The sequence below is a fragment of the Lacerta agilis genome, chromosome 10, assembly GCF_009819535.1.
Source record: "Lacerta agilis isolate rLacAgi1 chromosome 10, rLacAgi1.pri, whole genome shotgun sequence".
Lineage (NCBI taxonomy): Eukaryota > Metazoa > Chordata > Lepidosauria > Squamata > Lacertidae > Lacerta > Lacerta agilis.
Window position 1 is genome coordinate 69,783,755 of NC_046321.1, and position 270,128 is coordinate 70,053,882.

Genomic DNA, 270,128 nt, shown 5'->3' on the forward strand with positions numbered 1-270,128 from the left:
GGCTTCCATGTGTCATTATTTCGTTGCTGCAAGGAGAACCCCACCACTGGACTTGATAAATGCTTTGCAAAGAGAACTGTTGCTGGCAGGGGCGTCGCAAGGGGGGCAGGGGCGGGTCGCCCCTATTTCCAGGGGAGGGGCATGTCGCCTTTCCCCCCTTCCAGCGGCTATTTTTCGGCGGGGGGTGGGCCAGCGAGGAGGGGATGTCACGCTGGCATGACACCCCCTCCTCGCTGGCCGACCCCCGCCAAAAAAAAACCACTGGGAGGGGGGAAAGGAAGCAGAGCAGGCCCGTTCAAGCGCCTGCTCTGCTTCTCTTTTTCCCCTTTCCGCTGCTTTTTTTCGGCAGGGGGGCGGGCCACCGAGGGGGGTGTCACGCTTGTCACCCCCTCCTCACTGGCCCACCCCGCCGAAAAAAAGCCGCGGAAAGGGGCAAATTCCCCCTTTCTGCATCCACGTGCGTCGTGACGTCACAATGACGTCACGGTGCACGCGTCGTGCCCCTCCCCCAGGTGGGTGCCTCTGCGTTGCTGCTGCCCCCAGCAGCGCAGAGGCTTGTTACGCCACTGGTTGCTGGTCTGCGCAGCGGATGCGTTTACTGGACCAGTACACTAAAAAACTCTTATTAAACCCATTTAATTTCAAAGGTTCTATTCTGAGTGTGACTTCATTGGCTTTCACCATATATCCATTTCCATCAAGGGTACTTCCTGGCTAACCCACTACAATGGTAAATCCGGATTAAAAGGTTGTTGGATGTTTCTCGGTCTGTAACTGGGTTGTTTTCCTTAGTGGTTGGGGCAGGGCAATTCACATTCCCTGAAGACTTACCCGGTACATGGAGGTTGCCCACTTGTGGGAATCAGCAGATAATGAGCCTAATAATGCAGCTTTAATTTGAGCAATTATTGCTGGTGTTAACTGGAAGCCTGTAGCAGAGAAGGAAGGGGGTTCTGATGAGATCATACCCAACCAGTGAATGGATTTCAACTGATGCAATTTGATCCTCTCAGGTGATCCATTTTATACTATTGCCAATCTGTTCCAAACCTACACCTTGCTCAGTAGCCAGCGTAATTAAATTTGAATGGTTCACTAAAAGCTGCTTACCGTGTAATGTTCAATATCCACATTAAAAAGAAATCTATCACATGACTATTTCCACTTGGAACCAAGATAGGGCACCATGTTGTTCCCAAGGTATGCCCCTGAATAGAATCCTAGATTTCTGCTGCAGCTTGTTTGCCATGTATACTATGTAGGGAGGGCAGTTACACACTCAGGTTTGCAACCAAAGGTTACCTCAGTGGCAAGATGGGGCGAGGCACCTGTGGGGCAGGGCAGGGCATGCCAGAATCCCGGTGCCCAAGCCACGTTCCGCTCCGGCACCCTGCAGCCCTGCGTTGTTTTTTCAAGCAGCGTGGCGCCTACAGGGAGTCCGCCCGCTGCCTCCCGCTCAGCTGTAGGGCGGCAGCCTGAGGGGGAGGTGGCGGGCAGATGTCAGCCCCGTGGTGCCATTTCGGCCAGCGCGGAGCCTGCAGGCGCCTGAGCCACCGTGTCACACCCGGGAGAGACGTGTGGATTGAGCGCGGTGTGGCACCCAGTGGCCCCCACCCCCCCTAGCTACGCCTCTGGGTTACCTTCCTCCTGCTCCAAAGAAAGCCTTTGTGAGTGCCACCACGGCACTGGGATTATTCTTCCTCTAATTGGGTTCCTTCTGCTAGCATCTTCTCTGCTGCCTCTTAGTAGAAATTGGGGGGGGGGGAGCAACTGGTATGCATGTTGAAATGCTGAGTTAATTTGTTTGTGAGAAGGGGATCTGTGCCTCCTTCCCACAATGACTGGCTTTGTCCCTGGTCTGTCCTCATGATAAGACAAATTTTGTGTGTGTGTGAGAGAGGGAGGCTTATTTCTGTATTTTGCAAAGTTGTATTCTATGATTTCTTTTTTCCTACTTTTTTCTTGCTAGTGCACTGGTCCATGCGCTAATATTGCATCTGCACAAGAACTCTGAATTCCTAACTAGCATACCAGCTGTAGTTTAGTTTAGTTTATTTTTGATTGCCTCCAATATTATTTGTGTGAGGTGTTTTCCCCTGTTGGCCTTGCTAATGGTGGGTTTTCTCTCAGTGAGGGACACTATGATGCAAGCTGGCCATAGTCCCACCCAGAGGTGAACACACTTAACCCCATGTGTTTCATGGGTCCTAACCAGTTCCTGTATTTGGTTTACTGAAAGTAATTGGTAGGCATTAAAAAAGGCAAAATTGTTGGGAGACAAAAATTGTATGAGATGAGTGCTGATTAAAAACAGACTTTTAATTATGATACCTTTTATACTGTATGTATAACATGAAATTATCAAATGACAAAGACTTTAAAATAATTTTAATTGATTTTTATGAAACAGCATCAAGTCAACAACGTGAAGGATGGGAGGACATGGAAGAAGTTGATAGCAGTATAAGCAAATATACTTTCTAGGGCTGAGACACACTTGTTCTTTATGTTAACAGAGATCAAGAATGCATCTAGTATCTCAGAAGCCACGTACTCTTCCAAACAACTGGATAATATTTGTTTTGAAAATACACTGTACCTTCCAGGGGTTTTGGACTACAACTCCCATCATCCCCCACTATCGGCCATGCTGGTTGGGCCAAATGGGAGCTGGAGTCCCCCAAAACAACTGGAGGGCACTGGATTGGGAAAAGGTTAGCTAAACTACCTTGATTTAATTTTGACTTTTATTAGAGACAAGATTCTATCTTCAAATTAGTGCTGAAGGAATTTGAGCTGTTTTCCTTATCATGGTGGATAATTTTTATGAGATCTGAAGTACATATAATATAGCTGTCTTTTATTGTGATGCAATATTGTTTTGTTCTACTGGTACTGCAAGTTCTGCAGTCCCGTCCCCCCCAATGATCTATTAAGAGGGAGGGAAGGTGAGAGAGACCGCCTGCAGCACATGATAGGGATTACAAACAGGCCCAGGCAAATTGTGAGCCATCAGTTCAAAAACAGCCCACCAGCTATGTGTGATGCCTGCAAGAAGCTCAGTAAACCACCTGTTTTTTTTTGGTGGGGGTCTCAGAACCTGGCAAACCACACCATACATACCTGATGGGAGTTGGAGCATCAGGCAACATTTCCCATTTGGTGCCTGTACATCTACCATTGCTGTCATACAGAATTTATGTGTGCTTTTCTGATTTAAATTGTGAGGGATTGGCTTTGAAATTCAAAATTTTCACAAAGATGGATTGGCATCCCTGTCACTGCAATAGAGCTTGCGCTATTTTGACTCTCAAAGATCAGGGCTGCAAACATTCACGCTGCAAAGCTGTTTGATACTATTAACTTCAGTGGAGTTTAAACAGCAAAGCTGTGTACAGAATTGCAAGTCAGGTTACCCATGCAGTTTTCTTCAGTTGAAAATGAATTGTAATTTATGGCTGTAACCTTAAACCAAAAGTATTGGTAGGGCCCCACAGTGGTCAATGGGATGCCAACTTCTAGGTTTATACATTGTCTTACATGTGACTGAAACATCTACAATTATGACGACCAACAAAGCTAACTTTCAGATACATAGAGGCCTACAGAGAAATCAAGCATATAGTCTAGAGTGGTCCTGAATATCCAAGCTGCCTTATTCCCAGAGCAATGAATCACAAAACCATTTTTGCTGCACTGTATTTTGAAAATAACCCAGTTCTATTCATTGATCCTTTGTGAGATGCTAGAGGAAGTTAATGGGAGTAAGAGGCGTCTGGGCCAGGAGCCTGAAGTTGCAAGATGAATGAGCAAAATACTTCTGTAAAGCAGAGCCGATGGGTGCAGCTGAACCTATATAAATCACTCCACCTAAATTAGGCTGTGAAGAAAAAAGAAGAAGAAAAAAACCCCACAAGATAGTAAGCATTACAGACAGAATAAGCAAAAAGGACTGTAATTCAGCTGCTAAAATTCAACAGTTAGCTTAATTGAACTTAATTCTTCCTTAGTAAAGTTTTGGGGTAGGCGAGAGATTCTCTTGTTTCCTGTGGTATACAATATGTTCTCTCTTCCTGTGCCCCTTAGATAAGTGACTTGTAACATGCAATGATCTTAACTCAGTCATTGTTACAAACACCACTCCTCCTGAAGAGGTAGTGATGGGCTTGTGGAAGTCAAATGCTTTGTAAGATTCAAAACCGCACCTCAAACAACTGCTTCAACTTTGTGTTCTTGGAGCTAGTAAAATATCACTTGCCACCTGCTTGTTAGGAAAAGGCTTTGCAGCCATCAATTCATATGTAAGGAAGTGAAAGGGTGCACTCAAAGAACACTGAGTAGAGTTCCAAACTGTGTGTTGTGACACATAAGTGTGTCAGCTGCAGTGTGTAGATGTCACACTTCTCCTGGGGTTCAAAAGGGTTTAGTTGAACCTCCGGTTTGCTAGTAAAACTGAATTACTGTGTTGCGAAATGATGCATGTCTAAAAAGTGTGTCACCAACATGTAAAGTTTGGAAAGCTCTGGGTTAAGTCTTAACTATGGTGACCTCAGGTCTTTTTTTGGGAAAGAGGTTTATCTCTGTGCCAACACAAATGTCTCTTACTGCAGATGTTGTATGTTGTCCCATAGAGCCAAAGAAAAGTCTACTCTTATGTGTTTTGTGTTGTGTTGTGTTGTGTTATAGAAGTATATGAGATAGCATTGTTAAAGAGTCCCAGGCAACAGAATCAGCACTTACTGAAAATCCAGCCATAACTAATAGTAAGTGAAATCATTTTTCTTTCCAAGTGGCCTTGCCATGACTTTTACTAGCTATCCATTCATTTTTACCATCTCACCTTCATGTTCTGTTCAAGGCAGTACACAAATTGGGAACCTGTGGCCCTCCATGCATTTGCTGGACTACAGTATGCATCATCCCTGACTGGAGGCCATGCTGGCTGGGGCTGATGGGAAATGGAGTTCAACACCATCTGGAGGGTCACATGTTCCCCATCACTGAGACGGAACATGATGCTAGGGAATGAGAGCACGCAGGAACTGTCTTTCTAGTTGAAACAGACAAACATTAGTATTATTCACTCTTCTGAATTCTTGAAAATGTTTCCAAGGGTATATGTTATGTACTGAGTTGAATAGGATCCAAAATGCAGCAGTCTGATTGGTCCTAGAACAATAGGATTCAGAATGCAGCAGTCTGATTGGTCCTAGAACAATAGGATCCAGAATGCAGCAGTCCGATTGGTCCGCAGGAGCCACCCAATCCAGCTCCAGGTGGAAGTGAATCCGCAACCCGATTGGCATACAGGAGTATCCCGGAATTAGCCAATCACGTGGGGCCCATTGTGTAAATAGTGTATATAAAGCAGACGTTTTGGGGGAACTGCATTCCTCACTACTATGAGCGGAATAAAGAGCATGAAATTCACACTTGACTCCCAGTATATTTCAGTATATTTGAAAATTTGTCCTGTCTATCACAAAAACTATACCAGAATGCACGGGTAATTTGGGCACCCTGATCCTCTGCATGTTTACTCAGTCCTAGGGAATTAATGGAGCTTTACTCCCACCTTAAGGATGCATACAACTGTAGTGTAGTGCTGAAGATGTCTCTGTGATATGGTCTTTCTGAGAATGGAACTAAAGCTATTTTTATCTAAGACTTTCACATAAAGAGTGGCTGGCCTCTTTAGAGTGCTCTAAATTTCCACAGCTACGTCTATTGTTCTTTGTTTAAAAGTGGGTGAAGATCTAAGTAACAACAAGAAACTCAAAGTTTTAATAAAGAGAAGGCGTGCTCTGGTCCATGGGGTCACGAAGAGTCGGACACGACTGAACGACTGAACAACAACAACAACAATACTTGATGTAAAATATCTCTGCTAATACAGTGGTACCTCTAGATGTGAACAGGATCCGAGCCCCATTTGCATCCTGAGCAGTCCGCAACCCGCAGTGCCGCTTCTGCGCATGCGCGGGTCGCGATTCAGTGCGCATGCGCATGATGTCATTTGACGTGTCTGCGCATGCACGACTGCCAAACCCGGAAGTAACCCATTCCAGTACTTCTGGGTTTGGCGCTCTCGTAACCCGCATCAAACGCAACACGAGGTATGACTGTATGGGAGATGGATTCCAGGTTATGCCTCAGAAGTGCAGGCCATCAGAAGAGAATTAGAAGAAAAAGATTTCCCTATATTTGGAATGAGTTTAAACTAAATCCGAGCAGGAAGGCCTGGCATTAACTAGCACTGACTTTATTTTACTATGACCTTTGCCAAGCAATTTTCTCTGCCCTAATTTTAAAATAACCAACTCAGATGTGTTTCTAGATCTTAATTAAGTATTGCAATCATTTGAGATGCTCTGATGAAGGGTGGAAATTATTATTAAGCTTTTTCTCAACCCCTTCCTAAATGCATTGTTAGCAATAGGGATATTTCTTGTTTTAAAGCACGCTCTGTCAGATGTTTTTACTACTTGGCGTCCAACCAGGCCATTACGACCGTCTATTGATCTGGACACACTTTTACAAAGAGAGAGAGAGAGAGAGAGAGAGAGAGAGAGAGAGAGAGAGAGAGAGAGAGAAACAAAATGGGGAACAAGCCAATGTTTACAAAGGTCCATGGGATTCTTTCAATGGGGTTTTGGATGCCATTCATATTGCACTCTGCCATTTCCCAATTATAATAGTAGTGCTGCTGCTATTACAGTATGATGGGTGCAATGTGTGTGGAGGGAGGGTCTCGGTCCATTTTATGGAGGATGGAGGAGTTTATTCCTGGCAACACAGTATGTGTGCAGGTGCATACTTGAGTCCTTGCAATGCATCTCAAGTTTGCTCTGCTTAGCCGTACAAGGGTAATAAGAACAATATTGAAAGCCTGTTTTTCTAATACAGCTTTTGCCAGATTTGTGTCCTCTAGATGCTTTGAACTACAACTCCCACCAGCCAACATCTGGAAGGTGCCAAGTTGGCAAGGGCTGCTCTAAGAGTCTTTTTCCTCCCCTTTTAAAAAAGTTTTTTTTAATGTTACAGACAACAACAAAACAACACACATACTAACAACTGGTGATAGAGCAGGGGTCCCCAAACTAAGGCCCGGGGGCCGGATGTGGCCCAGTCGCCTTCTAAATGTGGCCTGTGGACAGTCTGGGAATCAGCGTGTTTTTACATGAGTAGAATGTGTCCTTTTATTTAAAATGCATCTCTGGGTTATTTGTGGGGCCTGCCTGGTGTTTTTCATGTGGAAAGGCTTCCCCCAGGCCCCATCTGCTCTATACGTTTAGAGCAGTATTATACTACTTTATATCATCAAGTTTTCTCCCAAGGAATCCTGGGGACTGTGGTTTGTTCAGGGAGCTGAGAACTGCAAGGAGACACCCCTTCCCCACATTGAGCTTCAATCTTCAGAGTTCCCTGGGAAGAGGGATTGACTGTTAAGCCACTTTGCTAATTGTAGCTCTGTGAGGGGAATAAGGGTCTCCTAACAATATCAGGGCCCTTAACAAATGATTCCTTGGGAGAAGCCATGACTGTTTAAAGTAGTGTGATGCCGCTTTAAATGTAGAGCACAGATGGGGCCTGAATGCAGAAAGTGTTCAAAGCACTGACCTAAGATACACAAACGTCCTAAAAAGTGTATCTTCTAGTTCTGCATTCATCTGTATTTTCAGACCAGGATCATCTCCTTACTTCCAATTTGCAAGACTGGGCCACATTTACTTTTTATAGTTGATAGCAGTCTCTCTCTCTCTCTCTCTCTCTCTCTCTCTCTCTCTCTCTCTCTCTCTCTCTCTCTCCACCCACACACTCCTTGTTCTCTTAAAGAGAACCTTAAATAAGAAATTGTGTTGATGATTTTGATGTGACCTACACTGGGACAACATGACCCACCAGATAAAACCTAATCTAGGTAGCTGAGACTCTGTGCAATTTGATTTAACGATTACTATTCAAATGTGACCTATCCACTAATTAATCAGTGATTAGGCTTATCATAGCTGAGCTTTTTTCTCAACATCAGTGATTACTATATACTGAACAGGCTATCTGGGGAATTGCTGACACATGATTGTACTTTACAGATGGCAGGATGTGACATGGTAATTAAAGCCATCATGTGCAAAACATGTGCATGCATGTTTTTCTGCCAAAGTTCTTCCGCACGTGCCTTCATTAACCCAAGTGTGCTGTGCAATAACAAAGAAGAGGCTGTTTTCAGTGGTAGCACCCTAGTTAATCAATGGTGTCTGGTGCCTTCATTACAATTTTTAGGTGCCAGAATATGTTATTTATATTTTCTTGGGCCTTTTAATTTGTGTAAAACTGTATCCTGCTGTATGTTTTTAACTGGCTCTTTAAATTATTGTGAATGCTATGGTTTTATTTAAATCTATTGGGCAAAGAGTGGTTTACAATATTTTTAATAAATAAACACATTGTGAGGATCCTGAAAGAGCACCCCATGCCCACATTGTCACAGTTGTGCAACACACCTGTTAACCTGAATATATAACTAACTGGATGCTTTGGGTGTTCCTTACATCCCTGTGTTGTGTTGTGTTGTGTTGTGTTGTGTTGTGTTGTGTTGTGTTATAGAAGTATATGAGATAGCATTGTTAAAGTGTTCTGGGCATCCCACTTACTGAAAATCCAGCTGTAACTAATAGTAAGTGAAACCATTTTTCTTTCCAAGTGGCCTTGTCATGACTTTTGCTATCTAACCACAATGGATTTCACCTGATTGCTGTGATATTTAAATTTATTGGAGTCTGGTTTCTTCACACCACTTGTGGGTTTTTTTTCTCATTCTGACAAGCTAAGCCAAAACCCTCTTCTGCAAGGTTGTATCACCTCATTGCCTTTTCCACTTTACAGATGATTAAGTCCTTGCAGCAAAAAAAATCTGTCATATAGATCCCAGTGGTCTCCTAGTTGTTCTAAACACACTAGGTCACATGGCTATCAAGATGATGGAGAAAAGAAAAACTTCACTGGAACTGGAAATCCAAATACAGCTTGGTAATAAAATTAAAAAATAAAACAAAATTGTGCAGTAGCACCATATAGACCAACTAAGTTTGTTCTGGTATAAGCTTTCCTGTGCATACCTGAAGAAGTGTGCATTTTTTTTATTTTTTACTGTGTCAGACCAACACGGCTACCTACCTGAATCTAGAAGCTTGGTAGTAAGTTTCCTTTGTGAGTCATTATGACTGTATTGTGTGATGAGGTCAAGATGCTAGAAGATGTGATAATGCCCAGGCACACCTGCAAATGAAGCCAGCTGTGGGCCTTTCTGGCTTTTTGGCAAAGTAGGGAAAACCATGTGCATTCATCATTTGTTGACATCAACAACCTGGATGTGTGAATGAATCACATGTCTAACACCTTCCACAATCATTTCTTGTTATCTGATGCTGCTTTGAAGGCAATGCTTTTCAATCAATTCAGTTGTCAGTCATATACGGAACAACCAAGGAAAGTGAAGTCAAGTGATGTACATGTAGGAGCCCCCGGGAGAAACCTCACCCAATGTACAGCTGAGGACCTTTCTGGATTTCTTTATTTAATATATGTGTAGTGATGCTACGATTCAGTGTTAGAATTGGCTGCTGTAATTGTGACATTAACAGCAACTCGGTATGAAGATCCTAGCAAGTAAGTTTTTATTTCCAAATTCTGAAAAACTTCACTGGCTGATTTCTGCAGATCAAGCCATTGTTATAACAGAGGTGAAGCTCAGCACCAGGCCAAGCAAGTGTTTATGAGCCATAGGATTTCTAGCACCATCCAACCTGAATTTTTCATCTTGTGGACAGTTTCTGAATCTAGCACATTAATTTCTAATATACATTCCACAGCTTATGTTCTTCCAATGTGTTGTGACTTTGATCTCTTATATTTAAAACACAATTTGATTATATGTCTTTATAATCTGGTGTTCTGGTAGGCTTCCTTTTTAACACTTTTGTACTTTTGAATTTCTACCCTTAAAAGTCAGTGTTACACATAGTTCAAACCCATTTTGATACTATGCAACAGGCTCATTAAAAGATAACAATGCAGAAAAATTTACACTGCAAAGCCTGACATAGATACCAAGAGGAATATTTTTATACAGGGACTGAAATTTATTAAAGGGAAAGCTGTTACTATCATTCCCTGTTTGATCAATAGAGCAATTATAGGAATAAATCTGTAGTTACTGATATTTAGAATATGTCATTTTATATGCTGATTTGAAACTATTCTTAAATATTGTCCACTATAGAAATAAAACTGTTACAGGCAAAGATTTAGTAAGGTTATTCCTTTTATAGGCCTTGGCTGCACTGACTTCTTTAAATAATCTGATTTTAGGAAAGTGCCTCAAATCAAGCAAGAAGGAATGGTGAATCATCAATATAAGTTGAGAAGGCTTCAATTACAGTCAGTCATTTATCCTGCTCAGCTACACAGCCAGGTTCTAAAGATTCACAACTGTTGAAGCTTGATCTAGGCCTGTAACAACCGCAGGAGGCAGGAATGAGGTGGTAGAGTCCGAGGTGGTAAAATGGAGTGTGCCATCAAACTGTAGGTGTGGTATACCAATTTTGAATGCTTCCCTATCTGAAAAGATCTGAAAAGAAAAATAGAACTAAGCTAAGCTGGAACAAAAAGCAGGGTGACAACATGAGAACAGCCCTTTTCTGCAGAGGCTCCGTGTTTGTGCAATGCTCTCCCCAGGGAGCTCTGGCTTGGTGCCAGGCAAAAACATTCCTTTTCAAATAGGCCTTTGGCAGATTGACATCTAAGGACTCAGCTACACTGGTAAAGAGAATGCGATTTATATGCATTGTAGGTGTGATATACATTGTGCCACCAGATGGCGATGGGAATCCTGTTTTTCTCTACCTATTTTCCCTGTTGTAAATTTAAACAGGGAAAATAGGTAGAGAAAAACAGGATTCGCCATCGCCATCTTTAACACTTTAAACTGAAACGCTTCTTTGATGTGTCTAGATCCAGCCTAAATGTGTTGTAGGAGGGGTAGGAGGGGTTATTGGTTTGTTTGTCTTATTGCTTTTATTATGTATTATTATCTTGTGAGATCTACAGATGAAGGGTGGTATACAAATTTAGATAGATAGATGGATAGATAGATAGATAAGCAGTGACCCACAGTCAAAACACAGATGAAAAGCCCTATTTAGGTGTTATTCACTCACTCCCATCTACATCAGCACAGAAATAAGGGTCACTAAGTGGCTCTGCTGCCAACATTGTGTACTCCTTCTTGGACATCCACCTCTACAGCATGAACATCTGTACGGATTGGAGGGGGGCCTTTGTACATATGGTTGTATGTGCAAAGACTTCCTAGGATCTGAAACGTAAACAATCAGGGTTTCAGATCCTGGGGAAGTCTTTGCACGTACGACCATATGTACAAAGGCCCCCCTCCAATCCAAGGGCACCACCAGATATTTCTAACGGTGATTGGCTTGGGTGTAGAGACCCTTCACCGGTAGCCCTTTGGGGGGTGGGAGAATAAGTGCGACAGCTGCAACCCTGTGCTTTAGGAGACCCCGTGCTGATAACAGCCATAGTGGGCTTGGTGTGAATGCTGCTACCTAGGAGCAGTCAATCTCTGAGAACTGGCTGCAAGGCACACACTGACAAGAATTTAAATCTCAGTACCTTTATCCTGGGATATAACTTTGCTGCAGCCCAACATTCATTCATATTATGACCCATTTCTTGTTTCAAAATATTGGGAAGTGGGAACAGATCAGCAGCAACTTTACAAGTTCAATGCACCCTATATGTTGCTTTATGTAGAATGTTCACAGTGGCAATCAGGCAGGTATACAGCAATGCTCAACATTTTGTCCTGTTTTTCTTTGACAATGGGGGGGTTGCCATAGTGCTCAAGATTTGTTTTACTTTGAAAGAGTGACCAAAGAGGTAGGAGAGGAAGAGGCTTGAGGAAAACAAGGGGCCCAGGGGCCCAATGATATCATGTGCCCAAGGGTCTCCAGAAACCTGGAGCCAGCCCTGTTTACCATTAAGTGGTATATAAATATAGGAAGTAAAGATTTAAAAATTAATTCATGTGATGAACCCCTCTAGGTGCCACATTTGGTGGGCTGTTTCAAGTTTCTTCTCTGTATCTACTGGACCTTATAAAACAGTCTGAAGATGGAATGAAGTGTCACTACTGCAATCAAATATTGCTGTTAATCTTATCCCTGAAGTAGCATACCAAGAAACAACCATAGTAGTCTGACCTTACTGTTAATATCACCACGCTGCAAATGGCGGAGGCCGTGGTGTTGGGGGGTAGAAAGACAGATTCTGAACTGATTGTAAGATCTGTAAGCCGAGTCTGTGCTGATCACGCAGTGGGAGGAAGGACCCTGGTACAAGGATTCGTAAGACTCCTGGCCTTGCCTGTGATATAAATATATATAACACCATTAGCAGGAAGGAGGCACTGAGCTGCTGGAACCAGGAATTCCAAGTGTCCCATATCTGGATGAGAGCACAGCACCACACTTTAGCAAAACAAGAGTGGTTCTGGAAGCAGGGGTGAAGGAAGGGGGTGCGGTGGGTGCGGGCTGCCCCCCATGTCACCACTGAAGGGGGTGAGAAAATGCCGGGCGGCACTCACCTCGGGGCCTGGGAGAGACACGGTGGCTTAGGTGCCGCAGGCTCTGCGCTGCCCAAATGGTCCGCCTTTTGCCTCCCCTCCCCCCGCTGTAGGGCAGCTGAGTGGGAGGAGGCAGGCAGACCCTGTAGGCCCTGCGGTGTGCCCTGCCCCTATAGGTGGCTCGCCCCACCCCTGGGTGCACCATCCCAGGCACCCGAACGGCGTCCTCTGCCGCTGTCTGGAAGTTACTCTACTGCCTCAAATAGCCGGTCACTTAATTTGACTCTGCAGCCCACACAATCAAGACCTGTCTGAATCAATTCTTAATACTGACAGCATTCTTTCCTGAACACTCAAAGCACTTCACACACTCAGAGCATGCAACACTCTTGCAAAATGGGGTAGTTCTTAACCAGTCTTCTGCACCAGCTCCTTTCTGTCTTCCCTCTAGTTTAATCCTAGACGGACAGGTCTCAGTTCTCTCCAGTTTTGTTCCCATAGACACATCTAGTAGACCAAAAGTGATAGATGTTCATGCAAATTTGTAACTGCTCATTTACTACCGGTATCAGCTCCATTATAAAGGGCAACTATAACAGAAGAAAATTCTTGAGGCAGTGGGTAACTTACATACTGATTTCATCATTTGTGATGCACAGATAGTGCTCTCTGTCTCTCAGGATGTTTACTAAGCCCATAGATGGGATTTGAGGCCTATACAGTGGTACCTCTAGTTATGAACTTAATTCGTTCTGGAGGTCCATTCTTAACCTGAAACTGTTCTTAACTAGAGGCCTGCTTTCGCTAATGGGGCCTCTTGCTGCTGCTGCGCCGCCGGCACACGACTTCCCTTCTCACCCTGGGGCAAAGTTCTCAAGTCGAGGAAACTCTTCCAGGTTAGTGGAGTTTGTAACCTGAGGCGTTTGTAACTCGAGGTACCACTGTATGCCAGATCAAGGCTTGTTTTGCATTGTTTTGCATTGGCGTTTGGTGACCTCTGACACTGGTGATAATTATTTCTCTTCTTTTCAACATATTGAGTTTCAAGGCTTTATGCCTCGCAAGGGACTCTTCACCATACAGATTGTAAAATGCTGATAGGCCCAAATGAAGGCATGGATATTGAGGCAAAGAGGGAGAAGCATGTTAGTGTACCTGCAGGGCCAGCCCACCCTTGAGGCAAGGTGAGGTGACTGTCTTAGGCAGCAGGATCCACAGGGGCAGCAGATCCCAATGTAGATCTTTACCCACCCCCACCCCCCATTCACTCACCCCTCCTTTCCTGGTAGGGAGGGGGACACCATTTTGTGGTTTGCCTCAGACACCAAAATCTAAGCAATGTTCTGCGCCAGGAACCCTGCTCTTAGATTTGATCTCTGCAAATTCTGGTATGAAGTGCCCCAAATCACACTTCCCAGACTAGTGTGTGGATTAGGATTTACTTAGCATTTCTGTATATTCCAATGCAGTTCTCAACTCAAAAAACTAGTAAAACTCATCAAAAAAAATTTAACAATCCATTTTTAAACAATGTATATTTTGAAATAAAATATTTTGAACTAAAATATGCATAGAAATGTTTATTTCAAGAGGAAATGTGTTTACAGTGGTACCTCTGGATACAAACGCTTCTGGTTCCGCATGCATCGGGTTACGAGCTGCGCTAGCCCAGAAGCAGTTGCTTCCAGATGTGAACTTTGCCCTGGGATGTGAGCGGAAATAGCGCACTAGAGGGGCAGGCGCAGCGGGAAGCACGCTTTCACTAATGGTGCCTCATGTTAAGAACAGTTTCAGGATAAGAACGGACCTCTGGAACGAATTAAGTTCATATCCAGAGGTACCACTGTATTTAATATACAAATTCTGCTATTCTTAGTGGAGGGATAATATGTTTTAACATTGAATGTGTAAGTGTATATCTAAATATAATGGATAAAACAAACACCATTACCTGTACTGCTGGATGTTTAATGGTTATTGTATTTGTATTTGCTTAAAAACTAATAAAATTTTGTTACACACACAAATTCTGCAGTGGATATTTACTAAATTATAATGAGGCATATCCTTAACAGTTGGGCAAGTGACCTAACTATGAAAGTGGTGTCCTATAGATTCTCCATTTCTGAGAAGGTTCCTATACAGAGTTGCACAATTTTCTTTATAAGTATTTACAGTGGTACCTTGGTTCTGGAACTCAATCCATTCTGGAAGTTTGACTCCAGAAACCATTCGAAAATCAAGATGCAGCTTCCGATTGGCTGTAGGAGCTCTCTGCACTCAAGTGGAAGCCATGTTGGAAGTTCAGCTTCCGAAAAACATTTGCAAACTGGAACACTTACTTCCAAGGTTTGCGGCGTTCGGGAGCCGATTTGTTTGACAACTAAGCTGTTCGTGAACCAAGGTATTTGCATTTCCAATAGAAATTGCCTAAGGTGTGCAAATTCAGCAGAAATACCGGGTACAAATTTATAAGAACAGCAGCAAACAAAATAAGCTAAATGTAAAAATAACTCTGAAAGTGGGGAGTCTCCTCTGTGTTTCTCTCTCCTGTCAATCAGTTTATTTCAGCTTTAAGCTCATAGCAAGACAAGACAAAAAACGCAGGAACAGCAATTACACTCACACAATTAAATTTAAAAGGAAATTGGCGACGATAAAATTAGTGGCAGTAAAAGACTTAATAAATATACAAAATAATGTGCATGTTACTTCCAAGCAATGTTTCTCACTCCTAATTTTGGGAAAGGCAGGCTGGGGCTGCCATGTGGAGTGTGTCAGCTCGGCCCTGCAAAGTGGTGGCATTGCTTGGGTTCCCATTGACATGTGGGTGCCTGTTATGTATTGAAGTTCTCACCCTAGGCCACTAGGGGTGTGTGTATATAGTTCATTCTGCTGCAGTTTTCACTCAGGTCAGCATATGCAAAAGAGGGATTGTAAAGTGATGTTCAGGGATTGGTTAGCTACAGAAAGTTGTTACTGTTGCTTTGTAGCTGAGTTCTATATAAGCAGGCTGCTGAGGCCTTCAGCTCACTTCTGTTCCAGCCTGAGAATAAACAAGAGCTGCTTGGAAATCACTGTGTCGTCTGCTGTGTCCACCCACAACTTAACACTGGCGACGAAGGTAGGATCATGGACATCAGTACACAGACAGACACCGCCATTCTTGGAGCAAGAGCAAATCACTGAGCTGAATCACTGAGCTGAAACGCTGAGTGAAATCACTGAACAGAACCAATTCAGAGCTGCCTGTTCTGGCTAGAGCACTGTGTTCCATCCGTCGCCCACCATGTCAGCATCGGAATCATGGCTACACTAGTGCCTCTACCGCCATTTGCCCCAGCCTCTGAATCATGGGACTCGTACCTCGCTCGGTTCGAATGCTACCTTCAAGCAAACGAGCTAACAGAAGTATCAGAGGAACGGAAGCGAGGCCTCTTCCTCAGCCTCTGTGGGCCCGAAGTGTTTGAGACGGCCAGAGTTTTAGTCGCACCACTTGAAGTTCACAGAGCACCGTGGGACGTGCTACGGGAGAAGCTACGCAGCCACTACGCGCCCAAGCCATCCAAAATTGCTGCCCGTCATGCTTTTTATCATCGGAACCAGGCAGAGGGGGAGTCGATAAACAACTATGTTGCCGCCCTTCGAAAGGCCGCATTGACCTGCGAGTTCCGAGACTTAGACGATGCTCTGATGGATCGGATCGTCTGCGGGGTCTGGGACAACCGTCTGCAACGGTGTCTCCTCGCCAAGCCAGACCTCACGCTGCAGAAGGCCATTGAGGAGGCTGCGGCCTCAGAAGCTGCTGAACTCTCCGCCCAAGAGATCCGCAAGGCCAGCAGCCCACATCCTACTAAGAAGCCGATTGCTGTACACCACGAAGAGGCTAGCAGTGACGAGGCGTCAACCAGCGAAGACGACGTGCACCAGATGAAGCGGGAACGCAGGAAGTTCAAACAGAAGTCCAAGGACCAATCAGAATGTGCTGGTTGTGGAGGCAACCCCCCCCCCCGCGCCAAGTGTCGATTCAGAGACGCCACCTGCCGGCAGTGCTCCAGAAAAGGCCACATCGCTAAGGTCTGCCGATCAACTCCATCAAACACAGCCTCTTCACCATCTCGTAAGTCCAAGTCTTCACCCTGGTCCACAAACAATAACTGTTTCGCTCTCACCAACTGTTGCTGCTCATCCGGAACCACGATTGGACAAACCGACTCGCCTACACGACGAAAACTACACATCACGGTGCTCATCGAAGGAGCTCCGTGTGACATGGAGATCGACACCGGGTCTGCCCTGTCTGTTGTGTCCTGGAGCATTATCAAAAGACTTGTGCCCAAGCTTTCTAAGAGGCAGCTTGACCTACATCGCGTACACCTGAGAGACTACCAGGGGAACGACATTCCCGTGACAGGCGTCGGCCAGTTCCAGGTCAAGTTCAAAAATTTCTCGGGCCCACTCCGACTTGTGGTAGTTGAAGATCCGCGTCCCAGCCTCCTAGGGCTAGAATGGTTTGGCGCCCTTGGCCTGGAAGTCACCGGCATCAACTGCATCTCCAACGCGGAAGTTGAAACCTTAACCAAAGAATTTGCCGAGGTTTTTGATGGCACATTGGGCCGCTATACAGGCACACCCATCTCCTTTAGCCTTGATCCACAAGTCGCTCCAATCAAGCTAAAGCCATGGCGGGTTCCGTTCGCCCTCAAGGCTAAGGTGGACGAACAGCTAGACAAATTAATCGCGCAAGGTGTTTTGGAGCCGGTCGACCACGCCAAGTGGGAAACGCCTATCGTCACACCTGTCAAGCCGGATGGGTCGGTGAGAATATGCGCAGACTACAAGTGCACGATCAATAAGGCACTTCAACAGCACGCTTATCCAGTTCCCGTCGTCCAACACCTGCTGCATTCCCTGGGCGAAGGCAAGGTCTTTGCTAAGCTGGACCTTGCCCAAGCCTATCAACAACTGCCTGTCGACGACGCCACTGCTGAAGCTCAGACGATTGTCACCCACCGAGGAGCGTTCCGATGCCGCCGGCTACAGTTCGGAGTGAGCGTGGCTCCTGGCATCTTTCAAAGCCTCATGGAGCGCCTCCTGCAGGGGCTTCCAGGCGTGGTACCATATTTCGATGATGTACTGGTATCCGCAGACTCAAATCAGCAGCTGTTCGAGCGCCTCCGCGCCGTGCTGACCAGGTTCCAGGAGGCCGGACTCAAGGTGAGGAAAGAAAAGTGCCAGATTGCCGTTCCGCAGGTGGAGTTCCTGGGCTACCTTATCAATGCCTCTGGTCTTCACCCAACGGCATCCAAAATCCGGGCCATCCAGGAGGCCCCGATCCCAAAGAACAAGACCGAGTTGCAGGCGTTCCTGGGGCTGCTGAACTTCTATAATATGTTCCTGCCCCACAAAGCAACGCTAGCTGAGCCTCTCCACCGCCTCCTCAGCACGAAGGCACCGTGGTCCTGGGGTCATTGGGAAACGGCGGCCTTCAACGCAGTCAAGGCCCTCCTCTCATCGGACAGTGTGCTGGTACAGTACAGTGAAGCCAGGCCGCTGGTCCTCGCCTACGACGCCTCGCCCTTTGGCATCGGCGCCGTCCTTAGTCACCGGTTTCCAGATGGAAGGGAAGCACCGCTTGCTTACTTCTCTCGGACGCTGTCTCTGGCTGAACGGAATTACAGCCAGCTCGACAAGGAGGCACTGGCGCTTGTGGCTGGAGTGAAGAGGTTCCACGAATATCTCTACGGGAGAACCTTTGACCTCATCACTGACCATAAGCCGCTCCTGGGCCTCCTTGCGGGTGACAGACCAACTCCACTGATCCTCTCGCCACGCATGCTGCGATGGACTGTTTTTCTGGCAGCCTACAGCTACCAGCTCATCCATCGCCCTGGAAAATCGCTGGGCCATGCTGACGCCCTCAGTTGTTGCCCTCTTCCAGCGTTTGTGGAAGATCCAGCTCCTGCTTCATCGCTACTCCTGATTGAGGACCTCCCAGCAGCACCAGTGTCAGCTGCCAATGTGGCCTCCGCATCTTCCCAGGACCGCACCATCAGACGTGTGCTCAACTGGGTGTGGAGGGGGTGGCCAGAAGGGCCATTCACACCAGAGTTCCAGCCATTTGCAACCAGACAGCATGAACTCTCGGCTCATTGTGGCTGCCTACTGTGGGGAGACCGTGTCGTGCTTCCCCAAAGACTCCGCCAACGCGTCCTTGAGGCTCTGCACATCGGCCACCCAGGGATTGTCAAAATGAAGGCGTTGGCTCGGTGTTACGTCTGGTGGCCTAACATGGACGATGCCATCACCTCCTGGGTTGCCTCCTGTCAAGCGTGTCAAGAATCAAGACCTGCACCACCGGCAGCTAAGGGCAACACCTGGGAGACGCCAAAGGCACCCTGGTCGAGAGTGCACATCGATCTTGCTGGCCCTTTTCTTTCTTTTTTTTTTTATAAGATTTTTATTATTTTCCAGTAAAACAAGAGAAAAACATAACATAACATAAACACCAACATTAACACAATAAAAACACATTACATAAACACAATCGACAAAGAAAACAATTAAAACAAAACCAAAACCAATACATACCTAAACTGGAACACCAATCTATCTCTTACTACTTAACAAAATCTAGTTTCTGATCTTCTAAAGGGACCTCCCCCGCTTTCCCTCCTCTGCCTTCAATACTAATATATTTTGGTAACATCCATTTTTAACATTGCAATTCATTATCCAACCTTTTATACTATCATAAAAAAAACTTAACATCTTATAGTATCATGAAATAATTCTTAAATCAATCTTATACTTCTTTTCACTTAAGCTGCTGCTATTAGTCAGTTACATATCTCTTCACTAATTCAAAATTCCCAAAATCGTCACATCAAAATCTTAAAACTTAACATCAAAATCCTAAAGTCTTAACACACTATCTTCAGGGTACCATAAATCCATCCTTATTCAATTTTTATCATTTTCACCCTATTCCCCTTCTTACCATTTTTCTGCTCTCTCCCATGCCCCCCCACCATTCATCTTTACATTTCCCTCTGTTGTCCTTGTTCAGTGTCATCTTATAGTTTATAAATCTCCTCCTTGGGCGCCTCAAGAGGCACCAACTCTCCTCTCCCAGCAACTCCATTTCGCAATTTTGGTTTTCTTCCACTTGTGTCTTCAAAAATCTTCTCACCTTCATCTCTGGACTCCCACTCCAGAGACTGGATCTTGTAGCTCCAGTCAAAACATCAGCCCTGTGTCTCTCACTGCACCAGGGCCGTCCATTTACCTGGGGTTGCTGAATCAATTCGTCCCATTTCTCCAGCACCTCCCCCAGTTCCCTGGAGAAGTCTGCTTCCAAGTTATCAAAATTCTCCCAAGTCTGGCTGGTCTCTCCTGCTCCACAACAAATTTTGAAATTACGCCCTAACCAGTCCATTTTCCGCTTCACAAACTCCAATTGCAGAAGGATTTTTCTTTGTTCCTGGGTGATACCCGGATCTAGAATCAGTTTAAAAGCGAAAGCAAGCATGGTTGGAGAAGACAAAGGGTGTCAAATATCAGTAATTTTCCATCTTGCGTACTAGTTTTCCAGCGCCATTTTCCCTGAGACAGGGTGCCAAAAACAATTCCAAAAGCCACAGAAGAGATATTTCCAAAGTCTTCAATCCCCACACAGGGATTTAATCCATCTTCTCTGTCAAAGTGCTTCGTAGCAACATTGTATCTAGTGATGCAGCTGCAGCCACTTGAAACTTAATTACCTCCTCTGCACAACAAAGGAGAGGGACGGGCTTCCTTTTATCATCCCTCCCGGTTGCCAATTATTCAAATGTAAATCCAATTAGTCCCGTACTTACAGCAGCCGGGGTTCTTCTTTTTTCTTTGAAGTTAGCAGGAAAAGCTTGGTGCTCAGGTCTGGCAGAATCGCTGCTTTGATCTCCTGGGGGGGTGCATCCGCCTCTCCAGTCCCGTGTCGGAGCTCCGCTCGCTTGATTTCCCCCCCTTACGAGGGTCAATCAAGAGCAGAGACGGCACGTCTGGGACCCACGAGGCCGCGGTCCACGGGACGCTCTTCCCGTGGCTTTAAGGGGCCCTTGGCGCAGACAAGGAGACCCCTAAAACCCCCCGGGAGCGGGAGCTCTTTAGCTCCGCTCCGCCATTATCCGGCACCAAACCGGAAGCCCCCCTTGCTGGCCCTTTTCATGGCCGGACCTTTATGGTAGTGGTGGACGCTTATTCCAAATGGCTGGAGGTGGCCCTGACGCCCTCCACCACTACCGAAGCCATAATCTGGGTGCTGCGGGGCCTATTTGCAATGCATGGATGTCCTGATGTCCTCGTCTCCAACAACGGGCCACAGTTCACATCAGGCACTTTCGAAAGGTACCTCTTGGGGCTGGGCATCCGCCATGCCCTAACAGCACCATTTCACCCGGCCAGCAATGGACAGGCAGAAAGAATGGTGCGCTCAGCAAAAGAGGCACTGGCGCGCCTGGACCAGAAGGACTGGGTCACGGAATACTTGCTCGTGCAGCACATCACCCCGCATGCAGCCACAGGGCGGAGTCCAGCTGAACTGCTTATGGGCCGTCGCCTCAGATCTCCGCTCGACCGGTTGCATCCAGACTTTGGGGTAGCTGAGCCCCTGGGCTGTGCTAACGTGCCAAGGTCTTTTATCCCCGGAGATAAGGTTTTTGCCAGGAATTATGTGGGGGACATTCCTTGGGTGCCGGCCACGATAGTGGGAGTCACTGGGCCCCGCTCATATCAGGTGGCACTTGAGGCCGGGCGTTTGTGGCGCCGACACATAGACCAACTAAGGCGCCGGGTTGGGAATTTGGACGATACCGTAGTGCCCTCAACTGCGGCCTCAGCTCCAGAACCGACACCAACGGAAGGCGAGGCTCCACCTACACCCCCTTCACAAACTGCGGACATGGAGCCAAGCCGAGCCGAGCCACTGCAGTGGTTTTGCCTGACTCCCTTGATACTCGGACCACTGCCTTGCCTGAGTTTCCACCGAGTCCGCTCGCGGCAGTCCCTTCAACAGTAGCGGAGCCAGGGAACTCAGGCGCAACGCCACCATTGGTAGCACTGCGGTCGCAACAGGACTCAAGCAGCCAACCAGACTCTGATACTGGCCCACGGCGGTCAGGTAGGGTTTCCAAACGCCCGACTTATTTAAAAGACTATGTTACCAACAATTTGCACACGTAATGCTGCATTGTAAATAGAAGTTGTTATGCTTGCAAAATGGGAAAATTGAAACTGATATGCTATGTGCCTTAATGAACCAACAAGAGTATTGCTGTATATAATGGAACCACTATGATTGTAACCTAATGCCTTATCTCAGTGGGGAGGGGTGTTATGTATTGAAGTTCTCACCCTAGGCCACTAGGGGTGTGTGTATATAGTTCATTCTGCTGCAGTTTTCACTCAGGTCAGCATATGCAAAAGAGGGATTGTAAAGTGACATTCAGGGATTGGTTAACTACAGAAAGTTGTTACTGTTGCTTTGTAGCTGAGTTCTATATAAGCAGGCTGCTGAGGCCTTCAGCTCACTTCTGTTCCAGCCTGAGAATAAACAAGAGCTGCTTGGAAATCACTGTGTCGTCTGCTGTGTCCACCCACAACTTAACAGTGCCCACTTACACGCAAATAAAAAATGGCTCCCAAAAGGGGCAGAGCAGAATGAGGTAGGGGCAGAACTTGGGAACCCACTTACATGTGTCCTGTAACAAAACCCCAGTGCAAATGGGTAGCTCTTTAAGGGAGCTGTGGACTCAAAAAGCTTGAAAACCACACTGGTCTAAATAGAGAAGAACATGGCAACCATGCTTGTTCCTTTGTTCTCTCAGAGGATAGTTAAAGATGTCCTTTCATCTTGAAGCCTGAGAGAAAAGTGTAAGAAGGAAAAAATAGTCGTAAAACAGGGTGCAGCCTGGGAGTATCAGTCTAAACAAAGAGGAGATTTAAAAGCAATAGACTATACATGTTCACAAGGAACAGACCAAAGAGGAAGGGAGGAGGAGTAGCATTATATATAAAGGAAATGTACACTTGTGAAGAACCCATGACCTGGAGCATGGAAAGCAGATTGAGAGTATATGGGTAAATACTGTAGAAGAGAGAAACAACCGTGACCTTACTGTGGGTGTCTGCTATAGACTGCCAAGTCAGACTGAAGACTTGGATGATGCCTTACTACAGCAGATTACCAAACATTCAAAAAGGAGAGATAATCATGGGAGACTTCAACTTTCCCAATATCTGTTGGAACTCAAACTCTGCCAATAATGTAAGGTCCAACAAATTTCTCCATTTCCTTGCTGACTTTCCTAGAAGGTGGAAGAAGTAACAAGGGGACCATCTATCTTGGACCTAGTTGTCACCAACAGGGAGGAACTGACCAACAAAGTGGAAGTACTCGGAAACTTGGGAGGAAGTGATCATGTCCTCCTGGGTTTCATGATACAGAGGCAAGTGAAAGCTGAGTGTAGTTGGACATGCACTCTGGACTTTAAGAATGTTAAGTTCAACAAGCTTAAGGAGCTACTGGGTGAGATCCCATGGTCAGAAATACTCAAAAGGAAGGGAGTCAAAGATGGATGGGAATTGCTAAAAGGAAATATATTGAAGACCCAAATGCAGACAATTCCAACAAGAAATAAAAGTGGGAGGCATCTAAGGAAATCAGTGTGGCTGCATAAGGAGCTTAAGAAATGGGAGAAAGGGGAAATCACAAAGGAAGAGTATACATGAGTTGCCAACAGTTGCAGGGGAAGGGCAGGCTGGCTAAAGCTCACAATAAACTCAGGCTTGCAATAGGGGTTAATAATAATAATAATAATAATTAATAATAATAATAATGGTTTATTTGGCTATGTCCAAAGTAAGAGGAAGAACAAGCAAGTGATAGGCCTTCTGCAGAGACAAGACACAGAAATGTTATTGGGTGACAGAGAGGTGGAACTATTCAATACCTACTTTGCCTCTGTCTTCACCCAAAAGGAAAGCAATGCCCAACCTGGTGATAAGAAAATAAATGATGTAAGGAGGGAGCTGCTGCCCGAAATAGGAAAAAAGGTAGTAAAGAAACACCTAGCTACTTTAAATGAATTCCAATCTCAAGAGCCTGATGAACTGCATCCAAGGGTACTAAAGGAGCTTGCGGGTGTAGTAGTAGTAGTAGTAGTAGTAGTAGTAGTAGTAATAATAATTTATTATTTATACCCTGCCCATCTGGCATTAAATATTAAAAACATCCCTAAACAGGGCTGCCTTCAGGTGTCTTTTAAAAATAGGATAACTGCTTATTTCCTTGACATCTGATGGGAGGGCATTCCACAGGGGAGGTGCCACTACAGAGAAGGCCCTCTGTCTAGTTCCCTGTAACCTCACTTCGCAGTGAGGGAACTGCCAGAAGGCCCTCAGCGCTGGATCTCAGGGTCCAGGCTGAATGATGGGGGTGGAGATGCTCCTTCAGGTATACAGGACCGAGGCAGTTTAGGACTTTAAAGGTCAGCACCAACACTTTGAATTGTGCTTGGAAACGTACTGGGAGCCAATGCAGATCTATCAGGAACGGTGTTATATGGTCCCGGCGGCCACTCCCTGTCACCCGTCCAGCTGCCGCATTCTGGATTAATTGCAGTTTCCGGGTCACCTTCAACGGTAGCCCTGTGGGAAGGTTTAGTTTAGCAGAGTTAAACAATCCCCTTTATAAGTTTATGCAGCAATCAGCTTGTTGCTGACTCATCTGAGTTCTACTAACAAAGATGCCTTCCTGGTTAAAAATCCCTTTGAATCCCTCTTAAAGAATACTTGACTGCACCTTTACATCCCACATACCTCTTCTCAGGCAGTACAACATTAACAAAAATAAACAACTTTAATCAACCACCCAGAGTTGCGTATTATTATTATTTACTTCCTGGTTATCCAGTGGGCATTAAGCAACCCCTCGTCTTCTCCCCCTTGAGCCAGTGTGGTGTAGTGGTTAAGAGTGGTAGACTCGTAATCTGGGGAACCGGGTTCGTGTCTACGCTCCTCCTCATGCAGCTGCTGGGTGACCTTGGGCTAGTCACACTTCTCTGAAGTCTCTCAGCCCCACTCACCTCACAGAGTGTTTGTTGTGGGGGAGGAAGGGAAAGGAGAATGTTAGCCGCTTTGAGACTCCTTCGGGTAGTGAAAAGCGGGATATCAAATCCAAACTCTTCTTCTTCTTCTTCTTCTTGACGTACCAACACGGAGGGAGCAAGCAAGCTTGTTTTCTCCTGTTCTTGAGGGTGGGACCTGGACCCATGGCTTCAAGTTACAAGAAAGGAGATTCTGACTAAAGATCAGGAAAAGCTTTGACAGCAATAGCTGTTCAACAGTGGAACAGACTCCCACAAGTGGTGGTTGACTCTTCTTCCTTGGAGATTTCTAAGCAGAGGCTAGAAGGCCACCTGTCTAATATGATCTAGTTGAGATTCCTGCAGTGCAGGGGGTTGGACTAGATAACCCTCAGGATTCCAGCTCTATGATTCTATGATTTGCTACTGTTCAAAAGCAGCACCCACTGATAAAATGGTTGTGCAATGCGGAGGACACTAACTGGCAGCACAGCCAGGTCAGACTACTGAAGGACCCTTCTGAGTCTTTGGGGCCCTCAGCCAGTATCCAACTTGGTCGATAGCTGGTGCCATCCCTGGGAGAATACTGAGCTAGACCAGCCAAACATCTGAGCTGGTGTAATGCAGCTTCCTATTCCTGCTACACTACACTACTGGTAGTAGAATTTAACATTTGCCTTCCCACGTGTTCCTCAGAACCAGATCTTGTCCTTTCACTACACATTAACCACTTTACCACCTGATTAAAATGAATAAAAAGTATTTGGCCTTTAGTATTTAGTCTTCAGTTTGATCCAGTCTATTTTCCCTTTATCCTGCCAAGAATATATACCCTCAACACATAATTAACTTTTCCTCAAAGGTGCTTCCAGCCAACTTTTCTGACTTTGCCTGCTCCTTCAGATAATTAATCTATTGCATTTGCAAATGCTTTTCAAAGGATCACAGAACTTGGAGCAAGTCCTTGAGGAATCCAATACAGTCAAACAACTGTAACAGCCCTCAAAAAATTGGTTCAGAAACCCTAGCTAATGAAAATCAGTGGAGCTACACGATTATTCAACAATTGTTGGTAGATCTGTCCTCTGTTGGTGTGGAGATCTGGTTTTGATCTGCTATAGAAAAATAACATCTCCACCTTTTTAGAAAGCATTCTGAAGAACAGATGTGAGGCTCAAGCTGGTCCTGATTTAGACATAAGAAAGAAGGAAGAAATGCCAAATGGAGAACAGTTTCCACTAGAGGCCCTTTCCCCTCCACGATTTAATCTGCTGTGTATCCTCCATGCTCTGTTGGATGATAAGTCTGTCTTTCGTTTAAGGTGGCACTTCAAGGAGCAGCAGACACCCTGGGCCTTTATTAAGCATTTAATCCAGAACTTTCCAAACTGTGTATTGTGACACATTAATGTGTCGGCTGCAGTGTGTAGGTGTCACACTTCTCCTGGGGCTCAAAAGGGGTTAGTTGAACCCAGGACCGGTGCTAGGGCTTCTTGCGCCCTAGGCGAACCACCTTCTGGTGCCCCCTGCACCCCCGCCAAAGCCTCCTTTAGCTGGAGGTGGGGGTTGGTGGAGAGGCAAGCAGCAGTTTCTCCGCTGTAGTGGAGAATCTGCTGCTCGCCCGCCCCGCCGCCCCCCCCACCAAAGCCTGCTTTAGCGGGAGCTGGGGGGGTGGAGAGGCAAGCAGCAGGTTCTCCGCTGTAGCAGAGAGCTGCTGCTCGCCCGTCCGCCCCCCGCCAAAGCCTGCTTTAGCGGGAGGTGGGGGTGGTGGAGAGGCAAGCAGCACCTCTCCACTACAGCGGAGAAGCTGCTGCTAGCCCGTCCCGCCCAAGCCTGGCCAGCGCCCCCTCCATTTTGGCGCCCTAGGCAATTCGCCTAAATGGACGCGCCGGCCCTGGTTGAACCTCTGGTTTGCTAAAATAAAATAAAAAATTCCTTCCAGTAGCACCTTAGAGACCAACTAAGTTTGTTCTTGGTCTCTAAGGTGCTACTGGAAGGAATTTTTAATTTTTAATTTTATTTTAACTATGGCAGACCAACACGGCTACCTACCTGTAACTGGAACTGCGGTTTGCTAGTAAAACTGAATTACTGTGTCATGAAATAATGCATGTCTAAAAAGTGTGTCACCAACATTAAACATTTGGAAAGCTCTGGGTTAATCCAACATGCTAAACAGTTCGATAGTTAAACTATGGAACTCACTCCCACAGGAGGTAGTGATGGCCATCAACTTGGAGAGCTTTAAAACAGAATTAGACAAATCCATTGAGGATAAGGCTGCTAGACATGATGGAGGTTAGGCTCTGCCTCCACCAATTGGAGGAAGCTTCCTCCATCCAACTCTAGAATGGTCTTTTTGTTGTTGACCCAGTCCTAGGGCAGGGTAAAAGTTGGGAAAGGAGTATGACAAGGCTGTATATTGTCCCCTGCTCATTTAACTTATATGCAGAATTCATCATGCGAAAGGCTGGACTGGATGAATCCCAAGCCGGAATTAAGATTGCCGGAAGAAATATCAACAACCTCAGATATGCTGATGACACAACCTTGATGGCAGAAAGTGAGGAGGGATCAAAGAATCAAAGAACCTCTTAATGAGAGTCAAAGAGGAGAGCGCAAAATATGGTCTGAAGCTCAACATCAAAAAAACTAAGATCATGGCCACTGGTCCCATCACCTCCTGGCAAATAGAAGGGGAAGAAATGGAGGCAGTGAGAGATTTCACTTTCTTGGGTTCCATGATCACTGCAGATGATGACAGCAGTCACAAAATTAGAAGACGCCTGCTTCTTGAGAGAAAAGCAATGACAAACCTAGACAGAATTTTTAAAAGCAGAGACATCACCTTGTTGACAAAGGTCCGTATAGTTAAAGCTATGGTTTTCCCAGTAGTAATGTATGGAAGTGAGAGCTGAACCATAAAGAAGGCTGTCGCCGAAGAATTGCTGCTTTTGAATTATGGTGCTGGAGGAGACTCTTGAGAGTGCCATGGACTGCAAGAAGATCAAACCTATCCATTCTCAAGGAAATCAGGCCTGAGTGCTCACTGGAAGGATAGATCCTGAAGTTGAGGCTCCAGTACTTTGGCCACCTCATGAGAAGAGAAGACTCCCTGGAAAAGACCCTGATGTTGGGAAATATTGAGGGCACAAGGAGAAGGGGACGACAGAGGACAAGATGGTTAGACAGTGTTCTCGAAGCTACCAACATGAATCTGACCAAACTGCGGAGGCAGTGGAAGACAGGAGTGCCTGGCGTGCTCTGGTCCATGGGGTCACAAAGAGTCGGACACGACTAAACGACTAGACAACAACAACAAAAGGGCAGGGTCTCCCCCCTCTTTGTCCAGCAGAGAGTCTTCCTTGTTGATGGCTTTCCTGATGGGTTACTGCCTGCATTTGTTTCATAATGGCCCATCCCCAGGCAATTCCCTGGTCAGGAAAACAAGCCTAGCCTATTTTTTTACATTGCTAAATCCATTGATTAAACACCAACATTTACTAAAGCCAGGAATTATGAGGTTTGCTTAACTTCTACTAACCTCTTTACTGAATCCAGAGATTTTACGGGAGCCTTGCCCACAACTTATAGCAATATGTTTTCTTTGTATTCATGGTTGTTCCATGTTTTGCTCCTCCATTATAACTGATAGCTTAAGTGGCTATTTTAAACAGCAGGTTTGCATGAGGGAGGGACACAGCTATTCATATATTGCTAGGAATGTTTTGAGAGAAGCTGAGTCACTAACTTCCCAGCATTTACCCTTTACGTGCAAATTCCAGTAAGTTAATAACAACAAACTGTTGCCAACAACTTGTTTGTGATAGCTGAGTAATTCATTTGCAAATTAAGCCCCAATCTGGAGGCACCCCAACTTTGAGAACTGTAGTCCTACTTCTTTCACTTGTAAACAAGGACAGATCATGGATTGCATCCAAATGTAGTCATATTTTTGTACACCTTTTATCCTAACACATGCACTTTTGTGCACATTTTAATTAAAATATGTATTTACATGTATTTCAGTGCATTTCTGAGCAGAGAACTGTACTTCAAAATTTAGGGAAGGGTAACTGTTCTGAACTGGGTTTTAGTTTTGGAAGTGCAAATTAGCTCAATTCACATAAAAATGTGAGCTGTACAAAATTCCTGGGCACCCCTAAGTCCTACTGGTTTCTATGAGTCTTCAGTTACTCTCACTTGATCTGGTTTGAACCCTATGAGCTCAAGAAGAAAAGTAGCAACTGAAGCTGTTTTGCTTTGCTCTGATTTTGGTCCCTCTGCCACATTTTAGGAAAGCTATGCACCATTCAAGCTTTTGATTATGCCTGCACTTAATGGCCTAACCACTAGTTCAGAAAATTACCATTACCCTCCTGCTGCCTTCTCCCTCACCTGTTTTATGCATGCTTCCTGCAGTTGTGCTTTGAAATACCATACTGTAGCAACAGAAACTTCCTCAGGCACAAATAATTCCTAGCAGAGCCTGACTGCTTTCCCTTTGTGTTTCTGGGACTTGATCACAGTGAAAAACATACCCTGGTTATTGCTGCATCAAATCAACTACTCAGACCACTGTTAGTGTTTTAGGCCAATTCCACTTTATGTTATTATTCTGGCCTCAAGTTCCTTTTTTTAAATTTTGCTTTATTGTCATTATAGATATTCATCTTTTTACAATCATTTACATAACTTAACATGTTTTACATATTTTAACTTTCTCCCATTTCATACAAATAAATTATTCAGTTACATAATTGTGTGTCTCTTTGTACAAAACTATTTGGTGCCATATTTCTCCATCAACAGTATCATACTAGTATTGTAGCCAGTATATAATCCATATATATAGGGAGTAGTAATAACTAAACAAAAGATAAATAAATTTATAAACCTCAATTATTTACATAAATCTACGCATAACCCAAATCCAAATTAATACTTACATCACTAACAAATACAAATACATAAATAGATACATAAATAGACTTCCTATCTTTCCTGTTGTGTACTCCTTTTCTGCTTGTGAAAGTACTTAACATTTTTTTTCTTTATTTATATCCAAAACCTTCTACATTACCGAATACAGCTTCTTTTTCTCACACTCATTTTCATATTTTTTTTCCTCCAGGGTTATTCAAAGGCCGCCACAGACTTTATACCATTTTCAATTCCTTGCAGGTATTTTTTTATATCTCTCCCATTTTTTAACAAACTCCTGTCTATTGTTTCCTCTCAGACTGCTGGTTAACTGGGCCATCTCTACATACTCTTGAAATTTATTTTGCCAATCTTTAAGTTTTGGGGCGTTTTCCCCTTTCCAATTCGCTGCAATCAGCATCCGCGCAGCAGCTGTTCCATATAAAAAGATATCTTTTAACCTCTCTGGTATATCATTCCCGCTAATGCTTAGGAGAAATGCCTCTGGTTTTTTAAGAAAAGATATTCCTAATAGTTTCTTAAGTTCTTCATATATTGTATTCCAGAATTCTTTAATCTTTTTACAAGTCCACCACATGTGGTACATATTTCCATTGGCTTCCCCACATCGCCAGCAGTTATTAGCGAGGTTCTTGTACATCTTTGAGAGCCGTGAAGGGGTCATGTACCATCTATACTGCATTTTGAGTATATTTTCTTTAATGCTATAACATGCCGTGAACTTCATTGTTGTTTTCCAGAGTTTCTCCCACTGTTCTAACATTATAGGGTGGCCAATGTCTTGGGCCCATCTCACCATAACCTCTTTAACTTCCTCCTCTTTAACCTTCCATTCCAGAAGGATTTGGTATATTTTGGATAATGTTTTTAAATTATTATTTATTATTTCTGTCTCAAATTTAGATGGCTTTTCGGCAAAACCGACTTTTCTGTCCTCTCTGAATGTTCCGTATATTTGATGATAGTCAAGCCAACTTGTAAGATGTTCTTTTACCTCATATTCTCTTAGTTTTATTTGGCCATTTTCTTCCTTTAGTAGATCGTTATACTTTAACCAGTTGCCTTTCATATTTTTCTTCTTTAAGGCTTTAGCCTCTTCTGGGGAAATCCATTTGGGCGTTTTAGCTTCTAAAAGGCCTTTATATCTTTCCCAAACTTTGAACAACGCGCCTCTTATAATGTGTCCCGTAAAGCCTTTATGAATTCTTGCTTTATCGTACTGAAGATACGCGTGCCAACCGAAACGGTTGTCGTGGCCTTCCAGATCTAAAAGTTCAGTATTTTTAAGTTGGCACCATTCTTTAATCCAAGCGAGGCATGCTGCCTCATAATATAATTTAAAGTCGGGGAGCCCGAACCCCCCTCTATTTTTATGGTCTATTAACAGAGTATGTTTAATCCTTGGTCTATTTCCGGACCATATAAATTTGGATACCTCTTTCTGCCAGGCCTCAATGTAACTCATTTCCCCTATGATAGGGATAGATTGGAATAGGAACAATAGCTTAGGCAAGATGTTCATCTTTACCACGGAAATACGTCCCCAGAATGATAATTTCAACTTACTCCACCTCTCCAAATCCTTTTTAATATCTGTGCAGGTTTTTACATAATTGTCCTCATATAAATTTATATTTCTTGTAGATATCCAGATTCCCAAATATTTTATCTTTTGACATACCTTGAGTTTTGTCAATTTTTCTAATTCTTCTTTTTCTCCTAATGGCAATTTTTTTGCCATCAGCTTGGTCTTACTAATATTTAATTTAAATCCCGCAACCTTTCCAAATGCTGTTATTAATTCCAATATTTTTATTAAACTTTCTCTGGGATTCTCAGACGTTATAATTAAATCATCAGCAAATGCCCTTAATTTGTTAGTATTTTTCCCTAATGTTATTCCCTTGATGGTCTTTTCATCTCTTATCTTCCTATTTAATATTTCCAGAACTAAAATAAAAATAAGCGGCGACAGGGGGCAGCCCTGTCTAGTTCCTTTACAAATTTCGCATTCCTCCGAGATGTTTCCGTTGACTATGATTTTTGCCATCTGTTTGGTATAGATAGCTTTAATTCCATTGCTAATTACTTCCCCAAACTTCATTCTTCTTAATAAGGCTGTCATAAATTTCCATTGTCAAACGCTTTCTCCGCATCGACCGCCATTATTACTGATGGTTTATCGATTTGCAAATCCAGATATTCCAATATATTAATTATACTCCTAATATTATTTTGCATAAGGCGGCCGGGGAGAAAGCCTGTTTGGTCTTTATGTATTATTGTTTGAAGTATTTTTTCCATTCTTTTAGCCAAGATATAAGCGTAAAGCTTGTAATCATTATTAAGCAACAAGATGGGTCTGTAATTAGCAATTGCCAACTGATCTGTTCCTTGTTTTGGAATCAGTGTTATAAAACTTTCTATCCAAGATTCTGGCAGAATGCCTGTTTCCAAAATATTATTCATTACTTTTTTCAAAGGATCCGACAGGATGTCCTCCATTTTTTTATAATAAATTGCCGGAAGACCATCAGGTCCCGACGATTTTCCTACCTTGGCATTCTTAATAGCATGTTGTATCTCAAATGCTGTGATTGGTTCGTTTAACATTTTATTTTGTTCTGCCGTAATTTCTGGGAGGTTGCCTTGTTCCAGATATTCCTGTACTTCATTTAGTGTTTCATCTCCCTCTCTATAAAGATTTCTATAAAAATTGACAAAATTCTTCCCAATTTCTTTCGGATCAGTTACTATCTTGTCCTCTATTTTAATTCTATTAATTACTCTGTCACTTTGTTGTTTTTTTAAATTTCCATGCCAGTAGTCTTCCTGGTTTATTTGCAAATTCGAAATTCTTCTGTTTTGTCAGTTTTATTTTCCATTCAATTTCTTCATTTATAATCATAGCAAACTGGGATTGCAGCAGTTTTATATTTCTCTTAATATCCCCGCTTTCTGGTTTTTTTTTTTATAAAGTTCCTTTTCATTTTTAAGAATCTCATTTAAGATTTCTTGTTTTCTTTTTTCCTTTTGTTTCTTTCGTATTGCATTCTCCTTTATAAAAAAAACCTCTAAGGACTGCCTTACCTGCATCCCACACCACTTTTATATCTGTTCCTTTGTCTAAATTAAATTTCCAAAATTCCTCCAATGCTTTTTTAGCTTTGTCTAATATATTTCCGTCATTCAACAGAGTCTCGTTTAATTTCCACCTCCTCAGTCCGTTTTCCTTTCCTTGTAACCATAGGTAAACTGGGTTATGATCCGATATTGTTTTTGCCTGTATTTCAACCTTATTTATTTTTAATGTAAGATCTTTAGGTATCCAGATCGCATCTATCCTTCCTGCAGAATTATTAGGATTGGAGAAGTGAGTGTACTCTCTTTCCAGAGGGTGGCACGCTCTCCAAGCATCGTTTAAGCTAAGAATATCAACCATTCTAAAAAAGGGGGATGGTAACTTAGGTTGTTTGTTTCCAATATTCTTCTTTGTTCTATCTAGCTCCGGAGTGGTCACCCCATTAAAATCTCCCAGAAGAATGATCTTTTCTCCTACGTAATCAATTAGTTTCTTTTCTAAGGATTCGTAAAATTTCTTCCTATTCGCATTTGGTGCATAAATTCCCACCACCTTCAGTTTTCCCCCCTTCACACATATCTCTATTATCACTATTCTTCCTTCAGAATCTTTATCTATCAATTTTGGCTCCAAATACGGTCTGGCATATATTACAACACCTCTTTTTTAAACTTTATCTGAAGAGATGAATTCTTCCCCCAGTTTTCTATTTGTCAGGATCCTTATATGATTTTGCGTGACATGCATTTCCTGCAAGCATATTAGATCTAATTTTTGTTTTGTTAATATATGTTCCACTCTATTTCTTTTGCCCTTGTCGTTTAGCCCGTTCACATTCCATGTTAAGATCTTTAGATTCATCACAATTTTTATTAATTATTCACTCACTGTATTTGTTTGGGTAAGTTCACAAAAGATTAATTCAAGGATGATTTAAGTACACAATTAAAAATAACACCTTATTACAGACATTTATTTCACAAAAAGATTATTTACTTAAAATATCTCAACTTAACTATTACACCTCTTCAGTTTCCTTTGGCATTTCCATCTCCTCCACTCCTTCGCCCATATATTTTGAGCCTCCTAGTTCTTTCCTATAAGTCCTCCAAAACCTATCCGCGTCTGGCCATGTTATAAACTTCCTTCTCTTTCCTTTGAAGAAGAATGAGATGCCTTCTGGGAATTCCCAGCGATGTGAGATTGATTTTTCCTTTAGTACCTCCACTAATGGTTTGTAACTGTCCCTTTTTCTGAGCAGTCTAGTCGGGATTATTTTATGTATGATGATTTCACTATCATCTATCTTGAGCTTACTTTTACTACTAGTCTGCAATATTCTGTCTCTCATGTCCATTGTTGCAAAGGTTACCAAGCAGTCCCCCGGCCATTTGTTTTGTCTAGCAACTCTTGGTCTTACTCTAAAGATTCCCTCTATACTTTGTGCCATTTCTTTTTTTCAATTTGCAACCAGTTTGCCAAAGCCGAGTTTATTTTCTCCTCCAGTTTTTCCCCTGGCTCTTCGGGGATAGCTCTGAACCTCAAAGTTTTTTCTCTCCTATGCATTTCTATCATGGCTACTGCATCGAGGACCACCTCGTGCGTAGCCTTCATGTCTATAAGCTCTTTTTTTGTCTTTTCTATTTCTCTTTTTTGTTCTTTATTATGTATTTGAGATTTCCTCAATGCTTCCTCTAAGTTTATCGATTTACCCTTTAACTCTTGCACAGTCTTTGTCAGTTCCATATTTTTAACCATTAGTTCGTTCATCTTTCCTGTCAGTTCCATCACTCTCTTTACATTGTCGTCTAATTTGGTTCCCATCTTATCCAACTTTTGATCATTTGCTTTCGCAATGTCATTCATTTCTTTTTTCATTTCTGATATATCCTTTTTTAGACCCAAGAGTAACTCTTTCATTTCCATATTTACTTCACTCTCCAGTACTGAGTTTCTTCTATTTTGAGTTGGATTTGCCGATCCAGCTGTGTTAACAGATTTTTTGTTTACATTTGACATTCTATTACCCCCTTTAAATCCACTCGTCGCTTATTTTCGTATTAACCCAACTCAAATCAATTTCAATAGATCACAAGTAATAATAATACCTTAAAAAAAGGAAAAAAAGGAAAAAAAGTAGGAGAAGAAGAAGAAAAAGAAAAGAAAAAAAGGAGGGGGGAAGAAGTGGGGAAGTGGGGACACTAAAGATAAAGAGAGGAGAATTTAACTAAATAAGAAAAGATTAAAATAACATAGAATGAGAATAAGAATAAGATAAAAAAGAAGAAGAGAAGGGGGAAGGAAAAAGAAAGAAAGAGAGAGAGCGAAAAAGAAGAAAAAAGAATGGAGAAAAGAAATAAAAAAGAAAGGAATAACAATATAATATAATATTATTCACTACAGAATAACCAGGTTTTATAACATCAAATCATCTTCCCGCTATTTTCAGCAACTGTTCCTGAAGAGGAAACTCAAAAGTCAAATTCTCTATCAAGAGTCTGAGGTCACGTTATCTACAACTTATCTACAACTTATAAATTTTCCATAAACCTTGAGTAGCTATCCATCACTATAGGTGATAGGTAGATGAAAGGACAAAGAAAAAAAAATAGATTCCCAATTAATTACAGTTAGTTACAGTTACAGTTCTAGGGAAGTCCACTGGGTGCCCCTATTACGTTGCTATATTCTTTCCACCTCTTCTTAATAGCAATATAACTTCCCAATTAGTTACAGTTCCAAGGAGGTCCACTGGGTGTCTCTGTAGCGTTGCTGTGATCTTCCCATCTCTTCTTTGCAGAAATACTTCACTTCCTTTGCCCCCTACGTTTAAATTGGATGATTCAGCAGCTTTTCTTAAAGTGTTCACAGGTTAGATGTTCTGCTGTCTTGAATATCCTTTACTGTTTTTTAATCAACTTGTCACGAATGGTATAAATATTGGTGACCCAATGTATCTTCCCTTTAGTTCCAAACGTTTCTCGTAACATAAAGGGGGCTCAAGGTCCGTAACTAAATCAAACTATTTTCATGGCTTAGGAGTGGTGAGACGGAGTATTGCTCTTACCCTCTTACCATCACTCCTCCAGCTCTTTTCCTTTTTAAAATACCGTCAGTAAGAGTCCACCACAATTTGGAATTTAAAGTTTCATATCTCTGAAAAGCAGACTCTTCTCTCCCAGAGTGCTCAAAACTGGATAATAGGTCCACAGAAATAACAAAGGCTGTCCTTTTCCGATTTAAATCCTCCCTTCTCTGCAGGCGTGAGAGGCAATGGGAGAGCTTGATAGATAGTATCTCAGCTTCCTCCTAGCAAGGCAGTAAAGGTTACAGTCTTTTTTGATACTTTGTATGTGCTCAGCCAGTTCCAGAGATTATTTATGCCTTCTTCCAGACCCCGTTTCTACCAGGCTGTTAGATTTCTAAGCACAACAGGAAAGACCCCCTCTCTGGCTTGTCTTCACACCAGTCTGTGATCAAGACCTTAGTACACTTAATTTCAGAGTTATTATTAATAGCCTTCCAGATTCTTTCGTTCTTTCGTTCTGGGCTTTAATCTAGGCTAATAGTCTTGCCACATCCCATCCAAACAGTGGAAATTCAGCCGCTTAGGCGCCTCAGATTCGGGCTTTCTCACCTGGGGGAGGGATCGCCGTTTAATGGCGCCCAGGAGCTCCTCTTTCCCAGTCCTCGACTCGGCTTCAGATGCTCCTTTTTCGCGCCACGACAACTCCTTGTGGGTCCAGAACACCCTCCTGAACCTTCTTGGGGGTCGTGAAGCCCTACAGCCCCCGTTTCACCCCATTGGTGAGTGCGCGTTTGCAGAGCAGGCAAAACGCGCGTCTGAGATCAGCCTCGCGGTAAACCGGAGTTCCAATGCAGCCGTACTCCATATGATTGTGAATATTCTTAGGCTTTGTTTACTGCCGGTTTGGCAGATGATATATGTAGAACTATCTATGTTATGCCAATGGACTTAGTGGTATATTGATTTATGCATGGGAGATAGATGTCTGACCCAAATGCTAATCACAGATATTAATGTGGCCTAGCAGACAGCACAGTTTTATTTCCCCTATTTGGTCCAACTTTTTGCCCTTTGGAAATTATTACGGTATACAATACAGTAGATGAACAAACAGCACAGGACAAATCTAGTTTTCTACTTCATGGCTCTACAAGAAGGCAATAGGCAATGTAAGTTACAAACCACAGAAAACCCAAACTATGATATTATCTTATTAGCAGAGGCTCCTGGCCCCCAGTGCAGCCCTGTCCGGTGCTTGTCTCTGCAAGTGTTGGTTCCTCAGATGCTGGGAGAGGAGTGCCAGGCCTGCCAGGGGCACCTGCTTTGTGCCCCCTCAAAAATCCATGCCCAGGGCCACGGCCCCACATTATGCCTCTGGTCACGTGGCCTGCCCTGTGCCACCTAAGCTAGTGGGCTGCGTTCAGGAGGATATTGTAATGTTGCAGCACTGAAATAAAATTCAGCTATCAGTCTGATTGGCTTCTGTATGTGAAACAGGGAGAGGGCTCCATCTTGTCCTTTACCTCAAAAGCAGAATGTCTTGGGCAGGCCCTGCTAAAACCATATTGTTATGTATTCAGTGGTCTCTGTGTTTGCCTTAGTCTGGACCAGGCACCCCCAAACTCAGCCCTCTAGGTGTTTTGGGACTACAGTTCCCATCATCTCTGACCACTGGTCCTGTTAGCTAGGGATGATGGCAGTTGTAGTCCCAAAACATCTGGAGGGCCGAGTTTGGGGATGTCTGGTCTGCACTAAGGATTCTGAGCTCCTATGTTCTGATTTGATACATGATATCCAATCACAGAACATTTCAGGATTTGGGCCTCTGCCATTGGCCCTCATGGTTCACAGCTTGGAAGTTTAGACAGCCAATCACGTTGGGAGTGGGAGTGGCCCCGGCCTTCAGAAATGTATATAAGCAGTTGCTTTGCCCCTGTTGTCCAGTTCTGTTAGTTCAATCAAGGTTCTTGCTGTTGTCACTGTGTCTTGCCTTGTGGTAACCCACCTACACTTCACATATAATAACTGAGGCAGAACTGTGGGGCAAGGTAGATGCCTGTTGCTACAGAAAATAAACAACCCAACAGAAAAAAGCTTTAAGCGTTTAGAGAAACTAGATTGTTTCTATACTTACAGGTTTTCCTGATAGCCGAATCCACAACAGGTGTACCTAAAAGGGTTGCCTAATGAACCTTTATTACATGAAACAAATATTCACCCTAAAGGTTTGATTCTAAGGATCTGGATTTTAAACTGCAATTTCAATTCTCTTGTTTACCCTTGTGAAATGAATTAAAAGAGTTGTAATGTCACCTTATTTTGAGTACTCTGCTATAGGGCAGCAAAGCACACAGCACTTGAAGTTTCCAAGGGAAGCAATTCACAGCTTTCACTTCTGCTGTTTACCCTTTGCATGTTCCCTGGCAATGCAAGATCACCCAGCAAGTAGATCAAGCTAACCTAACTAACATCTGGGTAGTCTCAGAGAAGCCTTTGCTGATATATATTTGCATAGGATCCAAGACTGTTGCACACCAAAATACATAGTCTATTGTGAGATATTCAGCACTTGAAAACAAAATTCACACAAGCTCCCATGTAGAAGTAGGATGTTTGTAAATGATACTTTGATTTAAATGAGGGCGGGGGATTAAATGAGTGAAAGAAAAATCTTCTGAATTGCCAGATGATATTAGAACTGACCAAAAATAGGAAGCCCATTTTCACCTGCTATTTTGGTAATCCCTAAAATAAAATGAACTTGAAGGGGCTTGAAAGTGTAAACAGGGGAGCGGTATTAACCCTCATGATGTTCCTTTTTGAAAAGTTCAATTCACTAGAAGTGATCTTGTGATACTAGTATTTATTATTCACCCATAAACTCACAAGGTGATGTGAGCTTCTGTGGATGAATTCCATTTATTTTGAAGCAATTCTTTTGTTGTAATTTTTGTGGTATAATTTGTCAGTCGGTTGCGTGTGGTTGTACTGAGAAAATTATATTGATGAGGTCTTTTCAGAGCATTCTCAGGGTCTTTACTCAAGGTCCTACCAAGCCAAAATGGCCAGGCCTGCTGCAGGTTAGCCAAAAGCAATCCTTGCAACAGTTTTGCTGCAATGAAATTTTCCGTACTGCATGCACAATGTTAACCATGCCAAAAATAAATCCCCAAATTGAAGGCAAGTAGCGGCACAAGTTAAAGAACACAAATATCAAGCGGCCTCAGAAGAAATGCCTATTATCTACAAACAGCTGTGCTCATACTCACTTTAATAAATATGCACCTGAGCTCAGAGACATTTATGTATAGAAGGTTTCTTTTTAAAGAGATCAAATAAATAAATTTATAATTATTTGGAGAACCTACAAAGTGGCTTTCCACCTTCTATCTAATGATGTGAGCATTTTATTTTACAATTGGCTATGTTTGCTGCAAACTCCTGCTTTTGTGATTCCACAGGCCAAAGAAACAGCTGCTTGCAATTTATTTAATCAGCATTAGTACACATAATCATTTCTATTTGGTCACTGTGACAGCCAAGCTGTTTTTCATATATAAAAATATCTCACTAGCCTGGTTATGTGCAAATCTGGGGAAGTAGGTAGCAAACTGAGATTCGTGCAGAGTCTTAGTCCTGTTTTATCACATTCCAAATAAATAAATAAATGTGATGTGAATGTTCCCTGTGGATATTTTTTCTTGTAAATGAGCCTACTGGTTTTGTTACATTATATACATTAATATATTAATATGAAAACATGGGCATACAAGGCCAGATCCGAAAGTATGACAATGTTGTCATGGAGTGAAGTTTTGTGTATGTGCAGAAGCTGACAGTAAACAGCTAGAACATGCTAGAGCATTCTAGTGAGTCTGTAACTTTCCATTGTGTTGTTTTCTACTGTGTGCCTTATCTAAGTGCCAAGGTCACTGGGAAGTGTATATCTGCTGCCCAGTGAACAGTTTCTCATTCTCATTCTTTCACTGACTATCTCTTGTTTTCATTTTAGAAACGTGTGGTGTAATTTTTATGCTGAAACTGGATTTTTGCTCTAAAAGGAGCCAAGTTGTGTCTTGCTGGGAGTTTGGCAACAAACTGTAAGATTTATGCCTTAGTAAACTTCTGTTAATGATTTTTCTGCGTCCGGTTTCTTTTTGGAATGCATGCAACTGCCAAAGTCCACTTCTCTGCTGTTCAAGAACTAAAGAAGTAGACAACTTTTAGAAGACACCTGAAGGCCGCTCGGGATGTTTTTAATGTTTGATGCGTTATTATGTTTTATATATTCTGTAAACTGTCCAGAGCAGCTGGGGAAACTCAGCCAGATGGGCGGGGTATAAATAAAATAATAATACTAATTATTATTATTATTATTCAATCAACGGTTGGAGGTGTCCCGGAGCTTGGGGGCATGGATCTTGACAAATGTTGCCTTTGAATATGCTGGTTAAATTCCGATGTTCTTAGAAGCTTTGTGTCCTGTTGACACTATTTTTTTTTGGCAAAACGTAATGGCCAGTAAAGAGAACAATAAATATCATTTGTCTTACACTTGGAAAGCATGTGCATGATTCGGCCAAAAATTTAAACACTTTTAAATCCCATTGATTTCAGTGAGAAAGCTGAATAAATAGTCTTGGCTGGATCATAGGCCACGTAATTTCCAACATATTCACATAGTCCGAATACACAGATCCAAGTAGAATGTACCCTATTGGTATTTTGTAAAGCATGGAGAAGCATCTAGACAATATTGGGCTAGATGGACAAAAGTCTGACCTTGTATATGGTAGCTTCCTATGTTTCAATGAATGTACTTTCTATAAGTGAGTGGTTTTCCATAATTCTGATGGGGAAACGGAAGTGCTATAGTTGAAGACAACATTCCAACGAGAGCAAAGACAACCCTGCAATATGCACAGAGCACTCAAAACCACACTGCAACCACAACCATCTCATGCAGTTGTTAATAATATTATTTAATACTACTGCCTTCAGCCTGGATAGCTCATTTCGTTAGAGCATGGTGCTGATAATGCCAAGGTTGCAGGTTTGATCGCCGTATGGCACAGCTGCAGATTCCTGCATTGCAGGGGGTTGGACTAGATGATCACCAGGGTACCTTCTATGATCCTATGAGGAAGTTATATGATGAAGCAATAATAATAATAATAATATAGAAGAAAGCAATTGTTAACACTTTGTCTAAATATCTCTAGCCATTCAACTTCTACTAACAACAACTGGTATATCAAAATTCTGACATACATTGTGATAGCCGTATTGGGAGCAAATGACAACAGGACAAGTGAATTTCATCAAAGGACATTTATCTCTTATTAGAATAAAGAGTGGGCAGCACAGCTGCTTTGTGGGTTGATGTGTGATGAGAAGTTGCCATGAGATGAAAGTAAAGCTATTTGAGTCGCAGCACCATAGAGTTCAAGTCCAATCCTCAGCCCCACAGTTCAGAGATGGCTGGATGGCATGACCCAGTCAAAGTATCACCACAAACTGCAGATTATATCTACTCTGGCAAAGAAATAAAAACTACGAAAGGCCCTAAGTACAACTTTCACTTGTGAATCCTAATACGAAAAAGAGAAGTCTAGTTTTATTTGAATCTTTCCCTCAAATTTCTAGATAATTTTTTCTATACATGAATGAGGCTTGAAAATTATATTAGATTTGTTTAGCAGGATTTGCACTTACTGTACTTACATAAGGTGGCCAAAGGATATGGACAAATGAGGGCTCTTCCACACTTACACTTTCCCTTTGTTTTTCCACATGAAAACCCGCTCCTTACTGCTGAATTGGAGCAAATGTCAATCAGGTTTTCCACATATTGACATTTGCTTTGATTCAGCAGTAAAGAGTGTTTTTGTTTTTCTGGGGAAAGAGGCAAGGCAAACAAAACCTTTCAGCCCATGCCTTCTCGGCATTGGACAAGCGAATTGTGGATGAGCCTGAAATGTCTGCTCCCATCATCTCTTTTGAAGGCACCCAGGAAGGCTGCAGGATTGGAAGAGAGATGCTTGGTAGAATGAAATAAAGGACACTCACACATGCCTCTTGTCCTTTTCAAAAGTAAGTGCAGCAAAAACCACACATCCTTTCCATGAGAATTTCATACAATTCCCCCTCTCCTGCTTTGATCATTTTTGGAGGCAATCTCTTTTCTCATCAGTTGATGAAGAATAGGGCTGGATCAAAGAAGTGATTCAGTTAAATGCATTGTAAACTCATAGAAGGAAACCTGGTAGAGAAAGATGGGACTCCACAGCGCCATCCGGTTTCACAGTGCTGTATCGCATATATAACACATACCAATCTAGCTGAGTCCTAGATTTAAAACATTGAAATGTTTGGCACAGCCCTAGGGAAAAAATATTAAACCCTGTCAAAATATCCCATAATGGTGTCAATGGCAAAAAGCCAGTATTCACTCCACTCTAATATTATAGCTCAGCCTTTGCCAACCATGTAAGCCCCGGATGTTGGACTACAGCCCCAATCGTCCCTCACCGTTGACTGTGATGGCTGGTGGTGCTAGAGCTGTAGTCTAAAATATTCGGGGGGCACCAGTTCGGGGAAGTTTGTCATAGCTGTTACCCATTTATTATCTTTTGATCAGCTGAATAAGTGCTGCTGGTTAATCAGTGTTAGTGTTTTTGTTTTAAATGCAAGTTCTTACAAAAACTAGAGGTGGCAAGTGAGAGAGAGAGGCATGCCTCCTCCTCTCTTCCCTCTTCTGATAGGGAACCTGCTGCGACATCTGCATCAGCTAGAGAAAAAGAGCACATCTCTTTTCCAAGCTATTGTCTTATTCATATGCAAATTTGTGCATATGTTATCAAAGAAACCTCTTGTGGATTTTGTTTTTGGGCTTGTCATGGGCATCTGGGTGGTTGGGAACCAAGGGAACAGAATGCTGGACTAAATGAGCCTTTGTCGTGATCCAACAGGGGTCTTCCTATTTTTTTAAATGGTGAGATAAGACCCCCCCCCCAAAATGTCAAGGCCAAAATGGATCAGCCTGTTCAACTATCACATTCAGGATCTACCGGTAAGAAGACATGTTTGCGACTATGTGACCTGCCTTATTCCTGCGTCATTCCAGGCAGCCTTGCATCTCAAGAGCAAGGCATATGATGCCTCTTCCACAGTGTCTAAAATCCCAAAGAAAGTTAGCAAATGTATAAAAATTCAGATATGCAACAGCAAAGGATGAGATTTTGTTATTTTAAACATGCACAAGTCAGTGCAGACAAAAGTGACAAGTTCTATTGGGAAATTTTCATAATTCAACTAGCATTGCAAGCATTCAACATGAATGGCAATTAGCAGCCTCATTGGTTTAGAACAGGCCCGTCCAACTCCCAAGAGTGACCTATCCATTGTCATTGAGGATTTACCAGAGTTGTTGACCTTTTTTACGGGGGAATTACATAAATCGCTCACCTTCAACTCCGCCAATAACAAACGCACGCGGTGCTAGAGCCAAGCAGCATATTCCACATTGAAAGAAGAATATGCCCAACTCTGCTGCCCACTTGATGCGACAGAGGGACAGAGCAAGCGGGCGGAGACATTCATTCCGTATTTAATTTAATCCCGCGATCGACCAGGATCACCAGGGGATCTACCTGTTGATTGCGGTTGACCGGTTGAACATGTCTGGTTTAGAACAACTGGGTATGAAATATTGGCTGGAAATTGAGCTCATAGTATAATCTGCTCCTCACACCCCACAGTGTGGCCTGTGTTTTAGTCTTTTAACAAAGTTAAAAAATACAGGACAAAATTTCGGCCACCTCCTTTTTTGTGCATGCAAAACGTACCTTCTGCGCTACTTAGGAAGATTTAGCAAAATGATGGCCTGTTGTATTATTAAGAATCTGGAAACAAAATGCTAATTTCCCCGCCAAGATAATGCATTTTCTTAAATAAGTAAATGTGGCAGACAAGATGAATTTTCATTGAATCTGGAGGAAGCAATATTGTCTTAAGACATGTTTACTACTTCCCTAATGGCTGTCACACAAATGACATTTCATTTTGATTTGCTTTCAAATTAGAGCCTAAAGAAAATGTGCAGTGACACAAAAATCTGCACCGTGCCTGTGTGATTATGCACAGTAATTTGTGACCTAAGGCCTATTTTGAAAATCATATTCTGAATTTAGGACATTCTATTATTTGTGTGTATTTTCCAACTTCCCATCTTTTTGTAGCTGCAGTCTTGAGCAGGCTTCCTCAACCTTGGCTCTCCAGATGTTTTGAGACTACAATTCCCATAATCCCTGACCACTGGTCCTGCTAGCTAGGGATCATGGGAGTTGTAGGCCAAAAACATCTGGAGGGCTGAAGTTGAGGAAGCCTGGTCTTGAGAATAAGCTCCTCTGAAAATAATGGAATTTATTTCTGAGTATAGGATTGAAATGTATTTCCACCCATGGTATTATACAACCTTAGACATATTTACATAAAGAAAAGTCCTTTCTCTCTTTTGGGTTTGTCAATAAGTTGCATAAAGTACATCAATCAAAATGACAGATGGCATATTGGCTAACATAGATCCCAATCCATTCTTTGTAATGAAGGCAACAGGATTTTTTGCATGATGAAAATGTAGCACTTCCCCATATTTTAGTTGGCATTGTTTGTAGGTAACTGAACAAAACAGGAGTCACGAACTAGGCAGAGGTCACGAACACAGGAACTAGGCAGGAGTCACCGGAAAAAAGGCAGGACAAGCAACACAACCACGTGCTTCTGCAGAGCAGTTGCAGACGCTGCAGAATGGGCCAGCTGGCCTTCCTTAAGTAGCCGGCTCACTCCCACGCCTCTTGTGGGCTGCAGCTGTCTCCAATTGCCGCCTACGCTTCTCAGCTCGGCGTTCTACAGCTGAGAAGGGAGGAGGAGAGGGAATCAGCCGGTTCCCCTCCTGACTGGGGCCTGCTTCTGGCTTGACTTCTCTCTCCTGTCCTGGTCTTTCCCCCTCCCTATCAGATTCTTCCTCTTCCGAGGAGTGCTGCCACCAGTCTTCCCCAAGTATGAATTCCTCAGATTCTTCTGTGGGTTCCGCCTCATCGGGGGGGGGGGGGCTTGCCACCACTCCTCTTCATCCGGCTCAACCCTGACAGGTAACCTAGTCAGATGGGTGGCATATAAATTCATTCATTCATTCATTCATTCATTCTTCTTCTTCTTCTTCTTCTTCATCATCATCATCTTGTGCAGCTTGAGTGTTATGAATCTGTTGCAGCATGTTAGGCTGAGTGGACTTTTCTTTGGTCTATAGGGCCAGCCTTACTAGGCCATAGTTGGCCTGCTAGTTGCTGAGGGCCATACCTCAAACACATTAAATACCTCACACATTAAAACTCTGAAGCACACACACACACGTACACTATGGCCCAGTTCAGACAATCATGTTGGCTTAATAGGCTGATATCATTCATCCTGCATCACCCCAGACTATAGTAAGACAGGAAGTCCCCAAACGGCCATAGTTTTCCATTTGGTTTGAACTGGGAAACTATTGTTACCAGGTTCAGAACAAGGCAGGATCTTCAACCATATTTTAAAACTGATTTAAGTTACCAGCCTGTTTGGAACCTGGCATCTATAGTTTCCCAGTTCATGTAAAACAGGAAACAATGGCTAATTGGAGACTTTCTGGCTTATTGTGGTGTGTCAAGAAAGAAGGCAGAAAGGACATCTTCCAAAAATGTTTTATGTAATATACATACATATAGATCAGTTATACAAGATATTTCATGCATCTAAGCTAATATTTCTTAAGATTTAATGCTTACTTTAAACACTAAGAATAACTGCACTAAAAATGAGGACTGTACTATGAAAAGCCAGTGTGAAGTAGTGTGTTTTCTGGACATAGCATCCTTGGACCAGCCATGCTCTCTCAGGTAAGGCTGCTGTGAAGATTAGATAACCCCCAACCTTACTGCTCTAAGCACCATGTCCCCAACCAAATACCCACAGGAAGCCAGAGATGTAGACTGCACAGCTGCAGCCAGCCACTCACTACCAGGCATGGAAAGCAGAGGGTACCAGCACAGGAACACGTCTGGACTATGGGGTCCATAGTGCTGAAGCAGGGCAACTGAACCCTGAAATGCTAGATGTGTGAATGTGCCCATTGCCAGCTACATCAAATATTTCTAAGGAATCCCATTGGTTTATAATCCATTATTATTATGTTAGCTCCTTAAAGGCTAACACAGCTTTTGTGGGATAAGATTTTGTAGGAATAGGCTCACTTTGCTAGATGCATCTGATGGTCTGGTACACAGGCATGCCTTTCCACTTTGTGGAACTGCATAGAGACTACGCAACTGGGGCTGGCTATAAATTCAGAATTTGTTTAGAGCAGTGTTTCTCAACCTATTTCTGACTTTCCCCTTCCAAACATGTTTTCTTCCTGTGACCCCCTGTCCTAACGGTAGAAGGGTAGCTATTTAAATGTGTGCTTTGTTGAATAGTTCATTATTGTTACACAAGATGTATACCTCTTTAAAAGTCAGAAGGAAATCTCGCGACCTACTTTTGCAGCTGTGAGGAAGTACAGCAGGTGTGGTTAAGTTTATGTTACTTGAGTTGTGTCAGCAAGCAGGTGTAGTATATAAGGAGCGCTGTGTGCTTCTCTCTGCACCCCCTGGTGGGTGGGTCACTGGTTGGGTCATCTTTTGTAAACTTAGTATAACTTCTGTTATTATTTCTATAATTAAAATAATTCCCTTAATTATTTTCAGTACGTGTAGTTTCCTCAGCATGTCTTCTGCAGAGCCATTACTCTGCTCAATTTCATAACATGCTTTTTTGTAAATATTTAATTTATACCAGTAATTTTTATAATTTATACAAAAGACAATTACATAAAAAGTTATGCCTTAAGTATTTCTCGATCAATGTGACCCTTGTGCTTGAAGACCAGAAACAAGCTTCTTTATATCCAGTTCTATTGCTGTGAGAGATAACCACACCATGCCCCTTGCTCTGAGGGATAACTGCACCCACGCACTTGCCCGTGACAAACGAGATGCAGACAGCTTGGTGCACGCAGTGGAGGAGTGTGGGAGAGAGAAGGAAGCAGAAGCGACGCTGACAGAGTGTGCATGATGCTCCATCCACTGGGAAGCACAGCCACTTCTCTGTCCACTCTACTTCTCTGTTTTCTATTTTCTTCATTTCTTTTGTGTTTTATTTTCTCAGTCTCTTCTGTTTCCTGCACTTCTCACTTCCCTTTGTGGCCCCATGTCTCATGCTGTGCCCCCCCTACACGATTTTCACCTGCAACCCCCTTGGAATATCCTGGGGGGCCCCAGGGGGTCATTTGGCCCCCGGTTGAGAGATGCTGTGTTTGAGTTTATGTTGCAGGAAAACATCTGCTTGATGATTAAAAAGTGAGATTGTGTTTCTCCACACACAGTTATATTGAATCAGAGACTTGCTGCACCATTTTGCCTTCACTCAAAACTTGCTCACTCCTCTTCTCATTCGGACCCTGCGATGTCCTTTCTGGGCGTGCATCCCTTCACTGGCTTCCCAGCTCCCTCTGCATCAAACACATACTTTTCCTTAGCTTTAAAGCTTTCCGTGGCAGATGCCTTTTTTCTCTGTCTCCATAACCTTACAGGTATACGTCTCAAATCTTCTCCTTTAGCTCCGCAGCCCTCCCCTCCCCAAAGATGTCTTGCTCCCTTGAACAGCGCCATCCATTCATTCTCTGAAGCTCAGAACTCACTCCTAAAGCACCTGCGCTGCTGTCACATTTCTCTTCCTTCAAACTCAAATCAAAACTCATTTTTATCAATAAAAAGCCTTAGGCTCATGACTTTTAGTCTTCCTCATGACAAATGAAATCAATCCAAAGTATGTAAGTGAAACAGCATTTGTTCACCGCTTGTTACCTTTGTCTTTCCCATTCCTCCTCACTGCTGGTCTGTTACTTGTTTCCCACTTCCCTCCCTCATCTACAGGTGGACACCCTCTTTTTATACTATTGTGTAAGCTCCTTGAGGCAGTGAACTGATTTTGTCTTTTTTTGTTGCCATCATGCCCTCTAAATCTGTAATAACAATCCAATGCCTCACGGTTACTTACTCCTGCTGAACGAGTTGGTCTGATTCTGTTTTTCCTGTTCCCATCTCCTGCTGGCTTTATGCTGTAACTGCTTCCTGGGCAGAGAAGGCCTGTGGAGAGAGAAGAAAAGAAAAAGAAATGGAGTGGGGGGGGGGGGAAGAGATACTGCCTTTTGACTAACATTATAGCAGTTCTTTAAATATATATATCTTAAATAAAATTCCAACTCCTTAGGATTTAAAACTTGTTACTAATGTGTACATCTATTCAAAGGTCCTAATGCCTCAAAAGTAGATTTCTGATCTTTAAAACAGAATAAAATTATATTCTGGTTCCTTCAAAGACTGTTATAAATCTTTTAACGTTTAGCAAACAATTCTGGAACAGAAACTATATTTACCGGTAAGCACATTTATTTCCCAATACACTGAAGATAACCATTTTCATTTCCACCTGCCTCTCACTGTTGTGACAGTTGGGTCTATGGATGTGTCCAGAGGACCTTCTAACCCTGCTTTGTCGGATGAATGAATTTTGAGTAATGTAGACAGGTCTGTAAGCAATTTATCCTGATATAATGCATTTCTGTACATTATTTTCACAAATATATTCATTTGATGCACATTTTCCCCAATATATGTATTTTTGTAAACACTGGTTGGCTGGAGAACTGCATCACGAAAGATGGCTGTGTTTCAGTTCTTATTTTGATTTGGAAACTGCAAATTTGATAAATTTGATAAATCTGGTTTTAAATGAGAACAGAATCAAATTTCTCCCTCATCCCTATTTCTGAAACAGAGGGCTTGAGCAAGTGATTGCCATTCAGTTCCTGGTACTCTTGGAAGAGACGGCTTATCTCAGTTCAGGTCTGGGTTTAAACTTTTTGGTGTAGAAACTGCCTTTGTAGATAACCTATGCTGGGAGAAGAACTGGGGGAGTTGAATAGCAATGAGATACAAAAATTAGCGCTTAAAAGTGAATGTGTGTGCACCATGGATTGCCGTCTCCGTAGTTCTGAATAGCTGATCTGCACATACAGCCTTAGCACCTGCCTTGTGGTGTCCATAGGCTTCAGTATAAACTAAACGGACAAATTCTCTTAAATAAAGTCATTAATCATTGTTTTCTTGGACTCCAAGTTACACAATGTGGCTATAAAACTGCTGGTAAATATATTAGATATGCAAAGAAAATGCAGTATCTTAATAGCCACATATTTCAAAATCACCAGTCTGCCAAATGATCACTAATAGCTATAATGCATTTGAAACAATAGTGAATTATTTGCACTGAAATAAAAGGAGAATAATGATTGTACAGTATTTGTCTATTTGTTCTGCACAGAAGGAAAAATACATTTTGATATGGGTTTCTATGAAGACTTGCCAGAAAAAGTATCACTACAGCTTCCAATACACAGTGAAACAAATTTGTAACATCCTAGTTATTAGCTAATAATGTGGATTAAAAACAAAACTAAATTAACCACTTTTAGGCAACACTAGCTCTTGGTAGGAAAGAATGGGGTGCCCTGTTAAATACAAAATAGCAGATTCAAGTACTCAAAGTATTTTACAGCACCTTCATTATCACAGTAAACATTACAATAAATTTGTACAGTGGGTCCAGGGGCGATCTACTCTGAGATGAATCAAGCTTAAGCATCAGGGTCCCTAATCCCAGAGGGGGCCTGATGTGACTTTAGTCCAAATTGCTTAAAGGTTCTAGGTCTAGTAGACCCAATTATGGGTTCTCTATACCAAATGTGTTTAATTCTCCCATTGAAATCAGTGAAACTTAAGTGAAAAGTACCTAATTTTGGCAATAAGAGCTCTGCAGTTGAATGGCTATAGGGGTGGAGTGGAATGGCTGGTGACTGAGGCTGGATGAATGATTGCATGGGTGTCATGTTGTTTGAATTTTATACTATATTCCATTGTAATTTTCTCTATCTTATATTATGTATATGTATATAGATTATAGATTGAATTATGGTGCTGGAGGAGACTCTTGAGAGTCCCATGGACTGCAAAAAGATCAAACTTAGCCATCCTTAAAGAAATCAGCCCTGAGTGCTCACTGGAAGGACAGATCCTGAAGTTGAAGCTCCAGTACTTTGGCCACCTCATGAGAAGAGCAGACTCCCTGGAAAAGACCCTGATGTTGGGAAAGATTGAGGGCACAAGGAGAAGGGGACGGCAGAGGATGAAATGGTTGGACAGTGTTCTCGAAGCTACCAACATGAGTCTGACCAAACTGCAGGAGGCAGTGAAAGATAGGTGTGCCTGGCGTGCTCTGGTTCATGGGGTCACAAAGAGTCGGACACGACTGAACGACTCAACAACAACAACAACAACATATAGATTAAGTTACAGGTAGGTAGCCGTGTTGGTCCGCCATAGTCAAAACAAAATAAAATAAAAAAATCCTTCCAGTAGCACCTTAGAGACCAACTAAGTTTGTTGTTGGTATGAGCTTTCGTGTGCATGCACACTTCTTCAGATACCTGAAGATACCTGAAGAAATGTGCATGCACACGGAAGCTCATACCAACAACAAACTTAGTTGGTCTCTAAGGTGCTACTGGAGGGAATTTTTATTTTACCTTGTTTTAACATATAGATTATGTATTTTTTACCTGATGCTATTGTACTTATTTGTACCCAAACCAACATGCTATGCAACAAGCTTTTTCTTAATTTTAACCGCTCCTTCTGACATGTGTCCCTGGAGACATTGAAACCTTTTCCTTCAGTGTGTATGTGTCGTCGTCCCCCGTCCCCCCCGCTTTGTCTGGTGTTAACAGCATTTGAGCAGTTTCTTCACGCTTGCTTCATTAACAAGGCACAGTCAATATAGGTCTCTCCCAATGGTGGCTCAATGTGTCATTTCAGCTTTCCAAAAAGAGACACCCCTGCCAACGAACATCTTGTACCAACACAACAGATGTGTTAGCAATAAGTGTCAGCAAGGCTGATGCAAAAGAAAATCCTCCTAGAAATCTTTTGCTCTTGTCACTTTCTCTAAATTCCTTCTAACTGCCAGTATTTTAAAACAAACAAACACCACTCTTCATTCTCTAAATGTCCTTTAACTCACCGGTATCTGGATCATGCTTTACCAGCTGAGTTCTCATTTGGCGGGACAAGTGGCTCCCATCACTGCTCGCCAGTATGTATCTTCCCACAGTGTAATGGGGATGTGTGGGAGAACTTGGGTTTTGGCACCAGGAACTTTGAACAGGGTACAGGATGGGTGGCTTCTTTTCTTCCCTGTAGAAATAGAAGCAAGAGGTTTCATACCGAGTCTTTTATATGTACTGCTGCATGGGGGTTTTTGTACACTGCAGTGCCCACTACAAATGACAGGGTTCTCTCTGTACATTCCCATGATCATTTATTTGGTTTAATATCTCCCCCTGAATTCCCGTTTAACCAAGAGAATTTCTAAAATAAATTTTGGAGGTGGAGAATGTGCAGTTCATCATAGCTTGACTTTCCCTTGCAGCTTTTCCCTCTTCTATTTTTTCAGTGCACATGGGTGCATTTACAAAACACTGCTGGAAAAAAATATTGATGTGATCCTATGTGAGCCCCACCCCCAATGCTATTTACCTAATTAAAATTTCTCCCCCTTTAACTATTTTGCCATAGAGGAAAACTCACAGGTAACCATACGATAGCTTGCATGTTTTCTCCTGCAGGTCACAGAGCAGCTTCACAGGAGCAGTTTTAACTTGGAAAACATTAAAGTTTTCACTCCTCCCCCACTGATGTGATCCAGATCCAATCTGGATTCCTCACATGTGGTATTACTTCCCTGCCCCTTAAAATAAGATCCTAAATATAAATAGTCTGATCTATTTAAATATTTTAAATAATACCTGTTATTAACATAATAAATGTTGGCATTGGCTCTTCTTCTGGACCTCATGTTCTTTGCTATGTTTGCTTCTTTCGTTGTCAGCTGGTATTTATTTCACCAGAGTCTGACCCTTCTAGAGCTTCTCTGGCTCACCTCAGGGAGATCTGGGCCATAGCATACAACCTTTCAAGGCTTCTACAATTTCATGTGTTGAGGAATCAGCGTCCTCCAAAATACAGCTTTGGAAGATGATGTTTTAGCAAACGGACAGCTAAGAATTTACATGCAGAAAGCTTTATCCAACTAAACTGCTTTAAATTAAAAGACTATCATTCTACCCTGCCAGCAGAATTCCAAAGACTTTGCTCATTAGACTTGTATTGAAATTGCAGGCTTTTGCATTCCAGTCTACTACAATGCAAAACCAAAAAGATGTGTTAGCTGGTAGGCTTTCCACCCCCTCCCCAATCTCCATGGACTCCTTCCATATTGATTTGTCTGTGCTGAGTAACCTCTACACACTTTCAATGAAAAACTTGCAAAAGTTTATGTGAGGCATTTTAAAATCTGAAGCTCAAGAGATCTCCAGAAAGGAAAAAGGAAAGTACTTGGAATTTCTGTTGTTGTGCTAATGCTGCCCTGGGCTTGTAAAGGAGGAAGGGTGTGATATAACCTGCTACAGTGAGAAGTCCACAAGCACCTTCTGTTGGAACCTAGTCTATGCATGAGGGACAGCCGCTGAAAGCCTCACAGAAGCCACTCTGAGCTTCCCAAAGAATAGTGAGGAATCCTTATGCCCTAATAAACAAGCCATTTTAATTACCGTATTTTTCACTCCACAAGACACACTTTTTTCCTCCTAAAAAGTAAGGGGAAATATCTGTGCGTCTTATGGAGCGAATGGTGGTCCCTGGAGCTGAATTGCCCAGGGGCCAAAAGAGGATCATGCTTTTTATTTTACAAAGAGAAAAGGGGGTGTTGAAAGGACCCCGCTCAGCAGCTGATCAGCAAGAGATCGGGAGAGAGATAAGAGTCCCTGGCTCCCCATCGCGGGCGGTCGTGGGTCGCTTCGGCAGCGAAGCGACTCAGGCCGGCCCGGGGGTAGGAGCCCCGCTACCGCAAAGCGGGGCTCCGCTAAACCGCGGGTCGAGCGTCCCGCGGCATGGGCTCTCCAGCGAGCCCGCTATGGCACCGAACCCTTCCCCCGTTCCCCCTGTAAAGGGGGAGTGGGGGTGAAGGGACCACGGCGCCGGGCTGTGGAGGCGTGCCCCAACCGGACCGGCGAAGCGGCGGCCGCCGCTCGCGATGAGCGAGATCGTTCTACCTGTCAGAAGGAAAACAGAAGAAGCCCGTTGGCCGTGAGTACGCTAACAATTGGACTTATTTTTGACATTTGGCGCTCCGGGAGCTACAATGGAAAGGAAGCCCGTTTTTTTCCCTTTGTGTGGAGAGAAAGTAACTGCTTTTGATGGTGACTGCTGTTGCAGTGGTGGATACAATGTGCTGAATTTGACAAGTGAGATTGGTTACAACCCTTTCGGGGGATCTAAGTTGGTGGAAATATTTCTTCTTGAAGTGGATAGAATGTAATCTTTTCACCCTGACTCCAGGGAAAATGGCTGCGGAGACTTGTGACTGAGATGGAAAAGTACTGTGACTAAGATGGAAAAATACTGAAATCTGATACCCTATGCCCACTTCTACCATGTTGGGTTTCGCTTTCAAGCTGGTTTTAGACTCTGGACTGACTCACGAACAAAGGATTATTTTTTTGAACTTAGAATTGCTGAACCAGAAATTAATTTTGTTGAATCAGGATGCCAAGTTATATCCCACAGGAAAGACTCTTCAGAACATTGTTAAAATGGAAGAAAACCTTGGCAGGGAACTTAAGGGAATTATTGAAGTACAAAGTACAATGCTTTTGCAACTCCGAGAAGATGAAAAATCCTGTTGGGGTGAGAGACCCAGGATTAGAAGACAATTTATATCCAATTTCTGGGGTGAGAGCCCAGGAATGATGGGGAAAAGATTTATATATCTACGATTAGAAGATGAACGGAATTTTGAAGCGGAGATGCTGGAAGGTGATGATCTGTGTACCCTGATGCTCCCTGTAAGGACTGTTATAGACTGCGTCTGGAACTGTGGACTTATAAAAAAAGAGGACATTCTGAAAAATGGTTTTGGTGTAAGATGGAGAAATGTCTGGGGGGAGACCCCGAGATGGCGAAAGAAAATGGTTAGAAAAGGGATAGGGTGAAATACATTAAATAAAATTAGGATGGTTTATTATGGTACCCTGAAGCCGGTGTGTTAAGATTTTAAGTTTTTGAACTAGAGAAGAGATATCTGAATTTCTTTATTAGCAGCAGTCTAAGTGAAAGAAGATGTATGATTTGATACAAGAAGTAATATGTTGTGTTATGTAGTTATATTATTAATTATTATGAAGCTATATTTGGAACAGATTTGATTCAAGTTAAGAAGTGATAGATTATTTTGAAGTAAAAACTAGATTTTAAGAAGTATGTTCTTAAAATTGATTTTTGAATGATTTAATTTTAGAGATGAGAAGTTATTAAAGTAAAATTAGAATTGGAACCAAAGGAGAGAAAACGGGGAAAGTCACCTAGTATAGATTCGAACAAGAAAAGTTTTTTTTGTGTGTGTGTAAACAAGAAAAATAATTATTGGTGTGATGTGTATTTGTTTTTATTATGGTTTGATTGTTGTGTTTGGGTTTGGGTTAGTGTTGGTGTATGTGCTTTGTTGTTCTTTGTTTTGCAAAAACCAATAAATTCTTTATAAAAAAAGAGTCCCTGGCTCCCTTTCAGCCCCGCCCTCTTGCTCCGCCCTCCTTTGTTGAATGTGCTGCAGAGGGAGGTTGTTTGTTTCCCCAGTGACATGTGACTGGCTGATTAGATTATCTGTCTGGAAACTGTAGAAAAGGCTCCCTTTCCTTTAGAAGCTGCAGAAATGTGAGTTGAACCCCATAAAAATGGGGCTTTTCCTCTTTGCTTTTCCCCCTTTGCAAAAGGAGCTTTGCTTTTCCTCCTTTGCAAAAAAAAGCAGCAAAACTTTTAGCTGATCCTCAAAAACAGGGCTGTTCCCTTTACAAAAAAGCTGCAAAACTTTTAGCTGATCCTCAAAAAAACCAGGGCTTTTCCCTTTGCAAAACAAGCTGCAAAACTTTTAGCTGATCCTAAAAAAAAGGGCTTTTAGAGGAGGAAAACCAGAAAAATGTTTTTTTCTTGTTTCCTCCTCTAAAAACGAGGTGCGCCCTATGGAGTGAAAAATACAGTATTAGCATAGGTGCCAACTCTATGGGACTGAGGACACCCAAGCCCCTCCCCCATATATTGGGATGGGGCTGAGGCCCCCCCAATCTTGAGGGGCTGGCTGTGGCAGGCCCTGCTGGACCTGACCGTGGCTGCGGCAGGTCATGTTTTGTGAGCAGGGTTGTGCCAGAGTGCCGAAGGTCCAGCACTCTGGCGTGAGCCTCTGACAAACCCAGAGGGCTAGTGTCACACTCTTGCACAGAGCCGTAGCTGGGTGATCTTGTGCCCCTGGCAGAACTGTCCAGATTGCGCCACCAGCCACGGACAAATTAGCTCTTCTTTCTGCCTCTCCCCCACCCATTCAATTCACCCTCTATTAAAAACCATTTCTTATGAGGCAATAATTGATATTTATATTTATGGACATATTTTAAAGCCGGTTTTGTGCCCCCCAATTGCCTGCGCCCCTGGCGGGGGCCCACCTCACCACCCTCTAGCTATGGTCCTGCTCTTGCACCACTTCTTTGAGGCTGTGATCTTTGTGGCACCCAAAACCTAACAGGTAAGAAAAAGTTGGATGGTATGATCTAATATGAACCGTTACATAAATAATGAAAATTGATTCAGGTGCAATACCGTAGAATAAATTCTGGTTCATTTGTCCCTGTAAGATTTTGACCAACATTTCCCTGCCACTTGTCAAACGTCCTGGGTTGCCACCGGTCTTTTTGCTGGCGCATGCCAATAATAGGCTGTATTAAATTTCTACAGATTCTGCCACCCTCTTCTCCTTCCTTTGTTTGCTTTTGGTTCCAATTGATGGGGGTAAACCAAGCGACAGCCTAGAAGGAGAAGAGTAAAAGCTTAAATTACAGCACTGCATGTTCAGGCAAACTGTTTCTAGGACCATCAGGCTGCCCAATGTCACATACCTTGAAATCCCCCAAAGGCATCAAGAAACAAGGCAGTCCTGCCCATTCCTATCCAAGGCTGGTCTTGTTATCGGTGGCAAGCAGGGATCAGTGCTGCCCAGCAATCACTGACGATGGGATGGGCAACCTCAGAGGAGTTAAAGGAGTTAAAGGTGTATGGTTGTTGTTTTGTTCCAATCTGTAAGCTGTTAATCCTAATTATTTATTTTATGTGCTTAGTAAAAGGATTGGAACAATGTTTAATTCTTAAGGGTTTCTATGCAAATTGGAGTGTCAGAGGTGGAGGAAGCATACTATAGAAACATATTAGACACCAGATGAAACGTTCCTTTGGCTGATTAATATTCTATCCCCTTTTAAATGTGTTTGTGGTTATTGGTTTGTTCTTGTTCTTGTTTTTATTGTGTATTTTGTGTTCTCGTTTTGCATTTTTAGGTTGCATACTGCCCTGTGATCTTCAGATGAATACAAATTTAATAAGTAATAATAATTACTATTCTAGGTCAAACTATTTGTCCTTAGTGCCCAGCAGCTCTCCAGAATCTCCAGCAGAGTTCCTCCTCAACATGTTACCTGATCCTTTAAAATGGAGATGCCAGAGAATGACCCTGGCACCATCTAAGTGCAAAACACATATTCTGCCCCTGAGCCAGGCTTCTGACCAGCTTGTACCTGCACATCAGCTGATCAGTAACTCCTGAATCTAGGGAGGAATGAAACTGTCAACTTTGGTTTCTCATTTTTCCAGCCTTAAATTCAGTTCTCTACATTCCTTCATTGTTTTTGCAATTAAAATTCATTAGTATTTTAGCACATGGTTCTCCCAATACACACATTTCTATATGCCATTATGCCTAATATACACATTTGGGCAAGTGGTTTCTCTAAAATAATGTATTTTTGTATGTTACTTCCATGAATAAATGCATTTTTTACATTTTTTTAAATAAAAAAAACCTACATTGCAAAATTTGAAGAAGTGCACATTTTGAAGGATAGCTCCATTTCAATGAATGTATAGTTTTTTTGGGGGAAACAAACCAAATTTCTCTCTTCTCTCACCCGGCATTCTTTCCTTCTTTACCAGCTATTTGATCTGGTACTCATTCTTCCAGGTGAGATGAGAAATGCCCCCATATGAGATGTATCCTTGGGACAGAGGTGGATTGAGGGCAGCGTGGTTCAGCTGCAGTGGTACGGAGCTCAGAGGGTGTCGCAAGGGGCATCACAACAATGACTTTGAACGAAACGCTAGAGGAGGGAGGTGCAAAATTTTGGCACCGCCACTGCTTGGGAGCAGTAGCTGTGTGTGAAGATCTGTCTAGAATATAATAATAGGAGTAAGTATAGTGGCACTGGTTTTTTTTTAAACAAACAAACAAACAAACAAACAAACAAACAAAAACTGGAACTCACTGGGGTTCAGTTCCAGCACCTTAGAATGGGGCCATTGCCATTCTAAGAAAACATGGTGAGTTCTGGCACCTCTATTTTCTAGGAAAATAGCTCTGATGTGGCATAATCATGAATGTTTGACATTCTCCACTTGACTGACCTAATGCTTGTTGTTCAGGGATAGGAAACGTGATACCTGCTGAAATTTCCTCTTCAACATAGCTGTTAAGGTCCCTTCAAAAGCCCTGCCCTGCTTTCCTTCTTATCACCTTTTTCTCAGAAGTGCCACATAGCCACTTTCTCTGTTCCTCCCCTTTCTTCTAATGTACTAATCGGAATTAAAAAGTGACAGCTAGGTTATTCTATCTGGGGGCTACGGTGTGCTTAAGGGTACAGTGCAAAATTAATTATTAGCTTTTGTCAAGGCCTTTGATCAATAAGCCTTATCTCTAATTAAGATCTGGAACAATATGGTGGTCAAGTTTTAAGAAAGCCAAACCCAAGGAAATCCCAGTTTACTATGTAAGAATCAGAAGGTAGCTATCAGAAGCAGGGGTGCCAACTTGAATAAAATATTTTGGGGCTTAGGTAAGCCATGCCCCATATAACTGATCACAAGACAACTTTTTTTGGGGGGGGGGATGATCTCCTCAAATATAGGATCCTATGATCAGAAGTACCTGCCCAGAAGGATTGCAAAGGATAGTGGTGCATTCTGGGCCTGCTTTAAACTTGTCCAGGTCCTTCCAGAGATAATCTGTTGGAGGTTTTGAAGGCCTTTTAGAATCCGCAGCCCAGACCTGCAACAACGAAACAGTAAGCATAACATAACAGCAAATGCAGTCTTCTCATTACTAAACCTCTCCTGCAATGCACCTTGTTATTTTGCTCACCGTTACTGAAGAATTAGCCTTCATTCTGATCTTTGGGGGGAATTTGAAGATCGCTATTGGATGGCCGCCAAAGTTCTGCTGGAGTGTATAATCTCCAATGCCCTCTTCTTTATTAGGAGAACTGTTCAGTATCTTCACATAATAGCCATGCGAATGAACTTCAACAATTTTAAGGTTCCCAACCGCACTAAAAATAAGAAGATAACTGAGTTCAGTGTTTCTCAGGCTCCTGGGAACAACTGTCTCTATACTTATACTGGGGTTACTAGTATAAGTATAAGCCTGATTGTTCCCTCAAGCCCGCCCCAGACAGCCCTCCCTCCACGCCACCTTGCCATTGGCCAATTCGCAGAGCAGGATTTCAAGCTAGGAGCGTGAGGTGAAGCTTGCGTTCTGGCAGGGATCAGACGCCAACACCCAGCCCTGCATCGTTGGCAGGAGGCAAGGCGCTGGCCATCCTGCAAAGCCACTGCAAACCCACCGCAGTAATTTTTGCATTTACTCATTGAATTGATTTGCTTTGGCTGTAGTGGTTGCCGTATTTGTGGGGCCGGTTGGAATTTGCCTACCAGGCGAATTGGCTATGACCTGGACATTTTGCCTACCCGTAGCAATCATCACAACTTTGGCGGTTTCGGCATTGGGTAACCCCATCCCTGCCTGCCGCAGGATCTCACACATTAAGGTTTCACACATTGCTTAGAAATGCTAACAATGAGAGGCCTGTTTATTCAACAAAATTCAATAAAAAAGAAAACAAATGAGAAAAAGAAAAAGGAATTTTTGGACAAAAAAATTAATAAAAGCACCAAATAAAAAATAAATAAATAATAAAACATGAGATAAATTTTTTACAATCACAATATTCTATGTTAATTAATGATGAAACAGCATGGAAAATTAAAAAGACAAAACAGTTTTTTTTAAAAAAACGCCAATAAGCCAGGGAAACTCCTGGCATGGCAATTGAGAAAAAGTGAACAAAATAATTATGTAAACAGGATAAAACTCAATGGTAGAACAACAGAGAAAACAAAATAAATAAGGGAAGCATTTGTAAAATATTTTTCTGATCTTTATAAAAAGGGAATAGAGAAGAAAATATCAACTGAAAACTATGTAAAAAGCAGTAATCTCCCAAAATTAACAGAAGAACAAATGAAGATTTTAAATGCAGAAATTTCATCGCAAGAAATTATAGAAGCAATAAAACAAGCAAAGACAAGAAAATCTCCGGGGCCAGATGGAATAACAGCCAAATATTATAAAAAATTGAGTGACTAGCTTGTGAACCCACTGTGAACCCACTGAAGGATACTTTGAATGAAGTATTAAAAACAGGTGTAGTCCCTGTTTTGTAGATTACAAATTATTTGCATTTGTCGAAACAAAATAAATTTTTTTCCTTCCAGTAGCACCTTAGAGACCAACTACGGTAAGTTTGTTATTGGTATGAGCTTTCGTGTGCATGAACAGTTCTTCAGATACCAATGCACAGGAAAGCTCATACCAATAACAAACTTAGTTGGTCTCTAAGGTGCTACTGGAAGGAAATTGATGGACAGATTATGAGAAAAGGACAACAGAGATTTTGAAAAAGAGTGGAAACCTTTTATAATATATTTGCAGGAACAAAATAAGAACATGGACTTGATGGCAGGACTTAAATAAACAGGCACACTGTTTTGATATATAACATTTAAAACAAAGAAGAAATGATATGGTAGATTGGCTGAAACAGCAGTTTGTTGATAAAAGGGAAACAACCCAGAAATGGAAGTTGCGGGGAGCCCAGGAAGGAAGGGGTAAAGATGTGTTATATGTATGTTATTGATATGAGATGTTTGTCTAAAGAGAAAAGAAAGTCTATAAAAAAAGTAAATTTTTTTTTAAAAAAAGAAATGCTAACAATTCAGCGGTATATAAATGCCTTCAAACAAGCAAGCAAGCAAGCAAGCAAACAAACATCCACTTTCACAGAAGTGGGGCTGTCAACAAGAGTTGGAACTCCAGTTCACAACTTGGGTGCTGTAAGCGTAACAGCAAGTCAGACACTGTCCTCCAACAGGCATGGGCAAAAACAGTTATCTCCACACATGCCTGCTTGTACCCTGAGATAATCCCCTTCTCTGGCTGCCCATGATCTGAGCTGTGGCAGAAAATGGGGAAAGGCATGGGCTTTCCCACGGGGGGCAGCTGCCCCCCCCTAGAAGCAGAGTCCGGGGAGAGTCCGGGGAGGGGAGAGGCCCTGACTTGGAAAAACGTGGGACCTCTCTTCGTATCGCAAGCTTCTGGTGATATCAGTCTGTATCTGCCAGGCTTTACCCATCAACAATGCATTGCAAATCATTGCATTGCGTTTTCCCCCTGGGCTTCCTTTAGAAAATAGGTAAATAAGTCGACCGGTGGAAATCAAGCGATTGTGCGCTGCATTTTAATTATGCCCCCCCCCTAGAAACTCCTCCGAAACTTGCGCTGCTTGGTGCACACTTTCCTCACTGCGGTCTCATTGGTGCGGAACGCGCTCCGTCCCTGTCCAAAGAAACAGCGCCTCCCTTTCCAATTGCAGGCTCACTCGAGGGGCAGGGGGGGGGAAGCTCCCCCCCAGAAGCAAAAAATAAATAAATGCCCATGCCTCTGCGCCTTTCCTAACCCGAGCCCCGGCGCCTTCGTCGTGAGAAAACCCTCCTTCCCCCCCCCCCCTCGTCTGCTGCTCCTCGGCTTGATCCAAAAGCTAAACTTAGTTGGAAAAAGTTAGCAGCGAAAAGGCCAGAAGGAAAGCGCGGGGCGGATTCCGCCGGGATCTGGTGCTGCTGCGTAAAGCCAGCAGCCAGACACACACGCACATCCAGAAGGGGTGGACTGTTCTCTCTTTTAAAAATAAAAATAAATGAGGTGTCCAATGTTTATTTAGGAGGTTGCATTGGGCAAAAGGCCCTTCTTCTGAGCTACGCCAATAAAACTCAGAGACTAGAGGAGCTAGGAGTCCATTTTGTTTTCTTCTCCGCTGCAACCCGGACCCAACACACACAGACCACACAAATCGGGCTGCAGGGTTGGCAGAGAACCAGTCCCCTGGAAACCCACACAGGCCCACACAAAAAAATAAAAATTCATAAGGCTTATTTGGTTTGCAACCCATAAAGTTACAGACTCACCCAGACGCACACGGAGCCCTTGCAGGCTCACCCAAAATCACACGGAGCCTATCTTGGCTCACCCAAAAATCACACGGAGCCCGTGTTGGCTCACCCAAAAATCACACTGAGCCCATGTTGGCTCACCCAAAATTACACAAACACACAGAGAGGTCGGTTGCGTCCACACAGTGAATCTGTTCTATTTTGACCGAGACCTGGGGACCCTCTCAGAATCACACAAACACACACAAAGAGGCTGGTAGGTCCACACAGTGAATCCGTCCTTCTGACCGAGACCTGGAGACCCTCTCAGAATCACACTGAGCCTATGCAGACTCACCCAGAATCACACGGAGCCGATCTTGGCTCACCCCAAAATCACACTGAGCCCATGTTGGCTCACCCAAAAATCACACTGAGTCCATATTGGCTCACCCAAAATTACACAAACACACAGAGAGGCCGGTTGCGTCCGCACAGCGAATCTGTTCTATTTTGACCGAGGTTTTTTTAGCTGAGGTTCAGTGCCAAGTCTTGCAGCAAATTAAACAAAACTAAAGCCTTAATATGCAAGGATTTATTTGTTTAGAATCCTGTCCTCTATACAGCAAACCTCACTTTGCTTGGAAAACCCTCTCAAAATGTGGCAAATCTTACGGGTATTTGGCTTTATCTTTATATGCATATATTAGTAGAAGACATGTAACTAGAATAAAAATAAAAATTCAAGCAAATAATTGTAAAAACTACCGTAATAAAGCACTGCTATAATTATATATAATTTTCTTAAAATTTTGGTTTCATTCGCCTTTTCCGTGCTGAAATGTCACAACCTGAAGGACCATGGCTTGCCCCCCCTAGTTTTGATTCTGGGTACGCCCCTGGGGAAAGCCCGGGCTTTTCTGTGGTGGTGCCCCACTCACAGAATCCTCTCTTCCCCCCATGGAGGCTCATCTGGGGCCTACTTTGTTGTCATTTTGGCATTTTAATTTCACCAAGCCTTTAAATCTCAGCATTTTTAATAACATGTTTACATTCTACTGCTGCCATTTTTGTATGATTGTTTTTAATTGTTTTGTTGTATTTTTGGACTTTATAAGCTGCCCTGAAAACTTATTTGGTGAGGTAAAAATTACTAGCTAAATATCTGAGGAAAGTGAGAGAGCATTTCATGTTCAGGAGGACAGAGAAAGCTTTAGATGTGTGTACAGCTCTCAGTGTGGGACTGGACAGAGACCACAAATATGAACTTTAAATTTTACTAAATATGAAATATGAAGCACCTCTAGCTTTTGCAGCCTACTTTCCCTGCTCACTTTCCCCGCCATCTCTGACTGATCTATGGCAGATTTGGAGTCTTTGCTCAAGCAAGTAAGAACATGAAGAGGACAAAATGATTAATGGTGCGGCACGGTTGCCACATCTTTTTATTCAGTGGAAAAATTTAAGTGGCAATGCAGTTCTCTGGGTTGCAAACGCACAACCCTATTTCCTGAAAATATTTTTCCTAATGTTTGAACAGGTATGTATTCGTTGCACTTGTGTCCCCTCCTTCTTCCAAAATATGCTGAGAACACCAGCTGCAACTTATTACAGTCCTGAGAGGTAAGCAAGGCTCCCTGGATTTACAGAAGCCATCCCAGTTTCTGATTTATCCTGGAATGCCCTGCTTTTCCTTAGGAAGTTCCTATTTTCATCGAAGGAATGTAGGAGGGTATGGAGTTATCTAACCCCCAAGCCATTAATGTATAATGTTTTATTATGTGTGTGTGTGTGTGTGTGTGTGTGTGTGTGTATCTCCATCCACCCAGAGTAGCTGGGGCAACCCAGTCAGATGGATGGTGTATAAATAGTAAAATGATGATGATTATGATAAAATAGGATGTCCCTATTTCCAGCAGAGAAATGTTGGAGGGTATGCATGTGGTGGGATTCCAACTCCCACCCGCCCATCACTGTTCACCATGCAGGCGAGGACCAATAGGAGTTGAATTCCAGCAGCACCTGGAAGCCATGGGTTTGTTTCTCCATTCCTGCCAGGGCTGTAGGCGCAGGGCAGAAGTGCTTTTGCACATTACAGAAATGGGGTTAGGCAGAGACTTGCTCCAGGTCCCAAGAGATGGCTGAGTGGGGATTTGAACCTAATAATGTAAAGCCAACATTCTAGTCATAGCTCTTTATATCAGCACAGCCTGCAACAATGAGCAAGAATAAAACTGCCATGTAAAGGAAACCAACAGCTGCGTTACAATCTTGCCTTTTATGGTTGACAGAACTAAGGATGGTTCATGTCCCTTTGAGACAAGACACAAGTAAATTCTACCACGTAAAACAGAAATGAAATCTACAAAATAAACAGCAGTGCTCGAAGTAGGTAGCAACTTCTTCTGTCCTGCAGATAAGCAGCCAGGAGGTTCACTTTTCAGAAATACTGTAGATAGATAACTATATTTTTTTAGTAAAAATTTGCTGTGCTGGTCCTGCTATCAGAGAAAGCTACAATATGGTCAGAGGACTGGCAGTGATTACCCCCCCCATCTTTTCTTTTTTTACTAGAAAAGTAATGCATGCCTTTTATTTGAAGTATGATCAATTGAAAATGAGAAGGGCAAAGATGTTCTACTCCACGAGGCATTATTAGCACAGGAAATAGGCCAAGACATCTCAACCACAGGCATTGCAAAGAGCCGATTCAATGAATTTGCTTCATTTAACTGACTGGTCAGAGGTCTGTAAGGGAATCAGCCCTCTGGGACAGTGCATTTTGATTTCTTTTCCTGCATGCAACTGACAACTGTGACCAACAAACATTATTTCCAGTTGCTGATTGAAGAGTGGGACCGTAATTCAAAAGCCTTCAGTTCTCCCATAAAATGAGAGTCAGGGGGTGTCCACCTGGGGGTGGGGATATTAGTGGCTCTTCAGATGTGCCTATTCAGCAGATCCCACACACATACTGACTCTGGAAGGTGCACATCAGTCTTACCAAGCAGAAGGGGTGTGTGTGTGTGTGTGTGTGTGTGTGAGAGAGAGAGAGAGAGAGAGAGAGAGACTCAGCCCTGAGAATGAGATGGCAGGTTGGGGGAATAGCCCCTGCAAATCTTCTGTTAAATCTGCTTTATACCTGCCAAAGACTAGGATGAAAGCAATAACCCAAAAGAATATTCTGTGCAAAAGAAGACAGAGAAGACAGAGCAGAGATGTGGTATTCTGACAGGGCAGAGGCGCTGGCTTGCCCCCACTATTGAGGGGGCTGGCGTCACGTGACATGCTGACGCAGCGCATGTGACATTACTGCTCAATACTGAGGGGGCCCAGCCAACTCCTTAAGACATTTGATGGGGCCAAAAGTGCCTCGGCCCCTGCAACTGGTGCACCTGTGACATGATGCTACTCCTGTCAGCAATCATGCTGCAGCATTCTGTACTAGCTGCAGTTTTGGACCAGTGCAAAGGAAGCCCCACATAGAGTGCATTGTGGTTATTCAGTCTTGAAGTCCTCAGTGCCTGGACTACTATGGTATAGTGGAAACTCGCGGAAGATCTTTGTAATCACGAGGAGTCAGGTTGCATGTCCTCCTCCCTTTTCCATCCTGAGTCTTGAAACTAGCAAAGTAAAGTTGCTGGTGAGGAAGATACAATTAGTTGAGAACCCCTTCAGCTGCCAATGACCTTAGCCAAGCCACACCCAGGTGCCTGACCAGTCAGGAATGGTACCTGATAGCCAGGTGGAAACAATCAAACCTATTAAGTTAACTATATAAACGAAGGAATGGAGGGGACTGATTGGGCTTCGCCACAGACCAGGTACCGGGTGCTGTGGGTTTCCTGGCGTGAGGGGTCTCTCTCGCCGCTCCTTTGGGGCCCCGGGTGGCAGAAGGGGAGATTGTGCTTGGGCTTTTATCAGGTATGCTACATTTGTCTGCTGCTGATTGTATCTAGGAATAAAAGCCTATTTGTTCTTCTTCCATTGGTGTGTTCATTGGATCCAGATCCCAAAAGAACCCTGCCCCTTGGCAGAACAGATGGTCAAGCTATCCCAGTCCAGAAAAAGTCACAGCTGTCATACCACCCAAAGATGACAAAGGCACCCTTAGCCTTCCAGGCTATGTGTGGCTCTGGTGACAAAGCTGGATGCAGAAGCACTCCTAGACTGCATGCCTGTTCCTTCAGGGGGAGTGCAGCCCCATCAGGGACAGGCAGTTGGCCCATTTCTCAGACACACTAACCACTCACCCACAGCACCAGCAGTCCAAACTTTACCAGATCATAGTCTGACCTGGAGATGGGAAGGCCTGGGGAAAAACCAGAAAAATTGGGGGGAAACCCAGGTTTCCCCCCGGTTTTTCCCAAAGCCATTTTTTCCCTGGAAAAATTGAAAAAATAGTTTGATATAGTTTGAGTATTTCACACACTACCCCCCCCCCCATTTTTTCCTGGGGGGAAAAAGGCTTTGGAAAAAACCTGAAAAAAACCTGTTCCCTTCCCCCAATTTCCCCATTTTTCCCCAGGCCCTCCAGCACCCACACTTTGGAGCTCCCTGCCAACTGACACCAGGCAGGTGCTCTCACTGTACTCTTTCCGGCAACTGCTCAAAACATTTTCGTTAGGGCAGCCCATCTGAACACGTAGAAGCTACATGCGCAGGGCCGTCTTGTAATAGGGGCTGGGTGGCGCGGTGCACCAGGGCGCCAGGCCCCCCAGGGGCGCCCCCACGAGCCCGCCGGCATACCAGGCGCCCCCTCCCCAACCCGCGCCCGCCCTCTTGGGCGGGTGGGTGGGCGGGCGCTCACGCGCCAGCGAGCTAACTGCAAGCTTAGCCGGCTGCCCTCCGGAGCCCCAGCTGGAGCACTGGGAAGGGCGCGAAAAGCCCCGCGCCGCTCCAGCGCCATGCCCCTCATCCCCCGCTCGCCCACCTCCCTCCCGCTGGCCACCCCTCGGGGATGAGGGGCGTGGCGCTGGAGTGGTGCGAGGCTTTGCGCGCCCTTCCCAGCGCTCCAGCTGGGGCTCCAGAGGGCGGCCGGCTTGCAGCGCCACGCCCCTCATCTCCCGCTCGCCCACCCCCCTCCCGAGGGGCGGCCAGCGCGGGAGGGAGGTGGGCGGAGAGGCGGCCCACCGGGGGCGCCGAGGGATCGTCGCACCAGGGCGGCCGATCCCCTTAAGACGGCCCTGTACATGCGATTTACTTCCTTTTAACCACTGCTGACTTTAATCATCTATTCAATACTCTTAAATACCTGCTTTTAACTGTGTTTTATCAATCATTTTAGTATTCTGTTGTATATTTTTCTAAACTCTTTAGAAAGCTCTGTTACCATCATGCGGTTTATAATATATACAGTGGTACCTCTGGTTATGAACTCAATTCATTCTGGAGGTCCATTCTTAACCTGAAACTGTTCTTAACCTGAGGCACCACTTTAGCTAATGGGGCCTCCTGCTGCTGCCGTGCTGCCACCATGCGATTTCTGTTCTCATCCCGGGGCAAAGTTCTTAACCCGAGGTACTACTTCTGGGTTAGCGGAGTCTGTAACCCGAAGTGTTTGTAACCCAAGGTACCACTGTAATAACAAGTTCAATTAAAAACACACTCACTCCTTTTCCTTTCAAACAGTTTGATACAGATACAGTGTATCTGAAGAAGTGTGAACAGATACAGTGTATCTGAAGAAGTGTGCATGCACACGAAAGCTCATACCAAGAACAAACTTAGTTGGTCTCTAAGGTGCTACTGGAAGGATTTTTTTATTTTTTATTTTGTTTTGACTATGGCAGACCAACACGGCTACCTACCTGTAGTTTGAGCCTTAGTGCAACATACTATTCAGTAAACTGGATGTTGGTTACTTCTGGGCCTAGCATGCAATTTTTTTTGCCTTATGCTTTGCCCTGGCTGTCCTCAAGTAGATATGGAAAGACCGGGGGGGGGGGAGGGTGGAAAAATGGGGGGGGGGGAACAGGTTTCCTCCGTTTTCCCCAAAGCCATTTTTTGGAAGTCCATGAGAAAAATGACAGAGGATGAACAAGAAGAAATAGAAAATGCCAGCAGTAGTTCAGAAAATGAGATAGAATAAACTGCACATATATGTTGTGTCTTCTGGTTGTTGTTTTTTAAAGCACTACTCAAAGGGTAGACCTTTTATGGAGCTTAAATATTCAGGTGGACCTTAACTTTATTTGCTGTTGGTGCTAAGGGGCAAATCTGATTATTTTTTATGTTGATGGTTTCCGGAAATTTTACATCTCTAGTCTGACCATGACAAGAAAGTGCTTGGCACAACCTCCACCACCTTTTGTTCATCCCAGGTAAAAAACTACATTTGGGTGTGCAGTCCATGGTGTATTGGAGCAATGCCCACTTCTGACAGCCATGTCATGGAGGACATGAAGTCCTGAGTCAGCCCAAGAGCAGTCTCTGCATGGCCCTCAACCACCACTTTAGAGACCACCTTGGCCTGATTGGTCTGGGAGACTACTGAATAACAGGGGGACTGAAAACCAGCAGCATCCCCAATCTGTCTCTCTGACCCAACATCAGAAACAAGCCTTTTTAGTCCATCCCAAGATCAAGAGGTTTTCCAGCAAAGGAGATGGACAATGACAACCCTGCCAACCTTCTAGTCTGGCCTGTGCTAAATTGAGTACCTGGATGGGGACAACCAAGTTTGGCTGTTGCTTCTCAGGATGGGGAGGTGGTCAATGTTGCCCAAATGCACTGACAGGTTGGCTCTGCCAGTGTGTTTCCACCACACTTACTTCCTGCCACCTCACCCAGCCCTCTTGGTAAACAACAGCAACCTACAAGCTGGGAAGCTAGCATAGTGACTCTGCCTCACCCAGCAAGCTGTTTCTAGCACTTGAGCCTGTTGTTTGAGAATCAGAAGTCCAAAGCGCTATGAGCTAGTTGTGTTGTTCTTTGGATCCCAGCCATTGTCAAAGAGATGCAATATCTCGAGAAGAGAAAGACTTGCTTGCTAGATCAGATCAAGGATCCATCTACTTCAACACTCCATTTTGAACATGGCCCCCAGCCCCTGCAGTTTGTTCCTACCATCAAGTATCCACAGTTTCTCCCTTTGACTTGTGCCCAGAGTTGTAGCTGAAGGAAATGGAATAATTTCAGCCTCCAATGAGGCAATTCCACCACCACCTTGTAAGACTACCTGGATGCTGAAGAGTTGTAGTATTCTGGTGGAACGTGCATCTTCCCTGCTTTGTCCCCTGGTTCCAGGGTAGTCTTTTTGGTATCAGCAAATAAAGATTTGATGTAGTCCTGACCTTGTCCAAGTGCATCGTTCCCAAAGCTGGAAATGCTGGAGCAAGGAGGGAATTGTTTTTGAAGCAAAAAGCTGCTGCTGCTGGGAGCTGGTAAGCAAAAGAGTAACAGAGTGAGAAATATAAAATGTAATTTTTAAAAAGGGGGAGAGGAAGAGACTAACATTCGGAAACATTTATGGAAATGAATTTGCATAATCTAATTTACTTTCTGTTGGTTCCACCGTTAATGTGAAACGGTGCTCCCTGAGCCTCTCACAAACCTATGGCTATAAAATGAGACACAGCTGGTAAAGTGAATTTTTGCTAGTGACATGCAGATTTATTACCTTGCTGGAATTACCTTCAGTAGCTAAAACATAATAAATGGGGCCATCAGTGGAATAGCTGTTACCATAAAATTACAGGGTGGGTAGAAGGTATAGCATAAGCCGGAACCCAATAATGAATCTATTGAACCTTCTTCCACCTACGTAATGATGGTGCTAATATCTCCTAATGGGACTATTATTGTTTTTATTATTATTACTATTCATATTATATTTATGATTTACATCCTTATATATTCCTGAAATTGTTACTGTAATTATTATACACATCATTTAAACATACTCATACATTTCATTTGAACATACATATTGTGCTTATAATATTTATACAGTATCATATTCACATTTCCTTATGTTGTTGGCATTCCCCATATCTTCTTTCCCCCTGTGTCTTCCCTTCACCCGTGTGTGACTTCCTTGGTCATTTTGTTTGTTATTCTTATTGAGATTGTATTTCTGTACCTTAATATTATTTAATCCTTTTTGTTTGATTACGTGACTTAACTTGATCTATCTTGTCTTTATGAATTCAGTCTAACCATACCAATAAATTCTTATTGACACCTCTTTTGTTCATGTATTCTTCTACATATCTCCATTCTTGTTTAAGATTTTGGTTAGATTGCAGTCTAATTGCTGCCGTCATTTTTGCTAATTCAATCATTTCAAAAAATTTATTTTGCCACTCTTCTAATGTTGGTACAGACAGCAGAAGTTGTACCAACATTAGGATTACTATTGTTGTGTTTTTGTCCTATTCCTTTTACAGTTCTCTGTAGGACAGTTGGGAAACTTCCCCTTGGCACCAGACAAAAGGTTATCTTCGCAGGAGGCAACATCCTGGAGCACCTCAAGGATATCCCCATGGCAGCCGACTTGGAGGCAGCTCAAGCCAGGACTGACCAAGGTTGTGGGTTTTTTGCGGGGGTGGGGTGGGGTGAGAATAATCTGAAGATGTTTAGGGAGGATGCTGTAGGGAAGCAGTCAGAAAGTTTAAGAGCAGTAGAGTGAGGGAGGTGCTTATGGATTATATTGACACTGTCAGATATTGTGTGTTGGTAGTTGGAATCTTGGAAGTGTGGATCATGGGGATTATTTTCTAAGAAGCTGTGCTATCCTAGGAAAAGGCTTCAAAAATCCCAAACCAACCATCGTGCAGTTGAATGTCTGAAGGAAGGAATATTTTGCTTTTAATTTCTGTAGCCTCAAAACTTAATCTAGTTACAGTCCTCAGACAGAACTTTTCCAACAGCTTTTTATTGCATATGCAAGGATCTTTGCTTCCATATTTCCATAATAGAAAGTGTTATGCAGGGAAAGGCAATATTTATTTGGCAGTGTTCAGATACAGCAGAAGCTTCAAATTTTATGTAATGTACAAGTCTTCTTAGTGGCAAATGAAAAGTCGGTATAATCCAAAAGTTATTGTGTGTGTGTGTGTGTGTGTGTGTGTGAGTGAGAGAGAGAGAGAGAGAGAGAGAGAGGACTGAGGCACACAGTGTGTGTGCAAAACAGATGTGTGCATTAGCAGGGTGTTGATTTTGTACATGATGAGCATTACCCAAAAGGGGATATGGTGGCCAAAATGCAGCTTAATGACCACTAATCTCCATATTGAGGAAGCTAAGCAAGCTGGGCTCTGTGTTACTGCTGTTTTTCCCGTGCAGAGATGGGACTGGCAGTAGAATGAGCAGCTTGAACCAAAACTCCTAGGCTAATGCTGTCTTGTCAGTCTGGAAATGCACCCAATGGGAGCAATCTTTCATTAGGTTTCTGAATTGAGAATGTTCAAAGAAGAGGAAATTGTGGCATTCAGCATCATTTGGGTGGGCAGGGATGAGTCTGTAATTAATCATGGTGAGTTGGGTTAGATACCTGGTAGACATTTAAGTAATTAATTCAAATAAATTATCTGCAGTCTATTAGTGAAAATTAATTATAGATCAGCCTTGAAGAGTATGTCATCATAGGGATGAGCAAATCTGCAATTTCGGTTTCTTTCAGTTTCTCATTTTTCTAATCCTAATTTCAGTTAGCCACATTCTGGTCCCTCTGGTTTGCTGCATCTTTGTGTGTGTGGCTTAATGCTGAAACAAACAGCTGCCTAGTGACAGAACACAAGCATTACACAATGCCGACAAAATAAAGGGTCATGAACCTGATTCAAGAAAAGCAGCGCATTTAAAAACAGGACACACAAATGTCTATAACCCAGACTTTGCCAACCTGGTGCCCTCTAGATGTTTTGGACTGTAATCTCATGAGCCTCAGCCAAACCATCCAGAGGGCACCAGGCTGGCAAAGGTGGATGCAACCAAATTCAGGTAACAGGCATACACATACACCAGAAATATCTATCTATCTATCTATCTATCTATCTATCTATCTATCTATCTATCTATCTCTGTTTGTGTAAACTTTGTACTTGTGCTGACATGTAGAGCAAACATTCATAGGGTGCTATTCAGCTAAGCATTATTCAGAGTAGACACATTGAAATTACTGACTGTGCCTAAGTTAGGTCTATTAATTTCAATGGCTCTACTCTGAGTAAAACTTAGGTTGAATGCTGCCCATGGCACCCTTCGTCTGCTATGTTCTTTCCCATGCATGTTGGTAGCACAGCATAGCTTTTCATGTATACCACGGGGGGGGGGGGCTTTTGGCCCTCCAGATGTTGCTGAGCTACAACTCCCACCTTTCCTGGCCATTAGCTGTGCTTCCTGGGGCTGATGGGTGTTGTAATTCAGCAACATTGGGAAGGCCAAAGGTTCCCCACCCTGATGTATCATAGAACTCAGAACTCCATTTTGTGCTGCCTCAATTCTGTGGGGCCTTTTTTTTTTTAAAAAAGGTTTTGTTCCTCATGATTTAGTGAAGACTCTTCCATTAGGGGCAGTCTTGCCCACGGGCTTCCACTAGGCTGGCGGAGGAGTGTGTGGTCATTTTTCAAAGTCCTCTGGTGCAATCTGTGAGCTTACCAATTTTTTTATCTAGTGTCAGAAGTGAGGAGCATACAGGGAACCGGACCATTCTTGACGATGATTTCCCCGGTAACAGGCTAACTGTTGAGGTTGATGGCATAAAGCGTGAATACAGGACTTTCTCTGAAGGCTTGGCTGAGATGTTGGCTTTGTTCTCTGAGGTATGCTGGAACTGGGGTGGAGCAGAGGGCAGTTGACACTGTGCAGCCTCAATTCTGTATGGACATTAAAAACCAACCTGGTGAAATTGCATTTATTTGCAGTTAGTCAAGCCCTTTCCTGCTAAGGGACAGCAATGCATATGCTATGCTTTTCCATTCATTTCTACAGTCAGATAACACCATTTAGCCAACAGACTACTATGATGGGTTCTAGGACTTATAGCATGGTACATTACAATAGTATGGAAAGGAAGTGAGCAAATGTGAAAAAGATTGAGCTGTAAATATATGCTGCATGGCTGGAGGCAGATTACCGGTATATTTTTTCAGAAGGTTGTGTACAAAATGATACAGCTACCATCATTTATGGCAAATATATGGGATGCAGTGCATGTCCAAATTTGGTAATTGCTAGCATTCAGCACTAGCCCAATCCAAGGTGGGGAAGCTTATCCTCTTACAGCATAGGTCCTAAGCCTCCACACCTTAACTGTGTGCTGAGATAATCACTGGGTGTCCACCTGCCATCAGAGGTGAAGTGGGTGGCAGAGGCACTCGAACTGAATCTTCTGATAAATTGAATTTCAGCAGTTTCATGCTTGTTTCCTCTTGAAATTCTTTGTTTGAACATGACTACTTTAAGGATGCAGGTGGCATTGTGGTCTAAACCACAGAGCCTAGGGCTTCCCGTTGTTCAGTCCCAGCTCCTGCCCACCTAGCAGTTCAAAAGCACGTCAAGTGCAAGTAGATCAATAGGTACCGCTCTGGCGGGAAGGTAAACGGCATTTCCATGCGCTGCTGTGGTTCACCAGAAGTGGCTTAGTCATACTGGCCACATGACCCAGAAGCTGTCTGCAGACAAACGCCAGCTGTCTCGGCCTATAGAGTGAGATGAGCACTGCAACCCCAGAGTCGTCTGCGACTGGACCTAACGGTCAGAAGTACCTTTACCTTTACTTTAAGGTCAGCAGCAAAGTGTCCTGTCAGTGTTAAACGTTATCCCACTGGTTTCTGAATGTTGCCCTTTTTGATGTCTGATAGGTGTCCATTTATTTATTTATTTATTTATTTATTTATTTATTTATTTATTTATGAATGAGACTGGCCTGCTTGTTCTATGTAGAATGCAGAAGGGCATTGCTGGCAGATGATGTCACGTTGGAAGAAGATGATGAAGAGGAGAAGGAGGAGGAGGAGGAGGAGGAGTTTGGATATGATATCCTGCTTTATCACTACCCGAAGGAGTCTCAAAGTGCCTAACATTCTCCTTTCACTTCCTCCCCCACAACAAACACTCTGTGAGGTGAGTGGGGCTGAGAGACTTCAGAGAAGTGTGACTAGCCCAAGGTCACCCAGCAGCTGCATGTGGAGGAGCGGGGAAGCGAACCCGGTTCCCCAGATTACGAGTCTACCGCTCTTAACCACTACACCACACTGGCTCTCACTGGAAGATGGAAGCAGTGAATGACCCGCTGATATTCATGATGATATTATTAGGTCTTGTCATAGCACTGTCCGGGTAGGTATGGAGACAGAATTGGCAGGTGGACATTGTTACAGGGTCTGATCCCAGGGGATCATTCACCTACTCATATCCTTTCACCTGTGGCTTGAATAGAAATTACGTACTTTTACCCCACTACTGACCAATGTTAGGATGTTTGTGTCATCACCAAAACTTCATGCATCTGAGGAGGTGGATGTTATATTGTGAAATGGAATATTCCACAATATGTAGAGTTTACCAGTGGTACTATAAGTTCCCTTGATCTGGACACTATACTTTTGTCGATGCAGCCTAGAATAGCATTGGCTTTTTTTGCTGCTGCATCACACTGTTGACTCATGTTAAGCTTGTGCCCTAGATCCTTTCCACACGTACTACTGGCAAGCCAGGTGTCCCCCATACATTTGTGCAGCTGGTCTATCCTGCCTCATTGCCATTATCAGCAATTATACACGCCCAACCACTGCCATGTACAATCCTGTATATATAACTACACACACAAACATACATATTGGTGGCTGTGTGTGCTCCCTTCAGCTCCCTCACTGCTGGAGTGCTTGTTCCATGCTAGCTGAACAACAAAAGACTGAAAGAGCAGGAAGGATATCCACTTTCCTATACTGCTCTGTCATTTTGAGAGTCATAATTCATGAAACTTAAAAACAGGTGTTTTGTGTCTGCTGAAAATACAGACACAGCAGAAGTTGGTAAGGTGTGTGATGTACAGTATTTCTTGTTGTTGGAGATTCACAGGGGTGACTCCAGAATAATCTGGGGTGGTGGTGGTGGTGGTGGTGGGGGAGAAATGGCAAAGAGCATTATTTTTTGGTATTGTCCTAGCCTAAGCAGCTATTTGAAGGGTGGGTGCAAGTTGGCTGGAAAGCTGTAATCCCCCCACTGCCCCCAATAGTTTCACTGTCTCCTGATCACTGGACTTGAAATTAAGCAGGGAGAGGAATGGAGACATGCCCTTAGAATGAAGAGAGAATTGAAGGAAGACTGGTATCTGAAACAACTTCAGTCTTTGATATGTTAAAATTCAAACTTGGCTATGATTACATTATTATTGACAATTAATTTGCTGTGATTTGTGAAGTGAGGCTATTTTTCAGGACAGAAATAAGGAGCAGCAAAAGGGAGCGTGGGAGACATTTTTGGAGGGGTGGCTGCTACCACTTGCTCCTGCCGGGGTCATTCCAGATGGTGCCGCATTAGTGCTTAGAGATTTTCTCCCTGCCCTCCCTAACCTTACTTGTACTATCCATAAAATTTTGATTCTCCTTCCTCTACTTCCCATCTATCTTGCAAAAAAGATAAAACCCAGGTATTTGAAAATGTAATGCTCTAGAACAAAGTGAGTTGAGACAATTAAACAAATAAATAAATATACAAAATGTGTGCAAACGTCATTAATTTGCATAGTTCAAAATCTGAGTGTGTGTAAAATTTGGGATTATATCATGGCCTGCTTAGGGCTACAAATCCTATATATACTTACTTGAGAGTAAGTCCGACTGAGCTCAGTGACCCACACAGCTGATAAAGTGGGCTATTCTGTTGTCTTCCACTAACCAGGAAAAACATAGCTAAAATAGTGTATGATTTGCACCATATGTAACATTATTGCACTATGTAAAATTGTTTAATATTGAAAGAGATGCTGAAAATTAGGCAGGTCAGTGGTGGCAGCTCTGTTTGCATACTGTATGTGTTCATGCATGACCTGTTTTTACTTGTAAAAATACAGCCAAGACTTGTAACAACACAGCCAAGACATAGGTGCCAACTCCCTGGGGCCCACAAAATTCCCCATGAAGGGGCCGGGCACCCACAAATTTCATGGCCAGGGCCATGCATGCTGCATGGCACCCACAGCCCCGGGCACCCACGGTTGCGGGGCCAAGCTAGCACTCCTGCATGGTATTAACACTCATTTCAGGCCAGCTTTTGAAGGTTTTTTTTTTTTTATTCCCCCCCCCCCCAAAAGCATCTGGATTTTGTTTTAGTGAAAGTGAACCCTACCTACAAAGGCCAGTTTTCTTTAAAAAACAGAACAGAACAGAACAAGTAAGGTGTCTAGAAAAAGAGTTTGCAAAGTTAAACTATGTACCAGAACCGTCAGATGACTAAATTTTATTATCCAAGCCTGGACTCTTTTGAGCTGCCTTGGCATGTGATCATGTGGAATTTGGACAAATCTGTCCTTCAGAGACAAGGCCATATTGGCAGATGCAGCCACTCCCACCCCACATTTCTGGGCTGTTGAAGGGCCACCCAGAGCACAGCCAAACCTTCTCAACATTTCTGTTTGCTGCCAACACTATTGGGGTAGACCATAGTCAGATTCAGTACCTCTCTGTCCCGTCATTTACAAATGGATGCATTTGGCACAGAATACAGAGTTGTAGAGTTGGAAGGGACCATGTGGGTCATCTAGTCCAACCCCCTACAATGCAGGAATCTTTTGCCCAATGTGGGGCTCGAACCCAGACCCTGAGACTGAATCCCATGCTCTACTGTCTGAGCTGAGTGTACAGACACGTGTCTGAAGCTATTTATGACAGGGAAACTGAACAGCTCAAAAGAGAAGACAAATTCAGTGGTGCAAGCTGCCAGTTGCAAAGGAACAAGCTAAGAACACAGAAATTGCCTGAAGGTCAGAAAGCTGGACTAGAGGTGCCTGGTACTTTGGGCCTTTTAAACAAAGAATATGGTCATTCTGAATAGAGCTTTGATTTTGTGAATAATTGTGGAAGGTTGCTTTATTATTATTATTATTATTATTATTATTATTATTATTATTATTATTATTTATTGAAGTTGTTAGTTGTTTTAACTTGCCCAGAGCAACCCAAAGCATCTTACAAACAAATAAACAGGCAGACAAAAAGCCCTACACAGAAACATTAAAACCAAGAGGAAAAAGAAATACATTGAAAACATCCAGCCCACTTCTAAAAGGCCAAAGGCCTGGTTATAGTGGAATGTTTTTGCCTGGTGCCTAAAGATAGATAATGATGGAACCAGGGAAGCCTCTTTGGGGAGAATATTCCACAGATGGGGAGCCACCACACAAAAGGTCTGTTCTCATGCTGCCATCCTCCGGACCTCTCTTGGAGGAGGCACATGAAGAAAGCTCTCTGATGACCATTGCAGGGTTCAGGTCCATTCATATGGGAGAGGCGGTCTTTGAGGTATTGCAGTGGGGAGCCATTTAAGGCTCCTGAGGTCAAAACCAGCACTTGTGCTAAGGATATGGATGTCAGATTTTCTATATTCTATAGGACAACGGTTTTCAAGCTCCCTAGTCTCAAGGATTCATTTCATTGATTCTGGGGGAGCATTCTAGGGTATACTCTCTTGGCAAAATGACACTCAGTGCCATACCCAAATGTAGTGGCTTTAACTGAGGTCAGGGTTAAAATGAAGCCCAAGAACCATGTAAGGGAAGCACATTTGGATTCAGATAAACGTTCTGCTTTTATTGTCTGCTTAGAACCAAACCAACTGAAGCCTCTGGGTTACAAGTTGCACAGGCCTAATAATTTGTGACAACTAAAGCTTTCTCTGTTTTGTTTTTAAAAAGGAACTAGAACCAGGCATTTCAGCCTTGTTTATGCTTGTTGTTTCAAGCACTAACGACACTGGCAGAACAATATCAGAGAAGGGACAGAAATATGGCATGAAAAGTAGCATATACAAACACAGCCTATAGATGGTGCACTCCCTGGTGCCATTAGGGCCAGGTTAGTGGGTGCAGGTGCGTGGCCCTGTGCAACCCAGGGGGACCTGCTTGACCCCGAGTGCTCCGTAAGTGGACAGAAGGGATTGGCTGTTCAGGGAAGAGGGGCAGGGGCTGCCAGTTAGCTTAGATGTTCAAGGTGGCTGAGGATTCTTTCTCTTTTTCCAACTTGTAAAAAAAGTAGATTGATCTACTCTAGAGAGAACAATATTGCATTGTTGTATTTTGTACTGTCATTTAATGCTGTGATAAAAAACTAAAACAAAGACATTTATTTAAAGAAAGGAGGATGTTGTGCTGTTTACAGCGCCTCTGAATGCACTTACCCATTAAAACATCCAAAGCTGTTTCTCAGTGTAGAGATTTCTTCTAGCAGAGAAGCATTTTTGTCCTGAATTGCATCTAGAGCTTTTAACTTGGTTTGAAGTTGACCTTGTATTTGCTTTAAAAAGAAGGGGGGGGGGCAAAAAAGGAGGAAATGGTGGAGTTAAGTATCTGTGGCAAGTTAAGTTTCATACCCGAGAGGTTAATGCAATTGTTTTGGACTGATGGAGACAGATCCTGCCCTTTCTAAAGGCACCTTATTTTCTTACTATCTTGCTGTAATAACAAATGGTAATCAGGGCAAGCAGCAACAGTAAAACAAATGAAACATATTAAAATACAGTTAAAATAGCAATAAAATCTAAAGGGAGAAAAATAAGGTTGCTGGCTTGTTGTTTTTAATAGAACATATTTCCAAATCGCCAACTGCCTGTCTGCATTTGCCTGCTGGTGGAAGGCTATCAGAGATGGCTTTAGTTGGGCTTCTCTTGGCAAGATGTTCCAAAGCCTTGGAGAAGCTACCAGTAAAGCCCTCTCTTAAGTTTCTGCCAAATTGCTTTAGATGTTGGCAGGACAAAGAAAAGAGGCTCTCCTGAGAATCTTAAAATACAGGCAGGGCCATATGAGAGATTGGGCCTTTTAGATTGTACAGTTCCAAGTAGCATATGACTTTGTGGGTCATAACCAGCAGTACGGACTGTGCCTGAAAATGAACTGGTAAGCAGGTCAATCTGTTGGAACATGTGGGTCACAAACTTCCTACAACTGACCTTGTCAATACTCTGGCTGCACCATTCAAACCAGCAGAAGTTTCTGACACTCTTCAAAGACAGCCCCACATAGGGCACTTTATGAGATGTAACAGTGTCACTGTGGCCAGATCCAAAATTTCAAGAAACGGGTGCTATTAAGAAACGTGCAACTTGTTCCACTGGGACATTTCACTAGACTTACTGAAAATGTCTGCCTTTATTATTTTTGCTACCCTTAAAATTCTCTGGAGTTTTCATCCAAGAAGAAATCTCAACATCGACCTTGGAATTTCATAGGCAGTTAGGAATGCAAGGACACTCCCCTCCCCCACTGAAAAATACTGATACCCAGCATTCTGCTTTCATTTATCTGTAATAATTATTTGGGGAAACACGATAAAATCTTGTTTAAAAACTCAGCAGTCTCCCCCCCCCCCAACCCCATGTCGTTCAGGCTGTGCGTGTTACTGTTTACTCCGCTCCAGTGTTCTCCCATTGCTGATGTTTGAAGACATGGCGTCAGCCACAATCCACCTGAATCCTGTAGCTTGAGAAATAGGCCTGTTTGATGTACTTTCCCTCAAACCAGCCTCCACTAGACACCACAGGTTCAGGCAGCCATTGTGCATGCACAGTGACAGCTTCAGTGAATTGAAGTTCAGTGACAGGTAACAAATAGGATGATTGGCACCAGCTGAAGACACCCCCACAGCCATTCTGGCCTGCAACTTAAGAATGTGACTTGAAGTGGGGCAGGGGAGCAACCTCACTGCATTTCAAGACACCCATTTCTACATAGTCCTAGTAAAACAAACCATGTGACATGGTATCACTGCCTTTCCCGTTCCCTGCTCCTCTTCACTGGCTGCCATTTGCAGGGTTAGGAAAACTCTCAGTGAGTTAACATCCTATCACATGCTTTGTTTCATTAAACATTTCCAGCAGGGGAGAGATATGGCGCAGCTGCTATTGGTGGTGGCAGCCCCACGTTCTACGCATCACCAAGTTCCAGGTGGAAGAATACTTGGAAAGTGTCAAGTGTAAAACAAAGGGGCAGTAAGGAAAAAAGATTAAAGATGGCAGCAACTAGATTTTCATTTATTGCCCTGTTCAAATCCTTTTGCATTGGAGGTTGGACTTCTTTAGTCATGGGACATGGGAAGGAGACATTTGCAATTTCACTATAAATGTTTTTTGGAGTGTACATCTCTGAGTCATTTAGATAAACAAAAGAAAGCCAACTTGGAGAGCTTCAGGAAGAGCCCAAGCTGGGAAGTCTTCCTTTTTACCGGTACCTTTCCCTAAAGGTTTTGTCTGCCAGTTCCCCTTCAACGGGATGACCGAATGTTGACAAAACGTCCAGCTGTGTCTGCTTTTTCCAGGGCAACCCTTTCCCCCTTAGCAGACATTCACTTGAGACACAGTTTGGCTCAGGTTACAGGCAGAGTGAGGTGACATTGAGGGAGGTTTCCCACATCCATATTAACTGTTTTCCCATTTAAATACCCAGTTGTTATCTACCAGGAAAAAGGCCGTCAAGGTAACTTCATTTCAGATAAGATAAAAAATAATAATGGCTCATTGTAGCAATTTTCTTCTCCACATTTGTCATTAAATTGCAGGGTCTTCAAAATACTTTCAACAGAATTTGATAATGGAGACAATCCTACGCTATGATAACCCGTATTAATGGGTGTGTGTGTATGAAGGGGAGATTCAGGAGACCACAGTTTCCACCCAACAATCACTGTGTATTAATTAAAATATGCAGTAAGACTTTGATAGAAAAATAAGAAAGCACAGAAGAGGAGGGAGGGAAGTCGCAGAAAACCCCACTGGATTTGTGTGCAATTTATAATTATTAGTGAATATTGTCAAATTGAAAAATAGAAAAGAAAACATTTTTTTAAAGCACTATGTTTACTGTAAGTGTGCTTCCATAGCAACATCCTACAGAGAGAAGGTGGATGGGTTGGGAAACATAAGCCCACAGGTAGAAGTGCAGCTGAAGGCAGGGTAGCCCAAGGTGTGGCCCAAGGACTGCATGTGGCCCTCAAGGCCTTTTATGGAGGCATTGGGCAACATTTGGGCTGGTGCTGCCCAGGGGAACTCCCCTGCCATGAGTCCCTACAGGTCCTGTCCCTGCCTCTCGCCATCTGGCCCAGGGCAGGACCTGATGGCCCTCATAAGGGCTGCTGCCACTGCTGCTATTGGTGTCCAGGAGAACTTAGAACAGCGCAGAGTTCTTTTTAAAATGTTTTTTTTTAATTTCTTTTCCCCCTTTTAAATTCTTTTTGGAGTGGTGGGTAGGATGGATTTTTAGTTGGGTTTGGGAATTGGTTTAATTTTGGTATATTTGTAATTTTTACTGTTTTTGGTTTGTATTGTTTTATTGTGTTTTTTGTTTTTTGCTGTTGTTTTTTATATAGGTTTTATTTTGTTCTTAAGGGGAGGGGTTAGGGCTGCCTGGGAGTGGGCCCCAGCCAACAAAATGGCTGGGGAGGGGTCCACGGGGGTGATGCACTGGGACAACCGATCTCAGTGATCACGGGTAGGAGGAGGAGTTATGCTAAGACCAGACCATGTCATTGCCGAGGAAGCGGGTTTAGTCGTTGTTTGAGGACTATCCCTGCCTCCGGGTCTGGTCCTGACCAGACGGATACTGGAATCAGCAAGGGATACTGAAAGATACTCGGAGTCCAGTGTGATTTTCATGCTCTTTATTCAGCTCATAGTAGTGAGGAATGTAGTTTCCCCAAAACGTTTGCTTTATATACACTATTTACACAATGGGCCCCACGTGATTGGCTAATTCCGGGATACTCCTGTATGCCAATCAGAGTGCGGATTCACTTCCACCTGGAGCTGGATTGGGTGGCTCCTGCAGACCAATCAGACTGCTGCAATCTCCATCCTATTGTTCTGGGACCAGTCAGACTGCTGCAATCTCAATCCTATTGTTCTGAGACCAGTCAGACTGCTGCAATCTCAATCCTATTGTTCTAGGACCAATCAGACTGCTGCAGTTTGGATCCTATTCAACTCAGTACATAACACCCCTCCCCTCTAAGTTCCAGTCCTGCCTGGGAGGTTGCATCCATAGTCCTCAAGGTACGCTGGCCGCCTACATGTGCGTTGCGGCCTGGGCTGTTCCCTGGTCAGGGGTTCTGGTTCAGGCTCGTGTTCCAAGGCTGCTGGTTGTGATGGGGCTGTTTGGTCTGGCGCAACCAGCTCGCTCTGTCGTGCCTCTGGTTCCGGTGCCCTTTTGGCCTCACGGGTCCTCTCAGTATTTACTGATTCTGCCTCCCCTGCCGGCCCCTCCTGCTCTACGGGTCTCAATGCCCCACTGTTCCCTTGGGACTCCTCTGACCTGTCCTCCTCCTGGTTTTCTCCTGGGAATCGTCGCCGTAGCTGGTCGCAGTGGCGGCGCCAGCATTGCCCCCCCTCTGTTAGCACCTCGTATGACACGGGGCCCGTCACCCTGGTGACTGTGGCGGGTACCCATGCTGGGCTTGCCCCAAAATTCTTTGCGTACACTGGATCCTGGGCCACAAAGGTCCGGGGGTTCCTGCCTTCCCCCACCACTACCTCATCCTGAGCTCTGTCAGGGTGGAGGCGGTCCAGTCTGGTTGCGAGGCGCCGGCCCATTAGTAGTTCAGCGGGGCTCCGGCCAGTCGTTGAGCTGGGGGTGCTGTGCTGTGCTAGAAGGAATGTGGCAAGGCGGTACTCCCAGTCCCCTTGCGTCATGCGGCGTAGGGTGTCCTTGGTGGTCCGCACCATGCGCTCTGCTTGGCCATTGGTGGCAGGGTGGAATGGTGCTGAGCGGATGTGGCAGATGGCATTCTGCGCTGTGAAGGTCTGGAATTCTTCTGACGTAAATGCGGTTCCGTTGTCTGAGACGAGAGTGTCAGGGAGTCCATGGGTTGCAAACAGCCTGCGTAGTACCCGGATGGCTGCGGACGTAGAAGTGGATGGTACCAGTGCGACTTCCAGCCATTTGGTGTAGGAGTCCACCACTATGAAGAATGTTTTCCCCTGGAAGGGGCCCGCAAAGTCCATGTGCAGGCGTGACCATGGTGCTCGGGCGGACTCCCAGGACTGCACTGGAGACCTTGGGGGATCTGGGAGGGATTCTTGGCAGGCCTGGCAGTGTTTGACCCAGGTCTCTATCTCTCCATCAATCCCTGGCCACCATACATAACTCCTGGCGAGGGCCTTCATTCTCACTACCCCTGGGTGTGTCTCGTGTAGGGCTGCAAGGACCCTTTTGCGAAGGGGCTCAGGAACGACAACCCTGCTTCCCCATAACAGGCACCCCTTGTGGGCCGACAGTTCATGTTTACGGGTTGTGTAGCCAGCGAATTCTGGCCCGGGGCTGCTGCTGGGCCATCCCCTCCACACCCAGTCCAGGACCCGGGAGATGACCCTATCTTTCTTGGAATGGTGTGCAACTTCTTGTGCCTGAATAGGGCGGTCGGGAAGCAGCTCCAGGCTCATAACCTCTTGTGCGGGTGCTGGGTCGGGGCCTGTTTCTGGTAGTGGTAGCCTGCTGAGGGCGTCTGCGTGGCCCATCGCTTTCCCAGGGCGGTGAATCAGTGCATACTGGTAGCCGGCAAGGAAAATTGACCACCTGAGGACGCGAGGAGACAGCACTTGGGGGGTCTGCTTTTCGGGGGCAAACAAACCAAGCAACGGCTTGTGATCAGTCACCACGGTAAAGGGCCGCCCGTACAAGAAATCGTGGAATTTTTTTACTCCCTTCACGATTGCCAGACCTTCCTTGTCGATTTGCGAGTAGTTTCCGCTCAGCTGTGGTGAGTGTCTGGGAAAAGTATGCCACTGGCACCTCTCTTCCATCTGGGAGTTGGTGTCCAAGGACAGCACCGATGCCGTAGGGTGAGGCGTCACATGCTAACACCACCGGCAGCCTCTCGTCGAAGTGTGCCAAGACCGAGTTTGAGACGAGCAAGTCCTTGACTGCCTGGAATGCGGCCTCCTGGCGCTGGCCCCACACCCAAGGGGCCCGCTTGTCCAGGAGTCTGTGTAGGGGCTCTGCTACTGCTGCCTTATGGGGAAGGAAGGCATGGTAAAAGTTCAATAGCCCCAAGAAGGCCTGAAGTTCAGTCTTGCCCTTGGGCGCTGGGGCATCACAAATGGCCCGTACCTTGCCCCCAGTCGGGTGGACCCCTTCTGCATCCACCATAAATCCCAGAAAGTCCACCTGAGGCACTCCCAGTAGACACTTTTCCCGCTTCACCTTGAGACCCGCTGTCTGGAAACGGTGCAGAACGGTGCGAAGGCGATCCTCAAACTCCTCTGCCGTGGGCCCGGCAATCAACACATCATCGAAGAAGGGGGTGACGCCAGGAATCCCTTTAAGGAGAGAGTCCATTAGATTCTGGAATATGCCTGGTGCCACGCTGACACCGAATTGCAGCCGCTTTACCTTGAACGCTCCCCTGTGTGTCACAATCGTCTGTGCCTCTGTTGTGGCTTCATCTACTGGCAGCTGTTGATAGGCTTGGGCCAAGTCCAGCTTGCCAAAAAATTTTGACCCAGCCAGGGTGGCGAGGACATGGCTGACCACTGGCACTGGGTATGCGTGGGCCGTGAGGGCCTTGTTTATGGTACATTTGTAGTCTGCGCAGATGCGGACCCGAACCATTAGGCTTGACGGGTTGTGACGATCGGGGTTTCCCAGGTGGCATTAGGCACAGGCTCCAGCACTCCTTGCTCCACGAGCCGGTCCAATACCTCATCTATACGGGGTTTCAGGGCGAACGGGACCCGGCGGGCCTTGAGCCGGACAGGTCGTACTGAGGGGTCCAGCTGTAGGGCAATGGGGGGGCCCGTATACTGTCCCAATTTCCCATCGAAAACTGCCGGAAACTCCTTGCATATGGCGTCCACATCGACTTGTAAGCTAGTGCGGTTCACCCCGGTGATGGCTAGCCCCAGTGGTCCAAACCATGCCAATCCCAGTAAGCTAACGTAGGAGCCCTTGACCACGAGCAAGTCCAGTTGCCGTGTCCGCCCTCGATATTGCACCCTGAAGGTCCCCACCCCCATTGTGGGGACCTTACGTTTCTGGAAGTCCCGGAGGGTGAATGGGGCTGGCCTGAGTTTGGGACCCCCACTAGGGCACAGTTTCCTTAAAGTCCGTGCCGAGATTATGGATAGGGTTGAACCTGTGTCCAGCTCCATGCGGCACGGGGCCCCCTCTATCTGTACCTCTACATAAATTTTCTCTATGTTGGGGTGGGGCAACTGGTATACCTGGTAGTCCGTGGTCTCCGTCGAGTTGCCTTGGTGCGTTGGGCCCCGGGACCTGGGGCTCTTGGGGTGGTCATCTGATGCCTGGCGTCGGATGGGCCGAGCCCGACACACCCGGGCGATGTGGCCTGATTTTCTGCACTGCCTGCACTCGACATTGCGGAAACGGCAGGTCCTCCTCTCGTGATTCTCCCCGCAGCTTGCGCAGTTCCCTCCTTCTGGTCGAGGCAGCTGTGGTGTGTGCACGGCTTGAGTGCACCGCTGTACTCTGTGCACCTCCTCCCTGTCTGATCCTGAATCGTCGATGAGGTCCTCGTGGTGGACCCTTGGTTGGGACGGCACGCTCGGCCGTGCCTCTTGCATCGACCTCTCGGCGGCTTCTGTTGCCAGGGCCTCCTCCAGAGCGACCTGGAATGTTAGGTCCTTCTTGGCATAGAGGCGTCGTTGCAGCTTCTCATCCCTCAGGCCACCGACGAGGCGGTCACGCAGCATGTTCTCCAACTCTGAGAAGTTGCAGAACCGAGCGGCTTGGCGGAGGGAGGTCACAAACCCCGTTATGGTTTCCCCAGGGGCTTGCCGCTTTGCATAGAAGGCATTTCGACGAGCCACCACCGAGGGCTGTGGCGAGAAGTGCCCCTTCAGCCGTTCCACTATTGTTTTGTAAGGAACGGTAGCGACATCATCAGGCACAAGGAGAGCCCGGGCGATTTCAAATGTCTCCTCTCCGCAGACGCTGAAGAATATCGCCCTCTTCTTGGCATCGTTGGTGACCCCTTTAGCTTCTAGAAGAAAGGTGAAACGGGTGGCGTATCCTTCCCAGTCTCCTGATGCTGGGTTGAATGGCGAGAAGCTGCTGTCCGTTGCCATCTTGAGTTCCTTGGGACCCGGAGCTGAAGCCTGGATACACGGTGCGAGGCAGCTGTGCGGCAGGTGGCGGTGCTGTGTGTGGCAGTCAGCTCAGCGGGATCCCATCCTCGTCGCCAGTGAAAGATACTCGGAGTCCAGTGTGATTTTCATGCTCTTTATTCAGCTCATAGTAGTGAGGAATGTAGTTTCCCCAAAACGTTTGCTTATATACACTATTACACAATGGGCCCCACGTGATTGGCTAATTCCGGGATACTCCTGTATGCCAATCAGAGTGCGGATTCACTTCCACCTGGAGCTGGATTGGGTGGCTCCTGCAGACCAATCAGACTGCTGCAATCTCCATCCTATTGTTCTGGGACCAGTCAGACTGCTGCAATCTCAATCCTATTGTTCTGAGACCAGTCAGACTGCTGCAATCTCAATCCTATTGTTCTAGGACCAATCAGACTGCTGCAGTTTGGATCCTATTCAACTCAGTACATAACAGATACCCACATGACCTGAAGGTGCTGCTGTGCAATGCCAGGTCAATGATGAATAAGACCCATAGCTGTCAAGTTTCGGATTTGAAAATAAGGGATCAGCGCACCCTCACCTGTCCCAGGGACAGCCTAGGTTCTCAGGGACAGTCCACACCGCGGTAATCCCCCCAGGCTAAAAATTAATTTACACCATTCTCCTCCTCTACAAAGATACAGGGGATGATTAAGCAATTGTCAGATGCAAGCATCAGATATTTAAGATCCAAACACCAAGCAGAACAGCCAGACACCAATGAATTTTACAGTTCTACAAAGTCGGCCTCAAATGCCTTCATGTACCTATGGTTATTCAGTTCAGCTGATCCCAGGCTTCTGAAACTAGATGTATTACCATATCTCCTGGGATCCTTCTTTGTTGCTGAGCTGTTCTTAGATGGCTGCTTCTTGCTAATATTTAACCTACTTCTTCCTTCCTCAGAGGCAATTGGGAGCAACTAACTTCCCTCTCCAGGGTAAATGTTAGTTACACTAAGCCATTACCTGATTCCATCGCAGCCTGATTTGCTCAAAAACTCCTTAGCCAAAAGAGTTTCCCTGGTCTGAGATATTTGCTCCCTCCCACCCACCCACCCACCCCGCCGTCCCCAGGAGCAGCCAGGCCCGCCTGGGAAGGAACAAGACCTCCTCCCCCTCCCTCGACTGTTTTCACCCAGTCTCCGAACTGTTTCCATGTGCAAAAACTGCAACTCTCAAGGAATGCTCATTATCACTAAGCCACCCCCCCCATCTTGTTGATATCTTCCTTTATTGAGTGAAAAATGGGGGCAAGCTTTTAACCGTGCCTCCATTCCACTGCACCCCGGTGCCCTCTGCTACACGAAGTCAGAGAGAAAGTTTACCCTGCAAATTGGTCAAAGCATTAACGAAAAACAGCTCTCCTCCTCTCTCAGCTATCTGCTTTCACTGTAAACAGCAGGTAATGTTTCAAGTGCAGCACATGGGCAACGGGGAAGAAGGCTGGCTTGGAGGAGAAGCGATTGCGTTTCCATCGCCTCTCAAATCCACATGCAGAGAGCCTTCCTCGCGAGTGGCAGCCGAGGCGGCCAATGAAGGCTCAGCTAGGTGGTGTTTTTTGTTTTTTGTTTGTTCTTGTTCTGCTCCTCTGGCTTGCAGCATCCAATCCTTAAAGGCAGGAGGCGGGATTTCTTCACTGCAGCCTTTAACCCTTCATTGCCCGTGACTTGTGAGCCGGGCAGAAAAAAGCAGGTCCTTTGAAATTTAATAATCCCGGTATTAAATGGGATTTTTAATCATCCGGGATAGCAGCAAGAAATGCATTTAAAAACGGGAGAATCCTGCCAAAACGTGATACTTGACACCACTGATAAGACCACTGCCATCCACAACCTGATTGTGGATGGAGGACTTGACCTGGCACGTGTAACACAGACTTGGTTGGATGAAGCAGATGGGCCTGTGCTTGCCGGCTGCTTGTCCACCAGGTTTCTCTTACACATAGCAACCCAGGCCTTCTGGGTGGGGAGGGGGCGTTGCAGTGATCTTTAGGAAGTCAGTAGTTTGCACAGGCGTCCTATTGGGAAGACCCAGTTCTCTGAGTGCATGTTCTGGAAGTTGGGCAATAGGGGCAGTACAGGATCCTCTTGGTGTACCGACGTCCTCACTGCACCAAGGATTCCCTGCCTGAGCTGCTTCAGGTCGTGGCGGATGTTCTCCTGGAGATACCTAGTTTGGTTGTCCTAGGGGATTTTAACATTTAACACTCACAAACCTTCCGCAGGACAGGCGCCACCACTGAGAAGGCCCACCAAGAAGGCCCTCTGCCTGGTTCCCTGTAGCTCCACTTCTCGCAGTGAGGGAACTGCCAGAAGGCCCTTGGAGCTGGACCTCAGTAATCCAGGCCTGAATGATGGGGGTGGAGACACTCTTTCAGGTATACTGGGCCAAGGCCATTTAGAGCTTTAAAGGTCAGCACCAACACTTTGAATTGTACTCGGAAACATACTGGGAGCCAATGTAGGTCTTTCAAGACTGGTGTTATGTGGAATTGATCCCATGCAACTTGACTAGACAGGACTCTGGTGGACAAGCACTCTCCCGCCCTGGCCCTACTCCCATGGTGGAGTCTACCTCTTTCCAAATCTGAGCGACTTTATCTGCAGAAAACTTTGCAAAATCATTGCAGGAGATCTTGGGGGCCTTATGAGGCCCTGATGGAGCAGGTGGTTCCATTAAAGTATGAACCACCTAAAAGAGTCTCCTGCTGCTGATTTCTGCATATGCAATAGAGGCGGTGAAGAAGGTCATCTTCGCCGTTGCTATCGCCACTTGGTAGACTTTTCATTGAGCTCTAAGTCATGTCCTGTGAGATTTACACCGCCGCCACTCTAGCCGTCTCAGTGATTGTTTCATCACTCTCAGCTCTGGGGAAAACCCATGAGGCCCCTTGTAAGGTTGTGTCGCATGGATGTTAAAAATCCCCTAGGACAACCAAACTAGGTGTCTCCAGGAGATCATCTGCCATGACCTGAAGCAGCTCGGGCAGGGAATCCTTGGTGCAGCGGGGAGGTTGATAAACCAAGAGGAATCCTGTACTGCTCCTATTGCCCAACTTCCAGAACATGCACTCAGAAAACTGGGTCTTCCCAATAGGATGCCTGGTGCAAGCTATTGACTTCCTAAAAAGTACTTCAATACACACACACACCCCGCCCCATGACCCGGGTTGCTGTGCATAAGAGAAACCTGGTGGACAAGCAGTGGCAAGCACAGGCCTCTGCTTCATCTAACCAAGTCTCTGTCATAGATACCAGGTCAAGTCCCCCATCCATGATCAAGTCGTGGGTGGCAATGGGCTTGTGAATCAGTGACTTGGCAGCCCCGACCCTCTCCTCTTCAGAACAATACAAACTATACAATAAACCAATAAGCTAGTAGAAACTAATTGAAATAAAAAAATACATTTATACTAAAATTCCATGTATAAGATGATATTTTTTCCTTAGAAAAAATAGGCAAAAAATGTGGGTCGTCTTATACACAGATAGCAGAGGGGGTGGGTGGGAGATAGGTGGCAGCAGTCAGCAGGAGATTGGCAGCAGCAATTGGGCATGTGATTGGTTGCAGGAATGTCTGTTGACGATTGGCTGCAGCCAATCATGGTTGCGTCGAGTGGGCAGGTGGGCTTTTCATTGGCGGGCAGGTCGTAGAGCGATTGGCAGTGGTGAACGCCCCTAAAAGCTCAATAACTCTGGGAAATCCCCCCATTTTTTGGTTGCGCCCCCCCCCAAAGGGGTCATCTTATACATGGGAGCATGTTATACACGAAAAAATATGGTAATCACCAGCCCCAACTAAAAGTTTAGCCCACCGCTAACAGAGCAAAAACAAAACAGAAAAACCAACATTTAAAACACCACAGATTAAGTTACAGGTAGGTAGGCGTGTTGGTCTGCCATAGTCAAAACAAAATAAAATGAAAAATTCCTTCCAGTAGCACCTTAGAGACCAACTAAGTTTGTTCTTGGTATGAGCTTTCGTGTGCATGCACACGTCTTCAGATAACCACAGATTAAGAACTACTTTAAAACATTTAAAAACATTTAAAAGCATTTTTGACATTTGCCCCAACCGGAGAGTTTGTTCCACTGAGTCTGGGCTTCTCAGGACTCAGAGCAGGGCAATCTGACGGGGTCCTAGAGTCCTCCCACCTCCTTCCCAAAGCCTAGTTAGCACTTGCCAAGCTTTGGGATGGTGTGGGAGGGATCTAGGACCCTACCAGAGCCTTGCATCTCCTTCCCAAAGCCCAGTGCCTTGTTTATCTTACTTTAGGAAGGCAGTGTGAGGGCTGGGCTGGGGGGGGGCACATATCAGTTTTGGGGCTTGCTTTTCACCCTTCTCCGCCCCATGCAGAACAACACAGTGTGCAGCCCACGGATCCCGTGTCAAAGTTCTCTTGGTATCAAAAGTTGTGCTGCCCTGATCTAAGGGACTGACACAGAAGGAAGTGAAGAGGGAGAAAGGTGGAGGGACAACTATTTAAGAATTCACTAAAAGCACTTGTCCAGGAAGGAGAATCTGTGGCTTTCTAGATGTTGTTGAAGTACCACTCCCATCATTCCTGGCTTGAACTGGCAGAGATTGAAATCCCACAACATTGGAAGATCTGCCAGTTGCTGTCTCTAAATTAGGTGAAGGCATTTGGAAGGGTTCAAGTTGCAGGAAGCCATAAGGGAGGAAGGCATCACTGGGGAATGAGAGGTTATAATATGGGAGTTGGGTTTTTCAGAGAAGAAGAAGACTAGAAAAACAAAGAGAGCAAGAAGAGGCATGGGGAGAGAGGGAGTGTGCATATAAATAAGTACGGGTAAACAAGTAGGAGCAAGATCATCACTGGCGGAGGAAGAGGAGTGTGGGGGGAGCGTGCAGCATGATACTGGTGGGGTGCCATTGCAGCTCCCCCCCCCCCGCTGGGCACCATGCCCCCGCAGGCACCGCACCATGCCCCCAGGACATGCATCAGCCCCACTCCCGCCTGCTCTCAACCACCAACCCCCCCCGTGCCTGAGCATGAAGCTCCGCCACTGAAGATAATGAAGATGTCTGACAGTCAAAAAAATGAACAAGAGAACCATTGTAAAGAAGAGCAAAGAGGAGTAATGTTACCTCCTTCAGAGAAGTAGTGAATGCTGCTTTCCTTCCCCATTGTGAAAAAGGGAGTGCCAGCATTTAGCCTGGTGTTAAACACATAGACCTTACTTTGCACAAAAAACTTTCCAATCTACTGGTTTGTGTTCCCAGTAGAAACAACATTTAACAGTACATTATCTGAAACGGGCATCAGACTAGTGATAGCTTTGTTGCTGGGCATTCCCAACATGCAATACCTCTGATTAAGGGGGCAAGTACCGGTATTCCATTTGCCTGTTCCTCTTGCCATCCCTTGAAAATCAAAGCTCGTTGCAGATGTTCACACTTGGTATAATTAGGGGGGGGCAGAGGAGCATCTGCAGCAGTAGGATCCATCACCAGCCCTTATTATAATATCACAAGCAGCTGATGAATCAAAGGATTTAACTGTGAGATCAGCAACCCAGAAAAGTAGGCTTCCTGATCACATGGAGGAAGACCTTTGCATGTACATATAATCTAAAGGTTCAACTATGAAGAGAGGACATTACAAATCAATGCATTTTCAACAAAAGTGTCTAGCTATGCTTCTTTCTTTGGCTGTGATGTGTTATCTTGGTTAGATGCTTACAAAATTGGCACAGTAGGAGGTTTCCAGTAGTTATTTTAGCTGATATCAACCAATAACATATTGTCTTGAAATCATATTATAAAATGGATTCTTTTAAATGTCCTGGGTGTGTTGCTTTTGGATGGTAGGTGGTTTCATAACTTGTTAAAAAGTTATTTCAGAAATCTGTTCCCCAAAATTCCTTATAAGTGTGCAAATCTAGAATATATGAAGAGTCAGAGCCATGTTCAATATTATCTTGAGGTATGCTCTAAATCGGGTGAAAAACTAGTGGCCCTCCAGATGTTGTCATATTCCACCTTTCGTCAATCTCTCTCCAATCTTTCCAAAGGCCAGGGATGGTATGTGTTGTAGTCCATTAACATCAAGGGGACCAATTTCCCACTCCTGCTTAGTTTATTCTTAGCATCTGACTCTGGCAATATCTTTACTTTTATATATAGCAATATTGTTTGATAGGCATGCATAAAATAATGTTTTTTTTAAATAAAAGAGAACTAATATTACTTGGATATAGCTTTTGTAAAAAGAAGAAGCGGGGTGGTCAAAATAATTTTTGGGAAAAATACATGGTGATAAACATTTTGGTTTCATTTTGCATTGTGATAGCAGATTAAATTCCACATCGACTTTTAACAGCATTTTAAAGGTTAATTGCCTTTGGGAGACGAGTTAGCCTCTTAGGAATGCCTGCTTTCAGACAACCATATTCAGCCTACACAGAATACACAGAAATGGTTCACATTTTGCTTTTGCATGAAAATGAGACTGCAATCACATAAAGATGGAACCTTGAGGACCGCTGCAACAACTAAAAGTCAATTCAGGTGATAATTATGTTTTGGAAGCAATAAGAATAGTGCTTGAAAGTAATGCACATGGTGCTCCTTCCCCCAACATGGAAGATGGGTTGTGCTATGCACCTGCTGCCATGGATAAGATTCAGCTTTCAGCATGGCGTGGGCCACCATAAGCAAGAATGTGGCTAGAGAATGCCAAACTGCAAATTGCAACCCACATTCTTACAATGGGCACAATCCAGGTAATGTAAGTTGTTAGCAATCAAGAGGACTTCTACATTTAATTATGCATTTTTCTTTCAGTGTAAATGCCAGTCGTCAACAATAATCCACACGTGCTCTGTGTACACCCAATAATTCTTCCTTTTGTTGTTCTTCTATTCTCAGCTGCAGAAAGAAGAGTTGATGCTGCATATGGAACATAGGAATGCCAATCACCATGACAGAATGATTCTTTAGACTGCTGGAAATACTGCTATGTTTCAGAACAGCTCTAACTCCTGAGTGGTTTCAGACATGACAATGAGGAGTGTATTGCACTTATCTGTCCCAAAACAGAATTTCCATCTTTCTCCATCTCTAAAAGATGTGGTTGCTCCTCAGTGAGGACACCTTGAGCATCTTCTGTAAGTGTATTGTGCTGGTGATGTGAAAACTGCATCTTGGATGAGAGAGAAAACCAGTGGAACAGCAAGCACAAGGCGCTGAGGCCTCTTCAAGTGTAGCATTTTCCAAACTCTTTCCAATGTGTTTTTTCACTTTTCTCTTTTTATTGTGTCTCACTGAACCAACTGTTTGAAATGAGACCACTGTTATTGGAACGTATCATCATCTGCCTTTGCTCAGCTCAGCTAAACGGTGCCTGACGCAATTATGTATGCGGATGCTTTCCAGACATGCTAGCTGCACTATTCCACATCCACCTCTTACAGAACCCTTGGCTGCCATCGACCCTGTATTTTAACACACAGAATCAGGATAAGATTCTTACTATACTGCTAAGAATATAAGTAGCACCACTTCTTCAAGGACAGTTATTTCACTTTACACTAAGGATGCTACAAAGATCCATTATTGTTCCCCAAGATGAAAACTGCACTGTGTTCCAAATAACCAGTTTCTCTGAACCATCATTACAGATCAGAGGGAGGGGGGGGGGAGAGATAAAGCGAAGAAGAAAGCAAAAACTTTAAAGGTGTCATAATTAAGCTAGTTACAGGTAGGTAGCTGTGTTGGTCTGCCATAGTCAAAACAAAACAAAACAAAAAATTCCTTTCAGTGGTCTCTAAGGTGCTACTGGAAGGAATTTTTTTATTTTTTATTTTGTTATAATTAAGCTAGTTCTCTTCCCATCCACTCTTCCTATCCACTCTTCCCATCCACTAAACAGTCTTTGTTTGTTTTTAATTACAACAGGAAAGATGTGTACATATACACCTTTGCTGACAGAAAATAGGCTGTACAAGGCTATGGCCAAAGTGGGAAAGTGAACAATTAAATGAGGTCTCTATGGCTTTAAATAAGAATACTGTACAATGATGGAAGGATCTGAAATAACACAAGAAACAACAATTCAATGAAAAACAAACATGTAAATAATAGAGAAGGTTTCATACATCTTTAACTGGTATAGAGGAAACATGAAAGCAGAGATTTTTATTACTGACATTTGTTTTTATTTAACAAAATTTCTATACCAGTTTATTGTAATAAAATAATAAAATGATCATAAAAACAGTTGAAAACAAGTACTTTAAAACATTTTAAACATAATTAAAATTAACGGTATGCTTCAAGGGGTACATATGTGCACACATGCAGTGAACAATAAGTAGCTTGCATTGTGTATGCAATCAAATGCCAACAGTGCCCTTCAGCTCTCTATATTGGACAAACAGGCCAAACCCTATGCCAAAGGATAAATCGACATAAATCTGATATCAGGAATCACAAGACAGAGAAACCAGTAGGAGAACACTTCAGTTTCCCAGGACATTCTATAAAAGATCTCAAAGTAGCTGTCTTAATACAAAGAAATTTCAGAAATAGACTGGAAAGAGAAGTGACTGAATTGCAACTAATCACCAAACTTAAATCCATGGAGAAACCTGGTCTGAAAAAAGACATTGGATTCTTATCTCATTATACATGACAAAGCTATCTTTAGCCATCTCACCCCTTGCCTTTCCCAGCAAGACTAATTGCAGCCGTTAAGAGTCGTCAACAGGTTTTCCACACCTATCAGCTGATCACCCATTCCCACCACCCTTCTGAGTAATACCCCTCCCCACTCCCTCACTATATTTAAGGATCTGGTAACTTCTGTTTCAGTGTATCTGAAGAAGTGTGCATGCACACGAAAGCTCATACCAAGAACAAACTCAGTTGGTCTCTAAGGTGCTACTGGAAATAATTTTCTATTTTGTTTAGCTTGCTTGAGGTCACCTAATTTGTGTGTGGTTGAGGAGAGGCTTAAATTGAGGACTTTTCAGCTAAAATGCTTATTGCTCTATTGTACTACAACAGCTCTTGATGCTTGATATGTATGAGAGGAGGAAGAAATGATATGCATAACACTAGTGTAAAATTCCCACCAAATCCTAACAAAATCTATTTGTCAGGTAATGTCCCCCACACCAGTTAAGAAGCCAACCCAATTAAGATAGTTCTGTTGTGCTACTAGATCAGGGAGGGTGAAGCTGTGACCCTCCAGAAGGTGTTCCTTGATGGAAATCAGAGTCCAGCAACATCTGAAAGTCCACAGGTTCCCCACCCCTGTCCTAGACAATGCTAAAAATCTTCAAGAGATATAAATTCTCGCAACACATTGTGTGCATATATGCCCAGGGCAGATATCCTGGAGACTCCTTGTATTAGTCACAACAAATGTGAGCCCCATTCATTTCTTTGTGACTTAGCACTAGAAGTCATTCATTTTTAGCTGGATGGTGGCCACTGGCTATTACAGGATATAATAAGCCCTATTTTACTTTTGTTTTTTTGTAAGGCAGCTAAAGCAACTCTAACCAATGTTTTCTATCCTGATGTTTTTCATCTGGCCTTTCTGGAAGCATTGACAATTACAAAACATTTGGAAAGCCTTGGTAACTGGAACATTTTCAAATTACTTCTTAAAACCACTTTTATTTTGATAGTGTACATTCTTTCCAACCATGCTCCCCCATCTATCTATATCTACTTTAATCTCATTTAGCAACATTAATGAGACACATGGGGATGGTGGAAGTCTGAGAACTGGCTTATATTGAGTGGTTTTTAAATAGTTTTTTTCATGCTTCACTTTCTATATGACTGTTATAGCCCATAATGATAAGCCTTAGACATGGGATAGACATTCACATAAATTAATGTTGTTGTTGTTCAGTCGTGTCCAACTCTTCGTGACCCCATGGACCAGAGCACGCCAGGCATGCCTATCCTTCACTGCCTCTCGCAGTTTGGCCAAATTCATGCTAGTTGCTTCAAGAACACTGTCCAACCATCTCATCCTCTGTCGTCCCCTTCTCCTTGTGCCCTCCATCTTTCCCAACATCAGGGTCTTTTCTAGGGAGTCTTCTCTTCTCACGAGGTGGGCAAAGTACTGGAGCCTCAACTTCAGGATCTGTAAATCATGCCAATTTGCAACCAATGCTAGGGCCAGCTGTGTCTTATTTTTTCGAAGAACTGCATTTTAGCAAAGGAACTCAGAAGTGTAAAAAGAGGAGTTCTGGATATGAGATTCATCTCAGTTCCATTTTATATGTAAATACTAAACCTACACCTGAATTAAGGTATTTTTTTAGTCCTGATCGAGAGGAAAGTTCACTATAGAAGTGGGAATAAGTGCCACACAGATGATCCATAAAAGTACACAGCCAATAATTTAAGGCAGACACAGCTCTTTATAACACACAGATGTTTTTATTCTGCCTCATCATTCATTTCATGAGCTGAGTATATAAATATGCCTCAAGGCTTCTCTTTCTGTTTCACAATCTCCAAAAGGATGGAGCCCTTTTTAGGGAAGTTTTTAATGTTTGATATTGTTGTATTTGGTTTCTGTTGGAAGCCGCCCAGAGTGGCTGGGGAAATCCAGCCAGATGGGCGGGGTACAAATAATAAATATTATTATTATTATTATTATTATTATTATTATTATTATTATTATTTCCCAGTAAGATGAGCTTGTGTATTTAGAGGTGTCTTATTGGGAGCAGACATAAATTATCTTGTTCCCCTCTTCTCTTCCACTCCAAAGCATTACAATCATTTCTAGATTTGTGTGGGTTCATAACAACAGACCAAATAGCCCTTGTCAAATATCTGCATACATAGCAGGGGGTATTTACAATTTGTGGATGAAAGAAAAAGATTCATCCTACAATATTCCTGAGACCTAGAAGTTATCTGGAAAACTGGGACACTTTAAAGGCCATTTCTTTAATTATATAAGAAGTAAGAGTGTCTGCATGTTACATGTTTGTATGGAAGGGGGTTAATGGAACCAGCAAGTCTCCTTAAAGTTGGCAAAGTCAGCTGCCAAGGTCTGTTGATAGCTTATTTTTGTTACAGAACTGCTGGCTTAATCAACAGTGGGATGCTTTAGGAATGGCTGGGTCCTGAATGAGATGTTTACTGAATGGAAGGTCCCTGACTAGGGCAATATCTTTCTTACCCCATGCCAGCTAAGGGTGATCTAAAGCAGGGTGGCCCAACGTGCATCCCGAGGGCCGCATGTGGCCCTTGAGGTCTTTTTGTTGGCCCTTGGCAACATCTGACACTCCACCACAACCCTCACGCTGCCTTCCCAAAACCAGATAAATGAAGCACTGGGCTTTGGAGAGGAGATGTTAGGGCTCTGGTAGGTTCCTAGAGTCCTCCCGCCTCCCAGGGGCCTAGGAAGGGGTGTGTGAGATGCGGCCCACCCCAGGTGTCATCCCTGAGGGGTGACACAATGGCACCATGAGGGGCGGCACTTACCACGGGGCCTGGCCTGCAGTGCGGCCAAGCCACACATCTCTCCTGGGAGTGACGCAGTGGCTCGGGGGCCCACACTACCTGAAATGGCAGCGTAGGGCTTGCGTCCACCAGACGGACTCCGTGGGCAGCTCTCTGCGGCGCCCCCACCACCCTGCTGCCTCCTTCCCAAAGCCTAGTTAGTTAGCACTTTCCCAGCTTTGGGAAGAAGGCAGAAGGGCTCAAGGACCCTGCCAGAGCCCCTTCTCAAAGCCTAGCACCTCACTTAGCTTAGGACCCAGGAAATATAGGGTGGACGCAGGAATATAGGGTGTCTCGCACCTCACAAACTCATAACAATATAGAAATGAGAATTCCTGGATGCCATGGTCCATGTTTGGGACTGGGCAATAATTGGCCATAAAGCCAGGTCCAAAGATGTTTTGTAAATCAGTAACATGTTTTTGGAAAACACCAACAGTTCTACTGGAATTCTCATTTTTCTTCTCTAAAAGAGGAAAATATCCAGTCACATTACTTCAATGGAAAAGAAGTGACAGATGAAGAAAATGAATGTAAACTTAATCAACTGTAGCATTCAGTTAGCAGTTTAAAGTTTTCATTCATAAATGATTAAAGCAGCAGCTGAAAATAAATTAGTTCACTTCCCAAATGAAAGTAATTACAATTCTCCTTCTCTTCTGCTCTTTCAGCCCCTGTAAGCCACACACATACTAAGCATCAGGGTAAGTTGGTCATTGAACTATGGCAAATGTGCTTGCCCCTCACCAAAAATTTTAGTTAGCTCAGCATTTTAGCAACGCCCTGCTAATAAGGCCACAAAACTTTCTGGATCCTCTGAAAGATTTACTAGATCCACACAGTTTCCATCCACACACATAAACATGCCAGATAAGCCTCCCTGGTGAGAGTGTTGCACAAATGGGGAGCCACCGCAGAAAAGGCCCTGTTCTCGTCTTGCCACCCTCTGGACCTCTCATTGTGGAGGAACATGAAGAAGGGACTCAGAGGATGATTGCAGAGTCGGCAGGTTCACATGAGAAAAGGCAGTCCTTGAGGTAGCACAGTCCTGAGCCATTTAAGGCTTTAATGGTCAAAACCAACACTTTAAATTGGCCCTGGAAATAATTTGGCAGCCAGTGCAGTCGGACCAGGATTGGTGTAATATGCTCAAGCGATCTTGTCCCAGTGAGCTACCTGGCTGCGAGATTCTGCAGCAGCTGGAGTTTTCGAACCATCTTTGGAGGGCAGCCCTATGAACAAACAGCAGAAATCAATCAGAAGATAGATCCCGAGCATAGACAAACAGTCCAGCCAAAGATATAGAAAATATGTGTGAATATATATTGAAAATGGCGCCAAATATGATCTACAATTTGGTCTTTTACTCCAAACAATCTGATTTTAGCAGCATGCAATGTGTAAATACATTGAGCTCTGCAGAACCACACAGGAGGTTTACCATAGGAACCAACTCCTAGGGGTCGTGGGGACTTCGCTCCCCCATAAAATATTTGAGGGGGCTGCCCCCTAAGTTGATTAACCAAAAAAACACACACACCAAGAACTCTGGCCAGAAGTTTCAATACTAGGAATAAATCCTACTCATGAGTTGCAGTCAAATAAAGATATATATATTCTGGTAAGAGTAACAGATTTGTAAATTCTAACAGAAAAACAGCTTTTTAAAGTCACATACGTATAATTAGTTACAAATGTAGAACATAAGAGGTTTAACTCAACAACAAATGATGTATAAGTCTGTAACCAAAAGTATTCAAAAGGTCGTTTTGTATGTAGAGCCAGAGTTGAGAGTTGATTCAAAGAAAGAACCCAGGACAGAGCCCTGTTTCGGTATGAACGCTTTCGTCAGTTGGGAATATCAATAATACATACAAATATATCAACATTCTATAGTAATGCATCAAAATTCTCAATTATCATAAATTATAAATTTACAGAATTATGTGGCATTTGGTTCCTTACCTAATGTGTGAATTCGTGTTAGTTAGTAAAGTACCAAGTGGTTCTATGTTTTTCAAATGTAACGTCTGGAAATAATAAGTGCCAACAATGATTATATGTTTTAAGTCGAAGTAAACATTATTAATTATGAATTGTAAAACATAATATAATTGTGTGTTTCCTCACCTACGTATGAAGCGATCAACGTGTCTCTATGCATTTTCAGTTTGGAAGTAGGCTTATTGTCTTATATATGTTCTTCAATTTTTATTCAAGTTGGCATCCCTGAGTTGCTTTATTATTATGATTATGATTATTGAAAAATTCAACAAAAATTCAGCAATTTCATAAACACTCATTCAAGCACACTTTCATGATAAAAACATTCATACATACAACAAACCTTATACATATATACTTATCTCCCCCCCCTCACCTCACCCTGTGCTAGGCTTCCAATCACATCAGCTGTAATGTCTTTTAATTTTCATTACCTCTTCTTGCATACTGCTAATAGTATGCATTTCTTATCTTTCTATATCTCATTACTATAAATACTGATATTTCAATATTTATTTCTAATATTTAAAATTCTTCTTTTTCTCCCTATGTTAATCACAGGACTTGTCTTATTGTGATAGAAGTTCTGGCTTTTCAATAAATTTTGTATATATTCTTTAAACATCTTCCATTCCTTCTCCATTTTATCTTTTGAGACCCTTCCAATATTTCCCATTAATTTAGTCAGATTATAATTTTCCATGATTTGGAAAGCCACTCTGTTTTTGTTGGTATCAGGACACTTTCCCAATTTTTCGCCACTGGAAGCCTTGCAGCCACTGTAGCATACAAATATAACACCTTGTCTGCTTCCTGTAGATTTTCTGGCACTATTCCCAACAAGAAACCTTCTGGTGTTTTCTTAAATGAGTATCTAAACATTTTTTTCATTTCATTGTAGATAAATTCCCAAAACTGTTTGATATTTGTACAGTTCCACCAGAATCATAGTGCCTGTTGCAGAGTTGCATTGCCAGCAGATGTTACTGTGACTTTTATTCATTTTGGCAATTCTTTCAGGTGTTAGATACCATCTGTGTTTTACCTTGAGGAAGTTTTCTTTTAGTGTACAACACATGGTAAATTTAATATCTTTTTGCCACAACTCCTCCCATTGTTCAAACATAATATTTTTACCAATATCCTGTGCCCATTTGATCATTGATGCCTTAACTAATTTATCTTTTGTTTCCCATTCTAAGATCAAATTATATATTTGGCTATATTTTTGGATTTATATTGAATTAAATATTTATCAAATTTGGAAATTTGTTTTTGAATCCTATCTGTTTATCTTTAACTAATCTATACTTAATTTGAATAAATTGAAACCAATCATTAACATGAATTTTAATTTCTGAATAATCCTTTAATTTTAATAACCCATTTACTTCTTGCAATAAAATTTTATAGGTAGCCCAATTTTCTCTCATTTTTTAACAGCTACCATTTTTTAACTGCTACCATTTCTAATGGCAAAGCCCACCATGGAATTATTGGTTCTAAAATTTTCCTATATTTTATCCAAATTTTATATATTGATTTTCTAATTATATGTTCTAAAAATCCTTTATGAACTCTGACTTTTTCATCGATCAAATAAGCATGCCACTCAAACCTTGTCTGCACTCCCTCAAGGTCCAATACATCCGTATCTTCCAATTTTATCCATTCTTTCAGCCAGGTCAGACCTACTGCATCATGGTATAGCTCCAAATCTGGAAGGTCAAATCCTCCTCTTTCTCTTATCAATCATAATTTTATGCTTTATCCTCGGTTTATTCCCTCACCATAAAATTTAGCCAAATATTTTCTCCAATTATTAAAACATTTTTCTCCACCTCATATTGGGATACTCTGAAACAAAAACATCATTCTTGGGAGTACGTTCATCTTTATCACTGATATTTTCCCCAATAAAGATAAATTTAATTTCTCTCATATTTCTAAATCTTTCTTAACTTCTTTCCATATTTTCCCATAATTATCACTAATTAAATCTATAGCATTTGGGGTCAAATTAATTCCAAGATATTTTCTTTTCTTTTTGATTTCCAATCCGGTAAGCTGTTGTAACTCTACTCTATCTTTTTCATCCATATTTTTAACTAATATTTTTGTTTTTCCATAGTTTAATTTAAACCCTGCTGATTTGTCATATTCATTAATGCATTCCAGTGCTCTGTGTATACTTTCTAGGGGGTTTTCTGTTGTAATCATAACATCGTCAGCAAAAGCTCTGATTTCATACTTTTTCTTTCTGACTACAATTCCTCTTATGAGACTATCTTGCCTAATTTTCTTTAATAGAACTTCTAGGATTATTATAAATAACATGGAGATAGGGGGCAGCCTTGTACCTTTGGATATACTAATTTCTTCACCGAACTCTCCACTGATAATTAATTTTGCTTTCTGTTTAGAAAAAGGTTGTTTTCTGCTGCTTCAGAGAAGTGGACACAGAGCAATGGATTCAAACTACAAGAAAGAAGATTTCACCTAAACATTAGGAAGAACTTCCTGACAGTAAGAACTGTTCGACAGTGGAATTTGCTGTTAAGGAGTGTGGTGGAGTCTCCTTCTTTGGAGGTCTTTAAGCGGAGGCTTGACAGCCATCTGTCAAAAATGCTTTGATGGGCTTTCCTGCGTGGCAGGGGGTTGGACTGGATGGCCCTTGTGATCTCTTCCAACTCTATGATTCTATGATTATAAATCGCATTATTCTCTGCCGCTTCCTTCTATCATTTAATCCATTTACATTCCAAGATATTAATTTTAATTTCATTCTTTATTAATTAAAAGACTGATAATAAAAATTTGAATCACCTGTGGTGGAGAGAAAAAAGAAAAGAATAGCTGAATAGTAGTTAATCGTCTGATATCTTTCAGTGATGCAGTTCTTTATCCTTCCGCCCCCTGTTGGACTCTGTCTCCCTCTTCATCCGGCTCTGACAACTCTTCTTCTGTTCCTCCTCAATTCTCGCTTCGCTCTTCCCTCCTCCCAATTCTCCTTTATACTTCTTCCAAAACATACCTGCTTCCTCGAATGTCTCAATCTTCTCCTCTTCCCTTTGAAGTTGAAGGAACTCCCGACTGGATACTCCCATCTGAAGATTACGGATCTGGCCTTTAATGCTTTTGTTAGAAAATGAAATTGTTGTCTCTTTTTTATCAATCTTGGCGGAATTTCTCTCAAAATTTCTTTCCCTTCTATGATCAATTTATTCTTACTTTTTGTCTGGAGTATCTTATCTTTCATCCAATTCAATGTAAATGTAATAATACAGTCTGCTGGCCATTTGTTTATTTTGCCTTTCTTGAATTTACTCTAAATATTTTTTTCGTATGTTCTATTATAATAGATGTATTATATATCTTGTAGATGTAGCCATTTTGCCAAGATTTCCTGTTCCAGACCCAAATTTCTTCTTAACTGTTGTTGACATCTTGTTCCTGTTCCTTGTTTTTTAATTCCATGAGACATTCTTGCCTTTTCTCTCTTGACCACTAGATGTCCTTCTTATTTTCTGCTGTTGTCTTTCCAGCTTTGCCCAGTGGGTGTCGCTGTTCTCCTGTTAATTCCAATAAAAGCGGCTGTCCTCCTTAAAATATTCCTTCTGTTTGTAGCCTTCCGTTGCTATCCCTTTCTTGATTACTCAGCGATTTCAAACCTTCATCACCATCTTTGCTGTGTTCCTCCTCTCCCTCTACCCCCACGGCATTTTATATTCCCCTTTTTTGTCTTCCTGATAAGAATTCCATTTTGCAGAACAGCTTCTTGTGCTTCCCCCTCTGAAATTGTAAGATTTGTACACCGTTCTTTCCTTTTGTTTCCTTCTTATAACAAGTCAGTCTTAGATAGTACTTATCAAACCTTTATTAGGCATTTACATGTAAAATCACGAGAGAAAGAATCACATACAGGAACTTATATATACACAAAGAAACAACAATTAAACTCATAGGCTGATCGTATGTGTGTATTAGTAAAATCTAGAATTTCGTCCTGCTAAAGTACTCCTTGAAGCACTGCTGCCAAAAACTCAGCTACCCCCGCAGTCACCCCTTGGTCAATGTCAGAGAGACAGAATCCAACACTTCCACCCTGCTGCGGTTCCAAACCGTCCAAAAGGGGGGACAACACGCGTTCACGCAGCGTACTGTGTAGTGGACAATAAAAGAGAATATGCTCCACAGTGTCCGGGACATTCAGGGAACATCTGCAGTATCTCTTGTTTCTGGGAATATTCTGATATCTACCCCTGACAAATGCCGAGGGAAAGATATTCAGTCGGGCCATCATAAATGCCCTACGTTGGGCTGGTATTATTAGTTTAGTGACATAGTTGACCCTGCTATCTAGGATATTTAAATCATAGAATATGGGAGAGCAAATTTTATTTACTGCCACAATATTTTGTCTCTCAACATCCTTTCGTCTAATTTGGACATTGTGAAAGATATGTTGCTCACTTGAATTGTACAAGGGCTCCAGCTCGATGCCTATCGATCTGATTTTATTTTCTAGGAGTTGGTACCATCTAGATTTATAGGAGTCCTTAAGGAGGTCAGAGAGCAAGCTTGATGGTGGACAGCGGAAATGGCAGCGCAGCCAGTATTTTATAGCGGTGGTCCAGGCCCAGTATTCCATTGTGTGTATGCCTAATTCTGCACAGTTTGTTTCATATTTAATAACATTTGGGAGTCTAAGGATACATCTCAAGAAACTAGAGTGAATCTTTTCTAAGTCACTGTTAAATGCTTGTACCCATAGTGGGATCCCATAAAATATCTGGGATAGCACGAAACTACAGTCCAAGCTGACCAAAATACATCAACATGGTCAACAAAATGCAGGAGAAACAACATACAATCAAACCCTGCACCTACCAGCTCTCTCCCCAAAATGCATAGTTAAAAAGAGTACTACCAGTGGAAATTTCAAATGCATAGATGCAGAGCTACAAACTCAGCCCCCTATGGAATATGTCATGGAGAGGAAGAATCCAAATAACGTGACCACAAATTCCTGGCTGAGCTATCAAGTACTAGCTCCAAATGTTTGAAAATGAAATAACCAATTGTAACATTACAGGACCTTGCCAACATAAACAAATGACCCAACTAAAATGGTCCCAAGAAATGAGTGTGGTAGTGGGGAAAAACTTACAACCAATCTGAGAAAACAAGTGTTACTAAATTTAGATAGTATGCTTCTAAGTACTCCAATTGCAAGCTAATTGATTTCGTTACGCTTTCTATACAATTCTGTTGTTCTTTCTTTGTTTTTTTTTGTGGCAGCGCTATTTCTCCCCACTATTATTTACTATTTGACTTTTGATATTGTTTACTTTCGCCCCCCCTCTTTTTCATAATTTCTCACTGCTTCTCTGTCTGTTTTATCAGTAAATTTTAACTTGTATTGCTGTCACTTTACGTTTATTTTGATATATTAATAGAAATTTTACCGTCACCACGTTGCTCTGGAGGTCTGAGGCTTCTCACCGGGCTGTACTATGGTTTCTTTGTGCCTAGGGTCCCCCCCCCAACTCTGCCGTGTTTTCTTCAGGCGAGGGGTGCTGGACCCTCCAAGAGGCACTGCTGAAGTTCTTTTGGCTTGGGATTCCTTCCAAGCCTTTTCCGGGGGTCACTTAGCTTAGCATTTTGCCCACAATACCCGATGTACACCCCGACCCAGAAACTGCATTTGGAGCTCACTCGTTGCAGCCGCGGTAAAACCCAGAAGCAGCACCCCTGAGTTTTACCATTGCCTTCCTGGAAAATTATAACTGCATATTGATTTGAACATATTCACTTGAACAATTGCTAAGATCCATTCTAGGTGCCAAAATGCCTGAAGTCTGTCTGATGTGTGCTGTTCCCTGAGGCTAAAAGGATTCACATACCCATTCATTACTCTGTATAATTAGTTTATTCCCTTGCTGCTAGCATTGAAGAGCAAAAGCAGGAGGCAGGCAATAAAAGGCAGGGGCTCCAAGATCAGAAATGGGAGATGGCTGTTGAACTGGAGAGAAAATTGGTTGCAATGAAGTGGCTAATTACTGCTAGCTGAGCCAAGAACCTAGACTTAGGGAGTGCCTGGCAGTTGGCCAGCAAAGGCTAAAAACTCAACCAGCTCAAAGGCTGGGAGCCAAATGGGGTTTTCTGTACTTGAGACAGGGATTAAGTTTGCTAGGTTCAAATGAACCTGCAGGAGAAACAAAATAGCTCCAGACACTTCTGTTTTGCAAACACATAACTCTAGTCTTGAAATGGACGTGAGATGTGCATAAATGCACATGTACACAACAAGAAATGTCATCGAAACCTGAGGAAAAACAGTTTTTTTTAAGGAAAAAATTTGGTCTATGTATACAATATGGGTTGTATTCTCCCAGTAAATAATTTGCTGCTATAAACTGTCATGAGCTTATGCTGATGATTCCATAGCAAAATGCAAGCTGCAAACCTGATTTACATAGAGCCTTGCAGCCAATCGCTACATTAACTGCAACTACATTGACAATAATTAACTTACATAAATTACACACACACTATACTCACTATAGTTACAAGCCCCAGTATGTGTCTGCAGGTAGGTACACAAGATTGGAAAGCTTTTGGTAACTTCAGGTGCAATTAAAGTGCAATTATATATAAAACATGTATACATAAACCAAAAGAAGTGTTATCGCTCACAGCTAAGTCTAGAATTCTTTTAAAAGAGAATTACAAAACCAATCCTATGCATCAATGGCATGATGCAAGGCAGGAATTCCCACTCAAGCAGCCCTGCCAAATGCCCAAGAACCTTCAATGAAGGAGAGGCCACAGCCTCCCAAGGAAGTCCATTCCCCAGCCAGCCAATTTGCCAGTTCCTTGCAGCTTGCAAAAAAAGAAAGAAAAAAATTGCTTTGTTTTGCTTTTTGAAAAAGACAACCCCAGGTGGAAGGATGGATTCCCCACCCCCCAATTAAAAAAATATTTTTAACACACACCCCTTTTCTTCATCATTACTTGAATAATGTAATTTCACCACAGTGGACAGCAAGACAAATACCGTAGTTTTTGTGTGGAAGATGAACAGTGCTCCAGGATGGAGGATGGAACAGAAACAATGTCCCCTTGAATCTCTAATACTGCCCAATGCTTTTGCAGTCCAGAAGGCAAATGACAAGATAAGACACCTGAGGACTTTCAAGAAGATGCCAAGAGATGCTTGATAAAACTACTGGATGGACAGAATTCCTTCATGTTGATTTGGAACAGTTCCAGTTTTTCAAAGCTTCCACAGAGATGGAGGAAGCACAAGCTCTCTCCCAAACTCAGAAGGGGTTTGGCCCTGAGGCAGGCCTCAATTCAGGAGACCCAAACACACAGCTGATGTGGCTGCAGATGCACATCTGGATGCACACAGGGTGAGGGTGGGAAGAGCAGTGGCGGAGGAAGCCGCCTGGCCACCCAGGGTGCCAAACCCAAAGGCACCCCCGGGGCGGGGTGTTGCTCTGTAGCGCGCATGCATCATGCGTCATGACACATGATGCACAGCTGGTGGCTGCTTTCCTCCCCCCCTTTTTTTAAAGGGCTTTTTTCAGCGCTAGACCAAGCAGAGGCGAGGGGTGTGCCAGCGAGGAGGGGCACACACCAGCCACAAGCGTGACGCCTTGCTGGGCTGCCCCTCAACTCCATGGCGGCTCTGCAGCCCAGTGCCGAAAAAAAGCCCTTAAAAAGGGGGGGGGAAGGAAAGCAGGCGCCGGCCAGCCGAGCAAGCAAGCAAGCAAGTAAGCCAGCCAGCCGCTGCCACGCAAACTTTTGGGCTCGGCTTTGGAGTCGCCAATTGTGGGGGTGGGGCCCTGAGTGTCACCCCCCAGGGCGGTACCCGGGTGGACCGCCCCCAACACTCCGCCCTTGCGCCGCCTCTTGGGAAGAGGAAACAAGGAAACAGCAGGCAGCAGAAGCCATGGCTGCAGCCTCTTTTGCAGCAAGAAGTCAACCGATGCAGGAAGGTCCTCTTTGTTGCCACCTGAGTTCAATAAGGCTTACACTGGAGTAAGAGTGTGGGGTGGCTCTGGCTCTGCCACTGCTGGCATCATTTTCTGAAATCAGATCACCCCTGACAGAATGTAGCCCTTGGGGCGGGGCGGTTCTAGCCCTGGTGCATAGGACTACAGCTTCTGTTACTTATACTCATGGTAGCAAAGGAGATGCCACTGGTCTTGAAGAGACAACCATTTGTATTGCAGCCTGTATCCTCATCAATCAATCACAAGCTACAAAAAATATTTCAGGGTTTACTGTGGGCGAGAGGCTATTATATATAATATCACAGATGAGTTTTGAAATCTTGTGTGGCGCTGGTGGTGGTGAAAGTTGGTAATCTACTGTGAAAATAGTATAGGAAAGCATGAATAACAACAGAATTAAACCACCAAGGTTATTTCATTGTCACTGGTTATTTTCTATGTCATTTCTCATTTGTGCATACAGAAACAACCCAGATCATAAATCATCCACATTATGCCTTGTGCATCTATTCCAGTCTCCATGCTGCCTAACACTCATATATGCACATACATTGCTGGAATTAACTTACTTAGAAGAAAATTGAATATCTTCTTAGCAGATCTTTTAAAAAATACATATATGCAGGCTTTTATTAAATATGACACCTAATAAAACAATGGAGATTTGGGATTGTTTTCTAGCTCTTTAGACACCAGGGCTGTGACTTTTTATGTTCATTTACTGCAGTTTTTCTGAAATACTTTGCAGCCTGTAATAGAGGACTCTTTTATTTTATAAAAGCAACTTTTTTTATTGGACACTCTGGAGCGATTATCATCTTTTTTGATGCAAAAATCCATAAAGCTTTTTTCATGTAAGAGTATAGATAACCACAGGCAGTTCAACTTTTCATACAAGGTAACTAGATGCCACAAAGGGCGACTTCCTGTGTTGAGCTTTTATTGCAAAATCGCAAAGAAATTGGACATTTTTAACTATTTCGGAGGGAAATTGGCAAAAAGGACACTGCCTGCATGGGCTGCCATATGTCTGGATTTTCCTAGACATTTCCCAGGAAATTCTGGATCTTTGGCAACCTAAGCTACACCTGCCAAAGCCTGCTCCTGTGTGCGGCTGTTCTCTTTGCTTTGGACCTAGGAAGTGGTGCCTCGTGTCAGGTCAGGCTGCTCGTCCACCTGGGCCAGAACTGTCTACTGTGCAGCCTGCATTGACTGCTGCTCCCTGCCGCTCTTTCACAGAGGAGAACCCAGAAGTTGAACCGGGGGCTTTCTGCATGCCAAAGATGCACTCTGTGCTTTATACAGATTCAGGGATGCAAGGATGGTGAATGAGGCAGCAATAACTATGGATAAAAGCTCCACAAGAAAAATCATTTGATTTTGGAGAATTTTTAGGGGTGGAGGTGGGGCAACTGCTTGCAAAATCTCTACAAAAGTTTTTCCTGAATGGATCTTCCAAATTCTGCTTAAGACTTTTCTGCCATAAACTGTCTAATCCGATGCTCTCTCTCTATGTTCCTCATCTATAAATGAGACCAGAGTCCTCTAATGACATAAATACAATATGGTACCTGCATGTGCCCATTACGTCCTTGACTTGTGTGGAGTGTGTGTGTGTGTGTTTGCCAGCAGAGAGCCATCTGCTTGCTCTGCGAGTTTAGTCCCCTCTTCTGCCTGAAGCAAGTAGGGGTGTGTTGGACTCAACGCTGAGCAGCTAAAACACTGGGCTGCTGGGCTGTGCTTGTAGCTCTGCCTGTTCATGCACAAGCCATGTCCTAATTTCACATGTAAATGTTGGGAGGGTAGGGGAATCCATGGGAGGAATTAAAACAGCCACATCATGATCATGTTAATTGGATAAAAGAACAGAAGAAACTGTCCTGCTGGAGATCACACCCAGGTTTCCAACAGCAGCCAACCAGGTACCTCTGGGCATGGAGATGATGGCCTTTTCTCTTGATGGAATTCAGATATTGCCTGCCACTCTGGAGGTTTCATTTAACAATCATGGCTAATAACTAGTGACAGATATCCTTCATAAATCTGACCATTCACAACTTTGATTACCTCTTTGGAGAGACAATAAATATAGAGAGGCAGGATATGGTTCAGACCATGCACAAGTTATAACCCACCAGCAGCTAAGGCCTGGCCCAATACATTTTGCTGCCTGGGGCAAAGGGTAAGACCCCCAGCCAGCCACCCCCACATTCCATTACAGAAGCCAAGCAGATGTCCACTTGGATCTTACTTTAACCCTGATGATGGGAAACCACTGAGAGTAGAAGGCTAGCTTAGGAAGTGTAGAGGCAGATTGTGTGGCACACCTAGCTCTGTTCCATGCCCTTCAGCCACCTGAAGCAGCTGGCTCAGTCTGCCTAATGGTAGAGCTGGCTCTTCCAGCTATGTATAGAACCAGTGACAAGGGCCTGGTGACAAACTTCCTGTTCTTGCTGCTTGACTGACGGCACACACACAGAGGACTGCCAGCAACTGGGTGGCAGACCAGAAAATATGGTTCGTGACTTGTGCTTGGCTAGGTGGTCAGAAACACCAACCGAGTGAACGCCTGGGATGTAGATCATATTGGAAAGTGCAGAGAAGACAGCAACATCAGACCAAGCATGCCTTTCCTAAGCATTTCAGTACATCCACACAGGGCACAGGGCCCTATCCAGATTCAGTTGTAAACTGTCCAGAATGTTCCAGTAAGCCTTGGAAATCTCCCCCTAATCTCCTTATCAACTACTGGATAAAGCCCTAGATTTCTGGCAGTTAAAACATTTCCAGATCACTTTTGGAAACGTCCAGCTTGCAAAGCAAAGTTAGGCGCTCATGCTATGTGAGAAATGCATCACTCTGCTGGCTGGTGCCAAGTATCACTTGCCTGTTGTCCCCCTCTGTTTTGGAGTGGAAATTGCTTTTAGTCCTGAGGCTAATTTCAAAGCCTGGGTCTGTTTCATTTCAGTGCCAAATGCTGCCAATGAGCCAGGGTCCCAACTTGAGGAGACTTTTGAACTCTCATTGATAAATGCTGAGGAATGCCAAATGGGGGTGAAGAACAGATTAGCGGTGGGTGGATCAGCTGCAGGTCAATAGCAAAGCACCATAATTACTATACATGAGGCTTAACTTTTAGGTTTGGGACTTAACCACACTCGACATGGAAGATCTGTGATCAGATGTCTTGACTCTTCCCCTGTGAAATATACTCGGAGTCAAGTGTGATTTCATGCTCTTTATTCAGCCTCATAGTAGTGAGGAATGCAGTTCCCCCAAAACGTTGCTTTATATACACTATTACACAATGGGCCCCACGTTATTGGCTAATTCCGGATACTCCTGTATGCCAATCGCAGTGGGATTCACTTCCACCTGGAGCTGGATGGGTGGCTCCTGTGCGACCAATCAGACTGCCCCATCTCAATCCTATTGTTTGGACCGGACCAAGACTGCTGCAATCTCAATCCTATTGTTCTGGGGACCAGTCAGACTGCTGCATTTGGATCATATTCACTCGTACATAACACCTGTTAAGTAGGTGAGGGATTCTAAAACTGATCGAGCAAAAGTGCTATAGGAGAGGGGCCAGCCCTTCTACTGTAGCCAAAGGGGTCGGCCCAAACTAAGGCACCCCCCCCCCCCCCCCCCCCACCCCCACCCCAGGCGGGACGGATTAGGCCCAATTGCCTTCAGGATCTAGCCCGCGGGCTGTCCGTGATCGGCATGGGGATTCTGTTCGTTTGGGCTGCACCATTTCCCTCCCTGCGCCATTCCACCCCCCCCACGCACCGCGGCAGTGCCTCCTCCCTCCCTCTTCCTGGCTTCTCCCTGCCCTGCCAGAGAGGAAGGGGGCTGGGCTGAGCTGGCTGAGCGCCATTTTAAGCAGCCCCTCTCCGGAGCCAGCCCTTTTGCACTGCTCATCTTCCCTCTGCCGCTGCCCTGGTGCTCCTGTGGGCCAGAGTGCTGAGAGGACGAGCTCCCTCTGCCTACCCACGAGAAGAAGAAGCAGTGGTGGGCGGTGGTGGTGGCAGCTCTAGGGAAGGTACGCACAGTGGCTGGGGGGGGGTGGGGGTGGGGAGGAGGACTATTTGCACCCCTCGGCTCTTCTTCCAGCCCCCCCCCCCCGTGCTGCTTCTCTGGCCCGCCACAAGGTCTGAGGGACAGTGGACCGGCCCGTGGCTAAAAAATTTATGCCGCCCCTGTACTATAGCATTTCCTCGATCTGGAATCAGGCCTTTAGTGAAGGTGGCACCTACCCTTTGGAACTCCTTCTACTGCATATCAGACAGATGCCTTCCCTATCTGCCCCACCCCAGTGCCACCCTGGTGTTCTCCTCAGCATCCCTGACTGCTGAGTGAGGGAGGGGACAGATGGGGACCTGCAGTGGTGAGCAGCACCAAGGACTAGTATTGGAACAACACTGAGGAGAGAAGTGCCAGGGGAAACAGCTGCAGACACAACCACCATATTCATTTCCCCCCAAATGCCTCCTGGCTCCTACGCAGCAGACATTGGGCCCAGAAGCATTGGGGCAGCTGCACTTGTAGCCGTATTGCATCCTTCAGAGTGCTGGGCCATAAAAATGGCTTTTTAAAAGGGGAAGCTGGTGTTGGCTGCAGCAGGCTCCTCTGGGCATTAACCCCATCGTGAAAAGCTCTGGCGCTGGGCCTGCTAAAGCATTTTCAAATCATTGTGCCACTTTCAGAAGAAACAGAGTTCTACAACTCTGTATTTGGCCAAGGAAGGTTGGAAGGGTAGCACTGTTTGGTCATCAAGAGAAACTGCCATTTGCCAGTCTGTTCCAACCCAAGCACTCTTTGGCTTTGATACTCACACCATTACTCACAGTGGAATTAGCCTGGCAAATCTGAAAAGAAACATTGGATTAGAGTATCAAAGAGAGGAGTGCTGTGTGCGACATTCTAGTCACAGTGGGTCCAGCTGCGCTTTGATACTGAAGTAGGAGAGAAGAATGCTCTTGGCTGTCCAACTTTCTAATATACATAATTTTGTGGAGGGAGAACTGAACAGTAAAAAAAAAGGTTGTTTCATGGAGGCAGAAGCACTGTGGGACACACTGCTGGCAACAATTGTAAGTGATGAGTCACACAGTTCGAGGACTGTGTGTGTACTTTCTGGCAATATATTTGGTTTTTACATTCCTGCTGCAACAGTTATAGCAACAAAGCTATAAGACAGAAAATAAACAGACCCTCCATTTTACCATATGTGCACCTCCCAAACTCCACAGGTCTGTTAATGATTTTGTGTGTCTCTCTCTGGCTTGATGTCATGCACATCAGGGAGTACAAGCGAGGACTGCATGTTCTTTTTCAGGAGGGACATTAGTATTAAAACAAAAGCAATGAGATGTTTTATAGGGGAAAGACATAGAAAAGGATACCGTAATTCTTTTAGGGTTGAATGTACTACTAAAGCAGTGCCTTTTACAGAGCTCTCTGTCAAGCACTGGGTGATGATGGTATACTGTTAATTAAATACAGTGAGAAGGAAAAAAATGTAAAACTTATGGGGAAACCTGTGCTGCTCTCTTCCCCATGAAGAAAGATATCCTTCCTTAAACACATTCTAGGAAATATCAGCTGTGTTTCTGCATTGCTGTTGTGATCTCCAAAATACATCTTTCTCTAAATGCACTATGGTAAATATCATTTGTGTTTCTGTATTGCTATGATGTCCCACTCAGGACTCCACAGTTTGATCCACAAAGAAACAACTTTGTCAGAACAGAAAGGCATAGGATTATGAAGTAGCCTCATCTCTCTCTCTCTCTCTCTCTCTCTCTCTCACACACACACAGTTAGTATTCCACACTTTTTCAGACCAAAATGGGGATTTTCTTTATCTCGCCTCTCATTTCTCCCTGTCCTTTGTGCTTCCCAACACAATACTCACACAATTAACTAGTCATTATCTTTTCCCCAAAGGGCCCAAGAAATTGTAGTTCCCTGAGAGCTGCAGATGTGATACAGAGTACAGTGGTACCTCGGGTTAAGAACTTAATTCGTTCTGGAAGTCCGTTCTTAACCTGAAACTGTTCTTAACCTGAGGTACCACTTTAGCTAATGGGGCCTCCCGCTGCCGCCATGCCACCACCATGCAATTTCTGTTCTCATCCTGAAGCAAAGTTCTTAACCGAAGGTACTATTTCTGGTTTAGCAGAATCTGTAACCTGAAGTGTCTGTAACCCGAGGTACCACTGTATTCTCAGCACCTCATTTAAGTACAATTCCCAAGATTCTTTGAGAAAAGTCACAAAAGTGTAGTGAGCACTTCCATTTTAAGTATCACTAAATCACTTTTCTGCTGAATTTATCATGCGAAAGCTGGAGTGGATGAATCCCAAGCCAGAATTAAGATTGCCGGAAGAAATATCAACAACCTCAGATATGCTGATGACACAACCTTGATGGCAGAAAGTGAGGAGGAATTAAAGAACCTGGTCCCATCACCTCCTGGCAAATAGAAGGGGAAGAAATGGAGGCAGTGAGAGATTTCACTTTCTTGGGTTCCATGATCACTGCAGATGGCGACAGCAGTCACGAAATTAGAAGACGCCTGCTTCTTGGGAGGAAAGCAATGACAAACCTAGACAGCATCTTCAAAAGCAGAGACATCACCTTGCTGCCAAAGTCCGTATAGTTAAAGCTATGGTTTTTCCAGTAGTAATGTATGGAAGTGAGAGCTGGACCATAAAGAAGACTGATTGCCGAAGAATTGATGCTTTTGAATTATGGTGCTGGAGGAGACTCTTGAGAGTCCCATGGACTGCAAAAAGATCAAACTTATCCATCCTTAAAGAAATCAGCCCTGAGTGCTCACTGGAAGGGCAGATCCTGAAGTTGAGGCTCCAGTACTTTGGCCACCTCATGAGAAGAGAAGACTCCCTAGAAAGGCTGCCTTAATCACAGGTAGTGTTTCCAACATGGGAACAGGAAGTCTAATCAATCGGGGTTTCTATTCACATGCTAGAAACCCTAACTGTGAGTAAGGCAATCCCCTTCAGGCTAACCCAAATCCTTCATTATATGGGGAGCGTGCCTTGCACGTACATCTTTGAGGACATGGAGTTTGACATGTGCATTTCCACTTGCCCCTTTGTGCAACTGAATGCCTGAAGAATAGAAAAGGGGTGGGGTGGGGCTGGTGTAACTTTAATAGCATGTGCTCTCCCCCCCCCCCCAACCTCTGCATGATAAACTGCAACTGCTGAAATCCCATCTGCTACAGTTCTGTTAGTGGCTCAAGAGCTTTCTCCTCCATTCACCTGATAACCTTACCAATGTGGTACCATAGGTAAGCTGCTGCGGTGTGTGCTTTTTATATGGGTAACATTATATGTACCAGTGGAACCTGCAGTAAAATGTTGCAGCATATTGTCCTTTTCTAAGAGAGTTGTGGGCCTTCAGCCTTTTCCACCCTCCATTTTATGTTTCTTTTTCCACGTGACATTCAAGATTGTGCAGCTGCTGAGCATGCTCAGTCCTCGGTACACTGTTTCCTTTTTGAGTGGTTACTGTTCTTCTTCTTCTTCTTCAAGCCATGGGATTTCCCCCTGAGCATGAGGATACCTCTGTCTTGTTTTAGACCTGTTTTGTTTCCATTCCTGTCAGTCGGCCCACACCATTTGAGTTTGCTATTACAGTCATACCTCCGGTTATGTACGCTTCGGGTTGCGTAATTTTCGGGTTATGAACTCTGCTAACCCGGAAGCGCAACCCGATGTGTGCGTGATTTGTGCACACGCATAGCGTTTTTTGCAGTTTTTTCCGTTTTTTCAGGTTTGTTCAGGTTACGTCCTTTTCGGGTTATGTACTGTAACCCAGAAAGGATTAAGTACGTAACCCGGGGTACCACTGTAAAGGGAATGAAGAACACGAGGATTCCAACGGATGCCTCTTACTGTTCTCTTGTAAGAATTGTGTTTAAATGCAACATTAAAAACTTCCTCCCCAGGGTTTGGGAAGTAACATTAATCTCCAGGAGTCTATGCAGCAAGCTGGATGAGTTGGTCTTTCTATCTAATTATATAAAATGTCTCTCTTTATTGCAAAGGCTGTAATAGAAAATAGAAACCTGGAGCTCCAGAGCTTCTTCTGACCTGTGAAGCAGAACTGGTGGGGAAATGGATGTTAGCTGGGGGGGGGGGAATCATCTAAACCACTCAATATATAAAGGCGGTTTCATTTCAGAGCATACATAGTTTGTAACCTCCTGACGGTCATTTTATTTCTGAATGGAGACTCTTTGCAGATTCAACAATCCTAACACTACCATAAATACGGTCTTTGCTTGATATTTAGAAATGTTAAGATGGATCACACAAAGCAGCAGAAGGGGAGCTGGAACACTGGGTGTATCCAGCACTAGTTGTACTCAGTCATAACCTAATCCCATTGAGTTCAATGGCTCTACTCTGAGTATGTTAGTTGAATATCATCCTCTCTGATTTGGTTCTGACCATGAACCAAAGTAGCTGATGGGGTGGGCAGAAACACACACCACCTCCTGGATTTCAGTGTTTGAGATGGTTCACTCCATAATACAATGTTGTATTGATTTATATCAACACGAACAGCCATGGCCTTCCCATTAAAATAAGGACCAAAGCTCCAAACTTGGGAGCTAAAGTGAGACTAGTTACATGATTGTCCCAGCAATGGAAGGCATGGTGGTTGAAGCAAAGGAAAAAGGTTACTTTTTAAAATATGCTTTATTTCCTTCCCTTTTAAAATTACATCACAGGAATGGTATACTAACCAGCTAGTCCCTGACACATGACAAAGAGAGGCTGCCTAGGAATGGAGGAAGTATGTAGTGTTACAGCTTCCTGCCAAGCCAGACAAAGGAAGTGATCTCACAGAGTTCTCTCTAGCAAATTTCAGCCCCTTCATGTGCCCATATGGCAAAGCAAGAATTGTTGGTTTGGCTGAAATAATGACCCACACTAGGGGGGTGCATTCTCTACCGCTGTCCTGTAACACTGTAGCCATTCACAACTCACAGTTCCTACATGGAAGTCACCAAAGAACTCCACAAGTGGACCACAGTGTTTGCAAGCCTCTTGGCAGATAAGCCAACCAGAATGCATGAGGAATCTCCACTTAAGGCCAGCAGCCAGCAAGACGCATGAGGTGCTGGCATGGAGGTCCTTCATACAATTGGACCTGTACAGACTGTAAGAAACTGATGACTGTTACATAGCCCCATAGGGAGAACTGCCACTCACAAACATTTTTTACATTTCAGTTTTTCCCTGTGCAAGACCTTTAACATTATGGTCACCCTTTTAATCATAGACAGTATTACTTCTTCTCCAGTTTTAATCTCGTCTTACTAATTAGACAAGTCCTGTCATGTTATATCATAGGTGCTTTCAGCCAAAGCACCTTAAAAAAACTGGCATCCTATAAGGATAAGTGTTCATTGTAGGAAATGGTGCAGAAAGTACAAGATCCATATCATTCAAAACTCTCTGTCCTAATGTGACAGGTGCTTCTTCAAGGCTGCTGCTACAGGAAAGGGGCCCAGTAAGGATGGGTTCTCCTGGGTGCTTGAGTCACAAACTAACAGTTTGGAAGGCAGCTCTTCCCAGAAGTCAAGGACATTCTTCAGGCACCAAGTCTGATCCTTTGGGTAAGTTGAATGAATGGCCTAAATGGGAATGGCAATAAACTTTCATCTTTCATTACTTCCCACATCTTTTATGAGGCAATTTCTCATATCTGCATGGCACCCTTATTGCTATGTCCTCTTAATGTTCCATGGACAAAGGAGCTTGGAGAGAATGCAGAAGTCTGGGTCAAGGGTTTAAAGCACTCCATAGAAGGCTCAGTCTGTACTGTAACCAGCAGTTCTTACTGAGGTCTTTGCAATGTGTCTTTATACTCTTATTTGTATCTGAGAATATATAATGTTAAGCCTGGTCTACACATACAGGGAAATGGAGTAATGGAGTCCAGGGCTATCTCCAGCTTTGAGGGGCCCCTGGACAAAGTGCCCTCTTGTGGACTCTTTCTCTATTGTTGGTCTTTTGTGGGCTCACCTGGCAGTTGGTGATGGGCAAACACAGGAAGATAGGAACTGCCTGAGTCAGACCACCGTTCCATTTCACTCAGTAGTGTCTACACCAGTGTTTCTCAAACTTGGTACCAGCTGTTGTTGGACTACAACTCCCATCATCCCCTGACCACTTGTCCTGCTAGCTAGGAATGATACAAGTTGTAGTCCAACAACAGCTGGGGACCCAAGTTTGAGAAACACTGGTCTGCCCGGACAGGCACTGACTCTCCAGGATTCTAGATAGGAGTCTCTCCCAGCCCTACCTGGAGATGCTGGGGATGGAACCTGGGTCCAGATTGAAATTGCAAAGTAGATGGTTTACCACTTAACTATGGCCTTTTCCATACCAGTGTTAGGTAGCTGAAGGCTGCCATTTTGGCTGAATCGAACGCCTGCAAAGAGTCTGACTCTGGAGATGAAGGAATGCCAGTACAGAGGGAGCCATGCTCTTACTCTGGAGACAAGGGAATGCAGTCACAGACAGAGCAGGAGTGGGTTAGTTTGGCCCCCCTTCATCCATGAAGATAGACCCTGTATTCCATAGAGTGCTGTTATCCCCAGAAGTCCCTGCATATCCCTAACAGACCCTCTTCCTGTAGTGGTGGAGGGATAAGAGGAATTCGAAGTGGAGCAGATTTTGGACTCACGCTGGAGGTGTGGAAGTATCTGATAGTATGGAAGGGATATGGTCCAGAAGACAGGTCATGCGAATACACAGAGCACATTCATGCCTCAGAATTACAGAAGGAGTTTCACCATAGCCACCCCAACAGACCTAGACCCAGAGTGTGGAGGGAGGATGGAGAAGAGGAGGAGGGGGGAGTTATGGAGGGTGTGTGTGTCAGGATGTAGCTGAATGCTGGGAAGAGTCTGACTCTGGAGATGAGGGAATGCAGTCACAGACAGAGCAGGAGTGGGTTAGTTTGGCCCCCCTTCATCAACAGTTCCTAGACTCAGATAGAGCAGCAGACTTGGGAAGCTCGCAGGCAGAGGGAGGGAAGGAGATAGACGGCATTGAGGGGATTGCTATGTAACCAGAAGGGAGGCAGCATTTAGAGAGCTCTTTGTTTGAGAGTGGGGGGGGGAGTTCACCCACCTCCCTGAACCAAAGAGCTGAAAGGGTTAAAATGCAACAGAAGTACAAGAGAGGAAAGACTGGACTTCGGTACTCTTCATCCTGAAAAAGGGGTGGAGACTCAGAGTGACCAACTCGTACTTAAGAGTGGCAGACTCAGAGCTGCTCTCTGGATGTTAATTGCAAATAAACATACTATAAAACTGCCAGAGACTCATTAATTCTTATTGGGGCTTGCTTGTCTGCCTGGGATAATTAAACATTTTTATTTCCTACAAGAATCCAGAGTGACACTATAACACAAGCATTATGGGAGCTATATTCAGTCATCCAGTGCTGCTCAAACACTGAGCTGGAGGTGAGGAATAGGAAGTCCAAAATGTCTGTGGAGGTCTCTACAAGAGCCCAGGGATGCTAGGTAGAGATACTAACTCTGCTCTAGACTGCAGATGAGCATTAATTTGGAGAGGGTTTCTTTTTTACTTATATTCAAAAGTTATCCAACCATAGAAGATGGGCATTCAGTTTTTAATTCTACGCTATGCCAAAAACAAAACAAACAAACCTGCAAGTAAAAATCTAGCACATCACTTGCCCAGCCCAGCATATTCTCTGTGTGCTGGTTTTCTACTTGTAGGAAAGGGTTGTTTAAAAAAAAAAAAAGAATGCAGAGGAGGACTGGAAAATGGGGATCTGCTACCTGAAGTGTGATGCATTACCTTCTACAACTAAGACTTCATGACTTTCCCACCTAATTTATATCCATACTGCTGCAAGTGTAGACTGGGTCTCAGAAGCAGGCCTTCATATGAGACAAGTTCCTACATCCTTGTCTGTGCTGTGTGTGGATGTTTCTTATGGTTTGCCAGGAACATGATCCACAGCATAAGTTTATATACTGCTGACCAACAGTTAACCTCATTTGTGTTGCTGCCCCTTGGAAACCATTGGAAGCTGAAACAAGAAGTTATTGGCAATGTAATTCCAGTGCCACTAAGGGCTACTTTGCTCAATGCATATTTTATTTGCTGTGCTCAGTAGTTGGACAGTTTATTCTAAGTATCCCTAACTCCTTTGCTGAAAGACTCACACCTACAAAGACAAGAAGTAATGAATCTGGTGGAAACTCAAGCTTAATCTAAATATTTGCAACACAGGCTATTGCAGTTCCAGACAGAGGAATGTTGAATCAGATGTCTATTTTCTCCCTTTTAGATTCAAGTCATGTGACTCTATTGACAAGGTGAGAATGCTGGATATGTGGATACCTGTAGCACTTGGCAAGGGAAGCCAAAGTGAAAGAGGGGGAATTGGGAAGGAAAAATATATGAAACCTCACTGTGGCTAAATCAGATAACAGGAAACTCTGGTTTCCCATTACATTTAGAATGGGCTACTCTTAAAGCTAAGGGGACCTCAACTTGGTAAATATCAGGATGAGAGACTTCTAGGGAGCCAAATGTACACTGCTCTTACCATACTGACAAAAAAATTGTGTAAAGTATAATGAAAAGAGGATATATACATTTGTTTTTAAGAAATGTGAACGTGGTAGAACCACTGTTACCTAAGTGTACACATTATTGTTTCTTTTCTGCTAGTGTCTCTGGCCAAACTGGTTCTGCGGAACCCAGTTTAACCATAGAGAAAACCAGAGAGAGAAAGTGGGACCAAAATAAAAGTGAAAGAGAAGCAAGCAACTGCCTGGTTCCAGTCAACAACTAATTTGTAAAATAAATCACAGTTCTACTTCAAAATTGGTTAATACACCCATATGAAGTCTGAATCAAGAAAAGTACCAAGGGCAGTGATGCCAATGTGAGCATGGCAAAGCCTAAAGGCCTCTGAGCATTCACAGCTGCTTGGCAATGGCATCATGGGAAATGTATTTCCACGTGCCAAGAAACACAGTTCTAGCCTAACATGAGGTGGGGAGGTTGGAGCTGCCATGGTGCCCCCCTACATACAAGAGGAATTGTAGTAAACCTGGACTGAGGTGCCAGCTCTAAAAAAGTGTGTACACAATAGTTTGCTTGTACTACTTTTTTAATAGGAGAGTGGGTGGTGCTGTGAGCCTCTTGGGCTTGCCAATGGGCAGACTGGCAGTTCGAATCTGCTTGACAAAGTGAGCTCCCATTGTTTTGTCCCAGCTCCTGCCAGCCTAGCAGTTCAAAAGCACACCAGTGTGAGTAGATAAATAGGTACCGTTGTGGTGGGAAGGTAAACAGTGTTTCCATGTGCTCTGGCACTTGTCACGGTGTCCCGTTGCGGCATAGTCATGCTGGCCACATGACCCAGAAAGCCGTCTGTGGAGAAACACTGGCTCCCTCAGCCTGAAAAGCAAGATAAGCACTGCATCCCAGTTTTACTAGACTTAACAGTTCAGGGGTCCTTTACCTTCACCTATCTACCTTTTCAACACTCTCTCTTTCTAATTGTGAGGTCTATCAATATGCAAAACGGAAGCACTTAGAAAAAGGCAGTTTAAAAGACTGTCAGGTTTCAGCTAGGCTCTGTAATGTTCCCTTGCATTACACCCTCTCTGAATTAGTTCCATTATATTTATGCATGTAACTCACAACCCCTGGCCTGCAAAATAGGTTTTGTTTCTGTTTTGCCACTTTAGATGCTGACTTTAATTGTTATAAACACACGTTCTCTCTCATGTACCGTACCTTTCCGTGTATAAGGATAGGGTTTTTTATTTAAAAATTATGTTCAAAATTGTGGGTCATCTTATACATACATGGGAGGGGCATGTTATACCGTGTTTCTCATAAAATAAGACACCGTCTTATATTTATTTTACTTAAGAAAATAAGCTTATGGCTTATTTTCGGGGGTGTCTTATTTTTTTTTAATTAAGTACTGTATAGTTCTGGGCACCTGCCTCCTCTTGCCGCGGCCGGTGTTGCTGCTGCTTGGTCCAGCTGTCTTGGGGCGGGCACACGGCCCTGCTTGGCGCCGACCCGGCAGGCCACCTCCTCCTCCTGCTGACTCCCGGAGGCTCGGGGCGGTGGGCGCCGACCTGGCAAGCCTCCTCCTCTTCCTGCTGCGGCTTGGCGCCCAGAACTGGCTGTTGGTGCTGCTGCTGAAGTACTGGCAAAGTGCCCAGCAGCGCCATGCGGAGCACCCTGAGCCGCGACAGGAGGAGGAGGAAGCGGCTTGCCGGGTCGGCGCCCAGCAGCGCCGCACGGAGCGCCCCGAGACGCGGCGGCAGGAGGGCGAGGAGGCGGCTTGCCGGGTTGGCGCCCAGCAGCGCCGCACGGAGCGCCCCGAGACGCGCCAGCAGGAGGAGGAGGAAGCGGCTTGCCGGGTCGGCGCCCAGCAGCGCCGCACGGAGCGCCCCGAGACGCGGCGGCAGGAGGGCGAGGAGGCGGCTTGCCGGGTCGGCGCCCAGCAGCGCCGCACGGAGCGCCCCAAGACGCGGCGGCAGGAGGGCGAGGAGGCGGCTTGCCGGGTCGGCGCCCAGCAGCGCCGCACGGAGCGCCCCGAGACGCGGCGGCAGGAGGGCGAGGAGGCGGCTTGCCGGGTCGGCGCCCAGCAGCGCCGCACGGAGCGCCCCGAGACGCGGCGGCAGGAGGGCGAGGAGGCGGCTTGCCGGGTCGGCGCCCAGCAGCGCCGTACGGAGCGCCCCGAGACGCGGCGGCACGAGGGGAGGAGGCGGCTTGCCGGGTCGGCGCCCAGCAGCGCTGCACGGAGCGCCCCGAGACGCGGCGGCAGGAGGGGGAGGAGGCGGCTTGCCGGGTCGGCGCCCAGCAGCGCCGCACGGAGCGCCCCGAGACGCGGCGGCACGAGGGGGAGGAGGCGGCTTGCCGGGTCGGCGCCCAGCAGCGCCGCACGGAGCGCCCCGAGACGCGGCGGCACGAGGGCGAGGAGGCGGCTTGCCGGGTCGGCGCCCAGCAGCGCCGCACGGAGCGCCCCGAGCCGCGGCGGCAGGAGGGGGAGGAGGCGGCTTGCCGGGTCGGCGCCCAGCAGCGCCGCACGGAGCGCCCCGAGACGCGGCGGCAGGAGGGGGAGGAGGCGGCTTGCCGGGTCGGCGCCCAGCAGCGCCGCACGGAGCGCCCCGAGACGCGGCGGCAGGAGGGGGAGGAGGCGGCTTGCCGGGTCGGCGCCCAGCAGCGCCGCACGGAGCGCCCCGAGACGCGCCGGCAGGAGGGGGAGGAGGCGGCTTGCCGGGTCGGCGCCCAGCAGCGCCGCACGGAGCGCCCCGAGCCGCGGCGGCAGGAGGGGGAGGAGGCGGCTTGCCGGGTCGGCGCCCAGCAGCGCTGCACTGAGCGCCCCGAGCCTCCGGAAGCCAGCAGGAGGAGGAGGCGGCTCGTGCTGCGTCCCGCTGGCACGTGGCTCCAGGCGGCTTATTTTCGGGGTATGTCTTATATTTTTGGATTGCTTCAAAATCCTGCCATGGCTTATATTATAGGCACGTCTTATATTATGAGAAACACGGTACATGGAAAAATACGGTACTGTAACTGTTTTTCAGGCAGTAAATGACAGTGTAGGAATAAGCAGGATAACACCCCTCTTTCCCCTTGCCTTGTGCTCCCTCCTCAGCTGCTGCCCTCCAGGCACTGACTAGCTCCGCCCACAGCTAGTCACCTGACTCCACAGAAGCCCTGCCCCTTCAGGGAGTGCACACAGCCAGAAACAAACACACACACAAGCCTGGATAGTCCCACAATTCCAAGAGGCAGAAGCCCTAGAAAACAAGCAGAAGCCCTTGTGCTCCCTCCTTTATTATTACTGTATTAAATAGGGCATCCCTACAGTATTTTCATTGGAGAAATGTTGGAGGGTATGACTTTTGAGTTCCTGGTATGCACGTGTACAGGAAATAGCACTTTCTGAACACTTGACCCAACGCAGAAGAGTTATTAATGGATAAGCAAAAAGAGGGGGGGATTAGGCATGTGGTCTTTGTTTAGTGATCACAGCAATAAGCACAGTTATTGCTGCTCCCTATAACACATGCATCTCTATGGAGGGGACTAATTAATCAGTGAACCTATTACGTATGTACCTTACTGATACTTTTTTGAAACTGACAATCCAATAATATGCACTCATGTGTTGTTTTGTTTCTAAGTTATTTTATGGTGCTCCAGTGAAAAACCAATAAAATACATATTAAAAGAAAAGTTTTTACTCCTGGAGCCAACTGTCCCAAGGTGTAGTGGAGGCCATGGTCTCTGATGGCTTTAAACAGGGATTTGAAACAAACAAATTGATGGCCAAGAGCTCTTAGAGAGTCCACATGTTCAATTCATATTAATATACTGGCCTGGGAGCCATGTATCTGTGCTTGCATAAAGCAGGGAGAATAAACTGTGTGATAAACTATTGCCAGAGTTGGATCGTTATCTATGGAAGACATGGTAAGTACTTGTTCTGCCCCCTGAGGTTCATGGACACTCTTGAACAAGCTCAGCTCAGCACAGGTGAAAATGACTCAGAGAAAGCAACTGAAGACTGCAGCGCAGAAGGAGACATTCACATATCAATTCTCTGTTTGTGTTACCCCATTCATTTCAACCAGGAGGCCTGCATTTTATTAGGCAAATTGGGCCGTTTTCAAAGCTTTCAAAGTGAGAGCTGGTACTTTTAAATTGACCTTGCCTTTAAACTTTCTTTCTCTCTCCCAGCCTGATTGCCAATTGTTTTCCTTCTGTTATATGTGACACTGAACTGCTAAACTGAACTGCTGCTCTGCATATTGACAAAGTGGTATGGTTACAGCTATTGTACAGCACATCCAGGTTTTTCTGTTTTACAGATTCTATGTACAGGTCTGCTGTGGATAGTCATGAACCTGGTCTGCAGCCAAAGTGCAAATTGTATTTGGATGTCAAAACCCTAACCTATCATAGAACAATATATTGGGAGGGGTCCTAAGGGACACCTAGTCCAACCCCCTACAATGCTTTGAGATCGCATAATCTTTGTAATTATTCTCTTACTTACCTACACTTATGATGGGCTACATATATGATATGTGCTAAATAAATAAAATGGTTAAGATCAGGCAAGGACCCATCTAGTCCAGCACTCTGTTCTCACAGTGGCCAACTAGATGCCCATGGGAAGCCAACAAGCAGAACCTGAGGCAGCAGATCTCTCCCCTCTTGCAATTCCCAACCACTGGCATTGCTTGAGAGCAGTGGCTCGCACACTATTTTCCCACTGGAAAAATTATGATGGTCTTGGCAGACCTCCTATTGATCTTTTTGCCTGTTGCAGCAATTGTAATGCACTGTGCTAAATGCTATACAATTTTTAATGGTGTTTTTATTGCTGCTCTTGTTTCTTATATTGCATTTTTTTGTATTACAATTTGCATTCCATAGAATGCAAACTGCAGTACAATAGGATACAACATAAGAACTAAAAGAAGCAATAAAAAACAAGCAAAATCCAATATGAATACTTAATGAGGACATGCTGCAAAGCATCTGAATGAAACTCACAGACCAATGGTGGTCCATGAACCACAGTCTGGGATGCCCTGCTCAAGGGCACTCTTTGCCAACATCAAGCTGTCCATGTAGTTTAGACTGCTACCCTCATCAGCTGATACAGCCAAGCTGGCTGGGGCTGCTGGGAGTTGGAATCCAAAACATCTCTAGAAGGTGCCAGGTTGGTGAAGCCTGCTCCAGAACGTAAGAGGAGAAAACTTTTACTAAACAGGAGGAAGAACTTATTGTAGACGTGAGCTGTTTGAGGATGGAACCAACTGCCTTGGCAGATGGTGGTCTCTCCTTCATTAAGAGGTCTTTCTGCACAGGCTTTGCTTTTGCTTTATTATGTATTTTGTGCTTTCATTTTGTATTTTTATGTTGTGAACCACCCTATGATCTGCGGGTGATAAATAGTAGTAATACTACTATTAGTACTAATCTCTGAGGTCCCCTTCCAACTACTATGATTCTATGGATGCAAAATTTTCTTCCAACTGCCAGTATTCTGGTTAATGACTTCAGAAGTGTGTTGGGGTAGGGTGTTGTTTTGGGGTGTTGCTGTTGGTTTTTGTATCTTGTGATTTATGTAGAAATAATTCGGTTAAGTTTTGTGTTTTTCGATATTTTGTTTATTTTGTCAGGGACCAGGCTGAGGAGAGCTACTCTGATGAAGAATGGTGGGGGCCTCCCCCTCCCCCTGTTCCTGACCAGGATCCTGAAGCTGCCCAGGAGCAGTAGAGCAGTATAGATTTGGAGCAGTGGTTTGCAGAGGAATATAGTTCGGAAGACAACAGCTGGGTAGAACTGAGTGGGGAATAGCTAGGAGAAGAAGAACACGGAGAAAGAATTAACAGACTCCCTTTCGCTAGAAAGTGTCCCAGTGCTCAGTCCAAGGTTAAGGAGAGCAGATAAGGTAGCTACACAGAAGTTCAAATGGTTACAAGATCAGGTTGCCAGACGAGGAAGTGACAGGGGTGCCTCGGGGGGAAATAGGAGGAAACCTTAATTAGGAGCACCTTTCCTCCAAGATGGAGTCTTTGTTCTTTCACTGTAAACATTAAAAATTTCTTTAACTGGTAAGTGATTATATTCGTTTTGTTCTGCTTATCCGCAGCCAAAGGGAGGGAGGAAGCTGTTTCACCAGAGCCTGACATATTGTTTCAGATACTTTTGTTATGTTGTAGTCATAGTTATGTATTTTTTCATGTTGTAAGCTGCCTTCAACATGGTTTGAACTGTGTAAAGGAAGCATACAAATAAAATTATGTATGTATATAAAACAGCAAGAATGATTTACAAGTACTTGCCATTTTTTTTAAAAAAACTATTTTACCATATTGGCCCGAATATAAGCTGCACGTAATATAAGCCTCACCTTTAAAATGGGGGGGGGGGAGAAAAGACAAAATAAGCCGCTCCCTGGAGGAAGGGAAGGAGGTCTAAGGGTTTGAAAGAACTCTGTATTTTAATTTTTGAAATGGTTTTGTTTTATATGTATAATTTTTTTCAAATATATATGAAAATTAAGGAACCAGGGGAGGGAGGGCTGGGATTTGATATTGTTATTATTTACAGTTTTCTTTGTTCGTTGTTGTTTGTTTGTTTTTACTTTTGTTATTTTTGTTGAGTGAGAGAGAGAGAGTACTTGGATTTTGTATGCTCAGGCTAATACAAACTAAAGGGTGGAAATGCCCTCTCTTTTGCTGTGTGATCACCAAGCAACAACAAAGTTCAGCTCATTGCAGGGCTAAAGACATCCATTTGGCCTGGATTACTTCCACACTGGAACTGAGTCCGTCCATCCACTCATCTCCAGTAAGGACTAGACTAGATTTGTCCACACACAGAGCACAAAATGGAATGTTGAGAATAATGACACAAATAAACAACACCCAAAACCGTATGAAATAGCACAAGACATTAAAGTTACTCAACATATAAAAAACTTCACATATTACCCTTACTCAAATCTAATATAGATGATCTGCTTGGTGGAAAGGAGGAGGTAGGCCTCTTCCTCCACAATGTGAAGGGTTCTGCTAGGCCAGTCAGTATCTGAACATGGCTCTATCATACCAGGATCAGAGGTCTTTTAGGTCAACATGGTTCCTTTTGCCATTTAAGCTCAGTAGCCTCAGAGTTGCCGAGGTAGATGTGGTCAACATGGAGGGGGCACCACAACAGGGTGCTGGTTGCCCCCATAGGATTCCCCCTATTCAAATAGCCAGGTTAGTTTTGGCAACAGCATCTTTGTTGCCCCCACCACTGCCAACTTATTTATATATTTACAGTCCTTCTAGTAGGATCTAATTCCCCTTTTTGTGGCAGACCTGGCAAAATGCAAATGCTGTTGTCTATTTCAATAATGTTGGTTAGATTAGTAAACTGTAATAATAATAAAAGGAATCCAGCCTCTTGAAATGTATGAAAGAGAGCACTTTTGTACACTTTCATTAGCATCATAGGCATATGCCTGTTATGCTGATTGTCACCTGCAGAGGAGGAGGAACGAGCAGCCTGAAAGCAGTCCTTTCGGGCTGCTCCTTCCTCCTCATCCTCCGCCGCCGCCGCCACCAGCCTCTGCCTCTGCATTCCCCACCCTCGGCTTATACTCAAGTCAATAAGTTTTCCCAGTTTTCTGTGGTAAAATTAGGTGCCTCGGCTTGTATTCGGATCGGCTTATACTCGAGTATATACGGTGCCTGCTGGTGCTTACTGGTTTGTACTGGTTTGCTTTCCTCTTGCTTTCTATTACTTGCTGGTGCTTACTGGTTTATACTGGTGCTTACTGGTTTGTACTGGTTTACTTTCCTCTTGCTTTCTATTACCTGGTGGGGCTTACTGGTCTGTACTGGTTTGTACTGGTTCGCTTTCCTCTTGCTTCCTATTACTTGCTGGTGCATACTGGTTTCTCCTGGTGCTTACTGGTCTGTACTGGTATGTACTGGTGCTTACTGGTTTGTACTGGTTTGCTTTCCTCTTGCTTTCTATTACCTACTGGTGCTTACTGGTCTGTACTGGTTTGTACTGGTGCTTACTGGTTTGTACTGGTTCACTTTCCTCTTGCTTCCTATTACTTGCTGGTACGTACTGGTTTGTACTGGTGCTTACTGGTCTGTACTAGTTTGTACTGGTGCTTACTGGTTTGTACTGGTTTGCTTTCCTTTTGCTTCCTATTACCTGCTGGTGCTTACTGGTCTGTACTGGTTTGTACTGGTGCTTACTGGTTTGTACTGGTTCGCTTTCCTCTTGCTTCCTATTACTTGCTGGTACGTACTGGTTTCTACTGGTGCTTACTGGTCTGTACTGGTTTGTACTGGTGCTTACTGGATTGTACTGGTTCGCTTTCCTCTTGCTTCTTATTACTTGCTGGTGCATACTGGTTTCTACTGGTGCTTACTGGTCTGTACTGGTGCTTACTGGTTTGTACTGGTTCGCTTTCCACTTCCTTCCTATTACTTGCTGGTGCGTACTGGTTTCTACTGGTGCTTACTGGTCTGTACTGGTGCTTACTGGTTTGTACTGGTTCGCTTTCCACTTCCTTCCTATTACTTGCTGGTACGTACTGGTTTCTACTGGTGCTTACTGGTCTGTACTGGTTTGTACTGGTGCTTACTGGTCTGTACTGGTTTGTACTGGTGCTTACTGGTTTGTAAGCAATGCTTTTCCCCCTTTGCAAAAGCTGCACAAATCTGAGCTGATCCTCAAAAATCTGAGTTTATCCTCAAAAAAGCAGGGCTTTTCCCTTTGCAAAAAAGCAATCCTTTTCCCCCTTTGCAAAAGCTGCACAAATCTGAACTGATCCTCAAAAAGCAGGGCTTTTCCCTTTGCAAAAAAGCTGCAAAACTTTGAGCTGATTCTCAAAAAAAACCATGGGTTTTAGAGGAGGAAAACCAGAAAAATATTTTTTTTCTTGTTTCCTCCTCTAAAAACGAGGTATGCCCTATGGTCCGGAACGTCCTATGGAGCGAAAAATATGGCACAAACCTACCTGGGAGTACCTCCTACTGAAGTCAATAGGACTCACTTCTGAGTCAACATGTAAAGGACTGTTTTGTAAGTTGCCTTACTGTGAACTGCAGCCAAAATCTGCCCTCTGAGCTAACATGTACCAGAATCGTCTCTTGTCAATTATTTGTCTGCCTCTCTTTTCTGTATTAACTCCATTCTTCACTGGGCACTGATTTAATCCAGGAACTGGCAAGGCCAAGGTTGGCCAATGCCAGGCTCTGAAATTTTATTTTTGGCATTTGGCTGAAACACTAACAGCACTGACATTTCCAGAGGAAATATACAGTCATACCTCTGGTTGCGCTTGCTTCAGGTTGCGCTTTTTCAGGATGCGAACACGCCAAACCCGGAAGTACCAGAACAGGTTACTACTGGGTTCGGTGCTTCACACATGTGCAGATATGACGCTTCAGGTTGCAGGCTTTTGATGTTGCGAACGGGGCTCCGGAACAGATCCCGGTTCGCAACCAGAGGTACCACTGTAGTTAGGTATTGTTTTCCTAGAATACTTTTCATGTGAGAGACAGCTTTGACCAAAAATAAGTTTAGCACTACTAAGTGTGTGTGTAAAAAGCCTGAAGAATGGAAGATATTTTTATTTTCTTATTCATAAAGTGTTTTAAAGTCACCAGTACAGTAAAGATGAAATGAATACAGCAAAACATTTAACACTTAACATTTAAAATAAACATACAAGTATCAAAACTACAGACTACAAAGAACAAAAAAGTCCAGCATGTAAATACATGAAAAGTAGCAACACAAACCTTTGAGTACACTCAGAAAAAGCACTGCGCTTGTCCAGCTCAGCACCGATGGAGAAGTTGCTGATTATGACAGAACCCAGGTAGACAAAATTGTCTCGCCTCAAGCCTGTGAACACCAATGCTGAGTGATTGCAAACATTTCTTGAAGCAGCTCAGGAGCCTTTTGGCTGGTATGAAAGCATTGGCCTTACCTGGACAGGGATAGTTTTGCCCCCGTTAGCCATGAGTTGGTATTCCCCCAATTGGACTACTGCAATGCACTATGTGAGGCTGCCTTTGAAAATAGCCTGAAAACTTCAGTTAGTTTAAAATATGGCTGCAAGACTGCGAACTGGGATACAAGCATATCACACCATTTTCACTGGCTCTCAGTCCATTTCTGGTCGTGAATCAAGGTGCTGGTTTTGACCTTTAAGATCTTGGAAGCAGGATACTTGAAGGACTGCCTCTGCTCTGTGTGGCAGGTGGCTTATAGGTGAGAAGCCTTTGCAGTAGTGCTTCTCCAGCTGTGGAATGCCCTTTGCATTGAGGCTCACCTGGAACCTTCTTTGGTACAATTTCAGCGTCAGGTAAAAAGCTTTTTTAATTTTCCTTTTAATCTGTTTTAGCTTTATGTTTGTATGTTGCTCTTCCCCTCCACAATGTGAATGTTACACTGTATTTAGATTTTATTGTTACCTTGTGAGCCACCCTGAGATTTTTGTAATAGTTTGGTATAAATAAATGAATGTTCGCACAGCACAGTCAACCTCCTGGGATGGAGGGAGTCTTTGCAGCCTAAATTTGGGACACTAGGATTTCTTCTTCCACATTGTGTTTTTCTTTATTTGCAATATATATCTGTCATAAACAGTGATTCATATACAGCAGGTTTTTACCCACCCCCAGCACCAAATGTCTATTTAATTACATTTAACTTTTAAGTCATTTCAGTTTCTAAACGAAAGTATCCTTCCACAAATCACCACGTGCTGTTGGCAACCTACAGTATAACGACGTTCTATCAAAGTTATGTATGGAATGAAACTATGCCAGGTTGATTGAAAAGCCATGATTTTATTGTCCAACTCTCTTGTACATGGGTTGTCATGATTTCCTGTAACAGTTTTCTATTCATGCAGCGTTTGAAAGTCACCTATTTAGGTGCACACATTTACTTCATCCCTCTCAACCAAAACACTCTCTCTTTGCCACTACCAAGTGCTAGTGTACCAGCCTCAAAGCATGTTTGTTCTTTGAGAAATGACCAAAACAAAAACCCACAAAAACAAACAGAGAGAAAAGGAGAATTTCTCTAAGGACCCTAACTTCAAGCATTGTGAATGGCAAACATGACCATCTTTATGAAACAGACAATTTAACATTAGGCGTAGAAAAAAAATCATACAGGGAAATTAAATGGAAATGTCCATCTGCCTCTGCAAATTCTGTTTATAGTAACTCCGGAGTGCAATTACCAGCAAACTGAAAGACACTGACCTCTAGCCTTGCCTCTAGCTCTTTCATGTGCTGTTTTCTGCTTGTGTGTTCTGACTGCAGCTTTTCAATGGCTCGACTGCTGTTAGGCTCCTTGGAGATGAGCTGTTGGATAAAGAGGAAAATGATTCCTAAGAGTGAAGGAAAGGAGTCCAACAAAGGGAGGATGTAAAGCCATTATTAGCTATATTATACATAATCTCTAGTGTTCTGCCAAATCATGTCTAGCCACCATGTATAATGCTATAGCAAAACAACAGCCTCTTTCAACCAATCACGCAGCAAAGCGTTACCCATTACCTGCCGTTTTTCCTAATTATTGATGGGAACCCCTCAATATAATTTTAAGGGGGGAGAATCAGTAAAGAACAAAAAACTAACAAATTATTTCCAAGACAGGTTTTGATGTTGAGAATGAAGTACTTCAAAATTGGAATAGTGTTATTAGTGGGGTGGGAGAGGTGAAAGACATTTTACACCTGGCAACCAATGTGGCACTTTGGTTTCAGACAGTCCATGGGTAGGCAAGTCTAAAAAGCCCAGAAACACATTTCCATGGCCCTCTAGCAGCTCTGGTGGCTCATTTACCAGAAGTAATGTAGTTAGCGTTAACTCTGGAAGTGTATACTCAATTCTGACCAAACTAAGCATCCTAGAGTAAAATATACGTCAATATGACCCCAGCGGCAAAGGAAGCCTCTTTGCCTCCCAGGGCGGCGGCATGGAGGCACCCCCCTGGGGGCGGGGTGTCACAGTGCATGTGTTGTGACGTCACAACGCGTTGGATGCACTGCGCATGCCCGGAATTTCCGGGCATGCGTAGTGGATCTGGCCAGCACTACTGCGACAAGGCGAGTGAGTGGCGGGTTGGGCAGCCCCACGAGCCGCCGCTTGCTCGCCGCGGGAGCAGCAGCACCAGCCGGATGCATCCAGGTTGCCGCTGCTGCTCTCGCAGCAAGCCAGTGAGCGAGCGGTGGCTCATGGGGCTGCCCCATCCGGACGGGGTGCTGGGCGGCAGGGGAGGGGCCGGGGAGTGTCACCCCCCTCCCCTGGAACCTGGGGCGGAGTGCCCCCTACGCCCTGCCCTTCCTACGCCACTGTATGACCCCACCCTTGTAACGGACCAACCCTGTGCCTGGGTGTGAGCAGGTGCCCAGCACTCGAAGAGTTAACACCCACTCTAGATGACTGGCAGCACAATCGCAGAGGCGGGTCTTTTCCACCTTTTAAAAGGGGAGAATGGCAGTTGGGGCGGTTGTTGTGGGTTGTGGGTCAGGGAGTGAGGGTGAGAGGGAGAGCGGGTTGGAGGTTAGGCTTAGGTTAGGAAAGGAAAACATTTAATCCTGTTTAAAATTGTATCCAAGCTTATGTACCTAATTGAAGAACATTGTAACCGCATTCTACCTTAACTTCCAGGATATATATAAGTTACCTCAATAAACATATTTTTGTTGTTCAACGTTCGTGATCTCTGGCAGTGCGTCAGTACCTCTAGAGGTGTGGTTGAGGGGAAAAGCACTAGAGGTTTCCTGAGAGAAAGGGGACGGGTGGCTTATTTTCCTAACACACAGAGGACTGGGGCAGGGAAGCCAAAGGTGCCACGCAGTTGCCAGAAGGAAAGGGCAAGCTGCAGCTGTTTGGGAACCCCAAGGAGGGAGAATCCCAAGGTGGCAGGAGTTTCACTTTAAGAACGTGGAGAACTGAGGTACCCCGAGGACATCTCTCATAATATCATTTTGGGGATTCATTTTAGTCGTCGGTGAACCCTAGGGAGAGACCCAGTCAGGGGAAACGTTTTACAGTTGTGAGGGCTCTTGGTGGGACACTGAAAGGGCTCGTCACAACCCTCAACATCATAGAATCACAGAACTGGAAGGGATCCAAGGGTCATCTAGTCCACTCCCTGCAAATATGACCATAAAACCTGCACCCCCCTTAATCAATCATATGAGACTCTACTAGGCCACAGACTAATTTTATACTTTTAATATGCAAGATTTCTAAATTTCTAATACTAAAATTTCTCTTTGTTTTCAGGCAAGTGGTGTAAGGAACAAAAGCTGAACATAACATGAGGCTGAAATATCATCATTGTGGAAAGTAGAGATTGCTGGTGTCTGCTTCAGAGAAAAACAGCAAATTACAAATAATGTCAATGGAGAGGAAACATGAATCGGTTGATGCTATGACTGACCCTGTAGTAGCACCATTTTTATGGGACTTGTGTTATGCCAGAGACATTCAAATGAGTGTTTAATTATTTCAAAGTATGAAGGTTACATTACAATCTCGACATTTTTGCTGAATATGGCGAGCTTCCAACAGTTTTAAGAAATTTGGATTGATTGGATGATGGAAGTGGACTTTTGTAAACCCAGTAGCACATGCACCCCTCCCATCACCAGCTGTTGTTGACCAAGTTCACAGTGAAAATAACAAAATTGGCACCAACTCTGCCTTTGCTCCAGGACAGCAAACACTTTTTGTTTGGGGCCCCCAAACAAAAAGTGTTTGCTGTCCTGGAGCAAAGGCAGAGTTGGTGCCAATTTTGTTATTTTCACTGTGAACTTGGTCAACAACAGCTGTTGTTGTTGTTGTTCAGTCGTTCAGTCGTGTCCGACTCTTCGTGACCCCATGGACCAGAGCACGCCAGGCACGCCTATCATTCACTGCCTCCCGCAGTTTGGCCAAACTCATGTTAGTAGCTTCGAGAATACTGTCCAACCATCTCATCCTCTGTCGTCCCCTTCTCCTTGTGCCCTCCATCTTTCCCAACATCAGGGTCTTTTCCAGGGAGTCTTCTCTTCTCATGAGGTGGCCAAAGTACTGGAGCCTCAACTTCAGGATCTGTCCTTCTAGTGAGCACTCAGGGCCGATTTCCTTGAGAATGGATAGGTTTGATCTTCTTGCAGTCCATGGGACTCTCAAGAGTCTCCTCCAGCACCATAATTTAAAAGCATCAATTCTTCGGCGATCAGCCTTCTTGATGGTCCAGCTCTCACTTCCGTACATTACTACTGGGAAAACCATAGCTTTAACTATACGGACCTTTGTTGGCAAGGTGATGTCTTTGCTTTTTAAGATGCTGTCTGGTTTGTCATTGCTTTCCTCCCAAGAAGCAGGCGTCTTCTAATTTCGTGACTGCTGTCACCATCTGCAGTGATCATGGAACCCAAGAAAGTGAAATCTCTCACTGCCTCCATTTCTTCCCCTTCTATTTGCCAGGAGGTGATGGGACCAGTGGCCATGATCTTAGTTTTTTTGATGTTGAGCTTCAGACCATATTTTGCGCTTTCCTCTTTCACCCTCATTAAAAGGTTCTTCAATTCCTCCTCACTTTCTGCCATCAAGGTTGTATCATCAGCATATCTGAGGTTGTTGATATTTTTTCCGGCAATCTTAATTCCGATTTGGGATTCATCCAGCCCAGCCTTTCGCATGATGAATTCTGCATATAAGTTAAATAAGCAGGGAGACAATATACAGCCTTGTCTTACTCCTTTCCCAATTTTGAACCAATCAGTTATTCCATATCCAGTTCTAACTGTAGCTTCTTGTCCCAAATAGAGATTTCTCAGGAGACAGATGAGGTGATCCGGCACTCCCATTTCTTTAAGAACTTTCCATAGTTTGCTGTGGTCGACACAGTCAAATGCTTTTGCGTAGTCAATGAAGCAGAAGTAGATGTTTTTCTGGAACTCTCTAGCTTTCTCCATAATCCAGCGCATGTTTGCAATTTGGTCTCTGGTTCCTCTGCCCCTTCGAAATCCAGCTTGCACTTCTGGGAGTTCTCGGTCCACGTACTGCTTAAGCCTGCCTTGTAGAATTTTAAGCATAACCTTGCTAGAGTGTGAAATGAGTGCAATTGTGCGGTAGTTAGAGCATTCTTTGGCACTGCCCTTCTTTGGGATTGGGATGTAAACTGATCTTCTCCAATCCTCTGGCCACTGCTGAGTTTTCCAAACTTGTTGGCATATTGAGTGTAGCACCTTAACAGCATCATCTTTTAGGATTTTAAATAGTTCAGCTGGAATATCATCACTTCCACTGGCCTTGTTGTTAGCAAGGCTTTCTAAGGCCCATTTGACTTCACTCTCCAGGATGTCTGGCTCAAGGTCAGCAACCACACTACCTGGGGTGCATGAGACCTCTATATCTTTCTGGTATAGTTCCTCTGTGTATTCTTGCCACCTCTTCTTGATGTCTTCTGCTTCTGTTAGGTCCTTTCCACTTTTGTCCTTAATTGTGGTAATCTTTGTACGAAATGTTCCTTTCATATCTCCAATTTTCTTGAACAGATCTCTTGTTTTTCCCATTCTGTTATTTTCCTCTATTTCTTTGCATTGCTCGTTTAGAAAGGCCCTCTTGTCTCTCCTTGCTATTCTTTGGAAATCTGCATTCAATTTCCTGTATCTTTCACTATCTCCCTCGCATTTTGCTTGCCTTCTCTCCCCCGCTATTTTTAAGGCCTCATTGGACAGCCACTTTGCTTTCTTGCATTTCTTTTTCATTGGGATGGTTTTCGTTGCTGCCTCCTGTATAATGTTACGAGCCTCCATCCACAGTTCTTCAGGCACTCTATCCACCAAATCTAAGTCCTTAAACCTGTTTTTCACTTCAACTGTGTATTCATAAGGAATTTGATTTAGATTGTATCTTACTGGCCCAGTGGTTTTTCCTACTTTCTTCAGTTTAAGCTGGAATTTTGCTATAAGAAGCTGATGATCAGAGCCACAGTCAGCTCCAGGTCTTGTTTTTGCTGAGTGTATAGAGCTTCTCCATCTTTGGCTGCAGAGAATATAATCAATCTGATTTCGATGTCGCCCATCTGGTGATGTCCATGTGTAGAGTCGTCTCTTGTGTTGTTGGAAAAGAGTGTTTGTGATGACCAGCTTGTTCTCCTGACAGAACTCTATTAGCCTTTGCCCTGCTTCATTTTGAACTCCAAGGCCAAACTTGCCAGTTGTTCCTTTTATCTCTTGACTCCCTACTTTAGCATTCCAATCCCCTATAATGAGAAGAACATCCTTCTTTGGTGTCATTTCTATAAGGTGTTGTAAGTCTTCATAGAATTGGTCAATTTCAGTTTCTTCAGCACTGGAAGTTGGTGCATAAACTTGGATTACTGTGATGTTAAAAGGACTGCCTTGGATTCGTATCGAGATCAATCTATCATTTTTGAAATTGCATCCCAGTACAGCTTTCGCCACTCTTTTATTGACTATGAGGGCCACTCCATTTCTTTTACGGGATTCCTGCCCGCAGTAGTAGATATGATAGTCATCTGAACTGAATTCGCCCATTCCCGTCCATTTTAGTTCACTGATGCCTAGGATGTCAATGTTTATTCTTGCCATCTCATTTTTGACCACATCCAGCTTACCAAGGTTCATGGTTCTTACATTCCAGGTTCCTATGCAATACTTTTCTTTACAGCATTGGACTTTCCTTTCGCTTCCAGGCATATCCGCAACTGAGTGTCCTTTTGGCTTTGGCCCAGCCGCTTCATCAGCTTTGGATCTACTTGTACTTGTCCTCCGCTCTTCCCCAGTAGCATGTTGGACGCCTTCCGACCTGAGGGGCTCATCTTCCAGCGTCATATCTTTTATATGCCTGTTGTCTTTGTCCATGGAGTTTTCTTGGCAGGGATACTGGAGTGGGTTGCCAGTTCCTCCTCCAGGTGGATCACGTTTGGTCCAAACTCTCCACTATGACCTGTCCATCTTGGGTGGCCCTGCACGGCATAGCTCATAGCTTCCCTGAGTAATTCAAGCCCCTTCGCCACGACAAGGCAGTGATCCATGAAGGGGCAACAACAGCTGGTCATTATCAAATTGTTTCTACCAGTCATGAAGCTGTACATCTTCCTTTGCCTTAAGACTTTCAGAGTTTTTCAAAGGAAAGGTGAGATACAGTTTTAAGAAACAAATGCACAACCGGGTACACCACCTTTGGCTTTGTTGTCTGCTCTTTGCTCATACTGTAAGGGGAGTAGAACTCCATTTCCTGTTCCTCCAGTCCCCAAATTGGAAAAGCTGAGCACCAGATGTCAATCAATCAACACTTTATTACGGTCGTAGACCAGCACAGAGCACCAGATGTGTCCATTCATAAGAAGAAGAAAGAGTCTGATGGCTTTGATTGTACATGCTAAAGTATACATAGAAAGTGGAATGATCCAGGTAAAATCTGACATTTGAGAAGTCAAATCTTTATAGATGCAAACTTATGGAAGAAAAGGCATTGTTAAAAATGTGGCCTTTTCAAGCAACAATGTGATGCAAACAAATCCATGAGCAGGGTTAACCTCACAGAAAACACAAAAATGTAGGGGAAAATACATACTAGCTGGCTGGCTGTATTGGTTTTATTATAAAATTCACCATATATTAAATCTGTTCCCGCAAAAGCTTTCCTCTTAAGTTTGCCTAATAAATCCAAATAGAGCCTTTTATTACAGACACTTGACTGGTTGTGTTTGGCTTAGTTTACAACCTTTTGTTTAGCAAGTTTTTGAGGTAAGGCCTTGGTGAAGCAAAATTAAGGTTTTATTACAAAACTGTAAAAGAAAATGAATAGTGAAATATCCTGCCTAAATTGTGGGAAGATAATTAGCACAGGAATTTAATGCTGTTGAATATTTCATCACTGACACATTATTGCTGGATGGATTTTTTTTTAGCCATAAAATATTGGTTTACTGTACAAAACATATCTGAACTTATTCTTCCAGTGAACATCAGTGGTATTTCATTAAAAAGTAGGTGCACAAGATGAGAAAGCAACATTATCTAGCAAAAAAAAATGAAAGGCACAAATACAGGATGGGTGACACCTGGCTTGAGAGCAGTACATGTGAAAAGGATCTAGGAGTCTTGGTAGACCACAAACTTAGTGTGATGCGGCAGCTTAAAAAGCCAATGCAATTCTGGGCTGCATCAATAGGAGTATAGCATCTAGATCAAGGGAAGTAATAGTACCACTGTATTCCGCTCTGGTCAGACCTCACCTGGAGTACTGTGTCCAGTTCTGGGCACCACAGTTCAAGAAGGATACTGACAAGCTGGAACGTGTCCAGAAGAGGGCAACCAAAATGGTCAAAGGCCTGGAAACAATGCATTATGAGGAACGGCTTAGGGAGCTGGGTATGTTTAGCCTGGAGAAGAGAAGGTTAAGGGGTGATATGATAGCCATGTTCAAATATATAAAAGGATGTCATATAGAGGAGGGTGAAAGGTTGAACGCAGGAAGGGCAGACGTGAGGAAGTCAACCCACAATGCTAAGGAAAGAAACAGATGAAATGAATAATTTTTTGTTTTTTTATTGTCGTTTGTTTGTAATATTTGTATTGTTGTGTATATGTTCTATGTAGTTTGTTGATGTTTTGAAAAAGTTAATAAATATATTTTTTAAAAAATGAAATTATGGTCATCTATCTCCCAGACACACATTGAAAAAGAATCCATATGGGACAAGCTCAGACACAGCCTAGCATAAAAGGCAAAGCTTAACTTCCCTTCTCCTATTCTGCAATGGTTGCATCTGATGACACAAGACTTGCTCTTGCATATTACAGTCTAAAAGGTAAAGGACCCCTGGGCGGTCAAGTCCAGTCAAAGGCGACTATGGGGTTGCGGCACTCATCTTCCTTTCAGGCCGAGGGAGCCGGCGTTTATCCACAGACAAATTTCTGGGTCATGTGCCCAGCATGACTAAACTGCTTCTGGCACAATGGGACACCGTGACGGAAACCAGAGCGCACGGAAACACTGTTTACCTGCCTGCCAAAGCAGGAAGAATATGTAGAGTCAGTTTGGAGGAAGATGCAGATTCCACCATGCAGATGCCGGACCTCTCTCTCTTTTTCTCTCTCTCTCTTGAAGGGAGAGAAAATTCCAACAAAAGAGGAATGGCAGATAAAACTATTTGAGTATTTGGAACTTGCAAAGATGACAGAAATACAGTAATTAAGAATCAAACAAATCAGAAGTTTAAAAAAGAGTGGGAGTGTTATAGAGTGTACTTAAAAAAAACATTGTTCCCAAGTAAAATCTTTAATGTGTTTCGATTAATTTTTGCAAATTACCGGTATATGACAGACAGATAATGTATCTCATAGAATACTGGTGAATTATAAGGTGAAAAAGGATGCAGTTAAAGAAGAAAGAAAGGACTTACTGTGAGGTGGATGGAAGTCACATTCAATGAGAAGAAGGTTATTTATTTGTGATTTAATGTATCGGCGACATATGATGTTGAATCTTTTTATCATGTACTAGCTGGCCCGGCCACACGCTGCTGTGTTTGTTTGTTTGTTTGTTTGTTTGTTTGTTTGTTTGCTTTTTAAAATTCTCCTGACCCCGAGAGTATTCTGGGTTCCTGTTTTCATTCTTCCCTGTCCCTTTAGAGCAGTGTTTTTCAACCTTTTTTGGCAAGGGCACACTTGTTTTATGAAAAAAATCACGAGGCACACCACCATTAGAAAATGTTAAAAAATTTAACTCTGTGCCTATATTGACTAAATATAAAGTAATTCTCTTGAATAGGAATCAAATAAACACAATTTTTCCCACGGCACACCAGGCAACATCTAGTGTGCCGCGGAACAGTGGTTGAAAAACACTGCTTTAGAGCAGGGGTCAGCAACCTTTTTCAGCCGTGGACCGGTCCACTTTCCCTCAGACCATGTGGTGGGCCGGACTATATATTTTTTTTTGGGGGGGGGGGGTGAACTAATTCCTATGCCCCACAAATAACCCAGAGATGCATTCTACATAAAAGAACACATTCTACTCATGTAAAAACACCAGGCAGGCCCCACAAATAACCCAGAGATGCATTTTAAATAAAAGGACACATTCTACTCATGTAAAAACAGCATGGCGGCCATTTTAGGTGAGGGCACTGGGGACCTGAAAGAGCATTCTCCCCCCACCCTAGTCCTAAAATTACGCACCCCAGAGACACAATCCCCTCAGAGTTGGTCTTAGTGTGACCTCTCAGGCATGCCTCCTGCTCCGTCTTTTTCCCCCCCCTCGGCGCATGCAAAGCTGTGGCGGCCATTTTAGGTGAGGGCGCTGGGGACCACCCCCAGCCCCACACACCCCACCAGCATTGCTCTAGCCAGGTCTGATGTCGACGGGTGATCCACCTTTCTATTGGATGCTGTTGGGGTCTTCATTCCTTTTGCTGGTGAGGTATAATAGGCGCGCCACTTTTTTGCCTTTATTCTATATTTTAGGCATGACAGGTGTGGGTTTTTTTTGAATTTTTATGATGCCAGATCCTTCCTTGATGGTCAAGTTACGCTTTGTCCTAATTTGATGCTGTTTGGTGCAGCGGTTACGGAGAACATATGTTTCCGGCGTACACACAATGAGAACATATATATATTGGTGTTTCTCATGATTTTTTCTTTTCTTTCTTTCTCTTTCTTTCTTTCTTTCTTTCTTATTGATTTCTTTTTCCTTTCCTTTCCTTTCCTTTCCTTTCCTTTCCTTTCCTTTCCTTTCCTTTTAACATATATAGCTTATATCTTTGATGTGCGATGTTTGTTTGTTTGCTTGTTTGCATTCAAAAGTGGCATCTCTACATCTGCAGCCTGGGGAGTATAACTTCTTGTACCCCCTCATGAACATGCATATGTCGATTAGGTCTTTGACTAGGTTAGGTAAAGGGACCCTGACCATTAGGTCCAGTCGCGGATGACTCTGGGGTTGCGGCGCTCATCTCGCTTTATTTACTTGCACTTTGACATGCTTTCGAACTGCTAGGTTGGCAGGAGCTGGGACTGAGCAACGGGCGCTCACTCTGTCGCAGGGATTCAAACTGCCGATCTTCTGATCAGCAAGCCCTAGGCTCTGCTGTTTAACCCACAGTGCCACCCACATCCCTCTTTGACTGGGTTATCATGGCTAAAAGCTTCACTCAGTCATTAAACTTAGGCCAGCCAGGATTTATCAGTCTAACCTACCTCACAGGGAACTTAATATGGGATAATTTCACATAGTTCACCATTAGCAGCTCACAGGAAGGACAGGATTCAGGCACGGAGAAAAATAAACAAACACACAAACCAGGGATCATGCACAAATGCACTTACAGTACATGCAAACATGCATTGTTTCAACTGGAAAAACGGGTTAAGGGGTTAATAGAAGAGCTAAACTATGACTGGCGGTTCAAAGGGAATGATGATGTTACCCATACCTGGTTCCAGGCGTAACTGACAAGAACAGCCGCCACATTTTCAGACTCAAGGGTGACTTTCAGTAGCATTCTCTCTATTAAAACTGAATTCCAGATCTTGTACCAAATTCTAAACTCGAGTGTCATGATCTCAGAAGTCAAAGGTGGCAAGGTTTCTTACTATAAGAACAGCAGAAAACAGCCCTCATTTTAATAAGGTGGAAAGGAGAGAAAAAACTAAAAAGAATTTTTCTGTTGATTGCAACTACTGGGCAGATTTTTTTCCAAGGAATATTAGATTAACAACCAAGAGAAGAAGTACGGAAGAGCCGCAGTCAGTTTTTAAATATTAAAATGTTCTAAATGGGAGCTCCAATGTGTATGAAATAGTTCTGTTTTGTTTTGCAGAAAACACTGATGCACTTTATTACCTTTAAAACTCCAGGAGAACAATTTTACCACATGATAACAAGCTTATTAAAATTATTCTTTATGGGAGGGGGCTGTGGTAATTTCCACTGCTATTCCTATTTAAAACATTCATTTCTCTCTGTCTGCAAAATCCACAGTGGCAAAGGAAACCTACCAGCAATGTTATTCCCATTCATACAATCTGTAAGTCAGAGATGAGCATTCTCTCCATAATTGACAGGATCAAAGAAGTGAAAAGGGAAAGTAAAGTGCAGAAAATTGAAACAGAAACAGGGCTGGTAGCTTGCCAAAGGACTGTGTCAGGAAGCAGAGATAAGGAGAAGAAAGGGGGCATTTCTAGATCAATGAAAAAAGAAAGAAAGATTTGGCTGCAACAATTAGGCAAGTTACCACTACAGTTTGGTCAACACCTGCTCCCAAACACAGCTATGTAGGCATGACCCAGACAACAATACAATATACAATATACAAACTTTTATCAGGATGGGTGAATGTGACCGTTTCAGTTTCTAATTTTGCCAAACTTAAGTCTAGTTCTCCACATTTCCAAATCACTTTGCAAATTTTTAAAAAGGAAAGAAGTCCTCAGAAAAAGTAATCAGCTTTCTAGTGAAAATTTCTTAAATGCCTTAAAAATGTATTTTCCCCAAGCAATTTCCCCCAATACAACACATTTTGTATGCTATTTTCATTAATGCATGCATTTCTATGCATACTTACCCAAACATATACATTTTTGTCTGCTTTACTTTATTCGACTGGAAATCTGTATTGTGAAACCTGGAGCAATGCTTAACTTCTGTCTCTTTTGGGTAAACAAAACATTCAATTTAATTTATCAAATAATAGTGTCCACTTCTACTGAAACAACACATGCATATTGCCAAGGAAAAAGAAATAAAGGTGCATAGATTTTATAGAATGGCCTTCCTAATATTTTACATTACAGTTCCCACCATCCCTAACCATTGGCCAGAGAGGATGAGGAAGATCTGGCAAGTGCTGAAAGGTCTCCCTCCACATGCATAGAGGAATCTGATGATCATGTCTTTGATGCATGATATGCACTACAGAGTCAGGCTACCAGCACTGGCGGAGGAAGAGGAGTGCGGGGGTAGTGCACCGCCCCCGGCAGCATGATCCCGGTGGGGTGCCATCACGGCTGCCTCCCCACCCAGGATGCAAGTCAGCCCTGCCCCCGCCTGCTCTCCGCCACCTGTGCCGGAGCATGAAGCTCCGCCACTGGCCTCCAGTGCTGTTCAGTGTATCACAGGCATCCACAGCATTCATTCATTCACTCACTCACTCACTCACTCACTCAAACAAACAGCAAGGACAGTTTCAGAGCCTGAGAAAACTCTTCTGGGATCCTCCAGATGTTTCAGTGGACTCCAGTAATAAAAGTCTACAAAAACAGAGGAAGGGGGTGCAGTGGGTGCGGACAGCCCCGGGTGTCACAACTGGGGTGGACAAAATGCCTGGCGGCACTCACCGTGGGGCTTGCAGCGCACCCGAGCCACAAGTCTCTCCTGGGAGAGACACGGTGGCTTGGGTGCCGCAGGCTCTGTGCTGCCCAAATGGTCCGCCTGCTGCTCCCCACCCCCAGCTGTAGGGCGGCTGAGTGGGAGGAGGCCGGCAGACTCCAGAGGCCCCGCCTCTATGGGTGGCTCGCCCTGCCCCTGGGCGCGCCACCCCAGGTGCCCAAGAGGTTTCCTCCACCGCTGGGTGGAAGCGGGCAGTTTAGCAAACGTCTCGCTGGGGCAAGTTGTGAGACTGACCCCCCAGGTAGGGACGAAGCCTGGGTGCATTCCTGGCTACGCGAGTCCAGTGGCACATTGATATGTGATTGTTCCCCAGTGTGAAGAACAACACACACAAGCCATTAAGGCTAAACTATTTTATTGTAGATAAGATGCAGAGTTTGTCTCTGCTTGCCAGCTCAGTAAGTCAGAGCTGTGCACAACGCATCTAGCATCTCTCTAGCCAGAACTGAAAGTGAAAGTAAAGATATACAGTAACATCACACAATTGAGAGAAAGACAAAACAGCTGTCTTTCTCATGGGAAAAACACAAGTCATACCAGCCTCGCTGCTGCTTTTGCAGCTCGGTCTGTACCAATATCCTAACACAAACTACCCAGCACCTGCAATCTTTCATAGGAGCCCATAGGCAGGGACAACCCAGACTGGAACCCCTGCCATAAACCTTATGGCTTCTTGGCAATGTGTGGCTGCACTTTGGCCAATTGCTTCCCCTTTCCTCTTCCCCTGGTGTGAATGGGAGCAACAAGCCATGAAGCCTTGCCTTGCTGCGTGATGCGAACTTGGGGCTGAGGTTCGTTTCTTTCTAACAAACCATAATCGGGAAGCCAACAACAACAACAACAACAACAAAACCTGGCTTCATATTGGTGAGCGTTTGTAGTTTGTTAGAGGAAACAAACCATAATACCATAACATCCAACTTTTTCAAGCCCCAAACTGGGATGCATGTCTTCTGGCATGCACCCCTGGGAGAGTCATGTGGCCCGCACTTCACCTCGCCCTCCCAAACAGTGCATTTTTCGGGTTGAGAGTGCAAGGCGAGAGCACTCGAGATGGTGGCACCCAAAATGGCTGCCACAATCTCGCATGAACAAATGGGATGTCCCTGTTTTCTGGGACTTTGGGAGGTATGTAATCCCTGGTTCAGACATAATTACAAGCTAAGGCTTCACGGCTTGTTGATCATGCCAAGGAGGAAATGGAACCAGAGTAATTGTGCAGTGGGCACCATCTCACTGCTCAATCCAAATCAGCCATACCCTCCCTAAGGTTTGTCATTGCATGCAAACTGGTTCATTCTCTGAAAGCAATACAAACAGAAAGGGTGAGAAGGATAACATTTTTTCTGAGGGAATGAAAACCAATATTACATGATTATATTGTTGTAACCTGCCCTTGTACCTTCTGAAGTAGGGCAAATAAGAAATCTTATGTATTGAATAAAAAAAAACAAATGAGATATTTTCATGTTGTAAAAATTCAAAATAAATGTTGGAAACACCCAGTGCAATTTTTCTAGAAAAAGAGCTGCTGGAACTCACCATGAACATCTCTCTCGCTCTCTTAAAATGCCAATGGCGCCCACCTGAGATGTGCCCTGAAAATACCATTTGTTTGAATTTAAAGCTGACCACTGCAAGGCTATACATCCTAATGAAGATTATTTACCCTTCAGTTTTGCCAACATTCTTTAAAAGATTCCTTACTCAAAACAAGGAATAATTTTAAGTATGGGACTGAGAAAACTAAGCTCTTTCCTGTAGGCTAAGCACCAGACTTGGCTTCATCAATTCTGTTGAAAATTTGTGTACTGTGGCAATCACCAACATTCTTGAACAAAAATGCATTAAAAGGCACACATGGCAACTGCACACTGTGGTATGCTTAATACTTTGCTTTCACCTATTCAATTATATATAACCATGCAGGAATAACAAACCCATCTATTACATTTTTACTAAATTCACATGGAAAATAGACTTGAACAAGAAAAGGCATATTATTTGTGAAATAATGCTTCTGTCAGTATTCTCTTACCTTGCTCCTGTCCACCCAACAACAAGTCTGTACAGAACCTTCTAAATTATCTTGGGTGCAGAAAGTCATGTCTACTGTTTCCAAGAACACAGAGGCTTTAACAACACAAACCCTCTATGACAGATCACATTTCCTGCAGTTAAAGTTGCTACTAATGTTCTTGATTGCTAGTTTTATTGCTAAGCACGTCTAACTTTAATTATGTGTGTGCGCACACATACCATGTTCAAATGGTTTCTACTTGGAGAAATGCTTTTTCTAACAAAGCTGGCACAGTTAAAGAAGGTACTGCGATACTTGCTTTGTCTCCCTTGTTCCATGAGACCAGCATAGCAACAAACAACACTGAACATCCAAACATACAGTATCCCTGTTTCCCTGTACCATACACTGGCATCCATGTTACCTAGAGACCACACAATAGCTTCATTTACATTCACTCAGCACTTTCACTTTCAGAGCTGCTTAAAGAAAAGCCCTTATTTTCAAAAGTTTTTCTAAGTCAGCAGGGGGGACATCTTGCTTTGCCTAGTTCATCCAGAAAAGTCCCAACCCATACTAGTGATCTACAGATTTCCTCAGTGAAGTGCTGATGGCTATTGGCATACCCATATTCAAGAAAAGCTAGACCAATTTATAAAGGAAAAGTAGACTCGGCAGTCATACAAGGTTCTCACACTTTGTCATGGTCACTTTGTTGCACAAGTCTCATCAAGTTTGAACCTATTCTCTTTCTGGTTTAGCCACCCATTAATTCATCACAATTGCCTTCCACCTATCCTCCAAAGAGCCCAGTAGATGCAACCAGAGTTAGTGTCCTGATGCACAATTGGAGATGGTAGGCTCTGCTGCACCCCACTGTATGCATATTTGTGGATACCTCTTCCATAAGCTATATAATGGACTCAAGCTTTTGCACAACTGCACTGTCCCATCCCTCTTTTGGAATTCAAACTAAGGAGCATTGTCTACATCTAGCGCTTCCTCTAATATATATTATTAAGTTGTGGAATGAATTTTCTAGCAAGACATTTTTCAGTGGATACTATACTTCGAAGTAATTTTTTTTGTTATATTTGTTAGCAAACTTTCCAAACTCATGGAAATCAAGCAGTCATTACTCCCCCCCCCCCACCTTTTCATATTATGATGTGAACAGCAGTTCCAAAAGGGAAGTTACTTGGGTTATGAGAAACAACAAAGGGACTTTGGGCGGGCACCTCAAACATTTAGCATGAGCCTGTGGGGGCCATTTATTTATTTATTTAGATTTATATACCTCCCTTCAGCTGAGGATCACAGAGTAGATTACAGTATGAAAACTCAAAAAATATAACATAATAACAAACAAAACATGAGATGTGGGGTCACCTAAAAAGGTATGGAATATGCATTTCAACCACAGAAATGAGGCATTATAGCAAGGCCATGAGGTCAAGCAATGTAAGAGTCAGCAATAGATATGGGCAGAAATAAATATATAGAATCATGTCAAATGAACAAAGATGGTAAAGAAGTCGTCAATGAATGAAGAGAGGGACTTGGGGACTGTTCTAAATCACCCACAAATAAGTTGGCATGCTCTGGAGCCATGCAGCTACCCAACACAGTGCCCTGAACCCAAATCTGTGACATTTGGCTGCTGAGCAGTGCCCATTTGTCCTTACCTCACAACCATTTCAGTTTTGGGAGAGCTTGCTATTTGCTCTGGAAACAAAAAAGGAATGGGTAAAAGGGCAGGACGGATCAGAGTAATTTTAATTAGGAAAATGGTGCAGGGAGAAAGAGTCAACTCCTTCTCCCTCATGCGGGGGTCTTATCTGGACTGGGCCTTCTCCACAGTCAGTGTTTAAAATAAATATAAAGAGACAGATGCATTTATACAACTTCAGATTAACATATAGTTTTACCCTATGGTTATGGAAGATGTAGAATCAGAAAACATCAGATAATGTAGAGGTGGATTTAGGGCAGCTCCACTGGTTCCGCTGTCCTGGCGCCAGTGCAGAATGGAAGGTGAAGAACTGGGGGGGGGCCACATCGAATGATGGCCTTGCACAGAGTGCCACTAAAATCTGAAAGACCAAAGTCCACCCCTGGACAACAACACAATAAAGTTCTTCTTCTTACATGCAGGCCACACAAGGTAGCCCCTTATTCATTGCCAAAAAAGGGGACAGGATAGGATACACATTAGCATGCCTAGATGCAAATTTAGAAATAACTATTATTTAGAAATAACTATTAATTGTGTAGTCAGCATTTGTTTTATGTTAGAAAGCTGAAAGGGAAAAAGCAAAACTAAATCCCATTCAGGTGAAAGGCAGCAGCTAGGTGCACCAGATACATGGAAAAGTCTCAAAATGAAATAGTTGTAAGCTTGCAGGAATGAGCCTCATAGGGTGGATCTACATACGGAGGGTGGGGTGGGGTGGGACCGCTATAAATAAGTCAGAAATTAAATTGTTATAACAAAAGGGGGGAAACGCTATGGGAAATTGCAAAGGATTTTTTCTGCTCTCCAGTGCCACCTGGTGTTGCATGCTTATAACACATTTGAAACAGTGGTGAGGATTCAACTGGCCCATTCCTTGCCTGAACAGCCTCTTCCCTTATCGTGTCCTGTGTGCCCACTCCCATCTCTGATGGCTCTGTTCTTTCCTCTTCACCTTGCCCTGGCTCCTACCTTGTGGGTGGCACCAAACCCCATAAATTGCTGGCCCCCTATTCTGGATCAATCCCCTGGCATCCTGCCTCTGCCACACACTTGTTAGAGCCCTGCCAGTCCCTGACATCTGGTGTGTACACCATTTGTACACAAAGGGTATATTTCTAATACTGAAATTCCACTCCACAAGTACCGTATTTTTCCATGTATGAGTTTTTAAAATTAAAAATCAATGTTAAAAGTGGGGGGTCGTCTTATACACGGATAGTGCAGAGGGGAGGATGGGTGATTGTTGGCAGCCGGGAGGAGATTTTCTGCAGTAATTGGGCCGGCGATTGGAGTCTGCAGCAATCCCCCCCCCCCAAAAGAAAAGCTTAACAACTCTGGGCAATCTTGACTTCCGGTTTCCTGGCTGTGGGAAATGGCTGTTTTCCCCATTACATCGGACCCCAGTCATGCAGGTTATCAGGGATGATAGGGAGTAATTATCCCTGCCAACCCCCCCCCCCCCCCCGGGTGTTGATTAGTTCAGATATCAAGGTTAATTATTATTCCACAAAATGTATACCTCTTTAAAAGTTACTGTAAATCTCATGAACTAGTTTTGCAGATGTGAGGGAGTACAGCAGGTGTTGTTAATTAAGCTGTAAATGTAGTATATAAGGAGCGTTGTGTACTCCTCTCTGTCCCCTGGTGGGCGGGCCACTGGTTGGGTCATCGTTTGTGGGATTTTGTAATCTTAGTATAACTTCTATTATTATAATTTTTTTTCTATAATTAAAAACCAAGCAAAGGACCTGTTTTTGCATCCTCTTAATTATTTTAAATACGTGTAGTTTCCTCAGCATATCTTCTGCACAGCAGAATTTTCCGCTGAATTTTCATAACACAGGGTACGAGGGGACTGGCCGTCACCTGCAGATCATCTGTTATCCTCCTGCATAATGCGGGGGCAGGGACACTGGGTGCTGAGCACTGTATGAACTGGGCACTCTTGAGAGCCATTCCAGTGAGCCAGGAGATCCCTGTTCTTTAAAATTTATCAAAATTTGAACTAAAAGGAACTAGAAGGAGATCTGCCCAACTTACCAGTCACTGGATGCTAAAGCTTGGGCTTGAAAGAGACTTTCATCTTTACACTTGGATTTATGAGGTGAGCGGCTGCCGTTCTTTTCTACTCGTTATTTGCTATTTCATGACTTGGCAAACCTTACCAAGAAAGAATCAATTATCTAAAGGGAATGCAGGAGGTGTAAAAATTAACTGGATGCTTGGCTGCACAGTCTTCCGGGGAGAGCCCCAATTAGAACTGGTAAGATCAGACATGAAAGCGGCTTGGGCTGAGGAGGAGGGGGGGAAATGGCGGCGGCTGTTGCGCAGGGAGAAAACAGAAGTGGTCTCCCCCACTTGGGAGGGGACCCGAGATATTTGATGGACTATAAAAGGGAGTAAAAAGTAAAGGTAAAGGGACCCCTGACCATTAGGTCCAGTCGCGGACGACTCTGGGGTTGCAGCGCTCTCTCATCTCGCTTTACTGGCCGAGGGAGGCAGCATGACTAAGCTACTTCTGGCGAACCAGAGCAGCGCAGAGAAACGCCATTTATCTTCCCGTCAGAGCGGTACCTATTTATCTACTTGCACTTTGACTTGCTTTCGAACTGCTAGGTTGGCAGGGGAGCTCACCCAGTCGCGGGGATTCGAAGCGCCGACCTTCTTATCAGCAAGCCCTAGGCTCTGTGATTTAGACCACAGCGCCACCTGCGTCCCCATCAAAGGGGGTACTTCACACCAAATTGCATTTGTTTGTATGGATTATTTTCATATTTGGATCAAGGAGAAAGTGATGATGAATTTTGGGTTCTTGCTGCTGGCTCTCCTAGGGCCCAGGAGAGTTGGCACGGATCTTAAAGGAATCCAAAACAATCTTCACCTAATTACTGGGCATGAAGTATACACCACTGCATTGTTTGTCATTGGAGATATATATTTGAAACATCGGCTCGTTAGGAGAGATCTGAAAGAATGCTATGTCATAAATTTTATCAACTGAAGGAATTTTGGAAGAAAGCCCAGAGTATTTGGAGTAAAAAAATGGTGGAGTGAAAGGAGGGGCTACCCTAGGACTGTTTCTTAACAAACAATTAGTGGAAAACAACATGGAATAATTTTTTTACCTCTTGCAGGGTAACAGATATACGGATTTGGGTAAATAAGATAGTGAGTCATACACCAGTGGCTGATGGAGAAGATAAGTACAGTTAAGATCGGAACTATGAAAGTGGAAAACAACAAGGAAGAAAAGCAGAAAACAAATGAAGGGCATTATCTCTCGATAGACAGAACATGGGAAGCCACCTTCTGATTATCCATGGTCCCTATGGTTGCACCCTTAATAGAATCATAGGACATGTATTATCTTTTCACCACCTTAAGGGGGGTGTGTGTTTGCATTGCCTGCCGCAAGTGTCTCCACCCCAATCTGTGTGACTCATCTAACTGACTTAAATGGATGTGGCTGACCCAGCTGCAGAGGGGTATCCAAGGGTTGGCAAAACTGGTCCCACCAGGGGCACAGGCCCAGATGGGGGTGCAAAAAACACCGATCAGACTATAGACTGTATGTGCGTGTGACACTCTGCCGCTGTTACAGCAAGATCAAACACGGGAAAAGCTTCCTGTCCTTGCATCAGGACAGAGGGCCTTCTCGGTAGTGGCGCCTGCCCTGTGGAACGCCCTTCCATCAGATGTCAAGGAAATAAGCAGCTATCCTATTTTTAAAAGACATCTGAAGGCAGCCCTGTTTAGGGAAGTTTTTAATATTTAATGCTCTATTGTTTTTAACACTCGATTGGAAGCTGCCCAGAGTGGCTGGGGAAACTCAGCCAGATGGGCGGGGTACAAATAATAAATTATTATTATCATTATTATTGCACCATGGTCCTTCCTCTCACCTTGCCCTCACTCTGGACGCTTCAAGTACCGGTACTTGGGTTGTGTAAAATGTAGTAATTTATAATGTGACTATTATGGTAAAGTGTCCCCCCCCCCAGGGGGGCTGGCTCCTTGCCTGCTCCTTGCCAGGGGCACAAGGGACCCTAGGGACACCTCTGCCTGGCTGGTTGAGAGGACCATGCAGTCCTTCACCAACTTTAGGATTGTCATGAATCCAGTGCTGGTGCACTAGGCAAGGACTGTCAATGGATCACTGGCACACTCACTGTGTTTGTCAACATGGGTATGCAACGCGACTCCATACCAAAACAATGCAATGCACATGGATCAACTCTTCCATCTTTGGAACTCATAAAAGGTAAAGGTAAAGGGACCCCTGACCATTAGGTCCAGTCGTGTGCGACTCTGGGGTTGTGGCGCTCATCTCGAGGGAGCCAGGGTACAGCTTCCGGGTCATGTGGTCAGCATGACAAAGCTGCTTCTGGCGAACAACAGCATTTGTCATTTACCTTCCCGCTGGAGTGGTACCTATTTATCTACTTGCACTTTGATGTGCTTTCGAGCTGCTAGGTGGGCAGGAGCTGGGACCAAGCAACGGGAGCTCACCCCATCGCAGGGATTCAAACCACCCACCTTCTGATCAGCAAGCCCTAGGCTCTGTGGTTTAACCCACAGTGCCACCTGCATCATGCTTTTTCCTTTTTTTGGCTGAGCTACACCAGGCGAATGGGTTCCAGTTTTTAAGCAATTGTCTTAACTTGAAATTGTCTTTGACTTGAAATGTTAATCTGCTTCTTGGAAATCTCCACAGCCCCAAGGTTTGTTTTTTCTTCAGTGAAAAAATAGAGAGATTAAATGCCAAGGTTAACATTCTGACATAGCCAGAGCTTCCCTCAGAAAAATAATCTCAACAAAAGATAACCATTCATTATTTAAAATACATTGCTTAGGCCTCACCTCTCCTCCTTTGTTGCTTCTGTAACAAGACCCAGAAATAATGGGCGTGCCACAGTTAGAATGATTTTCTTGCTTCAATGTATGTATGTTTCTCTTTCAAGCCAAGTCTGCCTTTATCTTGGTTTTATAAATATACAGAGGCAACCCAGGGGTTGACAATGCTTTCAAAATACTCATTAAAACAGCTCTTTACTTTTTGATTGGAGATAGTCCCTCTGAAATGTTTCCTTTATTTTGGATGACCTATTATCACTGAGAACAATAGAACACACTTACTCCCTTCTTCATGCGCACACAGCCACTTGTCAATATGGAAATTCAAATGACTTGCTTCAGTTTAGAAACCCAAAAGCCTTTGCACAGTATCATCCCAGGAGGTGCTGACAAGTTCAGTATACTCCAGCTTTAGCAGCCTAGGTTAGTCAAAAAACACTGTTTGAAGATGAGGAAGCTGCTGCTCATAGAGCAGCAGCCATATGAGATGGTTCCATTGAGAAGATAAGAACAGAAGGCTATGCTTCTAGCCTTTATAAAAGTCTGGACAATCCATATTATCTGGCAGTGAAAAGAACCAATATTTTATTCCCCTACTCCAGGGATAATATTACCCGAATCCCTCCAGAAGTTGTTGGACTATATAACTCTTCACATCCTTGACCATTGGCCATGCTGGCTAGGGCTGATGGGAGCTGGAGCCCAAAAATGTCTGGTTCCCCACATGTTCCCTACCCTTTCTCTCCCTGAAAATGGAAGTCCATGGTAGTTGATTAGACTGGCAGCTGAATCTTCTGAGACAGAATCCTGCAACACCCCTGAAGGCAGAAGGCTACCTTTGGGGCACAAGGCAGGGGAGGTGGCGCCTATAGCACTGTCTTCCAACAGCTTGCTGCTGCTCCCTGCCCCCCCTTCCCCTAGAATCTGCTGGCTTGAGGTAGCTGCTTCACTCTGTCTAACAGGAGAGCCAAACCTGATAAAGTCTTTGATTTAAGCTACAGCAGAGTCCCTCTTGGTGTCTCTGGTACCAGAGGCAGACTTTGATAATATGGCACCCTGAGAGAAGACCAAATTTGCCCTCCCCCATATTTCTTCTTCTGGACAGCATCTTAAAAAGCAGAGACATCACCTTGCCAACAAAGGTCCGTATGAAAGTGAGAGCTGAACCATAAACAAGGCTGATCGCCGAAGAATTGATGCTTTTGAATTATGGTGCTGTAGGAGACTCTTGAGAGTCCCATGGACTGCAAGATCAAACCTTTCCATTCTGAAGGAAATCAGCCCTGAGTGCTCACTGGAAGGACAGATCCTGAAGCTGAGGCTCCAATACTTTGGGCACCTCATGAGAAGAGAAGACTCCCTGGAAAAGACCCTGATGTTGGGAAAGATGGAGGGCACAAGGAGAAGGGGATGAGAGGACGAGGTGGTTAGACAGTGTTCTCGAAGCTACCAACATGAGTCTGACCAAACTGCGGGAGGCAGTGGAAGACAGGAGTGCTCTGGTCCATGGGGTCACGAAGAGTCGAACATGACTAAATGACTAAACAGCAACAACATATTTCTTCTTTCCCTCTCCCCTCTCCCCTTCCATTCTCTGCCCTCTTGACTCAGTACCCTGTGTGTGGGAACCACTTGCACTGCCCTAAATCCGGAGTTGATGGCACCTAGGAAGATGGCACCTTAGCCACGTGCCTGCCCCCCCCCCCCCGATGTCAGCACACCTTCTGGGGTGCATGCCTCACGACAGCATGCCCCATGGAAATCACTAGTGATATACATATAGTGGGGTTCGAAGAACTGTAATAGACTCCAGGAACTTGGGGGGGGGAATCTCAAACATTGAGAACTATGCCAGTTGAATCAGCAATGATATCCTACCTTGATTAAAATGTCTATTTCTTAATCTGCATTATTTAATATAAGGCACCCATATTTCCTGACCCTCCTGTTATTTTGTTCATGATGTTCAAATACATATGTTGCTTTTAACAAGTTGTCAAATTATCTTATGTCTTGCTGGGTGAAGAAAGCACACAAAAACTTTTCCATCAGTTTTGCAATATTAGATGTGATAATCCTCCAGGCATCAGAAAGATGTTAAATATGGTAGATTACCATTTGCCTGATAAAAGAGCAATACAGAATACCCTTTGATTACACCACTGCCTTTAGGTAAAGGTAAAGGGCCCCCTGACCATTAGGTCATCACGACAAACTTCTCCTTCTCCTTAGCATACTGCAGAAAGGGATGGCTAACCTATAAGCATCCGGCAGGAATTTCCATTGACCAAAAACGTTTCTCTCTAGAATTTGATTCACATTATTTCCCACCCCACCCCCACTTGGAATTTGAGTCTCTGTAATCAGAGGCTGTGATGGGAGTAAGCAGCCTCCCAACCTTCCCAGGAGTGTGGGAAGGACTGCCTCGCCCGCAGGTGCCCCTTAAATCTGCTCCGACCCTGGGGGAAAGAGGGGGGGTCAGGGCGGATAGCACCCGCGGGGGGAGGAACTCCTGGACGCCACCCTAATCATGCATGAGTTCCAACGCTTCAAAATATTAATTAGTGAGAAGTCTTGAGCATGCTTCAAACAAAGGAGGAAAAGTATCTTGCTAAAGAACCTAGCCACTGAACAGCTAAGAGGAAAAAGAAAAGGAAGAAGATTTTACCATCATATGTGGGAGCGGGACAGAAAGGGGGGGAGCCTCAGACTCTGTGATTGTACTTTGCTTTGTTATATAATAAATAACGGGCAAATCCCCCCTAGAAGAACCACTTTCACCATGCATAACAAGCGAGATTTGAAAGACTGATAATTTTGATTTTGGACTTCTGGCGAGGACGCCATTGTGGGCGGTCGTGGGTCGCTTCGGCTGCGAAGCGACTCAGGCCGTCCCGGGGGTAGGAGCCCCGCTACCGCAAAGCGGGGCTCCGTTAAACCGTGGGTCGATCGTCCCGCGGCATGGGCTCTCCAGCGGGCCCGCTATGGCTCTGAACCCTTCCCCCGTTCCCCCTGTAAAGGGGGGGTGGGGGTGAAGGGACCACGGAGCCGGGCTGTGGAGGCATGCCCCAACCGGGTCGGCGAAGCGGTGGCCGCCGCTCGCGATGAGTGAGATCGTTCTACCTAACAGAAGGAAAGCAAAAGAAACCCGTTGGTCGTGAGTACGTGAACAATTGGGCTTAATTTTGACATTGGGCGCTCCGGGAGTTATGATGAAAAGGAAGCCCGTTTATCTCCCTTTGTGTGTAGAGAAAGTAACTGCTTTGGATGGTGACTGCTGCTGCAGTTATGGATACAATGTTTTGATTTTGACAAGAGAGATGGACTAAACCCCCTTTTAGAGGAGTGAAGTTATTGGAAATATTTCTTCTTGAAGTGGATATTTTGTAGTCTTTTCACCCTGGCTCCAGGGAAAATGGCTGCGGAGACTTATGATAAAGATGGAAAAGTACTGTGACTAGGATGGAAAAACACTGAAACTTGATACCCTATGCCCACTTCTACCATGTTGGGTTTCGCTTTCAAGCTGGCTTTAGACTCTGGACTGACTCATGAACAAAGGATTACTTTGCTGTATTTAGAAGTGCTAAACCAGAAATTAACTTTGCTGATTCAGGATGAAAATTTATATCCCACAAGAAAGACTTTGGAGAATTCTGCTAAAATTGAAGAAAACCTTGGCAGGGAGCTTAAGGGAATTATTGAAGTACAAAGTACAATGTTTATGCAACTCCGGGAAGAAGGACAATCCTGCTGGGGTGAGAGGCCCAGGATTGGACAATTTATATCCAATTTCGGGGGTGAGAGCCCAGGAATGATGGGGAAAAGACTTTCATATCTACAATTAGAAGACGAACGGAATTTTGAAGCGGAGATGCTGGAAGGCGAAGATTTGTGTACCCTGATGCTCCCTGCAAGGACTGTCATAGATGGTGTCTGGAATTGTGGACTTAGAAGAAAAGAGGACATTCTGGAAAATGGTCTTTGTGTAAGATGGAGAAATGTCTGGGGGGAGACCCCGAGATGGTGTAAGAAAATGGTTAGAAAAGGGATAGGGTGAACTATCTAAAATATAATTAGGATGGTTTATTATGGTACCCTGAAGCCGATGTATTAAGATTTTAAGCCTTAGAACTAGAGAAGAGATATTTGGTTTTTTTTATTAGCAGCAGTTTAAGTGAAATAAGATGTATAATGTTAGTTAAGAAGTGATGGATTAATTTGTGCAAGATTTAATTATTGAGAAAAATGTTCAGTTTAATTATGTTTAGTTTAATTATTGAGAAATGTGTTCAGTTTTTCCTTAGATGATTTGGATTTTAGATATAAGAAGTTATTACAGTAAATGGGAATTGGAACCAAAGGAGAGAAAACGGGGGAAGTCACCCAGTATTGATTTGAAACAAGAATTTTTTTTTGTGTGTGTGTTGAACAAGAAAAAGAATTTTTGGTGTTTTAGTTGGGTTATAATTTGTTTTATTATGTTGTTTGACTGTTTGTCTGTGTGGTGTATGTTGTTTTGTTGTTCTTTGTCTGGAAAAAGCCAATAAAGTTCTTATTAAAAAAAAGATAATTTTGATTTTGGCTGAGAAGATTTGATACCATAATTATAAACTGTGTGGAAATGAAAAAGAGATTTAATAGCGCTGTCCCTATGTGATAAAGAGCTACATCGTTAATACTTGGAAGAGGATAAAAAGTGCTTTAACACGTTGACTTTGGCAAAGGGAGAACCCCTTGGACATTGATTGATCTTTATTAGAGGAATTTGGACGATTTCCTAGAAATGATGCAGTTTAATTAGAGCCACGCCATTTTGGAAGGAAGGGAAGCCTGAGCTGCGCAACATTGTACCACAGGGAGAGGTAAGCCTCAAATAATCTACAATATTTGTTGTTGTTCAGTCGTTCAGTCGTGTCCGACTCTTCGTGACCCCATGGACCAGAGCACGCCAGGCACGCCTATCCTCCACTGCCTCCCGCAGTTTGGCCAAACTCATGCCAGTCGCTTCGAGAACACTGTCCAACCATCTCATCCTCTGTCGTCCCCTACAATATAGGAACGTTTAATATAATTGGCAAACCCTCCTGAAAAAGTACAGATGAAAAGCAGACGGATGAGCAACAGCTGTGAAAAAGACGTTTGGATGTTATCGGGATTGAATGGAGATGGCGGCCTTCTGTGATTAGGCTTTTGGAAAAAGTGCGTCAAGGGGCAAGGCGATCTTATGGTGTTGGACTATGAACTTAAATCCACACAGAGACATTGTTTGCTTTGATTTATCTTGTTTGTGGGAATACATCAGAGGCTGTTAAAACATCGGAAGGGAATGAAAGCAATGGAAAATAGTTGGTTATACACCTCTTGCGTTTGAAGCATGGGAAGTCAAAATAATAATAATAATTTGGCAGAATTGGATTTTTTAAAAATTGATAATTGTATAAATAATTTGGAATGTAATTTGGAATGTTTCAATGTGATTTTGATTGGCTGTTGTATTGAAAATTTTAATAAAAATGATTTGGCCAAAAAAAGGGAATTTGAATCTCTGCATTTATTTTCTCTGAAAAGTCCAGTGAAGTCATTTGCAATGCTAATGGGGCAAGCAAGCCCTTTAAAGTTTACTTGGAAAAGAGACTTGCCTCTTCAGCATGCAGTAGAAACTTTAAAGAAACATTAGGATCTTCTGATCTCATCTGTTAGCTTAGTCCTTGCCTCAGAAGCTATTTGAAAATGCATCAAAGACCATTTGAGGTTCCTAGAACTGTACATTAAGTATCACTGTTGTAGAAGAGTCCTAACTGCTCTGGGTCTTCGAAAGATAATGTCAGCTAACCATGAATTGATAACAGGGGAACTATCTTGACCATAGTAGCATTATGCAGATTTATATTAGACATGAATCTGGCCCATTAAAATGATTTAACCATCCAGAAAAGATTGTTCCATGACTAGGCCTGGTGACTGCTCATAATTTCTTTTCTTTATGAAGCTCTGTTGCAGGGAGTGTAAAAAAAAAAAAGAAGTGCTTTGGAATGGTTTTGTGCAGCTCAGTGAGTTTTTCTTTTATTTCTGTATATTTCTGATTCTGCTTCCTAAATTATAGATGGCCCCATAAATAGTGAACTAGTGGTGGGTGCTTCTTCTCTTCATTTAATTAATTTTTTATGTTATGGTGCTGTTTGCAATGAAACCACTTAAAAAGATGGATAGAGAGGACCAGACAATGCCTGTTTACGATGAAACAAATTGCTTTCATATCATTAAATCAAATCTGGTGAAGATAAAGTGAGTTAAAGGGGAATTTAGCAAGGGGGAAAATGCCATTTCTGAAAAAAGAGACATGATATTTTAGGGAGACTGGGCAGCACAACCTCTATTGATTGTGCTCACTCATGTACAGGCATGGGGAATGTGCTGAACTAGCCAGCAGCACAAACACAGGATTCGGAACTTTCCCTGGCCAATGTCATTATTTCTTTTTTATTATTTCTTTTTTAGTTTTAAAAATCTTTATTGAAAATTATGTCATAACTTACAATTAAAAAAGAAAATAGAAAATAGAAAAAAAGAAAAGAAAACTAATGGTAACATAATACAAAACATAACTTACATATTCATTCATTCTAACATAAACCAATCAATGCCAATAAATAATAATAATAATAATAATAATAATAATAATAATAATAATCAAACACCAATGTCATTATTTCTAGTCATGGTCACGCAGGCTCTAGACACATTGGCTGGCCCATGCATGCATTTTCTGTGTGAGGACTATGCACATTGCCTAGGCAGCATGCCAAATATACACAGGAAGCTGCCTTAATCTAGGTCAGGCTACTTGTCCATCAAGCCCTCTACCGCTCACACCAGCTGCTGGCAGCAGCTCTCCAGAGTCTCCTGCCTATTTCCCATCACCAGCTGTTACCTGATCATTTTAATTAGAGATGCCAGGGGCTGAACCTAGCAGTGGCATAGTGTGGGAGGGGTCATAGGGCTGGTTGCCTGGGCACAATATCCTTAGGGGGCGCAAACATTTTTTTAAAAATAAATGAAGTAGTAATAAAAAATAAAAAATAGTACACCCTACCCTTCACAAAGAAAATCTCTCAGTGTTCATGTAGGCTGACTAAGGAGCTGGTTTGAGAGATGGCCAGCTGCTAAGGAACACTCTGCATGGGCTTTAGAAAGATCCTTGCTCCCAACCAGTCCCCCATCTTGCTCTGCGTCGTGCTTGAAACTCATGGGGCTGCCACTCGGGTTGCTCACCAAGCTATTGCTCCTTTGTCCAGACTATCAGTGGGCAGTGCCAAGGATACTTGCCCCAGGCACTGGCAACCCACGCTATGCCTCTGCCTAGGAGGACCTTCTGAATGTAAAGCATGTGAGCTTCCTCACGCACATTAAATTGGAAATATATGAAGCATCATCTGTAGTGTGTCGTTGTTATTCAGTCGTTCAGTCGTGTCCAACTCTTCGTGACCCCATGGACCAGAGCACGGCAGGCATGCCTATCCTTCACTGCCTCTCGTAGTTTGGCCAAACTCATGTTAGTAGCTTCGAGAACACTGTCCAACCATCTCATCCTCTGTCGTCCCCTTCTCCTTGTGCCTTCCATCTTTCCCAACATCAGGGTCTTTTCTAGGGAGTCTTCTCTTCTCATTAGGTGGCCAAAGTACTGGAGCCTCAGCTTCAGGATCTGTCTTTCCAGTGAGCACTCAGGGCTGATTTCCTTCAGAATGGAAAGGTTTGATCTTCTTGCAGTCCATGGGACTCTCAAGAGTCTCCTCCAGCACCATAATTCAAAAGCATCAATTCTTCGGCGATCAGCCTTCTTGATGGTCCAGCTCTCACTTCCATACATTACTACTGGAAAAACCATAGCTTTAACTATACGGACCTTTGTCGGCAAGGTGATGTCTTTGCTTTTTAAGATGCTGTCTAGGTTTGTCATTGCTTTTCTCCCAAGAAGCAGGCGTCTTCTAATTTCGTGACTGCTGTCACCATCTGCAGTGATCATGGAACCCAAGAAAGTGAAATCTCTCACTGCCTCCATTTCTTCCCCTTCTATTTGCCAGGAGGTGATGGGACCAGTGGCCATGATCTTCGTTTTTTTTTATGTTGAGCTTCAGACCATATTTTGCGCTCTCCTCTTTCACCCTCATTAAAAGGTTCTTCAATTCCTCCTCACTTTCTGCCATCAAGGTTGTATCATCAGCATATCTGAGGTTGTTGATATTTTTTCCGGCAATCTTAATTCCGGTTTGGGATTCATCCAGTCCAGCCTTTCACATGATGAATTCTGCATATAAGTTAAATAAGCAGGGAGACAATATACAGCCTTGTCGTACCCCTTTCCCAATTTTTAACCAATCAGTTGTTCCATATCCAGTTCTAACTGTAGCTTCTTGTCCCACATAGAGATTTCTCAGGAGACAAATGAGCTGCAAATCAGAAAGTCCCTGGTTTAAACCTCACCTCTAAGAAAGAGTTAGGCAAGCCTCTCTCTGCCTCAGTCCCACCATCTGTGATATGGGTGGGGGGTAATAATACTTACCTTACAATGTAGTTATAAGGATTACCTTTAGAAAAATGTACATGAAATGCTTCAAAAACCTCAAAGTGTTATACAAATATTTGCATTCTCCAGCATCCTTTGGTGGTTATGCATCAGGTCCCTCACCAATGCCTTCCTTGTATACTACACCACAGCATATATTTAATACCACAGCATATATTACTATACATATTTGAATAGGGTGTGTGTTTGAGTGCAGTTCCTACGGGGAGTGTTTCCGTTTTTCTTGGTCTCTCCCTGGACTGTTGCACAATAAACAATAATAGATAAATCAAAGAAAATTTCAAGGAACATGTGCATGTATACACAACACTGTAAGTAGTAAGTGTTAGAATTTTCAGTGGCATTTGCCTTGTGACCTTAGAATTGCATCTGGGGCAGGAGTCACAAATGACAGAGATTACCATAACTTACATTGGCCTTCAGATAGGCAGTCAAACCCTTTTTTGCACTGAATGGAATAGAATCATAAATACTAGTAACCAATGCAGGTGCTGAATTATAATTTCTAGGTGTATGGGAACACAGGAAATGGCCTTATGCTTAGCCAGACCATTGGGGCCATCTAGCTAATGATTGTCTATACTAGGGCGGTCCAACTTTTCGCACCAGATGTGCCACAAGAGTACTTTGACACAGAACCCACAGGCCACACACTGTCTTGTGGGGGGGGTCAAGGTCAAAAACTGATGTTCCCCTCCCAGCCCTCACACTGCCTTCTTAAAGTCAGATAAGCAAGGCACTGTGCTTTGGAAAGGAGATGCAAGGCTCTGGTAGGGTCCTAGATCCCTCCCACTCCTTCCCAAAGCTGGGCAAGTGCTAACTGGGCTTTGGGAAGGAGGTGGGAGGACTCTAGGACCCTGCCAGAGCCCTCACACCTCCTCTCCAAAGCCCAGGGCTTTACTTACCTGGTTTGGGGAAGGCAGTGTGAGGGCTGCCAGGGTGGGGGTGGGGGCACATCAAATGTTATTGAGGGCCGCCAAAAAAGGCCTAAACTGACAGTGGCACATCAAGGTTTCAGACAGCAGTCTTTCCCAACACTACCAAGAGAAATAGCAGGCTGAATCAGCAATCTTTTGTAAGCAAAGCAAGGCTATCAAGAGAAAAGGGGGAGTCATTAGTATGCTCTGAGGCATCCCAAGGTTTGGAGACCCTAAAATAAGCCCAGTGTGGTCTGAAAATGTTGTGTGGGTGTGTTTCATATGAGCAAGAAATGAACACTGAGGTGAAGCTATTTGGAAGAAGAGAAAGAGTTACATGTAGAAGGTACAGTCAAAATGTTGCCCCAGACACTTGGGCCACCAGAGATTAAATCAAGATCGGACTTCTGGCGCGAGCGCCACAGCTGGCGGTTGGGAGCTGTCTTGCCTCCGAGATGGCTCCGGTTCCCCCGGGGGTAGGAGCCCCGCAACCGCGCTGCAGGCTCCGAAAAACCACGGGAAGAGCGTCCCGTGGCCAGGGCTTTCCAGTGGGCTCCTTAGCGCTGTCCCGTTCTCGAGCTTCCCTTGTAAAAGGGAGGCTCGAGTGAACGGGCTCCGGCGCGGAGCTGTGGAAGTCGCCCCTACCCGGGGGTAACCAAGCGGCAGCTGGCCGCCAGCTATGAGCGCTCCGTTCTTCTTCAATTCGGTTGGAAAAGAAGAAACCTGTAAGTAAAAGACTGTAATTTGGACCCAAACGGTTATAATTGGCTTACGGAGAGAGACTTAAAAAGAGGAAGTCCGTTTCTCTCCTTTGTGAAAGATCAAAGTAACACCGGATTTGGCTGTTGCTATTGTGGACTGCTTTGAAGTTTTGCTTTATTTCTGATTCTGACTGCTTAAGAAACCCCTGTTTGGGGCGAGACTGAGAAATTCGAATTATTTCTTCCAATTGACAGAGGATTATAATGAAAGAAAGTTTGCCCTTGGATGAAGGGGGAAAATGGCGGCTGAAATTTGAGTAATGAGGATGGAAAAGTACTGAGACTTTGTTATTTCCTGCCCACTCCTTTTTACTTCTATTTGGTTCCCACGGTCTTGCCAGATCCAGCAATGACATCAGGGTGGAAAAAAATCTTACTGCAGGAAAAAATCTTATTGCAATTAGAACTTTTGCAACAGAATGTCACTGAAACGTTTTCTGGGATTCGAAGTGCTTTTAAGAACTTTGCTGAGGAACTTAAAGAATCAAATAGAGGGCTTAAAGATGCATTTAGAGATAAAGTCAGAGAGGATTATTTTCCAGAGACTATATTTGAGGTAAAGAAGACACAAGTTCAACAAGCAGAAAAGTCTCATGGATGTGAGAGGTCTGAGACTGGTTACAATGACTTTATAACGGCTTTCTGGGGTGGGAGCCCAGAAATGCAGGACTATCAACTCTGGGATTTAAAATTCGATCTCAAGAATGGAGCAGAGATTTATGGTGACAATGTACAAGTTGCTTGGGAGAGCTCAGCAAAGATACTTGTTAACAATGTTTTGGTTTCTAGGTATCAAGGAAGCAGTTTCATTCTGGAACAAGGGAAATGTGACATTTTGAAAGAAGAAATTAGTGTGGGGGAAGGAAGATTTGGACTGGGAAAATGCTGGGGGGAAGACTGGTGGGAGACTGCAAGGGGTAGAGGGAAGGCAGTGTGGAGGGGGGTGGGGTAGAAGAATTTATGAGGTATATCAGGAAGGATAACCATGGTACTCCGACGTCAAAGGGTGATAAATGATTTGGAGAATGGAAGAAATATTTAGGTTTTTTCTTTATGATAATATGTGGATTTTTATTTTTATTTTTAAGGTAGGAATTAGAAGCAATAACAGCAATAGCTTTACTAAGTTAAGGGGAAAAAGGATGTAAGAAGTTAAGATTTGGAATATGATTTTATGTGATAATAAGTTGAATGATGTAAGATGTGTAAGATGTTTATTTGAAGTTTAAGAATAATGGTGAATGATTGCTAAACTAGTTACAAAGTTACTAAAGTAAATTAGAAATTGAACGCAGAGGAGGGAACGGGGGAAGTCCCCCCTTAATAAGATTTTACATAATATTATGGTTAATAGAATGGTGTGTTCCTGTGTTTTGGTGTAAGGTATGTATTGGTTTTGTTTATTTTATTGTCATTTGTATGGTTTGTTGTGCTTGTTTTTATATGTTGAATGTTATGTTTTATTTGTTGTTGTTTTTTGTTTATGGAAATACCAATAAATTCTTATTAAAAAAATAAATAAATCAAGATCTAGCTGCTAATATTTAAAATTGATTTTCCAATATCGTTCCAATAACAGCCTCATTATAACAATGCCAATTTTATCCAATTAATACAATTATTAAAACAAATTATTTATAAACTGAATTATACAATTTAGTTAAAGTGCCTTCCTCACGTGCTAGGTTTGATGGATTCCTCTTTGTGTTTTATTTTATTTTATTTTATTTTCTGCATTCCAAAATCTTAATAATTTCAGTTACATTCCCTTCAAGATAGTAACCCCTTATACAACAGCTACAATCTTACAGTTACAATTTGTGTTTATATATTAAGTAATATGATGTTGTGTCCTTCATTCTTCCAACTGTTGATATTTCCCATCATAACCTGGGGGAAGCGCTTGTCTCACAGTTTTCCAAAAGCTTCTGAATCGCTTCATCCAGTGATTCAAGAATTTGTTAGAGACCCCTCTGTTTCAACAAATAAACTGTCCTTGCCATTTTTTTCCAGCCTAGAAAGAGTGGTCTGGTTCCAAACTGCCAATGATTAATTTAAAAAAACCTTTGACTTTGCAGCTGGCAGACTCCTTTCCTCCTTCAGCTGAAAATTTATAATCAGTTATCTTTCAAGTTAGATTACATTCCAAATTGTCTCAGTCTCCTTCGCATTCCTTTGAAAATAACGGAGAGTGGGGGTGGTTTCTTTCTGCATTCCAACATAGTCCTTTCAAAGTGTGATACTCCCCCCTTCTCTCTCTCCATTCCATTCCTCTCTCACACACAGTTCCAGTTTGACATTAAATTTCATGTTTTTAATCCAGTTTCTTCCACCCTCTTTTTATATTATATATTAACCTTGCATTCTGAAGAGCGTTGCCGATCAGAAATGCAGAAGAAACACTTTGAAAAACAACTGTAGGCCCCCACCCCCCATCTCTGGCACCGAATGAAACCTTATCTCATTTCCAACCTTTAAATCCTTGTAGCCGAGATGTTCCGCAGTTTGTTGTCTCATCACTTCTCTCACACACCTGTACTTTACTCCAATTAAAGCCCAATTAGCAGGATATCCTCTGCTTCCAGGAATGGTTGGGGGGGGGGTCGTGGCAGGTCATGGCAGTCGGAGTGCTTCTGCACCCAGTGTCTTTGCCTGCCCTCTCATTCCATAAGGAAGCGAGTTCCAGACCGCAGGTGAGAGCCCGCTCCTCCACCAGCCAGAGAGGAATTCAGAGAATGAGTTTCCTCCATCATTCTTTGTTTATCTCTCCCTGTCTCTCCCTGTGGTGTTGAGGAAGACCTCCATTCCTGGCACAGACGGAAACAGGAAGTCTCAAGATCTAGCTGCTAACCAGTGGTTCTCAAGTGGTTCTCAAGGTTCTTAGGTAAAGAAACCTTTACTTTCTCTCAATTAAGTAAGTGGCTGTCATTCCATTCTTACTGAAAAAAGTAACATGGTGTATTTCAGAGCAAGTTCTTCAGAGGAGGAGCATCTTTCCACATTGGTTTTTTTTTTTTTTAAATCAGATGCAATATTTGTACCGGAAAAAGCATGCTGTTGCAATGTTACCTCTGCTGTTACCTCTGCAGTTTCATCCTTCTCACTGGACCTAGGCTATGTACCAGAGCTGTCAACCTTCCTTTTTTTGCAATGGGAAACGGCACTGGAATAAGGGAATTTCCCGCAAAAAAGGGAAAGTTGAAGCTATGCTATGTACACACCATACATTAACAACACATTAACAGCTCATCCTTTAGTTTGCCAAGGATGCTGGGAGTTGTAACTTTCTTTTAAAAATTGCAAACTGATTTAGAAATGAGGTGAACTGAACTTAAGAATAGAAAAATTAGAAACAGAGAGCTACTCTCAGAGAACTTCAGGAATCTGATATCCTTTCTTACCTAAATGGAATGTTTGCTTAATACAATGGTGTGTGTTTTTCAGGAGACGGGGGAAGCAGCTAGAATGGTACCATGCAAAATAAACCATTCTAGTTCCAGGACAGTCAATGTGGCACTCTCCAAATGTTGCTTCCAGCATGGCCAGGGATGTTGTAATCCAGCAATGTCTACAGGCTACCACATTGGCTACCCTTGGTCTAGTAGACCAGTTGGCATTTCTAACACTATCATCATCTAGGTTGGTCTAAAAAGCACTAAGAATTTTCCACAAGAACTTAACTCTCCCTGAGCATTTAGTAGCTGGTGTGCCTGAACAGGGCTGTAAAATTCATTATTTATTCCTTTCTACTGTTCACATGAAGGATCTCACTATCAATTATTGATCTGTAAGTTATGTGTATCCTAGTAATCACAAAACTATTAGAGTATATGTAATTGTTACAAAGTAAATAATACATACAATTAGTAAATACACATACAGTCAACAAAATCTGGATAGCACAAACACAATGAAAACCATCAAAAGAGTGTTAGGGATAAGATTTCCATTCTCACATGTTCAGTACGCCTCAAAGATGCAACAGAACTTCCTGGATGTCTGCAATAGAAGTGAGTGTTAATCCTGCCTCCCATCTCCTCATTCTGCTCCTGCTGACCCATCCCACTGTACTACTCAGTATCCTCTGCTATAAGGCAGGTACTAGAGAGAGGTGTAAAATTTTCACCTCCTCTCCCATCTCTTGACTGCTACAGGTAAAACGCATCCTTCTATACACCCCTCCCTCAGTTCCACACAGCAAACCCAATATAAATGGACTATAGCAGTGGTTCTCAAAGGGTGTGGCGAGCCACACTGGTGTGGCAGGAGAGGGTGGCAAGTGTGGCAGGAAGATTCAAGGACAATCAAAGATTGTCAACTCTAACTCTTTGTGTTGATGAGGTGATGAGAGTTTATGTCAAATTAGACCTTAAAAATGATATTACCCAGTAAAAGCAAGCTCACACCTCTAATTTAGTTTGTATACATACTTAAGGTACGTATATATGTAGGGACGTGGATGGTGCTGTGGTCTAAACCACTGAGCCTCTTGGGCTTGCTGGTCGGAAGGTTGGCGGTTCAAATCGCCGCAACGGAGTAAGCTCCTGTTGCTCTGTCCCAGCTCCTGCCAACCTCGAAAGCATGCCAGTGCAAGTAGATAAATAGGTATCACTGTAGCAGGAAGGTAAATAGTGTTTCAGTGCACTCTGGTTTCAATCATGGTGTTCTGTTGCACCAGAAGTGGTTTAATCATGCTGGCCACATGACCCGGAAAGCTGTCTGTGGACAAACATTGCCTCCCTTGGCCTGAAAGCGAGATGAGCAATGCAACTCCATAGTCGCCTTTGACTGGACTTAATCTTCCAGGGGTCCTTTACCCTTTTACCTTTATATTTTGGGAACGATTCATATTCCTATGTAGCTGCATTGTTCAATACTTCGTGGATGTCCCTTGATCATAATATAAAGAAGTTGTGTTCTGTAAGTCAAGCACTGCTGAGAATTGTTTCTTTTTGTTTTCAATGTATATCTTATCTATAAAAAATTGATGTGATGTGAGCAAGTTTGTTTTCTAAACGCGTGGCCCACAGAAGTTTGAGAACCACTGGAGTATAGAAAGGTAAGATGCCTAGCTAGATGGAAGTGGGAAGATGCATGGCCCAATGATGGGTCAGGAATCACAGCACACCAGACCTGTTCAATAGGAGAATAAGAAAGAATACATTCCTTGACTGAAATGGGGAGCAAAGTTCTAGGTTTCCAGCACAGTGGGTCCTCACTTTTGCTCACCTAGTGTGTTCAGGCCTTCTTCACCACTTCTTGCTCTTTAGCAGTTGTGATACTGAGAGAGATCTGCAGTAAACACCCTTAACTCTGCATTGCTTTCTGCTAAAGCAGGCACTAAGATTGAGTCCCATATTCGTTACTTATCAATTCAAGCCAATGAATAAGGAATGAATAGCTTGCCGACCAAATTAACCAAGCTGCACACATGTATCTGCAGAAATGATTGGAGTTTATTTCTCAAAGGGGAAGGAATGTAATGTTCATAGTCTGCTATAATCCTTTGTATTCATGCAAGCACCTGTTCTGCCCAGCTGAAGATATCAGCCTCATTCACATGTAATGCTAAGCTAAACAATGGCTTAGTGTGCAAGAGCAGTTGTGGCCACTCACTCTTCCCCACCTCTGGAAGCGAAGCCATGGTTTGACTTAGCATAGCATCCAAACCATGGTTCATAGTTTGTTTCCCCTCAAACAAGAACAAGTCAAGAACAACCCTTGTGGTTTGTTTGGAATGAAACAAACAAGGAGCCTTGGTTTGGATATAGCACTAAGCCAGACTATCGGTTAACTCCCGATGGCTGGGTTTACAAGGCAATGGGGGGGGGGGGGTCCTCAGTAGCTGCCTGGCTCTCACTGGTGCAACACTGTCCCCCTGCTGTTTCAGCAGCCTTGCTACATACAGCACATGCTTCTAGAGTTACCATCTTTGCATTGCAAGAAAATTTTCATTTCTAAGATTCATTGTAAGTGAATCAAGCTCTCACAGCTCCGGTGTTAGCAAGAATGAGACAGTAGTCTAAGGCAGGACTGAGGAACCTTTGGACCTCCAGATATTGTTGGACTCCAACTCCCATCATCCCCAGTCGGCATGGGCCATGGTCAGGGGTGACAGCTCAATAGCATCTGGATGAGCTGAGTTGAGCCCTAAGTTTTACTGCAAGTCATGAAGGAAGTGAGTTTCCTTCAGTTCAGTTTGAATTTGAATATGCTTTTCTAGAAGAACCTCCTATGAGGTTGGACCACACTCTTGTGTTATTGTGAGTTCACCTCTTATGCTGGACACAGCCTTCATCTTATCTGAACAGCAATAGTTGGGAAAATATGGGATTAAATCATGTTAGGCAACTTGTGAAGTACCAGCAGGGAAATATTCACTCTAAATATACAATCCCAGTTGCCCAAAAGGGAGAGTGATTCTGTAAACATTGCTAATGAGATATATTACAGCTGTGGTCACTGCAGATATAAAGGCAATTTAATCTTTCTTTCTTTCTTTCTTTCTTTCTTTCTTTCTTTCTTTCTTTCTGTAATGGTCCTTGAAATTTGGTGTGAACACACAGGGCCGAATCACATGCTACAGTTGGTTGGAATATCATCAGCTGTACGAAACGTTTAAACAAGATAAACTGACTGGATTTGACAGGGAGCCCTCTAAATTGGAAAGAGAGTTAATAAATAATAAAACCAAGATAATTTCAAGAATGTATAGATTACTCCTAGATTATGAGGTTATGGATGAGGAGGTAAAGGCCACAATGATTAAATGGGCTCAGGACATCGGACTTCCTAGATCAAGGGAAGTAATAGTACCACTGTATTCCACTCTGGTCAGACCTCACCTGGAATACTGTGTCCAGTTCTGGGCACCACAGTTCAAGAAGGATACTGACAAGCTGGAACGTGTCCAGAGGAGGGCAACCAAAATGGTCAAAGGCCTGGAAACGATGCCTTATGAGGAACGGCTTAGGGAGCTGGGTATGTTTAGCCTGGAGAAGAGAAGGTTAAGGGGTGATATGATAGCCATGTTCAAATATATAAAAGGATGTCATATAGAGGAGGGTGAAAGGTTGTTTTCTGCGGCTCCAGAGAAGTGGACACGGAGCAATGGATTCAAACTACAAGAAAGAAGATGACGAGTTCAGCTGCATGTTGTTGTTGTTGTTCAGTCGTTCAGTCGTGTCCGACTCTTCGTGACCCCATGGACCAGAGCACGCCAGGCACGCCTATCCTTCACTGCCTCTCGCAGTTTGGCCAAACTCTATGATCCAATCATGATGTCAGAGTGGGAAAACCTCTGGAAAGTGAATTTGAAATTTACTGCGAGCTTTAATATCAGAGAGAGCCTATAAAAGATGGTACATAGATAGTATCTCACTCCCTCTAGGTTATCGAAAATAAATAAGCAATTAGCGAACGTGTGCTGGAGATGTGGAGGGAATAATGGAGTTATGTTCCACATGTGGTGGATGTGTGGGAAGATCAAGATATTCTGGGGCAAGGTTTATGATGAGTTAAAAAAGATGTTGGGAATAACTTTTATAAAAAGACCGGAGGCATTTCTATTGAGTACTAGCTGCCCGGCCACGAGTTGCTGTGGGTTTTTTTGCTTTTTAAAATTCCGACCCCGAAAGTATTCTGGAAGCTCCTGTTTTCATTCTTCCCTGTCCCTGTAGAGTAGGGGTCGGCACAGGTGCTTCCCCTCCGGGAGCCTCGCGGAGAAAGAGGCGCCGCGGCGGGGAGGAAGAGAGAAGTAGCAGCCAGCGCCGATCTCCTCCTGTTTCACCACCGGTGTAGAATCCTTCTCCTTCCTGCTCCTCTTTCCTGCTGCCACCGCCACCGCCTGGAGGTAGCTTTTCTCCTTGGCGTTGCCGGCCGGCTCTCCTCCCTTTCCCCACGCGCCCTTGCGCCGCTCCCTTGGGGGGCCATAGGGCTCCCCACTGAGCTGGGAGAAGACACAGCACCACGCGGAGCAGGTGCGCAAACACGGCATCCTCCATTTCCTGCACATCTACCGGGCGGTGGGCGAGAGGCACAAGGACGTGCTCAAGTGGGGCGACGAGGTGAGTGAGGGCCGGGGAGATGGAGCTGAAGACCGGATGGATCCAAGAAGCTGCCTTCCTTCCTCTCCTCTCCTCTCCTCTCCTTCCTTCTTTCTTTTTTTCTCTCTCTTCTTTCTTTCGTCCACCCACCATGGTGCGCTTTTGCTGCTGCTGCTTCAACTTCAACACAACAACCTTGGGAGGTAGACCGCTGGCGGCCCTGCCCTCGCCCAACACCACTGCACGGTGCACATGTTCATAGCTGTCAACTTTTCCCTTTTCTTGCGAGGAATCCTATTCGGAATAAGGGAATTTCCCTTTAAAAAAGGGAAAAGTTGACAGCTATGCATGTTGCATGGGGATTGAGTTTACTGGGCGTCGACGGGGTTTGCCTTGAGGAAAAAGTTTGGGGTTGTTATGGTTGTTGTTGTTATTTGTTAAATTTGTTTGCTGCCCTTGGATCTCAGGATAGTTCATGACATGAAAAAGCACAACATACATAATAAAGCAAACCAATAAGACACACACACACACACACACACACACACACACACACGTGGGTTCCCTTGCACCCCCAATTCTGCTGGTTCACACTCAACCGAGACCATTTTTTGCAGTGTGAAACCTGTGTCACCTTGGAAAGCCACAAGCACATCCGATTTAAAGCTTGTGCCTCACATTCGGTTTCAGAAGTGGTTTAAAAGGCTTGTATAGCCTCACTTATGAAAATGCCCTTCAGCTTCCCTCCTGCATGTAACAGATTGCTTTGTGCCTGGGTCTTCTCACATGGTGACTATTCAGTAGGCATGGTGCTTGTTTACTAATTAATGGGTTTGTGTATGCTAGTCCTATCAGAAGGGCCATGATTTACACCAGTGCCACCGTGCTCTCCTTTCACCCCGAGTTAAAATGATTGAAGTAGTGCACGGAGTGGACACATAGTCCTACAGATAAAACCGGCCCTTTGAGGGTGACCAAACTGCTGATGCGGCCCCCGATGAATTTGAGTTTGACACCCCTGCTCTACGCCATTAAAAAGAGCATTCTCCCCCATCCCAGTCCCAAAATTACGCACCCCAGCGACAAAATCCCCTCAGAGCTGGTCTTACTCACTGTGACCTCTCAGGCAGCCTTCGGCTTATTTTGCCTCCTGCTCCGTCTTTTTTCCACATTTCCACTAAGCAGTTTGTGTCAGAAAGTCCTTGGGTGCTTACAGATGGCATTTATAAAATGGTGGACGGGGTTTTCTTTTTGGCGCAGGTCTGATGACGTCAACAGGCAATCCGCCTTTCTGTTGGTTGTTGTTCAAAGTCTTCAGTTCTGTTGCTGGTGACACGTAATTGTGCGCCAATTTTTTTTGCCTTTATTCTATATTTTAGGCATGACAGGTGTGGTTTATTTTTTATTTTTATTATGCTAGATCCTTCCTCGATGGTCATGTTACGCTTTGTCCTAAATTTGATGCGCTTTGGTCCAGCGGTGACGGAGCAAGGTGGTGTCGTGTGCGCACGCAATGGGAACATTTATACATATATATAGATAGATAGATAGTTGACAAAGATATTCCAAAGCAATCAACAGAACTATTCCTGTATGCAACGGCTGTGGCCCAAATCCTAGTGGCTAAAGGATGGTAAGAACAGGAGGTTCCAAAAATAACAGATTGGCAAACTAAATTACAAGAATTTGCCGAGATGGCATTACTGACAAACAATCTTAGAGGAAATTCAAAACAAAAATTCAAAGAAAAGTGGGAGGGATACAGGATATATGTGCAAAAAATATAGTAAAATGTCATTGACTATGCCAGCATTCGAGTGATTAAGGAAAGATAAGGAGTTGGATAACAAAATTAAGGATGCATAACATTGCTAGAATGCATTACACAATTATTTATTGAATTGAGCACATTCATCTTTTAGAAATAAGTCCATACATTAGGAATTAGCAGGAAGTTGAAACTGAAGTTTATTAAGTTTATTTTTTATTGTTCTTTCTTTTTCTTTCTTTTTTTCTTTTGTGGTGGGGGGAGAATCCTCTCCCCCCCCTTTCTTTAAGGGATGATAAATTAGGCAATAGGGGTTTAAAATGGTTTATTATGCATGAAAAATAGTACCAAACATGATATAACAATAATGTAATAACAAACAAAACAATTGTTGTATGTATATTTACTTTCGGTTATAAGTTTATGTTATTTTCTGTATTATTAAATAATATCAATAAAAATTTAAATAAAAAAAACACATGCTACAACTTCCATGTAATAAGCAGCTGGTGCTCCAATCAATGGGCACAGATGCCCTGCATACCAGTGATTGCCACTGAGAGTGTAAATAGGCCCAGAGTCATAGCCCTAATAATATGACCATTAATATCAATATTAAAATATCTTAATTGCCACAGTTATTGATGATCTCATAGCTAAGATGCCATTTGGAAGAGTGATTAATACAGAACGTTGCCCTGGAGCTTTGCCTTCATCAAACAGGCGATATGGAAAACAGAAACCCATTCATTCCAGGACAGCTAGACAACAAAACTCCTTGCTATGAAACCAGAGCTGTTTCACAGCAAAGAAAATTAATTTGATGTTGGCTGGGTGCCAGATCTCGAGACTCTTCTTACCCATTTTATACTGGAGGCCAAGAGGTCATTAGGTGCTGTGAAAGACACAAAAGCTGTGTGGGGAAATCCTGAAGCTCAGTCCTTATAATTTGCTCTTGTTTCATTTAGCATGCTCTGGCCAGAAAAGCAAGCCGGGAGGGGGGTATTTAAAGGACCCATGCATACTTGAACATGTGTTAGCCACTGAAAATTCATCTTGCTTGAATTGCAGCAGTTTGCAAATAGGGTCAACCTGCCCAGGTCCATCATTCAGGCAATGGACTTATCAGCTCTCTGCTGCATGAGGAGGAGGAGGAGGAGGAGGAGGAGGAGGAGTTTGGATTTGATATCCCGCTTTATCACTACCCGAAGGAGTCTCACAGCGGCTAACATTCTCCCTTCCCTTCCTCCCCCACAACAAACACTCTGTGAGGTGAGTGGGGCTGAGAGACTTCAGAGAAGTGTGACTAGCCCAAGGTCACCCAGCAGCTGCATGTGGAGGAGCGGGACTGGGGTGCTGACTCAGAACCAAAACCGTCTATACACTATCACCTGTCCATTTACAGAGAAGGAAGAGCCCCTGGCTTGTTTTCTCTCTCCCACAATGCTTTCCTAACTGCTTTGGGCAGTGATTGTAAGACAACAACAACAACACGTATTATTTTAAAAGTACCACAGATACTAGGAAATGTGTGAGATGGTTGAGGGTATACTCTAGGCTTGCAAGTAGCTTATCAGCAAGCTAGGAATTCCAGAACTGCCAGAGACATCACTCCATCAGCAAAGCCATTCAAATCTAGCCTCAGAAATATTGTGCATTTTAGCCCTACAGTCTGGAGCAATCATTTACTAAATTACTCACCCAAGCAGCATTTCATAGCAGTATTTGTAAACTCGCAAAGTAGCGGCATTGAGTAAATAATACAGAGGATGGAAAGAGGGAAAGAGGAAAAAGGAGGGAAGAGCTGGAAGGTATTTGTCTTATCACTGCTTATTCTATATTAAGTATAGTTTTTTAAAAGCCTATTTTCCATGAAGGAGAAGTGTCTAGTTGTTGTATAAAGATTCCAGTAAATAATGAGCTATCAGGGGGACGGGGGACGGGCACTGAGTAATTCTGAATTTCAATATTCCCTTAAATTTTGCATTTGATACTTCTGTGAACAAATTACAAATAATATTCACCTTTTCATAGTTAACACAGATCAGCACTTTTTGTTCCCCCATTTCCCTGGCATCATTTCCTCATCTTCTTCATCCTTGGTGTCTTTCAGCTTCATTTGCTGTCCTTTGAATGGCTGTGATGAAAAGTGCTGTGACAAAATCTGACCTTCAGTTTCCAGGACCTTTCCTCCCCGGTGAAAGAGGCTGCCATCTTTCTGTCTCTTCCTCAGGGTGCTTTAGAATTTCTATGGGTGTGGAATTTTGGAGCTTACCATATTGTATTACAAGCATCTGAGAGTGCACTTAAAATTATGTGCTTGGCTTCGCTATTCTTCCTTTCCCAGGCTTCAATTTTGGCTAAATCTTCTTCTTTATCTCCTGTAGGCTTTTCATCTTTTATAGCCTGCAGAACGTTCCTTGCACTCAGATATACCATTAAGCATTGCTTCCAGTGCACAAAATTACGGTCGTTCAGCAGCATATAGTTTGGCCTTGCTTCACTAACAAAAGCTACACTAGCCATCTTAAAATTCAAAAAGTTGAAAAAAAATTCAAAAATCCAAAAATTTGTCAAAAATTCCAAAAACAAAAACTCAAAAATGCTCAAAAATACAAAAACCTCAAATAAATCTTCACTGCCTCTGAGTACTGTAAACTCTGAGGGAGGGGAGGGGGGTTAATCCCTTTTCAGCACAAAGAACAAAGACAAAGAAACATGTGCTCACCAGGAAGTACTTTAAAAAAAATCCAACTCAACTCAAAAACACAATCCAATGCAATCCTTCAAAAATACACAAAAATATGCAATACTGGGGCCAATAACCCTTTGTGGGAATGTTTAGGAGTGTGGATGAGTATATATTATTTATATATCTCAATCCCAGCTTGTGTGAGCAAGCTCCAAACTTAGCAGAGTTTACATTCCCTTTTAAAACACAGCAAAAAACGTTTGCATAGGCTTGCTTAAGCCAGCTATATTCCTGGTATATTTCCCCTTGTTCCCTCTTAAAAGCAAAAAGACACAATACAGTACTGATTATTAGATATAATAGAGTTTACTCACGGACATCCAAGAGTCACAGTACAGGCTACAAGGAGGCAGACAAACTTAGATAAATGTATTTACATGTGGTGAAGCTGATTCCATGAGGAAAGAAGCTTCACTTCTGCTTCTCTCAGCTGCAGGCTGAGAGAGCATCCTGCTTCTTCAAGAGATGAGGCAAAATGGAGAGTCTTCTTTGGGATCTTCCTCCCAGGTAAGACCACACCTACTTCTGGTTCCTGTAACTCAGTCCAGGTAAACAGGAAGTTAAGCCTGGAGGACTGAGTTACCTTCATGTCCTCTCTAGGAGTGTTGTGTTTGGCTGCTCTGTGTTTACATCCCACAAACCCCTTCTCAGACGAACACAACATACAAAAATATACAACTTTATTCAACCACCCAGAGTCCCAGCTTGACACGTAGATTCTGGAAACTCTCTCTTGGGAGGGGCTTCGTCAGGATGTCCGCAGCCATCTCATTGGTGCAGCAGTACGACAGTTCCACAAGTCCATCCTGGACTGCCTGACGTATATAATGGTACCTCACACCTATGTGTTTTGTCCTGGCAAGGAACTTTTCACTCTGTGTCAGTTTTATGCAACTCTGATTGTCCTCCAGCAAACTGACAGGTTCCTTTCTCACCAAACCGAAGTCTTTGATGAGTTCATCCAGCCAGGCAATCTCTCGGCACGATTCCGATGCAGAAATATATTCAGCTTCTGTGGAAGATAATGCTACACAGTTCTATTTATAACTGCCCCACACAACAGGTCCATCCCCAAACATAAAAACATGACCACTTGTTGATTTATAATCAGCATTATCCCCAGCCCAATCTGCATCAGTGTACCCCACCAACTTAGGGTCACTGACAGCTGGCAACCTTAATTTACAGTTCACTGTACCCTTCAGATAACGCACCACCCTCTTCACACCAGCCCAATCATGCTCAGTGGGAGAACTCACTTTCCTGCTAAGAATCCCCACTGCATTGGCTATGTCAGGTCTACATGTGGTAACTAAATACAAAAGTTTACCAATTACCGACCTATATTCACTGTTATCTGGCAACAGCTTCGAATCCTGCTGATTCTTCAGGAAGTCTGTGGCCATGGGCGTTGCAACTGTGTTTGCATCTTGCAACTGCATGCATTCAATCAGTTCATTTATTTTCTGTCGCTGGCTGAGAAGAAATGATCCGTCTTCTTCTCTTTCCACTTGGATTCCTAGGTAGTACTTGACGTCTCCTAGTTCTTTGACTCCCACCTCTTTGCTGAGGTGTTTCACAATTTGCACATAGTCTCTGTTATTAGATGTTGCGATAATCAAGTCATCAACGAAAGCCAATATATAAGAAAATTGTCCATTACTTGACTTACTGTACAAGCACTTGTCAGCGTTTCCTTGCTTGTATCCAAGTTGCACCAGCATACTGTGCAATTTCTGATTCCAAGCTCTAGCAGCCTGCCTTAATCCATAAAGTCCTTTTTCTAATTTGCAGACTAGATGAGCCTCATTCGGTTTTATAAAACCCTTAGGCTGTTTCATATAAATCTGTTCTGTAATCTCGCCATGCAAAAACGCAGTCGAAATATCGATGTGACGCACGTCCATTTGCTTAGAGGCTGCTATGCTCAAAAGCATTCTTACGCTACTGTATCTTACAGTTGGTGCAAATGTTTCATCATAATCTTCACCATATTTCTGTGAAAAGCCTTGTGCTACTAGCCTTGCTTTGTAGCGTTGCACTTCCCCTTCTGACCCCTTCTTAACCTTGAAAACCCACTTGCAGCCAATGGCTTTCTTACCCGGAGGTAGTTCTGTGAGGGTCCAAGTCTTATTTTGATGCAGTGCATCCATCTCCTCCTGCGCGGCCTTCTTCCAGAGACTGGCTTCTGCAGTTGGCATCTGCTGAATCTCTTCCCATGTGGAAGGTTCCTGTGGTGACGCCGACCCTGCAAGGTAGGACAACCTTACCGGTGGAACACCTCTGTTGGTTCTGGATGAGCGTCTGACCTCTGGTTCTGGTTCCTGAACCGCATCAGCTTCTTCATCATCCTCCAACGCTGGCATGTCCCCTTCTGGATCCTCTTCGTCTCTGGAGCCGCCAGGATTCTGGTCCTCTGCGTCTTCTGGTGCATCACCTGTAGGGGGCGCTATGACACTAGAAGGCAGATTAGTACTTTGTGGGGTTACAGAAGGAAAGTGTATAAGTTCTTGAGTCCATTCTGACTCTTTGGAACAGTCAATGACAGTCTTCCTTGTGTCAACCTTTGCAGACTGGCTTTCTGAAAGATCAACCTCATAAACATTATTGATTAGCTTTCCTTGGATATACACTTCACCATGCTTGGTTACATTGCATTGTCCATTTTCAAATGTGACCTTGAAACCTTTCTTTTCAAATGTGGATACACTAAGTAAGTTGCAGTTCAATTCTGGTACAAACAGAACATTAGACACTCTGGTTCTAAATGGTTCATTGTCTACATTGAATTCCAAATGCACAGAACCTGCACCTTTCGACTTCAAAATGCGGCCATCTGGTATCTGAATTTCAGATTCTTCATCATTTAGTTCATCAAAGTACTTTTCATTAAAACAAAAATGGGAGCTCGCTCCAGAATCTAAATACCACTTATTATGCACATTTTTATAATTCTGGACAGCTAAGCTCCTTTCTTGCAGCAGCATGTTGCACTCATGCTTCCCCCTTTTGTCCCCTTCTGGCTTAAAGGGGCGGGGTTTGTTCACTTTAGGAGATTTACAGTCCTTTGCTATGTGACCTCTCCTCTGGCAGTTAAAACAAGTTATTTCTTTGGCCTTTTTAAATTGCTTTGAAGCATAATTACAGTCACTTCTCCTAGAGTTGCGTTCTTGAGAATCCAAGCTTTCTCTGCATTCCTCTCTTAAGTGGCTGATTAATTCATTAAAAGTCAGATCTTTTGTGTGATCCATTAGGCTTCTAAATGAAGAAAATGCTGGTCCTAGCGATGCTAGCAAGAAAGTCACCTTAGTCACTTCATTAAGAGCTTCAGGAGTGAGAGCAATTCTTTGCACAATCTCTGAAAAACTCTTAACATGCTCTGTGAACTGCTCTCTGGAGTTCATCTTTAACTTGAGCAATTTATCTAGCAAATGCCTGTAGGAGTTCTGTGTAGATGCTCCATAAATCCGCTCAATGTCCTTTAAAATCTGGGATGCATCATCCTCAATGTTTATTAAGGATAGATGCTCATCGCGAAGTGCACTTAAAATTATGTGCTTGGCTTCGCTATTCTTCCTTTCCCAGGCTTCAATTTTGGCTAAATCTTCTTCTTTATCTCCTGTAGGCTTTTCATCTTTTATAGCCTGCAGAACGTTCCTTGCACTCAGATATACCATTAAGCGTTGCTTCCAGTGCACAAAATTATGGTCGTTCAGCAGCATATAGTTTGGCCTTGCTTCACTAACAAAAGCTACACTAGCCATCTTAAAATTCAAAAAGTTGAAAAAAATTTCAAAAATCCAAAAATTTGTCAAAAATTCCAAAAACAAAAACTCAAAAATGCTCAAAAATACAAAAACCTCAAATAAATCTTCACTGCCTCTGAGTACTGTAAACTCTGAGGGAGGGGAGGGGGGTTAATCCCTTTTCAGCACAAAGAACAAAGACAAAGAAACATGTGCTCACCAGGAAGTACTTTAAAAAAAAAATCCAACTCAACTCAAAAACACAATCCAATGCAATCCTTCAAAAATACACAAAAATATGCAATACTGGGGCCAATAACCCTTTGTGGGAATGTTTAGGAGTGTGGATGAGTATATATTATTTATATATCTCAATCCCAGCTTGTGTGAGCAAGCTCCAAACTTAGCAGAGTTTACATTCCCTTTTAAAACACAGCAAAAAACGTTTGCATAGGCTTGCTTAAGCCAGCTATATTCCTGGTATATTTCCCCTTGTTCCCTCTTAAAAGCAAAAAGACACAATACAGTACTGATTATTAGATATAATAGAGTTTACTCACGGACATCCAAGAGTCACAGTACAGGCTACAAGGAGGCAGACAAACTTAGATAAATGTATTTACATGTGGTGAAGCTGATTCCATGAGGAAAGAAGCTTCACTTCTGCTTCTCTCAGCTGCAGGCTGAGAGAGCATCCTGCTTCTTCAAGAGATGAGGCAAAATGGAGAGTCTTCTTTGGGATCTTCCTCCCAGGTAAGACCACACCTACTTCTGGTTCCTGTAACTCAGTCCAGGTAAACAGGAAGTTAAGCCTGGAGGACTGAGTTACCTTCATGTCCTCTCTAGGAGTGTTGTGTTTGGCTGCTCTGTGTTTACAGAAAATGATTCTAAAGGAAATAAAGAGTTTGCACTGTATTGCTGCACAAGCCTAGGGGTGCCTATTATGGTGGAAATCTAAATACAAACATAAATGTTGTACAGTACAGTCCCATAGACTCCAACAGTTCTCAAGAGGAAATGGGGGCATCTGTCCCACACAACATCCCACTGCTGCTGCTTGCCCACTTGCTTGCCCACTCGCCCCCCATCCCCACCACTTGCCCGTGTGCCTGTCCACCCTCCTTGTGCATCTATAGCGTGGGGCAGCAGGTGACTGGGGGCAGCAGCAGTAGCTGGTCTGTAAAGGTGCACAACCCATGACATCCCGGGATAAAATGAGAAGGCTTCTACAATTCCGGGATGCCCCAGTAAAAACAGGACAGTAGCACTCTATGCAGTCCGATTCATATTTACCCAGAAGTAAATTCCCACACCTAAATATGCTTAGTTCAAGTTTGCTGCTATTGTAGAACATAGTGGGACAGGTTTCCTTTGGGAAGATTTTTTTAGTAGGGTATATATCACTGGAGCATGTAGGCCATGCTACAGATGGAATGTTTCTTGCAATGTACTGTTCCTTTAACACAGGGGTGGGGAAACCTGTGGCCACCATACATTGCTGGATTACAACTCCAGTCATCCCTGCCATTATTGGCTGAGGCTGCTGGAAGTTGTAGTCCGCCAAGTGGAAGGCCATAAGTTACTCACCCTGTTTTTAAAACTACTCCTATTTGGGGGCTATAGCCTGTTCAGAGGCAGTTTTAGAGTAGTGTGACCAGTTCAGCTGCACAGGGTGCCACACTGCAGGGGGTGCCACAACAATGCTGTAGAATGGATTGGGAGAAAGAAAGAAGATTCCACCTAAACATTAAGAAGAACTTCCTCACAGTAAGAGCTGTTGGACAGTGGAATTTGCTACCAAGGAGTGTGGTGGAGTCTCCTTCTTTGGAGGTCTTTAAGCAGAGGCTTGACAGCCATCTGTCAGGAATGCTTTGATGGTGTTTCCTGCTTGGCAGGGGGTTGGACTGGATGGCCCTTGTGGTCTCTTCCAACTCTATGATTCTAGGTTGGGGGCCCCAAATTTTAGCATCACACAGGGTGCCGCTGAGATTTAAGACCCCAAAGTCCACCAGTCCTGTTCAGTACTTGTTTTGGTACAGAAGTGTAACAGAGCAGCTCGTTTGCTGCCAATTCCACAGTGGGTGACTTCTCAACTCCACAAAACTACATATGCCATTCCTCCATCTTTCTACCCACATCCAAGCCTACAGCTGTGCTGATATGTTTTGACTTAATTATTTAACTTAATGATAAAGTATAAAATGTTATCTATCACACACGAAGTCCACATGCTACAACTTTGTCTGTGAAGTTGCGTAATAGTTGAGACCATTGATCCATTTAGCACCTTGCCAGCTACTGCGACAAGCTATAGCACTGTATGACTAGGGTGTGTGTGGGGGGGGGGGGTACCATCCTGATTGCCCTGGGCAGTAGGAGGGTGACAGGGCATGGGGGAGAGTTAACCCTTTCCCCAATTCCAACCTCCCTATAAATGATTCCAATAGGACAAATAGGCTAACAGCTTATCTATGGCTCCAACAAGATGAGGCACAGAGTCTTATTCATGGAAGTGCCATGTATGAAACAGCTCAGATTCACCTGATATTTGACCACAGTATGAACAAGGGACTTGTTAGAAACCATGTGACTGCAGCTATTGTAACTTATATGCTCATAGTATTCAAGCCTTGTAGTTTGGTACTCTGACTAAAACATATAAGAGTATCACATATCACCACCATAGCTGCCAAGTCTCCCTTTTTTGCGGGAAACTCCCTTATTCCAAGCCGTTTCCCGCTGCTATCCCTTGTTGTTGATATCCCTTAAATTTCCCTTATTTCCGGGAAGGAGAGTTGGAGTCCGGGGACTCCTTGGGTCCCTGCATTTCTCAGCCCTGCCTGCCTGCCTACCTCACAGGACTGTTGTGTGGGTTTAAATGAGGACTAGGACCAGGGAGCTCCTTGGAGAAAAAGGTGGAATATAAATACCTAATAACAAACAGACAGACAGACAGATTATATATAAAGAAGATAAAATAGACAAATGTTCCTCGGCAACAGGTGCTCAGATTAAGCATTGCTGTCCCTAACTGGAGGCAGAGCAGAGCCAACCTGGCCAGAAGCCACCAGTGGTCCTCTCCTCCTGCATGAATTTGCCTAATCCTTTTCTAAAGCCATCCAAGTTGGTGGCCGTCACTGCTCCCTGTGGCAGGGAGTTCCAGAGGTTAACCGTGTGCTGCGTGAATAAGTGCTTTCTTTTCTCTGCCCTGATTTCTCTTTCCTGGGAGCTCTTTCCTGGTGTAAATTAATTTGTAGCCTGGGGGGATTAACGCTAATATGCCTAGGAACCTCACCAAAATGCTGGAGAGGATGCACCTCCACAGGCACATATTTCCACCTGTGGTGGGAGTGCCCCAAAATCCAACCATTATGGACAACAACCATACAATAAATATGTAAAATAACCAAGCAAATGCTAGAAACCACCCCAGAACTGGTCTTACTAAATATCTTCCAAGACAATAATGCCCACTTACAACACAAAGAACTCATAACCCATTTACTTTCAACAGCCAGAAACATCATAACCAGATACTGGAAAGACTGTCAGGAGTAAACATGGAGCAATGGTAGCAAGTAGTATGGGAAACAGCCCTACTAGAAAAACTATGGTAACCAGTAACCTGAAATTGACACGGGGACAAACAGAAGAAGACACCTTCTCCCCGGTATGGTTCCCCTTCATCACACACACACAGCCCAACAAGAATATGACATACAAATTAATATGGCTAACCTGATCAAAAACACTCACCCACCCCACTCAGACAGAAAACCAATGACCACCACAGCCAACCACAAATGAACAATCACACCCTATGCCAATCCCGACCTCTCTCACCGCCAAAGAAGCACAAGCGAACAACAGAGAACCTACGCAAACTGACATAAAACCCTACATATATTAAGTAAAATAGAAACATCGTCACCCCACCTCACCCATCCCCCATCCCACCCACCTCTTGTCTCAACAACCAAAACTGATTTGTAAAAATATAACATGGAAAAAATACAAGAGAGACATTGCACACACTTTTGTAAATCAATAAAATTTTCAATAAAAAAATTGTTGATGTGTGTTGATACAATTGCTATAGTTTTCACAACCAACAAATACTTTCCAAATAATATTGGTTCTATGTAATTTAATATTGAGTATGTTCTAAGACCAGGCCTTTAAACCCTGATGAATCTTCTCCGCCTGCCCCCAAATCTCTTCAAAGCCTTTTCCCACACTGAAATGGTGCCCCACTTATACCTCCAGACTTTATGTATCAAGATGATTAGAAAGAGAGAAGGTAAAAGCTACCCGTCATCTCATCAGGCAGCATTTTATTGTTTTACTGTTATTTTAAAATTTTTGAATTTTAATATTGTAGTGTAATGATGCATTGTAACCTACCTTGGGAGGATAGGAACCCTAAACAGTGGGCTTAAAATGTGTTAAATAAATCAAGCATAAAATATATGGAGCACAAAAAGTCATGTTCTGATCCCTCGTCATGCAACCTATGCCATTATTTCATTCTGAATTTCAACACATATAGATTTGACATGTGAGTAGACTTTATGGAACAAAAACAACGTAACTTCAGCATGCTAATGCATTTGAAAATGGATTATTAATAAGGGAAAACACTTACAGTCTGAAGGAACTCCATTCTGGTGGATATAAACTCTCTTTTGCCATGGATCGAGATACCAGAGATTTTAAAAGGGGAGAACTACATTTTCTTTGAAAAAAATGCTGCCTATATATTCCATACTATGACATCATGGTTACTATGATATCAAGGCATAGCAACAAGCATGAGGGTTGCCTGATGATGCCTTATTCTATAACATGATGACATGTTACCTTGAAACTCTTCCCAAAAAGAATTCAGAAAATATGATCAACATCTATACTATCATACGGCATAACTGCACTACAAACTTATAAGTTACATAATGTCATTCCCCCTCCCCTGAGAACCCTGGGAAATGCAGTTCTGAAAGGCGAGCTAAGAATTCATAGCAGAGAACTCTCAGCTCTCTTACCTGACTACAATTCTGAGAATTCCTTGTGGAAAACTGTGACAGTTAAACTGGTATATGACCAATCTAAGTTAGTAATTGTAGCTATTCCATTAGTGCAGGCATGTCCAAAGTCCATTTCGGGGGCCTAATCTTGCCCACCGGTTGGTTGAATCTGGCCCCTGTGGCAGTTCATTTCCTGAGGTAAAATCCTAAAAAAAACCCAACAACTTCAACCCTAAAAAAAGGTAAACAACCTTGGTTGGCCCTTTGGTCAGCCCTCACGGCCCTTCACTTCATCAAATCTGGCCCTCTTTGAAAAAAGTTTGGACACCAGTGCATTAGTGTTTCATATTTTATAGAACCATTCAAAGACATGGGATGAATCTATTCACACAGCCATTTAAAGGTAAGGTTACCCAATTATTTTCTGATAGGACAAACAAACCTTTTTTTATTAAAGAGATTTATAGCCTAGTGCAATATAGCTGGTGTGTAGAATTAGCTGAATTAATCTAAGATTAAAATATTTCTGAGGAATCATCAGATGTGACTAGAAAAGTGTTGGTGACTATATCCCACTGGCCTTCCTCAACCATACTTCTGAATATTGGAACTGAAACTGACTACCCCGAATGCAAACTGTGGAGATGTTTTTGGTTAGTTTGTCTTCTACAAAATTTCTAAGAAATAATTGATTTCACTAAAACTAGATAAATTTGTGGAAACAGAGAAGGAAATGGTATCTATATCTTTAGATTATCACCAAATTCCACTTTTAGCAAGATTTGAGGTGACTCTTGAGGTTCCTGCTAGGGCAGCCTTCCTGGTGCTCTTCAAATGTTTTAGGTCAGTGTTCAACTGCCCCCCCCCAGGATATTCCAAGGGGGCCACAGGTGAACACTGTGTAAATGGGGGGCCATGGCATGAGACTAGGGGGCCACAGAGGGAAGTGAGAAGTGAAGAAACAGAGAAATGACTGAGAAAATAAAACAGAAAAGAAATGAAGAATGTTCCCATGTTGCCACCCTCTGGACCTTTCATGGAGAAGGCACACAAAGAAGACCCTCAGATGATCATCACAGGGACTGGGTCTGTTCATATGGGGAGAGGTGATCCTTGACCCTGCTATGCAGGCTGAGCAGTAGAGTTTCAACATGGTGTGTGTGTGTGTGTGTGTGTTTGTGTGTGTTGGAGGAACAGTTGTGTCATACTCACCAATAGTGTAATAGGCACCTGTTGGATAGTGCCCTTGATACTCACACAATCTCATTCGAGTAGTCCAAATCACAAGCTCAGGTAAGGGCAGTGTTTCCAAAAGAGCAATATTCTATAACTTGAATGCTAGGAGAATGTGGTTTCTCCAGACCAGAAGCATGCTCTTGAAGAAAGGTTTTGGGGGTATTTATTTGTGAAGTGCCTATAATGGGTAGGAGCTGTACAGGGGTGCCAGCATGAATAAAATATTAGGGGGGTCCAGGTAAGCCCCTCCTCACATAATTGATAACTTGACACGGTGCACGAACACCATTAGAATGGCAATGCCAATCAACTTTGGGGGCCCTTTGCTGCTGTACAAAAATTATGAAGAACATGAACCCTGCTCACAGCTTCCAATCTAAAGCAAAAGATATGACAACTTAAGGCAGTGGTTCTCAAAACCTAATTTTTTTAAGGATCACTTGAAAATTGCTGGGGGTCCCTGACAAACCACTTTTTTGTTCAAGAAATAAAAGCATGTATATAACATATATTTTAATAACTCCCCCCCTCAGAGCTGGCATCATTGTTAAAACCCCCAGTGCACTATAAAATCTCAAGCCTGACACCAAGCCACTAAGAATGGCTCCTCTAACTGGTCAATTTGTAGGGGAAGATTGGTCGACTAATAATACACCCCTGATCAAAATGACCTCAATTTCTGTCATGGGGGGGGGGGGCGGATCAAGCACAGGGACAAGCAGAGATATTCTCAAGTGTTCTGCAACCTTTCCACCTTTCCAACCTATCCATCTGTAATGGATCAGCAGTGGTCCACAGACCAGTGTGAGAACCTCTATAAAGGAAAAAAAAGTAGCAAAGGTGCAAAAACAAACAAACAAGCGAACAAAATCCCTTCTAAATCCTGTGGGGAAAATAAGCAAAAACTATATATTTGTTGTTCTGTAGATCATACTGCAAGGACCTAAGAGTGAGTTTTTACCTGCATATTAATTGTTAAATGATTTCAGCAGCAAATGTTATTTCCTTGCATGTGTGAGGCAGGCACAGATCAAATACTGCCAATAGAGCTTTCATGGCAAGATGAGCATGTCAACATCTTGAACACAATCTGTTTTGCTTGAGGCCATAATAGGGTTTACTGCAAATCATCAAGTGATGAGTACACAGTTATGACTCAGCATTTGCTCTTTATCCATTTGGAGCTGGAGGAGAGAAGCTGGAGGGGATTAGGGAAGGATGCTTTGCCTTCAACAGTTATCCCCAAGCATACCCTGTAAAAATCTGGCAATAGAGGAGACCCAGACCAGAGAGAGGGGCTACCTCCTTTTTTCCAGCTTGTTGCTACCCGCTTTTGTAAATCCAGCTTGCTAAAAGAAAAAACGCTCTTGCCTAATTAACATAGTCCAAATACCTATCTCCAGCTGCTTTCGATTGTTGCTAGGAACTGTAGGAGTGCATGTACATTCCACAGTGACGTACTGGAAAGACTCTCAGCGTGCTGAGAAGGAATGAAGTACAGATTATCTAGAATACTTGAGTCTTAGGAATTTGGTGCACAGCATATCAGAAAGCTGTTTTCCTTGATAGGCAGCAACCGAAATGTCTTCAGAATTGATGAGCATCCACTAAAAAATCCACTCAATTTTTATGGAGTCTAGTGCAAGCTTTAGATACAACAGCTGAAACTCTCACTATGAGGTTATTCTTAGCAACAAAGAAATCTCAGAGACAGATTCATAAACCTGGTATTTGTCTTGAGCCATTTTTCCCTCGGTTACTAGGATGTATCATAGAATGAGGTGGGGCATGTTTGTTAATTTATATATTTTTATCATTTTTGATTGGGGGTGGGGATCAAGGCTCCACTGCTGGAAAACATAACCATACTAAACATATACACTCTTGGAGAAGAGAGAGAGAGAGAGAGAGAGAACAGGAGGAGACAAAGAGAAAGAGAAAGGGGTGGCAGTAAAAGAGAGAATTAATGATATTACATAAACAATTGTGATAATATTCATATTTGTGTCAGGGGCTGCTGTTATAAGGAATAAACGTGAGGATTTAAAAATATTGCTTTCATAGCCCATCTTGTATTGGAACAATCACATACATATATTTTCATAGCTATGTCAAATTTTCTGAAACATAATGAAGACAAAGATGCTTTAATGCTTATAGTAATAGAAAAGTTCTTGCTGTCTGTAATTCCCAAAGAGGTGAACTGCCACATGTATATTTTAAAGTAGTTCCATGGAAGGTTAATTAAATTTTTGTTTGTTTTGGTTTGAAGTAGAAATACTTAATAGTGACTTTAAAGTACTCGCTAAGATGTATAAAACGCTGTTGGAATGGAACTTGAAAGATGAAGAAGTAAAGTCGGTGATGATTCATTGGGCAAAGGACATTGGACATAATATTATGCTAGAAGACTGGGAAAAACTGTGGAGGGAAGGAATGAAGTTTACAGCAAGCACATCAATAAAAGAGAATTTGTTAAAAATGATGTATAGATGGCATATTACCCCAGTTAAACTAGCAAAGATGTATAAGACAGATAATAAGTGTTGGAAATGCAAAGAAAATGTTGGTACCTTTTATCATGTTTGGTGGGAATGTAAAAAGGTGAGAATGTATTGTGCTAAGATATATCTTGAATTAAGAAAAATGTTGAAATATAGTTTTGTTAAGAAACCTGAAGCATTTTTGCTAGGTATGGTAGGTACAGACATTGAAAAGAAGGATACTAGACTTTTCCAATACGCTGTGGCTGCAGCTAGAATCCTTCTAGCACAAAAATGGAAACAAGAGGAATTACCAACGGTAGAAGAATGGACAGTGAAACTGACTGAATACGCAGAAATGGACAAATTGACAGGAAGAATTCGGGAGCAGCGGGACCAGATGTTCATCAAAGACTGGTTAAAGTTTACGAACTATTTAAAAGACAATTTACAATTGAATACGTTAATAGGATTTCAAGAAGCTTTGTAGCTAATTTGTAGAGTTATCATTGTAAGTAGGATAGAAGTAAAAAATCTTTTTTTTGTTTGATAGTGGTAAGCAATGGTTGATTTAAGAAGTATAATGTTAAGATATAAATTAGAAAGCCATGTGAAGGGGTTGAGGGAAGTCATGGCTTGTTAGCCAAAGATGAATGTAAGAAATTTTTGTTTGAATGTGGTATTAATTGTAGTTTAATATTAAAAAATTAAAAAAATATATCTAAAAAAAATAAAAAAAATAAAAAAATTGTTTGTTTTGCTTTTTGCTTTTTTTAAATGAAAACATTTGAGCAGCTTGCAGCTTTGTAGCCTGTTCTTACTTTATGGGTCAAAATATCAAGAAATTGATGGCAAATCTGAAACTGGGCACTTTTCAAATATTGTGCACTTGAAAACAGTGGATTCATCTTTTCATGTGTATTCTGAGCTGTTTGACAGTGGAAAGAACTCCCTCGGGAGGAGGTGGCCTCTCCTTCCTTGGAGGTCTTAAGCAGAGGCTGGATGGCCATCGGTCAGGGATGGTCTAGTTGAGATTCCTGCATTGCCACAGGGGGTTGGCTAGATGACCCTCAGGGGTCCCTTCCAACTCTACAATTCTCTGATGCATGTTTGTGCAGATTTATAGGTACAAGTTGAATGCAAGGGGTGCACAGGATTGCAGTCAATCTTATGCACCGTCGGCTCAGAAATAAGTCCCACTGATCATGCTGAGACTTGCAGGCGAGTAGACTGCTGCTGTGCAGTCCTGCTTTTTAAATAAATGTTTTGCTTTTCAGATAATACAGAGCATGGTGAAATCGCAATAAATAAAACCTCCCCTTCAATAATTTTGAGCACTACTACAGGTTCCACATAATATCTGTACTGCATTGCAATAAAGCCTATTGCAATAAAGCATGTGCCTTTGCTATACTCTTTGCACCTGCTAAAAGCATTCTTGTTTAGGGAAGCATACCCAGATGCTTAGGAAGTTGAAGTAATGTTATTTTTTAAAATAATTTTATTCATTTTATAAGAAACAAATAAAACAATACCATTAAAACACTACAAACAATACAGCAATACAGCAATACAACTACACAACAAAAACAAACACAACATATATTTTTTCTTAATTTCATGTAACTTCTCTATCATCTTAGAGTGACTTCCCTCAAACTCTTCCTTCTGAATTTCATTATTTTACACCTTTGGCAGTTTATTCTACATTAACCTTAAGCAATTTTAAATAAACCATTATCACTTATTCTTTTACTGAATTCTACATTTGTATCTCTCAACTCCTACACCCTATTTTAACACTTACAACCTATAGTTACTTTTCTAAGGGAATACTTTAATATATATTGCAAAATTTCTTCAAATAATCTTTAAATTTCTTCCAATTGTCTTCCACCGTCTCTTCCTTCAGGTCACGTATCCTCCTAGTCATTTCAGCGAGTTCCATAAAGTCAGAAGTTGAAGTCATTTTAATCTGTTTTAATATTTTAGCTTTTGTATGTTTTAAAGTAGGGTTGTTGATTTTTCTTGATTATACTGCTGTGGTTTTTTTTGGTTTTTTGTTTTGGTAAACCACTTTGTAGGTTGCGTTTTAAAATAAATTTTATTAAATAAATAAACACAAGCCAAAACACAATCCATCCTGTAGATTTAAGTATCTGTTCACAGTCACCTACTTGTTATCAGAGGCCCAGAATCCACATTCCTTTGTAAGAAAATATGAAATAACGTAAAACCATTTTTGCAGGGGGGGTTCAATGTAGGGGGGTGACAAGAAATTTTCCGCACCAGGTACCACCTGACTTTGCTATGCCACCGGGTCAGAGTGGTTTTTCTCAGAGTGGGAGACTGAGGAAGGGGAAGCTCTCCCAGGTGGGAAGTGGGAGGATTCAACTCCCTGAATGTGTGAAGATTAAGATAATTTTAATTTTGTGTTTTATGAGGATCACATGAGGATTATTATTAATGTATTTTACTTCCTTTTTTCTTTAGTATTTTTCTGTTTGATATATTGTTTTTTATTATTCATTTTAGTTTAGTTTGAATTTTATGGCATATTAGGATAAAATCCAATAATAAAATTGTGTTTTTCTTAAAAAAAAGAGAAAGTATAACAACCATTAAATGTTTAACTAGTGAAGCCTTCCCAAGGAAGAGGGAAAGAAAGAGAAGAAATGAGAAGACACGAAAATACATTTAGAAAGAGAGAAAGTGAATTAATTTGCATCACTGAACTTAACTGGCATGAACGGTGTTAAACTGATAAACATTTGGGTTAATTAAGCAGTAACTTTAATCCATATTTTATTCCTATAATTTTATCTGTACTCCTTATTTTTTGTAACAACAATTCTAATGTTATTATAAACAAAAAAGGGGACAATGGGCAACCCTGCCTTGTGCCCTTAGTAATGTAAAGGTTATCTGTTAAATCATTATTCACTATTAGTTTTGCATTTTGATCCTTATAAATCGCATTGATACTATTCAAAAAAAATTGACCTAAACCAAATATTTCTAAATTTGTTTTCATAAAAACGCATGGCAGGTTATCAAACGCTTTTTCAGCGTCAATGAAAATTAAAGCAGCCTGTGTGTTAATTTTAATTTCTAAATATTCAATTATATTCAGCATATTCCTCATATTATTTTTCAAATGGCATCCTGGCAAGAATCCAGTTTGGTCAGTATGTATTTGTGAAGCCATGATCTTTTTCAGTCTTTGGGCCAGAATACTTGTGAACAATTTGTAGTCATTGTTTAAAAGGGATATCGGTCTATATTTTTTAGCACTTGTAAGGTCTGACCCCTGCTTTGGAATTAACATAATGTGTGCTTCAGCCCATGTTTTGGAGGGTCTGTCCTTTTTCCATTACATTATTCATTACCTCTTTTAATGGGCAAACTAGTTGTTGGCTTAATTTCTTATAATATTTTATTGAAATGACGTCAGGCCCTGGGGCTTTCCCATTTCCCCCTTGTTTAATTACTCCTAGAACAATTTCTGTGATTGGGCTTTCCAATTGATTTATTTCTTCTTGTGCTATTCTTTTTAATTTATTTTCCTCTAGGTACTTCCTTATCTTTTCTTTATCTTCTTTGGGTGCTTTATATAGTTGTTTATAAAATTTATAAAAAGTCTTTTTGATCTCTTTAGGTGAAGGCTTTTGCTGATGATATTGCTTTAACAATTCAAGAACCGCTAACATCATTAGGGGAGACATTGAAACATGAGTCTGACCAAACTGCAGGAGGCAGTGGAAGACAGGAGTGCCTGGCGTGCTCTGGTCCATGGGGTCACGAAGAGTCGGACACGACTAAACAACAACAACAAACCTTTGATTAAAAGTAGTTGATGTGACCTTCTGGAATAATGAAAGCACCAGGCAATAGAATCCATGAATAAAATCTTTGAACTATCTTTGTACTAAGCCGCTTCTGGTGAACCAGAGCAGCACACGGAAATGCCATTTACCTTCCCGCCGAAGTGGTACCTATTGATCTACTTGCACTTTGATGTGCTTTCGAACTGCTAGGTGGGCAGGAGCAGGGACCGAGCAACGGGAGCTCACCCCGTCACGGGGATTCAAACCGCTGACCTGATCGGCAAGCCCTAGGCTCTGTGGTTTAACCCACAGTGCCACCTGCGTCCCACCACAGCAATAGGTAGAACAAGGCAAATAATATGGTAATACAATTTGGTAACTGTAGGCTTATGATTTTCACTGCATGTAATGGCTCAAGAAGATTGACTGCAGTGCAGTTTCTAGAAGTTCTGCAATTCAAGTCTTCCTGAGGATTTCTAACCCCCTCCCCCAATCCTTCACTGAGAAAAGAATTTATTCTACCAGAAAGTAAATGCAGAATAATATTGATGGGGAAAGATCACAAGTGGTAACAAGGCTCATTAACACTGTAACATCTGAGTGAACAATTGCAGTCTGCTGCAAAATCTCTGAGGCTTCTTTGTGCTTGTTATGATGAAGAGCTCTGGGGCTAAGATATCTTTTTTCCTTTCCATGCCACTCATAGTTGCCAAATTTCAACCACAACCCACTGCTCCCATTACCTGTAACTGTCCCATTTACAATGTAAAATTTATTGCTCTTTGGCCTTCATGTAATTCGTGCACTTTACTGCTGCATTAAGTATTTCTACTTTTTGTTTTACTTACTATCAACAGTATTTATTGCTTGACTTTGTAACTACCCTGTTGATACTTTTGAACAGCAGCGTGGCCAGCCAGCTGCTCGGGTGCCGGGGTACACTGCGTGGAGCCTCTCCACCGCCTCCCCCTCTGCTGTAGGGCGGCTGAGGGAGAGGCGGTGGGCAAGTCCCACACGGCCATTTCAGACAGCGCGGAACCTGCAGGCGCTCAAGCCACCACGTCACTCCCAGGAGCAGGGCCAGCACATCCATTAAGGCGAACTAGACAATTGCCTATGGCACCAAAATGGAGGGGGCACTGGCCAGGCTTGGGCAGGGGGGCGGGGCGGGCTAGCAGCAGCTTCTCCGCTGTAGCATAGAGGTGCTGCTTGCCCCCTACACCACCCCCCGGCTCCCGCTAAAGCAGGGGGCGGGGGGCGCCAGAAGGTGGTCTGCCTAGGACGCAAGAAACCCTAGCACTGGTCCTGCCCAGGAGAGATGCGTGGCTCGGGCACGCTGCAGGCCCCGCAGTAAGTGCCGCCCCCCTCAGTGTGGCACCCAGTGCCAGCCGCGTTTCATTACGTTTGTTGACTGAACTAAAAAGTTTTGTGAGCCCTTAAAAAAAACCCTCACATTTTTGTCATTTTTTCACACACACCCCTCAGTGATGACACCCAGGGCGGCCTGCACCCCCTTCCTCCGCCACTGCTATTGAACTTCTTTTCTTTCCCCTGAACAAAATGTTTTCTTAACCTAGCAAAGCTGTTCTTCTTCCTGTCAGTCTAGAGCAACAGATAAATACTGTATTTTTCCGTGTATTGGATGAGGTTTTTTGACACAAAAATCATGTCAAAAAACTGGGGTCGTCCAATACACAGATAGTGGCATGGGGGGGGGGGAGATGCCGCTGCACGCGGAGAGCGATCTGGGGGCGCTGGCTGGTGGTGCACAGCTTCCTCCGATGCTGCTGCACGTGGAAAGCACTCCCAAAATAGGGGGGGGGGAGTCTTATATATGGGGGCATCTAATAGACGGGAAAGTACAGTAAATACAAAACATTGGCTGTTCCATCCTCCCTTTTAAATAACCTGACAAACTCTTGCCCAGAGAGTTTTCATGGTTTCTTTTGAAATATTTGTATGGGATCCACAAGACATTTTCTGCTTTTCTAATTGAAATTTGCCGTTTTATTTTAGCAGTGGGTTAAACTTTTTGCTCACTATTGGAAATATAGACAAAGTGTAAGGTTTACCTATTGCTGAAGCTGGCCAGTTTTATATATTTATTTAGGCAATTTCTATATTGCTTAATGTATAAAAACATCTCTAAGCTGTGTGCAGAGAACTAAAATAGCAGCAGCAGCCGCCAACCTACACAACAAATGTTACAAAAATACACAAATATGCATTAATATAAATTTCCAGTAAATATAGACTAATATCAGCTCCTTCTTCTAATATACCTCCTCCATCTCACCCAGGACTCTGCACATCCTACCGTGGCTTTTACTCAGGACCCAAATAAACTCACAGCTCACCCACAAAAACTCACAACAAAGACAAATCCTGGAAAACTGTTTGAGCACATTTTCCTGGGCTATGATCACACTGAGACTCTGGGTTTAAGAAACTAGGAAGCTGCTATTTATTACTGGAAGCAAATGTTGCTAGGAAGCATCCCTAGGTCTGTCCGGCTTGGTCTTGCATCTCAAAAGTGGTATGTCTGCTCTCAAGAGGGAAGGAAGGGAAGCAGGAAGTAAGTTCTGCAACCCTAAGAGTATCCATCTAACAGTAAAGGAAGATCAGCACAGGTCAGCACAAGAACCGTCTAAGAAGTTAGGAGGGTCCTCTGTCTTCCCTTTCTCATGCACATATATCAGCCTGCAGGGCAAGTAGGCTATAGTTGTACCCCAATACTTCCAACAGAAAGTACTGACATCACCCTCATCTCTCACTATAGGCTTGTTTTTATGGGCAGGCATGAAAGTAGATGGAGCTTCTTGGGCCACACACAGCTGTGTCCTATTCAGCTCTCAGGATCACTCCACATGCCCCGGTCCAGGATATAGAAGGCTTGATTTCCATATGCAACCTTTCTGTCTGACCCCAGAGCAAGAAGGGTCTGCAGTTTTGTCTCCTCACTTACCAGCGTGAACTGAAAGATAATTGTGGGAGAAAGGATTATTATTTGAGGGTTCAACTGATTTCTGTTGGGGGAAACGTAGAAATGATATGCAGCCTAAAAGGTCGATCCAATGATCCATGATATTCGCCAGAGTCAAGGCATGAGGGAGGTACAGTGGTGCCTCGCAACACGACATTAATTCGTTCCACAAGTCTTTTCGTCTTGTGGAAATTTCGTCTTGCGAAGCAAGGTTTCCCATAGGAATGCATTGAAATTTAATTAATGCGTTCCTATGGGGGGGGGAACCAGTCAGGGCCTGTTGCCGGCAGCAGCAGGGGGGGATTGGGCCTGGCTGGGCCCAGCTGGAGCATCCTGCCGCCTGCACGGAGCCAGCGGGGAGAGTGGTGAGTGAGCAGCGGCGGCGGGAGAAAGCTGGGTGTGGAGAGCGGCGCCTCCTGCCGCCTGCGGGGAGAGCGGTGAGTGAGCAGCGAGCGGGGAGGGCAAGGGGGAGGAAGCCGGGTGTCGGAGCGCGATCGGGGAGAGGGGGGAGGGCAAGACAGGAGGAAGCCAGGCGTGGGGAGTGCGAGCGGGGAGAGCGGTTAGTGAGCGGCGAGCAGGGAGGGCAAGCGGCGAGGGCAAGTGGGGAGGGTTCTTCTTACAGTGGTACCGCGCAAGACGAATGCCTCGTCTTGCGAAGCTCGGCCATTGAGAAATTCGTCTTGCGGGTCAACTAAAAAATTGCAAAACCCTTTCGTCTTGCGAGTTTTTCGTTGTGCGAGGCATTCGTCTTGCGGGGTACCACTGTATTACTCACTTCTGAGATCACTCCAAGTAGAAAATGGCCTGTTAGGATTACTGGTGATCTGGTGGTGAGTTTCTCTCAGGGGCACCGGGCAAAAACTGTCCTTCCAACTATGGCTTCCATGAGGAAGTTATAAAGGGTGGCACTGCGGTCTAAACCACTGAGCCTCTTGGGCTTGCTTATCAGAAGGTTGGCGGTTTGAATCTGCGCAACGGAGTGAGCTCCCGTCACTCTGTCCCAGCTCCTGCCAACCTAGCAGTTTGAAAGCACGCTAGTGCATATAGATAAATAGGTAGATAAATGGCAGGAAGGTAAATAGCGTTTCTGTGCGCTGCTCTGGTTTCCGCCACGGTGTTCCGTTGCGCCAGAAGTGGTTTAGTCATGCTGGTCACATGACCTGGAAAGCTGTCTGTGGACAAACGCCGGCTCCCTCGGCCTGAAGCAAGATGAGCGCCACAACCCCATAGTCGCCTTTGACTGGGGTCCAGGGGTCCTTTATCTTTACCTCCATTAGGTGCTGTGGTAGAAAGCTGATTACTACTCAGCAGGTATGATCTCAACAGCTCACACAAAAGGTGACTTTTCAGACAACAGCACTTCAAGCTCAGGAAGAAAAGCAGTTCCTCTGCACAAATCTCCTCAGTGTGTCTAATGAAAAGCTTTTGGCTGTCTTGCGCAGTCCTCTCAAAGGAAAACTGTCTCCTTAGAAGAAGCCAATCTCCTCTTGCCATGCAACCACTCACAGAATCTCAATAAAATCTTGCTCTCACCCCCACCCCTTCTCTCCTATCCCCAACCAGCAATAAAAGCATTCTTGGGCCTGTCAATTCTTGACGGTGTACACACAGGCCCAAACAGGGGGGGGGGGGTGGTCATATGGGCCACTTGGCCCGGGCCTCCGATTCCAAAGGGGGCCCTGGTCAGCATATTCAAAATCACTCACTATTATTTAAATGTAAATAATTAAAATAATCCTTTTCCCTATGTATTTTTTAAAAAGTACTATTGTATATCTATATTTTCAATTTTGTCTTTATATGCAGATACGGTTCAAGCCTTGAAATCCCCAGGGTAAAAAAAAGGGGGGGCACATTATCTACCTGGCCCGGGCCTCTGCCTGACTCTGCAATGGCCTGCATACACATGTTTTACAGCAAAGGAAATGGAGATCTCTCATACTTTGTGAGAAGGCAACAACAGCATCACATACATTCATTTTTTTATCCATATTTTCATGTGCAGAACAAATGCCCAATAATAACTCTCCAAAGAGCCTCGAACTGTGTTTGATCTTGCAATGTTTCCTGCCTCTAAACTCATAAATAACCATTCTACTACCTTCAAAAGTCAATAACAGCTTTTCTTCTTTTTAAGCACACATTGGATCTACTGCAGATATTGAGTGTTGAATAAAAGCGATTAAGAATCCCAGGAACTCTATAAATATTTAAATAAGGGCTATTTGACATTGAGTAAATATTACCTATATTATTATTTCTGGAGTCGACCATGTTTGAAGTATCCAGATCTTACCAGGGTATCTATTGACTTTGGGAATTAATAGCAATGCAATATTAAATACACATTTAATTCTGGCCAGGTTAGAGACACCCATGGATCAGCAGTGCTTCATTTGTAGCAAAAGCTCATTTGCTCACATTATGGCACCAAGAACAGGAATCCAATAGAATCCTGGGAAAGATTTGCAAAGGTCTTGTAATCCGAAGCAAGGAGCATAAATAGAAGACACAGCATAGTGACTACAGGCTGAGCTGTGAAGTGAGCTGCCTCCACTTCAGGCACATGAGTGAGGCATTCCCCTTCAGCCTCAGCCTCAGTCTATTATTATTATTAATATTTATTATTACATTTACATACCACCTTTTTCTTCCAAGAAGCTCAAATGGTTGCACATGGTTCTCCTCCTCCCCATTTAATCCTCACAACAACCCTGTGAGGTAGGTTAGGCTGAGAGATGGCGACTGGCCCAAGGTCACCCAGGGAGCTTCATGGCTGAGTAGGGATTCATATGCTGGTCTCCCAGGTCCTAGTCCAACACTCTAACCAAAAGAGACAAGACATAAGCCATAAGTAGAGTATTTGCACATGTCAGCTCCAAAAGGGTCAGTTATTTAAAGAACTTGGGGTCAGGATACACAATGGACTGCCTCCCTGGTACAGACCAAGCATTGCCAGAGGTCACAGACACATTTCAACCAGGAAAAACACTTGGTGGGTGAAGCATGGCCTGTGAGGGGAAGGCCTAGGAAGGTTTTCAAAAGCCAGGCAGATAAACCTGGAGGGCGACATTTGGCCCCCAGGCCTGATATTCCCCACCATTGTGCAATAAGGCGCTGCAGGGTAGCCCCACTCCACCCCATGATATGTATGGTGCTATAATACTATCACAAAATATTCCCAACATATCCAGTATTATTACAGAGTATTCAACTGCTACAGAAATTGACCTACAATGCAACAATATTCCATGCCAGTACTAACACTGATGCCTTGATTTTGTTTCTTATGCACTGTATTCAGTCTACAGAAGATGAGTTAACTATATCATGCCTAGGACTTATGGCAAATCTGTGTCGACCAGAGGCATAGCAGGGGGCTGGGGCTGGGGAGGGTGTTGCCCCAGGCACAATTTTGTGAAGGGGCACAAACATCGGAGCCTGGCTCTGCATCCGGAGAGGCTGACCTAGGGTAGGAGAGCCACAGTGTGCAGAGCACCCAGCCACAGTAGCAGCCCTACCCAGCAGCAGAGAGCGGAGGAGGGTAGGCTGCAGATTCCCCTGCTCCTCCCCCCTGGGGGGTGCGGGGGTGCCCCGCATGCCTGCCCTGGGCAGCACAGACACGTGCTCCACTGCTGGTGATGACAGAGTTTAGCCATTCAAGCTCATATAAAGTCATTGACAAGTCTGAAGAGTTTATATTGTACTCTGATCAGTTTCTCAGCCCACAAAATGAATTGATGATGATGATTTGCATTTTAAAAAGTGATACTTAAAACTTTCCAATCACCACCATTTTAGCAATGACAGAAAAAGGTTTTTTAAAATCATTTTAAAAACAAAACTAACATGGTACTATGTTATAAAAGGTAAAGGTAAAGGGACCCCTGATCATTAGGTCCAGTCGCGGATGAATCTGGGGTTGTGGCGCTCATCTCACTTCACTGGCCGAGGGAGACGGCATACAGCTTCCGGGTCGTGTGGCCAGCATGACTAACCTGCTTCTGGCGAACCAGAGCTGTTAAGTTGTGGGTGGACACAGCAGACGACACAGTGATTTCCAAGCAGCTCTTGTTTATTCTCAGGCTGGAACAGAAGTGAGCTGAAGGCCTCAGCAGCCTGCTTATATAGAACTCAGCTACAAAGCAACAGTAACAACTTTCCGCAGTTAACCAATCCCTGAACGTCACTTTACAATCCTTCTTTTGCATATGCGGACCTGAGTGAAAACTGCAGCAGAATGAACTATATACACACACCCCAAGTGGCCTAGGGTGAGAACTTCAATACATAACACCCCTCCCCACTGAGATAAGGCATTAGGTTACAATCATAGTGATTCCATTATATACAGCAATACTCTTGTTGGTTCATTAAGGCACATAGCATATCAGTTTCAATTTTCCCATTTTGCAAGCATAACAACTTCTATTTACAATGCAGCATTACGTGTGCAAATTGTTGGTAACATAGTCTTTTAAATAAGTCGGGCGTTTGGAAACCCTACCTGACCGCCGTGGGCCAGTATCAGAGTCTGGTTGGCTGCTTGAGTCCTGTTGCGACTGCAGTGCTACCAATGGTGGCGTTGCACCTGAGTTCCCTGGCTCCGCTACTGTTGAAGGGACTGCCGCGAGCGGACTCGGTGGAAACTCAGGCAAGGCAGTGGTCCGAGTTTCTAGGGAGTCAAGCAAAACCACGGCAGTGGCTCGGCTCGGCTCCATGTCCGCAGTTTGTGAAGGGGGTGTAGGTGGAGCCTCGCCTTCCATTGGTGTCGGTTCTGGAGCTGAGGCCGCAGTTGAGGGTACTGCAGTATGGTCCAAATTCCCAACCCGGCGCCTTAGTTGGTCTATGTGTCGGCGCCACAAACGCCCCTCCTCAAGTGCCACATGATATGAGTGGGGCCCAGTGACTCCCACTATCGTGGCCGGCACCCAAGGAATGTCCCCCACATAATTCCTGGCAAAAACCTTATCTCCGGGGATAAAAGACCTTGGCACATTAGCACAGCCCGGGGGCTCAGCTACCCCAAAGTCTGGATGCAACCGGTCGAGTGGAGATCTGAGGCGACGGCAAATAAGCAGTTCAGCTGGACTCCGCCCTGTGGCTGCATGTGGGGTGATGTGCTGCACGAGCAAGTATTCCGTGACCCGCTCATGCCTGTCCTTCTGGTCCAGGCGCGCCAGTGCCTCTTTTGCTGAGTGCACCATTCTTTCCGCCTGTCCGTTGCTGGCTGGGTGAAATGGTGCTGTTAGGGCATGGCGGATGCCCAGCCCCAAGAGGTACCTTTCAAAAGTTCCTGATGTGAACTGTGGCCCGTTGTCGGAGACGAGGACATCAGGACATCCATGCGTTGCAAATAGGCCCCGCAGCACCCGGATTATGGCTTCGGTAGTGGTGGAGGGCGTCAGGGCCACCTCCAGCCATTTGGAATAAGTGTCCACCACTACCATAAAGGTCCGGCCATGAAAAGGGCCAGCAAGATCGATGTGCACTCTCGACCAGGGTGCCTTTGGCGTCTCCCAGGTGTTACCCTTAGCTGCCGGTGGTGCAGGTCTCGATTCTTGACACGCTTGACAGGAGGCAACCCAGGAGGTGATGGCATCGTCCATGTTAGGCCACCAGACGTAACACCGAGCCAACGCCTTCATTTTGACAATCCCTGGGTGGCCGATGTGCAGAGCCTCAAGGATGCATTGGCGGAGTCTTTGGGGAACCACGACTCGGTCTCCCCACAGTAGGCAGCCGCGATGAGCCGAGAGTTCATGCTGTCTGGTTGCAAATGGCTGGAACTCTGGTGTGAATGGCCCTTCTGGCCACCCCCTCCACACCCAGTTGAGCACACGTCTGATGGTGCGGTCCTGGGCAGATGCGTAGGCCACATCGGCAGCCGACACTGGTGCTGCTGGGAGGTCCTCAATCAGGAGTAGCGATGAAGCAGGAGCTGGATCTTCCACAAATGCTGGAAGAGGGCAACGACTGAGGGCGTCAGCATGGCCCAGCGATTTTCCAGGGCGATGGATGAGCTGGTAGCTGTAGGCTGCCAGAAAAACAGTCCATCGCAGCATGCGTGGTGAGAGGATTGGTGGAGTTGGTCTGTCACCCGCAAGGAGGCCCAGGAGCGGCTTGTGGTCAGTGATGAGGTCAAAGGTTCTCCCGTAGAGATATTCGTGGAACCTCTTCACTCCAGCCACAAGCGCCAGTGCCTCCTTGTCGAGCTGGCTGTAATTCCGTTCAGCCGGAGACAGCGTCCGAGAGAAGTAAGCAAGCGGTGCTTCCCTTCCATCTGGAAACCGGTGACTGAGGACGGCGCCGATGCCAAAGGGCGAGGCGTCGCAGGCGAGGACCAGTGGCCTGGCTTCACTGTACTGTACCAGTACACTGTCCGATGAGAGGAGGGCCTTGACTGCGTTGAAGACCGCCGTTTCCCGATGACCCCAGGACCACGGTGCCTTCGTGCTGAGGAGGCGGTGGAGAGGCTCAGCTAGCGTTGCTTTGTGGGGCAGGAACATATTGTAGAAATTCAGCAGCCCCAGGAACGCCTGCAACTCGGTCTTGTTCTTTGGGATCGGGGCCTCCTGGATGGCCCGGATTTTGGATGCCGTTGGGTGAAGACCAGCGGCGTTGATAAGGTAGCCCAGGAACTCCACCTGCGGAACGGCAATCTGGCACTTTTCTTTCTTCACCTTGAGTCCGGCCTCCTGGAACCTGGTCAGCACGGCGCGGAGGCGCTCGAACAGCTGCTGATTTGAGTCTGCGGATACCAGTACATCATCAAAATATGGTACCACGCCTGGAAGCCCCTGCAGGAGGTGCTCCATGAGGCTTTAAAAGATGCCAGGAGCCACGCTCACTCCGAACTGTAGCCGGCGGCATCGGAACGCTCCTCGGTGGGTGACAATTGTCTGAGCTTCAGCGGTGGCGTCGTCGACAGGCAGTTGTTGATAGGCTTGGGCAAGGTCCAGCTTAGCAAAGACCTTGCCTTCGCCCAGGGAATGCAGCAGGTGTTGGACGACGGGAACTGGATAAGCGTGCTGTTGAAGTGCCTTGTTGATCGTGCACTTGTAGTCTGCGCATATTCTCACCGACCCATCCGGCTTGTGAGGATCTGAAAGGGTTACACACAGCTCAAGCTTCGCCGTCCCACAGGATCTGACGTTATGTTTTGCTTTGCGTATGGGACTTCTGTAATTCTCAGACCGAGTGTGAAGGTTGTGTGTGAAGGTTGGTTTCGTTTTTGCTTGTATCGGAGAGGAGTCATGAACGCCTCATCTCCTGGCATTTGATTTATGCTACGCTGTAATAAATCTGCTTTGCTGACAGAGAAGGAGTCAGTGTACGTTTGTCAAAGACTGCTGTTTTTACAAAGAGGATATTGCAGGAGGCTATGCTTCGGAACGCTGTGCATTTAGACTCTGCTGTGAAAGTGAAAGTATTTTTGAACTGCGTGATCGGGAAGCCTACCGGACCCATTTTGGTGATTTATGGCTTCTGAACGCGGGGGTTTTATTGCTCCTGACCCCTCGCAACACAAAACGGCTTGACAGGTGTGACGATAGGCGTTTCCCACTTGGCATGGTCGACCGGCTCCAAAACACCTTGCGCGATTAATTTGTCCAGCTGTTCGTCCACCTTAGCCTTGAAGGCGAACGGAACCCGCCGTGGCTTTAGCTTGATTGGAGCGACTTGTGGATCAAGGCTAAAGGAGATGGGTGTGCCTGTATAGTGGCCCAATGTGCCATCAAAAACCTCTGCAAATTCTTTGGTTAAGGTTTCAACTTCCGCGTTGGAGATGCAGTTGATGCCGGTGACTTCCAGGCCGAGGGCGCCAAACCATTCTAGCCCTAGGAGGTTGGGACGCGGATCTTCAACTACCACAAGTCGGAGTGGGCCCGAGAAATTTTTGAACTTGACCTGGAACTGGCCGACGCCTGTCACGGGAATGTCGTTCCCCTGGTAGTCTCTCAGGTGTACGCGATGTAGGCCAAGCTGCCTCTTAGAAAGCTTGGGCACAAGTCTTTTGATAGTGCTCCAGGACACAACGGACAGGGCAGACCCAGTGTCAATCTCCATGTCACACGGAGCTCCTTCGATGAGCACCGTGATGTGTAGTTTGCGTCGCATAGGTGAGTCAGTTTGTCCAATCGTGGTTCCGGACGAGCAGCAACAGTTGGTGAGAGCAAAACAGTTACTGTTTGTGGACCAGGGTGACGACTTGGACTTACGAGATGGTGAAGAGGCCGTGTTTGACAGAGCTGATCGGCAGACCTTAGCGATGTGGCCTTTTCTGGAGCACTGCCGGCAGGTGGCGTCTCTGAATCGACACTTGGCGCGGGGGTGGTTGCCTCCACAGCCAGCGCATTCTGATTGGTCCTTGGACTTCTGTTTGAACTTCCTGCGTTCCCGCTTCATCTGGTGCACGTCATCGTCTTCGCTGGTTGACGCCTCGTCACTGCTAGCCTCTTCGTGGTGTACAGCAATTGGCTTCTTAGTAGGATGTGGGCTGCTGGCCTTGCGGATCTCTTGGGCAGAGAGTTCAGCAACTTCTGAGGCCGCAGCCTCCTCAGTGGCCTTCTGCAGCGTGAGGTCTGGCTTGGCGAGGAGACGCCGTTGCAGACGGTTGTCCCAGACCCCGCAGACGATCCGATCCATCAGAGCATCGTCTAAGTCTCGGAACTCGCAGGTCAATGCGGCCTTTCGAAGGGTGGCAACATAGTTGTTTATCGACTCCCCCTCTGCCTGGTTCCGATGATAAAAAGCATGGCGGGCAGCAATTTTGGATGGCTTGGGCGCATAGTGGCTGCGTAGCTTCTCCTGTGGCACGTCCCACGGTGCTCTGTGAACTTCAAGTGGTGCGACTAAAACTCTGGCCGTCTCAAACACTTCGGGCCCACAGAGGCTGAGGAAGAGGCCTCGCTTCCGTTCCTCTGATACTTCTGTTAGCTCGTTTGCTTGAAGGTAGCATTCGAACCGAGCGAGGTACGAGTCCCATGATTCAGAGGCTGGGGCAAACGGCGGTAGAGGCACTAGTGTAGCCATGATTCCGATGCTGACGTGGTGGGCAACGGATGGAACACAGTGCTCTAGCCAGAACGGGCAGTTCTGAATTGGTTCTGTTCAGTGATTTCGCTCAGCGTTTCAGCTCAGTGATTCAGCTCAGTGATTTGCTCTTGCTCCAAGAATGGCTGTGTCTGTCTGTGTCCATGATCCCATCCTCGTCGCCAGTGTTAAGTTGTGGGTGGACACAGCAGACGACACAGTGGTTTCCAAGCAGCTCTTGTTTATTCTCAGGCTGGAACAGAAGTGAGCTGAAGGCCTCAGCAGCCTGCTTATATAGAACTCAGCTACAAAGCAACAGTAACAACTTTCCGCAGTTAACCAATCCCTGAACGTCACTTTACAATACTTCTTTTGCATATGTGGACCTGAGTGAAAACTGCAGCAGAATGAACTATATACACACACCCCTAGTGGCCTAGGGTGAGAACTTCAATACATAACAAGAGCAGCGCACGGAAACGCCATTTACCTTCCCGCCAGAACGGTACCTATTGATCTACTTGCACTTTGACGTGCTTTCGAACTGCTAGGTTGGCAGGAGCAGGGACCGAGCAAAAGGAGCTCACACCGTCGCAGGGATGCAAACCGCCATCCTTCTGATCGGCAAGCCCTAGGCTCTGTGGTTTAACCCACAGCGCCACCCATGTCCCACTATGTTATTATAACACCATGCCTATTTTCACATAGAGATATAGATGTAGATATATAGCTGGGAAAGCATTTTAACACTAAAATATAAATGCTTTTAAAATGTTAATTAATTAAATATTAATAATATTATTATTATTATTATTATTAATAATAATAATAATAATAATAATAATAATAGTATTTTTACACACTGAGTTTCCCTGCCTCACTCTATTTGCTGCTGGTTATAGAACTGTGTTCTGTAAACCAATCACAATTATATCAGAACACACTTTTTACACTCAAGGAGAAGGGAGGAGGTTAAAGGGGTGTTGGCTTGCAAGGCAGCCACCGGTTCTTCGCATTGTCTAGCTTCACCCACAGCAAAAAGTCCCAACAATGCGATTACTTCAGTACCATTATGCCAGCCAAAGATAATACCCAGATTATTAGGTTCCCAGTCCCCTGCCCTGAAATCTAAAGTGAATAATAAGGGATATGGGCAGAACACAGGATTTCTGTTATGATGAGGATTAACTCGCTTACTGAAGAGAAGAGAGAGAGAAATATTTTCTGCAAATGTGATATATATTGCCTTTGCCTCACAAAGGTTTACAATTTAAAGAGACATATGGTAGTACATTACATAAAATAAACATTTTCAGTCCAAGGTGTAGAACCAGGGTATTTATTAGTGTCCAAGATGTTTCTTTTGAGGTATTAGTCCTCTAGAATCCTCACTATTTTTTAAAGAGTACTAAGGTGTAGGGCCGGGCTAGGGAACCAGTAGCCCTCCATGCTGGCTGAGGGTGATGGGAAATGGAGTCCAGGAACATCTGAAGAACCACAGATTAACCACTGGGGGGGGGGAGGTGAGAAAAAGAGCTGGGTCCTGGCTAACTTAACTTAATTTAGGTTTCAATTAATTAATGAGACAAATTCATTACTACTTATTTTGTTTCAATGGGAACTAAGTGCAACTACTGGTAATTTAATATGGATCCAATCTGGAGAGAACAAATGAACAAACCTGAACATTAGGTCAAAACAAAATAAAAAATACTTCCAGTAGCACCTTAGAGACCAACTAAGTTTGTTCTTGGTATGAGCTTTCGTGTGCATGCACACAGATACACTGAAACAGAAGTCACCAGACCCTTATATATAGTGAGAGAATGGGGAGGAGTATTACTCAGAAGGGTGGTGGGAATGGGTGATCGGCTGATAGGTGTGGAAAAACTGTTGACGACTCTTAACGGCTGCAATTAGTCTTGCAGGGAAAGGCAAGGGGTGAGATGGCTAAAGATAGCTTTGTTATGTATAATGAGATAAGAATCCAATGTCTTTGTTCAGACCAGGTTTCTCCATGGTTTTAAGTTTGGTGATTAGTTGCAATTCAGCCACTTCTCTTTCCAGTCTATTTCTGAAATTCCTTTGTATTAAGACAGCTACTTTGAGATCTTTTATACAATGTTATTTTTAGATTGTTATTTGTTATTGGTATGAGCTTTTGTGTGCACGCACACTATTCTTATTTTCTTTTTGCCACATCGTTCTTTAAAAGGGCAGCTCCATTTAATGACTAAAAGGATCACCTGTAAGTGAATTTGGCTTATGGAATAAATGCAGCAAGCCATGACCTTTCCCTGAGCCCAGCTAATGCAGCTCCTCCCAAAGGTTTCGAGGCCAGTCTCTTTATTAAATAATGACTATAAATCATTTGTCAACATACTCACTAACCGAATGAAAGGGCTTTAGATTTAATTAATCAAAATCAGGCAGGTTTCTTATCAGACCACCAGATGAAGGATAATATAAGAAATATAATTGATATTATAGAATGTCGGAATACGTTTCACGGATCCGCCATGGATTCATAATTAATTGGTTATTTTATAAGTTTTTCAAGGTCTACTTTTGGTATAATTGCGCGCAAAAGTGAAAGTGAAAGCATGAATGAATAGTGTGATTCACTTACAAGATTAATCCGCCTTTATTTTGTAGATCCGGTCATGTTCAAAGTTGTTAATGAGCGTTAAACTTGCTTCCCGCCTTTTTGGAGGGCAGCAACAGTGATTTTATTGGTTTAAGTACTAATGATGATGTCACGTTTGTTCCCTAATAAAAGGCAGAGGCACCCCGCTTAGGCACGAGACCGCACGTTCTTTAGGAGAAGTTCGTTTATGTTCTTTTAGTTGGGTTTTAGTTGAAGTCAAGTTTAGTTTAAGGGACTAGGAGCGGGCTGGACGGGTTGGATGGGTTTTTCTTTTAGTTAGAGTTAGATCGCGGAAGATCATTCGGTTCAGCCTTAGTTAGGTTTTCTTTAGGTTTAGCCTAGGGCTAGAATTGCGGAAGATATTTCGGTTTTAGTTTATTTAGTTAGCCTCGCGGAAGATTGGGCGCGCAGGGTCTTTAAGCTTAGGAGAACTTAGCTTAGGGGACGAGCCTATGCGGGTTCTGCCGAAGCCACTAAAGATACAACCGGTGTCTGTCTTCCTTTGGGGTTAACGGGGGGAGTAAAGTAAAGTTTTTAATTTTCTGTAAATTGGTCCGTCTATTCAGAGTCAGGGTACATATTTTATTTCACGAGGCAACGTTTCTTTAAAGAAGGCAATTAGGAACTCACACACCACCAGAGTCTTCAATTGGCTTACTCATCATCCTTCAGACTGTGAGGCTTGGCCGGCGACCGTGCTCAAAAGCACGCGGAACGCTGGCCACTTTCCCCGCAACTGGTACCTCGTGCATAACCAATCCAAGGCCGTGCACGAGGAGCTCCAGCACCCAAACCCCGACAAGTGGTGCCCCGTGTGAGGCAAAGCGTAGTCAAAAATCGCTTCCACGAAGACTCCGGTTGAAGGCAACATATCGGAAGTGGCTCGGAAACAGACATTGAGAGGTGAGGTATAACGGCCCGGTTTATCCAGGATTTCGCTGCAGTAGCGCGAATCCACCGCTTGCCCAAAAATAGTGTAAATAGAAATTGCGCGCGTGTATTTTGCCCCAAGGGGTCCCCGGGTAGAGCGGCAAGGAGTTTAGTGTAAGCCTACGGGCAGGATAAGGTCTTCCCTAAAGCCTACGGGTGGGAAGGGTTCTGGCAAAAGCCTACGGGTGCCAGGGTCTGGCAAAAGCCTACGGGTGCCAGGGTTTTCGGTCAAAGCCTACGGGTAGGGCCGGTGTCTCCCGAAAAGGCCTACGGGTGGGAGGGAAAGGTTTTCTGGCTAAAGCCTACGGGTGCCAGGTTTTTCGGTCAAAGCCTATGGGTAGGGCCGGTAGCCCCTAGTAGAAGCCCACGGGTGGGGGCGGAGGTTTTCTGGCTAATGCCTACGGGTGCCAGGTTTTTCGGTTAAAGCCTACGGGTAGAACCGGTGTCCCCTAGTAGAAGCCTACGGGTGGGGGAGGAAAAGTTTTTGAAAAGTGTTTAAAAAAAATGGGCTCCTCACTCTCAACTGCTCAAGTAAAATTTTGTGAAGATTTATTGTACCTTTTGAAAAGAAATGGTCACCCTGTCTCTGAATCAGAAGTAGAGCTTTTAGTTAAAACCATTGGGGAAATTTGTCCCTGGGTCCCTAAGGAAGGAACGAAAGATTTAGCCTCATGGGAAAGGATCGGGTTAGAATTTATGGCCAACCCGAAAATCGGAATTCCTGTACAATTAGTATGGAGCAAAGTAAGAAACTGCTTTCAACAAATCGCTCCAAGAAATGTTTTGCTTAATGGAACAGTGAATTTAGGAAATACTGCTTTTAATAGTGCCCCTGTGCTGCCGCTTGCGGTTGTGCCATTTTCGGCCCCCTCGCAGCAGCCAGTTCAGGCCCCGTTGTCGTACACGCACTCGCCCTTGTCCAATTTGTCATTGCCAGATTCATTGCCGCCTGTGCCGGTGCAGCAGACGCCGTCGGCCTTTCAAGCCCTGCCGCGGACTGCCCCACCGCCAGTCGCTCAGCAGTCATCGCAGGCCTTTTACCAGCCAGCGATTTCAAGTCAGCAGCAGCCGCGGACCTCGCTCCAAGCAACGGTCCCGCTTCCTCCACCGCAAGCCGCGCTTTTGCCAGCGATCCAGCAGCAGCAGCAGCAAGCAGCCTTTTTGCCAGCAAACCCTGCTGCCCTGCAGGCCGCGCTCAAGCCAGCAGCTCCAGTTTTGCAGCAAGCTGATTTCCAATCAACAGCAATCCAAGCTTCAATGCAAGCAGCACAACAGCAATTTACCAACCCTTCAGCACCTCCAATGCCAATGCAGATTCCAAGACAAGAGCAAAGCCAAACAATGATGATCCAGATGCCAGGACTTGCAGTACAGAGCCAACAACCTTATGCTCCAACTCCAAGTCAGCCATCTTGTCTTCATCCAACTCCAAGTCAGCCATCTTGTCTTCATCCAACTTCAAGTCAGCCATCTTGTCTTCATAGTCAGCCATCTTCAAGGCATCCAGATGTCAAAGACTCTTTAGCACCATCTAGTGGCTCATCATTTGGAAAGCATCAAGAAGATTTAAACTCACTGATGCCACCTACAGACCCTACAGCAATGCAACCCATCTGCAGAACTCAAGCTTTGGAAGCAGCTTTGGGACAAATAGACTTTAGTGCTGATCCAATGCACATCTTTCCAGTGATTCGTGCTAATGGAGGACAACCTGCAAGATATCAAGCCATTCCTTTTGAAACACTACGTGAACTGCGAAAAGCCATACGCGAAAATGGACTTCAAGCTCCTTATACTAGAAGTTTACTTGAAGGACTGTCCACTAGTAGACTTCTGCCATCTGATTGGAAGTTGATTCTTCGCACCTTCCTGTCGCCTACAGATGCTCTTCTGTGCCTGCAAGAGTGGAAAGAAGTAGCAGCCAGACGTGCAACGCCACTTGCCACAGAAGATATGCTCACAGGATCAGGACATTACTCCAATCTCAATCAACAGCTAGCCATACCTGATGCTGCACTTGTCACCATAGCAGACATTATAGTCAAAGCTTGGCGCAGACTACCCAATCGCACAGATGCTAGCTCAGTATCAGGATTCGCTGCAGTTAGGCAAGGTCCAAAAGAACCTTATGGGGACTTCGTGGATCGCCTGATTGTTGCAGTGGAACGCCAGATAGAAGATCGTCATGCCAGAAACATGCTGACAAAACAACTTGCCTTTGAAAATGCCAATGATGACTGCAAGAATGCCCTAACAGCAGTTGCAGCTCGTCCAGATGCCACATTGACTGAGATGCTACGCGTCTGCCAGAATGTCGGTACCCACTCCTACAAAGCACAGCTCTTGGCAGCTGCGGTACAGATGCCACGTCAAGACAGCTCTACGCCAGTCAAGAAGTGCTATGGGTGTGGAGGCGATGGGCATTTCCGGTCGCAGTGCACAACAACGCCAAGGCCTTCTGCCAAGCCGCCAGAGAGATGTCCCATCTGTCAGAAAGGATTTCATTGGGCGAACGATTGTCGTTTGAATCCACAAAATACATCACCTACCTCATCTCCAGTTCAGGGAAACGGTTCTGCGGGCCGCGCCCCGGCCCCGGTAAAACAATAGGGTGCAAGTTCAAGAACATCATGAAGGTCAATCGTCCCAGAAAGGTGAACAACGCTACTCCTTATCCAGGTCATCAGGAAAAAAGAGTGATCCAAAGAGATATCTACTCTCCAGATGTCCAGAGAAAAGATGTGACCTCATCAAGCATTCAGGTTCCAGAGGTTTCATCATCTGCCTTACCTATTCAAAGGGTTCCAGTAGAGAACACAGCATTCAGTTCACCTTCTGCTGACCGCCCTTCAGTTCCTGCTGATGTTGATCCTGCTTCACAGCAAGCAATCACAGTCAAGTCTCTGATCGCAGAATTGCCTTCAACGTTGAGAAGACATCCTACTGAAGTCAACCTTGCAGCACCTGAGCTTTATTCACCTTCGAGTCAAGGTCAGCCTGTCATTGAAGGACATTTGCCCTTGATGAAACAGCAGTGTTCAAGTTGCAACCCAGCTGATGATCACTTTCCATGTGGCCAAAGAATGCAAGTGAGTGAGCCAGCTCCCTCTTGTGGAAGCTTCAACATCACTCCAGTTAACAATGTCCACACCTTTGTGTCACCTCCAGCTTTTAAGCTCAGCCCGCCACAATCAAGCAATTATCAGGAACAACAACTTCTACTGCCTCGTGTCAAAGAAGAAGCTCCATCCTGTCAGTTTGATGCACAACTGACTGAATGCCAGCAGGTTCAACAGCATCAGCAACTCGTACCAACGGAAGAACCTCAAGTTTGCCAACTCAACGCCAAGCAGCTTCAGAGTTGCCAACTTCAGCAGTGCAAAAAACCCGAAGCCAAAAAGATATCTTCAAACACTGCCAACGAAGAACAAGAAGAATCTTCTGTCCCAGGTATACCACTCTTCTTAACAGAGGACTGTTACTTTTCAAATCCATGGTTTGCTCAGCAATTGCCAACATCCATTCGTGGTCCATTCCCAGACACCTCAATTTGCCTTATTCTGCCTAGGATGGATCGCCTCCCTGCCACAGTCACATTGACTGCAGGCCTAGTTCGAATCACAGATTCATCGCAGTTGCTGATTCCAGGATTTTCAACTGTTCCTTGTGTCCTAACAAAAGGTTTAGAAATTGCCAGACTCTATTTGCTTACTTCTACGCCTACAGCTCCTGTAGACTCTTTGCCTCCTCAGACAGCAATGGCGCTAATCAAGATTACAGAAGAACGCCCTCATCTCGTCTTAGAAATGGGTGGACGAAAGATCAAGGGTCTTCTTGATACAGGCGCAGATGTCACAGTGATCGCCAGAAAAGATTGGCCTGACCAGTGGGCAACGACTGTCACCCAGGAAGTCTTCGGAGTCGGAGGTTTCGAACCCGCCCACCAGAGCGTGCATCCGATTACCTTCCAGTCAGACTCAGGCTCCATGGTGCAGCTCCGTCCACTTGTTATGGATGTACCTATCACCCTTTGGGGTAGAGACTTATTGTCTAAAGCAAGAACTGTTGTCCATACACATTTTTGATGTGGGCCTTTGCATCAGCGCCAGTACATGCTCTTCCACTCACATGGAAGGAAGGACCCCCTGTATGGGTCGACCAATGGGCGCTGACGTCAGAAAAGCTCGCTGCAGCAGAGGCCCTAATCAAAGAGCTGCTACACCAGGATCGCATGCAACCCTTTACTCTCCGTCAGTACCTCATGGATAAAGCTCCACAGTCATTGATCTTAGAGCGTTCCCTTGATAGTCTTAAAACTGTCCTTTGCAGAAAGCCTATTGCAAAGTCCCCCTGGAAAGTTTCACTGCTTGGTAAGGTGAATTCTCCTGTCTACAAGTTCTGTTCAGCAGCATCTTCAAGCGCTCTCACGCCGTTGAAACTTTCCTTTGTCTCAGTGATCCAATCGTCAACCGTGGGACGCTCCTTGCTATGTTCCGTGCTGTCTTTTGCATGGGCATTCTGTTGGCTGGTTTTGAATGGTACTCACCGTGCCTACAGATTGCTGCCATCACTTCTTGCAGCATACCTGTTTCCAACCAAAACCGCAAACCCTTTTCACCTGCTTTCTGTTGCTCTCTACCTGATTGCAAATCCAGTTATTCCCATACCTGCATTCACTAGCAGATCACCTTGATTTGCTTGCTTAACCTCCTTTCTTCTACAGGTATCGTTGTTTCTTCAGAACTCGATGTTTCAGTACTTTCCTGAGCTCCATGAACTTTTCCTGAGTTCCAGGACTATTTCTTCTACATGGTCGTGTGTAATCGGAGAAGAGGACGACCGGCAACTCATTCATCGTCTTCATCCTCCTCTCCAACACCATTTTGCAGTTCTAAACCTGTCTTGTACTTTATATTGTACTTGTAAAAATTGCATATTTACCTTTGTATGCTTCTTGAAATATCCGCCTCGCATATTACATGTGATTTCCATATAGCTTGGTAATTAATGATATGGATGTTTATATATGCAAAGCTTTTCTGCAATGGTTTCCATTTAGAGCGTCACAATTTTGATGATATGGAAATGTTTATGTAAGGTAAAAACATCGCCTTTGTGCAGTTCTAGTCATAGACATATTCATGCATATATGTTTTATAATCCTAAATCTCCACGTTGTGCTTGCAAAAGTTGTAGTTCAAAATGTGGTAACACTTATATGCCTTATTTGAGATATTTCCTTTGGTCAAAGAATTGGTCATTCTCGGATTTGTTCAAGATATATGTGTCAAGTCTGGTGGCGTCCTACCCTTTTGGTACCCCTATTTTCTTTGAAGAATACCCCTCTATATGCTACCTTTTGGCAGTAAACCAGGTTCCCAGCTTTTCCCTTCACTCTGTTTCCTGCTGTTGATGGGAGACCCTTATGTAGCTGGTTTAAATCCCATCTCGTTTCGCTGGAAACCCTTGCGTAGATGGTTTAAATCCTCATCCTGGCTGGGACACCTTTATGTAGGTAGCTTAAATCCCCTTTTGTGGCAAAAACCACTTGTACATAGGTGGCTTAAATCCCCTCTCTGGAATCGGACCCTAGTTCCCCGTTACCTGTGGTCGCTGTGGTAAGTCCAGAATCTAAAGTTCCCTCGATTCTGTAGCCTCAGAGCCACACACCTTTTATGTTTCCTTATCCATTTTCCTTGGTTTTACAAAAAAAAATTAAAAAAAAATGGGGGAGGGGTCTGGGTAGGCTATGTAGCCCCAGCTCTAGTTATACTTTAATTTTGGGTCCCGGATCGGGACCTCTCTTATGTTTGGGCAGTCGTTATCCGTTATTTTTAATTTTGGACCTGTATCAGGTCCTCTCTTGTGTTTGGGGAGTAATTTGTTGTTTTACGCTGTACGCGAAAGTATACATGTTTACAAGGTAATTTGTTGTGTTACACTACATATTGAAGTATTTATATATGCCTTAAAGGTTTACTGTGTATCGGATCGATCATTTTTTATGTTCGGCTAGTGGTTTGTTATTTTCATGACTTTATTGCTACATTATTGTACAAGTATTTCCTCTTATGAAGGGGGTGGATGTTGATAGTGTTGCTGGTGTTTATATCACAGTTTTGATGTGGACACTGTTGGCACTGTTGATGCTCTGCCCTTTCATGTCGAGTTCTATATCAAAACAAATGGTAATGTTTATGTCAGATAAATGCTTATGATATCTCTAATATTTTTTTTTTATATAACTAAAACAAAAATAATTTAATTTAAAACAAAAAAAGAAAGATGATATGTCGGAATACGTTTCACGGATCCGCCATGGATTCATAATTAATTGGTTATTTTATAAGTTTTTCAAGGTCTACTTTTGGTATAATTGCGCGCAAAAGTGAAAGTGAAAGCATGAATGAATAGTGTGATTCACTTACAAGATTAATCCGCCTTTATTTTGTAGATCCGGTCATGTTCAAAGTTGTTAATGAGCGTTAAACTTGCTTCCCGCCTTTTTGGAGGGCAGCAACAGTGATTTTATTGGTTAAAGTACTAATGATGATGTCACGTTTGTTCCCTAATAAAAGGCAGAGGCACCCCGCTTAGGCACGAGACCGCACGTTCTTTAGGAGAAGTTCGTTTATGTTCTTTTAGTTGGGTTTTAGTTGAAGTCAAGTTTAGTTTAAGGGACTAGGAGCGGGCTGGACGGGTTGGATGGGTTTTTCTTTTAGTTAGAGTTAGATCGCGGAAGATCATTCGGTTCAGCCTTAGTTAGGTTTTCTTTAGGTTTAGCCTAGGGCTAGAATTGCGGAAGATATTTCGGTTTTAGTTTATTTAGTTAGCCTCGCGGAAGATTGGGCGCGCAGGGTCTTTAAGCTTAGGAGAACTTAGCTTAGGGGACGAGCCTACGCGGGTTCTGCCGAAGCCACTAAAGATACAACCGGTGTCTGTCTTCCTTTGGGGTTAACGGGGGGAGTAAAGTAAAGTTTTTAATTTTCTGTAAATTGGTCCGTCTATTCAGAGTCAGGGTACATATTTTATTTCACGAGGCAACGTTTCTTTAAAGAAGGCAATTAGGAACTCACACACCACCAGAGTCTTCAATTGGCTTACTCATCATCCTTCAGACTGTGAGGCTTGGCCGGCGACCGTGCTCAAAAGCACGCGGAACGCTGGCCACTTTCCCCGCAACTGGTACCTCGTGCATAACCAATCCAAGGCCGTGCACGAGGAGCTCCAGCACCCAAACCCCGACAATAGAATATCTGGAGGTCAGGAATGGGAAACAAGTGGCTTTAATAGATGCAGAAAATGCCTTTGATAACATTTCATGGGTCTTCATGAAGAGGACAATAGAAATGATGAACTTTGGAGAGGCATTTGGTAGAGGTATTGAGGCAATCTATTCAGACCAACAGGCCATGCTGATTGTGAACAATGTGTTTACGGGAAAATGTAATATAATGAAGGGGACAAGGCAAGGGTGATTCCTGTCACCATTATTATTTATTTTAGTATTAGAGACCCTGGCGAGAAAGATATGAGCGAATGAGACAATTAGAAGAATAACGGTAGGAAGTAAAGCATATAAATTAAAAGCTTTTGCATATGACCTTGTGATTACTGTAGAAGATCCCAAGAAAAGTTTACTGGAGGTTTTGAGAGGATCCAGGAATTTGGACAGATAGCAGATTTTAAATTAAATAAAAATAAAACTAAGATCTTGGTGAAAAACATGACAGAGCAATATATAAACGATTTATAAGTTACAGACTTATGCATACATAAAAAGCTAAATACCTGAGGGTATGGCTGACAGCTAAGAATATAAGTATATTTATAGATAATGACACAAATACTTGAAAAGAAATAGAAAGAAATTTTGAGATTTGGGGTAGGGTAAATTTATCTTTTGGGGGAAGAATATCAGTGATAAAAATGAATGTATTGCCAAGAATATTACTATTATTTCAGTCAATACTGGTGATCAGCAGTGCAGGACACTTCAAGGAATGGCAAACAGATATTTCTAGATTTATCTGGCAGGGGAAGAAACCAAGGATAAAATATAAATTGCTAACAGATGCTAGAGGAGGCTACACCTTGCCAGATTTAAAATTATATTATGAGACATCCTGCATTGGCTGGATCTGGGAATGGATAACGTTGAAAAATGCAAATATTTTAGATTTAGAAGGACATGTTAATAGATTTAGATGGCATGCATATTTATGGTATGAAAAAGCAAAGGTATGCAAAGGTTTTCAGAATCATTTAATAAGAAAATCCATTTTTACGGTATGGGGAAAATATGAAAACTTATTGGAACAAAAAACACCTTGGTGGCTTTCCCCTTTAGAAGCAATATCTCTGAAAAAACTAAATATGAGAAGTAATTGGCCGACATATACAGAGCTGTTACCCAAAGTAGAACAACAGGTGAGGAGATAAGAGATTTATTAATGGATTGGTTACAGTTTCACCAACTAAATTATATTTTTAAGACAGACAAAAAGAAAGGTTTTAGTTGTGAGATATCAAGATTTCAAAAAGATCTGTTATAAAATAATTCAAAATTATTATCAAAAACTGCAGAGTTTGCTCTTAGAATGGTATACAAAAGATGAACAAGTCAAGTCAATACACATGGCAAAGGATTTGGGACACAATATTCAGATGGCACATTCGGAAAGGTTATAGAAAATAGATTTGAAATTCACAGCATGTTGTACACTGAAAGAAAATTATATGAAAATGATGTACTGGTGGTATTTGACTCCTAGTGCACAGGGGAAGAGCTGGACACAGAAATGGAACTAAGTGAATGAGGGACTGACTCTGCAGATGAGAGCTGGCTGACAGAGTCGAGAAAGGGCAGTTCAACCCCCCCTTCTTGAGGAAGACTGTTAGCTCTCAAGAAGTGGGAGAGTTGGAAGGCAGCCAGAGCGCTGCTAGGCAATCAGCAGATAAGCAGAGGTCTGAGACTGTCAAGTGAAAGTGGGGAGGGTGAAGACCAGCCTCTCAGTTCCTGTTCTAGGAGACTGGATAAGATCAGAGGGCAACGGAAGGGCAAGAGGGGAAAGGCGGGAGTTTGGCGTCCTTCCTGCTGTGGGAGGGATGAAGACTCAGACTGACCTACTATCGTCAATGCGAGCAGGTGAGAAACCATGCTCTGGATGTATCTTTTTGTAAATAAACGTACATAAAACTGCTGGAGAGTCATTCTTATTGGGGCTTGCTTGCATGTTGGAAACGTAAAGAAAAAGAAGGTAACCTTTATCATATGTGGTGGACTTGTAATAAAAGCTTTCTGGGAGATGATATATAATGAAATGGAAAGAAAATGTTTAAAATAACCTTTGTTAAAAAACCAGAAGCTTTCTTATTAGAAATTATAGGTACCAACATCCCAAAGGAGCAGAAAAGGCTTTTTATGTATGGGACAACAGCCACTCAGATGTTACTAGCCCAGAGATGGAAAGAAGACAAAGTCCCTACCAGAGAGGAATGGCAAAGCTGACTGGAAAACTCAGAAACCACAAGGACAAGAACTATAAAAAAGATTGGGAAAAATTTATAAGTTATTTAGGAGACCACTGTAAGCAGATGGGAACATTAGCAAGATTTTAAATCCACTTGTAATGTAACAAATACCATAGATAATATGGATTGATATAAAATTTAGAGTATGGAATAATATGCAGTTGTAAATGTTGAGAATAGGAAGGGGTGGGGGGAAGTCGTGAGATTCAGAGTACGAGTAATCTCAATGTATGGATATGTATTTGGATTGTTACAATTTTATATTTGTAAAATCAAATAAAAATAATTTCAAAAAAAAGTTAAATGGCTTGTGATTGAACTACAAATGCATATGAAATCCCCAAACATTTTCATTCTGCAGTGAAAGCATGACTATGATGGTAAATAAACAACAGGGCATCTTGTGTCTTCTACGGACATGGACAGATGGGCAAGTGTAGCAATGCCTCAGGCTATGCCAAGACTATTCACTCTAACACCCCTCTAAACAACCTGGGAGTCCCATTCTATTAACTAATACAGTCATACCTCATGTTGCGCCCACTTCAGGTTACGTCTTTTTAAGTTGCGTCTCGTGGCAACCCAGAAGTACTGGAACCGTTACTTCTGGGTTTTGCTGCTTACGCATGCTCAGAAGTGCTAAATCGAGCCGCGTGCACTTCTGGGTGCAAACGCTTCAAATTGAGGATGTGCCTCTGGGAACTCGAGGTTCCACTCTACAAAGATGCCACAAGCAAACATGTTGTGGCTTTTTAGTGAGGAAGAGCTTTCATGTGTTTTTAACTGTGTGTGTGTGTGTGTGTGTGTGTGTGTTTAGTAAATTCTACAGAGGTTTCAGAATGACAGCTGAAAAACTCCAGATTAAGGCTCTCTTGTCCCTCTACCTAAGATCACAATCAACAATTTATGTTCTATGGTTACTAGGCAGCCTGGGATGAGTCATGCACCTAGAGGCATAACCTACATTGTTCATTCAAGGTATATTCCTGGATTACCTTGGCAATAAACTGTGAAATTCAGTTCTGGCGGTGGAGAGAGGACAGTTGCTACAACAAATCTAGGATTTTTATTTTTTGCATAAGTGGATGAAATTTGAAGCACCGTAGACCCTTCTGGAGAAATGATACCTGCCAAATCTCAAGCAAAAAGGTGCAGAGATTTCTTTGATGCACAATTTTTTTAAAAAAAAACAAAATTCAAAAATCTATAACCTTTTTATTTTGGGGTGTAGAAATTGATGAAATTTGCTGGTGTAGCAGTACTTTCAGAAGGGATGTAGCTTGTCAAACAGCAAACACATAGGTACAGGTGTTAAAGTTTTTAAAAAGTGATAAATAAATAAATAAATATATTATTATTTGTACCCCACCCATCTGGCTGGGTTTCCCCAGCCACTCTGGGCAGCTTCCAACAAAGATTAAAAAATACATTAAAATGTCACACATTAAAAACTTCCCTAAACATGTCCAACCTTATCAATTGCTTTGTGAGCATTTACCATGAACACAATGTACAACATAAAAGTGAAGAGCAAGTTGTGAGCTCATGATGAATACATTATTTTTCAAGTGTTATTAGATATTTGCACTTTGTTGGTTTAATTTTAAAAGATTCAACTTGCAAACTTCCCAAAGGATCCTAATTTTGTCACGGTGAATGTGAATATACCGGTACTTTTCTCTGTTCAATGTAGACAAGTATAAAGTTTATAATCTTCTGCAGACCAGTACTAAACTTTGATGGCGCTACTACCAACTTGGGGAAACTGCCAGCTTTTATATTGCTAGGTAATGCTCCTTTTGGCAATTTTCTTTCCTTGTTTTCACAAGTTGAATCATCTTGCAATTTCTCTCTTCAAGATGTACTGTGAGGTGATAATAAATACATCATATAATCCATATCATGTTTTTGCAATGACATTCTGTTTGCTTGTTGGTTAACCACCCAGGCATCCCAATTCCTGCAACACATGAGCACAATTATCATGCAATCCCTTGCTTATGAATTTAATCAAAACATGCAAACTCAGCCATCCTGATGAACCAAGTACCACACACACTAGTTTGGGTCAAATTTCCATTTAGGTTATTTTGGTCCACCTTTATAAGATTTAAAGTCCTGATCAGTAGCTAGTTTTCTTAGGGGTGAACTTTGAGAAAGTTATATATGGGTGTAGGACAGGATTCTCACAGCCCCAAGAGCAGAACCCTGGACCATTCCAGTCATCAACAGGGACATACATGGGTGCCGCTGTGGTATGAAGCCACTGAGCCTCTTGGGTTTGCTGATTGGAAGGTTGGCAGTTTAAATCCCTGCGATGGAGTGAGCCCTCGTTGGTTTCTCCCAGATCCTGCCAACCTAGCAGTTCAAAAGCAAACCAGTGCAAGTAGATAAACAGGTAACACTGCGACGGGAAGGTAAATGGCGTTTCTGTGCACTCCGGCACTTGTCACAGTCCTCCGTGCACCAGAAGCATTTTAGTCATACTGGCTACATGACCTGGAAAAGCTGTTTGTGGATCAACACCGGCTCCCTCGGCCTGAAGCGAGATGAGCGCCACACCCCAAAGTCAAATTCAACGGGACTTGACCGTCCAGGGGTCCTTAACATTTACCTTTACCTCATAGCAACCAATTTAGTTTGTTCAGAGTGCATTCACAAAATATTATAATATCCACAAATTATCTGTGACCATGTTCCTGGCTATTATAAATCTTTTTTTAAAAAAAATAGTTTTAAATGTTTGTGCTATAGCAATTATTTTATCTAGGCACTGCTGCACAATTATGTCAGTGATGTTAAAAACTAGAAGAAAAATAAAATTAAAATGTTAGAAGAAGCAAAAATAAACCTGATAAAAAGATGCTGAAAAGGCCGTATATGTCTGTTTGGTTTTGAATCAATTTTTAAAAAATTGCATGAGAAAACTTTTTTCTATTTAGTGCTATTGTGCCAATATTTTAATAATTAAAAACTACATGGAAGAGCAAAAATCAAAAGAGTATTTAAAATGTAGCATTATAGCAATCTACAACTGTAGATAGAAAATCAGATCATTTTTCGCCCTTTCATGTCATTCAAAATTTCCTATCAACCCAAACACAGCAGGCCATAGTACACACTGAACTTGAGGAACAGCTGCTAGAGAAACTTAAATATACTCAAGAAGAATCCATAAGACTGCTCATTGTAACTGTCAAAAGGTCCCCGCTTTGCCTGCCAGTGGCAGCATACAGACCAGAACCAGACCATTCAACTGTCAGCAAGAAGATAAGCTGAATTTGTCATACACACAAAAATCTCCCCTGTAATTTTAAATTAACATGGCTTATGTTTCTGTGTGTGTGCGCGTGCATTTAGCTGAAGAATACAAACAGGTGCAAAAAAAACAAAAAAACCCCAACACTAAAATCCCTTCACAAAGCTGCCTTTCTATGCTTCTGAGCTTAGACCTCAAATAAAGAAAACCAAGTGGTATGGGTAGTTTTCAGTGGGGCTGGTCAAGAGGGTTAAAATTCAGCATGGTCTGGCTCATTCTTAGATACACCGCAAAAGCAGAATATTTTAAAATGTTTGTTGTTACTGCTGTTTTTAAAAAATGAATACTTCCTAATACCTCTTGCAATATTACCAACACAGGACAGTGAGATGGAGAGAGAGATTTGTGCTGTTGGCCTGCCTGCCTAGGACAGAGACCTACCGTATATACCCGAGTATAAGTCGACCCGAATATAAACCGAGGCACCTAATTTTCCTACAAAAACCTGGGAAAGCTTATTGACTCAAGTATAAGCCGGTTCACCTTTGCCGCTGTGGAGGAGGAGGAGGAACGAGCAGCCCGAAAGCAGCCCTTTGGGCTGCTCCTTCCTCTTCCTCCTTTGCCAAGTTTGCATTTATGCGAGCTGTTCAGGAATGGAACAAGCTGCCTGGGGAGAGTAAAGAACCGCTGTTCTTCTACACTTCTTAAGGAATAGTTGACTGGGGAGAGCAGGTGGCGGCACGAGCGGAGAGAAAGGGCTTTTTTCTCGTCACCCCCACCACCCGCCTCGCTCGAGTATAAGCCGAGGGCAGCTTTTTCAGCACAATAAAATGTGCTGAAAAACTAGGCTTATACTCAAGTATATATGGTACTTAAAGGTCTTTTAAGAGCTACATTCAGATGCCAGGAGTAACTGTGGTTCGCACTAAAATGAAAATGGAAGATTTGAATCTACTCCCAGCAGCAGAGGGCTATGGCCGGCCGGCAATGGTGGGGTGCCCAAGGGCAGCCCTGAGCTCCCCCAGCATGGGTGCCTGCCAGCGTGCCCACCACCCCTGCACCTTGCCACCACCACCTGCATGCCGCCCAGCCTGGCCGAGAGGGAGGGAGGAGGAGGGCATCACTGCTGCCCACCAAGGAGGGAGGGAGGCGGGAAAGCACCTGAGAGTGGAAGGGTCACCCCAGCGTGCGCCTGCACCCTAGCTGCCCAGTCGACCAGGGGGATGCAACACCCCGCCCTGGGTGCCAGCAACCCACACTACACCACCGGTCTCATGCTTTAAATGAGGGCAGAAAGATAAGGGAAGGTCGAGAGCGGGGCCCTCCATGCCCATTTTGTTCAGTCTCCTCCCTCACTGATACAGAAATGTTTTCCAATATTTTTCACATTGCACATATCACATGGGCAGCTAACCTTTGGCATTCAAGATGTTGCTGGACCCTTGCTGGAGTCCAGAAATATAGGGAAGGGCGTGTTAGCAACCCCTGCCCTGATACAAAATAACAGAAACTGGTGTCTTAATGCAAATTTGACCTATACCTCCACAGTTAACAAACCCCTTTAGATACCTTGCAGCCATTTGCAGTGTCTTGCAGTCAGTGTTTCTGAACTTCCAGCTACTTCAGAAATGTCCATTTTTACTGTACGCTATGACAGGAGTAACAGCAACCTAATCCTCAAACGGATGGCGCTCTTTCAAATGCAGATTGGGCCTGCGGGAAAACACAAATCAATCTGCATCATGTTCACTCATTAACTTCCACTTTGTCAAATGAAACAGTGGGCTCAGCTCTCATGTTCCTCTGCTGGCAACAGGCTCCACATGATGATGAAGCAGCAGCAGCACAGGAGCTCTTCCCCTCCACCAGGCAGATAATGTTTCCTATAAGGCAGGTGATTTCAGAACCACTGGCAGTAATCTTTGAGAATTCCAGGCAAACAGGCAAAGTCCCAGCAGACTGGAGGAGGGCAAATGTTGTCCCTGTTTTCAAAAAGGGGGGAAGAGAGGACCCAAACAATTACCGCCCAGTCAGCCTGACATCAATACCAGGAAAGATTCTAGAGCAGATCATTAAGCAAACGGTCTGTGAGCACCTAGAAAGGAACGCTGTGATCACTAAAAGCCAGCATGGGTTTCTGAAAAATAAGTCATGTCAGACCAATCTGATCTCATTTTTTGACAGAATTGCAAGCCTGGTAGATGAAGGGAACCCTCCACTACACTCCTTGGAGGGAGAAAGGTTGTTTTCTGCTGCTCCAGAGAAGCGGACACGGGGCAATGGATTCAAACTACAAGAAAGAAGATTCCACCTAAACATTAGGAAGAACTTCCTGACAGTAAGAGCTGTTCGACAGTGGCATTTGCTGCCAAAGAGTGTGGTGGAGTCTCCTTCTTTGGAGGTCTTTAAGCGGAGGCTTGACAGCCATCTGTCAGGAATGCTTTGATGGTGTTTCCTGCTTGGCAGGGGGTTGGACTGGATGGCCCTGGTGGTCTCTTCCAACTCTATGATTCTATGGTTCTAGGTGCTCTGCATGAGCACCTACTTTTCAATATTAAATAAGGATGCGAATAAAACCTCTGTAATTCTGTGTTTGCACATAGAGCATCTTCCTCAGAAATGTGATGGATGGGAGAGCCCCCTGAAATACTCTTCCACCATGCAAGGCCCATTGCTGGCCTGATGAATTGGGTCTGTGACATAACTGTCACCTCAAAACAGTACAGGTGGGGTTTCATTTGTGACAAACTCAGCCAAGATGGCATCTGATATTTGATTCATTTATTTCATATGTAACTGTTTTTGATAGCTATCATGCAATGGCATTTTGCATTTGATAGCATGTATGTAAATTGACAGATAGGTATTGAGAATGGAATCTCATAAGTTAATAATCTGAAACAATCAAGAAATGCTACCAAAAGGCTAAAGCATTAAAATAGTCACCTTTATTTAAATCTCTGACTATAAAATCTGCATGTCAAATATATGATTTCAAATTGAACTAATTTGATTTTATATTTTTATTTTTGCAAAAAATAATTTAAATCCCAGTATGGATGTAAGAATTAGGTATGCTCTGTGCAACTCTCATTTTATTTGAGTGTCTCTTTGATTTCTTTTTTTTAAAAATCATATTTATTGATTTTCCAATATATATTTCCAATTACCAATCGAATTACAATCCAAATTAATTATACACTTCCAATTATAACAATTCCAATTATGCCAAATTTTTAATTTATGAGTTCCCCATGTCTCGGACTCCAGAGCGCTTTTCTGATCTCATCCCGTTGCATTCAAAAACCAATATCTTCACAGCCTCTGATCAATGCCAGCAAGCAGACACTATTATAATGAATAATGTCTCTGTATGGATAAAGCCGTCATCCTCCAAATATCGTATTTCAGCCAGCGCCATCTTGCCTTCGTCTTCTCATAAATCAAGCTTGTAAATCAAACTACGACACAGCAAACTTCCCCAACTCTGCGTGCCCTTTTCCGCTCCTTTCCAGGAGAGCCAGACACCTCGAATTCCACTATCAATCGTCCGTCAAAGCTGGCTTCTCCCTTTGAAGCGGTATTCAGCTCCACAGGTTCTCATCAACAATCCACAATTAATTCTTGCTGCGTCACACCAGCCGGAGGTCCTCCATTACTATTTAAATCAGTCCACATCTTAATTCAACTCCATACAGTTTATTTCTTGTAATTTCCAATCTAATTTGCATTCAGTCTTAAAAGTCCACTTGCCATTTGCCTGTGAAAGTGGATTTTCTGGGGGAGGTTTCGCCCGTGTTAAGTAGATATTGAGGCAAAACAAATGGAGATTCCAGAGCTTACCCCCCCTTCTTTTCCCTCCTTCACATACTAATGTAAAGTCCACGTCTTCTTCCAGTCTTCATTCTTAATCACTCAGGGCTGCAGTTGGCAACATTCTTCCCACTCCTTTGTCCGAGACATGCCCAAAATCTTTAAACAAATTTATATATCCAATTGAAGGGGACGCGCACGAACGGGGCCGGCTCCAGGAGCTCTATCTATCTCGAGCGCTATGTGCCCAGACCCACCCACTCGGTCCCAAAGGGTCCAGAGTGAGTTAAAGGGTACCGCGGGCAAGGCAGCCCTCCCCGTCGTCCCGGGGAGGTCGGGAGGCTGCTTTACTCCCATCGCAGCCGCCCAATTAACTCATGATAGATAGCAGAGATGTTACGGTCCGCCATCCTCCCGCTGTGCACGCCGGGAACTCCTTGAGTGTCTCTTTGATTTCAAGTGGCACAATAGGTGCTTGGCAGTTTCAGTCCCATGATGAGGCTGGAAGGGATCCAAATGGTCTGCTTCTTCCAGGCGTGCCTGGAGTTGTTCAGCAACCACCCGCTCAATCACCTTGCCCAAGAATGGTAGATTTGAGACTGAGAGATAGTTGCCCATATTGGCTGGGTCCAAAGATTTTTTTTTAAGAAGCGGTTTAATAACCACCTCTTTCAGTGGGTCTGGGAATGCTCCCTCACAGAGGGAAGCATTCACCACCCCGTGGAGCCCATCGCCTGGCCCTTCCTGTCTCGCTTTTATGAGCCAGGATGGGCAAGGATCAAGGAGACAGGTGATCGGTTTCACTTACCCAAGCAGCCTGTCCCCATACTCAGAGGTAACAGAGATGTTTAGAAAGATGTTTAGGAATGATTTGATGTTTTATTACTTTGTTTGCTGTGTTTGAACTACTATATAAGCTTTGTTCTAATTTGCCTCTGGGCACGTTGAACTGAGCTCTGTCCTATTGCAATAGAAATAAATGCTGGGTGCCTCCTGGATGCTGGACTCAAATTAGTTTCCTTGGTTCCATGGGAGTTTGGGCTGGGTGTTCATCAGTATGCAGATGATACCCAGCTCTACCTTTCTTTTAAATCAAAACCAGTGAAGGCGGTGAAGGTCCTGTGTGAGTGTCTGGAGGCAGTTGGAGGATGGATGGTGGCTAATAGATTGAGGTTGAATCCTGACAAGACAGAAGTACTATTTTGGGGGGACAGAGGGTGGGCAGGTGTGGAGGACAAGGTGCACAGCCTGGGACTCATTTTGGACTCACAGCTGTCCATGGAGGCGCAGGTCAATTCTGTATCTACCAGCTCCATCTGGTGTGCAGGCTGGGACCCTACCTGCCCCGCAGACTGTCTGGCCAGAGTGATGCATGCTCTAGTTATCTCCTGCTTGAACTACTGCAATACGCTCTATGTGGGGCTACCTTTGAAGGTGACCTGAAAACTACAACTAATCCAGAATGCGGCAGAAAGACCTACATCAGCTCACAGTACATTTCCGAGCACAATTCAAAGTGTTGGTGCTGACCTTTAAAGCCCTAAAGGCCTCAGCCCCATATACCTGAAGGAGCGTCTCCACCCCCATCATTCAGCCCGGACACTGAGTTCCAGTTCCGAGAGCCTTTTGGTGGTTCCCTCACTGTGGAAATTGAGGTTACAGGGAACCAGGCAGAGGGCCTTCTCAGTACTGGCACCCGCCCTGTGGATCGCCCTCCCATTAGATGTCAAAGAATAAAACAACTCTCTGACTTTTAGAAGACATCTGAAGGCAGCCCTGTTTAGGGAAGTTTTATCACTATTATTATGATTATGATTATTATTATGATTAATTCTGTTGGGAGCCACCCAGAGTGGCTGGGGAAATCCAGCCAGATGGGCAGAGTATAAATAATTAATTATTGTTATTGTTTTTGTTGTTGTTCTTGTAGTCATTATTCTTTCTGGGTATATCAAGAAAGGTTACAGGTCATGAGAAGTAAAACATGCATGCCTCTATCTTCATCCCCACAATCACCTTGGAGGCCCCAAATGTGCTCAGATCATTTAGTCTCAAATGTCCTACTTTATCACTGTTTCCTTATCAACCAGGCCTGTGTCAGGGTTGTTGGCATTACTGTCCCTATCTGTTCCTTGGAACCTGCCAATGAAATGCTGCTGCTAACTCACAACAGACATAGGGAAACATCCTGCCCTTTGTTCCACTTTCAGGGTTGGATAAGTAGAGATGGAATGCAGCGTAGGAGGGAGAGACCCACAAATGCAGAACACACAAGAATCAAGCCTAATACATTCTAAAAGGTTAAATGCAATGAAAGCGAAACTTTGAAACATTATTAAAATAAAAAATTACTCTTACATCAGTCCCACAATCTTTAGGGGGGGGATTCTTTGAAGAATCTGTAGTTTGCCTTCCCTGGTGCTGGAGTTTATTTCCTCAATTGTTTGTTTGTTTGTTTGTGTATCTATATCTACATATTTATATTTTTCCTCCTAGAAAGAAACTGTTTCACCACCACAACAAGTTTCTCCATATCATGTTTCTTTAGACAGGGGTCCTCAAACATTTTAAACAGAGGGCCAGTTCACTTGTCCCTCAGACACTGTTGGGGGCCGGACACTATTTTGAAAAAAATACAAACGAATTCCTATGCACACTGCACAAAAAACAGGAAAAGCAATACAATATTTAAAATGAAGACCAATTTTAATCAACATAAACTTAAAAGTATTTCAGTGGGAAGTATGGGCCTGCTTTTGGCTAACGAAATGGGCATTCAGAAGTCCTGCTGCCTCTGACCCTCCCAGGACATCCTCAAATAAATCCTCCCCCCAACTTTCCATGAAGCCTTGGGCACAATCTCCCTCCCTCCCCAACCAACCAGGTGCCTCTTGCAAGTATGACCCTGACTGGAATAAGCCCCTTCCGACGCCACCCCTGCCTCAGCTGCCTTTCCTCCAAGCCTATCAGAAACACGGCTCTATCCATGTTTTTACTTGCTTTTTAATTGCCCCCCCCCCAGGTTTCGGCTGTTTCCCATTCCCTCTGTAAGCCGCCTCGAGTCCCTGTTAGGGGAAACAGTGAGATAGAAATCAATATACAATGTGAGGGCCTGTTCCCACCCTCACCGCCTCTGCCAGGCTCATCTCAGGTGAAGGGGAGGGAGGGCGCACTTTTCCTCTGCCCCAAAGTTGGTGACATCACCACACACACACACACACACACACCCTGCCACTGCTGCTTCCAGTGAGGAAACACAAAAACACCAGAAGCCACAGAAGGCCTGCCGCCCGTTCAGTCAGTCCCCAAAAACACTGATGTAAACCCGGCATGGCATTTTGGCTGGCGGGCCGGATTTACAAGCCTGGCGGGCTGGATCCGGCCCACGAGCTGTAGTTTGAGGACCCCTGCTTTAGAAGATTTAAATCCCATTTTTGGCTACAGAGCCTCCTAGACAGTTTACAACATAAGTTCAAAACAAATATGATAATGTACACCAATATCATGATAAAACACAAAGAAAAGAGAGGCAACACTAAAGGCCATTTGTATCAGTAAAGTGTGAAGTTAAAACAATCTTAAAAACTTTGTGAAATAAGTATGTCTTGACCACCAATTGTGAGCCAACTGTGTTTCTCAAGAAGGGAATTCCAAGCCTTGGTGCCACTACTGATAAGGCCCCATTCTGTGACCCCCAACCAACTGTGAATCTGAAGAAAAAGAAACATAGGGAAAGGTCACTGGTGATGATTTTGAAGGGTAGGTAGATGCATGTGGGAGAAGGCAGTCTGCCAAATAACCTGATGTCAGGTGTACAAGAGGCAGTGGTGGAGCTTCATGCTCCGGCACTGGGGGGGCGGAGAGTAGGCAGGGGCAGGGCTGGTGCGTGTCCTGGGGGGTGTAGCACGCTGTCTGCGGGGGTGTGGCGCCCAGCACAGGGGGGGGGCAGCTGTGATGGCACCCCACCAGGATCGCGCTCCTCCACCAGTGACAACAGGCAGATGTAGCTTGCCTGAAATAGCCTCATGGGCCAAATGAGGAGGCCAGTAGGGCCTAATTAGCCCCATGGACAAGAGGTTCCCAACTAGTGACATAGATAGAGGGGGCTGGGCCTGCGTGACTTCAGCATGCCGTGCATGCACTCCCCGCGATATGCTGAAGTGTCGTCCAGGTGTCCCATGGCTTGTGTGCATGACACGAGCACAACCGCACTGTGTACGTGCATGGCCCCTTCATTGAATTTTTTTGCGGGGGGGGGGGCAGCCACCAGGCGCCCCGCAGATAGTGCACCTGATTGTCCATTCTTGTTGCTTTCCACACCATTGAATGTTGAACGGGGGTGGGGGGTGTTGTAAGAATTTTAAGGTGTTTTATTTATATATAATAATTGTTATTAATGTACCAAAACAAATAAGGCCACATGTCTGGAAAACAACACAGGAAGACAGGCCTCACTCCATTCTGACTCCCAACTGACCAAGTATTTCTTTGTCTCAGGAACAAAAGGGGGGTTGCCCCTCCAGCTACTCAGCAGCCCTCTGCCTGAGTGATAATCTCTGGCATCCTGATACCTGAGTGCCAGACAAAAGGGTGTGATTAACTTGGCTGGGAAATAGGGAAATGTAAATATCTTTTGTTTCACTTGATGGGTTTTTGGTGGAGGGCAAGAGGAGACATGGGGGCAGGGTCCAAGATGCTCAGATCACTGCTACCAGACCCTCCCAATTTGTGATGTAATTCTAATGCATGGAGGGGTGGTCTTGAGCTGGAGGGGGGCAATTTCAAAAGTCTATATAGGAGCTTGCACGCCTTTGTTGGAGGTCTTTTGTTTGCAAACCACCCTGCTGCAGCAGTTTTCTAATAAGGGCTATCACCTTGCTTTGGGAGATTCTGTATTGTCTCTATTTGTTCTTAGGTGCTCTTGACAGGAGGGGAACCCTGCTGTGGCTCTCCCTCGGGTTCATGGACTCCCTTCTGGGGCCGAACCTAATTTTTATTACGGGGTGAGGGATAGGTAAAACTTCCTTGCACACAGAAAGCATAGTCCTTCCTGCACTTTCTTGTCCTTATTTGTACAGTGCATTGTTGTTATGCTTGTTGTCTCAATGCAAAGGGCTTCAGGTTTCTGGGAGCAGTCACTTCTGACCAGTGCTATTTTTCTAGAAAAAATGAACCACGAACACTTCTCTCATTCTCTGTGAATGGCAATGGCTTCCACCTGAGAGGTGCTGGAACTGAGTTCCTGTGAGTTCCTCCTGAAAAAGCCCTGCTTCTGACCAGGGGTGTAGGAAAGGAGGTGCGAGGGATGCGATCCGCCCCAAGTGTCATCCCTGACATTCAGAAAACACCTAAAGGCAGCCCTGTTTAGGGAAGTTTTTAATTTGTGACTCTGTATTGTATTTTGATTGTTGGAGGCCGCCCAGAGTGGCTGGGGAGACCCGGCCAGATGGGCGGGGTATAAATAATAAATTATTATTATTATTATTATTATGAGGTGGTGACAAAATGGCACACTGCAGGGGGCAGCATTTACCACAGGGCCTGGCTTGCAGTGCGCCCGAGCCACGTGTCTCTCCTGGGAGTGACACGGTGGCTCAGGGCCCAGTGCTGCCCAAAACGGTAGCGTGGGGCTTGCGTCCGCCAGGTCGACTCCGTGTGCAGATCACCATCGCGCCCCCATGGGCAGATTTCCCCACCCCCACCGCACCTAGCAACGCCCCTGCTTCTGACAATTCCTATTTATAAAATATTTCCCAGATTCCCTTAGCTCTCTCATAGAGTGAAATCATAGGTTCAAGTCAGTTTTTATTTTGAAACTATCTTCTGCTCTTAGCCAGACAAAACAGGTCCTTATCTTTCACACAGTCCTGTTCCCATAACAGAGCCATTTTATTTTTGTTTTTCAAAGTTATTCTTTCCTTATATAATGCTTCAGTTTTACATGACAAAGTCCAGTTTATATCCCAACACTCCTCATTTGCTTTTAATACTTTTTATTCCATCACACGGGGTGGGGGGTGGGGAGGTAGAAAAACCTTAAATAACTTTACAAGCAATGAACATAGTCTTCCCTTCTCCTTCTTTCCTACTCCTCTGCAGCTGGACCAATATTCTTTATCCTCCTAAATCAAACAGCGTTTCTACCTTGCAGCTTCTTTGCACCATTGCCTTTAACTTTCAGCCAATTGATCCAAATTATCCAGATTATTAGGAAGTCAGTCGCTTCTGTGGAGCTTCCGAGGCATCTCGGCATGGAGTCTGCAGTGGCGCTGCCTGCCTTCGAACCAGGATGTTTGCTACAAGGGCTCTTTTCCAAAGCTTGATACATTTCAATCAAAGTTAGGTACCAAATTGTGTACTAAATTCGATACTTCCGTTGGAAACTGATGAATGCCCAGTTTCAGTTAAGGCCTGCTGAAGTGCTTGGAAATATTGGCTAAGAATCTGCGCGTATGGCCTTGAGAACGGTCTACTCCTTCAATTGGTAAATGAGGAGTACATCAGCTCCTGGTCAAAAACCATGGCACTTAAGGCCTCTTTGACAGGTCTTTCATCATCTTTTCTTACCCACCTAGGGTATGATACTGCCCTCAGAACTGTGAAACAGAGGTTATGGGATATTGCCTTTAGTGATTTACGATCTTGCTCACATGTGATCTGTGGCCCATCTGTATCAGGAATCTAATACCTACAGGGTTTTTTGTTATCCCCTACCTTAAGAATTTGACCGTATCTATCTATCGCTGTCTGTTTTCTAAAGCCAGCTTAAAAGTTTCCCATCTGAAGTGCTATGGAGAAGATTGGCTGGTGTCCCATACCAAGATAGGCTGTGCCCATGTTCCCAGGTTGTTGAATGTATGGAACACATTTTATTGTCTGTATAAATAGTTTAGACAGCATCTAATCAATCCACTACTAACAGAACAACCTGGAATTGCTGACTCTTTTCATGTCAAGGTTTCATACTATTACACTGGCTGTAGCAAAATTCCTCTCGGAGGCAGTAAAAATCAGAAATCAGTGTGTACAGGCTAAAGTTCCTCTGTTGGCCAGCAAGGCCGATCTTGCGCCTTAATAAGTGCTGTAGCTGGAGTCAGTCAGGCCAGGTGGGGAAAGGTCTGCAAGGCAGGGAGCAGCAATTCCAGGTCTCACAGCCAAGACTCACAGGACAAACACTTAGAAGCAAAGTAGTCTTACTTCTTATTAAAATGATTTTGTATGCTATTAAGAATTGGAAGTTCTATGGACAGCCTTTTACCCAAGTCAAATTTCTTGTTGCCTACATTCTAGACTCCTGAAGCACCTTAAAAATAAAATGAAATGCTGCCGAGAGAATCCGAGATATGTGTTGTTTTTGTAATCAGGAAAGCAGTGCTAGCTGTGGTGCAGTGAAGCAGGGATGCAGTGTCACTACCTACTTTGGGGGGGGGGGGATCGTGAAGAATGCTTGCTCTTTGGGATTCACTGCTATGATACTGAGTCCCAAGTGAGTATCCCCCCCCCCACAAAAAAGTATTGACTACTTTTGCAGCTCCTGAAGGCTTTTCCAAGCATTCTAGAAATGTAAGCTTTCTCTTTCTTTGACCAGATTCAGAACTCCTCCAATGCATATACACTCACAGGAAAAACAGTGGTGTGTCCTGCATTTCATTTTCTGGGAATGCCCACCAAAGGTTTGAGATTTAAGCCCCTGTCTTCTTGAATCACATAGTATAAAGTCCTTCTACTTACAACTGGACTACTTTGGACTATATGGATTAAGGATCTTTAATACCTATGCTTAATCCATATAGTCCAAAGTACAGTGGTACCCTGCAAGACAAATGCCTCGCACAACAAAAAACTCGCAAGACGAAAGGGTTTTGCGATTTTTAAGTTGCCTCGCAAGACGAATTTTTCTATGGCCGTGCTTTGCAAGACGAAAACGCCTTGCGATTTTGTTGCCTTTTTCATAAAACCGTTAATACCCAGGGTGCATTGGTTAAAGAAGTGCAGTTGCAACTTGACTTCGAGGAGCAACTCATAGCAAGCGTTTTGGGAAGGTTTTTGGAGCTTTCGGAAGCTTTTGGAGATTTTTTTGGAATTTTTTTTTGCAGCCATTTGGTAAGTTAAATTTTTATAACTTTTTTGAGGGTTTGGGGTTTTTGGGGTGGGGATTTGGGATTCAAGGTTTTGGGGGTGGGAAGGTGTTTGCCAGGTTTTGGAAGGTTTGGTAATTTTAATGAATTTTTTTGAAGTTGTTCTGCAACCATTTGGGGACTGTGCTGATTTATAAAACTTCTTTGAGGGTTTGGGGTTTTTGGGGTGGGGGGTTTGGGATTCAAGGATTTGGGGGTAGGAAGGTGTTTGCCAGGTTTTGGAAGGTTTTGTGGGTTTTTTTGAGTTTTTTTGAGGTTGTTCTGCAACCATTTGGGGACTGTGCTGATTTTTAAAACTTGTTTGAGGGTTTGGGGTTTTTTGGGGTAGGTGGTTTGGGACTCAAGGATTTGGGGGTGGGAAGGTGTTTGCTAGGATTTGTGGGTTTTTTTGAATTTTTTTGAGGTTATTCTGCAACCATTTGAGGAGTGTGCTGATTTTTAAAACTTTTTTGAGGGTTTGGGGGTTTTTTGGTGCATTTCTGTGCTGCGGGGGTGCTGTTATGCCACTTGGCAGGTCGTCCCGGGCAGGTTTGACCGGGGGTGGGAAGGTGTGTGTGAAGCGGATGTGAAGCACTGATTTTTGTTTTTGTTTTTGCGAACATAGGAGCTCTGCTGACATGGGTCCAGTGAGAGGAAAAAGGAGAAGGTTACACTGGAAATGAAGAAGGAGATCATCCGGAAGCACGACGGTGGAATGCGAGTGACAGACCTCGCCAGGGAGTACGGGAGGAATCCATGTTTTTCTGTCATGTTTAAAAAGTTAAAGTTATGTGCTTGAAATTTTTGAAATGCTCTGAACAGTATGTATGCCTTTAAAGAGCACTTAATAAACAATTTGTAAACCAAATTTGACTTTGTTTGGACTTTTTTTGACCATAGGAACGCATTAATTAAATTTCAATGCATTCCTATGGGAAACCGTGCTTCGCAAGACGAAATTTTCGCAAGACGAAAAGACTCACGGAACGAATTAATTTCGTCTTGCGAGGCACCACTGTAGTCCAGTTGTAGTCCATCTTTCCCACGGACTGCAAAAAGATCAAACATATCGATCCTTAAAGAAATCAGCCTTGAGTGCTCACTGGAAGGGCAGATCCTGAAGTTGAGGCTCCAGTACTTTGGCCACCTCATGAGAAGAGAAGACTCCCTGGAAAAGACCCTGATGTTGGGAAAGATGGAGGGCACAAGGAGGAGGGGACGACAGAGGGCGAGATGGTTGGACAGTGTTCTCGAAGCGACTGGCATGAGTTTGGCCAAACTGCGGGAGGCAGTGAAAGATAGGCGTGCCTGACGTGCTCTGGTCCATGGGGTCACAAAGAGTCGGACACGACTGAACGACTGAACGACAACAACAATACCTATGCAACTGTTAATATTTGAGGTGTTTTAAATGCACATAGGCTCAACACTGGCTATTTCTACTTTCTACTTTGATTCCCCCCTTTTGACTTGATTATGTATTTTCTGCAGGCATTTACACTATCAAGTGCTCAATCAGCAATGTATGCACTCTGTCTGCTATTGTTAACAGATGCCATGATCGCAGCAGTTTGCTATTTTAAAGTATAAGGTCAATTCAGACTATTTCAGAAAGTGCTGTGTCGTGATTATTGGTGAAGAGTGAGATCTTGTTTAAAAATAATGGCCACCGTATGAAGTGAAACCATGGAAATTACCTAGAAATACAACACTAGAGGGGGAGAAAGGACACACATCTCTGTTTCCCTGTTATCTAGAGGAGCCACATAAAGAAAGTAGAGAAACAGCAAATATTTGCAAGACTGACATCTTACTTCAAAATGAATGTTAGACTTATAGCAGGGCTGTTGTCATACAGCAGAGGTGGATAAGCTTTTTTGTCTAGAGGGCTACACGGTTCCATTGTGATTCTTCTGTGGGTCACCGCTGTCCAAGATGGTGGAAATAAATAATAATAATAATAATAATAATAATAATAATAATAATAATAATAATAATTTATTTATTTATTTGTACCCCGCCCATCTGGCTGGGCCACCCCAGCCACCCTTCCAACAAATATTAAAATACATTAAAATATCACAGATTAAAAACTTCCCTAAACAGGGCTGCCTTCAGGTATTTTCTAAATGTCAGGTAGTTGTTTATCTCTTTGACCTCTGATGGGAGGGCGTTCCAAAGGGCGGGCGCCACTACCAAGAAGGCCCTCTGTCTGGTTCCCTGTAGCTTTGCTTCTCGCAGTGAGGGATCCGCCAGAAGGCCCTCGGCGCTGGATCTCAGTGTCCAGGGCTGAATGATTAATTAATTACTTCATTAATTAATAAAAATAAAAAGTCTCTATTCAGAAGTTCCAAATTAGACAGTTTTTAGATGAATCTGGTTCATACATGCTCCATCTTGATTAATGTAGTATTAAATGATGTTCTGAACACCTGAACAAGTCATCACAAACCAAATGCTGCATGCATTTATCACCTCACCTCACCTTAAATACAATGGTTTACAATGGAGTCAGTTTACACATCACACACATGAGAATAATCAAGTGTTAAGTAATTAACTGGTAAAAAAAATGGAGTTGCATGTGTGAACCAACCTCTAAATGCACAAAGACTGCAAGGAGCTAAGGGGAAAGGAAACATTTAAAAAATGTAAGCAAGATGCTATATATCTCTCCTTATTCCTAGTAAAAAAAAATTAGACTGAACAGCAGGAAATCACTCTTAAGAATGTTGTTTTTGCTTTCTGCTTCCTCCAATAAGTTTATCATTTCCAAAGAGGCTTTCAGGATAACTGTGCAGATGAGTCTTTGACATCACTTTAGGGATGCTCTCTTGAAGCAGTGCAATTCCTTGTTGTATGAGTCAGTCAAAGAAATGGATTTTGATTCATGTATGTATGTTACAGGAATTGTTGTCATTATCACCAGGAAATGATGTACTTCAAGTCTAGCTGTGGAAATTACTTTGTCATACTATGTGAGACTTCTATGTCTGTGTGTAGACTTAATGATATTCTCAATGTTCATTAAATCTCCAAACAGGCCAAATTCACAAGAAACAAAAGAGATGGATAGGTCTTTTCTCTGTAAGTGCCACAAAATAACCTGTTTGTTCCAGGGTAGTGTTAGTTACCTTGATGGCAGAAAGTGAGGAGGAATTAAAGAACCTTTTAATGAGGGTAAAAGAGGAGAGCACAAAATATGGTCTGAAGCTCAACATCAAAAAAACTAAGATCATGGCCACTGATCCCATCACCTCCTGGCAAATAGAAGGGGAAGAAATGGAGGCAGTGAGAGATTTCACTTTCTTGGGTTCCATGATCACTGCAGATGGTGACAGCAGTCACGAAATTAGAAGACGCCTGCTTCTTGGGAGAAAGGCAATGACAAACCTAGACAGCATCTTAAAAAGCAAAGACATCACCTTGCCGACAAAGGTCCGTATAGTCAAAACTATGGTTTTCCCAGTAGTAATGTACAGAAGTGAGAGCTGGACCATAAAGAAGGCTGATCGCCGAAGAATTGATGCTTTTGAATTATGGTGCTGGAGGAGACTCTTGAGAGTCCCATGGACTGCAAGAAAATCAAACCTATCCATTCTCAAAGAAATCAGCCCTGAGTGCTCACTGGAAGGACAGATCCTGAAGTTGAGGCTCCAGTACTTTGGCCACCTCATGAGAAGAGAAGACTCCCTAGAAAAGACCCTGATGTTGGGAGAGATGGAGGGCACAAGGAGAAGGGGACGACAGAGGATGAGATGGTTGGACAGTGTTCTCGAAGCTACTAACATGAGTTTGGCCAAACTGCGAGAGGCAGTGAAGGATAGGCGTGACTGGCGTGCTCTGGTCCATGGGGTCACGAAGAGTCGGACACGACTGAACGACTGAACAACAACAACAGTGTTAGTTAACACAAATCCATTCTTGTTATGCTCCCACAGCACAAGTGACCTATGGAAAGCACCAACAGCTAAGCACATTGTGCTTTAGATAACATTACAGGGAACTAGGCAGAGGGCTTTCTCGGTAGCAGTGCCCTCCTTGTGGAATGCTCTCCCATCAGATATCAATTATATAAGAACTACACAACTTTTAGAAGCCATCTGAAGGCAGTTCTGTATCAGGAAGTTTTAAATGATTGGTGTTATATTATGTTTTAAATGTGTTAGAAGCCACCCATAGTGGCTGGGGAAACCCAGCCAGATAGGTGGGGTATAAATAATAAATTATTACTATTGCTATTATTATAGGTTTGGGGAGCCTGGGATTTTGGATCCAGTGAGGTTTCCATCTAGTGGAAGAAGCTGTTGAACCACTCAGACCTTTGTTAACATGGCCAGCTGGCCAGTTAAGTACTTCCATTTACATTTCCAAAGAGCAAGTTCTGTTGCCATAGAGACAAATGAGACTGGAGTGAGTGCAACAACTATAATGATTCTAAACCAATCTAGGGGTGATTGGCTTCACTTCTCTCTGGTCATTATTTGTTTAATGCATCTGTTGCCAACAAATGAAAACAAAAAGTTAGATGTTAAGTATTGGTACAATAAGGCCTATTTCAAACAATATTTCCCCCAGAGCACACAACAGTCAATTTATGGCTTGTCCACACTGGAGTATACTGTGTGTTTGCATTCCCATTTAATTTGCATAATCCACATAATGTTACCCTCAAACAACACCAATGCACCTGTAGATGCTTTCACACTGTAAATTCAGGTTTATTCAATACTGGGATAATCTGGTAAACTGGGGAAATTGGGCTCTAAAGTACTATACTTGCACTTTTAATGAGCTCCAGTGTTTGGAGATGGGTGGATCAATCATCACTTCTACTCCCCTTTCTACATCAACTATTTCCTCAAAGCTTTCATTTCTTTTCTGTCTGTGTTCGTAACTATTTTTGGTACACTAACCCTCATATTTGCACAAAACCAGAAAACTTCACAAACCACATTCAAAATCGTTTGCTGAGAATTTATAATTGCCTGTGTGCTGTTGTGCTTTTTTAATCTCTGCACATGCCCTGTTGGTACATAATTGGCATAACTGCGTCAACAAATTAGAAGGCAGGGAGAAATACAAAATGGAAAGCCTACTGGTGTGAACAGGACTGACTGAAGTTGCTCCTCATATACGCATTCAAATACACGTAGGCTTACCAAGCTAAATGGTGTCCAGTCACAAAAATAATAGCAGATTTGAAATCCTAACACCCAAATATATATATATATATATATTTTTAATTTTTATTAAACAACAAAAAACAGAATACACAATAGTATCGAAGCACACATAAAGAAAAAGATACAACCCGCACATAATTTGACGGTATTTAAAAAGAAGGACTAATCCTAAAAGGGGGTTCAGAAGACAAACGGAAAAAGGTTATAAAGAAAGTAGAAAAAGGGGGAAGGGGAAAGAAAAATTGGGAAAAGGAAAAAAGAAGAAGAAAAAGAGAAAAGAAAAAAAAAGTAAAAAAAAAGTAGAAAGTCTAGATTAAGGTTACTATTTACAACATTATTACAATACAATTACATACGCTTGACTTCCGTTTACACTCTTTGTTTCTTTATCTTAACCCTTTTTCTCACACAGGTCTTGTTACATCCAACTTGATCTTCTATTACTTTCTAATAATATATTGATATTCAATACGTATATAGATTTCACCTTTCTATTGCCAGAAAATTTTGATGTTATTGTACTGGTTTAAATAGTCAATAAAACCTTCCCATTCCTTTTGTGTCTTTTGATTGAATTGACCTCTCATTCTTCCCGTCATTACCGCTAACTGCATATATTCTGTCATTAAAGCTTGCCAATCATATATTGTGGGATTGTTCTCGTTCTTCCAATTTCTTGCTAAGAGAATTCTGGCCGCTGTAAGGGCGTACATTGTTAACATTCTTTTCTCTGATTTAATTTCTGGAGGTAGTATTCCCAAGAGGAAGGTTTCTGGTTTCTTCTTAATAGAGATTTTCAAAAGTTTTTTTAATTCATTATGAACCTTTCCCCAACATTCCTTAATTATATCGCATTCCCACCACATGTGGAAGTACGTTCCCAAGCCACTTTTGCATTTCCAACACAAGGGTGACTGGTTTTTAAACATTTTAGATAGTTTGATTGGGCTATAGTGCCACCTATATGTCATTTTCATGACATTTTCCCTTAAGTTGATACAAGCTGTGAATCTCATGTCTTCCTTCCACAGCCTCTCCCATTGTGTCATGAAAATGTTGTGCCCAATATCTTGGGCCCACTTTATCATGGCACTTTTTACCAGTTCTTCTTTGGTCTCCCACTCTAGTATCACCCAAAAATATATTTTAAAGATCCTTCAATAATGACATTTGCAAAAATGAAGTTTCACCCCCTTAAATGCCATAGTAATCCACTAATGCCATAGTAATCCACTAAACTTGATTTCCAGTATGGATATTGTTGTTCCACAGTTGCAGACAATTATCCCAAACTTTACTTATGTCCAGTTTTATCTAACTTACTTTCTATCAGGAAATACAGTCGTACCTCGGGTTACGTATACTTCAAGTTGTGTACTTTGCGGGTTACAAACTCCGCTAACCCGGAAGCGCAACCCGAAGCTCACTCGATTTGTGCATGCACAGACCATTTTTCGCGGTTTTTCCAGGTTTTTTTCGGTCTGCACATACGCAGAACGAATTGTTCGGGTTATGTCCTTTTTGGGTTACGTATTGTAACCCAGAACGGATTAAGTACGTAACCCAGGGTACCACTGTAATAATAATCAGCAGGAGCTGGATGTGCAAACTGTTGTTTAAGATAGAGAGGGAGTAGGGAAAATATATTGGAATACACAAGCAAGCATGGATGTCTGTTAACACACGGTATTCCTTTCGATGGGATGCACATTCTCATTTACAGCTAGAAGACACATCTAGAGATGGAATGTGGCATATATGGGCAACGCCTAAAGTGCAATTTAAACAAGCAAAGCCTGGAGCCATCACTTTCCAGAGCAGGATACAGGCAAACTGCTTCCAGATGCAAGATTCTTCTCCTTCTCCTTCTCAAACTCACACATCAACCAAAGGCAGAAAACTAGAATGGAAACCATGGCTTAAGCAGCAGAATATATGGATTTTTATATACAGAATTTATTTATAAAGCATTCTCATAAGGTATCAGGGAAGTGTTTTACAGTACAGTGTATGGTAAACACTGACACATATGCTCTGACCTACTGTATTTGTATAATGTGGATCACTTTATGCAGTTGCTTTGTTAATAAAAGCAAGGATATCGTAGGATATACAAAGCAGAAAACTCAGTGGCAATAAAATTACAAGCTTCAGATGCCCATACTTAAAGAGTTTATTATTTGCTAAGGCAATAGTATCCATGGAGTAAAACACATGCACTGCTATAAATGTCAAATTACAAAGGGGTAAAATTTCTAGAGCCAGTCACAGGGAGGGTAACCCCAAACTTGACTATGGGGTGTGGTGCTCATCTTGCTTCAGGCTGAGGGAGCTGGCATTTTTTCACAGACAGCTTTCCGGGTCATGCAGCCAGCATGACTAAACCGCTTCTGGTGCAGCGAGACACCGTGTGAGTGCCAGAGTGCACAGAAACGCTATTTACCCCTTACCTTCTCTGTGGCGGCTTTATGTTTGTAGGAGACAGAGATTTTTTTAGCATCAGCATCAGAATGTAATTTTAGGAAGCTTGCCAATACTTTTCTGTTCGCTAGGCTACTGGCTGATACTGGAGTATAGTTTTAGGTGCTGATTGATGCTTTGAGTAGGTGCTTTGAGTGGGAAAGTAGGAAGGAAGGTTTAGAGGGTTTTTTATATTAAAGATGTATTGTAGACACAGAATTGATTAGCCAGAGACTCACATTTTGGCACCGAAAAGCTGTAAAAATGTTCTTATTTCCAGCCCAGTGCCTTGAAATGGAGCCTTTGACTTGAAAACAGGCAATGTATGGCCTTGAAAGCATTACAAATTACAGGAAAATCCTGTCAGATTATCTTTCTTTCTTTCATCAACACAAAAAGTCATAAAATCTCTAGGTAGAGTATTTTACATGAGGGCAGGGAGGAGACCATGCATTTCTTGGGAGAGCAGTTTAGTTTGCATGAGTCTGCTAAGGAGTTTAATTTTTCATACCCTTCATTAAAAAGGACCACAGGGAGTAGCAAGTATGAGCCAGCAGAGCTTTAAATATGTTGCAGATGTGCTCACAGTGCGGTTTGGGGAGCAGAGTCAGAAATCATTTGGCTAGAGAGCTGTCTGCCTCTTGCATTAGTTTCCTGTTAAAATCTCTTCCTAAAAACCTAGGTCTTCTAAGTTACATGTAGGAAAGGTTCACACAGGGTGCGTTTTTTGTATGATGTACTTTGAAGGAAGCGTGATTGCAGGAGCAGAAATTGTGTTTTATTAGCTAATTGAAAATCCACACAAAAACCTTCTCCAAAGAATTTTAAGAGTGAGTCACCATCTCATCAATGGTATTCAACCTTCTCAGACCCTGGAAGCACCTTCCCTCCTGAACCTGCAATTTTAATTTTCCAATATTGCTACTACTAATCCTGCCAATTTTCCATGGGACATCAGCACTCTGTGCATGCTTGTGCCCCCATCCCAATTTGATCCTCAGCAGTTCCTGTGGGGAAAAGCAAGCAAGCAATCACCCGCCTCCTTCACCGAGTACCAAATAATATGGCACCCGAAAGTGGTCCCTTACTCCACTTTTTGTTTTTTGGGAAGGAGCAGCATTGTGTGAGAATTAAGTGACTGTGCAAAGGCCTCCAGGTGGAGCACCCATGTCACACGTTACATTTGGTATGTGTACATAATGTAAACTTGTTCCTCCAGTACAGGACTTGCATCCAGAGCTAAATAGGGACTCAGTCTCTCTCCTTCTGAGTGACATCCTCTTGCATAAACTACCAGTATGTTGTTATTACCAATGTACCACAGTATCTTACTCCAGATTCTAAAATACCCTCAGCGGGAATTCTGCCCTCCCATTGGCATGAAAATCCACTGGGAGGTTATCCTTAATGGCATCCCATATGAACTGCTTGCGTAGGAGATTTGATGTTTTGTTGCCCTTAATTACAGGTGTTGGCACCTGCCCTGCAAATAAAACTTCACTCTTTGACTCCAGAGCTGATCTAGAAGGAACATGCAGTTGTGATTTTATTAAGCTGTTTCTAGAAATCTCTAAGCAGTGCTTCTGCCCTGAATAAAAAAAAAAACCCTAGATCAGTTCTAGAGCACAGCCCTCAGCCAAATTTAGGGGTGGTTGCACATAACTGTTTTACCACACCTGATGTGTTGTAACATTCTCCTTGCAGTGAAAGAGCTCACCCTAAAATAATGTGGCCGTCTTATTGGTTCTCAGTAAGCTTTTAAAAAGGGAGGGGGAGACATCTTTAGCTTATTCGTGGATTTCTGAGACTAGCAAACATAGCAAGATTAACCATAAAACACGAATGCATTTTTTAAAAAATCCAAAATGATAGAGAGTCTTTGCAAACCTTATTATACTATAAGTATTCATGGACTTTCATAGATGTGTTAAAATCTTATATGACAGCTATATAAAAGGAGAAAACTGTAAGGTAGGCAGACAATGGCATTGAGATACACAGCTTACAATCAGTGATAATTAGAGCTCAAATGTATGCTAAATAGACACACTTTGTACTCTAGCAGCCTGGTGATAATTGACTGTATAGCATTGAGATTATTGTATTTATACCTATAGTGGACAGGGAACTGCTCTCAAGAAGCAGTACTAGATAACACATGTTGTATGATTTAAAAAACAACACTTGTCTCAATTTAACCCAGAAGTGATGACATTGAACTTCTTGTTGAATTCAGCTCTTTCACATTCCTCCCCTGTAGTTCCTTTGATCTGGGAAAAGCATCCTAAGGACAAGTTAAAGAGTGCCTTTGGAGATTGAAATATTCTCTAATGTTTTATGGCTCTTGCCATTTTTGATGTCAGATTTGTGTCCATTTATTATTTTGTGAAGTGCATAGACTGACCTGTCTGTGTGGATTTTCAATTAGCTAATAAAACACAATTTCTGCTCCTGCAATCATGCTGACTGACCAGCAGGATAGTGCTGGAAGATACAGTAATGGCATAAATTACATTCCATTGGAGGATGAAGGGGTGGGTGAACTCCTGATGTTGTGGAGGGCATTCTTTAGTCCTGTTATAATGCTACCAGAGTACAAAGTTGGGTTTGGTTCGCCATATCTAAATCTATGTTACATGACTTGTTGTATTTGCTTTCAGACAGCTACTCACGAGCAACAAACTGCCTCCCAAGCAGTTGTGTGCGGTGAATTTTTTCAAAGAGGAGCAAGCAAAACACTAGAGAAATAGTGACACTTGGACAAATTAAAGACCAAAATGCAAGGGACTGCCCCTTCTGCTCCTCCAATGCTGCTTTTTTCTTCCCCAAGGGAACTCGTCCTGGTCTTATTTGCTGGAGGGGGGAGGGTGATGGGTGATGAGGCAAAGGAAGACAACTGGGTGCTGAGAACAATCATTATCAGGAAAAACCACTGCATGAACTGGATCACAGCCGTTTCTCCCCCTTCCCCATATTCCCTGCAAGCCCCACCCACCCCCTCCCCCTTCATCAGTTACCTCCCCTTCCCATCCCTCCCAGGTACATTCTCCCTCTTACCCTCACCCTTTAAACACATCCTCCCCTCCTCCACCCTGCTCTCCCTGTAAGGAGAACATCGCCTCCTCCCACTTCCCCTTCATGCAACTGCCACCCAGGGGTGCCCTAGTAACCCTGCCCCCCCACTCACTGTGTGATACCTCCCCCCACTTACTGACAGCAGCAGCATCCAAGTGCATTTTTGTGCAGCATTGGCCTCCTCGCGACTCTGTTGCATTGGCTTTGGCACAGCCTCACAGCTCAGTGGCATCTGCGCAGATGCATCCTCTAAGGAGGGAACCATTTCTCCAACTGAGTCGATCAGTCTTTCTGCTCACCTCACACTGCACTTGCACACTTGCATGCTTTTAATTGCCACAGGAAAAAAAAAACTTGTGTGGTGTTATCTTCAGAACACAAGGAGACACATTAAACATCAATGTGTCCAGAGGAGGGCAAACAAAATGGTCAAAGGCCTGGAAACGATGCCTTATGAGGAACAGCTTAGGGAGCTGGGTATGTTTAGCCTGGAGAAGAGAAGGTTAAGGAGTGATATGATAGCCATGTTCAAATATATAAAAGGATGTCATATAGAGGAGGGAGAAAGGTTGTTTTCTGCTGCTCCAGAGAAGCGGACACAGAGCAATGGATTCAAACTACAAGAAAGAAGATTCCACCTAAACATTAGGAAGAACTTCCTGACAGTGAGAGCTGTTCGACAGTGGAATTTGCTGCCAAGGAGTGTGGTGAAGTCTCCTTCTTTGGAGGTCTTTAAGCAGAGGCTTGACAGCCATCTGTCAGGAATGCTTTGATGGTGTTTCCTGCTTGGCAGGGGGTTGGACTGGATGGCCCTTGTGGTCTCTTCCAACTCTAGGATTCTATGATTCTATGATTTAAGCACTGAATGCCCGCAATCCATGTGTAGTTACTTTGCCTGGTGGACCAGCCATTGTTTTCCTGCTCCTCAACTCCAGCTGCTCCCACTAGGAACTCATCAGCCATAAGTGGAAGCCAACACAGGGCTGCACAAAATGCATTTGCGATGGGGTTAGCAGGAAACAAACCAAGAGAACAGTTCTCAAGCAGATTGTCACTTCTCTAATTAATTCTCTAATTTAGTGGGAATGCTGAGGGGACTAGCCTGGTCCCACTAGTCCACTGGGTGCACACCAATCTCCCAAGGCCTGTTCAAAGGAAGTGGCATTGTCCAGAATGGGTTGTAGATCACGGATCTATTTTATTTATTTATTTCTTCATTAGAGCACATTTTATTACAGTGGTACCTCTAGTTGCAGACTCAAATCGTTTCGGGGTGCCGTTCATACCCCGAAAAGTCCGCAACTAGAGTGCCTCTTCTGCACATGTGTGCGGCTTGATCGAGCGCTTCTGCGTAAACACTTCCAGGTTTGCCGCGTTCGTAAGCTGAAAGTCCGTAAGAAGAGTGGAACGCAACACGAGGTATGACGGTAATTTAAAGACTACCAGCTTTTAGTATAGTTCCATGCAGAAAATATCACTGTCATATATAAAGAACAATAAAGTTTAAACAGCTGAGTTAAACGGAAAGATTGCAGTGGAGGGTTGTGTGAGCGTGGCATGAAGCAAGCACAGAAAGCGGGAGATAGAGATGAACTAGGCAATGTATTAACAAGTTTTGGCTACTACCGTATTTTTTGCTCCATAAGACACTTTTTTCCTCCTAAAAAGTAAGGGGAAAAGTCTGTGCGTCTTATGGAGCGAGTGCATGGTCCCTTGAACCAAATTGCCCAGGGGGGAAAGGCAGATCCTGCTTTTTCTGTTTTAGAAAGAGCTAAAGGCTAACAAGAGGGAAAGAGAGTGTTGAAAGGAACCTGCTCAACAGCTGATTGCAGGAGATCAGGGAGGGAGATAAGGGAGCTAGCTTCCTTCCTGCCCCGCCCAGGCCCCTTGCACAGTAGTTCCTTTGGGAGGGCTGAGGATCCTGGGAAATTGAGTTTTTCGGCCATTTGGGGCTTTCTGTTACTTTTCCTCTTGCTTCCTATTACCTGCTGGTGCTTACTGGTCTGTACTGGTTTGTACTGGTTTGTACTGGTGCTTACTGGTTTGTACTGGTTCGCTTTCCTCTTGCTTCCTATTACTTGCTGGTGCGTACTGGTTTGTACTGGTGCTTACTTGTCTGTACTGGTTTGTACTGGTGCTTACTGGTTTGTACTGGTTTGCTTTCCTCTTGCTTCCTATTACCTGCTGGTGCTTACTGGTCTGTACTGGTTTGTACTGGTGCTTACTGGTTTGTAAGCAATGCTTTCCCCCCTTTACAAAAGCAGCACAAATCTGAACTGATCCTCAAAAAGCAGGGCTTTTCCCTTTGCAAAAAAAGCTGCAAAACCTTGAGCTGATTCTCAAAAAAAACCCATGGGTTTTAGAGGGGGAAACCCAGAAAAATATTTTTTTCCTGGTTTCCTCCTCTAAAAACAAGGTGCGCCCTATGGTCTGGAGCGTCCTATGGAGCGGAAAAATACGGTAAGTTTAAAAAGAAAAAGAAAATTTGTCACAACTCTTCACAACAAGAGTTTTTATGAACTAGCAAGCTTTCCATTTTGTGACATTTTGCTTGTTTTAAGTTTAACAAAATTGATTTTATTTATGCCACCATACATTGTGACATCTTTTATTATAATGTTAGGGAATCTTTATTAGATTTGTGGGTTTCAGAACAGAGGCTAAAAGCACAGCACTTGTTGAGAATTCTGGCTGGAACACTGATCTGTTATAGTAATTTCAGCAGAGAACTCTTAAGTGGCAATGTGGTGGGTCCCCCCCCCCTTTTCTTTAAGGCTTGTCCTGTAATAGATTATTCCCAGGTACCAGTCAGACCTTGTTGGTCTGTTTTTCTCCTTCCCTGGCATAATGTAAATTATTAAGTTTATGAGTGTGAACAGATGTGGTTGCATCACAGGGCTTGCTGCTGACAGTGGATTTTGTGTGTGTTCTGGGTGGAAGCACCCAAATATCTGAAGCAGTCTGTTTCCTGTGTAAGGTAAGTTTGGCCTTGGAGTTCAGAACGGAGCAGGGCAAAGGCTAATAGAGTTCTGTCAAGAGAACGAGCTGGTCATCGCAAACACTCTTTTCCAACAACACAAGAGACGACTCTACACATGGACATCACCAGATGGGCAGCATCAAAATCAGATTGATTACCGTATTTTTCGCTGCATAAGACACACTTTTTTCCTCCTGAAAAGTAAGGGGAAATATCTGTGCGTCTTATGGAGCGAATGGTGGTCCCTGGAGCTGAATTGTCCAGGGGCCAAAAGAGAATCATGCTTTTTATTTTACAAAGAGAAAAGGGGGTGTTGAAAGGACCCCGCTCAGCAGCTGATCAGCAAGAGATCGGGAGAGAGATGAGAGTCCCCGGCTCCCTTTCAGCCCTGCCATCTTGCCCAGGCCTCCATTGTTGAATGTGCTGCAGAGGGAGGTTGTTTGTTTCCCCAGTGACATGTGACTGGCTGATTAGATTATCTGTCTGGAAACTGTAGATAGAAAAGGCTCCCTCTCCTTTAGAAGCTGCAGAAATGTGAGTTGAACCCCATAAAAACGGGGCTTTTCCTCTTTGCTTTTCCCCCTTTGCAAAAGGAGCTGCAAAACTTTTAGCTGATCCTCAAAAAAAGGGTTTTTCCCTTTGAAAAAAGCTGCAAAACTTTTAGCTGATCCTCAAAAAAACAGGGTTTTCCCTTTGCACAGTGGAAGTGAGGAACAGGTTTAAGGATTTAGATTTGGTGGACAGAGTGCCTGAAGAACTATGGATGGAGGCTTGTAACATTATACAGGAGGCAGCAACAAAAACCATCCCACTGAAAAGGAAATGCAAGAAAGCAAAGTGGCTGTCCAGTGAGGCCTTACAAATAGCAGTGGAGAGAAGGCAAGCAGAATGCGAGGGAGATAGTGAAAGATACAGGAAACTGAATGCAGATTTCCAAAAAAAAAAGCAAGGAGAGAGAAGAGGGCCTTCTTAAACGAACATTGCAAGGAAATAGAGGGAAACAACTGTAAGGTCCTTGGTTAGTTGCTCATGAGTAACCAGGCAAAACTCTGATCTTTCCTTTAGCAGTTTTATTGTGCATATTATGTACAGTGCAGAGCTTAAAAGTTCATGTCTGTATCAAACGCCGGCAGAATCCGGAAATGGCCCCTTCCGGTTCTGACCCCAACAAAAGAGTTTTGGTAATCAGAAACCCTGCCTTCCATCCTTTTGTTTCACCCTTCGGCGCCTTTGGGGCAACAGAAATTGCGTGCCTCCTCCCTCGCCCCTTGAGCTAGAGGAGTGCTGGGTCTTTCCAGCATCCTCAGATCCTCAACCCTCCATTCCCTGCATCCCATGCCCCTCCCCACTGGAAGCCTCGCTGCTTCTGCTGCTGCCAGAGGAGGTGCTGCTGGTCAGGTGGCGCTGGGGCTCTCTGTAGCATCCCAAGAGCCTTTCCACCACCTTGCACTGTGCCAGGGACAGTTCCCTGACATCCACCCCCCTCAAAGCCCCCCTCCTCCCCTGAGGGAACAGACCTAGCGGGCAAAGGGGGTTTCCCCCCAACACAGCTTCCCCATCCATCGTGGGGTCAAAACCCTCCCCCCAGTCTCTGGGATCACTCGGCAATGGCGGCAAAACCAGGGAAGTCATCGCCGTCCCATTCTCCCCCACCCTCGGGTACTGGTGATAGCTTCGAGAAAGACCAGTCCACCTCCTCCTCGGAACCCTCTTCCTCCACCCCCGGGGATTGAAAACCCCCCAAAGTCTGGCTCTCCTTCATCGGTGGTGTCGAACAGTCCTTCTACAGCCATGCCCGGTGGCCTAGGCTTGTCTGGGAACAATGTGTGAAATTCCTCCACCAAATATTCCTCTGTAATGGTGCTAGCGGGCACCCACACATTCTCTGAACTCGGCTCTCCCTCCCACGCCACACCAAATACTCCAGCTCCTCCCTGCGCCACCTGGCACCCAAAATTTCAGTGACCTCATTGCAGAGCCCACTCTCCTCCATGTTGGGTGGCGGCGGGGCCTCTAGCTCCCCCCTAGGGAAACGTCTTTCACCCCTATACCTAGATAGCAGAGACCTGTGAAATACTGGGTGTATTCTCATGGCATCTGGCAACTTAAGCTTAAATGCCACTGAATTTACTTGCTGGCAGGGTGGATAGAAATCAATGATTTTTTTTTAATTAAAAATCAGATTTTTTAAAATTTAAATCAGATTTTTTAAAAAATAAAATGCTTTTTGAGGAAAATATATTACCATCCAAAGGTTATTCCATCATGAAATAAAGAATAGTTTTTTAATTATGTAGAATAAGGCTGTATATGTTTAAATTTTTTGGTAAATAAATTCCATTAATCCATTCACAATGTCATTTATGCTCTTCCAGAGGTTTTTGTAAGATTATTGAGCAGTTTCTCTGCCTACAAGATATTATCACAGATGCTTGGTTTACTTTTGCAGTTCTCAAAACTGAATTTGACTCAGCAGAATCACATGCCTCTTCTTCACAGCAAAAATGTTATAACATGAACAGAGTTGAGAAAAAAACCTTAATCCTATTGTTCTACAAACCTATGAATACAGAATCAACCCCTTCAGAGCTAAGTTTCAAGAAGTTCAGTGAATAGAATAGATATGAGGAAGGGGCAAGCAGACAAGTAGTACAAAATGAAAGTGAAACTTTCTGAGCACAATACTGCACAGCCACAGACAGACAAGTCTTTGGATCTTTTTGTGTGTATGACCTGAGGTTTATCACATTCTTTCCTTTGAGGAAAAAACCTATAATGGCAGCAGGCCGTAAAAGAGACCCAGTTTGGCAATAATTTAATGAAGTTCATTTACCTATCGGTAAGGTAGGCATGCGTGCAAAATGCAAACACTGCAACAAAGAAATGCAAAGCCTGGTGGCCCGAATGAGGCAACATCATGAGAAGTGCTGTGATGAAGATGACCAAAGAAACACAATTGAACAAGCAGGATCTTCAGGTTGGTAAACATTTTTAACGAATCATATTTCTAAAGACTGCCTTGAACTGTCATGTTTATATTTCTTATTATTACTGCATGTTACTGTCATTTGGTACAGTTATGAAGAAAAGCAAATATTCCTTTTGGGGCAGTGCTGTGTACAATAAGCAGAAATTGTATAAACAATAAAATAACAGCATTGACTTTTTTGTTTAGGGGAATTCATGGATTCTGGAAACTATCCACCTTCAAGAAGATCACCACCCTCCTGTTCTACAGTTTCAGAGTTATCCATCCAGGATAGTGCTTCATTAGCATCATCATCTTCAAACACCCACAGCCACATATCACTATCACCTAAAAGAAAGAAAAAACCCTTCCCTCCTGGAACCACCATAGATAAGTTTGTGATAAGAACTAGCAGATTAGAAAAAGAGTTAATTGATGAAAAAATTGCCCAGTTTGTTTATGCAACGAACTCTTCTTTCCGTCCGACTGAGAACCCACATTTCATTAATATGGGTCAGTCACTGAGACCAGGATACAGTCCACCCAGCAGAGCAGATGTTGCAGGGAAACTGCTGGATAAAGTGCATGACAAAGAAATGGAGCAATGTGCAACAGCTCTGGAGGGTAGAATTGTTAACCTAAGTATTGATGGGTGGAGGAATGTCCACAATGATCCTGTTGTATGTGCTTGTATAACAACAGAAGAAGGGAAAGTCTTCCTTGCATAAACGATACGTCAGAAAATGCACACACAGCAGAACACTTACAAGAAGTGGCAGTAAAAGCTATAATAACATGTGAACAAAAATTCAAATGTCTAGTACACAGTTTGGTCACAGACAATGCTGCAAATGTATCCAAGATGAGAAGAAATTTAGAAGAGCAGGAAGGGAACACAAAGCTAATAACATATGGTTGCAGTGCTCATTTGCTGCACCTCTTAGCCAAAGACTTAAGTGTTCCAGAAATAAAGAATAATGTTGAAATTGCTAAATACTTCCGTAGCAATCATTTTGCTGCAGCAGCTCTGAAAAGGATGGGTGGAACCAAGCTAAGGCTCCCACAAGATGTTAGATGGAACTCTGTGGTGGACTGTTTTGAGCAGTATATCAAGAACTGGCCTATTCTGATGACAGTTTGTGAACAAAATCGAGATAAAATAGATGGCACTGTCACAGCCAAAATCCTCAACATTGGGCTTAAGAGAAATGTTGAACATATGCTGAGCATCCTGAAACTCATCTCTGAAGCTTTAAACAAAATACAGAAAAATAACTGTTTTATTGCTGATGCTGTTGAAATTTGGAAGGAACTGAGTGAACACTTAAAAACAGAACTACACATGGACAGAATTAAATTACAAGCATTAAAAAATCGAATGGGACAAGCACTGTCTCCAGCTCATTTTTTGGCAAATATTGTCAATATCCAGTACCAGGGTCAAAACTTAAGTGCTGAGGAAGAGGAGTTAGCTATGACATGGGTATCCAGCAATCATCCATCTGTAATGCCAACTATAATAAACTTCAAAGCTAAGGGGGAACCATTCAAGAAATATATGTTTGCTGAAGATATTTTAAAGAAAGTCACACCAGTGAACTGGTGGAAGTCACTTAAGCACTTGGATTTAGAGACTCTTCAAGTAATGATTTCACTTTTAATAGCAGTAGCTTCTTCTGCAGGTGTTGAAAGAATATTCTCTTCCTTTGGACTCATTCATTCTAAATTGAGGAATTGTTTGGGACCCGATAAAGCAGGAAAGCTTGTTTTTCTTTTCCAGATTATGAACAAAGAAGAAGATGAAGATGATGAGTGAGCTACAGAGGACAGTATTTAAGTTTTTCATGTGTAGGCTTCTTAAAATATATATATATATTGTTTAGCCAAATTAGTTAACAAACATGGATGTTTGTTTAAGCAAATAACATATGCTGTAATGTTATTATTTCAGTTGTATAAATCTATTTAAATTGTTATTATTAAGGTAATGGTTATTTTTCTTCTTCCTAAATACAACTTCTCAGGGCGCAGGAACCTGCTCATGAGCAACTGCAGTGATTCCCGGATTGCTGTAAGGTCCTTGGTTAGTTGCTCATGAGTAACCAGGCAAAACTCCGATCTTTTCTTTAGCAGTATTATTGTGCATACTATGTACAGTGCAGAGCTTGACGACCGAGGACAAGATGGACAGTGTTCTCGAAGCTACCAACATGAGTCTGACCAAACTGTGGGAGGCAGTGGAGAACAGGAGTGCCTGGCGTGCTCTGGTCCATGGGGTCACAAAGAGTCGGACACAACTAAACAACAACGTGTCCACCATACAATCGTGTCTAAAAAGTGAATCTGTTACATGGACTGGTCTAGGCTCAGGTTTATGGTGGAGATGAAAGCTATGGAAGTCCTGCTAAAACAGCACAAGTGCCTCCTGTCCATGAGTCCAGATGATAAAGATGTCATCAATATATCAAAGAGAAAACCAACTACCAGACTTTTAAAAGACATCTGAAAGCAGCCCTGTTTAGGGAAGCTTTTAATGTTTAATAGATTATTGTATTTTAATATTCTGTTGGAAGCCGCCCAGAGTGGCTGGGGAAACCCAGCCAGACGGGCGGGGTATAAATAATAAATTGTTATTGTTGTTGTTGTTGTTGTTATCATCATCATCATCATCATCTCAGAGAAGAGGCTTTTTGGGAACAGGAGCTGAGAAATAATAACATTGAGCTGGAAAGTAAAAGCTTTAAACTCAACCAACTAAGAGTACAGGAAAATGCCACTGCTGCTATGATTTCAGTGGCAGGTGAAGTCTGTCCTGTTCTCTTGAGCTTTAAACGGCAACAGGTAAGCATGACCAGGAAGGAAGTTAAAATCTTGTGGGTGCCAACTTCCACCTTGGCTAGGAACTAAGGACTAACCATGTGGGAAGACATTTTTGTGATGCCAGCTCTACCCAGCCAACCCTACTTCCATCACATATTTTAGGTAACTTCTTTTTTTTTAACCACCTGGATGTGAGGGAGAGGTTTTCTTGGGGTGATTAAAAGGAATATATTTACAATCTGTATTTTAACAGTTGCAGAAATCAACCAGCAAAGCAATGATGGGTAAGGTTTTGCCTGCTGGTTTCTACCTGTTCATGCAGCTGTTAAAAACTCAGAATCATAGAATCATAGAGTTGGAAGAAACCACAAGGGCCATCCAGTCCAACCCCCTGCCAAGCAGGAAACACCATCAAAGCATTCCTGACAGATGGCTGTCAAGCCTCCGCTTAAAGACCTCCAAAGAAGGAGACTCCACCACACTCCTTGGCAGCAAATTCCACTGTCGAACAGCTCTTACTGTCAGGAATTCTTCCTAATGTTTAGGTGGAATCTTCTTTCTTGGAGTTTGAATCCATTGCTCTGTGTCCGCTTCTCTGGAGCAGCAGAAAACAACCTTTCTCCCTCCTCTATATGACATCCTTTTATATATTTGAACATGGCTATCATATCACCCCTTAACCTTCTGTTCTCCAGGCTAAACATACCCAGCTCCCTAAGCTGTTCCTCGTAAGGCATCGTTTCCAGGCCTTTGACCATTTTGGTTGCCCTCCTCTGGACACGTTCCAGCTTGTCAGTATCCTTCTTGAACTGTGGTGCCCAGAACTGGACACAGTATTCCAGGTGAGGTCTGACCAGAGCGGAATACAGTGGTACTATTACTTCCCTTGATCTAGATGCTATGCTCCTATTGATGCAGCCCAGAACTGCATTGGCTTTTTTAGCTGCTGCATCACACTGTCGACTCATGTCAAGTTTATGGTCTACCAAGACTCCTAGATACTTTTCACATGTACTGCTCTCAAGCCAGGTGTCACCCATACTGTATTTGTGCCTTTCATTTTTTTTTGCCCAAGTGTAGTACTTTACATTTCTCCCTGTTAAAATTCATCTTGTTTGCTTTGGCCCAGTTCTCTAATCTGTTAAGGTCATTTTGAAGTGTGATCCTGTCCTCTGGGGTATTAGCCACCCCTCCCAATTTGGTGTCATCTGCAAACTTGATCAGGATGCCCTCAAGCCCACCATCCAAGTCATTGATGAAGATGTTGAATAAGACTGGGCCCAAGACAGAACCCTGTGGCACCCCACTAGTCACTTCTCTCCAGGATGAAGAGGAGCCATTGATGAGCACCCTTTGGGTTCGGTCAGTCAGCCAGTTACAAATCCACTGAATGGTAGCATTGTCTAGCCCAGTGTTTTTCAACCACTGTTCCGTGGCACACTAGTGTGCCGCGAGATGTTGCCTGGTGTGCCGTGGGAAAATTACTTTATATATAGTAAATATAGGCACAGAGCTAAATTTTTTAACATTTTCTAATGGTGGCGTGCCTCGTGATTTTTTTTCATGAAACAAGTGTGCCTTTGCCCAAAAAAGGTTGAAAAACACTGGTCTAGCCCACATTTTACCAGCTTCTTTACAAGAATATCATGGGGCACCTTGTCAAAGGCCTTGCTGAAATCAAGATAGGCTACATCCACAGCGTTCCCTTCATCTACTAGGCTTGCAATTCTGTCAAAAAATGAGATCAGATTGGTCTGACATGACTTATTTTTCAGAAACCCATGCTGACTTTTAGTGATCACAACGTTCCTTTCTAGGTGCTCTATGGATCTCTATCCATAAAGGGGGCATACTTATTTAAATCACCTCTAAAAGTAAAGGGACCTCTGTCAATTAAGTCCAGTCACAAACGACTCTGGGGTTGCAACACTCATCTCGCTTTAAAGGCCGAGGGAGCCGGCGTTTGTCCACTTCCACAGACAGTTTTTCTGGGTCATGTGGCCAGCAGGACCAAGCTGCTTCTGCCGAAACTAGAGCAGCGCGCAGAAATGCCGTTTACCTTCCTGACGGAGTGGTACCTATTTATCTACTTGCATTTTGACTTGCTTTCAAACTGCTAGGTTAGCAGGAGCTGGGACCAAGCAATGGGAGCTCACCCCATCGCAGGGATTCGAACCACCAACCTTTCGATCAGCAAGCCCAAGCGGCACAGTGGTTTAACCCACAGTGTCCCTAAATCACCCCTACAGACTATTTAAAAGTATTATAATATTATGCAGTGGCTTCTGGTGTTTCACACTCCTTTATTGCTAGTCATCATATGGTCTGTATATTTGTCAGGTTTGTCATTAAACATTTGAATAGCTGTGAAGGAAGCTAGGCTGTGTGACTCACTCATCCCTTCAGTTCCTAAAATGACTTGCCACATGCAAAGTTACATGCTATATTAGCATATGACTAGTTGACAAATGGCTTGCCAAGTAGCAAGTACACTTTTACTTGTTCCTAAGATTTCTGATTAAGGGCAAATGTATGGTAAATGGTTCGTTTGGCAGATGATGTCGATGATAGCTATTTTTCTAGGAAAAGAGGTGCCAGAACTCGCCATGAAAACCTCTCTTGTTCTCTTATAATGGCAATGGTGCCTCCCTGAGAGGTGCCGGAACTGAGTTCCAGAGAGTTCTAGCTGAAAAGAATTTATTATAATTTATTACATCTTAGTGGATTTACATCTTAGTGGATTTACCTCATATGGGGTCAGGGCTCAAGCAGGGATCCGCAAAGGTAGGCCAAAAGGTGGCATTGTAACTCTGGTTTCTACTGCTTTGTTTGCCAATATTACCCCTTTGCCTGCATGCCAGCAACTGGCAACAGCTATCCTTATACAACAATACTCATATTCCCTGATAATAATCAATATATATTTACCTCCACAAAATTTTATGGATGAAACCAAGTCAACCTGGGACAAATTGGAGCAATATATTGAAGATCTAATTCTGATCTCTCCCGACTCACAGGTGATTCTAGGGGGGGACTTCAACTCACGGATGGACAAGTCCGACAGGGATTTATATAACAAATATCAACTACTCCCTCCAGATGCTGACCAGAATTTGACACACACCCCTCTTATCAGATGCTCCAAAGATACGAAAGCAAACTATGCAGGTTTATGTTTAGCACTGACAACTAACAAACTAAACCTTCATATTGTAAATGGCTCCTTTCCATCAGATTATCCGGGCGAATTTACACATCTTTCAGGAGACAGAGCCTCCACATTGGACTGCAATTGCTGTCTCGGGACCATTACTGGCCCAGGTGGTGAGCTTTAAGGTCCTTCCCTACATTGATAGTGACCATCTTCCAATTTACATCCAGATAGCCTTCCCCAACCTGAGGAGTAGTCTTGAGGTATGTGGTTTACCAGCAACACTATCCCAAACGAAAGGCAAATGCAGAAAAAAGTGGACTACAAAACTAGACCAACAGCTAAAACAGGTTCTAGCCAAAGAATCCCTTACCAAGATAAGACAGCAATTGATGACACCAGATTTTGAACATAATCCAGTAAGGGCCTATGAAAACTTGGTTCAGGAATTGAAACCGCATTTAGGTTACGATGTCCATTTCACTGCAAAAGCAGCTGTCCCTGTGTCCCAACCATGGTTCGACAAAGACTGCATTAAGGCTAAGGATGCCCTTCTGTCTGCATATTCAAATTTCAAAAACAACACAACAACTACACCAGATACTAACCTAGTGCAACTTAATGAGCTTAAAAAACGTTATAAGAATATCTTGAAACAGAAAAAGAAGGAGGCATTGAAAGAAACTTGGGCCCGCTTAATTCAAGCTGCAAAACTAAAAAACTCGTCGCTTTTTTTGGCAACTTGCTTCTAACAGCTGGAGGAGACGCTTAATTTTAGAAACAGACATTACTCCTGAGAGATGGAAACAACACTTTAGACAAATGTATGCAGACCCCGATCCTGTTGAGACTTTTGATTCGTGGAATCTAAAAGAGCTCCCAGAATGGAACCCAGTCACTACGACAGACATAGATTCCCTATTGTCTAGAACTAGGGTAGGGAAGGCGCCGGGTGAGGACTTAATCCCGCCTGAGCTGATTAAGAAAAACAAAGAATGGTGGTGCCCTGTGTTAGCATCACTATTTACATATATTGATAGCACAGGACACATTCCAAAAGACTGGGGTGTCGCCATTATAATTCCCATTTATAAAAAAGGGAGCAAGTTCGAACCAGGAAATTACAGGCCAATCAGTTTACTCAATATTGTGAGTAAACTGTATTCCTTACATCTCAAAGACAAATTTCAAGATTGGCTGGAGGTGGAGCATCAAATTGCAGAAGAACAGGCAGGATTCCGGAAAGGAAGAGCTACCATGGACCATTGCCTAGAATTTCAACACCTCATCGAGAAATACATAGCTTGTAAATCTTCCTCCCTCTTTGCGGCCTTTATAGACTTAAAAACCGCTTTTGATTCCATCTCGCGAAATAAGCTTTGGGAGAAGATGAAATCCTCAACAATTGATCCTCGCCTTTTCCTTCTTATACGATCAATATATACAAACACAAGCCTCCTGGTCCGCTGCTCCCATCAGGGTCATCTGACACGGCGGGTGCCTACTCAGTTGGGTGTCAAGCAGGGATGCGTACTAGCCCCCCTGCTGTTCAATTACTTTATTAATGATATAATATCTAAACTATCAAGTTCTGATTTCCATCCACCCAAACTGGCAGACAGGCCTATCTCTATCCTCCTGTATGCGGACGATGCCCTGATCTTGTCCAGGACTCCAGTCGGATTAAGACGGGCGCTCCGGTCCCTTGCTCAATATTGTAAAGAGGCCTGTCTTACTATTAACTATCAGAAGACCAAAGTAATGACATTTGCTAAGCGTCCTAAGACACGACCTTGGAGTATCAATGGACAGAAAATCGAGCAAGTCCATTGTTTTAAATACTTGGGCATAGTCTTCCACGATAGAGGGTCGAGGAAAGCCCACTTAACACAAGTTGTGGCTGCAGCCCAGAAGTCCACCTCTGCAATCTTAGGTTTTTTAGGATCCAACGGTGCACACTATGTACCTACGGCTCTAAAACTCTTTGAGGCTAAAGCGCTAGCTCAATTGCTTTATGGGGCTCAACTTTGTGCCCCTCCACTAAATCTGACCCTTCTTGAAAGGGTCCAGTCAAAATTTATCAGAGCAGCCCTCCAGGTGCCTCCATGTGTGCCAAATGCTGCTCTTCGTCTCGAAACAGGCATGGTCTGCGTCGAGGCGAGACTCTGGACACAGGCCTGTAACCTTTGGCTGAAAGTTCATCTTAACCCTCAGGGCCTTGCCCCATTGATATTAAAAGATAAACATCGCTCCTCTTGGAGCAAAGCCATAGAAAACAAGATGACGGGCATAGGTTTACATCCAGCTTACCTGTGTTCACATAGTTACAACACAGCAAGGGCATTAGTCAAGCAGAGGCTAATGGCTATCGAGAGGCAAAATGACTTAAGTAAAGTCTCTCTTTTTTTAACCCCAGAGGAGCGGAGATACTTATAACTCCCAGCTAGGTATTTTACTCAGCTCGAGGTCCCATCCCACAGAAGGGCATTCACACTGGCCCGAAATCATGTCCTGCCATCTGCCGTATTGGATGGGAGGTATAGGGGGGTTCCTTTGGGCAACAGACTCTGTCCATGCGACTCCGGAGAAGTAGAGACTACAGACCACGTACCTCTCCGTTGCTGCTTTTATAGGGCTTTACGGAATGAACTTATCTCTCCGCTATTATGTGAGTCTCCTGGATGTCCCGAAGAACACTACGCCCATTGGCTCCTCTCAGATGCCAACCCTAAGGTCACAGCTGCGGTGGCAAAGTTCTGTGCTGTCGCTATTAAGCTTCGGTCCACACAATTAGGTGGCTCCTGATCCTTCTTTGATTTAAGTATTATAATAATCTGAATTGTCGATTTTTTAATTAATTTCTAAATTTATTCTTTTAAAGCAATAATTATTAATTTTAATGAAAAACTACCTTAAAGTAGGAGAGTAATTCAGTGGGGTAGGGTGGAGAGAGAAATAATGGAAATGAGATGCAGATAAAATCTGCAATTTTTTTCTAAATTTGTTTTTGTAATTATCTTTGCTTCTGTGCTTTTGATCCTTAAGGTGCAGGTTTTTATGGTTTGCCGAGGAAAGGGGTATACTCTTTCTAAAACAAGTAAAATTCTCTTGCATACAATATACAGGTCAGGTAGTAGGAGTATATTGAATCTTTCTAATAACTCAATTTTTTACAGACAACAAATAACTCAATTATCCTAAAATAGTTAACCAGTTTGTTTCACTTCAGTCAAAAGTATCAGAAGATTCATTCTTTGTTACATGTGAGAATCTTACCCTCTTGGATTTGCTACTAGCAGGTTATAAATGTCAGAGAAGAAATTTCAGGGGGAAATACATTAAAATACCACAGGATAAATATTTAGAGTACAGAAATCAAGCCATTTTATCAGAGCTAAAGTGCAACGCTTTGGAAAAATTACTAATTAATGTGGGTTTTTTTTTATTTGCAGAGCAAAATGTCAAATATCTGTGTGAATGACCAAGGGTGAAATAATTCTTAGCTGAGATGAAAGTCATGCTCCCATGATGTTAATGGAAATTCACTTGCTGATTCACAATGTTTACACATACACATACGACTGGATCTAAAATTCCTATCTAAACGCATCATCTGCATTCAACAATGTGTTGGCATGGAGGACTTTTCATTTCAGCTGCAGTTCTGCTCCCAGACTGGTAACAGTGGAGACTGTAGTCACCACGGCATCCTCAGCCCTGCCATTTGCAGGCAGAGGGGGGAAAAACGCTTGTTTGCTGCACCAGATCCCAGACTGGCATAGTGAAGAGGCTCAATGTGGGCCCGCTGCCATCCCATGCCAACAGTAGGACCGGCTCAGAATCCAGCAGATCCTGTGCTGGCTTCCCCCTGCCTCTGAAATACAGTAGCTTCTTTTTGCTGTTGGGGTGGGCCCATCAAGGTGCTATTTGCTAGTAGAACTCCCCCACCAGAAGAGGCTGGCAGTATGGGTGTAGCCAGGATTTATATTGGGGGGCAGGCTTCATGTTAGAGGGGGCTGAACCTCAGTATTTTTATTGATTTACTTGCTTGGGATGCGGCAGCTGCCCCCCCCCGCCTCCCCTTGGCTATACCCAGGGGCGTAGCAAGGTAAATTGGTACCTGGGGGCAAAATTTTTTGTCAAACCCCCCCCCCCCGAGGTGTAGGAAGGTTAGGTGGTACCCGGTGCGGAAAATTTCTTGTCACCCCCCCATTGATTCCTCCCCGGCAAAAATGGTTTTACATTATTTCATATTTTCTTGCAAAGGAATAATAACAAGTAATAATAATGAAAAAACTTTTATTTATAACCTGCCCTCCCCGGCCGAAGTCAGATTCAGGGTGGCTAACATCAGATACATAACATCAGTATAAAATCAAACAAGAATTAAATTAGCTCCTAAAAACATCTCAAAATCAAATTAAAGTCTAATTAGATGGCTTTCCACAGGGTTAGGGTTGGGAACAGTAAGTGCTCCACTGAACTAAAATTTCAGCCTTCACAACATAGGAAAACAGCCAAGTAAACAGCTATTTTGGTTGAGGAGGGTCAAGATATTAACCGATATGCATGAAATTTCATATATAGCTATATAATCCCTAGTATAGTAAGATAAGACCTTCGGAGCAGGCATTTTTATAAAAAAGTTTTTTTTATGAACTGCCCTAGTAGGGCAGTAATTGTTCCTTGATAATTTGTCACCCACTCCATTATGAAACATGGGTTGAACCGCCCCCTACGCCCCCCTGGCTATACCCATGCTAGTAAAGGAGGTGGATCAAAGAGGTTGGAAGGCAGCAGACAAAATGGATAAGAAAGCTAACAGAGATCAAACATGCAGGCAGGGAGAAAATGCACACTATCTGGAGCAAGGCCAGCCTCCTGCCTCAGGCTTGACCTGGAAGTATTTATAGCCGTATCAGGTTAGGTGGCATTAACGGGCTCTCTGCAAGGTGAAGTTATGCAATCTTGAGGAGTATCAACCCAGAGACCTGGAGTTTCTGGTTTGGATCTTAGGAATTCGATATGTACTGAATATTCAGACAGGGATCAGAACCATGCCTGCTCACCCCACCTCAGATTTCTCTGCATTCAGTGTTATGAATGTGAAAGGGACAACTGCAGTAGGACCAGCAGACAGAGAATTCCTCTACCCTCTGCACATTCATTGAACACATTAGGGTGGAGGATGTGCATGTAGACTTAGTTTGGCTATCCATTCTTTTTTATTATTATTAAAGATTTTCTTGGTTTACAAAATGTCTCTCGCATTTTTCCATGTAACATTTTTACAGATCAATTTTGGTTGTGGAGACATTCGGCAGAGAGGGGGGGAGGTGGGTGGGATGGGGGGAGGGTAGGGTGGGGGGCGATGTGTCTATTTTCCTTAGTGTATGTAGGATTTGGTGTCAGCGTCGGTTGTGTTGGTTCTCTGTTGCTCGCTTGTGTTTCTTTGGCGGTGAGAGGTCGCGATTGGCGTAGGGTGTGCTTGTTCCTTTGTGGTTGGCTGTGTTGATCTTTGGTTTTCTGTGTGAGTGGGGTGGGTGGGTGTTTTGGATCAGGTTAGCCATATTGATTTGTATGCTATCGGTAGGTTTTTGTCATTATCTTGTTGGGCTGTGTGTGTGATGAAGGGGGACCATATGGGGGTGAAGATATCTTCTTCTGTTTGTCCCCGTGCTAGTTTTAGGTTGCTGGTTAATTTTTCTAGTAGGGCTGTTTCCCATACTACTTGGTACCATTGGTCCATGCCTGCTCCTGACAGGTCTTTCCAGTGTCTGGTTATGATGTTTCTGGCTGCTGAGAGTAGGTGGATTATGAGTTCCTTATGTTGTAAGTGGGCATTATTGTCTTGGAAGATGTTTAGTAAAGCCAGTTCTGGGGTGGTTTCTAGCACTTGTTTGGTTATTTTGCATATTTCTCGCATGGTTGTTGTCCAGAATGTTTGGATTTTGGGGCACTCCCACCACATGTGGAAGTATGTGCCCGTGGATGCGCATCCTCTCCAGCATCTTGGTGAGGTTCCTGGGCGTATTTGTGCTAATTTTCTTGGTGTTAGATACCATCTGTAGGTTAATTTTAGGGCAAGTTCCCTTCTTTTTGTTGATATGGATTTAAAAGGGGGTTTAGACCACATTCTGGTCCATTGGGTGGGGTTGATTTCGTATCTTATGTCGTCTTCCCATTGTCTCTTGATTGTGTCTAGGGGGTTTGTGGGATTCTTTAGTAGTATTTTGTATATTGCGGATACTATTCCTTTGCCGTGTCCCTTTGTCATTAGGATGAGGTTTTCGAAGGTTGTCAGGGGTCTAGTTGCTGTTGATTTTATTGTTGGGTTGTTTAAGAGGGCGTGTAATTGGTGTTGTGCTAACCATGGCATTTGGGTGTCTCCTAATTTGTCCTGTATTTCTTGTGTTGATAAGGGTTTGTTATTTGTGTAAAAGTCTATTAGGCGGTGCAGCCCTTTGGATTGCCAGGTTTTTGTTTGGAGGTTTTGTGCTGCTTGGTGGAATAGTGGGTGGTATGCCAGGGGAATTAGTGGGGATGGGGTTGGGGATAATTTGCCTATCTCTGTTTTCCATGTTTTGAACATGGTTTGTGTGTACCTGTTAAGTGTTGAGGGGATTTTTCTTAGTTTGTTTGGGAGGAGTGGGTATGCTGTGGTGCAGATATTTTCAATTGTGTCCTTTTCTAGATGTATCCATTGTTTTGTCTCGTCTTCTAGTATATATGGGATTATGTGACGTAGTTGGTTGCCATTGTAATATGCTTCTACATTGGGGATTCCCCATCCTCCTTCTGAGGTGGGGAGGTGCAGGTATTTGGTGTTTTTCTTGGTTTTTTGTGTGAGAAGATAAAAGAGTGTAGTTTTCTCTGCCATTTGCGGAGCTGGGTTGGGGGAATCCAGATTGGGAGGGTTTGGAACAGGTAGGTTAGCTTTGGAAGGGTGATCATTTTGATCATGGCTATTTTGTCTGAGAGAGTGGAGTTCATGTTGTTCCATCTCTTTAAGTCTTTGTTTATTTGTTGCCATAGGGGTTTGTATTTGTGAAGGTATAGTTTGTTGAGGTTTTTGGTTATTTGTACCCCAAGATATCTGAACTTGGTGTGACAGAGTTTTATCTTGGTGGTATTGGTGAGTTCTCTTTGGATGTGAGGCGGGGTGTTGAAGCACATGGCTTCTGATTTTGCAAAATTTACTTGTAGGCCTGACACCGTTGCAAATGTGTTGAGTTCCCCTATTAGGGAGGGTGCTGTGTTTAAGGGATCTGGTGTCGTGACCATTAGGTAGTCTGCAAAAAGTCCTAGTTTGTAGGTTTTGCCTTTTATTTCCACCCCTTTGATGTTTGTGGCTGCTCGGATTCGAATTGCTAGGGGTTCCAGCACCAGGATAAATAGGAAAGGGGACAGTGGGCATCCTTGTTTTGTGCCTCTTTGGATTGTTATGGTATTTGAGTCCATGTTGTTAATTCTGCATTTTGCTGAGGCTTGGGAGTATATTTGTTTGATGGTGTGTAGGAAGTTGGGGCCAAATTTCATGCTGGTTAGTACTGCTGATAGGTATTTCCATTCTAAGCAATCAAATGCTTTGAGAATGTCTAGGGACATGATTGTCAGTGGGAGTTTAGTTGCCTTGCTGTGTTCTATTAGGTTTAGTAGTTTCCTGATGGGGTCTGTAATGTTGCGACCAGGGACAAAGACAGTTTGGTCTGGGGCTATTAGCTTGGATAGGAATTTTTTGAGGCGGTTGGCCAAGATTGATGTGAATATTTTGTAGTCTTGGTTTATTAATGAGATTGGGCGGTAAGATTCTACTTTGAGGCTGTCCTTTAGTGGTTTTGGGATGGAGACTATTTTGGAGAGGGTCCAGGTTTTGGGGATGGGCCCTCCTTTTATGATGTCATTAAACAGGCGTGTCATGTAGGGAATCAGGGGTTCTCTGAATTTCTTATAGAATTCTGCTGTGAAGCCATCTGGGCCTGGGGCTTTGTGTGATTTTAAGTTTTTGAGGGTTGTGCCTATTTCCTCTGGGGTGATAGGGCAGGGCTGTCCATGAGTTCCTGTTCCTCACTAGTTAGGGTAGGTATGTTCATTTCTGTTAGGAATTCTCCGATTTCCTTCTCTGGTGGGTTTCGGGAGGTGTATAGGTTGGAGTAGAAATCTGCAAATTCTGAAGTTATTTCTTTAGGGGAGAATGTAGTGCTGCCATCTTTTTTGGTGATGCAGTGTATTCTTGCTTTGAGTGCTTTTTTCCTACATCTATTTGCCAGTAGTCTGGAGTTTTTCCCTCCATATTCATAGAAGCGCTGCTTAGAATATAAAATGTTTATCATTGTTTTGTTGATTTCTAGGGAGTCTATTTCTTTTCTTTTTTGTTCTATAAGTTGAAGGAGTTTTTTAGATCCTGTTTGTTTGTAGCGTGGAGAGCACTGTGATGTCCTGTTCTAAATTGTTAATTTTTGAGGAGGTTTGTTTTTTAAGAAGTGCTTTCTTTTTTATGCATACTCCTCTGGTAACTGCTTTCATTGCATCCCATAAGAGGGGGGGGGGGGGTTTTCTATGTTGTCTACATCGTTTTCCTTGAAGTAGTTTTGAAGAGTTTTTGTGAGGTTCTCTCTAATTTGTTGGTTTGTAGTTAGGGTGGGACTGAAGGACCATGATGGGGTGGTTTGTGTTTCTTCTCCTATTTTGATAGTGACTTCTACTGGGGCGTGGTCTGTGATTTTGATGTTGCCTATGTTCATTGATTCCACTAGGGGGATTAGGCCTTGTGTAAGTAGAATGCTGTCTAGTCTGGATACTGTGCCGTGCCGTCCAGATTGGAATGTGTGGCTGGTGTCTCCTGGTTTTAGCTCACCCCAGATGTAATAAAGACCCTTGTTTTTTTTAGCATTTTCAGTAGTTTGTAAGGGTCCCTAGTTGTTGGGGGGGATTTTTTGAGGGAGGTTGCCCTTGGGGCTGTAGGGTGTATGTTTTTCAGGGATAAGCCTTTTAAATTTATGTTGAGGTCACCTCCCAGGATTGCTTCCCCTTCAGAGAAGGAGAGGAATTTGTTTAATGTGTTTTGGAAGAATTCCAGTTGTTTTAAATTTGGAGCGTATATAGAGCCAATTGTCAATTTATTTTTACCATCTAATGTCCCTTTTATGAAGACGAATCTGCCTTTTTTGTCCTTAAGGACTGTTGTGACTTTGAAGTTTAGGTCTCTGCTTAGTATCACAGCTACCCCCCGGGCTTTTCCTGAGCCGTTTGCTATCCATTGTTGACTGAAGCGGGGGTCATTCAGGAGTTTGCTCCCTTTGGGTGGGTTGTGTATTTCCTGTAAGAAGGTGATGTGTGGTTTCATGTTATTTATGTATGAGGTGATGCGTTTTCTTTTGATGGGGTTTCCCAACCCCCTCACGTTTAGTGTAATTACTTTTAAGTTAGCCATCTTGTTTCTTTCTTGTGTAGGATGATTCTTTGCCAACCCCTCTGGGTTGTCTTATGTCTCTCATTTTATGTTGTTTATTGAACCAACAGGGTTGCGCTGACCCAGGTTGTGGTGGATAGGGGGCTGGTGGGGTTGGAGTTGGGTTTGGGTTTGAGAGTGGGGGGTAGGTTGTAGTGGGTTTCCTATGTGTGGTCATATAGGCGTTTGTTTGGGGTGTTTTGGACCCTTTGGCGATTAGCCGGTTGGTCCTGGGTCTCGGCTGGTGTGGAGGGCCGTGTTCAGGGACAGGCCAACTCCCTTGTCTTCTGCGACAGGGGGTGCCCAGCGAGACAGTGTGAGGCGTCTTTTTGATGCCAGTGTTGAAAGTGTTGTAAATAAGGTTCAGAAGCAATGTTGCCAGTGTAAATAGCAACATTGTTGGTGTGTTAGGGTAAGGGTGTGTGTGTTGGTATGCTCTGGTGCCACCATTGTGTTGGTTAGGTGTCAAATTGGAGCCTGATTGTGGGTTGTGTTTGGGTTGGAGAGATTGTTTTGCTTTGGTGCGGAGTGGGGGGGATGATGAGGGAGTGGGTTGTTGGGTGAGGGGGAGCGTGGTTGGGGTCTGGACTGGTGTTGGGGTGGGGGTTACTGTGGGAGTGTGGTGATGGGGGATGTTGATGGTGTTGGCATTTTTTATGGTTGGGGGGAGGGGGGGATATTCACCAGTCCTGTAGTTTGGGGTGTTTTCCGGTTGCTTCATTTAGTTATGGCTGTTGTTGTAGGGTCATTCCTTTGTGAGGTGTTGGTTTGGATGAATTTGGACTGGATTCTTGTGCTGAGTCTTCGGTGGGATGGTTCTGTGCGTGTCGGTATTTGGTTGTACCTGTACGTGTTGTTTTGCTGCTTTCTTCTCGTCTTTTTCTTCTGCACTGTCGTCCATCTGTCTGCTGTTGTTTCGGCGTTGTTGTTGCGGTTTTCGCTTGGTGGGTCCTCCTGTTGCCATTCCGGTGGAATGTCGAAGCCGAGATCTTTTAATAATTGCTGAGCTCTTAAGACAATCATAACCTTTGAAGATTTAGTGTCAGGAGTATAACGTATTCCTGGACACCGCAGAGTTAGACGCAGACTTTCTGGAAGCTTCTGGCTGTTGTGAAATTGACTAGACAGCTCAACGCAGGAACTCAGCAACTCACTGGATAACTATATACAGTATTTATTGATTGAAGCAACTAGTATCCATAAGTTACTATTTACAGACTTTACAAAATAAAAGAAACAAAACATAAAATCTTTTCCTCTCTCTGTCTCTCTCTCTCATCAACCTAACACCACACGCTAACACCTACCACACCCTCTCAGATAAAGCTGAGTTCTTTAAGTACTCCACTGACCAATCACAGGTGCTTGCTAATGGTCAGAGAGAGAGCAATCTGGGCTTTCTGCCAACTACTAATTGCTTGAAGATAACAGCTGCATTTCCTTTCTGCATGTAGGTGACTGAAATCTCTAACATGTTGGTAGCCATGTGTTGCGCTGTGTCTGTTGTTACAATGAGACGGAAGGGGAAGCCCCATCGGTAGTTGATCTTTGCTTGCTGGAGACGCTGGGTGCATGGTCGTAGGCTTTTCCTCCGATTCAGGGTGTCTTGGGACAAATCCGGAAAGACTAATATGTTGTTGTTTTTGTATAGAAGATTTTTTGTACTTCTGAGTTCCATATCTCCTCCTTCTTTCTGTAGCGAGCAAAGCACACTATGATGTCTCTTGGGGGGGTGTTGGGTTTCGGTTTGGCTTTTAGGGCTCTGTGGGCTCTCTCGAGGTCATCTGTCTCGAGTGTCAAACCTGGGATTGTGTTTTTCATCCAGCTTACAATTAGGTCTGCTGTGCTTTTCTCCTCTGCATCTTCGGGGAAGTTGCGAAATCGGAGGTTACAGTGTCTACTTCGGTCTTCGAGGTCTGCCTGTTTGATTCTCAATTCTGTGTTTTCTGCTTCCAGTTTGCTCAGTTTCTCCATCATCTGTGTGTGCTCTTCTTGGTATTGTTCTCTCTTGCATTTGGGACTTGTTCTCTAAAGCTTCTACTTTGGAGGTTAAAGCTTCAATTAATATCTGCATGGGAGCCATTGCGTCTTTTATTTCTTTCTTCAGTTCCCTTGCTAGTCTAGCCTCCATTTCTCTTAGATCTTGTATCGTTATTGGGTGGTTGTTGTCTTGGAGGGGTGTAGTGATCTGAGTGTTGTTAACCATCTCCCTGGTTGGTGCCATTTTGGTCTCCCTGATGGTTTTGGTTTGGTGTCTGCTCAGCGTCTTCTTTGAATATGGTGTGCTGCGATTAGGGGTTGTAGCCCTGGTGGTTCCTGGGTGTTGTTGGATTGTTCAGGCGTTGTTGATTGGTGGCATTCACAGAGCATTTGGTTTAGGCGGCCATTTGTATCACTTCTTGGCTGTGTTTTTAGAGCTTCTCTGGGATTTCCGCGGTCGCCTCAGCAGTGTTGTCAGAGTGGGGGGGGTAAATAGGTAGGTGGACAGACAGATGGGTTAGCAGATAAGACAGTTCACTTTGGGGGGGTTCAGTGGGCAGAGATGCGGGAGGGATTGTGACTATTATAGGGGAAGGGTTTTGTTTTTAGGGGGGTGAGGTGGGTGGGGGAGAGGGCTCCCCCCTCTAAGATTGGTTGGCAAGCGAACTTAAGAAGAAAGAGAAAAGAAAGGGGGGGAATTTGGTTTAGAAAGGGAGAGAGAGGAACACAAAGGGAAAGAGAGAAAGGAAGAGACGGGGGTAGAAAACAGATGGGGGTGAGAATGGAAAAGTGGGGTGGAAAAATATAGATTGGGGGTGGGGTGGGTAGATATGTCTGCAGCGGCTGTGGGGGGGTTTCTTCCTTGTTTGTTTGTTGTTGTTGTTATTGTTTTCCCCTTCTTTCTTTCTCCCCCCCAAAAAAAGTTAGAGAGGAGGGAGGGGGAGGGGGGAAAGGGGTCAGGGGAACAGACGGGGAAGGGGAAGAGAGAAAGAGAGAAAGGGAACTGGTTTAAGAAGAGAGGGTGAGAGGGGACAGTAGAGGGAAGGGGCGCAGGGGGGGGGGCTGAAAGAGCAGATGGCTAAACAATGAGAGCCAAAAATGAGTTTGGGAGGAGGAGGGGGAGAAATAATAATAGTAATAATAATAAATGATAATAATAATAGAAAAAGGAAAAAAAGGGGGGAACAAGAACAAAGACAAAAAGTAGTGGTCTAAAAAACAAGCAGAGATTAAGACATAAACAGGCGCAGGAAGAGGGGGGGAGTCCTTTTCTCCTCTTCTCTCTCTCCCCCCTCTATCTATATATCTCCCCTTTCCTCAGGGGCAGCTTCAAAAAATGTGGGGGGAGGGGGAGACAAAAACAAAGTCCAAGAGTAAGAACAGTAGTATTAAAAAAAAAGAGAGATAAAAAAGATAGTAACAAAAAAAACAAAAAATAAAAACAGGAAGGGGAGAAAGGAGAGGTTTCCCCAAATCTGTAAAAAAGAGCGATGTCTTCCCCGGGGGAGGCCTTTTCTCCGTGCGCCAGTTGTTTGGGGGGTAGGTTCAGATCGGGCCTGTGTTTCACCGTATCCGTCCTCCGCCTCCCTCTTCTTTCTTTTGCCGGTGGCTGTGGCGGTCCTGGGCTGCGGGGTCTAGGTCTTCCACCCTCCGGGCTGCGGTGGCGACGGTGACGATGGCGGTGGGGGGGTGGCACTTCTCCCCTCCCAGGGACCCCTCTCCTTTCCCCTAGTTTGGGGGCGATGGGGACAGGGAGCGTCCTCTCCCTTTTGTCTCTCTCCTGGGTGGGGGGGTGGCTGTAGCGGCGGCGGGAACGCCGGCGGGGTTGGGCCGTTCCTCTTTGGCCTCCGGAGCCCCGGCGCTCCGCGAGGCAGGTCTTTCTAGGCCTCGGGGCCTAGAGCTCCGTTCTCCTGATGCGGGGGCGGTGGGGGGCAGGGAGGGTCCTCTCCCTCCTACCTCACCTGGGGGCGACGGCTGCAGCGGCGGTAGGATTGGTGGCGGGCCTGGGGTGTCTTCTCCCGCTCTCCGGAGCACCGGCGCTCCGCTAGGCCGGTCCTCCGAGGCCGCTAGGCCTCGGGGCCCGGAGCTTCGCTCGGCCATCGGCCGGGCTTGTCTCCGCTCGTGGCCTTACTAGGGGTGAGTGGGGGGTCTGGCAGCCTCCCCACCGACGTCTTCTGTGCCTGCGCGGCGGCGGCGGCGGTCTCGGCGGCACGGGAACCCGTCGGGCAGCTCCGATTGTGCTGGTCACTCTCGGGAGCTCCGTAGTTCCGTGCCGATCGCCATTTTGCCTCGCCGGAAGTTGGCTATCCATTCTGAGCGGGAGCTGTGGAAAAAAAATGAGGACATGACCCATATCTGTGAAATGCTGAGATGGAGTAAGTTCCCAATTTTCTGTAAGAACAGCAAGTTCAGAACAACTCAAGCCAATAAGCAATGCAAGATAGTTGACATACACTTGCTGTCATCCAAAGGTCTACAGGGTCCCACATGCCCTGTAAGTTTCCATGCACAAGTTTCCTGTTTCCCACTCCCTAATAACAAAAAAAGCAATGCCCCCCCCCTGTGGACAGTCATATGGGAATCCTAAATACAGACAGAAGCAGGCTGTGTAGATTTCCCTGCCTACAGAAGCGTAATTTATTATTTCAGGTAAAATAACGGGCAGAGCAATCCAACACCCTATACATTGTACCGGAGGTTTGGATTGAGCAGACTAATAACTCCGCCAGCCATGGGCAGCCATGGGCATAGCCAAGGGGGGCATGGGGGCAGCTCCCCCCCATCAAGTAAGACAATGGAAATAACTGACAAATCAGGTCGGTTCTGCTCCCCACATCCCCCCTATGTCTTACAAGTCTCCTTTTGTATTTGAGCATTCCCTTGGTGCATCTAGGCCTTCATTTGACTCTTCCATATTCAGCACTGTCGCCCCCACCCTTGCAATAACTAACCATCTTGCTATTCTGCAGAATAGCATTTGGTGCTTCAAGCCACAGAACCCTTTTACTCAATGACAATAATTTTGGCACTGTAAATAAGTATTAGTCTGTTTAAACTCAAATTGGGACTGAATTGCTTTTGTTAATACCTCCAAGTAACAAGGCAAGTGTAGATACAGTGCAATAAGCTCTGTGGTATTACCTGTGGAATGTTGTTCAGTCGTTCAGTCGTGTCCGACTCTTCGTGACCCCATGGACCAGAGCACGCCAGGCACGCCTATCCTTCACTGCCTCCCGCAGTTTGGCCAAACTCATGTTAGTAGCTTCGAGAATACTGTCCAACCATCTCATCCTTTGTCGTCCCCTTCTCCTTGGAAGGGGACCTGTGGAATAAAGATCACCAAATCACAGCTGTCCATGGAGGCGCAGGTTAATTCTGTGTCCAGGGCGGCTGTCTACCAGTTCCATCTGGTACGCAGGCTGAGACCCTACCTGCCCGCAGACTGTCTCGCCAGAGTGGTGCATGCTCTAGTTATCTCTCGCTTGAATTACTGCAATGTGCTCTGTGTGGGGATACCTTTGACGGTGACCCAGAAACTACAATTAATTCAGAATGCGGCAGCTAGACTGGTGACTGGGAGCAGCTGCTGAGACCACATAACACCAGTCTTGAAAGACCTACATTGGCTCCCAGTACATTTCCGAGCACAATTCAAAGTGTTGGTGCTGACCTTTAAAGCCCTAAACGGCCTCAAAGCCCAGTATACCTGAAGGAGCGTCTCCACCCCCATCGTTCTGCCCGGATACTGAGGTCCAGTACCAAGGGCCTTCTGGCGGTTCCCTCGCTACGAGAAGCCAAGTTACAGGGACCCAGGCAGAGGGCCTTCTCGGTAGTGGCACCCGCCCTGTGGAACACCCTCCAACCAGATGTCAAAGAGAAACCAACTACCAGGCTTTTAGGAGACATCTGAAAGCAGCCCTGTTTAGGGAAGCTTTTAATGTTTAATAGATTATTGTATTTTAACATTCTGTTGGAAGCCGCCCTGAGTGGCTGGGGAAACTCAGCCAGATGGGCGGGGTATAAATAAATAAATAATATCACATACCTGTGGCATCCTTGCAAATACTTGAGCTTGCATGTAACATATGATTGGTGACCTGTGTGGGTTTGGTAACATGGTAGTTGGCACTGTTTTTGTACTGACTGTCCTATTAATTTGACCTGGTGCAGGATATAGCCCTGCTTCTGCCAGACTCAGACCTTGGTTGCTGTGTACTCAGTGGTCTATGGTGAGGGGTTAGGCATGGCAACTTCTTAAAAAAAAATTATCCACAATTGTACACACCCCCTCCCATTCCCCTAAATGTCCCTTTAAATAATTCTTCTACTAAAACCTCACGGTTATTTTTAGATTGGGAGATTAAAATGCAATTCACGAATTCCCTGGAAGGAGCTGAGGAACAGGATTCCACCCCACCCCCCATTAAGATGTATGTGTTTCATCTGGATTGCAGCCCAGATCTTTTAAAACTTGTATATGAAAGCAAAAACAATTGAAGGTTTGTGGCATCCTAAAAACTACTGGTACTTAATTTATTATGGCAAGGGTGAACTAGAGACCATTTCATGAAGTGACCACTGGCAACTGTTTGAGGTTCTAGCTCAATAATCAGTTTTTTGGGAGCTGGAGTTGGAATCATTCCAGATTTAGATTTGGGTATGGCCACTCTCACACCTGCATTGGCCCTAACATCCTTTGTTG

The 270,128-nt window shown here is 43.8% G+C and overlaps 1 protein-coding gene across 1 annotated transcript; it reads right to left on the bottom strand.

The window, feature by feature from the left end:
- Window positions 1-3,683: 3,683 nt before the first annotated feature.
- LMNTD1 (lamin tail domain containing 1) lies at window positions 3,684-183,573 on the bottom strand. Its single transcript, XM_033163258.1, has 11 exons — window positions 183,109-183,573; window positions 131,117-131,218; window positions 77,764-77,879; window positions 72,025-72,242; window positions 68,603-68,804; window positions 58,301-58,487; window positions 58,088-58,207; window positions 55,717-55,922; window positions 51,035-51,207; window positions 47,954-48,042; window positions 3,684-3,880 (listed from the first exon to the last, which is right to left on the bottom strand). The coding sequence occupies exons 1-11, from the start codon at window positions 183,124-183,126 to the stop codon at window positions 3,746-3,748; spliced, it is 1,566 nt and encodes a 521-aa protein (XP_033019149.1). The 5' UTR covers window positions 183,127-183,573; the 3' UTR covers window positions 3,684-3,745.
- Between the last annotated feature and the right edge of the window lie 86,555 nt (window positions 183,574-270,128).

Coding starts and splice junctions, on each gene's coding strand:
- LMNTD1 (XM_033163258.1), bottom strand. Junction 77,880..131,116: donor AGCTAGAGGCAAGGCTAGAG/GTCAGTGTCTTT, acceptor TTCTTTTTAAAG/CAAATACAAGGTCAACTTCA. Junction 68,805..72,024: donor GACACTAGATAAAAAAATTG/GTAAGCTCACAG, acceptor TTTGCTTACCAG/CTCCCAGCAGCAGCAGCTTT.